Source organism: Netta rufina (assembly GCF_964035555.1).
Source record: "Netta rufina genome assembly, chromosome: 14".
NCBI classification, from domain to species: Eukaryota; Metazoa; Chordata; class Aves; order Anseriformes; family Anatidae; genus Netta; species Netta rufina.
The window spans coordinates 15,375,847-15,631,952 of record NC_140137.1 but is presented as its reverse complement, the minus strand read 5'-3'; the positions used below and the strand labels follow the sequence as shown (position 1 = coordinate 15,631,952).

At 42.4% G+C, this 256,106-nt stretch overlaps 1 protein-coding gene across 1 annotated transcript; it reads right to left on the bottom strand.

The window, feature by feature from the left end:
* Positions 1-23,493: 23,493 nt before the first annotated feature.
* On the bottom strand, positions 23,494-195,674 carry ADAMTS2 (ADAM metallopeptidase with thrombospondin type 1 motif 2; the record flags this gene model as incomplete). The annotated part of the gene is made up of 22 exons (XM_084295006.1): positions 23,494-23,957; positions 28,204-28,293; positions 28,425-28,554; positions 29,863-30,070; positions 33,049-33,181; positions 33,855-34,014; positions 35,182-35,345; positions 36,742-36,822; positions 37,467-37,590; positions 38,411-38,544; positions 42,210-42,385; positions 43,927-44,072; positions 51,060-51,173; positions 52,616-52,748; positions 54,652-54,795; positions 56,418-56,523; positions 57,387-57,543; positions 68,000-68,083; positions 78,656-78,858; positions 132,320-132,479; positions 194,503-194,864; positions 195,584-195,674. The coding sequence occupies 22 exons, from the start codon at positions 195,672-195,674 to the stop codon at positions 23,494-23,496; spliced, it is 3,564 nt and encodes a 1,187-aa protein (XP_084151132.1).
* Between the last annotated feature and the right edge of the window lie 60,432 nt (positions 195,675-256,106).

Sequence of the window (256,106 nt, the reverse complement as noted above, 5' to 3'; positions counted from 1 at the left end):
TGACCCTTCAGGCAGAGCACAAGGTTATTTCAGGGTGGGAACTTCCCCAAATGGTACTGGTGACTCCGTGGCATTTCTTTTCTACTGACACGGGTAGAGAAAAATATTTAAAACTGAGAAAAATATTTGGAACTGAGCTGGGAGAGGGAAGGCAAAAATTCTGAGGAAAAGGTAAGGGGGGAGGATGAGAATATGCAAGGTACGGAGGGTGACCTTCAGGGGAAAAAAAGCCTTACGTTGTTAAAGTGTGAGTGTTCTGGTTACTTCCTTGCTTTTCATCTTACCCTCCTAACCCAGAGGCACTAATTGTTCACTCTCTAAATGTTCGCTTACGCTGTTTGCATGGAAAGCAGTAAAGTTAATTAAGCTATGGGGACCTTTGCTGCATTTGAATATTTTCTTTTTTTCCAAAATAAGCCCAGTATTCTTACATATTTTAAGTTTTAAAAAGATAGGAAGATATGCTCTGGTTAAATCTTCCTACTGTGTCAGTGGACAGCATTAATTCTCAACAAACATGGAGTGGTTTTACAATAATAAACACATTGCATGAAATAAAAACAACTGTTGGGTTTTAATGACCACAAAGATGTCAGCTTCAGCTAATTGTTCATCACACACTTTTTTTTGTTTGTTTTTCTAGTTTCAGACAAAGAACATTCAAGGTACAGACTGCTCCCCTTGGGGCACAGTAGTGGATTAATGGCACTTTCTCCACAGTGGCTAATGGTATTGATAGCTCTTCAGAGGCTGCACTTATTGATTTTATTTTTCTTCTTCCTTTAAAAAAAAAAATAGCAGACCAATTATTAGTCTGCCTTTTGGCCAAGAAGGCTAAGACCTGTTGTATCTAAAGACCTGAACCAATCCACCCTGGCAGCAAAAAATAAGATGCAGATTGGCTGGGGAATAGCCTGGAGATGCACAAGGATTTCTTTTAACGATCTCTTCCCCTCCCACCTCTCACAGACACTGCGGTGTGAGTGAGGAACTGCATTAAAAGTTACCTCAGTCCTGTCAGATTCCCCAAGCAGAGAAGACAGCCCTGCTGAATGGGGGTCCCAGCCCAACCCTGAGCATGCCACAAGCCAGCTGGCTCACCCCGAAATTATGCTACCAGTGCAGTGTGGGCATGAGACACGAGGTGGGTCTGTGCTGGAATTTCTGACCTTAGACCACTGATTTTAAGCCAGTGAAATAGGGGACATAACTTAGAAGAAAAAAATATACATATTCTAAGAACTGACCTGGGTCATAGGGTACACGTGGTGAAGGGAAGGACCCCGCTTTACATCCTGTCTCTTAGTGTGGTAGCCCATGATGGGGCTGTTGCTTCAAACACCTCAGACACTGGACGAGGCTAGACCTTTCTTGTTTATTTTTCTCTGTGATTTTCCAGGCTCTGGTGACGTGAACCAGACTCCAGCTGGTACAAGAGAGCATTTCCCTTCAGCGTGGTTGTGGTGTTTGGGTTCTATGAACCAAGACCTTGTTAGCCAGACGTCTGCTCTCACCCAGGTCACTGGGAGCACGGGATGTCATTCAGGGAACATCTTCTGCCAGAAGCTCAGAAATCTGAATTGCAGGTTACTATGTAAAGGAAGCAAATGGAGATATTCTGGCAATGAATGGAGTTTTTTTATGAAGGTTTCATTTTTAGTGGAGACAGCCACCATCATTCTAATATGTCTTAACCTTGTCTCAGCATGGTCCTGAGTTTTCCAGTAGATAATAGCAGCTACATTCAGTGAAAAAGTCTCAGTGCTCTGCCCAGTGAAAGAGCAAGCCAGACATGCTTAGCTTTCAAGCTGAGGTTTGTTCTTCAGTTTCTCAGCTCATTAATTTATGTATTTTCATTCCGTTTGCAGTGTGTGAGTGTAGGCCATACTCTCTTCCCTTTCCTAACCCAACAGGCAGGGGGAGGGTGTGTGTTGGGATTGTGGCACCAAATACAGGAATTCAGAGTCCACGAATTGTTGCTTTGGGTGTTTACATTTCTAGTTGGATCCAGTCCTGAGTCTTCGGTATGTCTGTACAATTTAATTAAGCTTTCACATTTGACAATGTCAAACTTTGGTCTCATCCAGTTACATAATCTTCAGGAGACAGCCAACTGTGCCGTTACATTTGTCTTTGTGTTGCTCATGTATTACAGAACCACAGAAACGAATAAAGAGAAGGAACCCACCCAGGGCTGCAGCACGTGCTCTCCCTTCTCCAGCGCAATTCTCTGCTGGTTGAGCAATTACAGAGAGTGCCTGTAATCTGGTTCTATCTAAATGTTATTTCTTATATGTCTGGCTCATTTTAAAAATCCTCCTTTTTCCCACAAGAGTTATTCTCATTCTATAGAGCACAAAAATCACTCAAAAAGGTAATAAGTTGCTGAAGGTCACACGTGTCAGGGCTGCAGAGCAGGTTGTGCCCGCACTCCCCAGCTCTGCCACTTTCTGCTCCATTTTGCAGGTGAGTATCAGAAACTCCTATCCTATGAACCAAAGCATCTGGAGAGAGCTTAAGGAGGGTGCATTCGTGTAGACCAAACGGTGTGAGCAGAGCACAGAAAAGTGTCCGTGTCCTACCCTGAGGACGGCTCCACTGCGCGTTAAGCAGCGTCCTCACTCCGTCATGTGGCGTTTGTTCTCCTCCGTCCCCCATGGGAGGAGCGCTTTGTTTTCATAATGGTTTTAAAAATATTTCAGTGCTGGAAAAGCCGAACAGTCTGTACGACTTACTGAAACAGTGGCTCCTTAAGTATGTCTGCAATGCCCTGATCCATAAAGATAGATAGGTCTGCATTTTTGTTGAAATGTGAGGGAGATGAAATAAGGCACTTAGAGCTGCCGGGGAGCAGGGTGTGAGGGCTTTTGCAGCAGAAGCAGTGAGATCTTGCTGGCCCACTGTTTTATTATGACATAGCAAGAAACACTTCTCTAGGAAAAAAACCTACACATGACAAACTGCTGTGTAACTGCAGTGCTTAATACTGTTAATGAGAAAGAAAAGAATTCTAATAAATCCTAATTAGGGCATTCTCTCTGGTAGCTTAGTCTGTGTAGCCCCACTGTGTCTCAGAGGATGACAAAGTTGTGGCAGGTCATGTTCAGGCTGCTCTTCCTGCAATACTGGGCAGGTGGAAAAAGAAAAACACAACAAAATTTTGCAAAATGAGAACCTCATTTTGAAATGAAATGCTGGAAGGCACTCACAGCACTTTTATGTGACAGACCTTGCTGGGGAGGCTTTGCTCCCTTAATTGTGGCAGGAGTTGTTTTCATCCTTATTTTCAGATGACAAACTGTTAAGGCGATGGGCATCCTTGAACATTAACATACTTAAATGTTGTGTTTTCCTTTCCACCCCATACCATTGGCATTGGGCTGTAGGAAGACAATTTTTGTCTTTGGGCACAAAATCCAAAGATTTCTATTTCTAGTCCAAGATTATCAGGTAACTTTTCTGTTGCTAGCATTACGCTTAGAGAGGCATTTCTCTCAGAATCTATTTTTTGAAGACAGTGAAATTTAATAAATTGATGAACTTTGGCCACACTGTTCCACAGCTGCTGTCACACACTGCACCATGCCTGCTGGCAAATTGGGCCAGGAGCACTTTTTATCCATCAGAAAGATGTGCAAAGACTATGGATCTTTAACTGGATATTTAAAATGAAAAAGAAAAAAAAATGAAATGATTATAATACAGAATTTCACTTGTAATGTGTGTTCTTTGTTCAAATTTCAGCAGTTCAAAGGTTTTAAAAGAAAAGAATGAAAAATCACACGCGGCTATTTTAGTCTCCAGCACATTTTTGTACTGCAGGCTTACTTTAACATTGGCTTCTGGAAGGAGAAGGCTCCTAATGCAGCACAGGAGGGTTTGGTGAACCTGTGAACAGGCAGCAGGAACAAAAGCCGTGCCCATTTCACTCCCACTGCACACATCCCTGCAGTGGTGCTAGAGTTGGCTTCAGGGTTCAGATATTGCCCTGCCTGGTGCTCTGGTTCATGATGTCACATTGTTAAATTATCAACTTAGTTAATTATGCTTACAAAAGGGTTGTAATTTTATCACAGTTCATTTGAAGCAGAAGCCAAGAGTGACTTACATGATTTCTGTCCTGGATGGAAGCATTCCCTAAATCTTTCAGCCCCCTCTTGTTGCAACTCAGGTTGGTGTACAAACAACTGTGTTCTGCTGATGAAAAGCACAGAGGAAAATTAGATGGTATTTATGAAACACCATGTTGTTACCTCAGCACTCAAACGTGACATTTTGAAATGTGGTTGGCAGTGGAGTCTGCTCCCCTGGAGACTGATGGGGTCCATGTAGAGTGGTGTGGTTTATATAAAAGGAGAACAGGAAGGTTTGCAAGCAGGGCATGAAGGGTCAATGGTAAAATGGAAGTTTCACCTGGAGCAAGAAAACAGGCTTTATCCAGGAAAGGAAACTAAATTCTGCATCACTGGCTCATTTCTCCAGTTACACAGCAATCATTGGTTACATAATGAGAATGTACTCGGTGTCCTCATGGCCTCAAGGAAAATATTTTGCATGCAGTACTTTATGGACTGGCACAAGACTGTTCCGAGAACAGCAAACATCTTCCCAGAGCTGGAGCCCAGACCTGAGAATGAAGCTTGCCCAAACCACAGCAGAGCTGCTGCAGGTGGCGGTCCTAACCCAGCACCTTGCTGCTGACCTTCAGGTTGGATCGTGCCTGGTTCCTCTCCTGGCTGGAAATCCCTGCGTAGTCTGAGTGGTTGCAGCTATTGAATAGCTATGGCCATGCTCACACAACTAAGGAGATGAGGTGAGCTTTGGTGGTGGAAACCTCTCTACTGCATTTACACCTGCATGGGGAAAGGAGGGGAAGCCTCTGGGCTTGAGGAGAGCCTAAGGCACCTTGGTTGAAAATGCTGCAGAAGCTGTTGCAGTCTGTTTTTCCATGGGTTGTTTTTGTTTAGAAATAGTCTTTTATATGAATTTGTAAGTATAATTCTTCAACCCAAGCACGAGCTGATGGGGAATACAAAGAGCAGCTTGAGCAAAACTGCTGTCTCTTGTGTAGTTACTCTCCTGTGAGCAGAAGTTGTAGCCCAGCACCTCTCATATAAACCAGAGGTACTCTCCCCCGTGCTTGTGACCATGGGAAATAAAGGATTTAGCTGAATTCAGATGACTTGTATGTGTCATATTCCACCACCAAACATGACATGACATGGCAGATTCCCAGCTGGCTGGTACTGCTTTCACCTTGCGTGACCACCGAGCTTTGACCAGCACAGGCTGGCTCATCGCAGGGGGAAAAGCCAGTGCACGTGGTGGGAGGTACAGGCAGGTAGAGCGATGAGGGTAACACAGCTCTTGCTAAGCTCACAGCAAGCTGATGGGCTTTCAGCTTGATTTGTTTAAAAACAAAGACAAGAAATGGTTGACAAAGTGCTAATGCACACAAGTAAATAAACTAATAATTCTGTTTCCCTCATCAGCTGCTCTTTTACATACAGCAGAAAATTGTTCCCATAATGAGTCCATTCCAAAGCACTTACGGGCTCCCTTTGATTTTAGATGAGATTTGGTCAAATGTTATGTAGCAACTAGATGATATTCCGAAAATGCCCAGATTTTTGCAACAGTCCTCGGAAGTGCTGCCTCCAGGAGCATTAATTCCAGGAAGGCTATGATTGCCAGGGACATTATATGTGTATTTACACAACGTGCATTTTGCATCAGCTTTATCTTGTGCCAGAAAAGTTATACTGCAGAATCCAGGATCATGGGAAAAGGCCACGAGAACGAGATGTGGTATTTCAGGGTTCATCACTGCTGTCAACTGTGGCCCATATAAGCGGTGCCAGCCACATAAATAAATGTGGGCTCTGGTGGTCAAGGCAAAGAGCTGTGCCTAAATGATACTCAAATGCAAGACTGCAAGCTTATGCTTTCTGAGCTGGTACTGCAGAATTATCTGAGGTGGAAGCAGGACTCTGCCTAGATATCGCAAGGCTGTCACTGACAGTGCTGCTGCCTCTGCAGTGACTGACACAGCACTGCACCCCACGCTGCCTCCAGCTGCCAGCCCTGCTCCCCCTCTCTGTGCATGCATTTGGCAATCATTTTGGATCTCTTTTCTGCCTGTGGTTGCTGCTGCAAATGCAAAACTCTTGGCCATCAATCATGTTGCTGATGGAACATACGAGGCTTTTCATTCAAAGCTAAGGGATCCCTGCTCAGTCACTAAATGCAGTTTAACTTAATTGTACGCCATTTATTATTACTCTCCATTTGGGGAGGCTCAAAGTTAATTAAATATGCCCTCAATTAAGCCCAATTGCAGGCACTTTAGGGTAAGGGGAAGTACTGATGTACTACTAGCCACACAGTCTCCAACCTAGGCAGGCCTCATATCCTGCCTCAGGCTTGGGTCTGAGTCCCTTGAATTAGGCCCTTTTCTCTTGGAGCTTTAAGTTAAGGATTTTTTCTTAAAGACAGCTGCTTTTACCCTAACTTCAGTACTGACATTTAAAGAACTTTTCAGAGACTACTTTTGCTGACCTCACCCACGTGCCTCCTGCATGGACCTGTCTGTTGTGTTCAAATCTTCTCCATCTCCCCTCTTGCCATTGTGTTCACCCTTTTGGGCAGGCCCGTTCCTGACCCTTCCCTGCTTCTAAACACGTTGCATGTTGGCCTGTCGCTTACCTGTGAACTGGTTGTGAAGGCTGAGACTGCAAGCTGCTGCTTTGGCTCCTCTCTCAACATGGTTTAAAGAACCTGGATTTGGGGTGATTTTTCTTTCTAATTTCTTTGCCAACCCAACAACTTCAAAACCCAGCCCCTTGAGGAGAAACAATTGTCACTAGAGCAAAAGGATGATCCAGAAAAAGCCAATGCACTTTGAAGCTTCATCCCTGCAAGCCTTGCAGCTCACCATGCCTGGGGCAGCCCACAGCAAAGCGAGCCTGCAGCCACGGCCACACTCATACTGGGAGCTTGGACTGAGAGACCATGGCTCTGTGAGGGGCTGGATGCTTCTCCTGTGTGTCCTGTGCTGCAGCTGCATCCCTGTGCTCTGTATATTAACTTATACATGGAGCCAGCAGTGGTGGGAGCAGCCGGGTGTGCACATGGCTGGGCTGCCACTGGGACGCACCACATCAGCGCTCCGGTCCCTGCTCCAGAAAATGTAGGTGAGTTTTAGATTTCTGGGGGGCTCTGTTGGGAAAGGTGATGGGTTTGAGGATTTGGGGCATTTGCAGGAATACGTGGAAGCTGAGGAGGAATCATGGAGCTGGGCAAGAGCTCCTGAAGGGGCTGCCTGTGGTGATCTGCTGCGGCTCTGCCATGAGGGCCGACATTGCAGCCACGGCCTTGTCCTGGGGGAGTCCTGCTGATGCACAGCATGGCTGGTTTTGTACAAATCAAACACCTGGGCCTGACTCTGACCAGGCAGAAAGGCTTTGTAAGGCATTGCCTGTGTGGGGAAAGGGCCCGGGAGCTGGCCATGCCGTGAACCATGCATGGAGCCACAAGGCCGCACCTCACAGAGAGGCCCTGTGAGGAGAATGATCACACAGTGAGTCTGCAAGAATGGAGACAGCAGCTCGACGTAACGGTTTTATTTGTTTTTCTCAGTAAAATGTAGTGATACATGCAGTTGGCACAAGACTTGCTAGGCATTAGTGTCAGAAACATTCACGTGGAGAGAAACTGAAATATCCACAGGGCAATGAGGACAAATGTCACCTCTTCCCGACCTGGGCCTGAGAGGAGGAGGAGGCAGAGTGGGCGAGTAAAGCTGGGGCTGGGGCTACGCCTCGGTCAGCTCGAGCTCTCCGTCAGCCTGCATAAATGCTGGAGCCGCCTTCGCTTTTGTTCTTGCTGTGTGGTTAGTTCAAAAACTTAGATGAGAAGCAGTTCAGCTCCGTAGTGCTAATGAGTTTCAACAGGAATAAAAATATTTGAGGTAAGAGATGTGAGAATGAGAAGTTCAAATATGCTCACCTTTTGATCTTCGAGCATATTTACGCTTACATTGGTACTGAGCAGAAGTTGCCGTCTGATTTAATCTACTGCAGGGTGTTTTAGAAATCGCTTGTGAGCACTTTTATAATTGCAGCTTTGTGGTGGTATTTCCCATCCTAGCTGCAGTTGAACAAACAGCCTGGTCCCTGTGCTCTCCTCTGTGCCAAGATTTATTCGTGGTAGTAGCAGTAATAATTACCCTAGCATTGCTCTGCAGTTTTCTCATCTACGTCTCTCACCTGGCTACACAGGGTGCTGCCCGGAAAGTGTGGGTGCTCTGGCTGCAGGTGATAAGTGCGGTGATAAGTGCGGTGACAAGTGACATTTTTTTGTATACGAAAGTCTCAATGTGGTAGTGAGGGGATGACTCAGCCATGTGCTCACCATGCTGGCACCCCACAGCAACACGGCAGTGCTGCTTTTTCTCCTGGCATCCCATGTAGCAGTGGTATCATCAGCAAACGGATTGTCCTGTACACTTTAGCTGGTTCTTCATGTTTCACTCTCACAGCACCAGGCAAGGAAAAGTCAGCATGATTAGCGTGGCCAGGCAGGGGAAACTACAGAAGCACACACATGTAAGGAAACCCAGAAATGATTCATGCGTGCAGATTTCTCTCTCAGCACTCAGCTCTGTACATGCCCCGGCTCTGTGCAGACACAGCAGTGCTGTGGCCACCACAATGTAGAGTGCTGGGACCTCAATTCCCTCCAGGTCCAGGACAGCAGCAGCATCAGACAAGAGCTGTCCAGATAACGCTCACCCAGGGCTCGTAGCTTGTCCCCACTGAGGGCAGATCACGGAGTGAAGGTAGTATATTTTTGCAAGGCTAACAAAGAGGAAAATCCCCACCCTAAGCTGTTTCAGGATTTTCCATGTTGCTCTCTAACAGATCCTTATCAAAGACTTCCTATAACTTTTAAAAGTATTTATTTATGTGAATGCACTAACAGATGACCTATCCAGTGGTGTTCTGGTGTCGACGCTGTGATCTATGATGGGTCTCTTGGTAAATGTTTATGTCAGTGAGGGCATATTTAGTACTGTCCAAGCATTGTTCCCAAAGTTCCTTTTGGAATAACTGTACCCTAGAGTGAGAAACATCTGGCTGCTTGGCATTTGCTGTAAAACACCGCTAGTTTGATGTCCCCGCAGATTACTTCTCCAAAACAGATGGGTTTTTGTATTGTCTTCAGCTTTTCTCCTTGCTCAGGGCCATTCTAGGCAATAGGTGTGGGACAATACTTTGTGAACGGTTGCCTTTTCAGAATGAGAATTATTTGCTGTTTCCTCAGCAGACAAGACTCTGAATTGTCCATTTGCCCACCGATGAGGGATATGATGGATCACAAAAGGCTGCCTGACTTGCATGCACATTCAAGCCACGTAATTTCCACGTAAGGACTCCAGGGAGAGCTTCTAGAGCACGGGGTGGTTATTTCTTGCAAACAACATTATTCGGAACAGATACTTTTTCACACTTCAGCGATGGCTGGAAGCAAACAAGCCTTTATCTTTGCTTCTTTCCAGATGCATCTGTGCTCTGAAATCCAGTTATGGATCACGGCTTTTTTAGCTGCCTGGAAGCACTCGGAATATCTCTGTTTACTGGGAACATCACCCACTGCATTTTTGTCACTGGAAGAAATTTCTCTCTCTTCTTTTTCATCGGCACCTGCTGTATTGAATGAACTGCTCTGCTTCCTTACAGAGCACCGCAAAACTCGGTTTCCTAGCAGCTTCCCTCCGGCTGAGCATGGCAATAGCTTTTCACCGTTAATGAACATGGTACCACCTTCTTTCTGACTGTGATTACTGCTTAAAACTGCTCCCTCATCCCTTCTGAGATACCTCATCTCTGAGCAGAGTGTTTCTTTCTGCACTGGCCTTGGAGAAGGAAGCCTTGGAAAACTGAACACCCGTGGGAAACTTGGGTTCCCTTCAGCTTTTCCTTTCATGGCTGGGGGTTGAAGGTCACCATGTGGGGTGTCCGTGCAGCTGGGAGAGTTGCACTGTGAGGAGCTTTTACTCCAAGAACCCTTGGAGGAACAGAGCTTTCCTGCACCTGTGTAGATCTGTGCCAGGGGGTCCTCTCTGGACCAGAAATCGGTTTCTGCATCATCAGGAGCAGGCGTGACTTTTCCCAGTGGTACCACATTTGAGATGAAATTGGTCAATTTACATGTTGATGTTTCTGGCAGGGATGGGGACCATGAAGTGGCGTCAAGGCTCTGCAGAATCCTTCTGTTAGGAACTTTATGGCTGCTTACGGGAAGGCCCGGGAAGGTGGGTCTGGCAAGGTGGCAGATAGACTGGATGTAATCATCACTGGAGTATGAATCTGGGTTGGCTGAAGTGCTTCCAGTGTGTTTCGGGTTGCTGGTCAAGTCTTCCATTGCTTCCTCATGGGTTTCACATATGGTTGGGAGAGGTTTTGCAACACTGAGCCTTATCCGGGGTGCCATGGCTGCAAGGAACAGATGAGACACGATCAGCACAGGACAGCCAGCTGCAGTAAAGAAATCCCAGGGCTATTTCTGTGAAATCTGTGCTACTGGATCCACCCAATATTTTCTTCTGGCCAAGAGTGGTGTTTACAGACATTCTAAAAATCTGGTGTCAGGATTTCTATACCTATGGCTTCCAGGGGAGCTCATATACACAAAAGAAGCCAAATGGTTAAGTGCAGTAGAAGATAAAAGGTTCATTAAAGAGGCTCATGGATGTCGGTAACTGTGTTCCCTTCTCGTGCATGCAGTTAGCAGCTAAAACAGCGCAGTGCTTGTGCACCACCCAGCCTGTACCAGCAAGGGACAAACTCCTCTCCCTCGTCCTCCACTGCTTGCTCGCTGTAGCAGGGCTCGGATTCCGCATTGGGTCTGGCCTGATCTTAAAAGGCGAGGAGCTGACCTCCTGCCATGGGGAGCATCACGTGAAGGTCGTGACATTAAAGCTGATCTCTGCTGTAAGACTACAGTGAGGTGGAGGTGATGATGTACAAACATTCACTTTCATCTCTACCAGGGGTTTATAAATTTAGGTATGGATTGGTAGAGCCTTACTTGAATGCTTATATAGATTCAAGGTCTTTATGTGCAAATAGTTATCCTCATCTCTTTTTAGGCTGGATTTCCATCAGACTGCTCCCACTGGTCAGGTACACCCTTTTTAACAAATATTTCACGTTGCAGCGTTTGCTTACTATAGGGATTATTTTTTTATATCAAAATACTCTTTCATGTGCTTTGTTTATCTCACATTCTGGCAGAAATGACAACATTGCCTGGATCCTTTTTTCTTTTTTCTTTTTTTTTTTTTCCCTATTCCCCCCCATCCCCGGTGGAATTTGTATATGAACAACCTGTCAACACAATCCAGCTTTGCTGTGTGATTAAGCACAAAAGTGCTCTGCTCGCTATTTTAGTGCCTTGCTTGTCATTGCTGGAAATAAGCCTGGCTTTGCTGAGCCTCCGCGAGGCTGCGGCTCCCGTAGGGCACGCAAGCGAGCGGCGCACGCAGCGCCCTGTGCCCACCCCTGCCCATCCTGCTGCTGGTGCTACTGTAATGTCAGCCAAGGTGGGCTTTGCTGAATTTTGGGGCTTGCTTTAAACCTCACAGCCTTTATATTTCCCTTTCTTTATTCTTTACCTGCTCCTTTCTTAGCTCTGTAAGCTCCCAGGGAAAGGTTTCTCCCCTCCCTCCTAGCCCGGCACCGAGCAGCCGCAGCACCAGGCCTGCAGCCCAGGGCAGCGGGGGGCTCTGGGGACAGGCAGGGTCTCACCGGGGGCTCAGCACCACACAAATCATTAACTGAGCCCTGCCAACGCCTCCTTCCTCCCGAATGAAACTGTTACCTACTTACATCGCTCTTCCGATGGGATGGACGGGTTCCAGCCCGGCCGCATCCCCACTGCTGCCACCACGGCCACGCCACGAGGAGGTCACCTTGTCACCTGCAGCCACCCACCATCCTGCTGGCCCCAGCAGCCCTGGCACCCCCAGCCCTCCCCTCCCTGCTGCTCGCCAGCGTCTCAGTGCCCGTGACCACCCGGGTTCCCCTCCAGCCATGCCGAGGACGAAGCTCCGTGCGCCGGCAGCGCCTTGCCCTTACCTGAGCCGCAGCCTCTGCGGGTGTTCGGCACCTTCCAGCTCCCCGGGCCCCGGCTCCGTCCCCTGCTCTTTCTCGCCCTGTTTTCCGTGCAGGATACGTGCTGTCTACAACTAAACCGTGCTCGCTGCGCCCAGTCAGCTGACTCGGCTGCCTGTTTTGTTGTTGGTGCTAAATATAGACTGACGGAGCCCTTCCCCGCTGGAGCCCCGGTGTGATAAACGCAGCCGAGCTGCAAACCAGCCCCGGCAGGGCAGGATGAGCCCAGCCAGGGTCACAGCCCCGCTGCTGCAGGGCTGCTCTGCGGTGCCAGCCTGGGTGGTCGGCCAGGGGAGGCTCCGTGCCCCGAGCTGGGTGTGCGAGCAGCGGTGCGGTGGTTCGGGTGCATTTCGCTGCTGCGTGCGGGGTGCGGCCCTTAGGATGTCTTGATTTCTCTCCTGGGTGGCTTCGTGCCTCTCAGCTCGGGTCTGGGGGTGGCTTTCACCAGTGCTGCTGCTGCTCCCCTCCATCCCCGTGCTTTCCCCAGCCCCCTCGCCCTGCAGCAGCCACCAGCCCCGTGCTGAGGGAGACCACACAAACGCAGTGCAGAAAATCTCTTTGCAAGGAGGGCAGGCAAAGTCTGACCTCCAGGGCCAGCGGTCTCCAGGCAGCAAGGGGTTTCCTTTGTTTTCAGGCTTATTAGCACGCTGTGAATTGATTGCGGTTCTCTATATAACCCCAGCAGCCTGCTTGTAGCCTCTCCTGCACAGTGGGTGGGGAGGTGAACTGCAGTTTTGCAGCAGAATCTTCCTTCTGCTATTTCCAAATGCTGCCCTCGGTTCCTGCTGTCAAGGACCAGGGGACAGCCATGCTGCACGACGTCCTCCCCACACCACTGAGCTGCTGGGAGGGGTGGAGAGAAAAGCAGACATCCTAGACTGAAAATCCCAGCTTTAGTTTTAGTTTTTAGTGCAAATATTCTCAGTGTTACTGTCACTCAGGCTGGATCAGCTTTGGCAGCTGATTTGATTGCTGAAGTTTACACTCATCATCCAGGTGCTTTCTTTCACTCTGGTGGAGAGAAATAAGCAGCTCAAAGGACTCAAATCCATTCAGGTGTGGCTCAAACTGGAGATTACCTGCTCTCTGGAGCTATTCACTGCCCAGTGTTTAACTATAAAAGGTGTGCAAGCTGAAGTTTTGTTGGGATGCCTGATGCCACACAGCTGAAGTTAGATGGAATGACCCTCAGCCTTCATGCACTAAATATGCTAACAGCAATGATCAGCAGGGGTTATGCTTTAGCAACAACCACAGCTTAGAGTTCTCTTTTTCCTTAGATTTCTCCAAGGAGCTGCCCGAGAGCCTTGGAAAAGATCAGGATCCTCAAACAATGGGGTTAGGTAAGGCACCTTTCCTTATGAAACCAGGCTGAAAATACAGTTTTGGAATAAAAATCCCTTTCATCTATTGTAAAGAGATTCTTCAGCTGACTGATGTTACTGTGGGAAAATCACATTTATAGAAATCCCTGCTGTTGGAATAACTCAGATAACCCCCATATAAATGATTTGTTCTCCATCATCTTTTGTATTTTCTTGGTGATACCAAAAATGCCAGATACAGATTAAAGAGTAGCTACTACCATCCACGCATAAGTTACAGTAATGCTTTACTTCTGTTACCTCAACCACAGGCGTTCTGTTTTCTCTTTCTTCAAGTGGTTGCTCAAATTTTTAATTAAAAAAATAAAAAGGATGCACCTTTGAACACTTGTTTGTCTCCTCCCCAAACTGTTGTAGGTTTTTTCTCAACATTTCTGGGGTGTCTCTGGTTAAACCATCCCCATCTCCTGTAGCCTCCCCCGAGTAAGCACAGTGAATCAGCATTCCTGAGTGCACGAAAACCGTAACCAAATGGGATTAATGGCAAAAGAAAACAAAGAAAACAGCAACTTCAGCTGTGCAAAAGCTGCCAGGGAAAACAGGAGCTGTGAGTTCTGCAAGGGTTGGTTGAGTGTCTGAAATCTAAATGCCGGGGTGTTACTTCTTGTCTGGTGCTCTGCTTGTGAGCTCTTTTCAAACATTTCCAGTTTGGGAGAAACCTGTCTTAAAGCAGTTCAGCCATGGGAGCTGCACAGGTGGAACAGGTAAGTCTCCTTCAAGTGTTTTTGAAGCTTGTTGGTGTTTGGTTAAACAAAACAGTTCACCTTTGGGAGCCCTGAATGGATAGAAAATATCAGTTCCCATCTTGGGTGTGCTCAGGAAGAGCATTTGCAATGCCAAAGCGCAGCTCTGCAGCCCCCACGGCGCTGCCTGCTAACCCAGCCTCCACCTGCAGGGCTCCAGCATTGCCAAAGCTCCTTCAGAAATAACTTTGACTTTGGACGATGGCAAGGAATATTTATTTGGGTGGGAAAAAAAAAAAAAAATCATCCTATGTTTTCCAAGGCTATGAATCCGTACAGAAAAGGTAAAACAGTAGAAGCCTCTCTGGCCTGGTGTGGCAAACTGGTGTCTGTGTGTGGCCAGGAGGCTCGTGGTGCTCAGTGATGCTGCTGGGCACCCCTCGGCCCCTGCGCTTCGCTGAAACCTTGTCAGATTATCAGCAAAGGAGCAATCCTGAGCACTTGAACATCGTAGCACAGAGAACTGCTGCTTTCTTGCATCTTTGTCATTGAAATTTCAAGAAAGGAAAGGAGTTTGACCTGATTTGTGCCAGATTCCAGACGATTTCTGTTCTCTAATTATATCCCACAGCCCGTTGACCTCCCATGCAGTGCAGCAAGCTATGGTATGCAGCAAAGACGTTCCCGTGAAACATTAATGGGCTGCTTTCGTATTAACTCGCCGGAGCCAGGTTAGAAATGTCGCACCCACGGTTGTTGCCTTGACGGCAGCTCACACAGTAACCAGGGGCAGCTGTTTGTGCAAACACTGTAATGGATGCACACAGGTTTTCTGGAAATTATTTCTTTCTTTTCTGCAAGCAAGGAACTGGTTGCAGCACAGACTTGGGATCGCAGCCCCCCGCCATTTAGCACAAGACCTGTTTGCAGGGACTGAGCTCTCCACCCACCTGGAAACACGGGCTCGGTCCTTTCGGGAGGCTTAGGAAAGTCTCGGAGCAATGTAGGTGTTCCCCTGGGATTTCAGTTCAACTTGGAAAATGACCCCAGGGAGCCTTTGCAGCACGTTTCGAGGAGGTGCCAGTTTCAAGGGTTTGCCAGCCCAGCTCTCCTCAGGCACCAGCTGCCCGTGGTGCTGGAGCTTGGTGCCGGTGAGGACACCTGGATACAGTGACTGACTTTAACTATTTGACATCTCCAAATGTGCAAAACCATGGGGGCTGCTCGCTGGCCACTTCCTCTGGAAATCCAGCCCAGCGTATTCAGTTGATAAACTACAAATAATTTTTATTTATGGTATTACAGTTCTGCGGAAGGTCGCATTGTGTCTTTGTAGGAGGATAATTTGCCATACCTCATTTCAGATTTTAGAAACACACGCCCAGCCTCCAGCTGAACCCAGCAGGGTGGCCAGGGATGACGGCGGGGCCGAGGCTGCCCACAGGTCATGGTACAAGCCCGGGGGGCTCTGCGCAGGAGCAGATTCCTCGCCCCTGTTTTTCACCCCTGTTGTTACAGACTGGGGCGGGATTTTTTCCGTTTCACCACTCACCCTGTCCTGTCTTTACACGGCTGAAAGAAGCCAGCCCCGAGTTAGTGGCTGACCTAACTCCCCAGCAGTGCTGTGAGAGCTGGACCAAGCAAAGCAGCGAGCCGTGCAAATCGTGTCACCTCTCGCAGCAAACGAGTTGGTTCCTGCTGGCCAAGCTTTTAAAGAATTGAACTTTACCTGCCTAGCTCCTTTCTAAAGCCCGTTTGGCTTTGCTGGTGGGGGAAAAGGGTCTGAACTTGCCAAGCTACTGACCCACCTCTCCTCTTTCTGAAAAGGAACCCAAATGGACGAAGGTCAGCGTAGATACATGCTGTGCCAGAGGGGGTGAGCCCTCAGCTCCAAGCAAGCAGGGTTTGGGTCCCTCTGCTCTGAAAACCTCCCTGGTTTGCTGCTTGATGAAATGAGTTTTTAAGAGTGCGTGTGCATTGATGTGGTTCAGTGCCTCTGTCACTTCAGTCCCCTGCTTGGTTTGAAAAGCTGCTCATGAAGAGAGATCGTGGCAGGGTGGTGGTGGGGAGCGAGGACATTCAGCCCCCAGAAGGGCTCTGCACCGTTCTTTGACCCCTAAGAGCAGAGCAAAACCTGAGCTGACCCTGGGCGCTGTGTGACAGCAGTCAGATTGCCACGGCACTTTGAAGGAGCTCTTTTCTACCTGGTGTAATTGCGAACAACCTGAATATCTGCTTTCCTGCTTTGCTTTTTGGTTTTGCCTTTTTTTTTTTTTTTTTTTTTCTTTTTCCCTGAGAGCTCTCAGAGGAGCCAGCTGTGGGACTCCCCAGGTCCCTGCTCACTTCTGCACCACCAAGTGGCGCGTCCGTCCAAAACACAAATATTTACTCAGGCAGGCTCTGGTTTATCTGCACAGACTCCTTGCTCTGCCCACGGCCTGGTGTTAGTGGGACTGCAAGCAGATTTGGGGGGTCTCTGCTGGGCAACACTATCCATAGCCCACCCCTTCTGTCCTTCCTCCCCCTGCTGCAGCATCTCTGTCTGCTGGGCATGAGCCAGCGAGCCCCTTGCCTGTGAGGAAGACGAGAGTATGCACACACCATGAAGTAATTTATCACACGTGGTGGGTTTGCTTTTGTGTGAATTTGTGGAGCCAGACATGGCTTTGTGTTCAGGAACAAGCAACGCACCGGCATTTGGTATTTGTGCATGCTGTGGGAGTAGGATTTTGTATGGACATCGCCCGTGCAAACAAGACAGAGAATTCTCCCCTCAGCATCTCTCTCTTAGGGTAATGTTTCTTCTCCTTCCACTGCCAGCGAGCTTTCTGCTTTAATGCACACCCTGCTCTGAGCTGGGTGACTAAATCCCAGCTCGTGATTTATTCGCTGCTGTTTAACCCCTTGTGCTTCTGAATCCTTGCAGTGCTAGGCTATGTTATCTGCAACAAGACCAGAACTCGGCCTCTTGATTTTAGGAACGTGATCATAATGCCTTCACCTGGGGCAAATGCTCACATTGCTGCTCCCTGAGCTGCTTCTGAAAACATTTTGATAGCCCAGGATGGGTTCAGGCCTAGAGGCCCCAGCCGGGCCCTGGGTACCATGCCTGGCTGCAGCAGCAAATGTGACAAAAAGGGGAGCAAAAGCAAACAATACTGCAAGATAAGGAGGCCTTTGGCATCGTCCCCATGCCCTGGGCTAGAGAAAGGTCGGAGCAGCCCCCAGGCTGCAGCTGGAAAACGCTGGTGGGTCTGTGCCTGAGGGACTGACACGAAGGGGCTCAAAAGTTAACGCAGGCCAGGAGAGGAAGACCTGCCTTCCTGTGGCTGCCTTCTTCAGGCATTTCAGACACAAACACTGGGGGAGGGAGGGCTGTTGGATGTGTCTGAAACCCACTGGGTGCTTTTTGTGTCTGGGGCATGGATTTAAGGCAGCTTCTTGTACCAGAGCAGCCCCCCTCTGCTGCCAGCCAGCTGCAGGCACAGCGAGCCCTGCTCCCTGCCCTCTGGGACCAGAGGCTGCTTTTCCCCTGGGTCCAGAGGTTGCTTTTCCTCTGGCAGCTGTCTTGGTGACTCAATAACCCCAGCTGCATAAAGACTTTGAGGGAAACCAAGAGCCAATTAAATATAGCCCTTGTCACAGCTGTAAATTAGATACTATGTGAATTGTCACATGAAATGAAACCCGTGTTTTGTCTGGTCCGTTTTACCATGGCATTTCAATAAATTAATGCCTTTTTTCTGAATTGAAAATGCTGAGGTGGCCCATTACCTGATTAAAGAACATGTTGGACTTCAATGCACGGCATGGTGCTAACTGAATAATCAAGGCAAGCGGGGAACTTTCAAATCCTCAAGCAACGAAATTCAATTAGGTGGAAGAAATTCAATTATGCTTTAAAGGAAAGCTGGCTATGAGCTTGCAGGGTATGGCAGGAAAATGTAGGCAAAAAAATTTTGTGGAAAGGAGCAATTATTTTATCAATAGGACTTGCAAAGCAAAATTTGGTCATCAGGGCCAAGTGGAAGCCCAAGTAGCTGAGCATTTAAGATGATGATACATGGACCAGGATGGATTTCAGCAGGATGTAAAACATTAGAGCCTCAAGCAGGCTTAAGTAAGTTTGGTTAATTCCCATGCAGTGATCAACTGAGGTTTCAGTCTAGTAAATTCATAATATTTGGTCCTGGATAATGGACATTGTAACAAGGAAATAGAACTTCGGCAGCAAGTATATCCCAATACCAATCCCAATCCCAATCCCAATGCCAATTCATTAAGATAAAGTTTTAAAAATTGAATTGGTTTTGAGTTTAAAGATGCCAGCTCCTCCTTCCCCAGCATCTCTGCACAGTGTAACTTCAGTCAAAAAAAAAGCACAGGGAAAAGTCAAACACTTTGCAAAAGGACACAGACATTTGAATTTAATAAATTATAAAATTAAAGATTCTAATTTGTATATACATTTTTAATATACAAGAAATGGCTATTTATTGCAATTGCTGTTAAGGCATATGTAAGTGAATGGAAGTTGCATATAGATATTCAGATGAACATAGCTAATACTGTGCATTGTAGGTGAGTAAATAAGACATTAAATGCATTACGTACTAAAATAAAACATAAAACCCTTTGAGTACTGGTAAAGCACCATTTATAAAATTCTCAAAATATCTGAAAGCATTCTATGGAGATGTTGTGAGGTTCTAAATACTGAATGGATATATGAATATAAAAAGTGATGCATTCATAATAGATTACAGAAATCTTTAAGGCATGTTGGTGGAAAAATGGCAGTCAATTGGAACCAAAGGAACATGAATTGGTTTGAGATCTTTTTTTTCTTTTTTTTTTTTTTTTTGGTGAGGGGCTGACACTTGTGTTTTACGCTTAGACAAATAGAAAAAAATAAGAGAGCTGTGTATTTGTAAGGTTAGATGAACAGACATCACAAAACGCATTGCTTAATGGGAGTACATTTGTTTTAGCTCTCAGAGCTCTGAGACAGCCTCTGCAGGAACATAAACCAGCTTACTTCTAAATCTGCTCTCTTTAGTTTCTGGGGATTACGTTAAATTAAATTACTATTCTGCTCATTATGTCTCAAAATGCGGTACTTGGGCAACAGCAAAACGGTTAAAGGAGACATGCGCTGATGATGCTCTTGCCCAATTACAGCCCTGTCAAAAAAAGGATACAGCTGTCAAAGTTCAACTAATAAATGACCAAAATTCCCACCAGGTAACAAGGAACAAGCATCTGCTCACCCAACCTATTGCTCTGTGCTGCTTTTTCTTTATGGACAGAGCTCTGCTCTCTGTTTTCCAGTACAAGTGTGATGTATGTTCTTAGGAAACCACCATCAAAGGCACTTGCTGAAAACACATCTTCTGAGATATGCAGGTGAGCTTGAAAAGAAGGCACCTTTCCAGGTGTGGAGACTTTTTTTCCTCATACAGCTAGACTGTAAAGAGAAGGCAGCTGGTGCCTCTGCTCCAGAAGGAGATGGGCCAGTCTGTGTCTGGGCAATCTAGACCAAAACTGCTCCTTCAAACGTCACTTCAGTGTTCCCCAAAAAGCAGCAAGAAAAATATTCAGTAGAATTAAAAATAGGAAGAAATAAATCAAACTAAACCCCTAAAAAGGTGAGACTGAAGAAGGAGCAAGCCCTTCCCAAATGCAGATCTCACCAAGCATTGCATCAAGTCCCTAATGAGCACCAGATGGAGCGTAGCACCACACCAGATCCAAAACGCAGCAGAAGTTTCCACCTTATCTGGAAAAATGCTTTTGGTCTGTTTGATTGAGAACTGACTCACTCTGGAGAAAAAGCAAAGCAGTCAAGTTCCTGAACTTTGAACCAGCTTTGCAAGTCCAGCCAGGGTGTCTGTGCCGCACGAGAACAAATCCCTGAGCATCAGCCCTCGCGTGGTGGTGCTGACCTTGCTCAGCCCTGCTCACCGGGGGACACAGCTGGAAATGCTCAGCACAGAACCGCTGAATCCCTTTTGAAGGTTGGGTCACTGCACCGGAACGGGCCTTTGCTCATGCTGTGTGCAGAAAGGTCACTTGAAGCAACACCGAAAAAAAATCCTGCCCCACTTGCTATTGGGATGCAACTTACAAGCTTTTTGGAGAGAAGAGGCATTTGTGAGATGGCGTTTGAGCTGTGGGCACCTCCTCACGTGGTATTTCTTCACATTGCCTGGCTGACTAAGCCTGTCCCTGATGCTAAGGAAGACCAGAAGCCATTGGATGTGTTACCTCAGGCTTCTGCAGGCCAGGGTTATGGGTCTCCACAAAGGCCCAGAGAGTAAAACAGGAACCAACCAGGGAGCAAACTTCTACCTCACCACCTGCATAACTCCAAGCCCCAGCCCCTCTCTGTCCTTGGGTTTGGCAGGGCTTTTTCCTAAATTTATCATATGCTTGGAAATACTTCTAGGCTATGACAAAGCTTGGCTTTTTTTGGTGTTGTTCTTATTGTTCACAGATCTAAAAACAGGGTAACAACTTGAAGGGGAAGAGATGAGTTCTACACTGACCACGTCTGTGTAAACGAAGTATGAAAAGCAAGAACTGCTCACTATGACTACGGGCTGTGAGCCCAACTACAGCCTGCTCCTCCTGTGGCACAGCCGCTGGAACAATGTTGTTTTAGACACGTCTTCCTTACTTATAAATAGCACGGTGGTTTTTTTTCCCCTTCAGTGCACATTGTTACTACATTGCTGTTTTACACCGATGTGACCTGACCCTACGCTGTTACAGAAACTTGCTCACTCTGTCGGCAGCATCTTCCTGGGGGCCGCTGGAGCAGCTTGCTGCAGCACTGGCATGGAAACCAAGCCAGCTCGGAGAGGCCGGGGGCGGCTGCTCCCCCCTGCGGCTTGGCCGGCTGCTGCCATCACAGCTGCAGCCATGTCTGCTTGGCCCAGGAGATGTTTGCTGGTGCTCTGGGCTTTTATCCGTCCCGTTGTGCTTCCCGGCCTTCACTCCCATCCCTACGCCATCTGAGCGGCTCCCACTCACTCACCCGAACGTACCACCACAGTCCTCTCAAGAAGGGACTCTTGATGCCGTCACGCCAGCTGAAGACCTTCCTTCTCTGCCTCGGCTACCACCTCCGTCAGGCCCTTTTCTTAAACCAGACTCTTGTCCTTCAAACGCTTCTGGCGACAGTTCAGGCCATTTCAGTGCTGCGAGGACTGCTTTTCCTGCAAGCTCTCGGCCCTTTCCAGCAGGAGCAGCTGCACGAGTTTTGTTGTTTTGTCACATTTTGAAGAGGAAATTGGGCATCCTGCTCAGCTGGGGTGCGCAGGGTAGGAGGGCTGCCCCGGCGGGGTCGCAGGAAGCCACGTGTGGTTTTCACCTTGCAGTATTTCTGAAGCTTTTTTGACAGCATCCAGGCCACGGGAGAGCTTACCCGTTGCTGGAAATTTGGCACATGCCCAATGTCCGTGTGACTGTGTACAGGCTTCTAGTTGGCTCTGCTTCAAACTCCAAACAGCTCCAGCTAATGCGATAGCCGGAGGATGAGATCTTCCTCTCGGACTGGAAAATCTGAAGCAGACCTACTGAGTGGTAACAGGAGGATTTCAGGGAAGTCCTGGGCTCTGCAGAAAGCTGACCAGCAAAGAGGAAAGAAATGAAAGAGTCCAAGCCAGGAGACAGGAGAAAAACAGCTCAGATGCCACCTGCAGAAGGAAGGCCACCAGAGCATGCTGCCAGCCTGTGCCACGCTCCTGGGAGAGTTTCCAGGGCTTGGCGGGGAGAAGGGACAATTTCCTCACCTACGTCCAGAGTCCCTGTACAAGCACAGCCCTGCTAAACCCACACCTCAACCGGCAGCAGCTTTTCTACTGCTCTCCACAGGCTCTGGATAAAGCCTTTAGTGCCTGATTTACTCACTTGCCATTTTGTTGGGATGGCAGAAATAATTCTGACATTGGGTGCTGCAGGCTGGGTCTTACTGACCTCCCCATTGCCCAAGGCCTCAAGCACAGAACAATCCCCAAACCAAACAGCTGATCTGAATTTGTCTTCTGATCTCCAACCAGGAATTTGAAATGACCGATGAAAACCATGATGACCCTGAGGGGAAAGGAAGTACTCAAAGGGTTGTCAGGTTACACATTTCTAGCAGACCTGGTACCGTGTGTGTGGAGGGGTGTACGTGTTGCTGTAGGGGCACAGGGAACAGTTGTTCACTTCTGTGCCAATAAAGCTGTCCTATGGAAAGGAAGAAAATTATGATTTCCTCCAAAATAACCTTGTCCTATGGGAGAAAAAAAAAAAAAAAGTTTTCCTAACAAAGCACCAAAGAAAAGGCAACAAGAATCCAGTCATCTTTAACTTAACCAGCATGTGGGTAGAAAAAAATATCAGACCACAAAAAAAGCACCAACCAAGGAAGATCACTGAGGCTGTTGCGTTACATGAATGGATACTTGTAAACAGAAAGACTAGGCTGTCGTCAGTCCAAGTTGGCCGGACCTACCCTAATGCTAAATGTCTTGCACATGTTCGAACGTTTGGGAGAATCCTTTAAAATTGCTTATGGAAATATGTAAACTACTGGTTGTCAGTTTTTAATTTACACATAAATATACGGCTACAGAATTTTCTATATATTTTCTTACGCAGTCCCGGTTAAGAAAGCTACGTGAGCACATGCCTGGCTGTAACCACAGTAGCAGCTCACCTAAAGGCAGCTAACCTGGGGCTGGCACGTCCTCAGGTACCTTCCTGAACCGGGGGCTGAGTTAGTGCCTGGCTTTATGCAATGCACAGAAGCATCACAGGATTGCTGACCACCTGCTTGTCGGTATTAATGGGATCTTTAGTGTCTTGGGACAATTTTCCTCCATCATAAGTGTTAACTTCCATTGCTATTCCCAAGCAGTTTTACATGGGCTTAGTAGACTTAAACGAGCCCATAAACAAAAAAAAAAAAACAACTGCTAACCTGGCTTACGTCTTAAGGTTTGTTTGGATTCAGTGAAACGCTGTAATGATATTGCACTAATACTCTGCTGTACCCTGAAAACCTAGCTGTCAAAGTGTTCAGATTAGCACTTACAAAACAATCTGTCATTTCCATGTATAGTAGGCTTTAGAATTTGGCATCTCTGCCATAGCACCACTTTGATTTTTCCCCATTTGTAGTCTCTACGACATGGGCAATCCTATGATGTTGGTAACATCTCTATAAGAGAAAAATGCTGTTTGTGCCATATTTCCATTTTAGTTTGTCTTTCTAAGAGTCTCTTTTTTCCTTTTCTCAGCGATCAGCTCCTGGATTCTTTGATTCCTTGTCCTTTCATAAGGTATCCTCCTCCGTGTAATGATGTTGTGCTGTGACACTTCGTTGTCCAGCCCATCGATTTTATAGGGAACGTCCACCGCATTAATTTCTGGGTGCTCCTCGGTTGCATTGGAAGGAGGCACGTGTGGTTTAGAAACACGAGGAGGGCTGGTGGCAGGCTGTGTGGTGGAAACTCCCGTGAGAGGGCTGAGGGTTGTCAGGAACTCCTCCTCAATAACATTATTCTTATTTATGTTAGATTTGGTTGCATTGCCTTCCTCGGTTAGGTTGTTGTACATATTACAGGACTTGCAACAGAGCTTATTGTAACCGGGAATTGAACAGTACCGAGAGAGAACTTCCATGCGACAAAACATTGACTTGTCTCCTTGACAATGATCTTCTGAAAGAGAAAAAGGGAACAGATAAATAAAGAGCATCTTCACGTTAATCAGAAAAAGAAACACAGCTGAGGCTTTGGCAGTGGGCTGAGGATTTGCTATTTTAACGTGGGATGGGAAACTGGCAACTGAACCTTCTAGCAGCAGAAGCAGACTTAAGGCTAAACCTAAAACTTGACTTGCTTGTAGGAAAGCAAAACCTGATCTAAACTCTGTGGACTGGCCCCATCCATGCTGACTGACCTGAACACTAAGTTTTGGCTTTGCATTCTGCAAGTGCTACCCTGGAGACTGTCACCAAGGTTTTTATTAAGAATTTTTTATTTTTATTTTTTTCCTTTGCACCGTGTAATGTTTTTATGCAATCTAGCAGTGACTAACCAAAGTCAGGGGGAATTTATGTCTATCTCAACTGCTTTGAGAAAGTTAAGTCCTATTTCTATGTGAACCACGTAACTCTCAGAATTAATCCATTTCCCACTGGAGCAATTTTTCTTCCAGGTAGCCCGGTTCTGAAAGAGGCAGCATTGCCTGAGCATGTCCCTTGCTTGAAAAAGAAGTGGCACATTTAGCATAAGGCTTTTCTCCTCCTCCTCGAACAGCGCTGGTATTTTTAGGCCAACAACCTCCAGTGAGATGGAGCCAAGCCAGTCCATTAATGACTGAGAGACTCATAAAAAAAAGTCATTTTTTGTTTCCCTGAGTAAAAAATAAAAAATAAACATACAAAAGGGAAAGAATGACAACGTATGGGTTCTGAGCTGTCAACACCTGATATGTCAACGCGCATTACGTTACAGGTATCATGCCAGATCCTGATCTTGCTGAACCGTAGGTGGCGTGATGTAGGCTAGGGTGCTGAAGTGGAACAGATCACACCATTGGATTGTCTAAGAGGCACTGACTGAAGTCTACTCAGAGCTGACTCAAGCCCATGTGATTTCTGCTCAGAGGATGTGAAGACTGCCTGAACTGGTGGTGGATGGATGGCGAAGGCTTAGCGGGCTCCTTTGAGAGAAGCTCCCTGTCCTCCGTCCCACAGACAAGCCCCATGCCTCCTGTGTCTCAAGGGTGAAGTGATGGAGCCAGGAAGTACCGGGAGCTGCAGGGAAGTAAAATTCCCAACACGCAGCCCAGGCTGGAAGCAAGAGGAATCAGAGGGCTTGCAGGAGAGGAGAGTGCCAAGGGGAAAGGCAGACGGACCAACACTTGGCAAAATCAGTAACAAAATATTTTCTCTGTGACCACAGTGCTGAGGCAGATGAAATCACTTCTGCCTCTCTCCTTACTCTTCCTACATCTCCACCTACTCTTACAGTAAAAGATGAGTAACTCCAATTACCCGCCTGTACTCAGAGCACATGTGATCACACAGCGCGTTCCTGGAGCACGCTTTTTGCCATCCTGCTAGGAATACTGACTTACCCTGTCAGCAACCTTACAGCAAAGTAGAAAACCAGAGCAGATTCAGAGATACCAAGTGAGCTCAGAAAGTGTAGGTGTCGCCTCTTCACTCATCCTCAGTTAACAAAATAGGGCATTATAGGTGTTTAATTGGCAAACATATCAGTCTAAAATAAACTAAGAATTATTGCTGCTGCCTTAAAATTCTACCAATGACTGACAAAGGTGAAACACCTTTCTTGCATTGTATTTATGCCCTAATTGTTGCATTTGTTGCAGAAAAACAAAGTTCTTATTATTGTTTTCAAATGCATCAATTCATTTTCACAGTTTTCAAATGCTAAACTGAGGCTGCTGGAAAAGGAAAACAACTCCTTCCTTAGGAACCTAAGAATAGTATTTTGGTTTTGGACATGTTTTCAGACCAGCCTTTAAGAACTGGAACTGTTAGTATCCGCAGGCGTAATGCTATACAAAGGACTGCATGTGCCTATACAGCTTTACATATTTTTTACATACCATGTAGAATCCCTTTTGAACATTTTGCCTTGTGTTGCATCACTTTAATGCAAGCTCCTCTAAATGGCTTGCAAAATAAAAGTCAACAAGCGTAACACTTAAATGTAGCTTCAACAAGGCAGATCTGTTCCTGGCTTTGCTGGAATCACTAAAAACACCTTTAGAAAAATGCCTTTTTTCTGTCAAAGTCTGTAATGTCATCTTAAAAATGCATGAAAATAAATCTGCATGAAATAATACGCTTAATGACATCTGATAAGTTATGTAAATAAACTTTGTATCTTGTGAATGTCAGAATGAAAATTTAATCCTCTATCCAAACCAAAATATCCAGATTTGCTGAACTTTTATTTATTTTTACTTGCAGTATGCATGACAGACTGGAAGTATATCTTCAAAACATCAGTAAGAAAAAAATAAATCAGTTTCACAGTCACTTTGGTACACATTAGTCTCATAAAAAATATTGAAAAGCAAACTGAATTGGCACATCTTTAATATTATGTTAAATACATACAAAACACTAATAAAATATCCCTGATAAACCAAAGTGCATATAGACATAGTGCACAATGCCCAGATACCTTATTGCACCATTCTCTATAGCCACCCATCTCTTGAAACATCACTAAACATTGTCTATTTAAAGGTAACAGTCATGAATATATTTATACAGTTAAACATCAATTATTTTACATAACAGTATTCAGTGCCAGATACGTGTCTTTGCTTTTTCACCTTGTCATGTAGATTGTTAACATGTTTCAAGAAATTATCATATTAACAGCAAAATTTAAATATGTGATCACATGATAATGACAAGTTTGAAGTGCTACACTGTTGAAGATCCAAAGATTCAAAAATGCCACTTTTGTAAAGAACATGATCAATGCAATAAGGTAGTAATTTACTCCAAGACTGCAGGTTTAAAACCGATACGTTTCTACTATTGTTACTGACTGTCACAAACGGTTTTATGAGTTGTGAATTCCAAATCCTCAACACAAACACGTACGGTGAAGCAACAATGCCAGTTAGATTTCAGTAAGTCAGGTAACAACCCTGTCTTTATGAAGATATGGATATGCACTGTGCAAATTAACCTCGGATTAAATTTACTGCCTTGTAATAGTTATCGTTCAAGTAAAAACACTCCATATGAAGATTAACTCAAGGTACCAGTGTACTGTTTATATTTAAAGCTGGATCTGGTAAATTAATGCCATTTACATTTCAACATTAAGGCATTTTTCTAAAATTCTTCTTCTAAGCAAAAAAAAGCAATAAAAATTGAGGTAATTCTGTAGTAGTTCACACTGTTATGTTTGCCAGTTGACACTTCTATAGAGCACACACACACACGCACACACACACGCACAAACCATACCAGTCAAGTCAGACATGCACATGGTGAAAAAAGACCAAAGATGTAATGAGTATAAACAGCTCCTCGCCGAGCAGCTGGAGACATCGTAGTCAATGAAATGTCATATTGCCTCAACCAAGTAAACAGAACCACCACACAACCTTCAACATGGACCATGCCCGTTTTGCCTTTGTTTTTGTTTCTAAAGCGAAAGTAAACAAAACTGGCAAAAATTGTGTGATGGGAAAATGGATGCAGCTTTTCACAAGGAAAAATATTTCGAACCACCAACAGGAGTTTGGCGAGAGCAGACAGTGTCATAGCAGCACTTCAGGTACCGACAGAAACTGAGCGTCTGGTGTCAGTGAGCCCTCCCACAGGCCACAAACACAAATGGTAGGGTCAGGAATAAAAAATGAGCAGCAAGGGTGAGTAAAGCAACAGCACCACAAAGGAAAATGGAATGGATAAGTTCCTTCATTCAATAGCCTACCCTGTCAGAAAACTGAAACTAGAGTTATGAGATTTAGGGTCTTCAGATAAAGGAGAACTTTAGCACTACAAGGTGTCATTATTGTGATGTGATCACATTCACAATAAGTTCTCAGTTTTGCTATCAAACTGAACATCATGAACCAGTAAGAGCCTTTTTTCACCATCACCAAGCAACAAGCAAACTGATCCCAGCTTCCCTTCAGAGGACTGCAACATACTGTGGAGATCCAACTTCACACATCCAACACTTCAAGACCTCCACCACCAGTGCTACACAAGCTCCAGAGAAGAAAGACACCGAGCACCAAGTGCCTGGTGTGAAAAAAAGATTCAGCCCAAGATTTAAACTTGGCTAAGTCAAGGGAATTTTCCGCATAGAGAGAAGAAAAGAGCAAAAGGCAAAGTCCACATTCGATGTGGCATGCATTTAAGGGCAAAGGCAGAGTTATAAATGGGTCTTTTACTTGAAGATATTTTCTGGATGGGATAGTCTGGATCAGGTCTCGACAGCCATTGTATCATGTAGGTTTTCTTGGAAGGATCGGAAACATTTCCTTGAATGGAGGAAAAAGAAAGATCAATATTAGCATTAAGTAGTTTGCCTGTCAGAAGTGCATCCAAATAAATGCAGTCAACTTTATTTATTTTCAGTGAGTAATATATGCTAGAAAAGTCAAACACTTACTTGGACACGGAGGTAGTCTGCAAATCCTTACGGTCTCTGGTTTGGCTTCTTTGCAAAGGCCGATAGCATTGTCCCTGGTCCGGCACAGGACGGGGCGATCCTGTGTGCCATTTCCACAGCTGACAGAACACTGAAAGGATATGCACCAGTTAGACTCTGAGTCACCCTTTGAAAACAATAGGTTAGAAATTATTTTTTAAATTTTAAACCAGTGCACTTGCTTTGAGCTGATGTTGTACAGTATTTGAACCAGAGCAGTACCTTTAGTAGCTAAACAAGAGGAGGTGCCGCTGCTTTTTGGGGCATACAAGTATTTATGAAACATGCTGAGAAAGAGCTAATGGTCTAAGCAGTATAGAAACAACTGCAAATGTGAAGCATCTATTCATTATGTGCACCAGGGATAGCATTCCTTGTGACACCTATTAAACCTAGGGAGGACAAAAATTGCAAAAATGGCATGGTTCCAAAATGAAATGTTGTATCTACATATAGAGCCATATTTTTAGAACAATTTAATGGGGAAATACTGAGATGAAATGCAAAGATCCAGTGTGTCAGAATTATAAGAATAATTTAATGTTATAATATTGTACTCACATTTCCTGCCATTAGATAACTGCAAAGGTTTGTACATATGAATAGATGAAGCTTCTTATTACTCTACTAAACACTGCAGCAAGAAAGAGTCTGTGCACAGTGGTGTTACTTTCCCTGCTTACACAAGGAGTGTGTCGAAGAGCCAGCAATGAAAAGCACAAAATGCCCAGCTCCTGACACTTGTTACAGGAATGACTGAATCCTGTTTTGCCCCTAGTAGTGGCAAACAAAAAAAAGGTAGAGGAGAAGTTGCTCTGTGAATAGTTGTCCTGTGTTTCCTTAGGAAACTAGGTTAAAAAAACTCTGTCCTTTGGCTTATGGAAAGAACTTTACGAGACTGAGCAGTTAAATCTTCTGAAGGCCTTTTCATCAAAGATGCTTGCACCTTTTGAACTCCATGAACTCAGTGCCTAACTTTCTTAGCTGCCCTTAACCACAGTAACTGAAAACTTCGATGTCTTCTTTACTTGAAAGACAATAAAACAATGACAAAAGAATTAATTGCCCTTCTTGCAGCTAAGTCAGCAGGTAAACAACTGTGAGCAGAATAAAGAGCTGGCAGAAGTCAGCTTTCCCGACCCTGACATCATCTATGGCGAGAGGTGGCTTCACAGGGTCTGAATCATCCATCATCATGGCAGGATGGCTTCACTGGGCAGTTCACTGCCACCATCTCTCCATCCAACTCACCTTCCATCACATTAGTAACAGTGTAAGACCCTCTGTGTGGGTGTTAGTTTATCACCTTAAAAAGCACTGGAATAGAAAGCACAGAACAAACTCTCCATGATTTTCTCATAAGAAATAAGTTGCTTGAGGCCCCCAGAAAGAAACTGACCTGTGACCAGGACCCTATTCTCCACTGTGCTGGACAAAGCTCCCGGTTGCAAGGCCTCCTGCCTTCTGGACGATCATTGTTGCAGTACTTGGTGTGAACAGACCGATTTGTGTTGTCGTGCAGGGGCTGGATGCATCGGACAGATCGGACTTGGTATCCTGTTTTCCCACAACTTTTGCTGCAAGGCTCCCATTCTCCTGTAACCCATCTGCGTCAGTAAAGAGAAAGCAAGTTAAGTAAAATGCTCTGTCTCCTAAACTGGATGTATTGAAACTGTCTGGTGAAGTGTAACTCTTAATCAGGGGGTTAACAGGATGTTAGTACAGGTTTTGATATGGAAAAAGAAGACGATAAGCAAACCAATAAAGAGTTCTGGGAGGTGTTATTTGATCACGTCCCTGAAAAATCACTAATAAGACCTAGATCTTCAGATTCACATGTCTTTCAATTCGTCTCTCCGTTTTTTTTTTCTCCTAAGTTGGAACACGCATGCATCCAAAGATTACTTTCCACACTGGTAGGACAATACCATGTGGTTCTGAGCTGTCCTGTTAGCAGATCTGACCACTGTAATTAAAATTGATTTACCATTTTTTTATACTGCAGTCAAAGCTGTTTACCATAAAACTGTATTAGATCCATTTACTAATTGAAATCCATCACCTTTATTGAATGTTAAGGCAGATTTAGCCATTAATAACCTTGAAAAAACTCTTATAAAATATAATTTGCCCTTTTTTTTTTTAAATGCAAAGGAAGCCTAAATGGTCTCAGACCAAATATAAATGGCCTCCCTTACTAAGCTTGAAAATACACTAATTCCACTGGTTTGAACTACAAGGAATGTGTGTTGCTGAACACTTACATAACCCTTGACTTCCCATTATTCTTGCCTTTCTTGCAGTCATTCAAAATGCATTTTCCAAAACACAAATTTAATCATGTTTAATTCATAACAGAGAATGGAATTGCGTATTTTTGGAAAGGAAAAGTAAGGAAGCATTAAAAACAACCCAAGGAGCCAGCACTTTGAATAGCCCCAATACAAAATTTCAGCTTTGAAGGACTAACATTTTGGTCCAGGGACTGAGTCACCATTTTAAAATATCGTATTAATGCCAACACCAGATCCAACTTGACAAGAGCTCTTTTACCTTAAGGGCACCTGGTCGAATATTTCTTCCACATTGATAACCTGTAGGTAAGGCTGGGTTTTGGGGGCATGACTATATATTGTTCTCTAGCAATAACTCTTTATCATTCTCCCTGTTCGTCTTTTTCTTGCATACAGGTTTATGCATTACTGTGAGGTGTTTTCCAGCTGTGACAGTATGACATTGCCACTAGTATAATTATGTCAGATGGTCCCTGTAAGTACTTGTACAATCAAAGCTCTGCTGAAGTACCACGGTGCAGACAAAGCTTCTGCTCATTTATCTCTCAGATAAGCATTACTCTCGCTTTGCTTCATTTGTTTTGATTTTAAGCTGGCTCTTCCAAGACTGCATAGAAGTTATGGTCTGTAATTTTTAAAGTCAAAAGCAGCCAACCCCAGGGTGTTGCTGAGTTTCCAGGTCCTGGTGCATGTATGAGCTGTGCACCAGCCGTCCCCACAGCTGGGTTCCTAAAGGCCGTGAATCCCAACATCATAAATGTTTGGTCTAGGGGAAGGCAAAGCTTCATAGAAAATCAGAAGGTCTGAGTTTAAAACGTGTAAATCAGTTTGGACACCGGAAAATGTCACATGTGGTTTGTAATGTAGCATAGATGAACACTTTACTGAAGAAACATCCAGAATATGAGCTGATTGTCCTAAAGTATTCATAAAATCCTGTTTTTAGAAATAGTTAAGAAATATCACAGGCACAAAGAAATGCATCAAGCTCCCAAGTTAAGCAAAAAGTACAGTGGTAATCATCCCACTTTCTCTTTGTAACCTATTGAAATTACACAAGCTGTGGAACTCAGAGCCATGAGTTCTAAGGTGATTTCTGAGTCAAAGTTGATATTTTTCCCATTAACCACGAAGAAGCAGCTATCAGTGTGGTTCTGGGTGTTGCAGAGCTTCATAAAATCTCTTATATAATAACCTCTCCTATATATAAGTGCAAAATGCTCCAATGCTATTCTGTAAAAACAGGCAAGAGAAACACTCAGGAATCTAAGTTCAATTTAAGATCCTATTGAGACTTTGTGGTACCTGGGTCCAATTATATTTGTGTCTGAAAGAAGAATACAGTCCTTTCCAGAGAGTCTGAGATATGATCATTAGGTTGTTACTTCAGTTCCAATAAATAAATGTTAAATCCTGACCCGTGCTGAGTTTATGGGGCATAGTTTCTTGATTTTTCTTTTTCAAATCTCTTTTGAAAAGAAGTTAGGAAATATTGTGTGATATGTTCTACTTATTTGTTGTGCTCCCTGGAATCCAGACTGAGTCTCCAGAGGTAAAATCTGAAATCAACATACTCCTTCTTTGTTGCAGTAGCAATATAAGGAATAAAAAATAAAGAATAAGGATTATAAGGGCACTACATGTGGCAGGGTAACCTGCTGCCAGTCAAAAAAGTACCTGAAAAATGTAAATAAAAATATTCATAACAACTGACTATATACAGCAAAGATGAACATACACCAGGTGTACCATGCCACATGAGAACAGCCAGAGAAACCAAGCATGCCAAATATTTTTCCCTGTATTTACATGTCCAAAAATATGCTGTGAACTCTAGGAAGATTTGGGTTTGAGCGCATGTATGACATTGGTTTTCTTATGTAGCACTCAGTAAATTTGTTCTTACATGATTATCTCACACTGTGTAAAATCAACTAGTATAAACTGAATTTATATCTATTTTTTATTACCTCAAGATGGCCCAGACACAAATGTTTGGACTAAGACAGCATCGCTTTTCTAATCCAACTTATTTCAGAAGTCATAGGAGCCAGTAGTCCCAGGAATGGTATTTCTACAAGCAGAATACAGCATCACACCCTCACAGCCCTGCGTCTCTGTAATGATGTACAGATGTCCTTGAAGGCTCTTAAGTTCAAGCAGCCATGCATCATGTTGGAAAAGCAGCTATCAAGCTTAAACTGCCTTCTTCCAGCTGATAACAGCTAATTGGGTGTGATGCAATCACAGGTGCCACTGATCAATGCTGGTTGGCTCCAAGAAATACTTACATGGGCTGGGAGCACTCCTGCAGATTGCACACCCTGCGAATGGGTTTCGGCTTCTGGATCAACTCGCAGTAACTCCGATGAACCATCTTGTGGTCTGTCTTCCTCCGGCAGCCATATTTTGTGAATTGGTAGCCTGAAGAAAGACACTCCTCTTAATTTCAGGACTAGCAGTTGTTACACGGGACTCAGGTTTCAAACAAAACTGCACACACACTGTCAGAGGCTGCAGTTTGAACTACAGGTGAACATGCTACAAAAGGAACTGTCATTTGCACTGAATAAACACTTGAATTCTTGTAGACCAAGCACCCAGACTTGTTCATCCCCTCTGCTGTTCACTACGGGCTATAATGCAAAAAACACCACCACCTAGTGTTTCAATCCTGCACAGCCACGCTGTGCGGCTAAAACCTGCCCGTCACTCTGGTGGACATGGATCAGGGCCTCCATCTGACTCCCAAAGGAGGAATCTTCACATTGCAACGTCCACATCACAGAGTGCAGGACCTATTGTAGGCCTGTCCCTGCTGCACCACGATGTTTGGCACCCTCGTGTCAAGAGACTCACACCCAATCCTGCACACTTGTACAATTTTTCAGTTTAATAAACTCAAGTCGGAAATGAGTCATCCCAGATCTGCCCCAAGAGCCTTTTTAGTCAGATTTTTAACACCATTTGTTATTTATTTATCTTTTTTTTTGTAACCTAAATGAATCCCTCCTATACCTCTGCTCTCACTAACATCTTGTAGCAATGAATTCCATACATGGTGTTCAGTTTTCTGCTTTGTTTTTTTTGTTTTTACCTCCCCCACAAGGTCTTGAACATTGCGACCATTTCTTCAGAGCCCATTCATATGATACCGAGTCCTCTTCCAAAACATTATTGTTATCTACATTCAAAGAATCTTCATGGATCATGTACTTGTAAGTCAGAGATATCTTGGCACTACCGTGAGGAATCACCTAGTAAACAAAACAGATGCAGAGAAAAAAAAGATTTAAAGACTGGTATCAGAAGCTATGCGAGATGACATGAAATAGAAATCATCATGGTTCAGATACAAAAACATCCCCTGAGGGATTTAAACCTTTTAGCTGCACTCAACACATTTTTTTTTCCTGATGAAAAAGTATCTCTCTCCTTGTGACACAGAGTTTCTAAACTGCGTATTAAAGACTGTTGTTGATTTAGACTGATGTTTCTTGCCAGCATTGGACTGACTTCACAATACTAAATTTTTTCCATATCCCATCATAAAGGAAGGAAATGTTCTACTAAAATGATAATGGATAGTTCCACTAAAAGAAAAGGCAAATTCAAATACACCAATAACTGAAAGAGGTGGAGAAAATGCCTAAATTTCTGATAAAATACAACTACTCCTATGATAATCTTGGGAATTCTGTGAGGCTTGTTACTTTATCCTGTTAGAAGCATAAACTATTTAGAGAGAGTTTTTGCTATCACACTGCACCAAGACAAATGCAATAAAACATAACTCAATGTGAATACAGTGTAAAGTATTGGTCCTTTGAAAACATAACGTTTATTATTCCTTTGATGTTCAACTGGTGCAGACCAACACATTATAGCTGCTTTCAGAGGGATTCTGAATCTACTCCTACTTATTGTAGTCTATCATTTGCTATTTCGCAATGAAAAAAGAAGATAGTTACGAGGGTTTTGAAGTACAGAACTGGTAATGCTCTAGCAAACTGAGCCTGGAAGCCCAGGAATCCTGCATTGGACTTTGCATGATACATTTTCAAAACATGGACAGGAGGAGTCCTTAGACCTATCTGATATGAATCACTTTGATTTTTTTTTAAACTAATGATCACATAACAGATATGGTAAGTGGGCTGAAGAATCTTTATTCAGTGACCATTTTCTCGGCTATTCTCAGGAAATAATCAAGAGGTTGCTCAACACGTAATCCTGGGTTATAACAATTCATGTACAGAGCAGTGAACTAGGAGAAAGGAATTGAAATACATCTTCTATTGTCTTACAATCGAAACAGATGTCTTCTTGTAACTCACAAGAGGAATCTAAAATATATTATAGCACATTATGACTCTGTAATCCTGACACTGTGTTCCATGGAAGATGGTTTTCATTTGACTTACCAGAATAACTATTCCATTACGCAGAGGCCCCATGGTCTGCACGGTTTCTCTATCATCGTCATTCCGATATTCCCACTCCACACCCATGTCAATAAATACTTTAGAGTCTGGCACGTAGTTGTCTTCACTTAGAATGAATCTTCCCGTTTCACGATTTTTAATTGCTAGAAACAACATAAGAAATGTGAATAGTAAAGGTTCGCTTCTCATCTCTGTTCTTGTCTGCTCGTGTCCCAGTGGAAGAAGCAGAAAAGGCCAGGCACAGCAGTGTGCAATTTCCTTCTGTTCCCTCACAGGTTTGGAAAGACTTTTTCAGGTGTTTCACTGAACTGCCAACGCTTTCCTGCTCAGCTCCAGAAACATCAATCGCTCTCTTTTTTTGGGTTTTTCATAGCCTGCCCTGCCAGAGAAATGAGGCCAGCACAACCGCAGTGTGTGCGCCTGTCTCTGTCTGCTCCCAGCTAATGACTTCTCAGCCCACTGGCTAAATCTGAGCTAATTTGACCACCACCTGGGGGTCCCGTGGCTCCTCAACTCCTTCACATCTTGTATTATTGCTCCATGAGAGAAAGGCTTGTGGGCTAACCCACAGCAGTCCCCGCTACAAGAGAGAGGGAGGCTGGAAATTATATTCCTTCTGCTCAGATACAGCCCTGCTAACAATACAGCCCAGATGAAGCTCCTGGTGCTCTGCAGGAGCGTGCTCTTACGCACAACGCGTGACTCCTTGATCAACTATAATGAGCGTTCCATCCTTCAACCGGAGAAACTTTGGCCACCTTTGTATCAGGACTCTCCCCATTAGAAGCAGCAGGGACTGTTTGTTATTTACTGCCAAGTTTTAGCTCTCTTCTCTCTCCAGCAGCTAACTGAGACCTCCCCGCCTCAGCACTGGCCAGCTCTTTGTTCCCCCATGCACCGCTTGCCCCACACTGACAGAAGAGCCTCGTCTGAACCTGTGAGTGATGGCTCCTGCTCCACGGGGCAGGATGGGAAGCATTTACTGGCAAGAAGTTTGACTGACTCATGATACAATTAGTAGGCCATTCACTGTGAATCTACTTCCAATTAATAACAGCCTAGCAGATACTGTGTCTCATCGATTACATGGCACTGCTAGGAGAGGATTTCAATTACTTCCTAAGCTGTGTGATTGATTGGGCAGCCTTGTGTCAATACTGCTAGCAGTGGGGCAGAATCCAAAATGCAGGGAATGCACCCACTGCTCTTGGGATGAAGCTGGGAAATGGCTGAGGAAGGGGCGCATGTTGTGAGAGACGTACATGAAGATAATGCACTGCAACCCATAAAGCAATTCAGCTCCTCTTCCAGCAGCTTTCACACATGCAGGGATGTTCTTGCTAGGACTCCAGAGAATACAGCACAGGGAAATCACATTGCCAAACAAGTTTCCTAATATAACATACTTGAAGGAGGTATGTGATGTGGGAGGATAATGGGTAAACAAATGCATAAACACATTGTGAGGCTCCAGAGACAAAAATAAACAGCAGAAAAAAATATTCTGACTGATTTTTTTCCTCCTTGTTACATACTTACCAAGATTATGACTAGTGGCGTCTGTTTCCTGTATAAGTAAATGTCTTGCACCAACAGGAATTTCAAACATCTTAATGTGACCTTTATTGCAATATTTAAAAAGATAGTAACTGGTTAGTATGCATCAAACAGGAAGAGCCTGTCTAAGGAATTCAAACAAACATTATTGTCTAATACCAGGGCATATTACAGAAGCTGAACCTCATCCAGCATCGTTCCCATCCCTATTTCTGTGCCAGGTGATGAAATGTAACAGGAACAAAGGGCTTTGGGTCAAAAGAAAAATGCCTTGTGTGTCATCAACAAACCAAATTTGCTTCAGAATAAAAAGTGCTTCGAGTGCCATACACATCCACAGAGAACATGGAAGCTCGTGCCTGACAGTGAGTGATGACAACATATTACTGCAGTGCTGCGTGACTCAAACCGAGCAGCCGAGTGACATCAGCAGCACAAATCAATCCACAGTTCGTCAACAAGGAACACTGAAGCCCTCCTTCTCTATGCATGTGCAGGCCCTGATATCAGCAGACTTAAATGATCACTGGAAAAAAGTCTCATTTTTTAATTCTAGGCATGTCTGAAAGTCCAGAGAGTTTACTGGAATTAGGGATGCTGCAAATTATTTGTGATTGCTCTGGTATTTTCCATGAGACTTTAAATACTAGAAGAGATCAAACAAAAATACCCTGAATTCCCTAAGACAAAACACTGAACGCACTGACCTTGTTTCTTTGGTACTCTTGAAAACGTTCCTTTCACCACTTTGCAGTGGGAATTATCTCCTCCACAAACACCACACTTATCTTCCTGCTTTGTGGAACCTATGACCCTGTCACACCCAACTTTCTGTGCACAAAAGAGAAAATCAGTCATTTTTACTTATCCAAGCTTCAGTTCAAATGAGCCTTTACTTCAGATACCAAAACCAAAACTTCTCCTTCAGCAAAGTACAAATTGTAGTATTTTCCTGGAAAATCAGCATCTAACTGGATTTTTAATATTTGTACTTCTAGTTCTTATAATATCTGTCAATTAGGTAATGAGATTTTAATATTCTTCAAAGTAGTCTTCCTACCTAAGCAAAGAAGCACTGCTAAGGCAAAGCTCTTAAACCTCAGCTTATCTTAAAGCAGATGCTTAAATTCCAGGGGAATCAAAGCAACTGTGAGAACCTCCACCAGTGCTTTGCTGAGTCAGAGCCTCTAATTCTGTTGAAAGATGACCTGTGTCAGATCCCAATTTAGAGGAACTTGTATTGATTTTTTAAAAATAGCTTGATCAAGTACAGAGAGAATGCACATCAGTCACATATTACCAGCGCTTTCCTTGAAAGCTGCTGCATGTTAGTATTTCATTGTACATTCCACCCCCACTAAACCTTAGCAGGAAAAGCTTTCGTTGAAAGCTAATTGTAATAGTTCATCTTAAAATACCACATTAAATAGTACTTGTGTAGGTAGGCGCTGTTGGAATTGAGTCACATGCAGTGTGATGGTAACTGTGAATATCACACATAATATTGTGACAATAATTCTAATGAAATCTCCTTATTGCCCAAAGTGTTATTATACCTACTTAAATACTCATTCTCGGAGAGAAACATTCAAGCTACCATTTACATTGTTTTCACAATACTAAGCTCTGAAACAAGTAACCACAAGCTTACCAAGCAGTCTCCCCTCACACAGATGCTGTAAGCATCTTTGTAGGAGCAGCGAGTCCCATCATGTACCATCCTCTTCATATACACGACATCACCCGTTTCCTTTGATTCACAGTACAGGTGGCACCTTTCCTTAGCTGGAAAACAGAATTGCACATGTTCAGCTACAACAGTTTATTTGCTGATTTTGTGAACATGACAGTGTTTTCATTACTCCCTCTTACTCCTTGCACACATCACAGGAAAATACAGTGCCCCACAAATCATCGATGCTTATCTCCTTTCAAAGGCTGTGTGACCATTTGGTAACTGATGAGCCATAAAGCACCCAAGTGTCACTATCAGGAGACAGTCTTAGAAAATAACAGATCATTTACGTTCACTGGGGCCTCCATTTAATTCCATGCCAGATAATGCAATCTAGCAGAGGCTTTGGCAGCCTGCAACCTGTGAGAGATGAAGGTTTCTGCATCAATTTCTCCTACAGTGCACCTAAATCTGAAAAAGCAAAAGCAATTTTGCCATTAAAAACAGTCGTTTGATGCTAAGTGAATATGGATTCTAAAATGTCTTCAGAGACAGCTGGGTAACACTAAATAAGAAGCTGATTCTCCTTCTTTGTTGAACTTGTATTTCTGATAGTTTAAACCATTAAGCAAGATGAGATGTCGAAGATATTTGGAATAACACAATTTTTAACCACTAATACATGCACAAGCCTCCAGACAAGTGTACCTCTTTCTCCTAAACTGCTCCAAAGAACCAAGAACAACGAATAAATCTGAAATGACTAGTCAGTGGCTGAATAAAAATGTCTTCCACCAGTTTATTTCATTTTACCCATTTCTCTTACTTTCCCCTGCCCTATCATCGGATTCACCATGCTTTTTTTTGGCAGTGAAGAGTAGATGGCCTTCCTATTAGATGAAACAAATAAAGATTCGGTGGTTTTAACATGATTAAATCTTAGAACACTTTTCCCACCATTTAGAAGAACAATGAACCTTCAATTACAGTAGTTCAATTAACATAAATCTTCACAGGCCCTTTGCGTTCTTCCCTTGTACAGTTTCATGGCCTCTGCCCTCTTTTAATAAAGTTCTTGTTATTGCTGCTGGTGTCCTCATGGCCACTGGGTATTGGTACATCAGAGACCTTTGTTACTGCTCCTGACCAATGCAGATACATCTTGCAAAAAATGTAGTGTCTAGACTATTAAAGCAGGTACTTTACTTGTGCAGAATCTTAACAGAGGAGATATTAAGGTTAAGTTCACAATAACCACAGACCCGTGGATCTGCACGTATTAGGAACATTAAGCTATGCACACGACATAGATGTGCACACACACACCCCCCCCACACATACCATTCATTCACTGCGTGCAATGAAATGCAAACATCAGAAGGTCGGAGTGGCTGCCACTGGCCCGGTCCAGTGGCTTTATTTTAGAAAGAACTTTCCCATTGCTCCCTAAGGATGGTAAATTTGCAACTGCAATTAAATAGGACCCTGGTAATTGCAGTGAATTGTTCTCTTTCTATTCTCTTTCTATTCACTGGTGTCTGGCATAGTAGAGGTGCAGGAGCACAAAATCCAGCATCTGCCTGTCTATTGCTGTACCCCAGCTCCGTGGCTTTTCTCTGGGCATGGGATGAAACGTACCTCCCTGTCCCCATCACAGACACGTGTCAGAAGTGTCCAGCTGAGCTGCATGTCAAGTACATGGATTTATGTCACTTCTGAGTCGTGGCTGTGTTATCTGCACAAAGTACGTCACTGGTATGCCTCACCTCTACAAAAGGCGGTTTTAAATATATTAAAGTTCACGCATAAACCATCCTCTGGCCTTTCTTCACAAAAAAAAGAAAAAGAAAAAGAAAAAGAAAAAAAAAAGCTGTTCCCTTTAATAACACCACAGAGGTAAATGTAATTCTCACAAAGGGGGGCTGCAATTTGTACCACAGCTATGTGGAAAACCAGCAGTGGCCAGTGATCAATCCTCAGACATCACTGAGCTGGTTTCTGACCCAGAAGCCATTGAATTTAATAGAAAATGTCTGATTAGTTTCAGTGGTCTTTGCAGCAGACGGCTCCAAAGGCTAAGTAAAGGTCTAAGCAGAAGCAAAGGTCTCTGGGCCACAGCGTTCCTCCCCTCTCCCTGTGCCAGCAAAGCAATTTCATGAAACTGAGCCATGAGGCTGTATCTGAGCTCTGAAAATCCCAGATTGCACAAGATGGCATGAAAAGAATGAGGGAACCTTGAGGACTGTTTAGGAAAAAAAGCCAGACAAATTAATTACAAACAATTTGCTGTTAACTTCTGGCAGTGTCCTCTCTCTGGAATGCAAAAGGATTCACCCAAAGTGACCCTTTCCCTCCCGGAGACCTGCTCCTGGCTGAGCACAGCTCGGGCACCCAGGTACCTGCCACCCGTCTCCTGCCATGCCAGGCCTGGCCTGGAAGACCTGTCATTCACACACGGTGACCAGGCTTAAAAACAACGAGCAGCCTGCACTGCTTGTCAAACAAGTGGAGAATCATTGCCATCTGCCTTTTCAGTTTTTAAAAGTACATTTTTCAACACAACACAGCAACAGCGTGGCGACAGTCTTCATGCCCCAAAACCAATTAGCTGCACTTCTGTTGTCAGTTAAAGCAGAAGAATTAACAGTGAAATGAACATTTTTGTTCTAAGAGGCCATGTCTGCCACGATCCTGGAACACCAGAGCGATTGCGTTGGTTCTCACCCAGCTCCCATCCAACCCAGTACCTGGCCTCCTACAGTGCCCAACAGCGTTTGCAGGAAGATATAAGGCAAAACCAAAACTGATACTTTCCTCAGTGTATTCTCCAAGGTTGTTGTACACTGCAGCTCAGGGATTCCTAAGTCATGGCTGGATCTTGGTGTTTAATAGTTCTTGATGGATTAAAGACCTCTCAGAAATTTCCCTAAATCAGTTTTAAAACTCCTGGCATCTGCAACATCCCATGGCGATGAATTCCACTTTAATTATATGCTTTGTGGAAAAGTACTTCCTCTTATTTGTTTAAAATCTGCCACCTGATAATTTTATTTGATGTTCCCAGGCTTGTGTTATGAGAAACAGAGTGTAATTACTCTGTGTGCAGCTTCTTCGTGCCACTTACAATTCTGTAACTTTATCTTCTTAATCTAAGCCATGACTTTCTTTTCAGGGTGAAAAGTCATAGTTTATCTAAACTTTCCCTATTCAGAAGTTACAGCTTGTGCTTGCTTTGTTTGGGCCTCTTCTACTTCAACTGCTGCTTTTTAGCAGTGGGCAGCAGTGAGACGGGGACAGCCTGAGCTAAATCAGCAGAGTATTTAAAATGCATGCCCCGTGTGGAGTCATACGGAGCCAGATCAGTGCTCTCTATCTCCCCCTTTTAACAGTCACTGAGCACCAAGCTTAGGTTCTGCTAAAGCTACCCCCAACCCTCAGATTGGATATTGGGAAGAATTTCTTCATGGAGAGGGTGGTCAAGCATCGAAACAGGCTGCCCAGGGAAGCAGTGGAGTCCTCATCCCTAGAGGTTATTTAAGAGAAGTGCAGATGTGTCACCAAAGGACATGGTTTAGTGATGACACTTGGTAGGTCAGGTTAATATTTGGACTTGATGGTCTTGAAGGTCTTTTACAACCTAAATGATTCTATCATTCTATGAAACTTGGCTTTCCATGCCAATGGCAATGCCAGTGCCAATGGCTTTATTAACACCCAGCTCCAGGCCTGGCACTGCCCTCACTGAGTCACATTTAAAACAAGAAGGACTGCTCACCATCAACATGTTCATAGGGGAGCCAGTGGTGCTTTGTGTTCTGATACTCAAAGTAAGGATCCCACTGCCTGCACTGCTCCTCTCTGAAGTCTTCGAAGTCCTTAGGGCAATCCTGAGTGTTGCAGAGCTGGAACTCGTAGCTTGGCCCCACGCACGTACGGCCTCCGTTGGCAGGACTGCAGAGGAAGGAAAGCGATGGTTAGTTTTGCCATTAATGCCTGAACAGAGCATCTATCAAATCCTCTGAGACACAATTTAATTCCTAGTCATGTCAACAAGAAGCTGATGAAGCCAGTGGTATATTTGGGGTACTTCCTTCCCCTATTTTTATCAGTACATGATCTAGTTTAATAATTGCTCTGGTATTTGTTTCTGTTGAAACAGTCTGGGAGACCATTGGAAAGATTTCTGTCTGTATACATCATCACATCTGGGATAAAAGAAGCAATCATTTAAAAACCTGCTGTTGCTCTTTAGCTCTCACAGAGCAATTTCTGCAAGTAGAGCCTCCAAGCACTTGAAATAAGCAAGAAAACCCATTTTTCTTGCTGTGGCCCAGGAAAGGAAAGCACAAGCAGCCGAAGCGACTCATTCACATTCACCCCTAAGCCAGCAGCAAATCCAGAAATGGAGCCCAGATGAGTGCTGTATCCACCAGACAGCCACACAGCCCACGCTGGTACTCTGTTATCTAGCAACACAGAGCTCAAGTTCTATCTGGATTTGCACCCTCTTCCAGGAAACACAGAAAACACTTTAAATAGTACACTAGCCTTTCCTACACAAAAAGAGATTCTACAACTAAAACTGAGTCTGCAATTATAAAGGTCACTTTCATGTTGCCAATGCAATAAAGGCTTAAATTAGAACTGGTACATTTTTTCTTAACAGAACAATTTCCATCATAAAATGCGGCTTCATTGTCAAAACTGAGCTGTTGTCTTTGCTTGTTTTTTAATCAAGATTATTTTCAACACTAAAGTCAATTTCAGTTGCTTTATCCTGTACAAAAATGTTCAAAAATTCTCCAGTAAAATCATGTAATTCTGAATATTGTTTCACTTTCTGCTGTCTTGACCTTGATATTTTATGATATAGCAATAATTATGTTTAATATCATTTATATATATGGATCTATATTAAATATGTCATAGTTCCAGTGTTACTGAAATTAAGTCATTCTACATCAGCTAGATGATCCATATGTACGTTATCAAAGCAAACCAATTCAATATTATTAAGATTAACTTTGGGGAAGGTTCTGATCTCTAGAGCTTTGTTCCAACTTGAAATGAAAGCAGTTTGAAAATGTCAGCGTATTCCATCTTGTAAGACTTTCTTGTTGAAATATCCAAAAAGGTGGATTAAACAAAAATCTAAAAAAACATATTAATTAAAAAAAAATAATCCAGCAAATCATTGCCATTATTTCACACTGATGTTAGAATAAGACATACATAGGACTCTGAAGTTTTACTTATGCTTTATGCAATAATGTAATAGCACTTTCAAGATCCTTGTACTGGTATAAACAGCTTAATAGATGGATAAACTGAGAAACAAAGATGATTCATGACTTGCTAAAGGGCCAGAAGTAGAAATTCTAACAAGTACCACTCAATGTGTTTTACTGTATGGTTCTAGTAGCAATTTAGCAAGGATTCTCACCATTCATTCATTCCATGTTAGAAAAACATGTGGGTGTAGGTGAACTTACTGTGGGTTGTCACATTGCCGTGTCCTGTACTTCACCCCTGTGCCACAGGTGCGAGAACAAGAGCCAAACTTACTCCATGCCCCCCAGTGTCCATCCTGTTTCAAGATGTCTGGTGTCAGCCAGATGCAGTGACCTTTAAAGCAATGCTAAAAGAGAAAATTGGACAGGGAATGGAACGATTAGGTGATTAAAGCATGTCATAGGAGAAGCTGTGGTACAATAAACTTCATTTTAGGCAAAAATAATGGATTTTTTTCACCTCTCCAGGAGAAAGCAATGAAACCCATTGCCATATTGTGCTCATGATCCCAAATTCCCTCGAATTTTACAAACTTATGTATGTTAAGTATGCTCGTATATGCTAACAGGATTAAAGCCTAGCAAGTTTGTTAAACTGCTCTCAGCATTACATGCCTTTATCACATGTCTGCAGCAGTGATTTCAACATAACTGATACTCATTTAACTGAGTCCCAAATCTTGGAGGCTAAAGGTAAAATTCTACCACTGCTATTGCACGCAGCGATGGCAAGAGCTCATCCTGCAGCACAGCCTTTCCCAGTAGCTCCTGTAACTCTGCATACATGTGCCTGCAATAAATGTGGTTTGTAAAGTGGCATGAAATTAAAGCCAACTCTCATTTTAGACATTAATGATATTTAATAAAAAACTCTTGCAGTTTCTCTGGGGATCCCAGTAAAACTGACTGAAATACCAGGAAGCCTTTGTCAGAAAACAGCCCTGGACAGTCCCATTTTGGAGCAATTACTCCCAACCTATGAGGCTTTTTCTTTTCTCTTACCTGATTTTTAATACAGTCATTCTACAGAGGCTAAAACATGAAATTTGCTAAATTCCCCAAACCCGTAAGGTGTTTACACATTTCTTTAAAGGCTTTTGTAGCTTCAATACCGATATCCTCTCCACTGCCTCCTCTCATTAAAGAAACCTGCCATTGCCTTTCGACCAATTTCTCCAGTCCCTAATCAAGGAAGTTTTTCTTAGCTCGAGTCAGGATGAATTCTTCTCAAAGATCACAGCTTCTGGCCCTTTCTGGTATTATTTCTGCTTACATAAAAGTCTACTGATGAAGTGCGGGTGCTAGAAAATATTTCCAGCACAACAAACGACTTTGCCTGAGACTGTCGCAGTCTGTCTGCGTTAACGGTTACTGTCGGGATAAGGGCTCTGGCTCACGCGCACAGATGGCTACAACAACAAGTGCAATCAGTCACTTACTTTCCTTAACATTCAAGTCAACAACAACATTTTACACAGCTTAACAAGCCCTGGAATTCAGGAATTTGGCAGGCAGCACAAGCTGAGCATATGGTTAAATGCATGCTGCCAGCAAAAACAAAATCAGAAGATATATAACAGGAGAGCGTTCTTAAGCATAGAGCGATTAGTGATCTGGAAGACAAATTTAAAAGGGATGGATAATCATTAATAATGCTGAATTTAAAAAGAGACTCATTAGTAAAATGGTGACAAGACACAGCTTACAGATTTGCTAATCTGCTCAATGACTCGCTCTTTATTCATGTAATTTATTTTGTTACTGATTTGGTTGGACAAGGAGTAGAAAACAGAGTAGAAATTTGGTTTCAACTATTTGTTATTTCTCATGACTTCAAATATTCAAAGTCAAAACCTATGAAGTAGACGAGTTACCACAAAGCCAATTATAACAATCCTGCTCCAGAGATGTAATGGGCAGATTTTTCTTAGCTGTTTGACAGAACAAGAGATAATGCAGCAAAGCATGAAGGAAATGCAAAATGCTAACACGTCCTTTGCTTTTTTGAGTTTTGAAGTTCAGCGCTGTACCCTTCAGGGACTGTTTACTTATGGCTTTATACAGGTTTGTTTGAGCAAACACTTTGAGTCGTCTGGCCCTGTGTAGGAATGAGACCACTCGGAGGGATGCAGGGGAAGCTGGCAATGCAGCAGCCTGGCAGCACGGATCTCAGCTGAGCTGGGAAGATGAGATGTGATGGCTCCTGAGCCCTGCTCGTTTAAACATCTTTTTATCGGGGTGCTGCATCCTTCAGGTGTAAGTTCCACAGGAATCATTGAATCTGTTTCAAGAGCCACGTAGTGTATGCTCACTGTGTGATGCTCCAGGATCCAGCACTTGGATCTCCTCGGCAGAGGAAAGGAGAGACATGTGATGTTGTGTTTTCCAATCTCTTTCCCTTGTTTTAGCCAGGAATGGGGGATGTGGGTTTGCACCAGCCTCTAATAAACCACCTTTTTGACACTGTGACTCGTTCCTGAACTGGAAGGCAAACACGGAAAAGTGTTATTGACTTTGCTGTGCAAAGAAAAGAGCAGCACGGAGTTTTACTGGAGAAGCTGGTCCCACGCCGATTGTCGGGAAGCTGAGGCAGAGCTACGAGGAGACACACATTTGTGTACAATGAGTCATCACCTGCTCTGCCTTTTTGCTTGTGGATTGTAAGAAAGGAAAATGATTCACAAGTCTTAAACTTTGCAGACCTATGCAAGAAAAAGCATAAGGAGGTAAAACGCAAAAAAAAAAGAAGCAATCTCCAGTGTAATAAAGGAAGCTACAGCTGCCCCTTCCTATTGCTACTCCATTAACTACATAATGAGCTGGAAATGAGCCAGTTTCAACCACCATTCCCTTCATAAACAGGGGTTTCATTTAAACAGTGAAGCATACTAAAGCAATTTTTTTTTTGTAATATGAAAAAAATTGAGTAAATGCAAATTGTTTTCTTAGTGGAAGAGAAGATGACTTCTTGTAGTCTCGCCTGTTTTTCTGGCATGCAGGACTGTCCAAAACAAGTGCAATTTCCAGGAGAGGAAGCTTAAATCTCTTTCAGTAAAACATTCCACTGCTGTTTTCAGCAGTTCTTTGAAACAACTGCTGTGGGGGCCAAAAAAAGAGCCTGTGTGTTCCTGTGGGCTTAACACATCTGCAAGTTAATTTTTCAAGAAAAGACTTGCAGATTTTCCTTCGGTATCTCTCCTTATTTTATACCAGGCTGCAACTGGCAACCCTTCTGTCTGCCTCGTAGCCCAGCTATCTGCCAGGCAGCACTGTGTCCTCACCATGGCTGGGGGCTGTCAGCTATCCCTGCTCTGCTGAGAGCGTTTCAGGAGAGGGCTATTTATTTATTTGTATTTCCCATCACACGCAGGCTGGCCCTCTCCGCTCCATCTGTTTGAGAATAATTAGTTGCAAGGGATAAACTGAAAGCTGTAACACTGCAATGTACCCTGAGCCAGTAAAAGTTTCTTCAGTGGAGAATCAAATATTCTTACTGTTTCTGTGGTGACTAACACAGCATACACTTACCCATCTGTCTCCTGTCTCCAAGAGGAGCTGAGGTCAGCTTTCTCAGTGGGAAATTATCTGGATTGCTTTGAGTACACATTAGTGTTTTCAGAAACCCTTTTTTCTACCTCCATTTTTCTTCTCAATAATATCTTTTTATGTCAATATTTAATCATTCTCTTCCTTTCCTGACAGGCCAAAAATACTTCCAAGTTCTACTCTGCTAATCTCTGCAACATGGGGCAAGTGCAGAGAATACCTGCTAGGTTCATCTTGGATCCTTGGCACGTGTGCCAAATTCAAGAGCAACATCAGCTTGGTTGGCACAGGAAAGTAGCAGGTTCTTACATCTCTCCGAGAAAAGAAATAAAAGAATGTCAGGCAGTGCAAACCTTTGTGTTTGTCACTATAGCAAGCAGATGGACTCTAGCATGCACTCTCCTTGCATGAATGACTTCCTTTTTTACTTCTGTCTGTGGAAAGCAGTTAGCTGCTTCAGCCAATACAAATGTCTCCCCAGAAGAGTAATAGCTTTAAAAAAAAGGAAGAACAAAAAACTGATGATGTATTTCTAAAGGTTGCCTGACTTCCAAAGCCTGAGCCTAACGGTGGAGCTGACAGAATTGTATACGAGTAAATAAATCATTAGCTGAAAGCATATGTGTTTGTTTTGTTTTTTTAATCTGCAGAATGTTGTGCAGTTAAGCTTTGCATAATTATCTCTTGTCTGCATGTTTTTCAATGGCGATTTATGGAGCATCTTTGACTTCACATGAAGACTCCAGCCCTCTGTGTGCTTAACTTTACACACTGGAGCTATTTTGTGGAAGCTGATGTGACCATTCAGACACAGAAGAGAGTGCAAGTTGCTGCCTCATTGAAGCTTCAGAAAATCAATACAGACTTTCCTCTTGCTACTGAAAACTCAATCTAGTTTTAAAAATTGGGTTGGGAGCAACATAAAATATTTTATTTCCTTTGAGATTCTATAAAAATAGTAGTTTTCTTCACTAGCTGGGAAGCCCTGAGAAAATATTTTATTTTTCTGTCACTAAACCCAGCAAAGTACTAGTTTGTTGCCAATTAACATAATGTATCTGGTTGTTCACTGTCTCCATTTGCACAAGGAGACATTAGAAAGATTTTTCAAATGGCGGAGCCTCATTCTTTTAACAACTTATTTCAAATAAACACATGCACAGGACAGCTTACAAATATTTACCTACATTTCTTTACATACACATCTGTATGTAGGCATACACGCAGAGATGCACACATACATAAAGCACTACAAAGTCTGATATCCCTTCCATTTCTAAGTTGCAGTGCCTTGGTCCATGACACAGGCTGGGCATGCAGAAACATGGCACTTATCAATGTGGCTGCTGAAAATGAGTTACAAATACAAATCTCAAGACTCAAAACACCAGGCTTAGGAGAAAATAACACCATGTGCCCTTGTAGTCTCCTGACCATCGCTTTCATTTCTGGCATTTGGCCCCCTCAGCTGCTGCAAAGCCAGGATGTTTCTTTGACACATCAGCACTGTTTTGATTGGTCTGAGCTTAAAATAGGCGCTGGGAATTAGTGGTATGAAATCATGAAAACTGCACGTCTCTGAAGTGGGAAACAAATGGATCTTTTTGAATCAACATCTTTAAATGCTTATGTTCCTGTTCCCTTCTTTTCTGGCATTACTCCAAGAAAAAAAAAAAAAAAGTGGATGGAGTTTGAAGTTATTTTCCTCTTCCGCATGCTGAGATATCATGGGAGATGTATCTTAGTGGAAATTGCCACATTAAGTCCCAACTTCAGGCAATGTACGCATTTTACAGTCACAGTTCTTTCAGCTAAAAGTCTCTGGTATTATCCCAATTGGTGAAGATAGGGAAGAGAGAAAGGCCAAATCAAAGGCGGGGATGGAAAGGAAATGAAAAGGTGAAAAAGGACTGATCTGATGTGCTTGTATTAAAACACCAGCAACCCCTAATAAATACACCGGTCAAACGCTGAGCCCAGAAACACGAAGTCAGTTGCAACGCTTACATAATCACTCAGTCTATCGAGCCTTATCTAACAAAACGGTTTTCATTTTATATCATTTTCTCAGGTTCTGCTGGAAGGCTGCAATAAGTTTATTTATCAAAAAAACTGGGACAGCTCCTCTGGGAATAAAACAGTTACAGTCCTATCATCTACTGAAACTTCAGGATGTGCACATACTCTCCTGCATCGCCACTGAACTAGAAACCTGGCTGTCTGTGCAGTTAGCTGAAGCCTTGGATCCTAAGTTCCAGTCCAGAGAAAATTTTTACAGCTGAGTTGCATAATATCCTGACAAACTGTTTATAATGGAAGCACTGGACTGATTGTTAACTGTGTGGTTACAAGTTCTTTTTTTATTCTCACTTCTGTGCAAATGCTAAAATGAATGAATGGCTTGGGGAAGTAAGTGAAGTAACAAACTGGAATGCACTTGTATTTTTCTGGGGGTTTCATGTGCATATTTAATAGAGAGTCAAGATACAGAAAAATGTCTGAGGTGAATCCAAGGAAATTGCCTAAGATTGTGTATTGTAATTTGAAAATATGTATTTTTCAAACAAGCAACAAAGCTGTTATGACATAAATAATCTAAAGAAGAGAAAACCGGAAGGGAGTGGCTTATACAGAGCATGGCTTACTACGGAAGGAATCTAGCATTAAATTATGTTTTCATAAAAAAGGCATTTCAAACCACAACAGCAGCTGCTAATACGGTTCATTTATCACATAAATGATGTCATCCATTGGGTTTTACAAAACATCCTTCCACGTAGCGACATCTTCCTCTCCCCCTCAAACACCACATCCAAAACCTACTGAAGTCAGACTTTTCCGCAGACTTCAAAGGTCTTGGAGTTCAGATCCGCTGTGAGCACAGTGTGACCTCCTTAGAGGGTAACTAAGATGTGGAGCAGGTCCAGTGTGATGGCCAAGGGGTCCAAGCTGCCTGAGCCCTTGCCACTTTGCTCCTTCCCTTCACAGTTTTTCATCTCTCCCTTGACTCTCATCAAGCTAGCAAATCCACCTCCGCAAATCTGCATTTCCTCCTAGTCCTTCTCTGCTGTCATGTCAGCTCTCTCCAGCTGGCACTCAACTCCCACATCCATCCTTTCCCTTGGGGCAGGCACTGCATGCAGCCTTAGTTTGGCTGTGATCTTCAAAACCTTACTGCTCTCAGACCCCTCAGCACCATGCAGGCCAGTTGGCATCACTACACTGATACAAACACAACCTTCCTTCCCGTCCCCAACCACATACTTGTCATGGGCAAGTGAAAATTCCCCATTTTTAGCTCCACAGTGGCTTGGCAAGAAGCCAAGGGCAACCTAGAGATGTGCAGATAGTGCCATGACTTGACTGAGGACAGGGTTTGATGGCCAGGTGCCATGCAGGACACACCAGCCCTGCCTCCTTATTTGCATCCAGGAGCTTGCTTCACACCTCAGCTGGTTTCAAATCCTCGGATAGGTTTTTCTGTTGTTAAACTGACTGTATTGTATCTTTGGCCTAAATGGGACTCAGGACCTTGTGAGTTACAATGCAGCTCACAGCCAGACCCTCCCTGAAGCTTTATGGGGGGGACAAAGAAAAGCCATGAGGTTTTCCTTTAGGCCTTCTCCGTTATATTCTCCAGTCATCTGTTTCACGTATTTCTAGATATGAATCATGAAGAGAAATCCTGCCATTTTTGCCCTTGATATTATGAAGAACATCCCAGGCTGAACACAAAGACACAGACTTGAACATGCACAAGCGTGCTGGCACACAGCACCCGCTCCCACCTTTCCTGGTGCACACATGGTCCCGTCCAGCGGAGGCCCTTTCTTTGTTTTGCAGAAGTAGGGGTTCTCGGGGTGGCTACACCACAGCTGCTTGCAGGGATCAAACGTACGGAACTGAAACACAAGAAAAACCAGAGCAGATGATGCTTTGACAGAGCTCTGACTTGAAACTGCAATAGAAGCTGCAGCACAGTGGGGTTTTTCCTTTTCTAGCTCTGAAGTCCCAGCTGTTCTCACTGATTCTTGAGGAACTTTGTGGATTGAATATGTCTGAACTTTCTTGCAAACTCATCAGTGACTCTGAAGTGACATCCTGTCTGAATTTGAGGGAATTATGCTGGCAAAAATAGCATTATGCAAGTGACCAAAGACAGACTGGGCAAGTGGGAAACTGGTTTTTCTTACACTGCCTTTTCTTACAGTTTCTCCAAATGGTACCACTTCATTTGACAAACAAAAAGAACACTCTTTTTTTTTTTTTTTTTTTTTACACAAGAAGAGTACTCATGAGAGAGGGAAGCAAGCTGCTCCTCTTAGGAGGGTGGAAATCTGACCTCAGGACCCTGATGCAGTGAGCAATTCATCATGTTACCTACAGTACAAGTACAAGTGCTTGTACTGGAGAGAGAGAGAACCACCCACCACACAATGCAATAAGCTATTTATCTGGCCTCCCAGGCTCCCAGGCTCCAGAGAACAGCTCTAAGACCCTCTTTGGCAGGGATATTCTTCCAAGACAGCATCAGTGGGAATTATGTCAAGACACAGTTTTACAGCTGATGCTTAAAAGGTTTTTATCCATTATCTGGAGACACTATGCAGCACGCACAGTCCTGCTGATGGGAATCAAAGCATAAATATTATGTGTTAGCAGCTGCCACACCAGCTGAAAACACCTCTTTGCATTTCATATTTTTGTCCCGCCTGAGGAGATGGAGGTGGGAGGCATAGCCCCAGTACAGAGGACTGTCCTTTCTGAGGTCAAGCCACTGCAAATTGCACCAGTTCTTGCTTTGCTTTACATTTAGACTTATTCCCTTGTGTTCCCAGTACAACAGAGCCAACCATGTCATCAGAAGTCCTTGCAAGTTGTTCTACTGGCTGTCACACTTCCCTGCACATGCTAGGCATCAAAATACATCATGCCTTCCACAAAACTGGAACATAAAAGCTTACTGCCCCATGTAAGCACTACAAGATGTGACACCAAATCCATCTCCTTCTCATCTGGGTGGGAGTTTTGTAACAAAATAAGTAGCTGCCAGCAATAGGAGGCTCAGTAATACAGCAAGCTTGTTTGCTTGAAGTCTAAAGCTATTTATGAAACTACAGCATAATCATTTATGTAAATTCAGTTTAAACAAACAAACAAATAACAACAGAGATTCTTAAAATAATATATTTGTCAACATCAAGTTGTTATTTCTTGCTCACAGCTAAGTGGGCACCACATCTTTCCTTGTGGGCTTCACTACACTGACCCTATTAAGAGCATTTCAGAGACACTTACAACACTCCTGGATGAGAAATAGCAGAAGCTAAACTTAAGTACTCACAGCTGTGCACATCATGTAGCCCAAACCAAAATCAAAACGGCACTGCTCATTCATGGAGTAGTGAATTCCTGGCAGCTGTGGAAGGGAAGGCCAGTCATGTTCGAAGGGATCATCGCGCAGACAATCGTAGGAACTGCAACAGGCAAAAATTACAGTAACAGATGGGGCTGTGAGACTTGCACAGAACTTGTGGTTTCAGTGGCTCCCTGTTCCAAACATAACAGAGCCTACGATTTCTCAGACATTGGTTGTGAAGAGCGGTTAATATTGCAATTATGCTCACATAAACTTTATCATGTTGTATCCACCTTTAACTGATTCGATATATTTTTTCTTAAGCCTTTCCATTTTAATTTCCATTTAGCTTGCAGGTAAATTTCCATCAGTTTCCAGGTTCCCTATGAGAAAGGAATCAAAGGAACAATCCACATGAGACCAAGAAGAAAAGAATGCTTAATTAATTTTCCATTTGTGGAATTCCTTACTACCTGCAACTGCTTTTGAAGTGAAATTTTAGAAGCAGAAGCCAGGGTAACCACCCAAGAATACTCCTAAGCTTGCAATATTCCTGTCCCTTGCTGAGAAGCAGTAACTCATTGGAAGCATGTGCACTTTTCAGCTTGTATTTAACGCTCAGGATTTCTCCCTCTCTCTGTTTCTCCTGATAGTTGTCAGGAGAAATAATCTGTCACCCATAATCTGTACAAGGTTTCCTTTCCATGGAATGAGATGAGAGATTTGGAAAATGGGTGAATGTGGGAGATTTTCCTAAATGGTGAGGATAGCTTGTAACGTACTGGAATCATATTTGACTAAGGTGCATGGAGAACAGAGGACTGATGAGAATATCATTGAATAGTTAACATGGTATAATCACTGGTTAATTCACAAGACCAACGTGGTAGGCAGGATCTCTGAAATGTCTCCAATTTACTTAACAGACACGAGGACACCATACCCAAGTCTATTCTGGCAATCATTCAGGCTGCCTTGCAGATACCAATAGCTGGAAGCGAATTTTGAGGTTAGATTTACTTCAAAGCAAGCCATCATTCTGCTTTGTTATAAGACACTTAAAAATAACTGTACTTAAAAGAATATAAAGCAGCCGTCTAAGCCAGATGATTTTTATTTAATGGATAATGCTCTAAAGGATCTTGCTAATTGAAACAATCACACATCTCTCACAATACTTCTTTGCTTTATTGCCATACCTAAATTATCTAAGATAATAGAAATATTGACATAAAGACTGACTTATGTGCATTTTGCTGCATCCTTTCCTACTTGTTTTCAGTTTTTGCTGTGTTTCCTGGTAGTTTCCCCATAAGTTTTCCATACATCTTGCACACAACAAAAAGGGGAAGTTCCTTTCCATAAGAAAAAAAAAAAAAAAAAAAAAACAGGATCATAAACATCAGAGTTTATCGGAGAACTTGGGTGCAATTCTAGGGACTGAAGGATCAGTTCCAAAGAGAAGGCAAGGGAAGAGGATGAAGCTGTTAAAAGGACTGGAGAATAAAATAGCTTTTTCTTTTAGGATATTTAAAGGAAAATAACACCCTGAAAAATTAATTCTAGGGTAATGTTCTTTTTTTAGGTATCTATTAAAGTCAAGGAAACCTCTAAGCAATTAAAAAGGGCAGAATTTCATCTGTAATTAGCACCATCTTATCACTGACAGATACCATAAGCAACCCATGGTTCCTGGAGTCATACTTGGTATCTGTAAGATACAAACCAGCTAGGGGTTACGTGAAGGGGGAAGGAAAGTTAGGATATTAGTGTCAGCGTCTCCCACTGAGAGGACAGCATATGTACTATCAACATTCAGAAAATGAAACTGAGAACTTGCATTATTATTATTTGCAATTCATGGGAAAGCATCTGTTTCCCAGTAGCGTAGGGGTGAATTTCTTTGTTTTATTCAACCCCATTTGAGTAACTAATAAAAGAATAAAGCATAAATGCTAAGTGTAGAATTGTTCTTAGATGTTTCTTAATCAAAGGAGAGAGACGGTTTAACAGCTACTCACTGGAGGTATCGGTTCAGCTCTTGCTGGCTGCAGCGAGACCAGTGGAAGCGATGAAATGCAGCTTGCACAAGGGGGGCCATGATGCTCCCCAGGCGGACTTCATCCCCGCATCTGTTTCCTTGGCCATCGTGCTCCATGCCTAAACTGTCCCGCACAGGAGAGAGCAAGCACAGTTACGTTGCAGACAAACTCTCAGTGACCATATGGTTTCGTGTCCCAAATGTCACCTGTAGTTGATGCAGCCAGGTTCTTACATCCCACAACCCTTGCCCACGAGAGTGAAGTCATTAGATAAAAGACAGGGTGACACTGAAGTGAAAGAGCTTGTCTGTAGCCCACACAGAAGTACTGACCCCCTTCAACCACTTTCAAAATAGACTAAAATGCCTTTTTTAGACTTCTATTGTACATCAACATTTGTGACCAACTATGGGTAAGTGAATCAATTTCTGGATTAAGAAGCTAGTCTACTCTCCAGGAGTATTAAAATAAATTTATTTATACTCCCTATCTGGAGCTATTCAGAAGTTTCTCCAACTTAACAAACAAACAAGCTTATTTACTTAATTTGAAGTAATTTGCAATTGTAGCCAAGTGGGGAAATAAGCCACACTGCAAGCTAGTTTAGACTAGCTGCTGTTACTGCCCACTAGCAACTCCACATTGTTTATATGTGCAATAGCCTGGAAAGTGTTGGGTGCCTTCAAGAAAATTACCCCAAGTTACAAATATTACAAAAAAAGCAGCTTTCTAATGAATGTATTTTCTTCTTCCCTTTGCTAGGACCTTATATTGTGTTTTTTTTCCCATGTTCACTGTTTGACTAATATGGGCACTATCTGTCCAAAACTGAAACTGCATTAACAGATTGGGGTTGAATGTGATTTCAGAGATGACAAACAATCTTCAGAGGTCTCTCTTCTAAAGCTCACTGTGTACTCTTTATAATCCTAATTCAAAAATTCTGGTATCAAATACCATCTGGGTATCAATTCTATGTCCCTGTCTAATTAAGATACATTTATAGTGAGATTCAATAAACTTTGGCAATTTTTTCATTTAAAGTCCTCAATAATTTCTGATAAAACAGACAGAAAAGGACCTGCAGGCTTTCTTAGGGAAAATATAATAGATTGAAACTGCTCAGAAAAAGCCTTCTGGGAACTGGTGTTCTACCAAATAGAAAATCAGAAATCAGTGGGTGTCCTCTGCAGAGAGAGAAACTAAAAATGCTCTGAGAGAAAACAAAGCTCTGACAACTGCTGCCTGACGATTGGTTCCAATCACATCAATTAAAAAAATATTGCATTTTAAAAATACGAAGCATAAAGAATAGTTGTAACCTCAGTGCTTAGCAACTTGTTTCTATACAGTACTGTATCCTTTACCAACAGTAACATATCTCATGTGCTTACTTAACATGGATTGTTTTTGAGAATCATGTATTCTACTAACTCAAAGAATTCATATTTCATCATAACAGATACTTTACATTTCCACCAGGAGACCATAATACATCATTCAATCTGGTTTCACAGCAGCTCTGGGAGGTACTTGGGTATTAGTTCTTTTTTCCATTTGAAATTACCAAAATATAAAACTTACTAAAGATCATAAATAAAGTCTTGAGAGAGCTGAAATCTGAAGCCAGGGCTAACCCTGAATATTATATCTTAATATAAAGTGCGCCTTTCTAATGTCATAGATATCTGTCAGTGCCAAAGACGTAATAAGGTATGACACAGGATGTCCACAGTTTTACTCACACATGTCCAGTTTCATGAGCCACCACAAATGCAGATGAAAAACCATCTTCATGGTTGAGAGTGCAACTTCGGACAGGATGACACATTCCAGTGACTGGAGCATAGCCTGTGAGATATATCACATATTCCAGAAAATAAACAAGTATTGAAAGGCAACGTGTGGTGAGAAGCTGTAGGAAAAATCTCTGTCTTCCCCCTTGTGACACAAATATGAGGTGGTCTTTTCAAAGGTAACATGAGACCTCTGCTCACAGACAACTAATATTGTCATCCCCTATGTATGAAACAGATGAACCCAGCCTGCTGAACAAATTAAAACTATATTCCTGGCTCACTGAGAAGATTGTTATCACATCTAGGACCATTCTGCAATTGCCTTCTCCAAGTACACAAGGCAGCAGAGGAAAAGGATACCACATACTGCTGTGTTACAGCTCTTGAGCTCAGTGCAGTTCCAGCCCTCAGGGAATGCATGAGAAAAGCCCCAGCACTGTGCTGACAGCAGATCTGGCCAACCCAAAAGGAATGGGAAAGCACTGAGATTTATCCCCTCCAGTGAACAAACCTGATCCCAGAAGAGGCAGAAAGAAAGGAAATAGTGGACAATACTGAGCCCTGCTGTTCCAGGCCTCTTGGTAACAGCATTTCTTGGCAGTCCGTGCTGCAACAACTTTTTAAACACAAACTATTCTTTAATCTTTGGGCATTTTCAGATATTTACATAGGGATCCCATTTGTTTGGCTTCACTGAGAGTAAAGAAATGATCCAATAAATAATCTCATCAGCTAGAAAGGACAGAATAAGTGAAACAGTTACAGTTGAAAATGAGCCTATGTAGAGCAGTTGGGGAAAGAAAGCATTGGCCCAAACTAAGCAAAAGGTACACGATAAAACTTTGTAAAGTGATAAAAACAAATGCTGTTCAGAAGTCTTGCCATTTACAACACAAAACCTGATGCAGATCTTACCTTGCATGCCAGATGGACCAAAATCCTGCCTGGTGAGAAAGATAGCGTGGTCGTGATATTCTGCATGCCCAGTGTCCGGTTTCTGCTGTAAGTAGGCCCAGCGACACACATTCTCCAGGCTTTGAGAAGGGTTCCCAATCTCTATCAGGCTCATGGACTGGACAAGCCAAGGAGAAAAGACAGCAATAGTTATTTATTAAGCTTGGGTGATTTTTTTTCCAACTTGTTCCAGCACTTGACCAAATATTCCATTTCCATTAAATCTCTGTTCTTAATAAACAATTATACTTCACAAATAAATTGTACAGGATCAAGAGAGTAAGAAAGAAAATAGCTAAAGTTCACAGCTAGATTGAAAACGATTTCTGTGACATATCCATAAGCTTTAAGATATAACAAGAGGGAAAGAAAAAAAAAAAAGTATTTTAATGACAAAATCAATATTGTATTTTGCACTGTGCATTATTATTTCTATGCCACCTTGGCACCAGCTTGCACCATCACCTCCAGTCTGGACATAAGTTTCCAACCAAGCACATACCCTGTGGGAAGTGCACCAGCCCTTGGCCAGCAGGGACTGACCAAGCCTGGGGAAGGCAATGCCTGTCAAACTCCTGGCCCTGGTTTATCAGCCACTTTTGCCATGCAGCCAGGATGTTTTTTCAGCAGTACTTGAAGCATTACTTTGAGAAATCGACTTGCCCAAAGACTGCCTTTTAACATGAGTTTTCTTTAACTCTTTCTGTATTTGAAGATCGTTCAGGACGTAGCCCATCTTCCCCATCTGGTACACCTTTCTTCTACGTACAAGCTGCGTGTTACATCAGTGCTGGCATGACTTTGCTGACTTGCATCAGCTAACATGCATTAGGTGGGTGCAAAGGACAATTCTCTTGAATGAAAAAGAGAAAGGTATTTTTTAAAATTCAGCTAGTATATTTGTTTTTTTTTTGTTGTTGTTGTTGTTCAGTAGTACTTTCTTAAGAATTCCCAGCTAACTCTACTTAATATTGTGCTTTGTTAAGACTTTTAAAAGCTTATTGTATGCAGGATGCTACAAAATGTATGACTAATTGACCCACCCCAAGCCTTCCAGGATTTTTAAGAACTACATATGTGAACCCTGACTTTTCATTTACAAAAATTATATCACCATGACAACACTGTGATCATAACACAAACCACTACAATTTAGATGCTATACTGTACTGTAAGCATTTATAATTCCCAGATACTTAATTCAGAGCAAAACCTAGCCTGGGCCAAAAATAAGAGAGAAGTAATATAGTTCGTGTTTAAATACAGATGTATTTGACATCTCCTCTAATTGAGTGCATGATGGAGTACACAGAGTATTGACTACACGAAAAAGAAAATCCTCAAAGGGTTGTGGAAGAACAACTGGAACTGATAAAAGAAAAGCCTGCCAAACTGAGGTCTGATTTTGGCAAAAATGGGATATTATAATTCTGCAAATGTTCAGAAAAACAAATTAATAAACGAAATAGAGGCACAGTTTGGATTCTGATACCACTTTGGAATGAAAAAGTGGTAATATAATCCCATGCTGGATCATGCTGCTTCCAGCCATAATTCCCTTAGAAATAGAACTAATAACCATGCTAAAATGGTGGGACAGTTGTGGTGCCTTTATTGCATCTTCATATATTTATAAGAACCGACAGGAGCAAACTTTGAGTGACTAATACAAAGTAAAATCCTGGCTCTTCAAGCATATATTCTATTCAGCTAAACAACGTGTGACCACTGTTTAGGTCTTTAGTAAGATCCATCATTAGTTTAAAAAAAAAAAAAAAAAAAAGTAGCTATCTACATCATCTCCACCTTGATCTCTTCTCCAAAGCTTCAGAAGAGAAACCAGTTCCACCAAGAAGCCTGGTGAGAAATCTCACCGTGAGATTCAAAAAGCAAAGAACATTTGTATTATGAAGTTGAAAATTTTTAAGTCATGTGCATAACACAAAAATCATTTACTTTGTGAATGGTAAATCTTTGTCTCATAATGACCTCCTTCTACACCTTCTACCAAATGAAAGTAATTCCATTTTATGACTGATCAGAATGCAAACAAAAAATACAAATTATCAACATGTGCTTTGTTTAAGGGTATCTCAGTATTTACAAAGAAATCTCTGCATGATAGCAAACAAGCATGGAATATGAAAAAGGCAGTAATTTCCAAATAACCACCAGTTTATAGTTTTCCTTGGTCATGAGTCATCTCCACCCTAGCCTCTAAGCAGCAACCTTTGCTGATGGACCCCAGTACAAAAGCAGAAGACTAGCATGAACTAACACAGCAGCTTGCAAAACTCTTCTAATGAAGGCTGAGCCTGCCAGAGACCAGTCTGCTGCAGTGCATGCAGCAGCTCCCACAGGCTGGGCACAGTGTTGGCATTTGGAATGAGTCGACAACTGTTTTCTTTGTATCCTGAAGTCCACTCTGGAGAGCAAAACCACTGGTTCAGGCCAAGAGCATCTCAATGCCTATTTATCATAATTGCAATTTTAGAGTTTGTCTTCAAGTGAACAAAAGGAGAACCAACTGGCTAATGTGGAGCATTGAGTTTTTCTTTTCCAACCAACACACTGGGGAAAGTGAAAAAAAAAATGGCTTAAGAGGGGAAACAAAATATGCAATTCTTTAAAACTTGTTTCAGTTGATGCCCAACTTCTTTGGCAATGACACAATTTTTAAATCAGAAATGTTGCATAAATAAAATTGAGCCTTGCTCACCGTAAGCTAGGAAATGAGGCATCCATTAGGAAATCAATTCATTTAGGTGCCCATGTGCTACAGATATGGAAAGGAAGCCTAGGTCCTACAACAGTGAGGAGGGCTTCCTCACATCCTACCTGCTGTACAAAAAGCACTTGAGCCCACTGAGTACTAATAACATCCGTCTTTCCTCACTGTAATGTGGTAGCCTGAAAAGAGAAACCCACTTGGTTCCTAGCAAATTTTCACCTAAATTCTCATGCTCTGCAATTTGTCAAGGAGTTCTAAATCAGAATGGCTCCAGCAGTATTGATAGTGACCTTGGCACATTGCTGGGATCTTCCCATGCTCTGGAAGTCTCAACTAACACAAGGGTTCATTATCCCTTTATCCAACACTAGAAACTGATGGCAGTGGCTAGGCAGAGCGTCACCATTTGCCGTTGAACCTCCCAGCTCTGTCCTGAGTCATGTTTCATTTGGAATCGGTGTGATCCCGGAGCAGTGAATATTGCATGTCCAGGGAACCACCAATCTGGGATCTGATTCATCCCCACTGTGCTACGTAACTGCACCAGCTCAGCCAAAAATCCATGTAAGTCGGTATCCTCTCCTGACAGCAGGCACCAGGATGCCTAAGGTCAATACTTATGGGACCTATGTATACTGTGATATTTTCCTCACATAACCTGCAGTGCTCCAGTGTTCTTTGGATCAGAGATTTCCTGAGCCAGATATGCCTTCATACTGAATTTTCATTCACTTTTTCAGCTGCCCTGCCTTAAAAGATAAATACTGCTGTCCTGCAAGAAAGGTGCTTAGGAAATCATGGGACCAGGCACAGCTTATTACTAGACAGGGCAGATATAATACATTTTGGAAGTATGTTGTCCAAGAATTTACTCTTGTAGAGGTATCAGATAACAGTTGGTAACATTTTCTCTTGGAATTCAATGGGGAGCTTTCATCAGACTCAGAAAACCTCAGCCCCTTATGAAATGGACACAGTGAAGGGATAAAGAGGAAAAGAGATAAACTGTGTGCAGTAATAAGGACTGAAAGTAAAGCAAAAATCCCTCTCTGTCACACTGCAAAAGGCTGGGGGCTAGCAGGCTGGCTGTGGAGAAGAGGTGTAGGTGTTAGTGTTGGCCAGCAATGGGCCCCCGCTGCCAGGAACACGCAAGGCCTGCAGCTGGCTGGGAAGGCCGGCTTTCCAAACAGGACAGCAGGCCTGTGGAGAGCATTACTCAGCTGATCAGCAGGAAAACTGCCAGTGGAAAGAGAAATTTTCCTTCTCACAGCAAGAAAAGCAAAAAAATCCACGGGCATTTCAGAGAGCTGCTGATGGAAACAGATGGAAATGTTTGCCGAGAAGTGGAAAGGCCTCGGCTGGGGGAACAGCCCCCACATGGGGAAGCACCCCAGAGGCCTACGAGGACAGTATGGCCCAGAGATCCAGCTGAGATCCTTCACCTGAGATCCTCTCACAAACCCAACATCTACTCATGCCCTTCATCTTCCTTCTTTTCTGATTCTGCCTTCGCATCTCTTCTACTCCCCTTCCTTTTTAGAGTGAAGAAGCAGAAAAAAATAAACAAAAATGGAAGAGGACTGAGTTGCAACCACCATGAGTACAAAGAGGCAAAGCAGGGCAATAAGAGATGATTCTGAGGTCTTTGCTACACAGATTCAGATGCCTTTGAGCCTTCTTTGATACCTGCCTTGCTTTTCAGGGAGTTATCAGCATTATGTTCAGTTCTCCGTTATAGAGAGATCGAAAACCACATCATTTATGAATCTGTACTGGGAGGTCCTTCAAATACTTTTGGAAATAGTTTGGAAACTACGAAATACGTCAAATAATTTTTCTTTAAGAATTTCTAATATAAGATTTTCATTGGAGAAAACTGCAAATTTAGTCTATATTCTACTCAAACTTTTCAAGAACGTTCAATTTGCCAGTAAAAGATACACTGGTATTATGCATACAGTAGCAGCTTTCATTAACCAAGCGTTTGATTCATCTGCTATCTGACATAACTGGGTACAACTTAGCAATGGTGGTGATGAGCAGGTACTTGATAATACTAACACAAGGACTTTAGGTAGGTCAGGAGCTTGCTGGAAAAGCACCTTCCCTAACTCATCCATTAGGTGGTGCTCCAAGAGTGCCAACAGAGAAGGCTCTGCTGCTCTTCAGTAGCTCCAGAAGGAGCAGAAATATGCTGAACGTGCTAGACTCCAAACTATGGTAGCAAAAGTTGGAGCATTCTTGGGAGACAATTTAACATATGACTTTCCCTTCTTGAACGTGTAACATCTCTGTGAAACATGGCACTTCTGTTGTTCACTGTATATTGGATTAGATCTTTTATATTCTTCGCTAACACTGAACAAGACAAGCAAAAAAATAAATAAAAAGAATTATCTAGTGTCCATGGTAACCAACCTAACAAATATAGCTCATTCAGCAAACTGTCATTTTGCATTCAAAGGATCTGTAAAGCTTTCTTATGGCAGCAGTTTGTAAACATTTTTCAGTCTCTAATTCCGTATAAATGTAAGCAGATCAGGAATACAAAGTACTGTTTATGCTATCAGCCAGCTCTACATTCTTCAAGGTCCCAACAAAACACACTGGGAAATTACAAATGGTGAGTATAGTATCTAAGTAAGGCAATTCATCAGTTCACACAGATAAAAATAAGAAGGACAATATCTTCTCTCATCTTTATCCCCATATTAATCTAGCCACACAATAACAGCACAAAAATATGAACAGCAGCCTTAATGGTAAATAATGTGTAGGTTCTGGCCTTGCAGCTAAGCCTGTGCAAAATCAGTTAGTGCTCATAATCAAGAAAACACACACAAATGAGTTACCATTCTCAACCAGGAAATGGGCATCAGTTTTGCAGGCTCTTTCTAAGGATCTTCTGCACTTACTAATGTCCATGGAAAACTACGATACTCAACATTTCTCATTAGTGAGCTAACACAAGCACAGGATAGAAAAGAGAAGGCTCAGGGGGACCTCATCAATGTGTATAAATAGCTGATGGGATGGGAATAAAGAAGACTTAGTGAGGCTCTTCTTGGTTGTATCCAGAAAAAAAAGACAAGAGGCACAAATTTAAATACAACAAATTCCATATAAATGCAAGAAAAAAAATATATTTACTGTAAGAGTGGCCAAACATTGGCAGAGGTTCTAGAGTCTGGTTTTGGTGATATTCAAAACCTAACTGGACAATGTCATGAGCCACATGCTTTGAGCAGTGGGGTTGGACTAACTAAGCCCTGAGCCCTTCCAGGCTCAGCTATTTTGTGACTCCAGCTAGCAACCCCCTTGCCTTGCCAGGCACAAGTGCTCTCAGACTGAGCCCTCACCTCTTCCCAGGAGAAGTAGAGATGAGGGGAACATTGAGCCTTTCCCTCCAGCCTTGATCAAACGAAAAATGGGGAGGTCAAACACCTGATTTAAGGGAGAGACCTGGTTTGTCCTTCCATCTCAGCTGTGTCACCTGTGCCACCTTCTGGGAAACAGAGAGAAAAACCTGACTCAGATTGAACTGCTGCTTTCCAGACTGGCTGAGCCAAGAACATCTTGCCCACTTGCATCAAGCTTAGACATGAAAAGGTCAGATGGCAGAGACGGAGAACACCACATTGTAAAAAGATCAAAGGCAAAACCTTGTCTCAAATGAGGGCAGTGGGAGCTGTGTGAATAACTGAAACCCTTCTCAGTTGAACAGACCTGTCCTGTGAGATTGCAGACAACCACCTCATTTTACCTTTTTCCAAATTGCCATACTAAAACTTGTTTCTTTTTCTTTCTCTCCCCTCACCTTTTTGAAAGGTTCTCTGCCCTGGTGGTCCAGTTCCTCTTTCAGTTTGACCAAGTTGATACACGGCCAGAGGCCAACCATTTGTTCTGGGGCCAACACTGGTCTGTAGCTAACTGGTTTCCATCCCAGCTGAGCACAGAGCAGACACGGCATCCCACAGCCTATCCCACCCCGTGTCTGAACATGAGTGCCTGGAGCTGTGCATGTTGCTCCAGAGGACAGCTCAGAGGTGTCCTGCATGGCCACGTTCACATTTCCCAAGAAATATCTCTCATAAATCCTCAGGTGGCTCATTTAGTGAAATCCATGCAGTTCCTCTGAAAGTCTTCATGACTTTTTTTTTTCACTAATAACTGTCCTAATTACACCCATCACAGCTAATGTGTGCTTTCCTCTGCTGCTGTGTAAAGGCACTTCATCTGCACACAGAGTCACCATTGTCGATGGACAGAGCATGGGGCCGGAGCCAGGAATTTATGAGGTCTTATCCCCAGCCTGCCAGTGACCTTCCGTGTGGCCTTGGAAAATAACACTTAGCGTCTTTGTTTTTTTAGCTGTAAAGTGGGAATAATAATCTTTATTCATCCACCTCAAAGAGGCGATGAGAGGATTTTATGCAGTGCTTAGGGTTTAAATGTTTCCAAACAAATTTTATGATATCCAGTCAGGGTTTTGAAATCCATTTTCAGCTCATCTCTTGCCACCTCCTCTGCACTTGGTGATAGTGGCTGCTTTGGCTATTTCCCTGAGTGTTCTAGAGTTTGCTGGATTACAGAGCTCTTAAAATAAAAATACATCTAAATGGAATAATTTGCTTAATCACTGAATAATAGCCTTTTCAAATGATTCTGCATTTTCCAAAATTTGGAACTCCTGAAGTCAAGAAGGCAGAAACAAGCAAGCTCTTCTTTTCCCATTTGAAGAAAAATGAACTGCATTTTACTTATTTGCAGCATTGAGTCACATCAATAAGTCAATGTAAAGAAAACATAGAAAAATGCACAGTAACTCCCAAATATTTCATGGATATGGGGCAGGCTTTGCATCGTGCAAAGGATGGGACAGGATGTGAAGCCTGCCCCAAAGCTTTTGGATGTTGCTCTGTGCTAATGGTCTCAACCTGCCACAGCCTCAGCCTAAGTCCAGAGGTGATAACTTGCACCAAGCATGACTTCAGTAAAACAGCGTCAGATCTTGTGAACCTGCCCATGGAGTAACTTCAACGTCACCACTAGGGAACATCCTGGTGATGAACATTTTTTCATCTTATCAAGGCAATTAATACAATTGATGAAATTAGTGAATTTTTGAATGTACGGCTGTTTGCTTGAAGATATTAAAAAGTATGTTTCAAGGAATGGAGTACCTTCAAGCAAGAATCACTGAAAAGCTGGTTGCTATGCAACTCAAGTATTGTCCATATTATTCTTATCAAAAGATGACATATTGTATAAAATAATATAATCCTCTTAAAAAAAAAAAAAAAAAGCACACACAATATAGTAAAAGGCTGCTTAGGGGCTGAGAATTGGCAATAGCTCAGAGTGCTGTCAGAAACCTGACGGTGAGGGTACATACTTCATCAGTTACAGAACCATAATGTAATTATTATGATTATTTAAATGGCACCCTTGATAATATATATAAATTACCTACAATAAAGCAAGTGAATCTGAAGATATCAGCGACAAGCTTTGAAAATAAACGCTAAGTCTAACAGGACTGGGATAATATTTCCATATTGTGAAGCCAAAGAGGCTGCTTTATGCATGCATTGCCTTAACTTGTACATTCACCATTCCTTTTACTATGTACATAGAATATACGATCCTGAAAAATGATAGTGCTGGTGTGTTTTAGCAGGACAATAAAATATTGAAGGTTTTATTCTAATTCTTCAGAAAAGGCTCAGAAGATAAGAACTATACATCTTTTCCCTCTGCCTTTCCACTGCTAAATAATCTCAGACCTCCAAAGAGAAACGTCCTTGTATTCTACTCTTGGTTACTAGTCCTCTAACGAGGAACTTTGAAATATGAACATAAAAAAAGCTTTATTCTTATACAGCTTGGACATGCAGGCCCATCAGGCAAAGGAGCTCTGAAATGATACCTATTGCATTCATTTTACTTTTTCAGAAAGCCATAAATTGCCTTTAGAGTAAATACGAATCAGATAAGGAAATACAAGAGAAATTCTCGTCGTGGTTATTTAGTGCTAGCTTCTGACACTAGAATACTTGATACTGTGTCCCGCAGGATAACTCTGGAACTAAAACATCGTCTGCTGTGGATTATGGAGCTAGAATCCATAAGTAAACCATTCACAAGCAGATTAGACAGAGCAACCTGCAACTGCTAGTTAGTAATGTGACCAAAGACCCTACAAGAAGTTAAGGCGTCTGTGCTCCACCCTGCTCTCTTCTCTGAAGATTAATGTGAGATTGACAACTTTCGAATTACCAGTTGACAATGCTTTACTCTGCAAGTTTCTCAAGGTGAAATGAGGTCTACTGTACCTATTGTGTTCCATCAGAAAAAAAAGCAGAACTTGTCTGAGTTCACACTCAGTGAGTTCACAGTGCAGATTTGCTGAGCTAAAGATGGACATGCACAACAATTATGAAACATTTATGAAATAAGGACAGCAAAGGAATGACTAGCCCGTGTAGTCCTTCCACTATTGCAACATGAGATATTTTTGAGAATTATTAGTCAATCTGCAATCCCTCAAATTGCTTTCATTACAGCAATCACAAGACTATTTAATTTATTTCATTATTTAATGTCACTAGGCAGACCATAAACTTTTGATGACAAAACAGAAAATGTGACCTCTTCTACCTTTTAGTTTTGGACATGCAGCTGACTGAGCTTAGCCAAAAGACTTAGCCACATCATTGTATCTCTGCAGGAAGAGCAGAGACGGATTGTTGTGTTTAGTTCTCAGATGAGAAAGCTCAGACAGAACAACTTCTCCCAACAGCAGGTGTCCAGTCCAGGCTGGAATGTGGAGCTCCTGCATTCACACCAGGGAGAAAAAATTTTAGCTGGTGTTGAGCACGACAAACTAGTGTCTGTCAGAGGAGCCTCACCACTGACACTGAGTTGGTTCTTTCCAAACAGCATTTCAGCAACTTGCATGAACATACAAGGAGTCTTCCAGACCTCAAGTTTATTGCACGAGCTTGCAATAAATACCAGCAACCCCAGTCACAGAAAGGGACATTAGATTATAAAGCTCTCCTTTGAGCAGCTGGACATGCTGCTCTACTAAAGAGCACTAAAACTGCCTGTCCTTAAATAAAACGTTTATTGACATACTTGAAACTCCATTGTCCAGTTTCTGTGGAATTTGATGTTGATTTAGCCAAAATAGGCTATACGAACAGAGCAGTTTAATATTTTTGAAAACCATGTAGCATTTCTTTCCTCTTTACGCAAATTTTGCCCATGGAGTAACTCCTCCCTTAGAAGAGACAAGAGAACACTTGGAGCTCTTAATTACAGATTTGATCTGCAAAGCTCTTGCCTTCTGGCCCCTATCCCACTGAGCTTGCACTTAACTTTAAGCATGTGTAGTCCCACTAATGTTAAGCACAAGTTGAAATGAGTTCTTGGAATGAGGTCATAGCCCTCAGCACCCTGCAGAACTGATCTTGCATGTGTTCGCTGTTAGTTATGTACTGTTCTACCACAAAACTTCGCATTTTTCTTAGGAAGGAGAATGCTCACTAGGTTTCATGGTTTATTCCAAACAAGTCTGAGAAGACAGACTTGCCGAGCTAAGCAGCAACTTAAAATGACACAGGGAAAACACAGAAGAAATCATAATCATTTTCCCAGTGTGAAGTTCAAATGATAGACAAATAGGTATAAACATAAATGTTCTTTATATTCATAGACTGTAAAGGCAATGTATAAACTAAAATACAAATCTGATACACGTCCTGAGTAACTACACCACTCATAAAAGAATGAAGTTCAGAGACCTTGATCTCCTCCATCTAACACAACCCTTACTTACCTTGCCGTAGCTCAGTAGGATTATCCTCACCAGGACAACGTTAATGTGAGCACCCAGGGATTCGTCGTGGTAAATTTCGTTAACCTGCAAGAAAGCAGTCAGAGCTTCAACCATGGTGCTGGCAGCAAGTAGCTCTGAAAGCAATGACAGAACAGAACCTTTTATGTGCTGTCATTGAGACAAAGATCACCTGTGATCACATACAAAAAGGGCAAATTCCACTGATGTGAGAGAGATTTTTTTTTTCTAGACTCCACTGCAGCTTCTGAACAGGCCATAATTCAGGAAATCATTTAAAATCAGCACAACATTATCAGAGACTTCATACTAACAGCTATTTAAGTGCCAACCTAAGCAGATTTCCACATCTGCAAAGCCTGGTGTACCTCTGTACCTGTGTCTACCAGCTCCTGGTGCTGAACGAAGAGTCCCAGCTCCTTCCTTCTCCCTGCCCCATTCCACATGGATGCACCTGAGCCCAGGGCACAGAAATCTAGAGGAGTTCTCTGCTGGGTGACACCACGCATGGGAAAGGGGCGAGTGAGCAGAGGGCCAGGCCCTGGGGCTGCCTCTCTCCTGAGAGCGATCTGCTGGATCTGCTCAGCTGCCCCCCGTAACTCTTCCATCTGGGACTCATCAAATTCCATTCTGACAAGGGGATCTTCCTCCTCCCAAAAGCATGGTCGGCCACATGGGCTGGCTTTGGTGGTTGTCACAGCTAATCAATGTTAAACTTTGCAAGCAGAACCAAAGCTAAAAAATGCCAGCAAATAAAAAAAAAAAAAAAACTGTCTTCTGTTTTATGCTAGAGCTACATAACTGAACATGCACACAAGCAAATCAGCCTACAAACACTGAAAAGAAAATGGTAAATATTTACAGTGGAGAATGAAATGTGGATGTATAAAGATGACTTAGGAAACAGCGCTACAAGCAAGCTAGGCAAATATTAACTGCTAAAGAGGCTGATTTAGATATTCGGTGATGAATGGATGCATGAGACCAGACTGCTCATTTGCACCAAGGTGCTCAGCCAAATGGCAGGAGTTTAGCTTCACAAATTCGAAGAGGCAGATGAAATTCCCTGCAGGGCAAGTGTCTTTCCACAAACATCTTTCCCTTGGTAATGACTGCACCAAACTGGACCGCTTTACTGTCCGGACACAAATTTCATTTATTCCTACAAAACAGATTCCTCACTACAAGCTAATAAGTAACATTCAGAATACTTTTCATTAGAAACATAGTAATAAAAAACGTTCTGTTTCCTCAACCAGCCCTAGCTCTAACGACCCATCTTTTATCTCTGTAAAAATAATTAAAACTAAGTACATCAGTGTAGGTTTCACTCAGCAATCTTCACTGACATTTTAAAGTAAATCTTAATTCATTTTATCAGTATTTTTGGATACAAGAACCTAATCTTATGCCTGGTAAGAGTGCAGGTTTTCAAGTCCTGAGCATCCCACATTGCTGGTTACGAGGCAGCACGGCTGGCTGGTGGCTCCTGGAGCAGACTCAGACCCTGCAGGACATCTGCCCGGGCACCCGGGGAATGGCTGCGGGATGTCTGAGCACCCGGGCTCCTTACGGGTGGATGAGCAGATCCTTGGCTGGAAGATGGGTGGAAGAAGAGCCCAGGGTTATGAGCGGCTTCAGGGCTGCTATTTTCATTGCGGTATGCAGCAGCTGATCTGCTTTGTAAACAACAGCTCTGGAAATTAGATCGTGTATTTGCATGTGTAAATAAGATTTTACAGGACTCACTTTATGTTTCTGTATCTAAAAGATTTTTTGAGGAACATTACTGAATACAGATTATACAGAGGTAAGATGTGAACACGTGATTTGCTTTACAAGACTGGGAAAAAGCCCCTTGCCTGTTGTCCAGGGAGGGAGGGATATTAATTTGCCTCGCTCTTTGTGGACTGGGAACAGAGCACACTCATCAGGGCTGCGAGGCTTAAATACGCTGTAAATTATCTATACGTGAAATGAGTCCTGCACAAAAACTCCTCTATAGAAGACAGTAGGAACAGCATGTAAATAAGTATCTAATTAGTTCATAACGCATAATCCAAGTTGCTGCACACCATTCTCTCATTAACTTCCCGAATTTAACCTAAGCCTCTTTTAACAATAGTTGAGTAACAGAACAACCGTATCGCTGTTGCGTGCCAAAAGGAAACTTGGCACAAAAACGTTGACGGAACAGAATCGAAACACTGTTTGACTGTTCATGCAAATGACATCTAACAAACAAACTGTGAATGAACAGAAAAGCACAAGCACTGTAAAAAGCTGCTTGGTTCTCTTGGGATCCTGGGTTTTCTGCGAGACAGTGGGTCAATTCAAAACTCTGGGTCTTGGTTTCATTAAAAAGGATGCGTCCAAGCCCTCTTCACACAGCGGCTGAATTGAACCCTCTGCTCCTTTCTCTAAGCTGAACTGTGGCTTTCCCAGCAGCGTCTCACTGCACATAGATAATATGCTGAAACAGATGCTTTGCTTTTTTTTTTTTTTTTTTCAGCATGACCTAAATTGCACCTATTTGTTTCAGGAAGTTATTAAAGGAATGAGATCTGAGTGACCCAATGTTGTGCTCGCAAACATTCATGAAAAGCACACACACTGGAAGGGCCTCCACCAACCCTAGCTCAGGCTCCCCGCATTTCCACCTGCCAATTTAACAGGAAAGCAGAGTTTAGCTAACGCAGCCTGCTGCACAGGGCCTAAAATGACCGACCACCCCATGGAATCTGAAAGCTCCAGGCTCCTATCCAACACAACTGCTGCTTTAGATGCTGAAGTGTTTGTTTCCGAGCACGGATAATCAAACTACAGGCGTGTATGTTCAGATGGCCGTATAATAAACACACTCAGGTGTGAAAATGATTACATAGTACTTTTGCAGCACTCCATACCATGTACTTCTGTAGCACATCCTGATTTCTAGCAACAAAAGAAGAATCAGAATCGATCTGCTCTTAGATCAGCAAGGACCACGGGTTGAAGTTGTTTTGCTGCATAGGAAAAAAGAGTGCACAGAGACCATCTCAAAATGCCAGCTCCTGAACCGAAGGCAGTGAAGATTTTGCATTAAATCTTGTTAGATCTCCACAGTGATTCAGCATTTATACAAAGTGATGAAGAAGGCTGGGTAAATCTCAAGGAATTCCAAGCACGGCGAAATACCGCAAAGAGACTTTTCATAAAACTATTGTAGTTCACAAACTATTTTGGGGCAACTAAGTATCGTGGTTTATTTTTGTGGGATATTTCAGTCAAAGCAAAACATGCATTTCTATTTCTGTTTAGAAACCAGGCTGGCACAGATTGGTTCTACTTAGGAAAACAAGGACTTGATTTATTTTTTCTTCTTGTGTCCCTCTCTGCTTATTTTATCATTCTTCTGCCCTAAGCAAGTTTGAAGCCAACAGAGTAAGCAAGCAGAATACATCAAAATAACCCCAAACAACTAAAGTGAAGATAAGCATTCATGAGATGCACCATGCTTTGTTAAAGAAGCACTGCAAAGCTTTTATTAGTCAGCAAAACGGTGTCTGATCCTGTCGGGGAATGTTGAAAATTGTTGTAATGCAAATAGCAATAAAGAGCCTCCAGCTCTAGCAGTATGCCAGCGGGGTTGCCAGCAGTTGTAACTGAGGATATGTGCTGATAGCTACAACTGCTGGTGATCCTCAGCCTCAAACGGATCTGACCCAGCTACAGCGGCCATCAGAGGCCGTGTCTGACCATCTGGGGAGAGCACGACACGAGCTGCACTTTACACATCTGGCTTTTCAGCCACCGCAAATTGCTGATCCATCCAGCCCAGTTAGATGGCCCTTTGGCCACCCAAACATCCTTGCACAACCGCTGCTGAGGACATCACCTGTGGCTACTTGCCCTTGGGCATCGCGGGGACCACGTGCGATCGCGATAGCGGAGGAGCCGGAGAGCATCAGCGCCTGCCCCGTGGGATGGCAGCGCTCTGTCAAGTCATTGTTCGAGCCCAGCCCGAGCTGCAGTTCATTCATCGGATCTTAATTATCTGCAGCAAAGCCTCGGTGCCTGGTGGGCATCCAGGGATTGTCTATTTCTGTAAGGAATGGCTGTTTCGAATTACGGACGAGGAACCAGAAATGTCATGGTGGATACTGAGCGCAAAATTTTGTAATCTGACCCCTCCCAAAAGCGTTCCCCCTCTCACTTTATTTTTCTGCGTTCCCACTTCAAACACCACTATCCTCTTCTATTTTCATCACCTCCGTTATGCTTTTGAAGATCCCAAACTGACATTTCTAACATTCCCAAAGCTTCGTCTTAATCCCACAGGAATAACATTACATCAATTCCTTTGGTGGATAAACTACGGTCCCACAGAAAGTCATCAGGCAAATCCAGGGCTCCCAGTCTCCCTTTTTAGTCCCCACAAGGCATTTCCTCATTTCCTCAGAGAGGAACTCTTTTTCTTTTTTTCTTCTGCAAATCCTCGTTGAGCATCACAAGGAAAAAAGAATAATGAAAGCACACAACACACATGAAACTTAAAGGTCAAACTGTGATCTCAGATTTGGAAAACTACTATTCCGCTCAAAACCATAGGCAACGGGCAGCTTTAGCAGTGCTTGGCAATGTGCATTATGAAACAGAGATAAGAATCTGGCATTTTGAATGTGAATCCATGTCCAAGGGCTGATTTACCTTCACGGGGGTGACAGACAGTAGATGTTACCAAGTCCAAGCTAGCTGCTTCTGATCAAAATGAAAAACATTCCCCTGAGCAGATGTGTTGGCAAGACACTTGGTAGCGTCGTGTTACAGGTCTCTATCTCATCTTTGACTGTTACATGGGTTTTAGAAAGGTCATAGACTTTGTTTCCTGACTTCACGACTAATTTATTTTTCTCAGTTCCTCCCTCGGGCTCTTGGAACTCCTCGTTTTTTGCCCACAAACCACTGCTCTGGGAAGTTTCTCCAAACACCGTAAATTACATTTGCGCCAAAAAAAGTAGTATTTGTTTGAATTACTGTCCCAAGGACACTTTAATAAAATCTACTGAAGTATCATAAAATAATTAAGCAGATTAACTCATTTTAACACCAGACATGGTGTCAATGCAAAAAATGCGGTGAACTCTTTAAGTGGTTTGGTTAAGGAAAGCATCCAAAATTCAAAAGCTGATCCTAATTATCCATACTCCATCACACAAACCGCACTGTCACATCACAGAAGTTCCTGACTGCAACCTTTATGGCTAAAGTTCATGTTGGTATTTGGAGAAAAGGAAAATCTATCTTCTAACAGTAATTACCCTCTGCCAAAAGGGTGGTACCGAAACCTGTGTGATGGTCTGGGCTAGGTACACCAGGACAGCAAGGCACAGTCCTGTTAATCATGAGAAATGCTCACCTAATTGGCACTGGGAATAAACTCGAGGTGGAAATAAATAAAACCTGTATGGGTTCAGAGAGAATATTTCCTACAGGACCTCCCGAATGCCCAGTCACGTGTGCAACTTCTACTGTAGTGAGGCAATCAAGATAACGAACGAAAATAATCTTCTGAGGTCTCATCAGAAACTTTCCTCCTCAGAAGTCACAGCTACTGGTTTGTAACGAACAGCCTAAAAGCAGAGCTAGCTCTCATACATGTTAAATTTTCAAACGAGCTGTAATTCTACTTTTGACAGCTACAGTCCCTCAGATGAATAGATCTGGACTTGCATTTGTTATTTGAGCAATTTCTTGGAGTTAGTCCAGATCTGAAGTCTATACGTTGAAATAAACTGATTTGAAATAATGAGTATTGGAGCTTATAAATTATTTACTTTTAAAAATCCAGTCCAATCTATATTACTGAGATACCCTTCCTGTCTAGAAAAACGCTTTTTAGTTTAAAAAGCATGATTCTGAATACAGGGTGCACCATTATTTCAAAGTATTCAATCATCACTTTCTTTTTAACAGCTTGAATTAGACATGCTTTCAGGTTTTCATCCAACTGCCAGTTAGAAACCAGTGGCATTTCTGCCCTTTCCTCTCATTAGGGACTTGCTGTTCTGTACCTGGAAATCTTCATCGCTCATCAGCCAAAGGCACGAAAGCAAAAATCTCATATATAATAGTAGTATCATGTACATCCTATTAAAGAGGATGGATAACATATTCAAGAGTGCCTCAGGGCCACAATTTCAAAGATATGTGTAGTGCTGAAAGATGCAGGTGAAAGACTCCTGGGACTTTCCAAAGCTCCCAGCTGCATAACTCCCATCGATCTCAGTTATTCAAATGAAAATTTGTTAAATCTATTTGTTCTGGAGCTGAAGTTTCACTTGAAGTCTGGGAGACACATAATCCTATGGGCTAATTTTTAAAACTGACTCTCACTGATTTCAAAGGCAGGTAAATGTCTAAATATTCAGATAAATCCAGCCCCAAGTGAGGCATAAATCCTATTTAGGCCCTATCTCCCAATGAAATAATGACAGGTAGGTCCCTGTCTGCTTTGAGAAGCCAAATTTTAACATTGCAAACATTCTGACCATACCCATTACACGGATGTAACACAGGCTGGACACTAAATGTGGCACCACCATAGCTTTTACAGTAAAGGAATGGAAAGCACAAACTTAAGGATTCTTTTATTTTGCCCTCCAAAATAATCCAAAAATCAAAGAACGCACACAGCTTTTAGACAAATTCTCCCTGAATATATATACAATTGCCAGCATTAGCAAATGAGCAACTTGAAATGAGGCTCACAAATACTGCTATGGGAATCCAGGAAGAATGACAAAATAAGCAAGAAAAGGCTAAGGCAGGGGTCTTACTGGGAAAACTAACAAATTAAAAAACACAAAATGAAAAGGGGCATGAAAGCTGAAGACCTGAAGTCTTCACCCTGGATGAGACCCTCAACACAGGGGCAAGGAGGCTGAAAGATTCACCCTACCCCATGAAAAGATTCACCCTACCCCATGGAAATATTCACCCTACCCAATGCCACAGCCCAGTCGGGTAACGTAGTGGCCAGCCCCAGCTCTGCTGCTCTTCCATAGCAGGCCACAGAAGGCCTGCTTAATGCTGCAAACTGTTTCTAAGAGGGTTAAGAAACAATCTGAGGATTTCAGCCCCGGGCTCGCTACCATCAACACCCGCTTCAGCTCAGTCGTGCCCATTCAGCACCCTGCTCCTCCTCCCAAAGCCTCCTGCAGTGAGATCCTTTTGTTTCCGATGAACAAGATAATTCTCCAGTGCCGCTTCTAGCCAAGTGCTTTTTAATATTTCCCATACACTTGTAGGAGCAGATAAAATCCCTGACTTCTTTAGCCGCTTTCTTGCAGAAATTAAATTACCTTCCATGTTCTTGAGTAAACGACAGGGCTGTGAGATACCTCCCAAGTATCTCTCCTCTGTTGCAACGCTCCTGCATGCTATAAATACAAAGTTAATTTGTGCAATGTGTGGGCTCGCACTTGGAAACACAGAACACTGTGCAAGCTAATATCCTTCCCAGGAAGAAACCCAGCATGATGCACAAAAGAAAATGGTGCAAGCAAGAGGCAGCCGAGGGTCTCTGAAGTACAAAACAAAGACTTTTTTTTTTCCAGAGCTGGACTGACTGCCCCAATGGTGCTGAGCAGAGAAGAGGGGATGTCAAGAGCGAGCAAAGTTTTTGTATGAGGAAATGACTGGAGGATAAAACCGAGGTGGCAGGAGGCCTAGCTCGCTGCGGTGACACGGCTGGCGGACAGACAGGCGATACGTGGCTGCAGCCCAGTGTTCAAAATCCTCTGGCGTCTCTCACCATTCGTTAGGGACTGACTTCACTTCCAAACGTTGGGATAAATATTAGCACAGTTATTCAAGATAGCCAGGACACCCAGCCCCTGTTTTTTCTCACTTTATGGCTTTTAGGTGTGGACTGTAACACATCACTTAAGCAGCACAAAACAGATTTACTGAGTAAGTCGTTGCGCTGGCCTTGAAAAAAATATATTGTTTTGATTGGGTCGGTGGTGGGGTTCCACCCAAAATCCCTGGGAAAAGTTAATTAAGGACAACTGCTCACACCATCACGCACAGTGAAATCAAGCGAAGTGGGGAGGGCAGCCCTGCTGGGAGCTTCTTCTGGGAAAGTGATCACGCCTCTGGGACTCTGGGCACGAGGGAGCGTTCACCTGGAATTTATTTTATTTTGGGAACCACAGAAATTCAACCCTTTCAATTGCCCTCTTATCTCCAGTAAATACTTCCACTATTTAGTTTATTTATTTGCTACGTACACTTTGATTTTATGCTTAATACCTTGTTGCCTTACGAAACTAATTGATTTTATGCTTAATGCCTTGTTACTGTACAAAGCAAATTGATTACACCCACAAAACCAGCAGGGAAAACACAATCTGATGACTATGGTAGGATCTTTCACCAGAATTTAAAAGACAGATGGAATTTTTTGCAACCATCTCTTCTCTTTCAGCTATCCTTGGATCTATGTACCTCACCAGAAACCTACCTTATACACGCAGTAACAGGTAGTACCTGCAGTGACAAAGCCCTCTTACCTCTTCATACTGGAACAAAGTTTAGAAAGCTGGAAACAGAGGACTGGTCACCTACTACCACTAGAGTGAGGACTACCTCACTCTTTTAAAGTATAGGCTCTAGAAACTGGCTGAGTTTTGATGAAGGAAAGATCAGGACAACTCTGCTGACTGCCAAAGACTTCCCAGCGCCTCCTCTAGAGGCTGCTCGCATCGTGGACACGAAGGGAAGGAGCACATCCTCATCCTCAGCCCCCAAAGGACACGTTTCTACCTCACGTCTCCCAACAGAACAACTGCTGCCTGTGCCAAGAGCTGTTACAGCCCTGCGGATACGGTTACACAGGCTGCACTTTCTAAACCACTTGCAGAGACAGCATGCTTCAGAGTTGTTATTTCTTACAATTTGTGTGTTGGATGGTTTGCTAAAGTTAGGATCAAGTATATTCCAGAGCTGGAACTTTTATGGCTTCTTTACCATTACCGTATATTTTAATTCTTAAAAATAGTTTTAAGTGACATGATAAGTAAAGAGTCCTGGTTAATCTATTTCAGCCTCTTTGCCACATTCCTGGTTTGGCCCCTTTGGCTTGTTAATTTAGAGATACATAAAACCATCTGTTTCACTGTAGACTGTCTTAAGCCTCAGAGGAAACAAACCACACAAATAAATTAAATTCACTATGTCATTTCTGTTTAGAATGTATGTATTTACAGCCATCAGAGTATACACCAAGTACCCTATAACTCTAAAGTTAGTGCAGATTTTTAACTATTTACAACACTGTTATAAAAAGGCAGTCAATTGAATTTATATCACACAAGGGATTTTCCTAAACTGTATTCCACCTCTCATTTAAAATGAAAAACACTGACATTCCACACATTGTTAAACGAATGCAGTAAAGAAATCAAAAAATAAGCCTCACAATTAAACTATGTATCTTAGAAAAAATACATCCCAGGCAAATGCACCTAACAGCACAGATTTTTGTCCATATATCTGCCTCTGCGGTTTGCAATGCCAGGAAGTCACCTACAGACACCCCATCCTCCTAACGTACATTTCAGCAATCCTAGTCTACCTGTCAAAAACAGAGCAGACCTACAATTTTTATTCAACAACATTTCACAAAGAACACAAATTTGCTGAACTTAAAGTTTTTACAGAAGCGTGTATTATCGAAAACAGACTTCTGTTCCAGGTGAGCGTGAGAAGGAATAAAGTCATCCCAGAATGAGTTGCCTATGAAGGGGGCTACCACTTACTCCTGTTTTTTGGCCAAAGGAATAAACACATTTTGATTTTGATCTATAAAAGAGATGATTTTTCAAAACTTGATTCTTATCCCACAAAACAGAGGCCTTGCTTATTGACTGGGGTACTAGAGGGCTGCTTATTATGGGTGAGCCTATTGCTCTGATATTTAGAAAGAGAAGATGGTTCCTTCGAATATTCTCTACTATCTGCTTTTATCACTACTGCATTATATAGTCTGTTGCACTGACAGTGGTTCTCAAGATTAAATATTTAATGAAGGAAATCCAAAGGTGTCCGCCATAGACTAAATACTAAATCAATTTAAGAAAGTTCAGTGCAAGACTGCATAACATTTTACTGCAGTTTGAACAAGCAGTAGGTAGGTGGCCTGGGACCTGAAGCGATTCTTGAGGAATCAAAGAACTTAACTGAGCAGTTTTAAAAATGTATAAGCCAATCGAAGCTTCTAATACAACCATATTTGAAGACAGTTCTCCAAACCATGTTTTTCAGCAGGGAGCTTAGGATAAGGGAATACACATCTAAAACGCAAGGACTTCCAGGGACCTGAGGCCCTGACCCTATGCCACCATCCATCAAAACACATAAGCAGGACTTTGAACATTTTAATAGTCCCACTGCCAGCTTCTTCCTTGGCCCCTTTTTCTTCTTTTCCTTCTCCCATTTTGGCTTTTCTAGAAGCGGCCTGGATTTTGCTCCTAGAATTATTTTATCTCCTGCCATGAGAAAAATCTATGATGTCTTAATCAAATGGCTCAGCCAACCTACATCCCCCCTCCCCTCGCTGTCTTCCCGCAGCGCAGTTAGCAGGGCTGTACTCACAATGTTCATCAGGGTCAGCAGGTACTTCTGAACGTGTTCTTTCCCATGGAACTGAACAACCGAGTCGTCAACCCCCAGAAGGACTTCAATGTTGTAATCATCATCCGTCGCATGCCTTCGATAGCGCTGCCTTGATCTATGCACCCGGTCTTCAATGAGGCTCAATGCGCTGTCGAGACGATCCAAATTAGTGAGGTTAGCCGCTGAAATCAGACAGACAAACAAGTTAGCAAACAGCCATGGTTCAGGCTCAGGTCTCAGCTAAGCCGGTATGATTTTGAAGCAGCAGCCTTAGTTATGTTCCATATGTTACGCAACAGCGTTAGTCGCACTTAATGACAATTAAAAATGACCTAAACAAGAGAGAAAAATCTGACCTCAAAAGTTACTTTGCAAAGTAAAAGAAATACTTTCTGCAAAGTAATATTGTGAAAGAAATATAAAGCCAAAAGGACAGACACCAATGTCTTGATGAGACTGATGGAGCTATTTGTGGTAAAATAATTATTGCTTCAAAGTACTTCAAAGTAACAGAAATACACCATTCAGGGGTCCCATGCTACCAAGGATATCCATGATTTCAGAACCACAATTAAAGGCAGATAACACACTTTAAATCTGATTTTACTGCCCACAATCATATTTCAAGGTAAGTTGCCAACATAACTTTTTAATATTCAGGCAGGTAGTAACAAACCAACCCCACACCCCTCATCACATTAGCTTCTTTCCTAGGTACACAGATGTAATTCGACAGCACTGACATAAATCCTCTTTATTGTTACAAATCAGGAACACACTTTAGATACAAAATGAATTCATTTCAAGCTACATTCAGGAATTGTTTAACAGCTTTTCATTCTTCATTCCCTGTTTGTCATGTCACTTTGCATTACTGCATGTCAAAGACCAATCCATCAGGCACAACAGCGGCCAACATTACTGCTAATGGTTTTAATAGTGCCTGCGATATGAAAAGCTTGTACTTTGACAGGACGGGTACACCTGATGTGGCACCTAGGCACTAAAAATGAATGTGAAAATACGGAATCTTGACATCTCACCCCATAAAATAACAATGATGAGTGTTAATATTATTATTTTCATTTGCATTACAAGAGCCCTGGGAGCCCCCACAAGAATCTCTTCATTTCAGAGGATGTCAGAAGAAAGACTTGCTCAGAAAGGCAGCGAGAGCGCTGTGGATTGATTAAAGGCTTCCAGCGCTCACTTCAGAGCAACATAATAGGAAGCAAAGGGAGGAAGCTAAAGCCATCACCTTCAAAGGAGAAATAAGAAACAACTCTTGGAAATGTTACAAAAGAAAGTGGATTCTCCATCTTCGTTTATTGAAGTTTTCACATCAAAACTGGCTGCTTGGGTAGAGAGGAATGAGTCACCAGGCCACGGGGCTCATTACAAGAGTATCTGGGCTCTTGCCTTAAGGCCGCGGCCTCAGGTTGCCGCCTCAGCAGGCCCTGAGTGTTGCCGCGGTGCCAACGTGCGGCACTGTGCGGCCTCCAGGCACCAGGACAGGAGGCACAGGCGGCCTCTAACCTCGGCCATACTGCGTGCATCCTTTGCTGTGCCTTCTCCTGGGCTTCAGCCTGTGTCTGCTGTGCAAGGCCTGAGCTGCAGAAATGCTCATCTCTGTGCCCCCTGCAAGAGACCTCTAGGCACAGCCCCTGAAGGACACCTGTGCCTGTGTAGAAACGACAGGCCTGGCATGAAACCCACAGCCTCAGGCATTTGTGCTGCACTCACTGCTCCTTCCTCGCTCACCAGACAGACAGAGAAGGCCCCATGTGGTGCCCCTATGTCCCCACAGGGCCCCCATGTCCTTCTCCTGGGAGGTCAGTGCCTGACACAGCTAGCAAGCACAACCACCATGTTCTGCCAGCCCCAAAGCTCCCAGCAGCTTCTGCTCCTGGGGCTGCAAGATTTTAAGATTAGGCTGGTCAGAATCCGTGATTCACCATGAAAATTTGCTCTTCTCACAGAGCCCAGCTTTGCCATGGAGGGGAACGCATCTGGCCTGGCAGCGATGAAGAGAGCCCTATGGCAGGGCTCTAAGCCAGCCAGCAGCCAGCACCAGCCCTATCTCATGGTTTACTCCACTGGGAAAGCCTCAGTTTTAATTCTTGCTAGCTCCCAGAAGTAATTACTTAGCTATCACAGTGGGCTCAGGAGATTCGCTATGGGATCACGGGGCAATCATACATTCATGATCCACAAGGCAAATCACAGTTACTGTAAAATTTGACAATAACTCTTATAAGCCCTCTAGAAAAGTAAGAGCGGGCTGGCAGGGGCTGCAGGTCGTGTCCTCTCTCTGCCTCTCACACAAAAAACCACAGCAATAAGCAGCAAGGCCAAAGCTATCAGACGTGATATTGCAAACCAGCAGGCGGGGGAGAACCTGAGCCCTGCGGTGCGGCTGCAGACGGGGCTGGTGGAGGCTGCAGATGGGCAGCTCTGATGGCTGGGGGCCTGCCAGCCTCAGCTGCCATGCCTTTGTTTTGGTGGATGGGTGGCTGTCAAGGTATCTAAAGCTTTTGTGCTTTCATTTCTTTCCCTGATGTGTCAAAGTCAAGCTAACTCCTAGTGTGGTTTCTTTATTCCTGCTGTGAGTAAATCAGCCAGAGGCAAAACGCGATCCTAGCATCCTGCACTTACCAACCTGCAGTGAAACTGCCTGCTCTCCCTCTGCTCCTTTCACCGCTGTCCCACTGGCACCCTGACAGTCCTGCTGGCTCCTGGAAATAGTGATCAGGAGGCTCCCTGGGATTCATCTCGCTGCCAGTGGGTGCCAACCAACCACTTTACATTCTGCTCAGAGCATAAAAACTCACCACACTCACACTTACCGCTGCCCCTCCAAGACAGCTCAGCCGGCAGGCACTGGTACTTCAGAGGCACGGCCCAGCCATGCTTCCCAGCTGGCTGGAGTCTGCCTCAGACCAGCAGCAGAGCTCTGGATATTTATGACAGCAGCTGCAAGGGGTTTGATTCACATCCCGACTTCCCGCTGGCTGTCCTTCCCCGGGCAGCTCTCCCGGGACAGTGGGGGCTGCTCCACACGCAGCCCGACATCACGCAGCTTGCTCGGGCTCTGCTCTGCCGCCCAGCCTCCTGGATGGCAAAGGGTTGGATTTGCTGGCCCACGCTACGTTACAGCCACAAGAAGTTTACTCAACTGACAGCTGCACCCAAATCTAATTAAAACCTCTATTTTCCTGCTGTGGGAGAAAAACAAAGTTGCATTTATAGTAAATGAGAAGTTTGCCAGGTTTTGGCATCTCAACTTTTTTTATTTATACTGTTAATTTTGGTGTTGTATTGTTGTACTCTTAATAATATGCCAGAAAAGATAAGAACTCAAAGAAATAAATAAGACACCAAACTCCTCCTTCATATTTTCCACATTACCTTGCTTCTGACCACCCCTGCATTTTGCACAATAATGCTACAAGTCATCTCAAACTGCACTGCATTTTACTAAATCACCCCAAGACCTCTCCATCATATGTTCATTTTCAGCAACTTTTGCCAAATCAGTGCATCAGCCACTAATTATTGGTGCCAACTTTGCTCTCCATCTCCCCAGAGCAGACACTTGGCATTTTCAGGGGCTAACAATAGCCTCTGTTGAAACCTCCTCTGTGTTCCCACTAGGAAAAAAAAACACATTTCTGAAAATTAAACACTGAGAGACAGGGTTGTATTTTTCTCTTTTGCTAATCATCCAGAATAAATCACAGGACAGCACCGCTGTAACAGTTCACCCACAAATCCCTCAAAAAGTCTTTTTTTAAGCCAACTAAAAAAATAACTGATCATTCAGTGACTTTCTCCTAATGCTGCGGACCTTCTTCCAGCTCAGTATAAAAAGTGGCCAAGTTGTTGATAGAAGGAAAACCTGGGCGTCTGGCTTAAGCATAAAAATGGGAGCCAGGCAACCTGGGCTGTGTTCCTGCCTCTGACACAGACTTCCCTGCGATGCTGGAGGATGCAGCAGGCAGCTGAGAGCTGGGAGGCAGAGCCTGCCGAGGGAAAAGCATGTGCACAACCCAGCTTGATTCTGCAGCCTGAGATTTTTAGGTCCGCTTCTGCTTGCAGTTAATGCAGGCATCCTAACTTATCCTACTATTTGTATTTGCAAACTTATCCTAAGCAGTGAAGTGCTACTCGTTTGCTGACTCAGACAGTGTCCCCAGCTGTGCCAGTCCCAATGATTTGTTAATATATGAAGAGCACACTGGAACCTAAAGAGGAAAGGTCTTTATACTGTGCACCCAGAATCACACAGCTTTCTGGTCTAATCCCCATCTCTAAGACAAGGAAAATTCACACAAACATCGGGTTTGCCTTTGCAGGACTTCAGGTCACATCTGCCAGCCGCAGCATCGCAGCCTTAAGACTGGACACCCCCAAGCTACCCTGCTTGTCCCATGCAAGAATTTTCCATCTGTGACTGTTCAGGATTTCTGACAACACTTTATTTTCCAGGAAATTTCGCCTCGCTCATTAATCTTTGATATCACGTGCTTTACAGAAACCTAATTATGTGACATCTTCAGAGATTCTGCCTTACCCATCGCAGCAGTCAAAACTCTAACAGATGCTGGGAGTTACTGAAGCATGAACACTGCCTGCCATGAAAACCGCCTCTCCCTGTGTTTTCTGTCACTCCCTTTAGGACATCCACCAAAAGTACAGTTGCTGGCTTGTGATCTTGTTTTGTTTTTTTTCATGACCGCTTTCAAAAAGGCTCAGGGAAATACAGCTGCACCTACAGTTCTTACAAGTCCCTTATGAAGCTATTGCACTTTAAAAATAGTATCAGCTGTAGGGTTCCCCAGTCTCACAGCAGCGATATTGTCCTAATAAAGCATTTCCTCCTTTTTTTTTTTTTTACCTTCTCCTTCTGGTAGGGGAAAGGCAACTTTATGAAAAGCCCAGCAGAGAGACCAGGACAGGCAGCTGGGAGACTAAACTGCATGACTTGTTCACAGATATCAGCTGTGGCTTGTCAGCAGAGCAGCCCACTGGAATTTCATCTCAAACATGAGTGTGCAGCATTCAGACCGGCCAACCACCATTTCATATGCAGCTTGTTTGCTTTTGCGGCCACTTCATCTGTCACGGTGGGAGCAGGCAGACACCTGAGCCGAATGCTGAGCTCCTCTTCTGCAGCCTCACGAGGCTGAGCATTTCTAACTTGCTGATGTGCTGCTCATCTCCATTCCCAGGACATGCTTCTGCAGGGACTCCCAGCTTCCCATTTTTTCATGTCAGTTGCTGCAGAACACTGGCTTTTTTTTGTTTCTTCTCATTAACCCCGGTGACTCAGACTGAACACTGGGGAAGCCCAGCTGGAGCCCATCGTGTTGCGGTGGCATCAGATTTGTGTGTGCAGTACCGTTGTGGCCACCCTGGGCTCCACACCGCTCAGCTGCAATGCAGGAGGTGACAACGCAACCCCAAGGCCGAGACTTGCAGTCACAGCGGAGGTGTGAGGCCATCCATCACTCGGTGCTGCAAATGCAGAGAACCAGGCTCCGTGGCAGGGAAGCACAGGCAGGCGGGATGGACTTGCTGCAGCTCTCAGCTTCCCACTGCTCTAGTACATCTGCACCTCTGGAAAAGTACCAAACACCCTCGACAGCTTGACAAAGAACTGCTCTTTGGGGAATAGCACTTTAAATCACAAGTCATCTTTCTGCAACACTCCCTGCAACCCCACGCTGTAGGCTTCTGTTGTGCCTGTCCTCTGTGTTGACTGACTCCCCAGTCAGCCCCCCAGTAGCCCATTCGTGTATTCTACCAAAATCCCTGTTTGTCCTCCACACCATGGAGGTCTGAGGCAACAAACAACAGTCAACAAATCTTACTCTCTATTTCCTGGCAATTTTTTCTCCTGTTTTAAGTTTGTCTGTTTGGGTTTTTGTTATTCCATCCTGTTGCATGCACTCATGATGTGTCTTGTTCATTTGCTAATCAATAGTTTCTCTGACTTATTTTCTTTTTACTTATTTCTGCTGTTTATGCAGCCCTGCTCACCTTCTTCTTTGCTTGTTTTCCAAATGTCCTCTATTTGCCTTTCTTCTCCCCCTTGCTAACCTGCTCAGCTACACAGGACTTTCATAATTTATAAATCCCTTTTTCATACTACAGTCTGCATTCGGACCTTTCTGCTATATATCATTCATATGAGAACTGGGTAAATCCAACAACGTGAATTAAAATGGAAAAGAGCTCCTGTGAGGTGAAAACTAATTGAAAAAGGGCTAAACAAGAGAAGTGAATCACACACAGTACGCTCGGCACATGATACAAAGCTGGCCCTGTTTAGAAGGGCATCCCCAAGAGGACGTTGCCTCAGCACAATTTTAACTTGGAACTCAATTTTCAGAGGATTTCATCTGATTTCTCGAATCTCAGGTTAACACAGTGGCTGCTACCTGGTAAACCCTTACCCAAGAGCAATTATCACAGCAGAACTCTCTTTGGGTGTGTGTTCAAATTCCTTCTCGTCCACTTTTTTACATAAACCAAAAGCAAGACCACACCAGTAGTCTAAAGACCAGGCATGCAGCAGGCATCCTCACAGAGGTTACAAATCCCAGTCCTGCCCTTATCTGCAAAGACGAGTAATTCAGACGGAAACTTTTGGGCTGCATGCCTTGCTAACCATATGATCTCATTATGAGCTCCCTGCCTCTTAATTTACATTACTGCCGTGGCTGGTTGGATCGCGTGTTAACACAGAGCCTGCTCCACCTTCCACCCATCGGTGGGCAGTCTGCCACAGGTACTGGGGAGCCTGGGCTCCAAAACCTCCAGCCTCCTGGCCTCCAGCTGCAGGAAGGCCAGCAGGCACGGCAGCTGAAATCCTCCTGGAATGACCAGGTCCCAGCATGTGAAACCACTATGAGATCAAAGTACTTCAAATACTGCATGTTTGGGCCTTACAGAGCATTCCTGTAAACTTCCTGGGTTAGGAAAATTGTCCCATATTTGCAAAATGAATGCACATTAGCAGCACACCAGCATACTGAGTGCAGGCGGGCTGCTTGCCAGGCTCTTCTTTTCTTGTCACCTACACAATGGTATGGTGGCTTCAAATCTGGAGACATGCTCAAGCGTCTGCCTGAACCAGAGTCACAAAGGATAACAAAGTTGAAACCTACCGAAGTGGCAAAATCTGGGAGAACTTTGAAAACTGAAGAAGAAATGTCGTTTCCAAAGGATAAACCAATTAGTGCAGTGACAATGGCCAGGTGGACGCTGTGGCAAACAGCCAGGCGAGAGACACGAAGAATAACCCCAGCGGGTTGTTGCCAAGGAGACTTTTCTGGCACGGCACAACAGAGAGGAAAGGTATTACAATACTAAAAAGAAAAGTTGAAAACTAAATTGATCTCATCAGGGCCACAGTCACACAATGAGCAACACAAAGATGAGAGGTAATTGCACTGCTAAAAGATTAAGTGATAGCAAGGTAATATAATATCCTGGACTAAAACATACTTTTTTTTTTTTTTTTTTTTTTTCAAAATGGTGAAACATCTTGTGTTACAATTTTAACTTTCATATTGCAACATAATAGTCAAAAAGGTGCATTGAAAAGAAAGGCAAACCAACCAGGCAAACCATTCAGTGTGACCTTGCTGAAATGGAGCGTTCTGAGAACTGAACATAAAGTTTTTCCAACAGCAAAACTCACCCTTCAGAACATTTTCAGCTGTCATCCTTACTAAAGCAAATGCAGGTTGCACGATTCAGCACCAAACAATGAATAAGCAAGATGTTTATAACTCGGCGCTTAAAACTAAGCTCAAAGAGGGCAAAAAAGCTACCCTGTAGAAAATTAATTTATGGGCCAACCTCGAAGTTTCACTGACTTAATTGATTGCATCTGGGAAATGCTTATCTTGCAAATATTTTGGCAAGTCATTGTAAACTGGCCCGCGTTGCAGAGCCTGTGACTCGCACGTGTTGCCCACTTCACCACATCCCACCCGCTCACACAGCCCTCACCCGGCCCAGGAACGCGGCTCACGAGCATCCAAGCGCAGGCATTGCAGGCGTGCCAGGGGGGCTTTCCTCTCAATGCATCCCACGGAGCTACAAAAGGGAACTCTGTTCTCTCAAGCTCATCGGCAGCTAATGAACAATAAATTAAGGTGTGGAGCTCGGACACACAGCACCGAGCCTCCAAGCCCCCATGCACGGCATGAGATGCATCATGGCGGCTCCACAGCCTGTGGTGAAGCAGGGCTGGAGGAGTGGAGAGGCCTAGGCCAGGAGGCCATATACAGGCCCTCTGATGCCACCTGATACCACTTATTGCCCTCTGACACCCCAAACCCCAAGCCCCAAACCCTTCTGCTTCTCTCAGAACAAGGGATGAGCATCTCACCCACAACTTCCATCCCCCTGCTAAGCTTTAACAAAGTGTTTATGGGCCACTCGAGCCCGAGGCCGCCACTGAGATACTCAACGCATGATCCATATTCCAAGCATGATTAAATTACAGCAAATTAGCACATTAAATCAGCTGCCCAGCCGACCCCCCAGCTTTGTAGGTGACACGTCTAACAATCTCACTTGCATTTTTAACAGAATGAAATGCCAAACCACGGTACAGGACTTGAATAACAACAGGTTACGGGGAATGGCAGTTGTCTTTCCATAAGCCAACTATTCTGCATGAAGGGGAAATTAATTTTAATTACAGTTTAACAAACAAACATTAAAAAACAGGTTTAAAAAAAGTTGAGTTCCTACACAAAGCTAGGGGAGGAGAGAGGAAAGAGAGAGAAGATGCAAAAAAATACATACAATAACCATACCTCATTGGAAATATTACTGAAAAATAGCATCTGAAGCAAATATACATCTTTCCACTGCTTTTTAGCCAGAGCCACTGACCAACAAACCTTGTCTTTCGGCAAAGTTTTGGAGTAGGACTCTACCACCCTTTGAACAGGGGAGCTCTTGAGGGAGACGTGAAGTCTCACAAAGTAGTAAAGGATCCAATGTCAAGTAACAAGCAGCACAAATCTCATCAACGTAACTAATGAATCGCACAAACGACAATGCAAACAGCTCTTGGTCTTCTGTATAATCATAATGATCTTTTAATTAGACAAAGTAAACAGTCTGCTGTGTTCACATTGTGAAGGAAAGCATAGGAAGAAAGTTTTCCAAATCCTAGGGTGAAAAATGTGCGCGGTTTGAACTACCTATAAATTCAACCAAGTTCTTGAACATCTCAGAATATTATACCAGAAACCATCAGTCACTCAGGAAAAAAAATGCTAATTTAACGAGAAGAAAACATCATCCAGGCAGCGTGAGCAATGGCAAAGCAATATATGGCGCCTTGGCTACTTACACTGGCAAGACTTGAATCAGAGCAAGAAGGAGTTATAATTTTACCTATGTTTTGAAAATACCCATGCTGCTAAATCTGCCTGGACTTTCTGTAATAACAAAACCAGCTGCAATTGATTAAAGACTGTAAGAAAGACACAGCTAACTTGGAGGAAGCGTGCATTTCTTGAACTTAAAAATGACAGCAGAAAACCCTGAGACAGAGCCAGTCTCTGCTCCAGTGGAAGCACAAGAGGTTTATTCTCAAGGCATTTCAAAATCAAGGGCAAGGGCTTCTTTTGTCGTTCGTAGACAGAGCTCTGGCTCTGTCAGGTCCTACAAAAGGCAAACTGCTAAACACTGCCTGTTCCTATTGAGGCGTGTGGGTGTGAGATGGGTCCCAAGGACAACAGCTGAGAATAGAGGCTTTCAAACTGCAGCACTTTTTTTGGAGGATGGATCAAGAATGGAGAGGGATGGAGGGAAGGAAGTAGAGAAGAGGAAAAGGGAGGAAGGAAAGCGACTGGATGGATGCAAGAAGTGAAAGCAAATCGAGAGACAAAAGCTGGAATACCAAATAGCACTGAAAAAGAGGCAGGTGAGAAGAAGTCAAGGCCAGTCTTCGTGCTGTGGTTCCCCATTGCCTCCAGGAGAGCAGGTGGAGATGGGAGCCTGGCTCTGCGAGGCCACCCAGCTGCCCCATGTGTGTGGGCAGGGCTTGAATGCTTCTTTTTGAGATAAATTTAGCATTAATATCTATGGGCTTTGGAGGGATTAGAGCCAGGTCAACTTTCAGTTGTTTAGTTTCCTGGCAGTTCCAAGTTATTTTTAATTCATTTGGGGTCAAATGGCCTCAAATACTGAAAATTTTTAAAACCGAAGAAACAAATCATTTCAGCTGACCTGAAATCACGTTTTCCTCATTTGATATGAAACCAAGCACCTCAAGTCTCAATTCAAAGTCTCATTTAAAAATATAAGACATTGCAAAGGAAAGAAGGAAAATGGTTTGTTTCAAACCCACAGCCATGAAACCCAATTTCAGAGTTTTTCATTCTTTATCTGTATGAAGGTCAGTGAAACTTCAACATCTTTTAACACCAATAAAAAATCATCCAGCTCAATTGCAAGTGCAAGGCCTACTAAGAGTTTCCATTTGCCTCTTTCCACCTTCTGTTCTCTTCTTCCAAAGGGACGCTCAACATTTCAGGACCTCCGTATCTTCCCTGGGATGTTTAAGTTTTATTGATAAGCAAGTTGTGTTCAATGTTGTCTGATTTGTCCTTCAGTTTGGCTTGCAGCCTAATCAAACTGAGGATATTTGTCTATTAAATAAGATGTAGCTGGTAGGACGTAATACTCCTTGGCAGGCTTTAGAGCACTTCTCCAACAGGGACAAATCAGACCCATTGAATCTCAAAATAAAAGCCTTTCAAGAAATATGTAGCAAGGAATTTATCTCATACATTAAAGACAGTATCATCTTTGCCAATGCAAATAAGGCCTACAGTGGTCAGAAACTGCATTTGTATTCACTTTGCAGAGTGTTATAAAATTTCGTTAGTATTAATGGCAACTCTTACCACAGAAAATGAAATCAGACCTTGGGAAGTGAATGCAGAATGTCCAGTAAGAAGGGCTGGGAAGCCTTTTACATACATGTACACATATGAATATAACAGGAGCTAACATGAAAGAATTCTGTATTTTCACAAGGTATAATGGAGGTTGGAGGGTTGGTGGACAATTCATGTTAGCTAATGTTTCTGTTAGAACCGTTTTTAATAGGAGTTAGACATACTGGAAAGCTATCAGAAACAACAGCAAACTGAGATATTCAATTTAAACAAATTCATTAATTTCTCTTTAAGAGTTACAAACCCAAACTGATGCTGAGAAGTCTAAATGAGTCAATGGCTGTTAGGGAAACAGCAGAAGCTGTTAAGGATAAAAACAGTCGCTCCAAACCTTCAGATAGTTTCTGCCTGTTGAACTGTAGCAGCCTATAAAGACCACTTAGCCTCTAACTTGTTACTTCTACAGAGTAAACTGGAAATGTCAAAGCCAACACTGGAAAAGCTTCTCCATTTGCCTTACAAAACTAGAGTAATCAAGTTAACAGAGAGCTCTGCTGATTTAAGTAGAAAAAGTTCCCAGTAATTAACACTTTCTATCTAAAACTGGTAAAAACTCAAGATCCTGTGCTTCTGCAATGAGTTACGGGTTTTATCCAAACGCTCAGTTGTGGTTAGTTGTACTCCATCATCTGTTTCTACCTAGTTAAAAGATTTGCCGACCAAGCTGCTCATGGTTTACTTGATGCAAAACAGTCTGTTATCAATTAAACAACAAACAATAAAACGAAGGGAACAAATACAAAAGTTTCCCACAAATCATCAGCTCTAACACCATAGCTTATGTTTAATTTTAGGAACCAAAAGGTAAAAGGCTGTGCATAAGTATAACCATATTCTGTATTCTTCCAAAAAAACTAAATCTGTAGATAAAAATACTTATCATACAAACACTGCAAATATTAATTATTAACGCATGCTGTGCTAACAGAAACAGTAATGTTGTCCCCTTACTTGAAGTCAGAACATAATGTATCCTCAATTCTGGCAGAGCAAAAAAAAAACATTACTTCAGTTGTCCAAGAGATAAATTCTTTACATTTTCCCATTACCTCAAAAAAGAAGAGAAATTTATGCAGCTAAACAAAGTTAAGCAATAACTGAATTTACTTTAAAGAAATAAAGAGACATCTGGCAGCATGGGGGAAGCAAGGCTGGAGGGACAACTAACATCTTTTGGTAACTGAAAAATGCACGTTCTGTGTGTCAGGGTCTCTTCAACAGATTATTTTACTCCAGAAGCATGGTTTCCTACGTATCTCTTTGGCAAAATTAGTACCACAAATAGTGTTTCCTTCAGTCCACCTATAGAATTTGTTCACACAGATCTGAGACCATGAACAGTGCCGAAAAGCAGTATTTTTGAAAGTCAGACAAAACTGCATTTATTTGGCCAACAATAGTTCTATTGAATTATGCAACACGAAAAAGACATTAAAGTACCACAGTCAATAAAGGCGCTGCTTGGCTTTGGTGCCCTCAAAGCCCCCACAATCCCAAACAATTATTTTGGACTTGCAGGACTCTGCTTGATCTTCTGCAGTGTGGGAGCCGGAAATGTATTTATTGAGGCTGACACTAATCAATACCCATCATTTTCTCACAGGCTTCAACTTTATTAGAAAAATCATATCAACAGCTGCTACTGTCCCATGGAGCTTCAAAAGAAAGCAAAGGGTGCTGGTATCTAGGTGCTCTCATTGCCTGGTTCTCCAGCTTATTTTCATCTGAGCTCCAGGCTGTTTTCAGTGCAAAGTTTTACATCTGACCTTTCCCATCCTTCTCTTAACTTCAGAGAATTTGAATTTATTACTTTTTCACTCTTTCCAATCTATTTCTGGCTAATCTCTAAAATTTCAGAAGCTTTCAGAAAGCTTTCTTGCATTCTGGTTTCAGTCCAAGATGTCTTACTCTGAAATACCGCAGTGCAGCTGGGCAACTCTTGCTGAATAACTGGCTCCCCCAAATGAAGTTTGGATTGTTTTGAAATGATTTTCAAATTAAATTTTTAGAGGGGCAATCAATCAATAAATAAATAAAGAGAATGGAGCAGGGGCTCCTGTTTCATTCCAGTGAATGTAGACTCCACAAAACAGAAGTGCCCAACCAGCTCAGGCTACAGCAGAGGACATGCAAGTGTGCAAGAGCCTGGGGGTGTTTATCTTCAAATGGCAGAAGGCAGCTCTAGCTTGCAAATTTGCAAATGTTGCAGAGTTAGTCTGTGCCTTAGCTCTCTGAAGTATAATGTGCATTAAAGAGGTTGATTCATAGAAAGAGCCAAAGGGCAGAGTGCAAAGTAGGGATGAACCTTGCCAAAGGATTGTTATCTGTGGGCGTTTGATGCAACCAGGCAACATGAGGGAGATCTCCAGTCCCAGAGCTTGCCTTTTGCACAGACTATTTAAGTTATTACTTTTTGACCCAAAAAGGCTATTTGAATGGGACAGCATTATCCCAATACTCTAGCCTTGCTAAAAGTAAGGAAATACCAATTCTGAGCATCCAGCTGCACTGGGGATGAGGGGCAGTGGGGGGGGACACAATGGAAAAAAAAAAATCACAATGTGAAAAGAAGGGAAGCAAAGCAGTTGGCACAGAGAAAAACCTTTTAAAACTGGAACCATAAAGCAGGAGTGTCAAGCAGCAGTGTGAAATTAGTGCAGCAGCCATTACACATGGCAGGAGTTTCAGTCACCTCTTTTCACCAAGCCGTAGCTGAGGGGCTCAGCGCCGGGGCCAGGGAGGTGGCAGGGAGGCAGAGCCATGGCAGCAGCCACCGGGGCAGGCTCAGCTGGGTCATCCTTACAGTGTTAAGAGAATGAAAAGATAAAGAGGGAGATGTGGGTAGCATCTGCTCTACAGGGAAGATCTGAATTTCAGACAGAGTGTTGCAGACAGCACTTGATATTCAAATAAATACTGCCTTTTTTTCCCCAAAATGAAGACCTTCGCTGAAGAATTACGGTTTTATGTTCATGGAGCTGAATAATTTCAGACAATCACATTAATATTATGTTTTAAAAACTTATCTGGAAATCCAAGCAATGTTCTGGGAGACAAAAGAGCACACTAGTATTTGGATCATCTAAAGTACGAGAAAAGTCAGTACAGAACAAAATGTCTGAAGCATGAACCTGCCAGAATTATTTCTTAACACCACAAATTTCAGGTCCATTTGAAGTCTCACAACAGAGAAACTAAGGCAACCGATTGAACTTCCATGTGAAAAGATGAAAAACATTCCTATGGAGTACAGCATGGGGTCTTGCAGAAATGTCCTGAAATCACCCAGGGAGAATGAGGCCTGCTGCAGAAACCCTCTGGTTGCATCAGTCAAGGCAGAGAGAGGGTAAAAATGTACTTTGTCATCCAGCTGCATATGCAGCTCCTCAGCCGGCGTTTTCTAGTCTTCCAGGCTTGGATCTAGCTCAAGCCAGCTATTACCTGGAGCTATCTCAACAAAACCAAACACATGCCCAGCAGCTGGTGATCAACGTGCAGCCCCACTGACACCAGCTGCTTCACTTCAGCGGAGCCACGTTTCCACCTTCTCCTTGTGACTCGGACTAATTTCCAGAAAACAACCACCCTTCCCCAAAGGCAAGTCATGGCAGAACCCCAGCAGGTTCTTTAGGTAACCATCTGGGCAGGGAAACAGCTCGAGCCAGATTGTGTGTGAGGGGGGAGCTGGGTTGTTTGGGCCTGGGGAGAGGAGTTCCACTTCCAAGGGCTACACCAGGAAGGGAAATGCCAGCAAATATCTGCAAGGGAAGAGGCCAAAAAAAAGGGTGTTGACAGAACAGAAGTGTGGGGTCAGAAAAAAAAAAAGGTATTTGTGAGGCAAAGTGGACAGATCAGAGAGAAAGAGCCAAGTGACAAAGAATAAAGCCCCTTGCAGGGAGCCTGGGCTGCAGGCCGCTGGTGGTTCTGTGCTGAATCTCTCTAGGTCTATCTAGGAACCATCCCTGGTCTCCTAGGGATGTAAATGTCCTCTAGGAAATCTAAGCAGCCTGTAAATTAGCAGTTAATTGAGCCTCCCCAGATTTCCTGCTCCCTGAAAGAGTCGGGAGCTGCTCCTGGGCTCTAAGATCCCAGTTTGCATCCTCCCCTTCCCTGCTTCCTGGCTGGGCTTTAGCAATAGCAGCTGATAGCAACAAGCCATTTTTTCCTGGAGCCAACTGTTTTCTCAAACTTCTGTAAATGTCTGCTTCCTAACATGAAGTTAGCAAAGATGTATAATTATGGATGTAGCATAAGGAGCAGACAAGCCGAATTAAGCTTCCGATCGCATGTCTAATTTATGTACAACTGCAGCAATTACAGATGCAAATTAAATAACTGTGCAGAAAATGGGTTTTATTAGCCATAACTAAAACCCAATAAAACTCACTAGCTCATGCACATCTCTGCACTGAATGTGCCTCTTTAGAATGTCAATTAGAAATGTGAGAAACAACCAGGATTTTCTATTTCCTAATATGAAAAAAGGTAAGCTGTCAGAGCACGTCTTCCACAACAAAACGAATAGGAGCTCTAATTGGCAATTTCAGAGCAACACATTGTTTTAGAGGCAGTAGTTCTATGCAACTTTTAAACACATTATTTATACTCAGCCTTTCGTGCTTGACATGGCTAAGGAAAGTCTCATCTAATAAAACTATGTGCATAAAGTAACTCAGATTCAGAAGAAACCCACTACGACTGCCTGGCAGGTTGGAATTTAAAAGTTTAAAGTCGAAGCTGAGGAACACTGTTTAACTTTGCAGTTCTTCTGAGATTTGGGAAGTTGGGGGCCTCTTAGCATCATATCAACTGGGTCCAGGGCTGCAAAATGCCTCTCTCGATGTTTTAATACTGAAACCACTCAAATCTTCTGTCACTCAGGCTTAGCATGGGGTGCTGCCATGTCTAAGGAGCCAGTGCTAACCTGTCAATTTGTTTAAAAGCAATAAAATAAACCGTTCCCATTAAATCACAGTTAATCCTGCTGCATAGTTCTTATACAATTCCCTGCTATGTGTGATTAAACCTTCTCCATACTTATGTAGCATGAGCACCTGGATAAATATATATCACGGTGTGACCAAACTGTCTGCTTGGTTCATCCCTTGTTTTGCAGTGGGAGGAGATTCCCCTGGCTGCCTGCATTGCGTACACATGTGTGAAGTGCTCCGGCTCTGACCTGGAGTGACTGCTGGCTCTCGGCATGGGAATCCTGGCATGGTCCTCTACAGCCACCCAGACACAGCAGGTCAGAGCAGGGCCACCAGCACACAGCATTGACACAAGGCAGGATGCCCAGCCACGGGATGGATAATTCCCAGTATATATCCCATCCTTCATTCCCCATCCAGGTGCATACAGCCCAGGTGGGCTGGGATTGCCCAGCTCCCTTCCACAAGGGGCACTGGTGGCAGCTGAACAGGGCCAGGGACACGAGGATCAGACAGAAACACCCAGCTTCTCATGTGGGGCAGGCTCCAGATGCCAGACGGGGAGTAGGCAGCATGCCAGGGGTGAGCAGCCCCCTTCTCTCCAATGTGCCTTCCACCAGGCACCTCCTTCTCCACTCAAACCTGCAGATGCTCTCTGCTTCCTCAGCTGTCCCACTTCGTGGTGCATTATTTCCAACACAGTGCCTTCCCCAGTGCACACAGCAATAGAGGTGGGACTTCAAAACACCACATGAGATTAGCAAGAGCTATTCATACGCTGTCTCCCAGCGGACCCCGTCCTGCGTGCTGTCCCTGTCGCTGCCCCGCGCTTCTCGTGCCAGACCGCAGCATGGACGCTCATTCTGGTTGCAGAAACCTCCTTCAGAATTTAAATATACCACATTCACCGCCTTCCCCTTATCTCTTGTGGCAGTTATATCCTCGAACAACTCCAGCAAATTACTTAAGCATGACCTCCCTTGCCTGAATGTCTGCCAGGTAGTCTTAATTAAACTGTGCATTCCCATATACGCGCTCCACAACACCCTGAGGAGAGGTTTCCAAGATTTCCTCATTTTGTGTATTCCCTTGGATCATTTATCATTAAACAGCAATAATGATAAGCAAAATGGAAAAGACAAGAATAGTCTTGTATCTACATAAAGATAGCACACAGAAAATAAATAACTAGAAATTGGTTATCAGACTGGCCACCCCGCCTCTCCCCACACCGAGCCCCTGAGATGCTGAGCACTCCCCTACCACCACCCGAGTAAAATCCAAAGAAGATGTGTTCAGAACAGGTGTTATCACAGGGAGGATTATCTACGTTGCTAAAAGAGAAGGCCCAGAAATACTGATTCTGCTTATGATTTAACAGGAGCATGTACATGGATGGAATCATTTGCTAATTTTATTAGCAAAGGGTCTCATACCAAAGGCATTGTCATTTGTTAATTAAATTTGATGTCACAGTTGTATATTCAGAAGTTCCAGGCTCCATAAAAAGCTGAAAAATCCCAACCCTCAGTGAGCCCACCCCCTTCCCACACTGGCCCCTTTCTCTTAAATCAACGCTACACCTACTGATGGCACATGCCAGCAGCAGGAGCCTGCCATGTAGCTCATAACATCCAGGCCAGGTGAGCAAGGTAACGGAAGGCATGGGTTTATTAATCCTGTCAAAAAACAATTTAAGGAGATTTAGGATTTACATTTATCCTATGCCTGATTTAAGAAGATATTTGAAGTCCTGCCTTTGTTTCTCATCGTATTTTGTAGCTGACCCATTTCGGTTCATAATTAACACCAGGGTCGACCCGGGTTGTATTTGGACTGATGCAACGAGATTGTTACCTAAATTCTGAGTATAAGACCATTGTATATCAGAACAGTTTGGGTTGGAAGGGACCTTAAACCTATCCAGTTCCAACCCCCTGCCATGGGCAGGGACACCTCCCACCAGCCCAGGTTGCTCCAAGCCCCATCCAGCCTGCCCTTGAGCACCTCCAGGGATGGGGCATCCACAGCTTCTCAGGGCAGCCTGCTCAGTGCCTCGCCACCCTCCTAGTGAATATAAGTGAGCAAGAGAAAAAACAGCTTGATTTTGTGATCCGAGTTATGAGCCAAAATTGATCCAAGCACAACTTCATACAGCTCAGCACTCAAGGAAATGCTGTATTTGTAACAGCACAATTAAATCTGTCAGCAATGCCACAGCCATGCAAATGGAAGGCCGCAGTGTCATCTCTGCAAAGTCATTTTTCACAGGAGATGTACACCTACACCTCAACCACGCATTGAAAAAATTCCTTCCCTGCCACCTAACCTAGGGAATGTCAGGCAAATAAAAACCCAGCAGCTCACACCACAGCTATGCCATTCATGGAGCAGCTGAAAAGGAAATAATGTAAATACCCTTTTAATGAATAACGTCTTAGTAATTCAAGAAATGATGCTACTAATCCATGCTACTACCTGCTCGTATGTCTGCAGCTGATGGTTAGTTGGCAGAGGGCACCAGCATGGAGCAGAGGGATAGGGTGCTGGGGGAGGAGAGGAGAGACAAACGATGGGAAAATCAGAGGAAGGGCCTTCTACATGGCCAAAGTTTGCCTCCTTAAAATAGATGAAAAAATCAGGAGATACTTTTTTTACAGAGCGATGCATCTACTAAAAGGGTAGTCACAGTCATTTGCGGTGGTCCGGAGAACAGGAAACTCTATGTGAGATAAATTACACCACAGAAAATGCACGGGTACATCCAGTTTGGATTTGGACCTTGTCTGTGCAACTGGTGTGAAACCACCAACAAGACTTGGTATTGACGCCCGTGGTTTGTGGGCAGCACTTCCATTGCACAAGCAGGATACAGACGCCCTGTAGCCAGCAGACCTATTGAGATCGTCTCGCTAGAAGACATCATTTTCTTACATTGCACACACTGCATCTGTATTAAAAATTAATGAAGATTCGGGGACTGCTATCAATAAAATCAGACAAAAATGAATACTATGTGCAAGAGGTTTCTGTGCACCTGAGGAAAAGAGTCACTTTCAGACTTCAAAGCTGAATATCGCACGCAGTTATTTTGTTAGAGCAGCATCCCAAAAAGTCAGCGCTCCATCAGCTGCCATCAATCGATGCAAGGTTATGCAAGGTCTAGAGCACACTTCCTACAGAAACTTACCAAAACAGAAATCCTTTTAGTACTTAACTTGAGATTTTAAGATTCATTTAATCTGCCTTCTTAAAGCACATTTACAAAATCAATCAATAATTCCACCATTAAATTGCATTACTTTGCATAAGTAATTTGTGACAATACATCAAGTAAATGAATGAATAATCCTTGAAATCTCCATACAGTAGGACAACAGCCTTAATAGTAAGTCCTTGCTGAAAGGAAAACCAGGGATTCAGGCTGCTCACCCCATCTATGAAGCGACTTTAAAAAAAGAACAAACAGAAAACAATCAGTTTCATACTGGAGGCAAATGGATTAACTTTAAAAGACACCAGCATGGCAATTTATAGCCATTACAATTTCTTTTGACAGCATAAATTTCCAATTTCACCAGTCAGAGTAGGTGAAGCTCTAAGCACAAAGAGCTCATTGATTCAATATGTCTGTACAGTTTAATTCTGAAAAATCGATCATGGTGCATTTCCTCCGACACTTTATTTGCAGCATCCTCCTATAGAATTTATTATTATTGCTTACTGCTGAAATAGAAACGGTGATTCCACCATTCTCAGCCCTACTAAATCATTATTTAACGTTTCGTGCCTGGCTTCCTTATATAAAGGGGTAGCTTGGTTTCTTATGCAGAACATTATTATCAAACATTTCTCGGTTATGTTTATAGTTGGTGGCTATTATTTTAATAATTCTGTTTTCTTTGAGCAGATTTCCCTTGCCCCACCTCTGTCGTGTCAAGCTCTTGGAATCAACCCTAAGGGAAAGGTCACTTTTGGCTTATGAAGTATCCGTGGGCAAAAGCCAGAAGCTATAAACATGAATTTTTCATTATATTAATTGTCCTAGTTTGACTGTGCAACATGACTCTTCAGCTGATACAGAATTTTAATTGTGTGTGAAATATTCAGTCTTTATAAGCCCCTTTCCTAACCTTTTTTATACTGCAGGGAGCTTCAGCCAACAAACACTGCCTCTTAGCTATGTTCAACTTTCTTTGTAATTCACTTTCTTGACCTTTTATTTTGACATTTTCACCTCATATATTAATTTCTGCCTGCACTGAATACTGCAGGATTATAATTACTTACATATAAACCTTTCATCACATCTTTTGACTTTGTTAGAAGACGCCGTATATCAAATAACAGCAAATTTCCCATTAATCAGCTGGCCTTTCAGAGGAACAGGCTGCTGCCATGAGGCGACGATCGCACCTAGAGCCTCTGTGCTGCCGAGCGCGGGTCAGAGGAACCTCCTGCCTTGAGAGCAAGGCAGGGCACCCAAGAAAGAGAAAACAGCCTTCCCGGGCCTCCCACTGTCCTGTGGTTGTGTCCCAGCCTTGCCCTCGCCCAGTTTTGGGGCAGCTGTAAATTAGGCAGGCCACTGAGCACCCGCCTTGCTCCAGGGAGCTGGGAGCAGAGCATGGCGCTGAATCCCCGTGGGATGCACGGCTTTGGGCAGGCAGCAGGGAGGGAGGTTCTGCTGTTCCTGCTCCGTGATGCTCGGGACAAGCTCAGGGCACCCGGACAGACCTGGGGTCATCACAGGCACCCCACGAGCATCACCGCCCCAATCAGCCTTTGCACAGGCTCCGGAGTCGCCCTCCTCATCCTGCTCTCTGCATTAATGGATATTCGGGATAATCAAAACTACATTTTCCAGTGGGTTTATTGGCTGTATCAAGAAAGCAAAGCAGATAAATCAAGTGGGTTCTATAGTATACTTTTATCCACTGCATATTCACACACCATTTATTGCAAACGGGTACGATACGGTGTCATACCGATGCAATCACATTCAATACATGTTTTTCTCACCTGGTTTCCACGTTAGAGACAAGCAACAGGAGCTGTACAAGGCACAATTCAGGTGATCAGCTCCAATCAGCTGGTGTCCGTTGGACGTGACACCTCACAAAACCATCCCAGCTATCCACCTGCGGGTCTGCCCCAGCAGGTGGCATGGAGCAAACCTGGCTTTGTGCTCCTGCATGGACCCAACACCATGGAGAGGTCGGATGCACCTTACCTGGATGAGAGACCTGGGTCCAAGAAGAGCTGGTGCAACAAGCACCAGGTTCAGCAGCTCTTCTCCATGACACTTACTCTTTGGGATAGAGATGAAAGCCACCAAACTGTCCGGAGGATTACAATACCTTATGTGCCAGCTACACTTCCCACAGCACAACAGCTTTTGAAGCAGCATCTTTACAGGGACAGGTAGGTTTGGGGATGGCAACCCATGCCAAATGAGAGATTTAGCTGCTCAAAGTCCCAGTCTAATTTTGCCTAACTTCCTTCAAGTTCTGTTCCACAAAATATCATAAAAAGTATTTAAATGTTTCCACAGCAGCTGCCTTCAGAAATTCTCTTGGATGCGATTGCTCTAAATACAATTCCAGGCTATTTGGGATTTTCATCTCACAGTTGCACTGAAGGAATTGTAGGAACTCCACAGCTGTCACAGATTTTTGATACCTAGACAGAAGAGATTTTCAAATAACTTGTGCAAGGAGCACAGATGTTCGTGCATTGTTCTTCCAGCTTCCCTTCGTCCAAGGCCCTCACTTCAGTTATTTACCATGGAGACCAGTGAAAAACGAAATCAAAATATGTGGGTGAGTTGAAGTAACCTTGTCAATAATTCTGAGCAGTGGGTATGTGCTCAGTGGAGCACGGAACACAGAAAAACACAGCAAAGTCTTTTCAAACATCATCAAATGTGATTTGCAGTCACATCGTGAAACTATATGTCAGAGGAAAATATCCACAATTCTATTATCCGTCCTTTTCTTTTACTTGCTAATAAAGATATAACCTGATTATTTGCAGGCAGATGCAGCTGAGTATTCTTCACGCAGAGATCCAAGCCATCAGCCAGCATCACAAACATTAAGCAGGCTGAGATTCGGGAGCGATGTTTGACAGGCAGGATAAACTTGCACAAGAGAGACAAAGAAAGGCACGATACCTGACTGTGTGCAAGCACCACTACATACACTTACAGGAGTGGAAAAGTGTATCAGGACAACATCACAGAGATGTTCATGGGATGCTCAGCTTTTCTGGGTCCAAAAAGCATTTTATGTTTCGCTTCCTTCCTCTTGTCAAGGTCCCGTCTTGCACCTGGTTTAGTGCTAGTGCCTTGAACAAAACCTCAGCTCCAAACTCTGCAAGCTCTTTTTCAACTCCTAACACCAACAGGAGACTTGCCCATTAACTTAGCCACAGTTCCAGCCTAATCTTTGCAAAATACCAAAACGGAACTAAGAACATAAGCATTACTAAGCAGACATCATCTGTGCCAGAGATAATCCTGTCGCTGAGAGGACTGTGAGGTATTTATCCTGCGTTGTGGCTTTCCAAGACCACCAACATAATATTTTGTTGGAGATACCGATAGCTGGGCTGACACGCTATTTTATTGGTCTCAAACTCAAAAGACAAGTCAGCTCACAAACTCTAACTGATCTTTACTTCTAACCTGCTCGGAAGAAGCGGAGAGCTCATGATCAATGTCCCACTATTTTTTAAATATCATTTCAAATCTCTCTGTGAGCAGATTATTTGAAAGCCTGATTCCAGCTCACTGCAGAGCGATGCTCTTGTGGAACTTCTGGTAATGGGAAAAGAGTGAGCAACATAATGGTTATTTATCAGAGCACATTGTAGGAAAGAACTTTGTGCCCATAAAAGCGCAGCCGAGCCCCGCAGGTCTGTCCAGACACCAGCACTGCCATTTAATTGCTGGAAGCTGGAGGAATATTCAGAATCCTGGAACGCAAGTCAGTAAATTAAACAAGTGAAGCTCCTCTCTTCTTTAACTGTTAAAAGGAATTTTCAGCAAAATCCTGAAAGCCAGGCAATACGGATGCTTTATTCCCATATTCAAAGAAATGGTAACAAACCTTCCCAGGCTTGGCAAAGGGCAAACGAATTACCGGTGCCTGGGTTTGCTCTGTGCCTGCAGCGTGTACCTGCGCAGGCCGGGGGACGTTACAGAAGGCAGAGCTGTGACTCCACAGCTAAGGCTGAGCCACATCTTGCACTCAGAGCAAAGCTCCAGCCATGAAGGGTATGCCATGCCCGAAGTTAGAGAACCTGAACTCTAACAACAGCATCCCGCCCTGAGAATGTAGAAACAAGTACATTTTTTAACTTAAAATTCTACATTCATCACAAAACTGGCCCTCCACAGCCCCTGGCACTGTGTTTCACCCCAGCCATGGTCCCTGTGAGTCCATGTGAGGGTGTCCCTGCAACAAGATGCTAACTCCCTCACTACAGCATCTCCCATGAAACCTCTGCTGCCTGTTCCAAGTGCTATTCCAGCAAAATGTTGCATGCCTCCTTTACATTTCAGTGTCTTCATTTGCTTGGATTTCTTCAAGTGTTATCTCACTATTGCATTGATCTCATTTTTGTTAATTTTAATTTAGGAATAATTGTGTCTCCCCTAAAATGTATAATCTTTTTAGATTACTGCCAGTTGTAACTTCAATATATATAGTTCTTTTTGGCAATATATCAACATTTAAAAATTACTCTGATTCATTTATACCAGAGTTGGGAGTAACTGGAGGCAGCTGAATTAGTGCTGGGGAAGATCAAGGTTAAACTTATCTAACCTGAAACACAGAAGGATGCTGTCTGCATGGTTAATGAGGCACTATTTATAAACAGGATTACATCCTATGCTATGCCAACCCCAAACATTAACCAGGAGTTGGCTCAGTAACAGCACAAGCATTTTGTTGTGTTTAGCGTAGAAATGGCACCCAGTTAAGTGCAGGAACAGAGGTCGTACTCTACAGAGTGATGAGCCCTGGGAGAGGTGTACTCACAGTCATCGCCATAAAGCAGAACTGTCTGCACTGAAGTTTGTTGATCTCCTCTCTTGGACGTTTCCATTAAACCACGTTGCAGAAAGCCACAGCTCCGTTCTGCCAAAGCCATGCAGCCAGACGGACCCATCAGCAAGCGGAGCCGCGCGAGACCTCAGTCTGTTCAGCAACCACGCCAACAAAACCTGCATTTACCCTACAGCCCATAGTAAATCACAGCCTGTCCAGCTTCCCAACCCATACCTGTGTCTGAAACCATACATGTGAATGTATGTGCCCACACCAGACCTTTTATTTTGCCAGGGCATACAGCAGGGGCTACTTTCAGTCACTGTGAATCCCGTTCCTCTGGGACCAGGATGCCCATGTATCACTGAGAGCACTCCAAAGCAACCTATTTTTGTATCTGTCATAATATTCAACAAGATCCTTAACGTTGGCTTTACAGCAGGAGACAGTATAAATTTAAGAGATTGAATTAAGTTAAGGAATAAACAAGATACAAGAGAAGGCTACAGCCATTTGTTACAGATACGCAAAAGAAATATCGCCACAGCTCCTAGGTATGATAGATTTTTTTTCGACGGGCCCCGAAGGTCAGTGGATTTGAATGACTTTGGGAGAAGGGAACATGTTAAGTCTGAAGCTGAAAATCCACCGCAGAGAACGTCTAGACAGCAAGTCTTAAATCTCACTCCTAAATCAACGGAGCTGCAGCTCAGCTGTCCCTGCGATGTCGTCATGCCGGGTGAGAGACAAGGCTCGGCTGGAGGAGTCCCCAAACACCACCACCAAGATTAAATCCGAGCACCTGGGGCACTGCCCCAAGGACAGGCTGTCTGACAGCAGCCCCCCTGCAGCAGAGATGCGCTGCAGAAGCTGTACCTTTTTTTTTATTTTATTTTTTTAAGGAGTCAGTAACGTTCTGCCTGAGCTTCCAGGTGGATTTAACAAGAACATCTGCAGCAGCAGTGAAAGCAAAAGCAGCAGCCAAGCTCTGTGCTTTCAAACAACAGATCTCAAAATACCTCCAGAAACGACTTGGGTCATTACACCACGTCCAGAGAGGGAAAGCGAGGTACAGGGAGGGGAGGTGACCGAACTGAGAACAGGCTTCCCAGCCCAGTGCCACGGCATCCCCATCGCCACCACTGCCAGTTCCCTGAACGTGCCCACGAGCAATTCTCCACCTTTAATAACTGCAGCTCCTCCAGCTGCCGTTCACTTCAGCTGTGCTCTGAAAGCAGGCATAGGAAAACTCAACATCATCGAAAGTTTCGTGTCTGTTTTTCTCACAGAAAAGAATATAAAACTCACTTCACCGACTTCTAATTCCACTGGCTCCTCAGCCCTCATTCAGAGGCTTGGATACAACGCTGCGCTGTATCTGGAATAGGGTAAGAGCTGCATTTTGTACCACTTTGGGTGCTGTGTTCTTCAAACGTGATTTATCAGGCCCAGCTCACCGTGAGGACTGAGATGCAGGGGAAGGAGAGAGAGAAATGCCATTAATGACTGGCCTGAGAACACACAGGGAAGGAACAGCAGCAGAATGAATGCTGTGGGACTCCTAACTCCTAGCCATGGCTTTAGATCATTAAACAAAGATATTGCTTTATGCTACACCAGGTTTAGATGCGCTCCATTCTTCTGTTTAATCCATGAAAAAATAAATATAGCAAAGAAACAGACATGCAGTAACTCGGTTTTACCCTGCCTCCTCCCACCCGAACATCTTTTTTTTTTTTCCAGGATGAAGATGGAGAGAAGTCGTGCCATCATTACTGAGCCTTAGCCTTCGCCAGCCCTTAGTCTGAGTACCTCTTATTTCAGAAAAGATCCCAGAACTAATAAACAATTAAACCACAGAGGAAAGCCACCTGGAAGATGCATTGCAGAAGGAATTAAAGACAGGTTGCTGGGCTTTTTCTTCTGGCCAAGCAGCAAGAAAATGCGAAAACATTTGGAGCCGTCCAACAGCCTTGGGATTCACAACATGCGACACATGAACTTGGTAGAACTTGTAGGTGAAAATTAGTAATTTCATACAGGTGTTCCAATGAGGAGAAAAATATATAACTAATAATAATAAACCATAAAGAGTAAGTGGAGAGAGAGAGAAACTCAGGGGTGGTGCAGAAATGGAAATGTCAGAGAATGTCGCAGGCAGAGGGTAGGTATGGGAATAACAGATCCAGAGCAAATCTGCTGGAGATGTTAAGAGCTGGCAAAAGATCAAAGCGATAAGAGGCAGGAATGGAAATAACCTTTAATTCTGTGCCTATAAGAGGACATGAAAAAAAGTATTGCAACAGAGGCCAGCCAAGGTAACATGGACAGGGGCCTAGTCATGTGCTGGGGGCTGTGCTGATGTCCATCCAAACCTAAGGGTTTTGTCCTACTTTAAGAGGCGTTCTGCTAAAAACACAGCACAGAAAAGCTCTGAAACAAAGCTGGTAGACTTTGGGGTTTGCTTTTTTTTTTTAAGTAAATCGAGGCTTTAATTGAAGTTTTTAATTCCTCAAACATAGCTGGCTCTGTAAACATGCACTTTTGCTCCTCGTGCAGACATGGAGGCAGGCTGGTGATCCATAAGGAATGCAGTTTATGGCACCACCTTTAATCAGGACGCACAGCAGAGGGACAAATGGCCAAATCCTGCTTTTCAGCATCCTGCTCCTCCTCTCCAGGCAAGGCACTCAGAATCCAGTCCCTCATCAGACACCAAATACCCACCATAACTGTGAAGCTGTGCACAGCCCTGACAGCTGCTCCTTTACTGAGAAAAGTAACAACTAGATTGCCTTTTAATCTGAAATCTGCTAATTATTCCAGATCAAATTCAAAGGTGAGTACGGAGCTGACACAGAATATAACCTTGGATCCAAGCATGTTTCCATTCCTGGTTTCTACCTTCGTCGTCTCCATCCCACCATGTCAAAACTCTACCAGGGTATCAGTGAGGAATTTACAGCTTGACCCCAACCTAGAAATCCCACAAAAGTTTATCTTTACTACTGTTACAAGCCCTGTTTTGCAAAACTTGAGATGCTTCAGAAAACTTGGCTAAAACCTAGAGAATAGCTGAGCTTTTGAGCAGTATCCGAACTGAACCACAGGAAAAAACTAAGGCTCATTCATCACTAATTAAGGGCTTAACTGACATTACCAATGCTTAGCATATGTTCTTCCCTATTAGCTTCCAAGAACAACAACAGGCCCACAAGATTATTTTGAGCATGAGTTGAAGTAAGGTGAACCATACCTTACGCCAATAAAGTTTTCCAGAAGGAACAAACATTTTGTTTACTCTGAAGTCAATTCGAAGACACGAGATATTTACCCAGCTTCAGCACAGAGCCACCGATCAGCCACATTTCCAGCAGACTGAGCCCAGCTTTATTCTTACTTCTTCCTTTCACAAATTTCAACTTGCTCATATGAATCTGAACTGCAAAAGAAGATATTCTACTAACATCAATTCCATTAAATGAGCACATTTTTATGAATTTCTAAGTTTTTTTTTTCTATAAGATAGTTTTAGAGTGCTCTCCTGGTTACAATGGGGCCGATATCCTGAGTACCCACCCGCTGGTTTCTCCAGTGCACAAAGATGCACTGTACATTTGTGATGGGAACTCACTGCACTGAGCCCCATCACAGACCTCAGAAAGGCTAAAAAGAGGCTCTGTGGAGCACAGAATTTGCTGCACAGAGGAAAAAATTAATCCTAAAGTGGATTTCTTGCCACATTATGGTCTATAGCTACACAGCACTCACTAACTTCTTTATCTGTAGGCACATATGGAGTTCCACAGAACTCGCCGTGATGCTTTTATATTTAAAGGTTTATATGGTCAGAGACTTGGATGTCATTATTCATGAGCAAATAAAATTTCTGAACTGCAAGGCATTATGGAAAATGTCAAAGGCAGTTCATCTCATTTTCACATAAGTTTTTATCATCATCATTTCATCAACATCATTTAATGTTATTGTTTGTTAAACGGGAAAAAAAATATCACTCATTTTTAAAATGGAACACCCAGTTAATAAAACAGGGTTACGTTTTAAAAATCAATCTGGTTCCTCCTAAAGCCAGCAGAAAACTTCATTGATTCCACTGGGAAAAAGGTCAGGTCTTTAAATACATGCCAAAAAAGTAAGGTTTTCTCCAAATGTAGAATACATATACCATCAAAAGGCCTAAAGCCTTCAGGTGCCAGCTCTCCTGCAAATACTCTGTGGTTTCTCTCCTGGCTGGTTCAGGATCACCCAGCTTCAGTGCAAGGGGAAGGGCTCAGCCTCTTCTGTAGCACAGCCTGGATTTAATACGTGCACAAGTGAAAATCTTGTAATTTTCTTCAAGGATCAAAAATTTCATTATTAAAAGGTGCCACTATTTATTTTGCAATGTCCTGCCACGTACCAGTTCAGCGGCTTACTGATGCATCCTGCCAGGACTCCCTGCTGCCACCAGGATATCTTTTGCTAGAAACCCAGCATCACTGGTAGAAATAAATAGTTTGCACCAGGCAGATTTTCATCCACTGTGAAAAGGTCAGACACATCCCAGAGTATTTTTAGTGCATATTTAGGGCCCATTCAGGCTTGATTTATGCCTCCTTTTAAATCAAAGAGTTATGAATAGCATAAAGTTACAGTATTTTAAAACTCATTTAGTAAACATCTAAATGGAAAACCTAATGACCTTCCAGTGATCCAAGACAGATTCAAGTGTGATTAGTAGCAGAAATGAAAACTCATTTTCTCATGATGGACAGTCAGCTTCAGCACTGTGATGTTATAATTTAGTCTTAAACCAATTATATTTATAGCCTTCCTGGTGTCTTATGCCCTGCCTGGTAAAATAGTTGTATCTATCAACATCCAAACAAAGCCTCAGTGCCTGGGATCTTCACACAACAACTGCTTTTTGGTGCCTGACTGAAATGCCTTCAAGAACCTCACTTCTACAGCAAGCATAGCTCAGCAGATTTTGAAAACAAAACTGTTATGGATGTATGAAATGTTGTAACTTAGGAACTACCTTCAAAAATTTAGGCCACCTGTTTGCACTGAGTGGAAAAATAATCAGGATGCTTGTTCTCAACTCTTCAAGGCAGCCAAACTGGCCATGAAATACAATTTAGCTTCCACCTATTGCCAAAGTCAACTGTCTGGTGTAAGAGACCTTCGGTTTTGAAGCAGTTCCTGCAGGGAAAGGCTGTATGCTAAGATCAGCTTAAAGGGACTCAACCACAGGAACATCCCAGGACAGCTCGCCCTTGCAAGACAGCAAGGTGCACTGTCCAGTTGCTTTGCCTAAATGCAGATCTGAAGAGGCATTCAGCATTATTTCAAGGGTTGAAGGGAGCAAGATGGGGAAAAATGTTTGTTAAGTGATGCAGCTTGACATTTGTGGCAGCAGATGAAACAGAATCAGTATATCCACTGATAAAGCTTTGAGATACCTTAATGAAATCCTGATCACGTAAGTCCAAATCATGGTTTTCTAGCCCAGTTTGCAGTCTGAGCTTTTAGGCTTCAGGGGCACTGTGCTCTCAGCTCTCCCATAGGAGCACAGGAGGAACGCTGGCTCTCGTGCTTGAAGCTGTGCTTGCAGCTTGGCTCATGTTTTATGTACAGGAGATGTAGGATGTCAAGACAAAGAGTGGTGCATGCAGCCGAAGAGTCCTCATCGATGCCTGAACTAGGAAACCTCTTCTAGGGAGGCACAAGGAAGTTTCCATTCCCATCAAACACATTTCAAAGAGATTCTTATGCAGGACAGGAAAAAATTCTTACTTGTTACACTCCAATGTAAGGAAGGTGGGGAAAGGTTAGAAGAAGTCAGATTTTGTCCTTGAATGGCAACTATCACACCAAAAAGTTAGCAGCCAGAAATAGCCATAACAAAGGGAACCAAAGTAGTCATTTACTTCTTCTCCTGGTAGTCAATTTGCTCATTTACCTCGCTCTGAGAAGGCTCACTTTTTTCCACGTATGCGTCCAGGAAAGTGTCTTTCACCCATCTGGAGCAACAAATGCCAACAACCTAAAAATCTGCCACTGGAGACTTTACCTGTCTCCCAGAAGCTGTAATTGCTTTCTTGGTATCACTAATGAACTGAAAGTCTGTAACCTACATTCAAGCTGTCAAATCTTGCAGCTTACTAATATTCATGAAAACCAACCTCTCTCTTTTCCCTGCATACAATGTACACTATTTTCACTAATTAAACTCTGGACAAATAAGAGACATTTTAACTGTCTTTTCACTTCCCAGACCCATGTTGCTTTACTTGAAGAAAACAAGCTCCATTTGGAAAAACTGGATTAACTTTAGGAAAAAGACCATGAAAACAGATGGGCAAATTTACATGATGGAATACAGACAAGACCTTTACTAAAAATGGCATTTCTAGCAATGAACCCAGAATTGTTTAGTATCAAATTTTGTTTTCACATATCCACAGGAAGTGTAACTCTACTGCCCTCCCCTCCTTGCAAACATCCTCCTGCCACATGGATCACAGCCACTCAAACTACTTTACTGCAGAGCAAAACAAGTAAGCAGAACACTACCTGCTTATTTGGAGCCCTAAATGGATTCACACTATTATCGAGTTCATGCACACAGGGAAGGATTTGGGGGAAGCAGTAATCATGTACTCCATTTTCCAAACTGGTGGTCTGATGGCCTGAGAAATTCACTGCAGCTTCCTAAGCAGAAGCTAAGTGGAGAGAAGAACAAAGCCAATGAAACGATTTCTTTGCAAAATGGAATGGAAGGTAAGGGCTTAGCTGGCTCCTGCCGTTTGTCGACTGGCTGTTTCACCAGGAGGCACGCAGGAGAACAGACCTGTAGAATTAATTGGACAGCATTGCAGGTGAGCTGTGCTTTGAGCAGGCCTTTAAAAGCAACCTGGTGCCAGGCTAAGGAGCCTCTTCACTTTCATTCATCTCCAGCACACTGCACACCGCGTAACCAGATACACAAAAGACTCAGCAGTTAGCATTTTAATAGCTCTTCACAGGTAAATATGGCAGGCACTTAGGAAGCTACCTTCTTGGCTATGTAAGCTTTAATAATTCAGCAAGATTAGCCACGTGGAATAAGAAAGAGAAGCTGCATTTTTTTTAACTTGGAAAATGAGATGGGGCGGTTTGCCTTTATTCCTTTCTGGAGACGAGTAATTTCTGCTCGGCTGCTCTGCCTTTTCAGTAATGCTCCAGCGACGGTCTTTGCTCTCCAGCTCCAGTAAACTGGCTTTCGGTTTGAAACCCTGCAGAAACTTCATGCATCCACCCCAAGGGGAAACACTTTAAATATCTCTGTACTCATATGTTTGATGCAGGTCTCCTGTTTAGGGATCAACGCAGTCCCTCCGCTTGGAACGTAAAGTTTGTCATATACAATTTGTGAAACCTTTGCTTTTATAAACTAGTTTCCACAACTGGGATCTGTAGTAGGAAAGGTTTGTCCTAGAAAACTACTACGTGGATATAGTAGACGCTGGCTGATGTGCCCAGCTCCACTGCTGCAGTTATTCTTCCAACACGGCCTACATCTCACACACCTTCCCTGCAGACAGCTCGAACTAGGTCACTATCCATGGGAATGAGTCACCCTCTCCAACTTTGGCATCCGATGCAGCGAGCTGTTTAGGAATCTGCTCACCTTAGACCCTATAAATAGTGAGCAAAGAGAAAAAGGCATCGCCAGACAGTGATTCAGAAAAAGACAGCAACCTAAATTGCTCTGCGACCTTTTCCAGGGGAAATTCCCTGCGTCTGCTGACTGCACGAGCAGCACGGGGCGGGTGGCTGTGTGTCAGAGCTGGCAGCTTTCTTACCATAGCGATATCAAAACCTGGTACTAACGGCCCTTAAACTCTTCTATTGATAGGAATGGAAGAACTCTTTTCCCATAAAACAGAATTCAAAGAGTCTCTACATAACAACACTGCTGGGCACCGCTTGGTGCAAAGCGCATCCTGCTGCCCACACTGCATCCCCACCACCTCCCCTACCCCAGGGATGTTCCTCAAAGGCCCTCTCACAGCCTCAGGGCTTCACTTAATGGCATTACTTTCTCCATGAACAAGGATTAAGCCCATTTTAGCTAGAAGAGCTAAAGGTCACCCAGTTTTTATAAGCAGCAAACCAGGAGGGAAGAGGAACTAAACACAAACAGCTGATCTCTGTCCAGCCCTTGTTTGCTTTCACTGGATAGATGTAGTGGGATAGATTCACTGGATAGATGTTAGTAGGAGGTTAGTAAACCTTCCAGCAATGTCCACAGAGCTGTTATCCAATTAAATACTGCAGAATTTGCCTAGAAAGAACAAAAATTTGTATAATGTGAGGCCCCACTCTGATGCAATGCCTTAACTCGTGTGTTTGGTTGCAGCGTGATGCATTGTGAAAGCAAAATTTGCCCTTTTCAACAAGCCAAGACATTTGAAAACATTTTCAAAATCCAGAATACTCAGTAAGATTCAGCTAGCACTTCTTTTCAACCAGGACCTGGACTTCTGCTCAGTACTGGTTCCATAATCTCAACTCCAGCAAAATTTTACAGCCGCTGCTGCAAAACCCAGCTGATTGTAGCAACCGGTTAGCTGGTAGCATGCAGTCATTAGCTACATGTAAAAGATGCTAGCATGCCCTACCCTGTCCAATGATTTATTTTTTCAGCACATTCTCATGACAGCGCCCAAAATACAGCCCATGAAGAGTGAGTTCTGTCTTAGGGCATTTCTAGTTGCCGTTAGACTCATGGCAATGTTATATAAATTAGTTAACTCAAACCTCAGAATGTATCTGCACCACTCCAGCACTGCAGTGACTGTCATCAATATTTCTAGAAACTTATCAGAGCAAAGGAAAACCTCAATGACTGAATATTTTTCTGCATAGTCTCTTGATATTACCTTTTTAATAACTACATTTCTTGAAAAACAACAAACTCAAAGAGCCTTAGACTGGCATTTTTTAAATACCACTTATCTGTAGCACAGCTATAGATTTTTAGGCCTTCTCCAGCAGTCTGACACTAAGGAATACCAATGATTTCACCGAGCTTTGGATTAACTCCAACTGGAAGTATTTCAAGAGTCAATCACTGCCCGATTATCCGTTAGAAAACACTCTGGATCATATCAAGTCCAGCAGGTAACAGGAATAAGCACAGGTTGTCCTTCAGCTGGTAGAGAAAAATAAGAACCCCTGCATTTCTAAACTGTTGATGGCTGTCCCAGCTACAAAGGCTGCTTACTAGGATCCACCACAATTAATGTCTGTGTGACCTTAACCCCGCTCCCCAGTGCACGTGTTATCTCATGGATTTGAATGAGACGCTCACTTACTGCTTTTTTGCGCTGAATCCCTGACTGGATGAACTACGAGCACATGTAGAGAAGCAACAGAAGAACGTGGTGACTAATTTTGTGTGGAACTTCCATCAGTGCATGTTGTAAAAGATTGGAAGTGTGTTGAGAAGTGTCTGGGGAAGGAAAATATGGTTATACACTGGCGGACTGAGGACTCCCATCACAGGCACCATGAAGATGTTTCCTTGCAGGTACCACGAAGTGCGTGCTCTTCAACGGGCCTTTGATTTTCAGAAACCTTAACCACTTCTGTTTGCAACGCGGCATTACAGGAGATGTGTTCTGGAAGTTTGCATCGCTGAAAAGAAACAAAAGGGGCCTCACATGGGCCAGCCAGAACACAAGGGCATTTCAAGCTCCTACCACTGGTTACCAGGTTCTCTCCTCTTGGATGTGGAAGAAATGTTCTCTTCTTCTCAGAAAAGAGATGCGTTAGCAGCTGTGAGACTGCAGCCAGAGCAGTGGTTAGTGGCAGGGAGGACAAATGCAAGAGGAAATTCAGTCATCAGAGCAGGAATCAGGAACAAAGGCATGAAGGGATACCCTGGATGGCAAAAAGAAAACAAAATGCTGGGCAGAGGCTCCCCTGGAGAGCTTCTTTACTGTAGCCATCAAGGAAGAGCTGAGTACCACTGACGTGCTCTGCCTGGTTAACCCGTCTCGTTGAAGTTTCCGCTGTAACTTGGCCCCGGCACACACCCGACACAAAATCCTCAGCCTGAAGCAGTCGAGTTTGGCAAATTTTTTAGCAAGATAAAAACAAGAGTTTAATCAGAGGAAACGCCATGTAAACTCAGCCGTAGGTGATACTACCCACTCCGCTCACAGTTCAGCCATCTCGGAAGGAGAAGTGCCAGCTGCCGACTGCCCACACGGCGGTTCATTGAGAAGCCAGGAGGAAAGCTCAGTGTTGTGTTGTTCGGTGCAACGTGTGAAATTTATCATATGCCGCCTTTTATTTTTTTTTTTTGCTCTTCCTTTTCCCTTTACTTCAGACTGACAAGTGCAAATTAAAATTTCACACTCAGCCTCGAGCAGGGAGCAGAGAATTCTGATTTTGGGGATTTAGGTAGATTGCGCCAGGATTAGGCTGCTGACAGCTGCCCAAGGCAGTACCCCAGAGACCATCCTGGCCAGCCGGCGCTGCCCTCCAGCAAAAACGCCTTGGTGCAAAGGCTTAACAGGGACACAATGCAGGTGTAGCACTGTGTAACAGCATTATTGCACACTCATATTTCTGTTTTTCTGATAGATAATAAGAAGAAATGTATATAATGCAAAGTACCCTCAGGTGAATCAAGCTGAGGTCCTAGATACCAAGCAAATGGACGGAAGGTTCATTAAAAATCTCCTGAGACTCCTACTGGGCCATTTTTGGAAACAAGAAAGGATTTGTTACTCTGGACCATTTTTAGATATTCCCTGTCCTTAGAAGCATATCCCTATTTCCTCTCTCTTTGGAGCCCCCAATAGTATGTTCTGGGAGAGGCTGAGAATAGTAAAATTATTGCTGAGAAGCTGACCTTGATATCTTGGGCATAGTTATCCCATGCCAACCTCAAGAACGCTTTTGCCATTGCTAATGACAAGCCATGGGAAAAAAAAAAAAAAAAAAGAGGAGACAGAGACAAAAATGACTTACGAATTTTGGCAATGTGAGGTATCCAACATCTTCCACTCCTTTGTTACTGCCTGCCCTTGCCCCCTTAGCCCCAGGAGCAAGCACCAACCCCCCTGAGTGCCTCCTGTTTGCTTCCCCAGTTTTGCTGGGCAATTCCCCAGTCCTTGAGAGCCCCCTTTCTTGTGAGCCAGTGCCAATTTGGTACCAGCAAAGAGCAGGAAATTAGGCAAAAGGTTAGAAAAATTCATGAAAGACATTCTTCACATGCTAAAAGCAATGCATAACAACCCTCTACCAAATGGGAGTCCCTTGGAAAATTCCCAGTAAAACCATAACTTCACTCAGGTTTGTTTGTCCCAAACTGTCTAATATCTATTGGGGAGAAACTTCTGCTCAGCACAGCAGCACTTCTGATCGTCAATTTTGGACTTTCAAATGATTTTATTAAGCAAAATAGTGATTTCCAAAGCCCTTGAGTGAATAATGTTTGTGCTTTAACTTCCCATATATTAAGTCTTAACCCCTTGCCAAACTGCTGCAACACTGGATGAGGGAGAACACGTGTGGATGTTAGCAAGTGCCACTCACTTCTGGATTTTTCATTACCTTGAGCAGTGGAGTTCCATTTTTATTGAGTTAAATTCCCACCAGCTCCTGCTGACATTCATGATTTAACTGGCAAGGGCTGCAGTGAACTGCTGAGCAATCCATTTAAAGAAATAGGTTGGATATATTAGCTAGGAATTTGCTGGCACCAGTTGCTATGTTTTGGTTAGTATATACCACAGCACAGACATTCAGTGATCTATTTTCCTCTTTGCAGAGAACAACATTCTCCCCATTTTTGGAACGTATCTAGCACATGTTAAATGGAGGTGGGACCAGAGTCAACACTCAACGGTGCTGGTTGATGTTTAGCACAATCCCAGCAAAGCAAATGGCTTTGCAGAGTTTTGGACCATTACCAGTGTAGTTGAGAGAAGTTACTGACCCGGGAACTCTTTAAAATCCTCTGCATGACACAGAACTGGGGATTCGACACCTGAGTTATTAAAGTTTTCCTTGTGATTATGTTGTGATTATGCATTTGAAACCTTGTCTAATTCAGAATGAGGATGTGATGTCACTCCAACAGCATACAGGCACAATACTTCTGGAAGAGTATCCAGAAGTAGATACTTATATAAAATAACTGTACCCAACGTCAGGACAGCACTGCAGGATTACCTGTGTAATCCACATTTGAATATTGCTTTGTTCTTCAATACTGAATCTATATTAAAAAATAAAAAAAATAAAAAAGCCTTGCTCAGCCAGGATGTTTTAATCACTGAGTCTTATTTGGGAATATGAATGTATGAATAAGAGTCATTCCTCCTTCCAAACACCACCAAACCACAGCAGAACATGAACTCTGCTCAAGGACACACATTTACTCAGCTGATCACTATGTTGCTAAGCTGCCTACCCATTTGTTTTGTTTTTCTTTTTTACGGGTGTGGAAATCTTCTTGTTTGTTCACTTCAAGGCATGCTTCTGGTGCGTTGACCTGGATCACTTACCTTCTGCATGGCCACGCTCGGTGCAGGCAGCAGCGTGGGTACTGGGATAAAGGCACCTTCTCCTAACCGGGATTTGTCTTCCCATAGAACTGAGTTACACAACCACACGAGTGAGGTTGCATCATTTTAACTGCAGGAGGTTACATTAGTACAATTTTTGTATTTACATAAAGATGAAGACGAAGGAAAAAATAATCATCTCCAGGAACAAAAAAGTACATCTTGATTGAAGGATGGCTAAGACAATCTGATAACAGCGTATGTGTCTAGAAAACACTGGCACATGGAAGGGAAGGAATTTTTTTAAAGAAAGTGGAGGAGGGCTAGCTACAAAGGATAGATTGTGAAAAATTATTAAACCTAGACCCAAGAAAACATTTTTAAGCGGTGAGATCATTTAGGCTACAATGTACGCTTCAAGTGCAAACCGCTGAATTTCTTTCTGCGAAAGTTTTATGGAAGTCTGAACGAGGTACGACAGGGGCTGGTGGTACACGGGGTGCACTGAAGGACACGAGAGATTATTTCCATAGTGGGCAAATGACACTAATCCTGCTGTACAAGTGACCTCAGAGATCCGAGTATTTGGCTTCGAAATCATACGAGACAATAAACATCTCATATTCTAACCACATTTGTACGGTTTTGCTTACACTGCGAAATCATACATCAGATGGCACACGGAGCGGTGCGAGGCAGAGACAGATGCAAGGAGAGAGGAATCATCTGTAGCCCTTGCAAAGTGTACCTCTGCAGGGAACCCTGGGTTTCTCTTGGTTACACAGGAATTATTGAATACATTTCCTGCCCATTTGGTCAGAAGGAGTGAATTTGCAGAACGGAAAGAAACAGCTTCTCAAGACAAGTTAAATTTGAGAATACCAACAGTCATGAAACAGATTGGAAATACCAAGTCAAAATTGGACTTCAGCTTTAATTCAGCAAACCACTATCAAACAGTCAAAGCGAGAAAAAAGTACAGCCAAAACTGACTAAAGCTAGGAAAATGCCTTCAACCAAGTGGTCTGACTGAATGCTTCCCCATGCTCACAGAGGGAAAGGCCAGCATGGACGAGTCTGTCTGATCAAGAACTTAGAGCCTTTGTGATTAGTCATTTGCACCAAATTTTCAACATCCATTTTTCTTTTTCTTTTTTTCCTTAATTCTGTATTATTTTATTTGGAATACTCAGCCTACATTTCACTCCTGCTTTGATAAGGATAGTTATAAAATTAGAACAGGCTCTAATTTTGGCCAAAATGTATTGTATTCTGCCAAAGGGGATTAAAAAAAAAAAAAAAAAAAAAGCAAAGAAGATGCACCTTTGTGGGTGGTCTCTGGTGAAACTAGCCAAAAAAAAAAAAAAAAAAGCACTGTTTTCCAGTTACATTTCTATATTCAGTCATGTTTGCATAACTTTTGCATTTGGAAAGGATCTTTCATATTTCAGGGGAAGATGGTTCTAGTAAGGAAAAATTCTTTACCCAATAACAAGTTGCTATTGTATTCTCCATTTTTAGTTCAGAAAGAAAGTTTCATCTTGTTCACCAACACAATCCAAAAACCACTGAAACTTGATTCTTATCAACTGCAATCCTAACAAAGCTCTTGAGAACAGCACATCCTTAAGCCTCAGGTTCTGACAGTTCACCCAGGTTTCCTCCTACTTCTACTCTTTATCCTTCCAGATGTTTTATCCATGTGGAATAGGAGAACAATGGCTGTTTGTCTTACTTTCCTAGATGTCCAGATGCCTGACCAACCTCCTGCTGCTTTGGACCACTCCATCATGGGAGAGCACTGGTCACGAGGCAACCAGCTCAATGGGTGTAACAAATCCACTGCAGCTGCAATGGACTGGAACAAGTGAGCCTGCAGATGCCATGCACGTACCCAGTAAATCCGAGACATCCTCCAGGGCTGCCTCACATGTGCAGAGCATGTTGAAGACTTCCCTGCGCGCACACAGTAAGCAGGACACACGTGGTACATGCTGGGTTTACGGTGCATGGGCAGACGATCAGTGCAGCACACACGTGAAGTCCCACATAGCTTGGGCACTGCAGATTCACTCCGGTCAAAGCACGCATAAATCCTTGCTTGGAAAGTCCTGGCTGGAACGATGACACCCAGAGCCCAACAAATTTGCCCAAGCCCCATTAAAATGCAGGAGGAATCAGGTGATGCTGAAATTCTTCACCAGACTTGATCATTTAACCATAAAGACATGGATCTCTTGCAAGATATAGCTAAATCAGCAAAGAACAACACTTCAGATTGGAAGACAGATTGGAAGATTCGAGTTTTTTGACACTGCTTAATTAAGCTATGCTGCTTTTCACACCAGGACTGCCAGCAGAAGGCAAAACATATTGCACGCATACAGTTCCATCTACAAGCAGACACTAAATGGCACTCCTTCCTCGCTTCCTCCCTCTGCTGTGCGCCGTCCCACCTTGCCTACCAACCTCCCTGGCAGGCGACCAGCACGCCCGGAGCTGCTCTTCCCCAGGAGCACAGTGACTTGTGCTCTGCCCACAAGCCAAGGGAGCCCTCGAGGACAGGGCACCACGTACCTCCGAGCCAAGCAGGAGCAGCATCTCTTGGCAAAGACTTCTCTGAGCAATGAAAGCACCTGCAGCAGCCGCATGTCCTTATCCACCTCTGCAAAGCTGAGCAGATCCCGACGTGGCTTTACACAGCAGCCCCTCTTCCAACCTGAGCCTGGCACTCCAAGGGGAGTGAATTCACCCCGAGCTCTTGGCAGCATTGCTGAAACATCCTGTTAATCATTTTGCGGTTTTTAAGAGTAAAAAGTAAAATGAAAAGAAGCCCAAGGGCTTACCTTGACTTTGTCATTAAGGCAACGGTGAGGGGGAGAAACAAGAGAGGAGAGCAGCTAATGGGTATGCAGAGGTCAGACCGGGAGCTTCAAAGTGTGTAGGTGCCTTATTGATTCTTCCCTCAGATCCATGAAACCAATAAAATTACTTTCCTGAGATCCTTTCCACAGCGACTGCAGGCAGTACTGTCTCCTGGACGCCTAAAGCTTGAAGCTTGTTTGGAAAAACCTGAACGTTTTGCATTTATTATAAAGGAAGTGAGAAAGGTATTTGCATGTGACAACGATTTCTGGAAGAACGGGGGAAAAGATCAATACTGCAAGATGCTTTTGGTGTTAGTACCCATGGAAGCGTGCTTCTGTTCAGCTAGAACAGAACTGACACTCGTTTTGCTAGGGTTTAATACATATTTTAGGATTTGGGGGCAAAGATTGCCTTTTGTTTTTGTGTTTCAAGCCAAATTGGCCCATGGATGAGAAATTATCCTAAGTGCTAACAAAATATTAAAATTCTTACAGAGATTTCTCTGTAAGATGATTATAAATTGAAAGAAAATTAAATGAGAACAGCAGAAGCCTTATGCAACATGACCTCCTGGTATACGCGGTCAAAATATTGAGGATGCATGAGGAGGTTCTTTGAAAAATGTGGATGAGAAACCTCAACGGTACCAGGATCTCTTGGAAGGATGGAAATCGCCCAGGCATCACTTGGAGACCTAAATTAGTCTCAGTTGTTAAAATAAATAAATAAATAAATATAAAAACAGATCAGCTAGATGAGACAAAAAAATAAAAAAAAAAATAAAAAAAAAAAGACAAATTGGAAGCACAAACCAGTAACAATAGAAGTAGAAATTTGGGACTACTTGAAGTTATACTGTGGAAGTTGAAGTAGTTTTGGTGAACTAAAGAATCACAGAGAAGAACAGCCCAACATTCATTCAATTATTGAAATCAGATGAGTAGTTTTTAAAGAACTGGAGCAGAGGGATGAGAAGAAGGTATGGCTACTTCAGCACAAAGCAGTGAGTTTTGGAAAGTACTGTGGGAAAGGAAGGCACTGTGTATGTCCTGCAAATTTGATTAAAAACAAAGTAAGAATGGAATAATGAGATCAAGGACAGTGAAGTGCATATCTCAAAACAGGGCTGTACAAAGAAAATTTAGAAAATTATTTAATTAGAAAGCACCAGGAAGGAATGGAGGCACGATTATTACTGGCAGAGCTTAACAAAATTACATCCCAGCTCTGAATGCCTCTGTAACAAATACTGGAGGAAGGCACACCTGACCAGGCGATGGGAAGAAAGGTTGGGCTCATTAAAAGGAAAAAGCAGCAGCTTGTGCAGAAAGCCCAAGACCTCTAACTTTGCCGCTTATGATCTGAAAGCTCCTTATCACATTCATTAATGACAAATTGGTTGAACTTCTTAAAACTAATGATGTGTTTGAGATGGGGAAGGGTATCGACAAAGCATAAAAGGGGAAAAAAATAAGCTCACGGTGGCCAAGCTGCCAGAAGGCAGAAAAAGACACTGCCTGAAATGCCTGAGCAAATTCCACAAACGTGTACGCTGCTGTCACAAACCTGTGTGCTATGTGATGAAAGCACATCTGTTGCAACAGTAATCCCTGTAAAATATGTGAAAGCAGAAGATTTTTGTATGGAACACAGTGGTAAAACTCTACGGAAAATATGAGCGTTTTCCAAGGGCCTCCAGTAATTTTCGTGAGCAATGAAAGACGTTGGTGTCTCAGCAGACATAAGAGGGGTGTCAGAGTGAGGACCTGCACGCGGTGGTCTCGCTAGGAATACGTTCAGTCGGTCAGCTTCTCAATGCTCCATTCCTGATGCAAATTCAAGTCACATATTAGCTTTGTTTTGTTTGAATGAATCACAAAGTAAATCACGAAACCCAGAAGGTACAAGATGGAAGCAGAACAGAAAACAGACACGAATATTTTGCAATCCCAGCAAATTCAGTCTCCCAGTTTCCCACAGCACTGCGCCGGGTCTGCCCCCACTAAACTCACTGGGAACTTCTCCATTAAAACCTGTGTCAATGGGATCAAGTGCATGGTTTGGCTGAAAGCTATACATTTACCAACCAGTATTTATTATTACATAGGCAGTTCCCAGAAGATGCATTCATGTAAGGTCTGTGAGAATTAGCTATCAGATAACACGCGTTGCCTATGGGGAGTTTGAAAGAGACACTGTAATTTATTTGGTGGGAGTACAGTTCCACCTCACACTTCAAAGTGTCTGAGTTCTCCTTTAAAAACTTCAAAAAATCAAGAAGAAATAATCTGACGGAAGAAATGTGGCCTTTTAGCTAGCGGATCCTTCCTCCCAAAGAATCTTGGAAATGCCCCTACCATCGCTTCAGAGACAATCAGACTTTCCAGTTGTCTGACCCGAGACCTGGAAGGACTGTAAATCCTACCAGTGCAATCAATCTTATCTGCTGCAAATCTTCAGAGCTTAGACGCACCGGTTTTCATGCAAGGAACACTCTGCCCTTTGCCAGGCCTTCCCAGCGGGGTTTCAGCAGCACCGCAGACCATTTAATTCTCTTCAGGCGGTCTGATAAGAGGGTCCCAGATGGAACGGTGTCAATCAGTTGCTGTAAACCAGTAAATACCTTCATATAAAACAAAGGCTTTACTAATTCAGGCACTGCACCCTTCCCACCCACATCACCAGCAGCCAGCGTAACACAGCTCGCAGGAAGGCAGCCAGGTGAGGCTCTCTTGAAGCCCAGCAGCACCACTGAGAAAAGTGGAATAGGAGTTGCTACAACATTTTTACAGCTATCCTACCTGTATCACGCATCCAGCCATAGCTCCACAACCAAAAACAAACCCAAAAGGGCAGAAACCAACTCCTCTGGGCTTGAGTCTGGTGAGCCTTGAACAAAATTTCCACTTAACTTTATTCCGAAGCCTGTGTTTTCTCATCTGCATTTTGTCGCTACACTCTTGTCCCTTGCAGCAGACTGATAGATTTCAGCAGTCTTCCAAAAATATTCTGCTTCAGTAATTTATGACCTCCAGGTCAATATCTGAAATGCTACAATGGGTTGCCATGGAAATGTCGATACGATCAGCTTCTCTGCACACATGTAATTGTTATATCCAAGAAAAATACCTGGAAATTTAGAAATTATAGCCCAGTCATCTTAGGGTGATTGAAAATAACATTTTTGCCTCTTGTTAGGTTTTATACTGGAGATTCCGCAGTGCTGTGGGGCTGCCTGGGCCATTTAATGCCCCCAGCTTGAGCCTTTGGGCTGCCTTTTCCTAACTATCTCACAGCCTAACAAGTCTCCAGAGACTCTGCTTGAAGAAAAACAAAGCAAAAAATACTTCAGCTCGCAAGTAGAATATAAAGGTAAAATGAGTGATTTTTCAGCCTGCTCTTTAGTCAGCACTTTCTTAACAGGGCTTGGTAAAGGCTATGGCGGAGTGGCAGGCAGAACGGCCAGCGAGCCTGTGAGCCAGGATTTCAGCTCCATGAGCCTGTGAGCCCTGATTTAATCTATGGCCTTTAACAACAACATGGCATTTTAAGCCCAGATCCTTGAAAGAACCGATTCCCCAATTTTCAAGTAATTCATTTTATGATGTATTAAAAAAAAAAAAATCTGTTCTAAAAGCCACCTAACAAATATATTCAATATAGCCACGGATATCTGGGGCTTGGCATAGCCAGCTTCAACATGAGGGCAAGTAGCAGAGACAAGCAGGAGGCTCACACCTGTGAATAAAGGGCTGTGAGGGTGCTGAGACCCCGAGATCTCTGTAGGATGGGGATGAAACCTCTGCTCCACTCCACAGCCAGAAGAAGAAATGATTGTGATGTGTTCATTACTATAAATAGCAGCATCTCTCCTAAAAGGAAAGCCCTAGAAAGGAACCCAAGAGGATGAATGAATTCTGAAACGATGGTATAGTAAAGTTCAGTGAGACAAACTGGATTGCTGCCTGCTCAGCACCACAAAATGCAGCTCACGAGATAAAATTCTCAGTGCCTGCTAATTTCATACATATTAATAGCCAGGCAAGGGCAACTTCTCATGTCACTGTTTAGTTCCTGCAGCTACCAGCCCCACCAGATGCTTTCACGTGAAGCGACCTGGACTTGCTGCCCTCTGACAGGACGCTGCTTCAAAATGTTACCGCTGCCCACAGCCAAAGGCGGAGATCAAAACTCCATGTCACTTTACAGCACGCTGCCAGGTTATACCAAAGGATGAGAGATACTTCAGGAGACACAAAAAAAAAGAGAAAGAGAGAAAAAAAAAAAGAGAAAGATCAGGAAGAGGAAACACAATACTGGTTGTATTTCTTTATAAATTTAAAAAAAATTAAAAAAAACTCCCTACACCGTCAACATAAACTTTCTCTCCTGACTTTCTGCACCGGGATGTGCATTTCTGAGGCAGCTGCTTCAGGCATAAAACATTTCTGTGCCTCGCCATTCAGGAAGCAAGCAACTTCAACAACTGATATGTCTCCACATGTGCAACAGGAAAAAAATCTCTTGACAGGAAAAGAGAGGTGGACACAAAGTGCACAGATGGCTGACAAAATTACAAGTTTCAAAATGGCAGTACAGAGCAACCACTATTTTAGCCTTTTATTTTCGGGTTACTTTTAGGGCTGAGCATATCTCACATGATTCTTTCTTCAGATAAATGAATCCTCCATAAAATATTCTTTAATTAATCACACCACTTTTTTTTACAGCTACCATTGTTGAAGGAATGTTAAAATATCGCAGTGACCAGGACTATTTTTTTTTGACTTGACAACCTACGGTGGCCAAACCCTGCAAAATGGAGCGGAGCCCAGGGAAGTGAGTTCTGTTCCAAGGACAACCGTCTGAAGCCCAGAAGCGCTAAAGAAAGCGCTCCGGAGCACAGCGAGGCTCTTTGCAGCACCACAGCCGCCGGGCAGGCCAGCAGGGAGGGACTGCAGAGGATGAGCCTCCGAGAAGCTCTGCTCCTGCCTCCTCCCTGCCACCGGCTCCAGGTCCAGGTTTCTGGCCTCATTCCCCTCGCACGTCCACCCCGCAGCATGCAGGGGCTGCTGAGAAACCTTTTCGGAAGAACTACCTGTGGAACTGTCAGCTCTGGAGCTGAAATCAAACCGATCCCTAACCCCCTCGCCATCCAGATTGTGATTAATAATTTTTCCCCTTGAAAGCACTGCGCGTTGCCGGGCAGGCGAGCCGTGCCAGATGGTCTGTGCACACACAGAGAGCTGGAACAAGTGAGTGACTGCACAAAAACTCACAGATAAAAGGAAAAGCAAAGATGCAAACCAGGCTTTTAATCAAAGAACCTGCTGCAAAATAAAGCACAAAATATTTAACCCATTAACAAGCACTGCGGTTTGGAGAGCAGAGACTTTTTACCCTGTGCCATGGGCTGGGACAAGAGGCCAGGTGCCACCCTGCATCAGGGTCTCTTTGGAGGCACACTGCCAGTGGAGGGCAGGGGCTCCACAGGCACTGAAAAAGGCAATGAAATGTTTCAGTCGCTTGCCCTGGGGTTGTCAGACCCCCCAGTAGCCTCCAGCAGGTCACTGCATCCCTTTTAGCAACACGGCCAAAGGCTCAAATGCAGCGGAAAGAGAGGGCCGGACGGGAGCTGCAGGACTCCTGCAGCATCTCCAGCAGCCCAGGGCTGGGGCTCAGACAGCAGCAGCCAGCAAAGGGACAGGGGGGCGGCTGGGACAGAAAAGGACTAATCATTAGCACAGTTAGACTTGTTTAACCTACTTACAAAACCATGTCCCTGTTCTTTTTTCAACAGCAGAGGCTCAGCAATAGATGCAGATCTGTGCAGGAAGCGGTGCAGCGCTCAGCCACGCAGGAGCAGGGCGCCGCGATGTGCCAGCAGGTCACAGACACAGGCACTGGGTACTGCTCACCTGGGGGCCTTTAACAGAAACCCTTCAAATCCACATTAACAAAATAATCGTCGTTTGGCTAAGAGTACATCGTGGTTTGAGTCAGTCCTGCGGAGAGAACATTTTAAATCGTCTTAAAATGCAAGTGATGGGTAACATGACTCCGAAGGTTTGTAGTCAAATGAGCCAAGACAACTAAATTCAAATCATTACCAGCAAATTTGTGCATGGGACTTCGTGCCACACTCTCCATTTGGGAGCAAATACTTGGAAAACCTATAAATCATGTGTAACGCTATCATTTAGAGGGATCAGTCTGAGCTCAGTTAGCAGTACTACAGTTTCCGCCACTGCCATAAACTTCTTCCACTGTTTCAAAACAGCATTTCTGCTTTATAGAAAAGCACATATTTTGAAGAGGAAATAAATTTACTACTGTGCCGGAGTTCAGACTCAAAGCTTCTGAAATCAGAAGTCTTACTGGCTTTTTCCTGGGCTGAGATCTCCTGCCTCTTATAACTTCAGGAGAGCACTGGGGAAAGGAGACTTGCAGTAGCCGAAATGAAAGTTAGCGCTGCTGCTGCTGACTGGTCAAATGAAAGTTATTTTTCCCTAAAAAGTCCAGGCAGCCCCAGGCATTGCTTATGGAATTTAAAACAAAGAGAACACAAACAAATAAGCGAGAGTAACACCGGCTACAGAAAGTTATTACCCAGCTCAGGCTCTAGCTACGAACACAGCTCCATAGACCAGGCACTGCCTGTGCAGCACCAGTTTTGAGGCACTGAACTCTTTTAACTGGAACTGAGCTTAGGAGCAAGAAAGCATTTGGTTATAGGACCATGGTGGTGTACAGTAGCCACCATGAGTTAAGTGACTGCAGAGGAAAACCCAAATGGTTCTTCCTCCTCCTCCTGCTGCATCTTGTTCTGTTATTAATGCAGTGACCCATCCAGTGCCCTCCTTTAAGCATCAGGATACCAGCAGCACACTGCATTTCTTCAGGGGCTGGCCACCGAGGAGCAGATTTAACAGCACTGGGAACAGTCAGGACCAGGTGGAATACCTTTTTCATCCTTGGACCACTTCACAGGGCCTCACAGGGGGCTCTTCTGTGTCAAGAAATGACAGAAATGTCAATGTTTGAAGGCTATCCATCTTCCCCACAACTCTGGGCTTGCCCATCGCTTTCATTTGATGATGCCTGAAGCTTTTTGCCTGATCAAACCACTTTATCATCATTATCATGGACAGCAGACGAGATTTATGCTGCTTTCAGTCTACAGCAAATGTTTATCAGCATTTTCAACTAAAGCTTACTTCAGTGACGCATACCAGATGCTATTTTGCGTATTGTTATTAAACAGAGTTTGAAACCCATCACACAAAACACCAAACAGTACATGCCATCCATATTTTCAAATTCTCAGTTTCAGAATCCATTTCCCAAACAGAGATACGAGTTGCAGAACGTTTTCAGTTGTCGGGACAGAATATTAAGGTCTTCCTGTGAACAAGTTTCTCCCCCTTTGTGCCTGGCAGACACATCAGAACCTGCTGGACTATTGCCATCCTCCGTCTTTCTCAGCAGGTTGGACAACATGAACACAGCTTGTAAATAAACAAGCCCCCAAAGGATGCCACTTCATGGAAGAGCTCACCAATAGATGAGGAATTGCAAAAAGCATGTGGGTGTGCACATACATTTTCATAAGCAACAACTCCACACATGCCTGTGGGCGGCTGCACACACTCACACATGCAAGCACTTGCACGGGCTCTGCAGGCAAGCTTTGACTTCTGAACTGCTGCTCCTATGAACTCGGGTCTTGCAGTGGGCTATTACCAGCAAAAAACAATATCAGCTTTCAGTAAAAACAAGGTTTACATTACTCTTGTCCAAAAGGCAAATATTTTGTTCTCTCTTTCCTCCCATGAGGTTGTGAGGCTCAAGTCATTAAGTCTTGTGAGATCAATGGATGTTATAATGAAGAATAAAAACAAACATTAATGAAATCTGTTATAAAGTGTATCTATAAACAAACAAGTTTTGACTTGAATAAATATAAACAAGTGATTAGCCAGGCTCAGCTTCACACACCCTTAGTGCTGAATTAATTAATAGAAAAATGTGAAAAATAAAATGAGCGCTTTCCCCATGCTTTCAACAGAGCTTCTCACAAATATTTTGTAGGATTATTTGTATGAGAACTGTTGTTTTACGGACCAGGATCGGCCTTATTATCATTTTGTTATATTTAGCAACATTCAGTACATTTGGTAATATTCAACTCCAGCTGTAAGCTGTTTACAACCATCACGTAGAGAGCCCTATCACATTGTTTCAATTTAGTAGAGAAGCTGAAATGAATCTGTCAGTTAAGAACAACGTGAATAGTATTTTTTAATTAGCTAACAATACGAGCAAACTGCTGATATTTAAATAAGCACAAATAATTGAGTTGATCACCTTTAACTCACGCATAACTGAATAGAAGTGGAAAGCCCTCGGTAACTTGCCTCATTGCACCTCATAACCGAAACAGGAACCCAGATCCATTCAGAAAAATAAAAAATAAAAATTGAGCCTAAGGTACATGTATTAACACTACTGAAGTCAGTTTGACCATGTGGATCTCAAACTGCCTAATGGCAACAGGGGGGAAAATGCAGAAACCAAGGGTTTTAACACAATGCCGTTATGTTCCTGTATGCCACATTCCTTATATTTCACACAGAACGTATATAAGCGTCTTGTTCATTAGCATTCAACTAATCATCCCAGATCATTTATTGCACTCTTATGAAAATAGGAATCTTTAGATTTGCTCAAAAGTTTCACATAAAAATTACTACAGAAGTCTTATTTGCCCGTGCTGGCAAAGAACTGCTTCATCAGCTCCATCTCTGGTTAGGAAGGGTGACATCCAAGGGCCTAGTAACTCTCTGGAGACTTGCTTTTCATAAGTGCATAACCTTGCTTCTTATTCAAGAGTTGAATCACAACTGAATTTCCAGTCTTTCCCTTCCCAGAAAAGCCCTGTGAATCTGCAATGTGAAATTCAGAGAAAATCCAAGACAGGAGAAAGACAGATGTATTTATCATGCACAGATGATGTAGGAAGGAGACAAAAAAATACTGTCCTCAGTGCCTTACTGACTGCAAAATAAGGGAACAGTAATTAATCAGCAGGAATACAAACTGAAACGAAATATTGATCGGATTTGGAGAAACTTTGGTCTTCTGAAGGAACTGTTCCTCTGCAGAGGTAACCAGAAAAGTTTCTGTAAATTAGAATGGCACCCAGCCAGCCTGCAGCCAATCTGAATGTCGTTTCAGGCAATCCAGAAAAAAATGTGCAACAGATTCACATTGGTTTCTAAAAAGTAATTTAAATACATTAGTAAATCAATGGCACTGACAGCTTGATGGACTATGATGGAGGAGTCTTCCTCTGAAACATCATCTTTAAAACCTGTAAAGCTCTGGCAGCTGAGTTGTTACAACTTCATCAAATTTTTACTTTATCACTTTACTTTACTTTATTACTTTCCCAACAACTTTCAGTGTTTGGTTACTTCAGCTTAAATGGCCATGGGTTTCACTCCTGCTGAGCGGGGCCCTGACCCCTCAGGACTCTGTAAGGTCCCACCAGCACGAGGAAGAGAAAGGCTTTAGCTCTTTTAGGCCATGGAGAGGCAGGAGGTGGCACTAAGTGGACTGAGAAGTTTTGCTCTGACAAGGTTCAGCTACCTGTTCAGAAAGGAGCTGGTTGCCCCCACTGGGTAGAAGCAGAAACTCCTTATTTCCTTCCTTTTACCTGACTGGTGCAAGTTTATCGCCAGGGGGATGTTAGCCACCTGTGACTTAAAGGAGGAAACAACAGTAGATATTAAACAAAAATGCCCCAAGAAGTACATCCCAGGGTCACACAAAATGATCACACCTTTCAGCACCAGGCCACCACTGCTGTGAAGACCTGCCACAAACCCAAGGACTGCTGTGGGAAGGGGCTGCCACCCTCCAGAAGAGGCCGGGAGCCCGCCCAGCCTGTCAGCCCCAGTATGTTCCTGGTGGCACTGGTGGCAGGTTGGGCTCGGCCCTTCCAAGGGATTCAGTTAGCGGCCAAAGACAGACCAATCTGCCTGGTTCAAGTGCATTTGGAGAGGTACCTTGCTGCCTTCTTCAGTAATAAACTGTTCTTTGCTAAGGTCATCTTTCAGCTGCACAGTAAATACAACTGTCAACTACAGCTGAGTTCTGCTTCTCATCAGTCAAGCAATACAATAAAACTCAGAGGAGTGTATTTAGACAATGATTTGGAGAGAGAATGTAAACCTTGAGGAAGTTTTAGTATAATCTTTTCCTCCCAGCTGATCAACAAAACAGACACAGTAATTTAGCTTGGGATATGCGATATAGTTTACAAGCCTGACACTCAGACTGCCTTTAGAGACAAAAACAATCAAGTTGTTTTTCTAGACCTCGTCATAACCATTAATTAAACACTTACCTTCTCTTCACTTAATGTCTAAAGAACATTTGAGAAAAATAAAAAATAAAAATAGCAGTTTCAAGAAAAAAAAAAAAACACTCCTCAAGCTTGCCTATTTAATTTTAATTCTATTGTGTAGGAAGTTTTACTGCTGTCAAGAAACATTTCTCATCTATGTAAGAAGGAATTCAGCTGGAAATTCTAAAATATTTTCAACTTACTGCTTATTTTTATCTAGAGGAAGATAAATTATTGTATGCATGCAAGTAGTAAAAACACAGTTGTCAGAAAAAAACAGGGTTTATTCCCACCGTACCTGCCATACATCAGTGAACCTATGAAAATATTTCTTTCCAAAACAATTAGCCCAACTGAGTGAACTGTAATGAGCTCATGTTGACTTTTATAGTACTACTCCTCTCCACATTACTTCCCTAAAATATGGTTCCTTCAGTTCTCCAGCACGTTAACAACTTGTGTTTAAGGGGAAAAAGAGGTAGAAGCGCTGCTCCCTTTACTCTGTGATTCTCACCAAAACCAGACAATCCTACACCAGTCAGAACGCGATGACTCAGGCTGCCAAAACAAATATTTACCTTTCCCAATATCCTAATAGCATTTTACATAAATGCAAAAGCAATCCTGATGTTGTCCAGAATCAGCCTCTGCCGCTTGTTTCACACCCATGCTTTCCCAGCACGCCGGCCAAGCTGCCATAAAAGATGCACACCCCGATCTCTGCAGGGGTTAGGAGGTGGTGAGTTTTGGTCTTCTGTGTTTTGTTGTTGTTTCGTTGTTTGTTTGAAGAATGAACACAATCTCAATTTCCCTTCCTATAACAGACGGGTAACACTGCATGGAAAATGGTAGAATAACCCTGCTGTCAGGTACACCTCACGGGCCTGCACATTTGGGGTGTAAATTGCAAAGCCCCTGCCAAACACGAGGCCTGGCATGACCACTGCCACGACCACAGTGGCAGGGACAAACCCCACATCCTTGGCACGACGACTGACCCACCCAGCTCCCAGTCCAAGGGGTTTTTGGTTCCTTCACCTCCTGTCTTGCTGGGATGAGAACAGCTTGTCCCTTTTCTGGGGGAAAAATGCAGAGCTAGGAATATTTACAAGGAATTCCTATCTATCTTTCCAAACCCAAACATTCACAAATCATGAGTCATGACCCCCCTTCCCAAATCACTGGATTAAATTAATTTATCATGGGATTTCGGAGGATGTTATCTTCAAAATTATGGAACACCATGCAGTCTGTATTATTCATTGCTTTAAAATATTTACAGTCAGAAACCACAAAGTTTTTATCAACCGTTAAAAGATCCAGAAGCTCACCTAGCAGGAGAAAAAAAAAAAAAAAGAAGTAATCACATATTTGTATGATTCCTGGAGGCTGGACTTTAAAAATAGTCCAAATGTTACAATTCATCATATGTAAATTTATGGGACTTGGCAACAATGCCAATGTCTCCAGGGATGGTGGAAGAGGGGGAGTGCTCTTGGTTAAATGCTCTCTGCCTCTCTCTCCCTTTCTTTTTTATTAAATAGATACAGCGTGCTGAAAGTGCCTTAAGTATATCCTAAAAAAGCCCATTGATCAACTTGGAGTGTTATGGAAACACGCAGCACATCATGCTTATCAACACCCCATCACTAAGTATTTTGACTCTTGTTAAGCAAAACGAGATGCATTCTGGAAAAAGACAACACAGAAAATAAAATTACAATTTTTTTTTGCAAACATGCCCTTTCCAAGACTATTGCCCAGAGCAAATCAGGAGTGAGAAGCCAGGTTTAATAAAAAGCATAGAAGAACAGCCCAGTTTCAGCGTGGTTGTTCACTCGTTTCTTAAAGGCAAAGAAAATTCCATGGGGAAAAAAAAAAATATATATATATATACATATATTGTGGTTTTGTTTTGTTTTTCCAAAATAAAAGCTAATCTTTAATCAATTTTACAAATCAAGAGAGGACAGATGGAAGGAAAGATTACTCTCTTTACATTTTTTCCCTTGTTTTAAGATTTGAAATATGAAAAATTACTACAATTCCTACCTGGCACAGATACTTGCTGTTCTAGACAAGGTCAGTGCTACGTCTCAGCCTGGCCTACAGATCAGCCTCATTTTTGCTTTGTAATTCCACAGTGCTGGCTGATAGCTATTACTATTTTGTACCTCTGCACCAGAGCCTGCAAACCTGAGTCCTTATGCAAGCGCACAGCTTGCAGGCCCTGAGGAGACGAAGGGCAGAAGGCTGCTGGCATCGCACACCGCACCGCAGCGTACGCCGCGTCGCCGTCGGTCACACCTGGGCGTCCACGAGCAGCTACACAGCACGGTGCTGCACTTCACAGGGGTTTTCAGATGCTGCTGTCAGAGCCTTCCTCCAGCAGGTACCGCATGCCAATAACTGGAGCTGATCTACAATTTATGCTTTGCTGTGTACCAGACTCCTACTCCCGAGGAATATTTATCATCCAAAAACAAAAATACTGCCATAAGGTGTGAACAAAATCAAGTCTTTTGTTTAAAAGGAAACACGGTGACTGGATGATATTTTCCAACATTGCGGTAATTTTATAAACATATACTAAGAGAGCAACTTCCACCGTGTGATTCTGGGATGGCGGCGCTCAGACCTCTGCCTTCCCCCAGCTCTGGTCCAGAACAAGCACAAAGACCACCAGAAGAGCCTGACACAGCACTGCATCAGTCACAACATTCAAAAGTCATTTTGGTGACCAAACTGGAAAAAAGTCAAATGAATACCACTGCTTGCTTCCTTTTTCATCCCCATTCCAACTTGGACATTGAGAAATTTAGTGTGCTAACTTGGTGCTAATTACTGCCTAATCTGTGGCTGCCTGTTCCTCCAAGTGGTTTCAGGGGATCACTGCATGTAGAAGTGACGGTAGAATTTTTAGAGCAGGTTACCCCATTTATCTTTTCAAAATGTAAGGTGGCATACTAGAGAAAGAGGGATCATGGGCGTGTTTCTACAAAGGGAAATCTAACGCACTGCAGAATACTTGAAAACATACTGCAATGAGATAATGCTAGGGTATGAGTGGCAAATAACTGCAGTTTCATACAAATTTGGAGCCAAGTTGGATTTTTTGCTTCCAGTCAAATGACCCAATTAATCTCAGTGTTAAAGTCAGCTGTCAAAACATCCACTTACCAAGTTTGCATCCCTTATTTATTCAGCAAAAAAGGAACCACATCCGAGTAGAAATAGAAAATACTACAAAGCAAGGGTGATTATGTTTAGCTCTTGTTATTCCATGCCTATCCTCATACATGTTATGTTAAATTCCACACATGGAAGCACAAATAAATCAAGAAAGTTTATGTTCGTATCTGAAGATACCATTATTTCCCTGTTAGGATTAAATTCAGCGCAGTGAAAACAGTGACAATGTGAACTGTATCAGCCTTGCTGTCCCTACTGCAGCCTTTCAGCACGGCCTTCGCAAAGCCAGCGCTGCCACCTGTCCCCAGCACACAGGGGCACCTGTGCCCTGCTGCCCCAGCCACCATCCTCTTCCTCTGCCCTGACACAGGGACTCGTGACTTCACACTGTCCCTAGAGCATACACAGCTCCATCATCCTGGAGATGGTTCTGACTGCTGCAACACTCGTTTATGTCAGGTGAAGTGTTCAACTCCTTCCCTACCTTTTCATCCACAGAGGCAGAAGAACACATTTCCATGTTCAAGGACAAAAAAACAGAGACAGCAGCAGATCACGTTGCCTACCTGCCTTTAGCATCACTTTATCCATCAGCTGGTACGAACACCTCTGCCTTACCTTTATACAGGGTATCTGCGTTCTCAACAGCAAGTTGCTTCTTGGCAGCTGCTCTGCGATAGACCACGTGTGTTCTGCCTCCTCCCTCCTCCTCCTCGTGGGCCCCCTTCTCCAGAGGTTCGATGAAGAACTCATCCTTGTCCGTGCGAATCATGCCAGCCTGGAGCAACAAGGCAGAGATCGAACATTTTGTGTTACTGCACATACAGCAGACACTGTGAGTAAACAGTTACAATATGCTTAAGCACACATTAGTGCTCTCTAGAGAGCAATTAGGATGCAGAGAGGAAATCAGGTGAATTCTTTATTAGAGCAAAATGACGCATCGTTTCCCCAACTTGACAAGAAAGGACAAAAGGTAAAACCCTGAACCAAAGGGATTTCTCCTCGAACCAAATGAGCAGAGAACAGGTCTAAGAATCTGTCTAGGAAATACCATCTCAATTAGAAACCAGCTACAATGAAAGTTAATATGACCTTGGCTATCTGTCAGCCACAGAACGCTCCAGTGCTTACTATCTCTGCTAAATAAAGGATCGGTTCAGAGCTGGTCCTTATGGGCAGTTCTACAGCCAAGAAGCACAGAGTCAGCCTTTCTGTTCAGAAGCAAAGCAGAAAAGAACTACAGCTTACGTGCAGGCAAATAAGCCTTGTGATTATCTTCCCCTTGACACACAAAAAAAAAAACTTCTTGCAAGAATTAGCTACAAACTAGGTTTAAAAAAGGTGTCAGCTGTGCACTGCCAAGAAAGAAAAACTTATCCAGACTGGAACAGACACCCAGGTATGAAAAACTGAGAAATTTGCACTGCTACAGAACACCTCAAAGGGACATCATCTGAACAATTCTCACAGTTTTCACTGCTGCTTAACACAGCAGGGAAACCAGCATAAAGACTGAATATTTTTTAAAAGTCTTTTTACCATTTTCACGCAGGTGAAACAACCTGGATGCCCTGCAGTTGTCTCCTGCTGTCTGTCTTGCCCCAGTGGAGAAGGTGACCAGAGCCAGCAGGCAGCTGGCAGAAATGGTTGGCTTCAATCAATTTTCCTGCGTGTGTTTACACATCTGTGTTTGAGAACTTACACTGACGAACACTTATCCTGTAAACAGAAAGTCTTACTATGAAGACTGGAATCTTAATAGTGGAAAAACTGTTTAGAGTATTAAGGAGAGACGCCTGAAATCCAACCTTCAGATCCTTCTTCATTTGCGCTCTTTTCCACTCTGTCCACTGACACCCAAGTCAAGTGAAGACACTGGACTTCGGGGCTGTGCTCTCACCAGCAACACATTTCTTCCTGGAGCCCACATCCTCTGCTGGGAGAAGCCCAACTTCAAGCTTCCAGTTTGTCTGCCTCGAACCCAGCAGCCTCACTTGAAGCACGTACCATCTAAACACTCTTATCATACCCCAGCATTAAAGTTCTCATACAAACCGTATTTTTCTTCTACAAGCAGCAAACTACATTTCGACTGCTATAAATACAGTATGTTCTTTGGTTCCCTCCTTGGAAAAATGTCAGGTTCATTTGTCATGTCTTAACTTACATTAGGCAAGATTTCCAGTCCCAGATTTCATATATATAATGTATACAAAAACAGATTGAAGAGGAAGGATTAAAGAAGCAAAATTATATCGAAGCAATTTAAACTGATGCCATCCTGCCTGTATAGAGAGGAAACTGAATTTGAAATCCTGTCCTGTTTCTTCTTATCTAATTTAGATTCTACATCAGCCACAAAAAAGGTGAGACAGGCTCAGCAGCTCAAGGAAGCTAAGACAACCGAGCGAGTAAGTGCTGAACCCAGAGAGACAGCGACTGACATTTTACTGTAAGAAGAAGTACATGAAAAATTCAGAATTGATGTTTTATTCCAGAATTACTCTCCTTTTAATATATATTTTAATTGTATACACGCACACGTTTCTTCTGGATATTGGATATAACATTCGGCAATTTTAAAGTCATTTTATGAGAAATGCATAACTAAAGATGGAGAAGAAAGGAGCGTTTGCATACTCAGCTGCACGCAATACGATGCACATGCCATACAGACGCCCAGGAGAAACACACAGGCAGCCTGACTGGCAATGAAAAAATACATGATTTGGCTTTTGTCAAGTGAGCTGTATCATTGCATACGGAAGTATTCCTGGACTTCTTAAACCTACTATTAACTTAGCAGCTAATGCTGGCTCTTAATTGTTCGTGCGTTGTTAAAAATACAGACCGCACTGGGGGAAACACTGCTGCCACTGCCTACACAGCAGGGTGCACCGATGAGTTTGGAGAAATTGAAACCTTCCAAGAAAATCAACAGAGAGGCAACTTCTGTCTGATCAGTTCTGTTACGGATCGCAGATGATCAATTCTTTTAACTGAAATCTAGCTTCCAGCACATGGCGGTCTTTTGGAAAAAAACAAATTAAAATCTGTTGAGACTGAAGACTGCCCCCCGAGGAGATGAAGGCAGCACCCTGGGACAGGCTACAAGGCTCAACAAGGGAGACATTTGAAGGCTGGTGCCCAAGACATAAAACCAGTGGCCAAACGCTGACACTCCTTGCAGAAGGCTGTGCCTGGTGCTAGCCTTGTGCATGCAGGGGATTCCCGTGGCACTGAATATTGCCCGTCCATCAGGTGCTCTTACTGCATACTCTGCTTCTTGGGTAGACCCAACACCACTCCATACATCCCCATGACAGCAGCCTCCTTAATCCTGTTGTAGTGTAGATAGGAAGAAATGTAACCATTAAACATGGCTGAATACTTCTCTCACACCCCTCATTTTCCTCTTGGACTTCGTAACTTATATGACAAATTTCTCTTTTCCTTTAGCCCTGTGAAACACATCCATTATTTTTGGTCAGAAGTATTAGGAAAGAGTTAGCGTGTGTTTGAATTATAAAAGAATTATATATTTATATAGATATACATATATTCCACACAGTCTTTCGTTTAACCAGCGTATTTTCATCTCCTAAATTGAAATAAAGAAAACATGGCTTTGTTTAAGATTTTGAGAAGAAAATTCACTTAGAGTTCCTACAGCAGTCCACAGCTCAAGCCATCCGCCTAATAATATACCCACAGTTATAAATGATTCATTAAGAAATATGTGGGGCTCCTGAATGTCTCTGCCACACACTTCCTTGCTGCTTCGAGCAGGACATTTAACTTCTTTACTTCCATTTCTCCACCTCTGAACCCTCACAACAACAGTCTTGCAGGATAATTACAAGGGCTGATTTGTTGGGTTTTGTTGTGTTGTTTTTTTTCCAAGTGCTTTGAATTTGAAAAGCTTGAGATGATTGCCTACTGCTTTTTTTTTTCTGATATTTCTCAGAACACCCCCAAAAAAGCCATCAGGAAGAGGAGATTGCTTTTAGGCATGAACTCAACACCAGAGCTTTCGGCAGCCAGGCGGGCAGCGGAGGGGCACAGCTCCAGCAGCATGAGTTTGCCCGTGCCCTTTACCCAACCTGCCCCAACTTTGTGATGACATCAGAGAGCATTAGAGTTGCTGCAATTTGCTGGAGAATACCTCTAGATGACCAAATTAGAAATGCCATATCATCTGAGCAAATTGGTGCCTTTCTTTTGACACAGGTTACACCAGAAAGACCTGAAAACATTCTGGGGTTCTCTCTGGACATTTACTCCAGGCAATGCGAAAGCAGGATTCAGGCTCTCGATTATCAGTCCCCTCCAGCTCTGAACAAAGAGCTGTGGCTCTTCTTCTGCGGCTGCTTCATGAACTAAGAGGTTAAAAGAAAGTGCCAGGGGCAGAGCTCTCTGCTGCCATGCTCACCACCCACCCCAGGAGCTCTGGATACGGAGCAGCACCTCCCCTCACCCCCCTCTGGCAGCCACTCAGAACTGGGTGGGAACCCAGCATCCTCCCTGGGAAGTACCTGCAGGTCTGGCAAAGATGCAGAGTGAACTGGTACCTCCTCCCCTCCTCTTCTGGGACTTCCAAATAGAAACTGAAGTGAGTACGGGAATATTGCTAAATAATGACAGCAGCTGTGACTGCATCCTGTGACTTATAAAGATACAAATTAATTGCAAATGGTTTGCCTTTGGAATGCACCAAACTGTAGCGAAAAACCTAGAATATCCCATTATTTCCCAAAGCAGGACATCCCCAGGCCTTCCTTCCAAGAGTTTTCAGATCCCAGCTGCAAATTACTCGAGTCAAGCACTGCTTAGCACTCATTAATATGCATTAAAGACTAAAGCAGAAGACACTTAATCAAAAGGAAACTGCAGTTCGGAGAATCAAATCTCGGCTAAGGTTAGCAAGGCAGTTATTTAGAAGTGAAAGCCACAGGAAAAAAACTCATAAGGAATGCAGAGAGTGCCTGTCCTGCCTAATTACGACAAGAGTTATATTGATAAGGCACAAATGAGTCCGTCCCAATACAGAGGGCGAGGGTTTAGGGCTCCACAAATCTCTTGTGGGGCAACAGAGCTCCTGAGCCACCCCAAAGACCTGCCAGGCTCACGAGGACCCCTTGACCTACAGATATGTGTAAATGCAATGACTGCACAGACCCTTCTGTACCACTCAGCTTTACAGGACGCTGTGATCGGGTGACCACCTCCCTTTGGGACCTGCTGCCGATGCCAGACCCCACCACTGGGATGGGACCACCAGGATTTCCTCGCCAGCTCACCCCGCACTGCAGAGCTCAGCAGTGAAGCAGGTCTCTTCTCCAGCCTCCTCGGCCCCTCTCACGTTTCTAAAGGCATTCTTTTAGTCTAACTTGACAGAAAAACCGCCTGGCATATTTAGACTCGGCAGAAAACTCCAAGTTTTCGAGCATTAGCTCCCGTGGCTAATTAAATGTCTCACTGGTTCTGCACTCGGTGAGTGACTTAATTGTCTCCTCGTTCCCATTCCCATCGCTGCTCCCTGTTCTAGGCTGTAACGAAGCAACCCATCTAGCTGCTGCTGCACAGCTCCAGAGCTTCAGCCCATCCTGCAACCGCAAGTTTAATTAATGTTCATTTTCTTCCTCATTAGTACTGCTTTACAAAGTTTCTCATTGCCATATAAAGGCAGATTTACTTCCCAATCTCCAAGCACACGACACAGACAGAAAGCTAAAATTAAATGTGAGCAAATCTGAAATTAATAATAAATAAATTTAAAAATTTTGAAGTGTCTGCTTGGTTAAATCCATAACATAGAGTGTTGCACAGACTCTTGGAAACAGTATTTCTGTAAATAGAGAACGTTCTGTTGCTTTTTTTTTGAGTATTTGATTCTGAAAAAGGTAACTGGCCACACAATGTACCTGTGCATGACCATACCCTAAATACAGTCCTGAACTTATTCCCCTTATATATATATTAAGTTCTGACTACCTGATATTTAAGCTCAGAGCTTGGGTTAGGAGCCTGCACTCTGATGTCAGCGAAGCCCCCAGAGGGGAATTTGCAGTACGGGACCCTCCCAGCAATCAGTTCTCAGAGAAGCAGAGACAGGAGATTCGTACTTCACTGTACATTTGCCAAAAAATATTTTGTAGATGACTCGAAAGAGAAAAATATTTACACCTGCAGGACAGCAGATCAGACAAGGTCTTATTCTACTTCTATTCTGTATCAATGTGCTTGTACCCCACATAAACTTGATTGCTGCACATTTGACTAAATGGGCACTGATACGACACTTTCAGCAGAGAACAAGAAAGCAAACTGCACATTCTATTTTTATTTATATCCTTCTCTAGGCCTTAGAGCCACAAGAACATGCCTTTTCCAAACAGCAACAGGCACGTCCTCCCAGCACTGAAGTCAGGTATGGAAATATTATTAAGTTCAATTACATTACAACAGACCTTGTGCATAAAGAGCCCAGATGACTGCAGAAAGATCACCCAGGAAGTCTGGAGTGTGACAAAGGACACAACACAGACCTTGCAAGCTCCTTCCAGCCCACGGGGGATTCCTCAATGCTTTCAGTCCTGCAATGTATTTATTTTCAATCATAAAGTACATTGATTCGGGAACAGACATGCTTGGCATTTTATTTCCATTTATCTTCATTCATATAGGTAACAATGAAAAAAGACCTTCTTATATCATATTTGCATTTGATGCTTTGAGTACGTCTTGAACTCTTGAAGCATTGCACGGCAAATCCACCTTTCTCTGAACTGAATGGAGGCACTGAAGGAATTGCATCAAATATTTGGAAGATGTAGCCACTTATTGTGCTATATCCTGCTGCTGTCCTATTTATTCAGGCCCAGGCTGGGTGGGGAAAGGGAAAAAGATTCTTTTTTTAACGTGTATTTTTTATTACTGTCAGTCTAAAATTAGTATTTTACAGCTTTTTTTTTTTTTTCTTTTTCCCATTAAGTTCCTTTATTTTCTGCACCTTTTCAAAATAATTGAGAAGGTAGGGGAATAATTATGTATACAAATAGGAATTACATAGATTGATAGACAGACAGGCAGAGCCTGCTGGGCAGCCATAGGAAAGCTGGATGTTTCTTAGTGACCCTATTTATCCTCTGCAGAGCAGGGTTAAGGGCACGTTTTTAATGCACTTTGGGATCTCCTAATGAAAAGCAGCACACAAGAGCTATTCATACTACGAGTGCTTTTCATGACAGTCTGCTTTCTTACGGTCCTTGCAGCACAAGGGAGAAAGAAAACCCATCCATCCACGTGTCCGCTTCCACTGCTACCGAAAATAAAGTTTTGTCCACAGAGCCCAGGCGAGCCACGACACAGCTGCAGGTGTGATTAACAGCAGCAGTGGGACAGATCTGCAGCCCATACAACCCGAGTTAACAGAGCCCTGTTAGTTTACAGCAGATGAGGATCTGGGCCCAAGCCGTGCATTTATATGGAATAACTCATTTTGTGTTTTCGAGAGCGGTTTTTGTGGTTTTCGAAGAGACAAAACAGCGAGACAGACTGCGCCTCTCATTCTCACTGAACTGTGAAGAAAACAGACACGACTAAAGCAATAGCAGCACATTTCAGGACAGACACAAGTGTTCCAGCCACGATGTCTCGCTTTAACCGCTGGCCGACACTGAACCCGTTGCCTCCCTACTCCCTGCCTCTACAAGAACAGCACCAAGATCTCACCTGGGCCACTCAGTGCCTACCTCTGGGCAGCAGCAGGTGCCCCAAGCACGGCTCCCTTCGGTGAGCCTCCTGCCTCTGCCCCCCACCACTTGCTCCCGCTGCGCTGGCATTTGCTTACTCCAAAATCCTGGGAGTTCAAGAGAGGGAAGCTGCGTTTTCAAAAGGTTACATTACACACACAAAACCACGGCTTTCTGCAGAGTTATCTGTAGCAGACACAGAATGCAGCCTGCAGAAGTGTGGCAGAGACTTGGAGGAGGCAGATTCACAGCAGATGTCCCTGACGTGGTGCAGCATCGCTCCTTTGGCAGGTCTGCTCCCACCTTTCAGGTGCCTCCAGGACCACCAGCAGGAGCCTCATCTCCAGAGTGAAGCTGTCAGACCTCTTACAACTCCCTAGCTGTTTAAACAGAGCCCAGCATGGTTTTTTAGCTAAAAGAATGCACAAGCAAGAACGTTTTGGGAAGTCTCTAGGTCTGAGGTCTGCAGGTCTGTGTAATTCCAAACGGGAAAGAGGTGAGTTATTAAATGGCCGTTAAGAACGAAAATGATAAATGCAGCAGATCGTGCCGACTCAGGGGACTGTAAACTTGATTGCTGTTGTTGCAAGCAGGGAATAGTAATTGCAGTTCTCTGCAACAGAGTTTCTCAATTTTAATCTTTCAGGGAGGAAAAGCATGAATATCAAGTCCATGAATTTGCTAACAGCGAGATCCAAAAGGATTAACTTTCCCATTTTAACACAAGGAACCATTTGAAATAAAGCATTTCTGAGGTCACTTTGACAAAATGCATAGCTGAGTTCTACCCTCAGCAATAAAAATGAATTGACATTCTGCAAGAAAACAAAACCAGCCCGACTGGAGAGCTCTTCAACTCAAATTCTCACAAACTGGGGTGGTTGCTACACAAGTTTTCTTTCAAAAATATATTTGCTTAAGGCACAAATCACCACCCACTGAAGTCAACGGGTGTCACATTCATAAATCTCAAGGCCAGGATTCATAAATGAATTCATAAATATTAAAGCAGTTGAGTCTGACCTTCTGTGTAAGACAGGCCAAAGACTTTCACCAGAGCCTCACTGCAGCCTCCCCAAAGCAGTCTTCATCTCGAATGCAGCAGGGCTGGATCAGATCCATCAATGGGTACGAAACAGAGGCTGGGGCTTTGCTACGGTAAACAAGATAAAAGGATGCAGACCAAACACTGGAGGAAAAGGGGTTACTATATTCAACTTTTCTCTTTTTTTAATATACTAAATCTGAGTAGAAACTGTAGAAACTTAGCATTTAAAATAATTCAAAGCTACTATATTGTTTATAAATAATAGAAATCCCGAATCTTCCCTCGAGAAGATGGCACTGCAGCAACATTTCATATTCCAAAGGAGTACCGGTGCTGCAGAGCAAACTCCAGCACAGCAGTGCCAGCTGGTCAGGGCCTGGGCCACCACGGCCTGCTCCTTCGCCGAGCTCTCCCCGTGTCCCTCAGCAGCCCCATGACCATGCAAGCGGGTTCAGGATCCTCACCCCAAAAGGCAGTCCTATGAAGACGTGCACTGGGACAGAATCTGCGTTTCCTGGTCCCCAGATTCTGGCACCAGCACCTCCAGTGGAAGCCGGACCCCCAGGTGCAAAACCTCACCCGGGCGAGGGGGTGCACACCCCCTGGCCCCATTCCACCCTGCTCCGAACCCAAACCAGGCCATAGAAAGGTCCAGGGGTGGTCTGTGCAGTTACCCACAGCTTAGAAATCAGAGCCATGCTCTGCTAAACACAAGTTTTACTTAAATTTTATGCCTGTAAGGCCAAGGGGAAACAAAAGTTCCAGAAGCTTACTAAATCTGGCACTTGTTTTCCTTCCCACATCCCACAGCCAGGCTTATTTTAACCTTCCTGCTCTTCCCCTGGATGGGAGGGACAAACCTGAAAAGCAGTTATCCAAATGAGAGCTTGAAACCTAATGAGAGATGAGCTTTCAATTTTATCCTGTGCTCAGTTCTAGGCTTCCAGTACAAGATGTCAACAAAGTGCAAGAATCAGTACAGAAACTAAAATAATTAATCCCTGGAGGAACAGGCTTATTACGAAGGATTAAATCAAAAAACTAATGTGCACTATTTGTCTATATGACAGAGGAAAGGAGGCATATGATAACTCTCTGGCATTTGAAAGCACAGAAGAATAAGAATTGCTGATAGAGAAAAACTTGGATGTATTAGGAAAGAAACAAAAAAAGCAGTCACAACAGAAATTTGGGGCTGAAATGTTACAGACAACCTCACGCAGCCTAAGAAAAAAAATCACCTCAAAAGCCTATCCTTAAGAATCTTTACATTAATATTTTTGATTCTTTACATTGCATTGGTACCTAGAGATTAAGGAAGATTTAGGTGCTGAATGATAATAAATACAGGCCAGTGGGAACTTGGCTGTAAGGGAAGAAAGCTGGAGGCTCTCCATCCCTGACTTCATGGGCCAGCCACAACAGCGGATGCCAGACAGACCACCCAGAGACAGCCTGAAGCTGCCTCCTTGCTGCTGCAAGTGGAATAAGTGCAGGTAGAAGTCCCCTGGAGGGGCAGGGCTTATTTGCACTCTCACATAAACAATCACCATTCCTTACTGCAATTAATCCATATGGTGATCCATACGCCTAGAGGAAAAGTGGCAGATCCTGCAGCATCCAGAGGGTGTCTGAAGAAGCACTGGGAGGAGCTGGTGCTCATGGTCACTGATGTTCTGGGTGTCACGTTGCAAGCTGAAAGCAGGGGTTTTGTTGTGGCACTGTTCTAACAATGTCCAACCCATGTGAAAGGATGAGTCAGAAAGGCAGTGCACAGCTGAGAAAATAAGGTATGGATTTAGGGGGTATGGAAACAAAGTTTGGATTCACAAAGTATTGGATAGAAACTCTGGAATGGATGAAATCTGTACAAGAGAGAACAGCTCCTCCCATATCATCACTGTATTGCATACTGAAAATGCTGTAAAGAGTATTTTAAATAAAAGGAGAGGAAGGTGCAGAAGGGTAAATGTTGATGTGTGCTGATATAAGAATGTATCAGACACAATGAAAGGTCTGGGGACACTAACAGCAGGATAGGAAGCGCACAGGAACAGTGAAGAGGAGAGTCTAGGATTAACTCACATTAACCAGGTCAAAAAAGAATACAGTAATTTAATCCAGAAGGATTCTAGATGTAAATAGGAAAACAACTGTATAGGGTAATACTACCAACTGCTTGACAGGGACAGCAACATCAGCTGAGCTACACTGAGGGAGAACAGAAGGGCTACAAGGGCACAAAGCACGCAGCAAGGGGAGATGTCCACTACTCCCATGGATATTGGGCATCGTTAATGATTGCTTCATGAAACTCTAAGACTCAGGCTGCGAAGAGAATGCAGCCTTCGACCGTGTGAGCAGAGTGGTTGAACTGTTACTGTTGGGGCTGAAAAATACTCTGTAGTGCTGAGCACAACGCGCTTGTGTTCAATGGCCTGGCAAGAGCAGCAAAAGCTGTAATATTTCTACTGCGGTGCTTGCTTTCGAAAAGGATAACTATGCAAGGATAAAGAAGCTTGTTAAAGAATTGAATGGGCACCTGAAAGAAAACCTCGTTGCAGGTAGCACTGAACTATTTAAAGACAGTGAAGGCCCAGAGCAAATGTACACCAGCCATCAAAAGAGTTCAGAAAGAGCAAATGGCAGTCAGCACTGCTAAACAGCAAGGCGAGGGAGGGTTATTCGAAGAATACAGGCATCTTTCCAAAATAATACAATAAAATAATAGTAATAATAGTAATAAAAATAAAAATGAAGCAGAGTTCAAATTAGGAAAATTGAAAGGCTCAGACTAACAGATTAAATGTAAAAACACAATACAGGCAAGCAAAAAAAAATAAAAAAGAGTCCAAGGAATAACTTGCAAAAAGCATAAAAACTAATCAAAAAAACCTTTTTGAAATAGATCAGGAGCTGAAAACTCATCAGGGAATCTAAGTCCAACAGATTATCAAGGTGTAAAGGAGCACTCAGAGGCAGTACCGTAACAGCAAAATTAGGTGAGCTTCTTCAAAACAGGCTCACCTTGAGAACCTGGAGGAGGCCCCTATGTGGGAACTTTCCCGTCTAAAGTTGCACTGAGAGATCTGTCTCGAGCTGAAAGATCAAATGAAGAGGTTATAGAATAAAATCTACAATAAAGAGGTTACAGGACTCCATACTGACAACACTTGGAGATGAAACAGTCTAGCTACTGCCTCAAAACTACTTCAGAGCCAGGGGACCGAGCGCAAATAAAAACGCAAAGCCAGCTTTTAAGAAGGGCTGCACAAGAGATCTTGGGTCCAAAAACCAGTAAGCCTGATGGGCACTGGGGGCCCTGCCCAGTACAACACGCATCTCAGCTGTGGGAGCCCTGGAAGCAGGGCACACCTGCCAATAACTGAAGCCCAGAAGGGTACTGATGCCAAGACACCAGAGATATTCGGTCACTGCTGACCAGCTCTGGAGACAAGGTAAGGACTTTGACATCTGGTCTAGTGCGCTACAGCCATTCCCATGATCCATTCTTGATCACCTCCATTTTTCACATTATTTGCTGTGCTTTTCATGATACTTTTCTCCACCACTCCCTCCAAGGCTCCAGCACCTAATATAACATTTCATTACTATCTGAATTGAAGAAGAATATTCCCTTTGCCTAGTCCTTAAACTATGTTTCCAGTAACCATAACCTTTTCATCAAACTTCATGCTCCACAGCAGAACTTAAAATATTCACCTGTACAGACAAAACTACAGGATCCAAGCCCAGCTAGAAAACTGCAGAAACATGAGAAATCAGTAGGTGTTGACACAGAAGGGAGGCTGTAAATATTATTTTATTTTAGAAAATAAAAATCACCCATATTCTTTGGAATAAATTTAAAAGTGGCTGATTTCCTCAAAAAACAGAAATGAAGCTCCAACCTCTTTGCAGCAACCAGCAACCGGATAATCAGGAGCTGAACACAACACACACGAAGTCAAATGGAGCCCATAGAGGATGCACTCCCTGAAAATAACAGGGTATGGAAAACAAATGTAAAGAAAAAAGCATAAATCCATCAGTAAACCTTTCAGTACTACTAGAAATGGGATTATTTACCACGTGTCAGTAGACTAGCATATTCACACCAGTAGAGCTGGCTTAGGGCCACCACATTCTGGTGAGTTTACACATGGCCTATGTTTATTTGGACAATCCTATTACAACACAAGATAGATACTAGGGGAGTTCTTGAAGAGGTGGTTTCCATATTTTGCACATCATCTATAAAACAATGTGGCTTTGTTATTTAAAGTTGCCCGTAAATCTCATAAGATTACTTTATAATTAAACAGACTATTAATTTAGGCTACTAGGCAGAGAGAAAGAACATCTGTCGCTCTTGAGCCAACAATGCTAACAAACTTCTCAAAGTCGATTGTCCAAATGAAGTTACAAGGATCATGAGCCAGGAATGTGGAACAAAGGAAATACAGTGGTAAGAAAACCAGTTATCTCCTCTTACAAATGCAAAAAAAGACAGTTTACAAATGAAACTACCAGATCTGTATGAGCTCCACCACTCAAACCTGTTGGTTGCTGCAATCATCCCTCTAAGTCCTGCCTAGAGGAACAACAAGTACCCAGCAGGGGCACAACATCGCTGCCCTGTGTCTCCTGAGGACATGCAGAACGCTGCTGAGGATCCCACTGGTGACACACATCCACCCAGGACAGTGACACAGCCCAAGTGCAGGGCGCAGAGGCTCCAGCCAGCTCATCAGCAGCGCAGGCAGATGGATGAAGACACCAGAGGCAAGTCAAGATGTGGCGTGTGATCAGAGAGCCACTGAGGTTCACGGATGACAACTTCCAACATTTCTGAAAGACTACAAAGGAGGTCCACAACACCCTGACTTTTCCACTTAATTAGCCGCTAACTACATATCTGGGTTAGAGAGAGCAGCATCAGGAGCCCAAGAGACACAATTCAGGAAGATCAGGGAATGAATGCATAGGAAACTGTCAAATGGAAGCTAACACTAGCAGAAAAATAAATAAATAAAAAACTAAAATGCTTTGGCAGGAGCATTTAACTAACCCACACATCTTACAAAGTCCTAAATTAGCTCCTGCCAACTCACGTGAGAGATGGATGACTATTGCTACAAGTTCAATGAACATTTCCTCTCCCTCTACAGTCAAAGTAAACCAGCACTTTTCTTTTTTTTTAAAGGATGTTTGAAGATGGGATAAAAAAAGACAAGACAGATGGCATTGTTATTCTGTTATACAAGTCAGTGGCATGGCTGCATTGAAAACACTGGATTCAGGATGCCCGCAAATGCAACCAAACCAAAATGTTCCTATAAAAGTTAAATGGGAATGATCAGAACCTCAAAAATCACTCTTATTTTAGCAGAGAGACTGAAGACGTGAAATATATTTTCCTAATATGAATGAGAAAGAGAGGAAAAATATTAATGGTGCATTAAGGAATACCCGAAAGTTGTCTCTTCATTTCTTCATGAAGAGTAAGAGCCTATCAATTCAATTAAAACATGATTTCCCCTGCCTCCCTCTGCCTAAACAAAACACAGAATAAGTCCGTATTTTTCATCCCCCAGCTGACATCTTATAGCAAATTAAAGGTCTTTAATACAAACAGTGAGAAGCCTCAGAAACTCCAGGGTGCCCTAGAAAGAACAGAAGCAGGTCTGGTCTTCTTGGTCTTGGACTCCTGCCAGACCAAAAGATTTTGTCAAATTAAAATGCCCAGATGATCCTAAAGAGAAAATCTCCCGTAGTTTATTTTTTTAAAACTAGTGATATTACTTCATATTTACAGGTTGAGTTTATATTGGTACGGTTTTTGTTTTTACAAGCCCATGTTCCAACTGACCCTGCTTTCACAGTACTTACACCTACTGTGACAGTTTTACAACCTGTTGTAGCTGCCCCACGCAACACAGCCAAAGCCAAGCTGTTCTTTTGGTAGCACCATCAGGTTTCATAGCTCTCCTTCAACAGGTCTGAAATTCTATTTAGGTTCCTCATCTCTATGGAAACCGCGAACCCTACGGAGCCTCACGGCACCGTGCTGGAAGAAAACAATCCCATTCCCTCAGCAAGGAAACTGGAGGCAGGCAAACTGGGTGACTTGCCCGGAAACCCTGTGGCAGAGATGAGAAGCTGTCCCCAGATCTCCTGAAAGCCAAGATCAGAGCGTGAACCACGAGACACCCTTCCTCTCCTACCAGCAAAGCCTCGCGCTCCCAGCAGCTCTCAGCATTGGAATCGCTTCCGACCTCGCCGCGGTTCTCAGCTTACAAAGCAGGAGCCTCGAGGGATTGGAGGGATACGCCGTTCTGTGCTCTGCCCCTTTGCTACTCTGCTGTGATGAGTGTCCCTCGGAAGAATCCTCTCTCCCAGAGCTGCCTCGGAGCCTCCTCTGCTCGCTGCCAGCGCTGCCACCAGCCCAGGCCGGTCGCCGCGTTGCACCTTGGAGCTTAACGCAATTAAGAGTTTCGTGGGACTCCTCTGAACTCTGGGGAAGCAGGAATTTCACCAAGCTATAAAAGTTGTTTTAAAAAGTTTTCCAGGTTTTATCATTTTTCACAGAGTCTGCAATTCTCCTTCCTGGCTTTTTGAAAAATGACACGCAGCTGTGCCCTGGATCTCAGCGGGGCCTCCTGGCAGCCGGCGGAGGAGGCCAGGCCCGAGGCCGGGGCCGAGGCCTCACCCCGAGCCCCCCGGCTTTGCTCTCCGGACAAGAGGGACGAGGCCACCTCACCACACAACCTGGTGCAGCACCACAGGCTCCTGCCACATCACAGCACTTCTGAACCCATTAAATAGCTGTTTTGCTCTCCTGAGTAGGATCAAGGTGAAAAAGTGAACAAACGCGTGAAAGGAGATGGGGGAGAAACGGGAGAAAGCCTGATGAGCGTTGCATCGGACCTCCCCGTTTAAGGCAATTTTCTTTCTCGTGTTTTTTACTTTTTGTTTTGTTATTTTTGGTCTGTTCTGGAGTTATCCAGGCTCCTCACAATTTTCAGCATCTTATTTTCACATCCATCTTTTCCCCGGATTCTGAACATATTTTCTGCCTTTTCCAAAGAGCTCACATTGGGTTTCACGTCGCTGCAGAACAGATGGCACAACGCTTACATTTTCTTTACCAAATGGACAAACGCAACTGCTTTGTTCCTCCCCTCGCCTCTGCGCTCAGCAGAGGATCCATCCTGTCCCCACAAGCCAGGCAGGGGCGATGCAGAGGCCAGGCAGCCCACAGCATTGTGGGATCGAGCACTCACCTCGCTCCCAAAGCAGAACCCAAACACGGGTGCTCAGGTGGCCACAAAAATAGCATCTTGCCGTCAGCAAGTGCCCAGCTTCCCTGCAGATCTAGAGGAATAATAAACCTTGGGAAAGCATGAGAGCACAAGGGGAGGTAGGGAGAACGAGGAGCACAAAACGCTGGCTCTCCTGCAAGAGCCTGAGGACAAGTGCTGTAATTTTTTGCCATATTTCAACCACTTAAGCAGCCTTCAATCAGTCAGAATTGTAATATGTAAAAAACCTGTTCCATCTTGGAAAGCCAGAGGCCACTTAGCTTCATGACAGCAGACTGTGATCAGACCCAGCTTCTTGCACAGAGCAGCAAGGATTAACCCCTGGCCTGCCAACTGCTTCTCCTGTGGTGGCAGACAAACACAGAAAGTGTTCACTGAAAGTTTTATCAGGTGGCAGATGAAACAATCAGTCTGCTCCCTGAAAATCCGGTGTGCTCCAGAGCTCAGATTCCCACTGGGCTGACACTGGGCTTGCGATCCTCAGCACACTACGTGTCTGGGATGTCTTTGCTGTAATGGCCAACGTGAATACAGACAAACTTTTAAATATACTATAACACATCCTTGGTTATAAATCCATCAGTATGTTCACAGGCACTAAATGCTTTTAGCATGAACCAACTTGTTCACCCACTCACTAACCTCTACGTTTACAAGTGTGTTGTTGTTGTAAAACCAGTGCTTCAGAAATGAGACCCAGCTACCCAAGATTGTTCCTTTCTGAGCTGCAGTAATCTCCTACCTTGGGCAAAGAGGAGGAGAAAAAAGAGGGCAGGAAAGTGGAAACCAAAATTTTTCATTCAAATATTTTAAAAGGATTTTCCTACAGTTTTTTCTATGAATTTTATAGCCTTTCCAGAGGAAAAGAAAAAATAATTCTAGTTCCATCTCTTAGAAATTGAGAACTTATATTTCCATTTCACTCTCTACAAACCCCTTCTTACTTCTCTCAAGAGTGAAAACTTTTCTTTTTTCCACACTTTAAAGATATTTTTTTTTAAATAGCACATTTTACAATTAATTGTATTTGAAAAATAGGCAGAACTTCAGCTTTCTTGCAAGCAATTACTGAAGTGAATCATATGATTATGCAAACCACAACCAATATTTTGGTGCCAAAATACAGCTCTGCAGAGAGATGTATAAATACTGGCTAAACCTTAGAAAATAAAGGTTACACAAGGAGATAACAGAACTCTCAGCAGCTACTCAAATTTCCTTCCTTTTTAATTTCCTTGGAAAGGAATCAATTAAGAAACAAACATTTCTTCAGCTCCTGCATCATCCTTTTCATTGCTGCTGTCTTGTGGAGGGAACTAAATCACACCTCAAAAACTCTCCCAACGTTTCATTTCAGAAAGCAAAGTCACCCGGTATGGCCGGAGCTCTCAGTGCTGACTCAGCTCCTCTGTGCCCAAACAGTTAGGGGGTTATCAAAGCAAAAACTCAAGAACTACAAAGTTCAGGTAGCAGCAATTGGTCTTTGGCACTCTTTTGGGATTGTTCTCTGCCTCTTGTATGTGACCCTCCAACAATCACGGCACTCAGCACAAGTGAAAGATGTGTGCAAACAGAGGGCTTTCCTAATTCACAAGTGATTCATAGGGGAAAATTGCTGAAAGACATTTACTTTTAAATCCCTTTTTGTACTCCACCAAGGTAAACTTAGGCATTTGTAAATTTTTGTTCAGTACTTGTACAAATTTAATATATGGCTAAAATTAACAAAAGGGACTCTTAGCTATACCTCATAAAAAAGACCTGAATTATAATTAAATATTTGTATGCATAAAAAGTATGAAGACTTGCTTTTCAAACCTGGAACTAATCTTTCCTCGGTGAAGCATGCATGCAAAGTACAGCCAGATACTTCTAAAAATGATAGCTGGGGTCTGATATTAGGAGGCCCCTTTGGATATAATGGGGAGAGAGAACGTAAACAAAGAAACAAAACAAACATTAAATTAGAATATCAGTACCACAAACCATCTTCTCAGTGCAAATACATACACTGATCAGTTCAGACTGTGGGATCACACAGCTTTATGTCATTACAATATTTTTTAAAAGCAGTTGATTCATATGGAAAACGTGTGGACAGAGAAGCTTAGATATAGACTCACCCATCTGCCACCTTCTCCTCCAGTAACTCCTGTATCACTCACTGGTCATGCTACACCTGCAGCTCTTCCTACCAAGGAAGGGATCAACCACATTCTTTATTCCTGCTGGAAATGCCTAAACCAGGATGTTGGCTATTCTTTATATCAAGACACAGACCCATAACAATGACCTTGTACACCACATTGTGCTCAAAAAGCACACCCTGCATGCAGTACACACCTGTGTGTGTCAAATTGCATTTTACTACTACATAGAAGAAGATCAGTGAGTTACTTGGCTGAGTTTTTTCCTGTTTGCTGTCCACTGATCTGTTCTGCATCTTTTTAGTTGAGCGATACAGATAAGACATAGGGTCTTTTGAGTGAGCTACTGTTCATAATAATACATCCAGGTTTATTGGAATTTGTTCCTCCTTTCCTTTGATCCAAACGTAAGGAACTGTGCGCAGAAAAAATATATGGACATTCGTATTTTTGTCTTTTCATGCATGTCAGACATCACAGTGTGCCTCCCCTACACACCCCACATAAGTAGGTATAATGTCAAATTAAAAGAGGTTATGTTCATCTCATCTATTATTAACCAAGGATCTTCTGAACAGATTTGAGTATGTGTTTACTCTGTCAAAACCTACAAACTGCAATCTACACTTAAGAGCAATACTACACCTACGTAAGTGGAGAAAAAGCAGGAAGAGGGTTCTGCAAAGCAAATGAGCAAATGCTAAATAGATGCTATTATATTGCTCTGACTGTTGCAGTGCAAAAGGGAGAATAAATATTGAACACACAGCACTATCACTTAGTTTTTGATGAAGTAGTTCAGGACTAAAGAGTTAGGCATTACATAACCACTCAGCCCACAAAGAACTTACAATCAAACTGCAACCCTGCGCACAAGGACTAGATACAAAAAACATGAGTGGGGTAAACATCAGATGCTAATTCTTTCTGATTACCTGCCAAAAAGCAGCAGCTGGGGCGTCTGAGCACACGTAAGTCATCTAGTTCCACATGTGTGCAGAGCAGAGCCTGCGCTGCTGGGTGCTGCCAGAGCCCAGGCACCTGCCTCGCTCTGCGTGTGCGCAGCCAGGGCACCGAACCCTGGGGCTTGCTCCATATGGGAGGCACATGGCAAGCTGAGGGCACAACCATGCACACAAAATGATGAAAAAGCATCACAGGTTCCAGCAGATTGCTGGTTATCATTTTGAACGCAACAGAAGATCCCTGTGGGCAATGCTATTTCGAGAAGTCTACCTGGCAGGGGAGCAGCTGAGCTCGGGAGCACGTGCTGCTCGTTTGTGTCTTCCTCCAGCTGCCCTTTGGCTGCTCATCCAACGGCTTAAAATGTAGTTGGGGCACATTACAGAGATGTCTTCAAGTTCTTCCTGGATTTTAAATTTATAATGAACATTTGATCACCCAGACAGAGAGGCAACATAGCACAGGATGTTTCCTAAGTTCAGCATCACTTCCCAGCTTACCAGAGCCACCAGTCTCAGCAAAATGAAATAAAAAGTTGGCATCCAAAGCTATTACAGCCAGTGAGACTCACGTAAGCAACATGCAGATTGTCAAATAAACAGAAGTATTATACATGTCTAATGCCTTTAATTTTCCATATTGCAATCTGGTGCGTTAATAAAGCCCATTATAATGGGTAAAAGAAAGATTGAAGCAATTTCTACACATTAGCGTGCTTGGAAACTATGACATGAGCTTTGAGTTTTGAGGAAGTGCAAAGATTCACAGTTCTCATTAGCTGAGCAGTTTTGTGAAAATTATGAAACGTATTTGCAGGCAGCTAATTCTTGCTACTGGGTGACTGAATCCATGTTGTCTAAAAAAAAAAGACAAAATCAAAACAGGAATCTACTTAGACAACATTTGATAATCTACAGGCCTGGCATGGACTTTTTCTGACTCATTATTAGGAAAGAAGTGGACAAAAAGAAGTCAGCTCCTCTTTGTTCATTCCAAAAACTTTAGGCCTAAAAGAAGTAAATAGCAAGCCTGGTTACGTCCCCATGATGGAAATGGGCTTCATATCTTGGTCATGGTGAAAACCAGAATTTAAGTTTAAGGTTAGGTACAATACAGGGGACAAAAAATCCACTGTTTACATTTGTTAATGAAATTGCTTCATCTGCCCTCTAATGAAATAAAATTTGGCAGAACAGCTGGCCAGAACAGGAAATTCTGGCAAATATTGCAATATTCTTGCATGCTGATGAATTAGAATACTCTCAAATCTTGGGGAATCCTTTCAACAAATGAAAAAAATTGACAAGTTTTGATAATCTAATCACAAAATGGACAAATAAGTCCTGGAATTTCTGTGTCCAATGTAACAGCTGAGCTTCTGAATGTCAACTGTTCACAACAAATTGCTTTGGGCTGAGCTACAAAGTAAGGATTGCTGACAGAAATTATTTGGTGCATAATTTTAATCAACAACCGAATTTGGACAAGTTATGCCCTATTGCCAAGCAATTCATAAACAGAAGAAGGTGACATTCATAAAATAAATTACTCTTTATGAATTATTCACCCTATTCTAATGTCTTTTTCAGGATTTCCAATCTGTTCACTAAACCCTACTGTGAAAAGTTCAAGACCATACTCATTAAAATAAACTTAATGTAACCGAATCCTGAAAGAATGTATACATGGATCAGTTTTACAGAACACGGTGCCTTATCTGCAGTTCAAAAGATGTACCAACACCTGGATTACAAGTGGTACCCTTCAAAAGAAACTAAGGATATCTGAGTGTGACCTACTAACCTGCTTCAAGACCAGCACACGTTAACCTTAAAAGACATCGCCCCACCTCTAGCAGTGGCTAGGTGACATAAATCTCAGGAGGAAGCTTTGATCATAATAACCCTTTTCCCTTGCCATGTGAAAGAAAAGGCCTAAGGTAAAGCAAGTGAGAAGCTACGAGGGAGTAAACTCTCTGTGTCCTGATCCTTGCCCTGCCCTACAACACTGCCATGGTCTTTCCTCTGACAAGAGCAGGGAGGAGGTGTACAGGCTCCTGAAACAGCAACTCACTTGGGCCACGCTGCCAGGAGGCGATCGCAGCCCCTCCAGTGATTCATGAATGCAAATCCTACAACAGAGGAAAGCAAACCAAACATATTCGCTGACCTTTGCCTGGGGAAAGCTGTATAGTGATGAATGAAGAGGGCCTGGAGCTGTTGCTATCTGAATTACTCACCATGGAGAGTTCATTTCTCCCCCATTAGTAAATACGAAAATATGCAGTTTTATTGGCAGCCAAATAGCCAGGCTGTAGTCCTCAGAGGATAATCTGGCAGTCGTTCCTGCAAAGTTTCTCCATTTGGTTTGATATTAAGTTAAATAAGATATCTCAGATCTCTCTCATAACAGTCATCTGGTGTGTTCTCTCCCATGTATATTAGGAGGGCTGTTTTCCCGAAACCTAATGTATCATTGTAACTAGCATATGTCAGGGAATTGCAAATCAGCCCGTTACAGAGCAGCGCTGCCGTCCCAGCCCTGAGAACAACATACAGTATGTCACCGGAGGACAGAGCGGCGCGCGCTGCTGGGAAGCCGAGCACACGCTGCCCCAGGCACGGCCTGGTGGGATGGATGGGAGGAGACCCAAGATGCAAACCTCCAGCACTTTGATTCCTTCCCAGAGTCTTAGCAACGTTGTTGAGGCTTTGCTGGCACTTCAAATGAAGCTGGGGAAGCACACAACAGCAGGAAAAGAAACACGAGACAGCACTCACGTGGAGCCTCTTCATGTCACCTGAATAAACCAGAGGGGCACAGGTAGGCAGCTGGCTCGGGAGGTACCTCAGAGCCACTTCTGTCCCTCGGGGCCACCAGGAAGGAGGGAGAGAAGTGTGTGTTCACAGAAGGATGAGGAGGAATGAAGCGACGCTTGGTGCCTCGCCACGTATGGGACACAGCAACGGCACCAGGGGATGAGGGGTGGCCCCCAAAGGCCAGAAGGTGGCCCCATCCATGTCCTGGGAGATGTGTCAGCATAAATAAGTTATCCCTGTTGTCAATGAAACAAGCACACCTTCCAGATCTGACTTCTCCATGAATCTCAGAAATGTTGCTGTTTCTTTTTATTTTTTTTTTAAGGAAAATTGAACATTTACATAGATATTTCTGAGCAAAATTACGGTTTCTGTAAGAAAAAGTATTCTTTTCAGAGAGAAAATTGACCAAGAACTTCCAGCTAACCCTAACGGATCTACAGCTGTGCTCCCTCTGCTACGTCACCACCTCTGACCCTACACAACCCCGATCATCGTCCTGCAGCCAAGAAACATGACTAACGTGCTGGGAAGTAATCCCATGACTCAAAATCCTGGACACCAACCTCTCAGGGCAGCATGGTATATCATAAATACAGCACGTCCTCAGAGCTGTGCTGATTTATGGACCTCGTGAACCAGGAGGGACTGCAGAGGCAAGAGGAAATGGGCCCCATAAGTTGCTGACCTGGTCCCTGCTTTCTCTAGCTGCTCAGTGCTGGCCTAACACCTCAGAAAACATTTTCCATGGCATTTCCATGGACCTGCAGCTGAAAATTGCTTAAGATAATTCCTCTAATTGCTGTTGGCGACAATGAATGTAGGATGGGAATGCCCGTGGCTCAACACAACATGGGGAGGGAAGGAATGAGGAGATAGGAAATCAGAAAGGGTGAGCACAACCTACAGCAGGGAGCAAGAAGATCCCACAGCAAGGACCAGAGAGGCCCAGAGGAGAAAAGAATTTCAACTCACGTCACAAATTCTTTGACACCCAGCTCCCACCAATGGAAAGGGAAACGTATACCACAAGAAATGTAAAGTGATGAAAAATTATGAGTGAAGCCACAAACGTTGTTCCAAGTTTCTTCTTTACCACGTACATGCCTGTAATTTGAAGGCAAGGGAGAGAAGACCAAGCCCATCGCGCTATTCTCCGAGATATTTATCGCTGCCTGGCTGCAGTGGTACAACACATGCGGTAAGAATGGCCTGCAGCAAGCGAAAACTCATCTGCAGTTCAACAGCTGCACCTTGTTTTCAAGATGAACAGAAACAGACAAAACGCATTTTGTGTTATTTGAATATCTACATATAAAAATATATCTAGTAGGTAAAGGAAATCGAAATCCAAAGCACCAGCAGACTGCCAAAAGAAAAAAAGTGGTATTGCTGCTGGCTCCGCCAGGAACTATAAAAGATAGAAATGGAAAGCAAAGGAGAGGAGAAAAAATATAAAAAGAAGAAAATTAGCATATAAATTGAAACCACATACAGGATCCCATATGTATAGCATGCATTCCGGCTCATGGTACAGATCTGCCCTGTAACTCACAGCTTCAGGTCAATGCTCTCCATTGTCATGGTTCCCTCTCAGAGATGTTATGTGAGGTGGCATTTAACAGAGGACTTCTCTACCAGCACCACCAGTACATCTGGGAACCTCTAGACCAAGGACTGCTGACCTCAGGTGCAATGCTTTCGGCTCTACGGCTGCCTCCTGGAGCCAGCAGCAACCCAACTGCCAAGGGTGCACGGGGTGGACCACCCTGCTGCAGAGTTCAGGCATTGCTGCAGCTGGCTCAAAACCAGGGCTGTGGGCATCAGAAGTGAAAGGAGATCTCAAATATGTATAAAGGGGAAAAATTTGTGAGATGTTTCAGGTGCTTGGAGTGGTTTGGAACAAAGCAGCAGCTTAGCAGGCTACCTAGCAGATCTGGGGGCTCCACAATCCAGTGCTAGAAGTGCGAGCAGAGAAAGCAGAGGTAAATGCATTAGCTAATGCCACAAAGTTAATGCACATAAATTAAAGCTCATTAAGCTCTGGGGAATATGATTATCTGGAGTGGGCATTTACTTGCCATAACTTAATCCCAACCCCGAAGATGACACGGAGCAACTCTGCCCACTTCACTGCCAGACAAGACCACTCCAACGAAGATTTCATATGCTCTAGCTAAGTCCCAGCAACTTCATAATTTCAGTGAATTTTTATCAGTTTTTTGGTTCTTCAAATAAACAACCCTCAAGCACTGCTATTGTAGCCTTCAGATTTCTTTAACATGTAAATAAATCAACGTATTTCAGGGCAAAGAGAATCTGTTCGGGGCTTCAAAATGGAACTACTTTACATCTGTTATGAGCCTCCATGTACCTACAAGCGGGCTTTTGGCCTTGGCCATTTTCAGGACAGAATAAATGCCTGATGGAAAAACAGATGTTAGCTGATATGATCAAGCCCTTATTCCCAACACGCAGTAACTACCGCTCATTTACATACAGTGCAACCCAGCTCCCCCTGCGATCCGCAGAAACGCGGCGCACTGACGGCTCGAGCTCCACAGCTGTGTTTCTTCAAGGAAGAGGAGAAGGATCAAGAATGTGAGCACGCAGAATTCCTGTTGGTAGAGAGGCAACAAAAACAAGATTGCACAGTCTGTGAATTCAGACTGATAACTTCAGGTTTTCACAACCATTTTTCCTCTCTTTGCACCACCAAAATCAAATGAACCCGAACACAGTTATAAAGTGGCCTTCCTAAAAGCAGGATCTGTTTCCTTTAAATGCACAGAGCTCTACCATCTTGCAATACATGGAATCTGCAGCCTTTGCACTTTAAGGGACATTAATTCAAATGAATACAGTAGCATACCACTACCATATATTACCCTCTGTTTTTACAGATGTGCATAGTTTTCAGATTCAAAGATAAAACAGTGCAAACCTAGGCAGGAGAATCAGGCACACAGACCCAGTCTGCGTACAGGTATGAAATATAAAGCAGGAACGACATGCTGACAGGGCTTTTCTCTAGGGAAAACTAACACTATCAGAGGGCAGAGCGTGTGGCTTGAGAACATCTGAATGGCTGAACACAGTTTCCTGTTTACAGAAATTAATAGATTGGTCTTTTCCAAGGTTTGGGTTCAGTACGTGACGTGTAAATTCCATGTGACTCACAAATCCATTGCAAATGACCAAGGAACACAGGATTTTCCATCCCAGATCAGAACTTGGGTCCAGCATTTTTGTGTAATGGTGATTTCTGGGAAGGGGGATAGAAACTCTTAGACACTGCAATCTTTTCTCCAATCCACCCTTCCAAAGACATGTGAGACTGGTCTGCCTTGGCAACTCCATTTTGCAGGAGCAAGCCTGGGAAAATGCAGACCAGATGGAAACACACAGTTCTTATAGAGCATCCTAAGAAACATGAGGTATCTTATCAGTCCCAGGGCAATGCCCCTGCCATAGAGCTCTTATTTCTCCTGCAGAATGGTGAATGGTCTTATCTGCTCCATTCCCAATGCAGGGGCTGAATAAAAGCGGGAGGACTCCTCTACCAATGGCAAATAGTCCATGCATGTTCCAACTGAGAAATAAGAAAGGTGGGAAGCAAACTCTTACCACCATGGGAATTGCGTCTAGGGTCTGTACTCAAGGAAAATATTCGCATCCACCTCCACTGAAATTTTAAGCCTCATGCATGCCACCAAAAAATAAAAAATAGATTAGAAAAGCCTCATAGCTTCATCTGCCACTGAGGCCAAGCACTATTTACTATAAACAGGAACTCTTTGATGATTGCCCCACTACCAGAGTGGAAAAGGCATGCTCCCAGCAAGGACGGGCATCACACTCGCTAAACACTAATTGGAGGAATCCTCTGCTGGCTGCTTTCGCTGGCCTTGCAACCTCTTCGCACACAGTCCAAACACTCCTTGCAGGAAAGCTGGCAAAAGCCCCAGAGAATTACAAAATGATGAATTTTGCTTGGACAAGAGAGATTGCCAGAGTTAATTATGAACCATTATTTAGACATATTGGTGAGGAAGACATAACAATCCTCAATACTCAGACTTATTATCAGGCCTGCCAAATTCAAGTCTCCGGGTACAACACTGCACGTAGACCAAGAAATTTCTCCAGAAATTGGCATTGATGAAATTTTATGAGTAAGCAAAACATCCCATTAGCAAGGGGTCTATGAACATCCATTACCCAGAGCAGCAGTAAAAGCGTGGAACGGAGCAGCCCACATGGTCACTCTTGCCCTGTCCCAATGACACGGATCGTGAGAACCTGATTTTCAGCCACAGAAAGACCCAAGAATGTTGATAGCTTGGGAAAAAGCTCAAATTTTGCACTGTTAACTAGAGGGACCTGGGAAATGATTCCGTATATTGCCAAGAAATTAAACCAAATTTAATTCCCCATCTTGGGCTTTTTTGTGTCTTCTCCATTTCTTGCGAATCAGTCAATATGCCAAGAAAATATCTTAAAAATATCACAGCGAACACAAAACCCATTCTGCTAAAGCAAATGGTGAGTTAGAAAAATAAAACATTTTCTCCAGTGTCTGAAAAGTTTCGGTGCCAACTAGCAGAATATGGGAGAAGCAGAATAATAAGAAACCGAGTAAGGTTAATACATGGAGGGTAACAGGATATTTGGACGATATAATAGAGGAAAGCTACTGAGAACTGCATTAATAGCAAAGATCTGATCCAGTCTTAACAGCAGTAATGGGGGGTGATGATGGGACTGCGGAGAAATACACTCTGTTTTCCACACTACGGGATGAGTAAAATGAAGTCTGTGCTCACTGGGGCAGCCAGACGCAGAGCTTGCAGGGATGTTCCTCGGGAAGGATGCTACAGAGACAGAACAGCAGCGTACGTTAGCCTGCTGAGTGCAAGTGGGCACCCTTGGAGCTTCACAAGCAATAACATAACAAATACTTTCAGTAAAGTGAGACTCGGGGGAAGAAAACCACTCAACATCTGTTGAAAGATGTCCTGTAGCTGCTTCTCGAGAAACTGTGTAAGAGTAAAGCAAACAAGTAGCGGTGTTTTCCAGAATACAATTCCTACTTCTAGCGAAGTGCGAGTCAGGGATTTCCCGAAGCAGAGGTGATGACTGGGAACTTACCAGTCCTCTATCAACAGTTCTTCCATGAACTGTCCTAAAAGGAGACAGGCTCCTGGCAGTCCCCATCCCACTCAGGCAGTCCAAGACCACGATTCCATTTAGTTCTCGTACTGCTCTACCAATGGTCCTATCTTCCAGAAGCTCGGATGAGAAAAAGTTTTGGGGAAATGCTGCACATCACTACGACTCACCAGCTGTTCCTCCCTAAATGCTAACTTCTGCAGCAGGGCTGCATTTCGTTGCCTTGCTCTCTGTTATTTGGAATCACGAGTCACACCTCCTCCAAACTGACTGCAAAGATTCCCTCTCCTCATTTAGTCTCAATTCAAGGTTAAGCTCAGATTTGAATGCAAGATTTGCAAGTTACAACTCAAGGTGACATAACACTATGGTTGATGAAAAGTGACAGACTGCAAAATTAGTGGTTTATCCTACACAACCACAGCCTCTTCTATCCCAGTGAAGCCTTTTTTCCAGCACTGTGAAGCTCGAGCAATTCATACTGAGAGGAAAGAACTCATTTCTCGACTTTATCACTGTTGTTATGATACCAGCAGGGGTTTCTTTTAAAGCCTGCTCTGGCAAGAACATGACTCCCTAGGATTCTCCCCCTGCATTTAAAACGAAGCAGCTCTAGCTGGTGTGGTTGCAAAGAAATGTTTGAACTTCAGTGCAATCTTAGGAGCTCAGAGAAGGCGGCAGATACAAACCCAAACATGATGAGAAATTAAGCAACAAATCTGAGGACTTTTAACCAAACCTCATTTTCTGAGCAATTGGATTTAGTGCATGAACCTCCCTCTGCTTCCCAAAGTTGTGCCTACAGCTGATGCAGGATAAGAGTAAGTTTAAAAGAGGTTCCTTGGATATTCATTTCGCCATGAAGCTCAGCACATTTGCTCTGTGTTTTGGGGGGTTGTGGCCTCCCCATCGATCTCTTGCCCCCTCAGCAAGACTGTGACCAGTACTAATCTCAGCTTAAAGCTAGCTCAGGGAGTCTACACAAGCTTAAACGCAAAAAGTTTCAAACATTCATTGCTCTAAAACCGCTCTACGATTGTTCTAGGCAGAACCAGCCACACATTTACCAGCTCCGTTTCGCACCCAACTCTGGGAGCTGACCTTCCCCATCTCTCCTCATTTGTTTTTGGCTTACGGCTTGGCAAACTCGGCCTGTCGCTTACTTCCACAAACACTGACACGCTTCCCTCAGCGCTGCGCTCAGGCCTCAGCAGCTTGCAGCCACATCTGAACACATGAACAAACACTACTGTGAAATTCCCTCAGATGTTTCAAGGTAGCTGCCTGAGGAAATACTCCAGCCATGAGATGGCTTTTTAGATCACGTTACATCACTCCCACGTTGTTTATTTTATTTGCCTCCCTTCTCTAGATACACTGCGGCTTGGCAGAAGACGGCTGTCCAGCTCCTGTTCTCACTCTAGGCCTTCACCTTCCGCATGTGCCACTGAAACCAAGGATCTCTTTCTCCTCGTTTTAATTCAGTGCCCCCCACTGACCAGACAGCCTAGATTCAAGACGATGATGGTGGAAATACAGTGGGCTACACCCAGCCAGCTCCTCACGATCTGCAGAAAAGTGGCATGTGGCCTGCAGGCCAGGCCAGCAGGAAAAGACACCAAAAAAAAGGGAAGATACTGTTTGGAAAGGGAAATCTTGTCTCCAGTTCTGCTGCTTGAAAGTCTTCTCAGCCCTTCTGAAGGGGAGTATCATGTTCATAGAGCTGCTGGGTAGGAGAGGATGAGCAAATACTCCTTAGGTTTTCCTGAAGACCTGCTGTAACTTGTTGAACCCACCAGGAGGAAGAGGGGTTCTCTCATCCACCTTCCCCAGATGTAAGCTCTGGCACTCCTATCAGTGTTTTGGTTTAAGTGTCAGCACATCATCACCTAAACGCTCCCAGTTACATGAGCTGCAGCCTAAGCAGCCTGGACATCTGTCCAGAGTAGTCAGGTATGACTTGTGATCCCCAACAGTTTCTTCATTTACATGAAGAGTTTAAAAAAAAACACAAACACAACAACAACTTACACACATGTGCCTTATGAAACAGCTAAAAAAACAAGACAGGCAGAACCCCATTTATCTGGAGATGTTGACAACAACTCCTGACACGTGAAGCCGGACCTTCTAATCCAGCCAATTTGTAAAACTACAGCAATTCATCAGCAATTCATTCCAACGCTACACAGCAAGCACGCACCAGCAGAAAATCAATTCCAGCGAGCCAAGGGCTGCGGAAAGCACAGAATGCTTACTGAAGTGTTTGGTGAAGGCTGAGCTGGTTATTAACTTTTGTTTTCCTCTTATTGTCAGTACCTGTCTGATGTATGCACCTAAAATTTCCAGGACAGGTGATCAGATGACATGGAAATAAGCTTCGTGCTCCTAGGCTTACTGGTTGTAGTACCATTACCAACCTCTGCAGAGCAGTTCAAAATCACAATGGATGATGGACTGCACAGAGAAAAAGCCTTGTATGATACATTCACAGAACCACACAATTCTTCTAGACACAAAACCTAACTCTTCATTACCCTGCAGCTCCCCTCTATCTACTCTGCAGGTTTTTTATAATAGCAATACTTATTAGTATGGGAAAAAAAAAATGCTTTCTAAGTCTCATTTCTGTGATAGAAGCAAGCACAAGGGGACTGCTGGTGGATTCCTATGTCAGGGAGGAACTCCTGCTGCAGGAGCTGTGCCCACAGGGTCCAGCAGCAAGCCCAAGACGTGGCTGGCAGACTGTGGCAGGAACATACCCTGTAGCTCACGTGGAAGGACCTCTTCTATAATTGTTACGGATTATTCAAATTGCAGCAGTGCTTTGAGGAACCAAGTACCAGCGTTCTTGCTCCTCCTGTTCCCAGGGTACAATACAGAAGGAACCAAACAGACTCAGACCTGAAATCGATCCCTAATTCTTCATTGAAGTATTCGAAACCTATTGTCTTCTTAATTCTCCTTGTTTTATCAGAAGCCTCACAAGGTCAAGTTTCAGTCCCTGCCATTAAACATACGTGATCATCTTCATATAGTGGCCTTTTTTAAAAAATAGCTAAAAAGCAAAGTTTTAGCCCTCACAGTAAGTAAACAGAAACTTGAAAATAGAAAAAAAAAATAGTATATTCAGAGTCAAGAAACAAGAAGTCAATGTGAATAACAAAAATGATTCCTACTTTTTTTTTTTATTCACATGATCCTTTAGTTGGGGGGTGTTACTGACTCAGAAAGCTTTAAATTGGCTTTACTGCAACATATCTTCCAGAAGGATTTAAACAAAGCCAAACTGAGCAGAAAGCCTTGGCGTTCAGCTCAAGAGCTGTCTGGATCAAAGGTTACAGAAGATATCACAAGGCCACATGACTATTTCTACTTTGACATGCAGAAACTCTCCTACACCAGGTTCTGTCCAAATTCACCACAAAATATCGTAACAGCAGTTATATAAATGATAAAAAGAACACAATGATAAATTGTGTTCTTAATGCAATGATATGGCAGATTTTTCCAGTTCTTCAAAAGGATTAGTGACTTGCACACTGTGCCAGAAAAGCAGAGAAATTTTAATCTTTCCATTTGTTTTGCAACCCAATAATGATTGTTTAGGAGTATGTTTTTCCTTTATGCATTGCTCAAAGTACTGGAATATCTTAATGCACTTGAAATTAGCTCCTGCCTATGATCCCTGCTACCCTGTGTAAATCACATACTTTAAAAGAATATTTAATTAGAGGTGAAATAATACCAGCATACCACCATGAATTTATTTCACAACATCCATTTCTGTTGCAATTTTGATCCTTTTTTTTTTTCATTCTAGCTTGGTGACAGTGTTATGGCAAAGAACTATTAGATATACCTGCAAAAGCACAGCAAACTGCAAGCAGTAAGAAGAGAACAATATCAAACATCCTGTTTATAGCATGAAGTATATAAGTTTTATGGAACCCAAACGGCAAAGTCTCATTTCTCTGACTTCCTTCCCTATAAAGCTAGGTAAGTGTTACGAGCAGCACATTTGTCTAGAAGTGGAGCACACATTTTGTTATGGCAGCTTACCTTAAATTCAAGCTTTCAACCTTAAGGGGTAAATAGTCAGCGTGAGGATTTAAGAATAAATCTCAGTGAAACACACGGAAGATTTACAACAAACTATCTGAATAAATAAGAAAAAGCATTATAACAAAAATGATTTGGGTCATTGGGATAATTCATTGTATATGCCCTAGTATTTACAATGCTGTTCACTATATTACACATAAACAATAACGTATATATTCTAACCTTACCTCGTAATTCTGATACATGTACTTCACGGACACTTTTATATTTAAACACCTTTATACTGATACAACCACATTTTCATTTTAGCCTCTCAATGTGAATGCTTCCCAGGAAGGCTGTCCTTAACTCCCTCTTTATATCTGAAATAAATTATAACAGCCTGCAGTTTATGTATTGCTTTTACTGCACTGCCTTATGCTGGAACAGTTGCGTGTGTTATATAGCCAGCCTCTAACCATTTTTTATGCTGTTTTGTTAGCCCTTCAGAGTTTCTCAAGAGGATTTAAAAGAAAATGGAAAGCCCATATACTATTTTATAAACCATTTAGATACACTGAGAAGCACAAGCCTGGGCCACTGTTAGACAGCAGTGAGAGAACCACATGACGATGTCGCACTTTTAATTTTAAGAACATGTTATTTTGCAAAACTGGGGCACGCCTGGCAATGCCTGATTAAGATGGACAGTGGGCCAAGGCCTGAGCAGATCTCAACATGCTTCTGAGCCCTATCAGACAGCTCTTTGTAGCGTTGTAAGACTAAAACACCAGCAAACCATTCAAACTCCAAAATTCGCAACACACAACGAGGATTTTCAAAGGACTTACTGCCCCAAAGGGACACATGAAAAAAGCCGGCAAGTGAAATCAGATCATGGAAAAGAGTTCAAAAGAAGTTTCCGTGGCACATTGCACTCTTTCTTGCAGCAGATGAAGCATGGATGCACACGCCAAGTGGGATACGCACGGCCTGGCTCTGCAGTTCCCGTATCACCAAGGAGCCGTCTCTCCGTGGTGGCACAGCCGACAGCATCATCCTCACTCCTCAAACCAAACAAGCCTATTGTAAACTGATCTAAAAGCTGTCTTTAAAGCTGTGCTGGCTACATAAGCCAAGAGCACCAACCATAGGCTCTGCTGCACTTCTTAAAACTGCAGGCTTGAGTCAAAATCACACCCTGCCATTAACCCGCTGACTGAAGTCAAATCCTATCAGTTAGTGACATCCTAACCAGTGACATCCCCGCTGCTCTGAACAGGGTTAAATCAGCCTTAGAGAAGACACCTTTTTCTGGTTTATTAAGAGCCAGTAAACCGTCTTTCTCCCACCTAGCACTGATGAATGCAACCACAATGGTTTCAAACCTCTTTGTGAACTGAGCTGCGCAGCCCTTCCAGAGGGAGAAGGGCAAACATCTTTCAGAGATTTTAATTCTTGTTACACCTTCTATCTGTTGACAACGCAAAATGCTCTCATTCCTCAGTACCAGTTCCAACATATTTAAGTGGATTTCAAGATTTCATCAAGGTTTTCATCACAACTTTACCTTTGATCCTAGGAGAACCAGAGGACCATGTCTCAGTGCCACCTGAAAGGGCATCTTACTGCTAATACAAGAATATTGGTGAGCTAACCATGCTGCCTCCCAGCCCCCTTTCCCACCAGCTCCACAAAACCCAGGACCATCTTCAGGGAGAGAAGAAATTTTCCTCCAAATTTTTTCCATTAACATCCATGGGATCTCAGAGTGCTTCACGCTTCCTAAAATCAGGTCCAGTATCAACATTCATACATTTGGAGACTGAGGAAATGCCTCTGGCCTGTTCCATGCTACTCAAGTGTTGTGCTAAGGGGTTAGCAACACACTTAAAGTCACAAATCAGGGCGACAACCCTTTGGAAGCACTACCAACAGTTTTGTCAGCTTGCTGTTAAAAGCGCACACGCACACTGGTAAACTAGCTGCAGAAAGAAAGTTGATCAGAGAAACGACTTACTAAATGCTCTGCAAAAATTTACTATAACTTACAGCTGTTTTCCAAAAAACCTCTAGTAAGTGAGCAAATCAGCTACAAAAGACGATTACTCTCATCCCCCCTTTCTTTTGCACTAAAATTTGCTAATTATCCCCAGCCCAAGAATCAGCCTCCTAATTAGGAAGTAAATCTCTTGGCTTGAAAGGACACCAGCCAGTAATTACTACTGCATGTTCATTTCCATTCTCTGCAGCTTTCCATGATGTTTGTCAACACCTCCTTTGCCTTTGGATATTTATTCTTTCCTGTTTTCTTGATGCTGATTTACCTGCAAGGAGAATGGAAGCCCCTTTTATTTAATCTTTCTTTTAGACTCTCGCAATGCAAAATGTCTGCGAAACACAGTGCTGGAAGTAGCAGGTTTCAGTTACTGCAGTTACCGAACGAGCAGGAAGCTCATAATGACTTGTGGCTTCGTGTCTCTGAGACAGAACCCAATCCTCCAAAACGCCAGCCTTTCTGAACAGACGCGAGATCATAAAGCGGGCCCTCAGGCTCTTTACGTTCATGTAACAATTTCACTGACCACAGCAGTTACTGCCTACTTTTGTTAGTGCATGGCAGCGAGATGTACTTTCTAACGTCTTTGCCCTAAAATCCTGAGGAATGTTTCCAGATTAAAATTGCTTGAGAACTGCTGCAGAGATTTCTACGCTCGGTGAATAAACGATGCTTCCTTCCAAGCAGCGCGACTGCAACGCAGACCTCTGGCTTTGTGCTAGCCAGCCACTGACACATCTACGCAAGTACCACACGCTGCTTCATTTTAAAATGGATATGGAAAAAGGGGCAGCCTCACCTGGGTACTGCAAAAAAAGGGGTGATGGAATTTAACCACCTGCACCAGCAGCAGAAGGCACGCAGCAGCCCGGGAGCCTTCTTCCATTCCTTGTTCCTAAGAGTAATGAATCCATGCAATGTTCTTTGAGGCTCTTAAATGAAAAACATTATTTAACCAAGGCTCTTTTTATAGAGCATTTTGCATCGGTTCACTATGGGGCACAAAGGGGAAGGAAATAATTTCTGGAGACTTTAATAAGAATATACTGATCTGACTAATGGTCTTGCTATTTTAACTTTGTATAGATTCACCTTCTTCAAAGCAGACCAATAAAATATGTATTTTACTGCAGTGGAAACAGGTAGGTGTACAAAAACTGTAGCTTCATCTAAGGTTTGGTTTGGTTTAAAAAAAAGAAAAAAGGCAGAGATACATCTGCAGCCTATCGTTACTACAGGCACCGCTTCCAAACCAGTCAGAGCCTCTCCTAGCATCAGAAGTTTTCCGTTAAGTTCCACCTCGGTAAGCTGAGCTATGCAGAGAATTTAAATCTAGAAATAGTGGTAAACACTGTCCTTTAGTGGCTTTCCTATAAGATCCAGGGCCAAGTTCAGTTTTGGCTTATCCAGTTTGAGAAGTTCGTGCAGTTTACAAGCGAACTTCCTTTGTGCGCAGCAAAGCCCAGCTCCCTGCGTCACGCCGGAGGATGTCACCAGATGAGAGCACATTCTGTGCACTGCAAGTCATCCGCACCGACGGGATGTCAGCCTGCTGGGATGAGCGTTTGGCCCTAGCAGCCAGGAAAAATATCCTAAGAAAGCCTGAGCAGGTAACGCTGGAGGTGGTGATGCCTCGGTTTGAGATTCTTACGGACAGATTAAGTTATTATTACAACTGGATTAGAAAGAAAAACCGTAGCTTCCCCTCCACCCACCCCCTTTTTTTTAGATTTTGGAGAAGGATCAAAGGAGGAAGAACAAAAAGGAGAAACTGCCTGCAAATCTCAGTGCAGTGCGGGGGGAGAAACCACACACAAAGCCAAGAAACAAATGGATAACTGGAGAGAGAAGAAGCCTCTTTCATCAGGCTCTTCTAAATTTGAGGCAGACTTTCTCTCCGGTTGTAAACTGAGAGAGCAGTGAAGAAAGAGATGGTACGTTTGGAGTCACGATGGAAGCATCAGAATATATCAAAACAGCTGTAGGCACAAACGCACTGGCTGGGACAGCAAGCCCATTGCCTAAGCCTACAACCACAACTGTCTGCCCTAGCCATAAATCAGCCTCTTAACAAAACGGTTTTTCAGTTCCCAGGCTCCTCCGATGCTCCTGGGCCTCTGTTTTTTTTCCAAACACGTCTCCAGGGTATGCAGATACATTTAGGGAGCAAAATATTCGCTCTCTCATCTTCTCATGGCTTTGACAGCGGGAGGCACCACCACCACCACCACCACCACAGAAGAGGTAAACCTTGCTTCCAGAAGCCAAAAGGCAAAATCCACCAAGAGGAGAGAGGAGAGAAAAAATTCCAGCAGTGACCTGCAGCGATGCTGTGCTGCTGGTGCCTCCCGTGCGAGTCGCTGAGCCGGGACCGCTCCGCTCCTCACGCTAATAGCACAGATGCTCCGGGAGGCCCCAGGCAACGGGAGGGACGTGGATTTGGCAGTGCCTCGTTGTGGTCTTTTTAATATCGTTTATTTAAAGCCTTTCTGAAATCTCCTTTCAAACTACAGCAGAGCGGGAGAAGGGTAATTAAAAATAAAAGGAAGTTTTCATCTGTTTCAGCACGATCAAAGGAGAAGGTAAAGGAGCGTGCGAGTCCTTAGGGACCCACGTTCCCCACCGCTGCACAGTCAGCTATTGTCATAAAACACGGACCTGGATTTTCTTCAGGCAGTTTTGCTTAACAGGATATTCTGGGATGCAACATCTCATTTTCATGAGGGGCCTCAGGGGACAGAGTAAAAACACCCATCATGACCAAAGTAAAGAGCATTTAAATATCAAAGTAAGAGGGGGGAAAAAAAAGGTAGAGCAGAAAGCTTTGTCCAGCTACAGGGATTAATGAATGATGGCACAGGTTGGTTTACCCTCAGCTAAGTGAACTTTCTTAGTGTAAGCAGGGCTGGGGATAAATTGGGACATTTATTCCAGATGACAAGAGTAGAGTAAACAAATAGATGCTTTTTAATTTCCCCTTTTACTTAGGGAGCCATAAAAATTCAACAGCAAAGACACTGCACAGGGGAAGACTTAGAAGATTTAGATTAACGCAAAAAATACAACTTTCTATCTGAGCAAAGCTTTGTCATAATCAAGGAACAGGAGTCATTTAAGTCCAGAAGGGCTCATCCTCAGAGAAAAGCACAGCCCTGTACCCTGCATGCTGGATTCCTGTGCCCACATCTCTGCTCACCTCGGTTCTGCCCCTGTGCAGGGGTCCTGGGCGCTCCTGAACTTTCCATGAAAGCAGCAATGGTACGAAATCCTCTCACATCTTGTGGGGAAAACAGAGCAAACACTGTCCAACCCTAATTAAAATAAACCTGAAACACTCGATTGTGCAAGTAGGCTCTTCAAATCCCTATTTGAGCTTTTAAAATCAGGTCATTTTTAAGTGCTGTTTGAATACACAACTTGCTTTCATTTCATTGAAATGGCGGGACAGGATTAGCCGTTAGATTTACTGTAGCTACCAGGATCAGCCCAAGGGGACCACAGATCTGATGTCACATTTGAAGAAGCACTTTGAATTAAAAGACAATTAAAGAAGAGATTAATAATACATTCCATACTTCATCCCTCAGTAAAGTAATGCCATCCTATCTCGCTTAGCAAAGCACGTAGCAAGCAAAAGAGTTATCTGGACCTCCAGAACATCTCAGAAAGTCCACCCCACCATCATTTAAAAACAAGAAAATTAAACACTGCGGTGACGCGTACAACACGGACACAGAGCAGCACACTGCATTATCTATAGGAACTGTTTCTCTTACTAAGGATAAAGTCTAGTTTAAGCACATGGTTCTCGTGAGTTATAAATTTTTCATAAAACTTCATCTTACTTTTAATTGTTGTCACAAGCCTGAGAAATCAAAGATTTTCAGACAAAAAAAAAAAAAAAAGCCTTAGGAGTCTGTGGTATACTATACTTTCCTTGCAGCTAACTCTTTTGAAGACTTGTTTTTTTGTTTTTAATTACAAAAGGAAAAGGGCTTTTGGAAGGCACAGGAGTGGTTTAGCAAATTACTAGCTAGAGCACAGCATAAAACCCAGCGCTGACAAGGGGGTGCGCTGAGAATTTGGGTCCTGAGGTCAGAAATACCATCTGCAATGAAAGATGGTTGTATTTCAGAGTGCCAAGTGACAGCTGTGGTCCAGAGCTTTTTGTCAGATGTGCAGGAAGACAGACTCCAAAAGAGGAGAAATTGGTGTATGCACATCTGGTAGAACAGCATCCAGTAATTTACTACAGGCATAATGGCTCCTTAGCTTTTAAGGCAAAATATAATTGGGCATGAATGGCCATGGTTTTAAAAGGCAGCTTCCAAGATGCATAAAATAGAGGTATCGTACAGATGAAACCTCTTCATATACAGGAAACCTCTATCTCGGTACCTAAGTCATTCACTGTCTTGGTTTTGGACCTTATCCAGAGCCGGAGGCAGCAGTGGGCATCCTCACTTGCCATCAGAGAGCAAGGCCTGAAGAGCCACAGTAAAAGAGAGAAGGGCAGGAACTCGGCGCTGAGCAATCTTACAGATACATAGATTTAAATTCCATTTTTCATCCTGGATGAGGGAGGGAAGAGCTCTATCACTCTGGAAGAACTAGAGCCAAAGATAAATACTATTATTAAGAGCAAGAATAATGCATACAGTTGATCCTGCAAAATTCCAGTCAGCACAAAAAGACAAAAAGGAAGATGACAATGAAGTCTCTGAACTTAGCGTAACTTTTACTTTTTAGATACAATTTTCTGATCACTTCTGATGGTGACCAGATGTATGAAACCCCTCTGATAAATGCGAAGTATGTTTTTTTTTCAAATTAAAAGTAAATTTTTTGTTCTAGATCCAACTCAGCATACATTTTGCATTAAGAAATGCTGCCAAATTTCATAACTTAATTTGAAAAAATGATCTTTCCTTAGTCTACAAATTGCTACATTCCAAGCACATCCTACACAGCCTGGTCAAACTTAACGCAGTCTCAGAAAGCTTAAAAGAGACTATTTCCACTTGTCCAGGAAAGTCAATAAGAAAAGAATGAATGTTACTTGTGATACCATTAGAAATACTAAATACTTACAAATTATGCTACAAAACATGGACATGAATAACTCAGTGTAAGTAAACTCAATAGTATAGGACTTGTCTGCTTTTTTTCCATGAAAACAACTTCTTAGACACTGTTCTTTAACATCAGAGCCTGTTGTCCATGAGATATTTGTAACTTGCCCATTTAATTGCAGGCTTGTCTCTCTTTTGCATTTGAAGTCTACATTATTTCAAGGAGTTCTGCTCCACTCTTTCCTCATCATGGTTTACACACTGTTGCATAATGCAACCTTATTAAAGAGTACAATCTGCTGTAGAAGGCTTTCTTCTGCCTGGAACTACAGAGAGAACCGAACTACGGCTGGCATCATTTCAGCAGCAAGTCAGTCTACTTCCTGAAAGGCAAACTAAATAATTTTATGTCCTAATTACTTTGGGTAAACTTGAATTTAGCCTTATGCCATCTCTCTATGTAGTATTTAGCCATGAAGTGCAGACTCGCTAGCACACCCTGACCCACTTAATCGGAAGCTGAATCATAACTGATACCAAAACAGATATCAGAGGAAAGCGTTAGCCAGTTCACCAAATTTCTTCCCATGTCTGCAAAAACTTCAGCTGACTCATTAAGAAATTACTTCTAGAAACGAAATATGGAAGAGCAGCAACGTCCTAATTAACAGAACAGGAAGCACATAATCACAGGGAGAACCATTTTGTCTAGTGGGTGCACTGTTGGACTTGTCACATCAACCAAGCTGTGTTCAAAGGCTGTGTTCATCCCCAAATGTGTCCCTGCACTGCTGTTGGGTTTTCTCGCTACCCCACACTACCGTGAGCTTAAATAAACCTGCCCCACAATCAAGCCTTACTAATCTGCCTACCGAGGTAGATCAGGTTAAAGGACGTTCAAAGTCATCTCTTAATCTCATCTCCGGAGATTATAACCTCCTCCTATCTGTTCCAGGAGTTTTTTAAAAACACTTTTGCTCCACTGCAGAAGAATGTATTTTAACCAGAAAGAGGCCAAGACTAGAACACGGCTTCCAAGTCCTTAACAATTCAGGTGGGGCGCCCATCCAAATCTGCTCTGGATGCAAGTCAGATCCAAAGCTTCAGAAAAACTGTTTTCTTGTTCCAGTTCAAATATGGACAAAATCTCAAAATCTCTCTTGAGACAATGAACATACGCCTCAGATGAAATACGATTAAAAATACTGTTCCTCCTTCATCTCGCGGTTTAATTCTGAGGAGATGGTCCCACTTTCCCCTCTTGCAACATTACACCCAGCTCTGCTGTCAGTCCACGTGACACCGAACAAAAGCAATCTCCCTTTGCCAGCTACAGACTTTCCACCACTTTCTCCTGTTCCAACCCAGCTTTAACACTTTAACAAAATATGCTTCAGTCCTTTCCATTTCCAAAGTCAATTCCCACAGATTAATGCGTGTGGGTTTATGAATCAACACACAGGACGTTTAACTTGAGAAGTTCCTCCCTCTGCCCTCTCCTTGTGACTGCACTCCATATTCTCAACTCCAGGCACGTTATTAGAATAGTTACTCCTAACTTCATTAATCAACACCCTAATCCATCCCACAGGACGCTAGCAGAGGATTCTTTTCCTGCAAAATCCTGCCGCTAAGGACGACCGCCCTACACTTACCACATGTTTAAAATCAGCAGCTTTTCCACCTCTTTTACCCTCATTCGCTTTCACTTCCACCTCATAAATATACCTTCACCAAAGGAAAATCAAGGAAAAAAGAAGCCACCTCACTGGCCCACGGCTCCTTGTAGGGTGACTGCTTTCCTCACACCAGCAGCAGTCTCCGAGTCTCAGCAGCAGGCCACAGCCAGGGAATGTCAGACCTGTGGCTGGCCTGGCTGTGTTCAGAGAGCTTCCTTCTGGGAATGGGACAGGTAAAGAGGCTCAGACCTGAGTTATTCTTCACCCAAATGTATCTGCTGCACTCAGAGGTACTGCTAAGCAACTTGTTATTTGGGTGGTAGCTACCTTCTCCTGCAGTGGTATAGGGAAAACGAGTTAGTCCAATTCCTGAGAAGCTTACGAGTTCAGCATAACATATAAGAAACACTTTTTTTTCCTGCAACAATCTGCTCTTTGGCACAGCCTCAGAATACTTTACTGCCACGTCTTACTTTGAAATGGGAGGATGCCAAGAATGAGATAAGTGCAGACATCCATGACTGGGAAACACAAGAAAAAGGCCTTCTCCAGAGCCAATTACAGCCTTTAGCAGACAAGCGCTTCAAAGGAAAAAAAAATCCCCCAAACTAAACAAACAAAGAAAAAGTAACAGTAAATTTGTCTCTCTGCATTCAACAAGCAGAAACACAGCATTTATTTCTTTAGATTAAAAGGCTCTCCTTTTTTTTCCTTTTTTTAAATGAAAACCCCTAAAATACCCAACCAAACCTAAATAAAGCCTTCGTTTCTTCAGCACTTGAGAAGTCTGGCTCTGTGACTCTAAAACATGAATGCCTAAATTATTACATTAAGGAAGAGATCATTCTCCATCTGAAACTCTAAATTCATTGAATGGAAACCTAGATTACAGCAGAGACTTGCCATGAGATAGAACTGCTTTAGGGGCCAGATTTGTCTCCCGCCAACTCCATTTAGCTTTTGATCTTCCATAAAATACCGATAGCATTTTATTGTGTAGTTTTATCATCAGTTTTTCCACTACTACAGGTTGTAATCAATATGAGGCGAAAATGTCAACGTGCCTATAGTCCTAATTTGAAATTCCATAGTTTGAAATTTTTCCTTTTGGAAATAGGAAGTGCTAACTTAAGTCAATTAGGCAAAACACAGTGTGTGAATACCTTACAAAACATTAAGAGCGGGGGCAAATGAGTTAAATTAAACAAGCCGCAGCAAGTAATTGACCAATTACATTCAGCTTCATGCACAATTAAGTCTGTTAGGGATCCCAAACTGACCCATTCTGTTACCTTGCCCAGGTACATAAAGCCAGCAGCTGGCCAAGAGAAGACCAAAGGAAGGAAAAGACCAAAAGGCACGATAGCAGGAGCAATGTCTTTTGCTAATACAGGATCATTTTGAACCTCTAGGGAAGATCTCAGAGAAGCAAGCAAGCAAACACCCATATAATAGAAAAATAACAGCAAAGTCCTTCTCCCCCGTCCCCAAAAGGCAACTGAAAACATCTCGGGAATCTCCAGCCTGCCTAACCTCAAGGAAGACTAACACAAGTGAATGTGTCTCAAACCAGTCAGTCTTAATGAAACCGAAAATTACCTTTAAACAGCACTAGAAATGTAATCTAGCTGCTCTTCAGTTACCTGATCAGTTCATGTTGCCTGATGCCAGAGTTCCGGCCACTTCAAAGTTCTTCCTCCACATCTCCTCGTTTGCTAGAATATTGATGCTCATTGCTGCTATTGCACAGGAGAGATATAAATAAATAAACAGACTAGCATTAAAGCAACTCCAAAGCCTTCTGAAAGGGGTTGGAAGACTATCCAGGAACGGCCAGCGCCATCCAGCACACCTCCACATCCCCGAGGCTCCAACGTGGGCCCAATGAGAGCCAACAGCTCGCAGTGCAGAAATGCAGGCCAGCTGTCCAGGGCTACATATTCAAAGTATTTACACATCAAAAGAGGCCGTCAGTAGGATGTGCAAACCACCCCTCAGGAGAGCTGAATGCTTTAAACTCACCGCAGGTCAGGCAGGTTACACGTGTGGAAGTTTTACTTTCCACCAGGTGCCACGTACCTTTTTTAGTTCCTCACGTAACCCTATTAAAGTTTGTACTCTGGAATGGACTGCAGAGAGGGCAAACAGACACGGAGTAGTTCAGAAAATCTACTGCAGCCTTTAGTATCACTGGAAGTTTCAAAACCTTGTTTTTCTGACAAGGTTGTTTTGAGTCTCAGGCACTTTATTAGGCTGGAGACAGGCACGACTACAGGAGGTTTTGTGGTTTGTGTCATACAAGAGATCAAACGTCAGGGTCGTAACTGCTCTCGGTGATATTAAAAATAAAGGGCAAAGGACCACAGCAATGCTTTTGTGAACACGTGCAAGAATATTCACTGCTCACAATTTAAACTAAACTAACTTCAGCCGATCACCGTGACTGCTGGAGAACAAGCCAACAACCTGCAGGCCTCTGCCAGCTGGTGTATCACACACACAGCCCTGGTAGAGTGGCAGGAGCACCGACGAGAGAGAAAATTCAAGAAATGATTGAATGGGTTTTGCTGAAAGTTTCCACATACATGAGAATTTACCTCTGGCTTAAGACCAGGAATGAGGAACTGACGGTCCAAAAAGAATGTCTTGGCCAAGGCTACGTAGAGCTTGAAAAGGGGGCTTCTCGTGAGAGCTCGAGTGTTGTGGTTAGTCTGGCATCTGCTATCACATGTTTTACATTTTCCTTCCCTAATGATATTAAGCTCCCTGTAAGTACTGAAAGTAAGGAAGATTTACTTCTTTTTTTTTTTTTTACCCGTTTCTCCCATATGCTCTGGAGATGCATTAGCACCATTTGCCAACTTATTCCATTTTTAAAGCAGTTGAGGGATTTTAAACGTACAATAATTTAAACGATTCAGTCCAAATTTCATTTAATCAATACTTATCTTCAGTTTCTGTGAGTTTCATAAAAGATCAACTGTCTTTTGCAAAAGGTGGTACTTGGAATAGCTTGAATATACAATATAATGTTACAAGTATAGGGAAACTATCATATACACAGACTACTCCAGGAAACCTGTCTTCCAGTAGTTTCCATAAATCTTAATCCAACAACTAAGAAGATTTTTTTTAATCTTTGACTTCTTTTCCAAAGAAAAAAGCAATGCACACTGGGTAAGGTAACTATGCAGAAGATTAAAAGTAGGAAATACAGCAATTTTGGAATACCCAACATTGCTGAATTGTAGCTTTTGGGCTCTCTTAGGACCTGCTCGGTCTCTCTTAATGTGCAATTATTCTAATAGCATGCTCAAAAAAAAAAATGTAGCATTGAGCCAAGGAAACCACAAATAAAAAAGGAAAAACGTGAACCTGATGCTTGATAAAAAGACTATTACTTTAGATTTACTTTCATCTGTTATTTTTCAATTGTACCAGCCCAATTGAGCAATTTTAAAATTGATGGAAATGCCATTCATGCAAGTAAAATAATGCAACTGCATCTTATTGTTGAACTCGGCTGGGCAAACCTCTCCTGAGACAGCACAGCACTGCCACGTTAACTGAGCTCCTACAAATGGGGAACGGAGATGGGTTTCATCCACTTCTTCCCCAAGCAGCTGATTCCCATGGTCGGAGAGCAGTCTGATCGCCTGTGCTCCCAAGTGGTGAATGTAGTGGGTAATGCTCTGCTTAGCTTGAGACTCCGTATGCAGAAGAGGCAGAAATGAGCTGAGATGGATCAAAGCAGGGGCAAATGCTTTGGAAGAGTTCATGTAAGGACAACGCCATAGCCCAGGCAACTTCTGCTACAAATCGGGGCAAAGAAAGGGGAATACTGAGTCGCCGTAATTCCCCCAGCAGCAGTAGAACAGAACTTCCCCAGTCCTGCAAAGAGGATTTGGAGGTGGTGTTATTGGATTATACCACAGTGAGCAAAAGATGCAGAAACCTAACAAAACAGAGCAACGTGCATTTTAACACACCTAAAATTTCAAGAGAAACAACTGTATTTTGAAAGGAAGAAAAGCCCATTCTCTTGTCTGAAACTGGATTTAAGGAACACAGGAAGCACAAAGCTTTGCATTACTTGTATTAAATGTTTGGCTGGTTCAGTAGCAGAACACAAATTAATTATCTGAAAATTAATGTCTGCAAAGTGACTAGAAAGCTTTTATTTTTCCTAAAGGAGGCTTTTTATATGAACTATCTCATTTCCTGATTAGCAAAATAAAACTATGAAATTATTTTCACCCTGGCTACATCCCAGCTGGATCCCAGCACTGGCCCGAGAACATACTGTACCCATTTAGCTGTTGAGAAAGTCCAGGAGAAATTCAAGCATCTACTTCTCATCTCTCCTGATAAAGATATTAACCCAGGAATGTAAACATAGGGCTGGGCATGTAATATACAGGCAGATGCTTGCCTGGAGAGTTTTATACCTGGTTTTTGTTGCATTGTTACCCCCACAGCACAAACAGCACCTGTTCTACTTTTGGAGGAGAGTCCAAGTCCAGCCCTAGCTGACAAATCACCGAGGTTCATACCTCTGTTGTTTCTCTTCCCAGGTCTTATGCAGAAAGGTTTGTTCCATTCCAGAAATGCTCTCACCCCTAACGAGGGCCAGAGGGCTACAGCCAACACAGGATTCACCAAACACTACCAGAGTCGTGCACGCACGTGGGTCAGCAGGCCAGCAAGGAGCAACGTGTGGGTCGAGTGCTTGAGTACAATTCCTAGCAGCTAAATGTCACTGCAGTATCTGTTTTCAATAAATATGGAGAAAAGAATCCATACCCACACGGTCGCAGTGCACAGGGTCATTCCTGTAAGGCTTTTCCTGCTCCAAGCCATAAAGTCACGGAGCAAGACAAAATTAGCAGTTAACCTGGTTTTATGTTAAAGTTATAGTTTTATGTTTAGTTACACCATTAGAGTAAGGGTTTAAGGCCATGACAAGTACTGCTGGGTAAGTCAGGTATCTCCTGTCTCATGAAAGGTAAATCCAAATACACACTGAGAGCCAAAATCCGAGAGCAGAATTAATGCCTCTTCTGTTTGGAACAAATAGAGCTATCCTTCAGGAAGGTGTCTGTATAAATGCTACAATAAGTGAGAATTGATTAGTATCTTCCAAAGAGCAATGTTAAGATGGATTTATAAAAGCGATCAATAGGCATTTTTTTATTAGTCACATTTTTGGCAGCTTGCCTATAACTGCAAACATATATTTTAGAAGTTCAATTCAGCAGCCAAACCACGTTACAGAAAAAGAAAGACAGTAAAAGCACATCTCGTGGAATTATATTAGTGCTCCCTCCTACCTACAAGAGAAAGTTTTACAATTAATTCTGGCCAAGCAAATTAATTCCACTTTACTGTAATACCGTCCCTTGAATTCCCTCCACGCTGACTCGGTCTTTTCCATTCCCCTTCCTCATTCTTTTATTTCATAAATGCTTGGCAAAAGCATTGTCTGTTGGATTAGACTGTACTTAACCTGAAAGGGGTTCATCAGTCACGGGTTTTAAGGTAAGAAACAAGGCAGCAGCACAGGGAGATCTGGTGTCCACCATGGTCCTGAACAGGGCTTTGAGAATCCCTGGTCAGCAACAAGGCTGCTGACAATGGCATGGATTGAGAAGCAGGTGCACATGAGAAAAGTCAAGGAGACAGCCCAAAAACACAGAGTGCAGAACATCAGACAGAGAAACAGGCTGTTTTCATACAGCCCTAAGAAAAAAACAGACTGAGTTGGGCATTGGGTGAAGCAGCCTTTGAGCTGGGAGCGGGGATCTGTGCCCTGTTGCTTGATTTATTTTGAGTTGAGGGAAAGACTTCCTACCTCCTTTGTAAGCAGGCAGGCTGTATGAAGGATAGCTGACTCCAGCACCTCACCCTAGCTTCAGCTAGCTGCAGGAGCCCAGGTTTTGGCAAGTCTGGCTCGTGGCGAAAGAAGGAGCGATACGTGTAGACGCTTCAGAGTTTAAAATGTCATATTTTGATGCTGACAAGTTCAAGACACAAGAAGAGGTTGCCATGGAAACACACGCTGTATTGCCTGGAACATAAGGCAACGTTTTACATTCACACAGGGAAAAGAAAAACTTGGACCAACAGTTGCCAAATCAGGTTTTGGGTGGGGAAAAAAATTAGTTTGTCATTTGTTCTCAGACAAACACTTTAATTTAGAAACAATGAAGCCAAAAGTAATGAAAGCATTTAGAATTTATTTCACATGGCTTCCCCGTCCATAGAAAATGACTTTTTGCTCTGAGAAAAGATTTATTTTGCTGTCCATCAGCAGCAAATCCACCTCTGTATTACCGTATGCTGGTCTCTCCATCTGATTGTCCTGCTATAATTAAAGAAATAATGAACAGTTGTGTTCTTTGAAAAGTTAGTCCTGCAACGTTCCTTATCCAGGTACCTACACTGGCTAATAGAACTAATACAGGAATAAAATTGGGCAGAAACGTGCAAATTTGTATCCGTAAAGAGGCAAGGTCTTCGCTGTTACACTCACTCTGCCCAGCCCCTTCTCTAACTCACCGCTGGCCTGATTTTAGGACCCAATTCCCACACACCCACGTTTCCTCAAAAGAAAAGAATTCCTTCCAATTAATCTTTCTCCCATAAATGTATAGCTGGAATGATTTTTCTGGAAACTTTCTATTAAGTAACCGCTGGATTTGAAAGACAAGATTTTTTTTTTTTTTTTTTTAAAGAGAGGGAGGTGGGGCTCGACTTCAAGCACTTTATTTTTGGAAGCACAGAAGACAGTTTGAATTGTTCAGCCTGAGCCCAATTCTTTTCTATTTTGAGTGTTCTAGGAAGCTTTACATTACTGGGGCATTTACTTGTTTGGGATTTTTGGCTATCACAAGCATGATAGATGTACAAACCTTCAGTTCAACTGAAATATTTCCAGTCCGCAGCTGTGATGAGACCTTCCTGATTTTTGCAAAGGAGGCCAAGTTGCACTTACAAACACAGAGAGCTGTGCTCTGTATCATGGTGTCGCGATCAATGTTTTTGCTTGATAACTTTAATAAAACCTAAAACAAATTGCAGCCCATATTTCTTCATCAATACTGACCGTAACTACCACTGAGCAGCACAAGGGGAAATCTCTTTTTTTGCTGACTATGAGAGGGCTAAGGATGTTCAGGTCACACCGGCGGGCCTGAAGACAAGCAAACAACCTTGTGAAGCAGCACGAGTGCTCTTCTGCTCCCTGTAAATGCCCCAGCATGCCAGCACCATGGTTATAGATAAATCCTAATGCAAGGCTGTGTTTTCACAGATGCCTATGGAGTCAGGTGTAGCTAACTGACATTAAAACACTGATGGGCTCCCAATTTCCTCAAAACTTCAGCTTATGTGGTTACAATCACATTACATCACATCCAACTGGCTTATTTTTACCCCGATCATCCTACTGTCATAACAACACCCTGTAAACGTTTTCTGCTGGAGGGGCAACTGCAGCGTCTCAGCAGTGCTGTATGCTGTGGAATTCAAGAGCTACTGCTGCCACCCATGCAAAATGGATCACAGCAAAAGGACCAAGAAACACAATTTTTTAATGCCAGATCATGTTTGCATCCATCCAGCAGCACCCATAAATTTGGTGTTTATTACTGTATTTTCAATCTGTCTGTACAAGATTGATTCTGTGGCTAGTTCCAATACAGACTTTTTTTTCTTTTTAATCTAGACCACTTTTTTCACACAGACCTTCCAGGTATGCAGTATATGAACTTTTCCCCTTACCTTCTACTTTCAGCATCAGCTCTGAAAAAAACTTCTGCTTTTCTTTGGAATCTAGGAACTCTGAGCATTCCTTAAAAACCTGACAAAAACATTGAAGCAAAGCAAGCATACATTACTAATGTGTCTTCAATATTGCTTAAAGCATACCCTTCTCTGCAGAACAAAGGTAAGGATCTTCATACACTTGGTTCCCTTTAAAAATCTACAGTTGTATCTGTTTCAAAAAGACTGAGAGGCAGGGAAATATGGAAAAGCTCATCTGTGAAGTTATGGAGACCTTGGCTGCAGTTCATTCAGCTTCGCAGGGTTCATCACAACAGTATTTGGCTCTTCTCTCTTCTGTTCTCTTCGCTGCTAATGGATACTTTACTGTTTAATTAGTGCAGCATGATCCAAATCCCATCAAAGTCAATAAAACTTTTCATTTATGTAAACGGCCTTTGGACTAATTCCTGAATTAGTACCAGAAGCAAATAAAACACCCTTAAGAAAAAGTATAGATACACTGAGCTTACACTTTAAAGTACAATCCTAAAACCTTCCTTCCAAGGGTTTTTACTTGCTTCGAAGAAAATTTCATTATTGAACAACTCATAAAAACAGCTCGACAGGCCTTTTTTTCCCCAGTCTGATTAAAGTGTCAAAACAAATCTAAACATAGGTACTGCTTCTCTGAAAACTCTGAAAAACCTTCCCATGATTAGGGCAGCAAACCTGCCTCTAAGGTTATGTCCTCCTGAAACCACTCCTGGGGCAAGCCCAGGAGGGTTTCACCCTCCAGAGGAGGGATGTGGCAATAGGACTGTATTTAAAAGGTCCTGCCCCCAGCCACTTGTAATTCCTCCAGCACCCAAGTTCAACACAGCTGGTAGTTGTGCCAGCGCAGCTGTGTGCTGGGCTCGCCTGGAGACAACTTCACCAACCTGATTCACCCACTGAGGCTATTTAGCCAGACAACATCCAAACCTGGCCGAGTGGGATTAAGATGACGATGCCCACCTGAAGAAGGCTCTGTTCAGTGGAGCAGGCAGCACTGCGAACAACACAGCTCGTTTTCCGGAGCCACTGTAATCAAATTAGCAAGAGAGATCACCGGCTATTTTTATAATTCAGGGTGGAGTGGAGGTTTCCTGCTCTCAGAACGTAGCCTGCTTGCTGCAGAAATTAATGAAGCATGAAACGAGCAACATGATGTTATGCAAACAGGGATATTAAAGCTTCTTCCGATACTTTTGGAGTATTCATGCTGGCAATCCCAACCAAGCCACACAATGCCACTGCGTCATCTCTCACACAGCAGCATGTTTTAGCTGACTGGCACATTAAACATTAGAGCTTTTTGCCAAGTTTGACCACAGAAATCACATTCATATCCAACCAGTGCTGACTCAGCTGCAGAGTCACAGAATGCTTTTTTAAATTCCCCAAAGCCCAAGGAAAAGAGCCCGATCTGTGTTGCTGGTTTGGGCAGGGTTTTTATTCGGTACCAGCCCAGGCTGGCAGCTCAGCAGACTGGGAGACAACTTTCCTGAAACCAACTCTGGCTGAACGTTAATAGAGAAGGAAGAAAATCCGAGATCGGGATGAGAGGTGCTTCAGTCCCATGTGGCTGGAGCCGTGACCCCTTCCTGTGGTGGAATCAGACACGGCAGCTCTGTTGGACACGTTGGTGATGAGCTCCAGCTCTTTGCTCCCCTCTGCCCCACGCTTCTGGGCAGCCCCGAGCCATCACAGGGACTTGGCTGTGAGATGCACCAAGCTGGGTTCGCTCTCGAACATTAATTATTGCAGCCCTGCCCTGCAGGCTAGCACTGGGGATAAATGGGGGCATCACTTCTTGCTTTGTTCTCCCCTCTGGATGCACTTGGTGAAGGAGAATATTCACTGACCAAGGATTTTGTTGTGAATAGCCCAGAAATCAGTGCTCTCTGCCCACGCCTGCGGCACGGGCTACTCATGAGCTATTATCACCTCAGCACTCCAGTGCCAGGGCTCAGCATCTTCCCTGCTAACAGGGATCAAACATCTCCAGCTGCTCTTTCCTTTGGCCTTTCTTCCGACCCAGCACTCCCTCCCACGGAGCACACACAAGGACACCGCCTTCTTGCTGCTCCCAACACCACGCTTCCCCGCAGGAACCACGGGGCATTTCTCTGCACCGAAGGGAATATTTCCAGCTCACGAAAGGACGAGCAGTGGGACACACCAGCTCGGTAGCTGCCTGTGGGGAGCGAGCCTTTCAGGCAATCTGTGTAGCTCTGGAATTCAAACCCTTGGGCTGTGGTGGAGCGCGCCAACCACCTCCTGGCAGCGGTTACAGAGATGGCCAGTTGCTCCGCATTCCTCCACGAAGGAACGATGCTGAGGAAGTCCCTGGCTCTGTGAAGGCAGGGGATGGGGACCCACAGGCTCAGCTGTCACTCGGGCCACCTTCGGGGAGGACCAGTCAGTGTGATGTGCTGCCCAGGGCTTTCACGATTCAAGCAGCACCAAAAATCATAAATAGTACATTGGATTACCCAAGCAGTACCCTTGACAGAGGAAGTCTATTCCCAGAACGAACCATATTGCTCTCTGTAGCTGTCCCTTAAATCTCTGGCCAAATGCAGCAGGAACGGGAGCAGAAAAAGGAAATCTCTTTGTCAGGGACCGGGCCAGGCTCACGGCGCGATCTGAGCCACAGGCAGTGCTTGAAGGGTTTGGCCCAAAGGCTGCCCACTTCTGTCTCTCTGCTCTGCCCCCACTTGGAAAGTCAGGGACACATGAACAAAGCCAACGTGCAGGGATGCTAACGAAGCTTATGGAAACCAGCTGCTGAGCCACAGCAGGACTTTCTGCATCAAACCTGGGGCAGCCTGCACTGCTCCTGTGGGCAACGCCAGGGAGGAAGGACTTCTTTCGGATCAGCATGACAGAACACCCACGGAGATATTTTCACTGGGTGGCTGGCCAAAAGACCCTGAAGTTCAGAAGTCTCCATTTATTTGTTTGTTTGTTTGTTTGTTTTTGAAAAGGGTGGACAAAAGGCTGGTGAGGTAGCACTGAGCCAAACGGGCAGCTTTACGACAGGATGCTCAACGTGTAATTCCCTCCCCGTGTGCTGTTCCCTCACAGCACTGCAGCACCACGGCGAAGCTGTAAGGTCACCTTCTGCTAATTGCAAGTAGTCAAAAGTACAAGGCCACTACAGCATCTCAATATGATTTCCAAACCTAACTTTCCAGCTTGATAAAATGCACCTTCTAATCCACAATCAGTTGCCCTCTCTGAGTGCTAACAACTCCTCCATGAAGCAGCCCACGAAAGATCAGCACAGCCTTAAAAGAGACAGGGATCAGTTGACATTCCCCATTCTTTCCAAGGATACTTTAAAGCATCTCATGATTTGTCACTGATAGCCTAGAGGTCACAAAGCAGCCTCAATATATGAGGTTTTGTTTGGGGCTCTGCCTTTTTTAATTAAGGATGTGATGTCCTAACAACAACGACAACAAATTTAAACTTTGGGATTTGGTAGACTCCTTGCAAATGTCGACATTGTATTAAGTCAAAGCAATGGACTTAGTGGCGCGGAAGAGATATAAAGAGGATTAAATGTGACCTGATAGGTCTCTAACGTCAGTGACAAGTGATCTTAATATAAACAAATATAAAACAAAAAGAGAAAAAAACGACCAGTTTCCCACAGTGGGACAGCTAGAACATACCATAGTACTTGCAAGCAGTGATTCATTATTCCAAAATTGTATCCTTGGGTTAAAGATGACACAGAATCTGTTTTGGAAATGCACTTTAAAAGTGCTACCTAGGCATGACACTTCTTAAACCCAAAGTTAAGGCAAACACCTCTCTGTTGTTCCAACGGAAGACAAAATTGCCAGGAGCAGCTAAACCCTTCAAAGACCTAAGTGTATCCATCGTGGCCAGATTTCACATTATTAACACCATGTTTATTCAACAGTATTGCCGGTGGTGTCCTGATTTCTACAGGCTTGCATGATAACATGAAAATGTCACCAAAATTAGGTCAGAATGGTAATTCAGAGACAGGAGGCCATGGGGCCTTCAGTGAGCCCAAACCTGTGTGTGAGCACCCACAGCTCCTGCAGCTGAGCCTTGAACCCTCTGCCCCTTGGTAAGCAACGCCTCTGAGAGTCCTCCAACATGCCCGGATCACTGCTCTCTTCTTTCAGTGCATTTTGGTATTTCCAAATACGCAAACAAATCCCAAATACGTTCCTTTACCAAATCTCACGTTAATAGCTCACATGCATTTGCGGATTTTGTGCGTCCTGCTGCCTCCCAAGCACGAGTGGATCTCTTTACAAACCACGACAGGCTGCAATTCAGACTGTCGGAGGAGGGCACGTCACCAGAAGAGTGTGAAAACATCTAATTACACGAGGCCAGGTCCTCAGCTAATGCAAACTGACAGAGCTCCCAGAAGCCCATGGAGACACGATGCTGCAGATTAGCAGAGGTTTGCCTGGTTATAATTGAGCAGCCCCAACTTGTGATTTTCCCACCTAGTGACAGATTGTTGGACTCCTGACCACCAGAATCTCACGGAGGGCACTGGGGAGTTGAAAGCAGCTTGCATCAGAGAAAAGTAAACTCCGGTTTGGTTGGACACGTATTTGGGATCCAGCTGAATTATCAGAAAAGCCTGTTGAAGAGATGTGCAGTTAGCGTTTTTCTCACACAATTTGGGCGTTTTCTGGTTGGGGGAGCTGGGTGGGCAGACTCAGACAGGAGGAAAACCTTGTTCCTTTCTGGCCCCATCTTCATAGAAGAGCTGTCAGAGCGAGCCTGCAGATTCAAGGCAGCTGGAATTGCCTCATCCTCCTGGCATGGACACGAGGAGGGTTTCTCCTGCTCCCTCCCCCCTCGCTTAATGCATCGCCTCTTCTGTGGTGGGGATGTGGTGTGAGGCAGAAGGGGAAGAAGCTTTAGCAGAGCTATTTCAGTTGTAGGAGCACACAGTTCTGTCCTGGTCATCCAGCATACGGGATATAAACAGCAATGGAAGAGCTGCACTTGAGCCTCTCGCACTCAATTCCCTCACCACCACCGCACCAGGGGACAGAGAACAAGGTGACAACCAAGGTTATAAGCTGGAATACTTGATGGCCTCCTTTTTGTCCCAAATTCTTTGCTAATCAACCTGCCCCTACAAAGCCAAATGAAGCCAGTGAAACTAAACTGACTTCAGCAGCTTTGGAGCAAACCCAAAGATCAGCTACTTGCACTGGGACTTTCCAGGCGTTTATGCAAAATGATGCTGGACCATGACACAGGAATTGACAAGGATCTATTTTTACTTTGCGATTCTCTGCTTGGAGAAATGCAAGATTATCCTGTATTTTCATAGGTCCAGCATTTTTACTGTATAAGATGCATATGATTATTGTTGGGCTTAATTTGACTGCAGTGAAATGCCTAAAAACTTTATTTTCACAGTAAATTCACTACCCGACTGAGGAGTGCCAATGAATTCTCTTTTCTTTCTTTGCTTGTCCATTACTTACCCAGCCTGAGTTTCATATTTCTCTTTCAGAGCGGCAATTCATCCCTTGATTAATCACATTTTTACACTTACTGCTATGTCAGCCTTAATGTGCCATAACTTTGCAAATATTTAATATTGACAGACACCTCCAGCACTTATTTGGTGATTCAATACTTTGGCTTAGGAATGAGTGCTGGATCCGCCATATTCACAACGAAGCCTAAAACTATTGGGAAACTCTGATTTCAAGCTTTGTTATAAATCTGAAATCAAGCCAAATTCACCCCTACAATTTCTTCATCCCTAAGCACTTGATTTGTATTGAACTGAGGTGGTGTAAAATTTGGGCTTCTAGGCTTTGGGTTTTTTGTTTTGAGTATGCCATAGGTAAAAGTCCGTGACTTTAGTTAGGATCACAGTGCCCTACAGAGAGAGATTTTGAAAAGTTTCAAAGCCATGTTTTTAATCTACCTATTACTTACTTTAAGTATATGAAAATTTTTAGACATTTTCAGCCTTGCAAGTTCCACAGACTGCCAGCTTCCAATATAACTTCTGTCACGTGAGAGAGTGTTGGCACATGAAAGACTCTTGGCCCAGCTTAGCTGTCTTCATCATCAGGTAGTGATTTATTTCTCAAAGACTGTTTTTTAAATACATTCTGGTTTGCAGAATGCTTTCCAAACAACATCTTTCACATTCCTTCCACAGCTCCTCTGCTTGGGGAAAGAAAAAAGCCCAGCAATGCTAACGCTTTGAGGAATCAAAAAGTGTATTCTTCTGCATACGAATTGGATGAACGTGATTTGCCCAGAAGTCATGATTTAGAACAAATAAAACCACTATTAAAACAGCAACCACAGCCTGTGCTGCCACCTATCCTTAGTTAATCTCTGCATTTTCTGTCGACTCTTTTTCTACTTGGGAGCAACAGGCGCTGTCCTGGGAGGTCTCCCTCCCTGCTGATGCAAGAGCCACAGGCACCAGCCCTTGCAGCAGGCTCAGGAGCCACAGGAACTGGCTGTTAGTGCTGGGTTTTGCACATGGGGGAAATATTAGCAAGGTTAGCAAGTCTTTAGACTGAAGCCTGTGCTCTCCCCTCTTCTAAATTCTATCATTTTACTATGTTCATATTAAAATTTAGATGGGTTATTACTATGTTTAGCTCCTGAAATATTTTGACGCCTAAGAAAATAGGCCTTTTCTTTCCTGTTAGACTTGACAAATTATTTTGACTTTCTCCCTCCAATACTGAGCACAGTACTCAGTGCCTGGTGACAGAAGGCACCTGTTCACCCCTACAACTTGAAAAAGAAACTCCTCCAACTGTTCAAGAGCAGCACAGAACCTGGAGCCTGGGCGTGCAGTGTGAAGGTGCCTTATCCACAAGGATAGCAATGATATTCATTGACTCTCTCTCATTACAGGATTAGTAAATTTCATGCTTAATTTCAGCAGAAAATGGATTGCAATCTGTTCCCTGAGGTTCACCAGGCTAGAGGTTAAATGCTGGAAAAAAGTGGTCTGTCCATGCAATGAAATTCAAACACAGAGGTGAAACTACAGAAGTTCGCTTCCTTCCTCCTGTCATTCCCTTTAATGTGGCTTTATTGATACCTCACCCTATGAGAAGAATAATGATAATGTTGTACTTTGCAGGTATAAGATTCAGAAAGTATCTGAACCTGGGCAATTTCAACCTTTGAATTCTCCATGGAATGATACGCAAGGGAAGAATTAATCGTATTTATTTATTTTGAAGATAAAGGACACAAATGCAGGAATAAAGAGGGAAAGACATTAAATTTGACATAAACCAATATAAAGGGAGTAAGAAAGAATATAGCTGTGAAGGGAGCACTGATAAAGCTCCAACGGAGGTGGAATTTTATTGTAAGGTAGAGAAAAACCAAGCACAGCTACAAAGGGGAAAGCCACAAAGCAGAACAATAAGTTCCTCCAAAACTGCAGTTCCAACTTGTGATGCTCAAAGACACAAGCCACGCTCCCCTGAACAGACTTGTTTTCAAATCCTGAGAACAAGGCTGTGGTTTAACAATGCAGCATCAGTCCACCTGCTACCTAAGGAGCCATCTCATTTTTCTTCTCGCGCTCAGCTGAGGATGTTCCTGCTTTCATCCCTGTGCCTGTACAAACGTCTGTCTCTTTCCACAAGGAACCAGGTCAGGCAGCTGAACTGGGAGGCTCCAATTCACTGGTTTTGCCAACCACCCCCAGCCTTACCATGGAGTAAGAAGCAGCCTGGTGCAGGACCAGCAGCACGCCATGGAACAACACAGCCAGGGGAGCAGCATCACCCTCTGGGCATCAATGATGTGTCAAGAGACCCATCCGCACTGGCAAATGGCACCTTCAAAACGATGTATGGGGCTGATTTTCACTGCTCTGCTGGGCTTCGAGTCTTCAAGAGACGCAATTTCTGTCTCTGTCTTTTGCTTGAGGAAAACTCTTACTTGAAACACTTAAACAGAAAGTTTCTTAAAGATTTTTTTAAATAAAAAAAAATCAATGCTGAGATTCACATTTGTGATACAGAAACTCCGGGTTTGAGGCAAGTACCAGACATTTTGAGACCTGGGAATAACTCAGAAGATCTATAGTGGAGACTGTGATTTAGATATGAGGAAGCAACATGCTCTTCAGCACTTGAAGAGGATACTCTTCTTTTCAATGTTACAGTTTAATGGAATGGTGCTGAAAATAGCGGGTGAGATGTAGGCCTTTCATTTCGCAGACTATTAAAACTGGGAACCTGCTGTGTCAAGACTCTGCAAACAAAGATGAATTTAAAACACACACAGATAAAGGGGCTAAGGAAAGCAGATGTAATGTGTTAAAGAACTTGCTGAAACTTTGGAAGAATGGAAGCAATAAAAGGAGAAGGTGATGTGAAAAAGAGGGTGTGCACATCAGAGCAGGAAATAAAACCAGAATGCAATTTCATGCAACCCCCTCCAAGAGACTGAAGACCTGCTCCCTGATTCTCTGTTTTAATCAGGCCCAGTACGAGAAGTGTCCTCGCTGAATGTGCAATTAAGTAATGGCATGACCTGCTTACAGAGCAACCGTCACCAGTAATAAAAAGGGTTCAGAAATGGGTCAAATAAAATACTAGCGCGATGTGTGGAGGAGAGGTCCTGCTCCCCACAACAGCAGGAACTCTGGCTGATCCAAATAACTATTTTGCAGCTTTCTGCAGGAAAAGGTATACCTATAATTAACTCAAAACGTGGGAATGCCTCCCCATTTGCAGGAACATGTACTACTAGATTCTGGAACATCTTTCCACACCGTGGAAGCACTGAGCTAGTAGCTAAATAAGCTAACAGCATCCTTCAAAGGACACGTCTTTGGAAACTGAAGAGAGACAGACTTCTGGAAACTGCTTACCCCAGAAAGTAATTATGACCTTATCAAAATTAGTTACTATATTTGGGTCTTTCAAGATGGAAAGCAGAAGGAGCCATTAGGCACATTTTCTTGGATGTACGTGGTTTAATATTCTGGTTGGAAAACTAGTTCTTGTGTCACCGAAAAGAACAGCACTGTTGAGATACCACCACAAGGAGGACAGCATGAGACAAGGTCAGGTAAAACAAGAGGAAGGACCTGTCTGTTATCCATAGGCCTACAACATACCACAAAGATACCAGCTTTGATTGCCTGAGGATTTTCTGTACAGATGGTGCCCACCCGTATGATGTCAGAAGTTACTTTGCCCTCAGCTAAAACGTAGGTGAGATAATCCACGCACAGAAGAGGCAAAGGAAAAAAAAACAAAAACAGTACTTACTGATGAGAAATTCTCTTTTAAGGAGAGCAAAATGAGGATAATTTACTCCAGTTAGAGGCTGAATCATAGTGTTTACATTCTCTGTATTTCAGGCTATAACTCAAAAGGAAAAGTCTCTGCAATTACAAAGTAGAAGAGGCTGTCTAACTAGGCTAGTGTTGGCCAAGGACATGAACAGCAGAAACCCAGAGAATGGATTAGGAAGTAAAGTCTCTGTCCAGTGAAAATACATGGAGGGGCTTGAGTGTGAGGCATCAAAACCGCTCCATCGCTTTCTGTCAGGTGATGCGGGTCTTTCATAAAACGTGTGTGAATGGTGATGTGCACTCAGACTCTGATTCTGCTGAAATTTACACACGTGCTTGGCTTAAACAAGTTGAGAGCCCAACTGAATTTGAAAAACCATATGTGTAAACAGAGATCCCACTCTAATCACCTGCAGAGCAAGGACTGCTGTTTCTTAAGGAGAATTGCTTTTAAGTTTTGTTGTACCATGTGTCACAGGAATTACTTGCATTTCTCCTGCCACTGTGCTATAGTTTCACTTGTCTACAAAGCAAAAAGCCTACAGTGCTTTTTGCCATTGCACAAAAAGTAAGTGGCAACTTTGGTTTGATTTTGTTTTAATTTAAAGCAAAATGCTCCGAAGTGAAGAGATTCTATACGCCAAATTTTAATCCACTGAAAATGAATGCATCGTAGTCATAATACAAAGGCTAAGAATTCAGAATACAAAAAAAATTTACTGGAATTAGTTGTAGCAGGCATCTGTTTTAACCATCAAGCACTGGACTTGAGCAGACTTTGAAGACAATATTGTGCTACCTTGAGTTCTGCTTTTTTTCTCCATCACAAACCAATGAAATTCAAAAAACAGATAAAAGAGAAACAAAACTGAATTGTAAATCCATATGAAAGCAGGAGATGGATGTCTGAATGGAAAAATAACAGTTATATAAGCATATTTGTCTTCTCCTGTTGCATTCATTGTGAGCAGAACCTTCACCCTCATACCCAGGTAAATCAAAGGATCTCGCTAAACTAAGCTAGGTTCAACTTCAGCTCTGCGGCCAGTTTCAGGAAGGCATCTCTACCTGGAAGGTGCTTACGAACATAACCTTAAAGCTCACTGACTCCAAAGACCTCAAGCACATGCTCAAAGTTAAGCAGGATTATACTAAACAAGGACAGATTTCACAATGTGTTTAAACGTCTTCAGGAGCACAGCGAACACGGCAGGAAGGACAGGGGGAATTATCCCAGGAAGGAGAGGCGAGCGTTTCACCTAGGGAGTCCGAATGGCTCTCAGGAAACACCATGGACTGACTCTGGAACCTGGGCTCCAACATTTACAATCTACATACGTGCCTGGAATTAGATCATACGAACACCCCCCTGTAAAATAAAGGCTGAAGAAAATACAAATATTCCATTATCTGATTTTAAAACAGTAAAGAAAATACTAATAATGCAACTAATACATAAAGTCTTGGGACAATTGCCACTTAACACTTGACAATAAGCACTTAACAAGAGCCAAAGCACCCGCCAATTCCTGAAGATTCATGACTGGTGTGAATGTATCACCCTGAACCCACCCAGGTCAGCTCAGTACTACAGCTACAATTAGTATTGGGCAAGAGTCTGAGAAGGACGCTGGCTTCCCAAGCATTTCTAGAAGAAATAGCATCTGGGCAAGCAGCCAGCCAACAGGCTTCTCTCGAACGGTTTGTGAGAGTTATTACAGTATCCAGTAGAGACTGAAATGTTGTAGGGCAAACCCTGCCTATTTCATCCCCTAAGAAATACTTAATGCCAGTCTTAATGTTAAGGTGACTGTGGCCTGGTACCCCCAAACAGAATGCATGAAACATGATGCATATAGCTCTATTTCACAAATGTTGACAAACCTGCCCTTTTCCAGGCAATAAATCTGGAAGGGCTGCCATAATCCTAACTCTTTATTATCTTATGGCATTTTTACAGCCTCCAAGTCCTTCCCCTTCACAACTAACCCTCGAGGAGAACAGCCAGCTCCCTTGGCCTCCAGCTGCATCCCCAAGTAAGGGCCTGGCCAAGGTCCATGAACGTACTCAAAGTGCAAAATCTTCCACATCAGCCTCCAGCCAACAGCTGCCCATTTTGGTTTTGCCCACTTTGTGGAAAATTAGTTTGAATTCTATCACACCAATCAAAGTGATACCAAGTTGTTCGGAATGTTTTTAACTTAAGAGTGAAAGCTTTCACAAAACTTTTCTTTATATGGTAAAACTCACTTCTGTAATTCAAAGAGCTGTTAAAAAACCTATTGATTAGCTTTAACCTTCTAATGATTTGTAAAGACCCATATGAGCTCTGGAAACACACCTGGCTTGCATACTTCAGAAGTCCTCTTCATCTGTCTCTGATTTGATTTTTAAGTCAATATTAGTAGTTTTGTCATTGATTTCTGTTAGAGAAAACTGAGAGGCCCCGATCCAACTGTGCATCTCCTCGGTCAGGGCAGCAGATAAGGCTGCACATGCATTCACTGTACCTTTTAATTCTTTAGAATGGCTGTGGATTAAAAACCTTCACCATTTATAGTACAGTTCAGAAATCTGTTCACAGATCTACTATTTTCATATAAATCCATTCCAACAGCCTCTCATTCTGGCAATACCAGCAACACCAGACTCTTCTCAGACAATAATTGGAAAATAAGACACATTTGGCAGTTAAGTGCAAACCAAAGGGGATGTTCTGAGGAAATAACATCAGAAGTTGGCAAGGTGGTAGATGCATTCACTGACTTGAACTAGATTCAGTCAGCAAAAGTTTGCAATGTAAAGATCAAAGTATGAAACTTTAATTCAAACATTACTTCCACCTTAATGTCCGGATGTAAAAGCTGGAAACCCATCAGAAGCATGGGCAGATGTCAAACCACCTTTACAAGCAGGCACTTCAAGAAAATACTAGTCATTAGATGAAGCAAGTTTTGACAAACTCTACCCCCTGTCTGTTGACATCTCAGTTGTCACAAAGCTCCACCATCCCTATTTCCACAGTAGCCTACAAAATGAGATGGAAATGCTCAGGATATGTTAAGAATGTTGGCATGTACATCATTAAGCAGCTGAAAGAAAACGCATGAGGCTTCCCAATTTCTCCACTGGGGTAAACTAGATATGAAGCAAAAAATAGACATACAAAACCAGTTGGGAATAGCCTTGCCCATTTCTTCATTCCCATCTGAAATACCAATAAACCCAAAAGAAACACATGGGCCAGTGGTCTTTAAGAATGCCTCGTTAGAGATGTCTTGCTCCAGAGACTCTCCAATGCTCCTTGCAAACATGAGAAATAAAAAGGTAAACTAAGAGAGAGTTAAACTCAGTTTTACCGTGTTAGTTCTCATTACTTCTGACCATAGACCGGTGACTTTTGGAGAACTGCTAGAATCATTTCTTGGAGTTTGTGTAATTCTATTGATACCTGTTTTAAACTCTTCCCCAAGAAGAAAGAAACATGGATGGAATGGGTAGAGATGGAACATAGTACCCAGGGGATCAGAGTTCAATTTGTTGTTCCACAACAGATTTAGTGCACAATCTCAGGGAAATCACTAAGGCCAGATGCCTACAGGTATTGAGGTAATGCTTCCTGCACTATGGTTTCAGGGACTTGGGCAATAACAAACATGGTCTCTGCCTTGCAACATTTGCCATGTAGATACTCACTAGAGGAGAGCAGCAAACTCTTTACAAATGCATTAACAGCAGCACAGAAGTTGTAGCACCATGTGAAAACCAGCAGGACTTCCAGATTAGAATGTGGCAGCTGTCAGTACCACACTCCCCCACTAGACTGTATCTTCTCCTGATTCTTCCAGTGGACAACGAAAACAAGAATACCGGAAAGAATCAGGCACATAGGTTGTGGATGCAAGCTGAAAACTGAAATTCTGGTGGTAGCTTTCTAGATTATAGCCATTAATGAGTGCCATTGAGTTGAGGACTCGCTTCTTTCCTTTGCATTTGAGAAGGTGCTTCCAACCGTGCCAAGACCAGCACTTTATAGACACTTTGTCATTTACCCATGCAACACGAAACCTTAGACCTATACCCATACTTTTGACCTTTTGGACCTTTTTGGACTTTCTTTGGACCTTTTACCCATACTTTGGCCTTGACTCTTGCTATATGTTACCATAACTCTTCCCACATGCATGGAGTCCACACTCTGGGTAACAGAGTGCAGATGAAGCTTCCCCACTGCCCTCTGAGTCAACTCCAGCGCTGAAGAGAAGAGCCAGCACAAAGTAGGCTGCAGCTGTCATGGGATTCTCCTCCACCTTTCAGCACAAGGAAGAAGAGCTTTGGCTCCGAGCTGGTTCTGCAATGCCCACAGCAAGTATATTTTGCCCTACACAAAATGATCCATGCTAGGTATAGCAAGACCAAAGTACTTCTGCTTCCCCACCAAAGGTAGGCCTGTAGGCTTGTATTCTGCTTTCTAAATTGCTCCTCTTGCACAACACTGGTGTTCCTCTTGCCCTTAAGACAGCTGTCCACATCAAACAGTTACAACATTAAAACCTGCTTCACAAAACAGGAATGTACATGGCGAGGAGAAACCACAAGAAAGGAAAGAGTAAAGGCAAAAGTATTTGGTTCCCTTCCATTCTCAGATAGCCAACGCACTATTCTCATACATGTTATCTTCTTGGCACAGCAAGTGAACAACTTCCTATGATTAAATAAATAAAAATACAACTGATTCATACTGGCTTTTTTATGCAGAGAACAGAGTGCATTAACATTCAGTAATCTCCAAATTATAAACTCTAAAGGGTACAGCAAGAAAATATTGGCTAGATGAGCTGTTCATTATCAAAAATATAGTCTTTTCTCACTAAACAAATTGCTAGGCAGTGATCATCGTTCAAATGATAGTACAATGGTTTAGGATGCCAGGCACAAACAGTTACCATTGGACTGCTGAACGTGCACTCCAGAACAGAAAACTGCAGCAAGTTTTAAAACTCCCAGCCTTGCAAAATGAATCACAGGGAGCTGTTTCACTTGTAAACTCCAACTCTTTTGAGAATTCCCATCAATCACTTGATTAGGCAATAAAACTCACTGAGTGAAAGATCTATGAAGAAAGCCTCTGAATAAATTTAATTTCTTCCAGGGCAAAAACATATCTTACCTATGCGATTTGTTTGCAGGGCAGCCCAGCCCATTATTCAGGATTAAGTCTTCTAAAATTTCTCTTTGCGGACTGGAAGTGAAAAGCGGGAGAGGATTTCCAGAACATGACATTTCATCCTGTTTCCAAAGTGTCAGATACCTCAAGTAACTTTACCACAAATCAACACAAATCTTGGCTTCAGCTGCGCTGTCACAGAGTAGCTACCGCAGAGCATGTGCTCAAACTTCTAGTGCCACTGTCTGTAAAGAAGAGCCTGGTGCAGCACAGCTATTCCCACACTAGGGAACATTAGTTAATTTGCATTCACAGTTACCATATGAGGTGCGAGTTTATGGCAGTCCACACATTTTATATTTAAATACTGTAGGAAATTAATGTAATTATCTTAGATGTAATAACAAAAGTAACTTACCAACCCGTCGCAATTGCTGATAGCAACCGAAGCGTTTGGCAGGTCAGTGATATCCCCAACATAGAGGCAATTCCCATAGAGAGGTTCGATGTGAGTCTCGTCAGAGTCCTCCTGCCATTCAACTGTTGCTCCGGGGGCAACGAGCCTGGAGTTCGGCCGCAACCTGAAGTGAAACTCTCTTCCAAAAACGGTGACATTGTAAAATATTTGCTCATTCCCTGCTTCGCGTTGCAAGTCCTCCGCAGCCCTCCTGAAGCGTGCTTTCGGCGGTCCGGACACCAGGTGGGATAGGAACCTGCCCTGGGAATCGGTGCTGGTGGGGATGACGAGGCTGTACTCCTCTATATTCCTCGAGATCGGATCTTTACGGGGAGAAAGGAGAGAGACACTCGAACTAAACGCATCCTGACGCCGCGGGATTTTGTTACTCCATAATTCATTAGCCTGGCAGCCACTTACATAAGGCAGACGGACACGGCGCTCCGCGCGGGCTGAGCACTTCGCTCGGCGGCGTGAAGCGCTCCGAGTTCATCCCAACTCGCCTTTGGGTGCCCACAGCCGCCGGCAGCCCCCCGAGCCTGTCACCCCTCAGGGACCCTCAATGCCGGCCATGCAGCGGGGTCCCGGTCCCCCCGTGTCCCTCCCGGTGTCCCCTCGGGGCTCCGCGGGCGGGCAGCGCTGAGGGGACGGCTCTGAGGCACTCGGGGGGGGGACCGGGTGGGCAGCGGGAGCCCCGAGCTGGTGACGGGGACGGGCGGCAAGCGGCGGTGGCAGCCCCGGGACTTTGGGACGGGGCAGGAGGATGAGGATGAGGAGGATGAGGATGAGGAGGATGAGGAGGATGAGGCGGGCGAGCAGCCGGGTGCCGCATCCCGCCCGGACAAGTCCCCGTTTGTGTGAGGAGCAGGGGCACGGCAGCGGGGCTCCCCGTCCCTTCCCCGCCGGCAGCGCGGCCGCCCCGTCCCCTTTCCCTTCCCCTTTTTCTCCGGAGCCCCGTCAAAAGTCCCGGCGGCCGAAGTTGCAGGAAGGTTCCTCACACACACACACCACACACACCACACCACACACACACACCCCTTACCTGAGTGCCCGGGCGGCCGCAGGGCAGCGACGGGCAGGGAGAGAGCGCAGCAGCAGAGCAGGACGCAGGCGAGCCCCGCGGGAGGCTCCATCTCGACCGGCCCGAGGCGGGGAGCGGCACCGGGGGCTGCCCTCAGCCGAGCCGGGCCGGGCCGGCGGCGGCCGCCCCCCCCGCTGCCTCTTCTCCCCTCAGCGCTGCCCCGCCGCCGCCGCCGCCGCCTCCTTCCCCTTCAGCCCAGCCGCAGCGGCGGTGGCGGCCGCGCTCGCGGCTCGCAGCGAAGCAGAGACACCAGGAGGCGGCGGGGGTATAATACCGGGAGCGCGGGGCGTGCGGGAGGGAAGGCGGCCTGATTGACACAGCCGCTGCCACACGGCGCTCGGCCCGAGGGGAGCGGGGACTGCCCGCGCCCAGCCCCGCGCCCAGCCCCCGCCCGCCTCGTCCAGTTCCCTTCTGCTCCGTTTTTGCTCCTTTTTTTTTTTTTTTTTTTTTTGCCCCGGTTTTGTTCCGTTTTGTCCCGTTCCGAGCCGGGCCGCCCCCCCCCTCCCCCGCAGCCCCTGAGGTCGGCGGGTTAGGGTTGAGGAGGCGGCCCCGCGCCCCGGGCTGGCTGAGGAGAAGTTAGGGCGATTCTCGCCGCAGCCCCCGGGGCCGTCGAAAGCCCGGTGGGAAATGGAAAAAAAAGAGATGAAAATAAAAATAAAAATAAAAGTGCCAGCGACCCCGGCAGGGCCGGACCGGGGGTGGCCGCCGGCTGAAGGCGCTGCCCCGAGTAGCCACAGCACGGGGAAAGGATTTGGGGTGGCTGGTGGCAAGCCTAAAAATCCATGCTGCAAAGCCATCTTCTGTCAAGTAGCTGCAAGATGGAGAGAGAGACCCTGGAAGCATCCAGGAATGCTATAAATACAAGATAGAAGGAGATTTTTTAAATAATTAAATAATAAAGAGTGGCCTTTATGGGGAAAAAAAAAAAAAGTTATATTTGTTTCCATATGGCCAGGATAAATGCCATATCGCTTATTCCTTTTGGATAATGTGTATATTTACTCAGCTGCAACATTATTGGGATCATTTGCTGCTTTCATCGTTTTACTCCATAACCTTGCAGAATCCCCAAAGCCCTTCCCGTGCCCCCTCAAAGCGGGCACACGGTGCCCTCCTGCAGGAGGCTGGTGCTCTGCCAAGGAATTTTCCTGGGTATCCTTCACTATTCTTGCTCCGATGCGACTACAGTTCCAATTAATGCCTTTCGTCCCCATATTATGGCCACAGCTGAAGGGTATACAAGAAAAATAACAGTGCTGCTTAATGCCAGTGCCTGGGTTTTATAGACCCCAGGTCTGAGCAACTATGGCAGAGCGTGACTTTCTGCTGGCATGGTTTGATGTTCTCGTTTGATTTTCCCAGTTTTTAGGTTAAGGATAAAAAGGGAAAGATCATTCTGAATAATGGAGTAGATCAATTTGTGCATTACATTCAAACATCCCTTTATCTTTTTAAATGACCTCTGCTTGGGTTGGCCGTCAGTGCTGGGCTTCTCCCAGTTCTTCGTTTTGGTTTGTTTTTCCGTTGGCTCGTTTTTTGTTTTGTTTGTGAGTCCATATTGAGCAGCTTCTCTTAAAATCTCATATACTTTCATCAGTACACAGCTGGGAAAGTTCCAACTTCATTTTTATTGGACTTGTATTTTAAGCTGATGATGTGGCTTTTTTATGTTCCATCCGTCCCATCCTGCTCAAATTGAAATAACTTCTGCTCATAAACTTGAAAGGGAGAGGGGCCGGCCTTATATTTGAAATCAAAGTTCTTATTTGTATATGATGCATCCAGAGGAAAAAAAAAAAAAAAAAAAAAAACAGGGAGACAGTGTATATTATAGAAATACAAAACACAGCCTGGCCAATAGTTCTACTAATTAAGATGGATTTTAGTTCTTGAAAAAACTGAAGGTTAGAAAGTATGCTTTAATATGGATAACAGCTGTACTGCAGAGTAATGATATAAACAAAAAAGAATCAGTAACTGCCTCCGCGGAGAAGTTTATTCCTACACAGAAACCAAGTTCTATGTGCATGTCTTACTACATGCATGTCTTACTGTCTTACCCCATGTGGCCCAGAACCAAAAACTCCATGGGTTCCATGGGCTGGTGGAGCTCTTCCACAACCTTCTTTATAAATTTTAATTTCCTTTTGAAGAAAAAAAAAAAAAAAAAGGAAAAAAAAAAAAAAGGAAAAGAAAACAGAACAAGTGTCAAACAATAGAGCCAGATCTGCAGTTGGTAAAGATTGTGCATCCACTGAACTGACTGGAATAAATCCTGGTCCCCACTGAATGACGTTGGTGAGAGCTTTGCTGTTGACTTCAGTAGAGCCAGGATTTTATGCGAGAGATTCACAGCGCCAACTTAGACCAACTGAGGATGTGCCACATGGCACAGCAACGGGCCCGTTATCCTTCCAGAGAAACTACGGATCCAAGTTTGATCCAGAGGAGGTGGTCCAAAGCCTGCCAGGCACTGCAGAGCCTGAATGGGTGGAATTCAAGAAGAAAAGATAAGTTCTTACGTCCTCACTCTGCTCTTACACCACCATAGCAGAGAAGTTCAGGGACATCCCCTCCCCAGAACTAGTTCTCCATTTCCTAAACTCCTCACTTGGTATTCTTGATGCAGACAACTGAGGTTGCTGCCTGGGTTTCCAGGGAAGGGCCCTGCCATGGCTGTCTCCAGAAGGATGCTTCACATTTTTTTAGGATGAACCAGAAAAGCTCATCATGAAATGTACTGTGGCATTACTCACACTTACAAACCTCTCAATTAATTGGTGTGAACGGAGCCGTATCATGGTTATTTTACTGGAATGAAGGGAGGAGGACCAGATAGGGAGGCTCTGCTCCGATAGTTTGATCTGAGGGTGTGCCTGTGCTGCTGCCAAACGTGACTATGATGACACAGACATTTGCCTTGGCTGGAAACAGGCACACAGAAAGGAAAAAATGATGCTCTGTGTCCTGAGTGAACACCTAGTCTGAAGGAGAGGGCTTCCAGCATCTCATGCTGACATGCCCACAGCAGCTTTAAACAAACTAGCCGAGACACAAACAGCTCTGTAAGTGAAGCAGTCCGGAGTTCAGCACAGACTGCCTGCCTGAATATTCACCTGGATTTACGGATCTTGTCCGCACCACGTTTGTGCAATCTGTTCCTGTTCCAGCCTGGGTACACGCATATAAACTGCAGTCAGACCTTGCCTGTGGAGATGTTCTCTCTACATTTAATTTTGCTTGGTAAAATGAAAAGATCCTGGGTATACATCACCAGCTACTGCTCTGAAAGTGTTTAAAAAACATGTAACTAACTATACATCACAACTAGAAACCTTGTCTCTGAGATTCCTAAGATTTCCTGCTGCTTTCAAGGGAAAATGCTCGCGTTAGCTGGGCTTGGGGGGGAGAGGATGGACTGCAGCACTCTGCCTTCTCCACAGGGCGTGTGATCAACCTGAGCAGGTAACCTGGAGCCTGCCAACAGCCTTTGTGATCCAAAATGGTCCAAGCTCTCAGGCAGAGCTCCCCAAAAGGAGAGTTCTCATTTCTGACCTCCTCACTGGGAATGTGAGCAAACATCTGCAAAGGACTCAACATTGCCTGCTTTATGTTTCTTATGCAGATTGCTGTCTTTGCTTTCACCCTTAACTGGAATGCATACTTTGTGGCTCCGCAACACCATAAAGCTTAATAAAAAAGAAGAAAAATTAAAATAGCACGCCAGTTCATTTCCTGCACGCTTGACATTTCCAGGCTCTGTATTGTTTGAACCCTTTTGCCACTCCGAGGTGATTCTGCCAACACAGGAGCAGCACAGGACGTGCCCCAGAACGTCGGGGCCTTAAGTAACTTCTTTGGCAACAACTTCAGCAGTTAGACAGTAGTTTTGCAGCCTGTCACTGTTGGGCTAAGAGACTAACCTCTCACTTCAGACAGCTACGATTGCCATCCTCCAACTCTGCGCAGAACAGCAGGCATCCTGCCCAGCCTCACACCACCCGTCGGTACTGATGCAGGACTCCTGCAGCCTGGCACAGCAGAAGGTCAGGCTGCCTGCAAATCGCACAGGCCAAGAGATTGCCCTGCAGTAAGGGGAAGAGCTGCAGGGACCAGCTACAGATGTTTTCTTGGGTCTACGCTCATTGATAATGCACATTCAGATCTATTCTGCACGTGGCCCAAAACTCCTGTCTGCTTGAGCACGGGCTGGCAGCTGAGCTGCATGCGCACAGGTTGCTCTCAGATACAAGGAAGAAAGGAACAGGACCAGGGGACAAGTTTCCTGCACTTTCTCCTGTGTTTGGTTCACCACTTCGCAGCCCATAGAAATGTTCTGTCTTAATTCCCTTTCACATTTTCTCTGTCAGCATAAAATTTTATTGTTAACACTTCTTTCACCAGCTATCTGTATTTAACTGCCAAGACAATTGTCTTTTGATAAATAGTACAATCCCTCCCCTATGTTTTCACCTTGATTCTTTCTGCGCAGATTTACTGCCTTGCTATTAATATTCCAGCCATGTGATTTATCCCAGCATGTTCCCGGAATACTTGCCTTCCCTATATAAATATTTGAATGATCTTAATTTCAACTAATTAGTACTGGGACATTTGATTTCCCTCTTGAAGAATTCTCATTTGTTACTAACCAGTTCCCTTCCAGTTTATGAGATCTATTTTGAGGGGAAAAAATAGAGTTACTGAAGGAAGCAAGCACTTTTTCAATACTGTTCTATCCTTCTTCATACTGTTCATGTCAATCTGGTGCCAAAATAACTCTCCGAGACCTAACATCTCAGAAACTCCAAGTGCAATAGGCATTGACAATAAAGCCTTCCTATCCTGCCCATCAACGTGCTTCAGTCCTCACAGAAAGCCAGAGCTGGGGAAGACAGACAGCTAATATCACAGCATTGCCCATGATCTTGGGGAAAAACTTATTTAACATCATATTATGCTGCAGATTTCTGCAAGTCCGCCAGCTCAGATTCATGCTAGGTCAGGGAGACATACCAGGAGTTAGATGGCCCTCGGATCTCGGGCACCCTCTGGGGCATCGCTTTCACCATCGGCTTCAGCTGCAAAGGAAGCTCACGGCAGCTGGGCCTCAGTCGAGGGTTTGGATTCTCTTTTTTTCCCCAGTGAAAATCCAGCTATATATAATTTTCCCTAAAAAAGCATTTAGCAAGTTTGGCTGAAACATTTGTGTACCATGACTTTTATAAAAGAGAAGAATCAACATCTTCCACGAGAAACATTTCTGGGGAGGACAAAAAATGTTTCTAGTCAACATATTAATTTATTGTTGAGAAACAATTTTGATGGAGCAGCTTCAAACAACCATACTTACAAATTATTCTGCTAGAATAAAATCTTCTCCGAAGCATTTCAGCCATGCAGTTATCTTTACCCTCCAGAAAAACCACACCATTCATTTTCACTGGTTGACCCACTGAAGACAGCATTAATTGGCTGCTCAGCCTAGGCATCTTTTAGTGAGTGAGGATACATACAAAGAGTATGTATTAAGAAACAAAGTAAAAGTAATTCTTTATAATTACAATGCTTATTAAAATACTTATTTATAAATCTAATTGAGTAAAGACAAAAAGCAGGATTTTCCCAAAATTAAGGAGTTAAGAAACACAAGATTTATTTTTTTTAAATTAAGCACTATCAAGATTTTCAGATTCAAATCTCTCTTCAAATAAAACGAATTCTACTTTCCAGTCACCTGTTTCACAGCTGCAGCCCTGGTAATTGGACATCTCAGTAATTTATATCTTCACAAAAAAACTAATGCCCATTTAAAACGAGAGATTTTCCAGCCTCAGGATCATTATTTGTGTATTTGTATCGAAGTAATGCCTAGAAGGCCCAGTGGAGACTGAGGTCTATTGAGTTAGTAAGACAGTGAAGAAAGTGACCTGCCTAAGTACAAAGTTCAATGCAGCAGTTCAGCAAAGCAAGTAGAAAAATAAGGATTTCCATCCCAAAATCCTGCCAGGTGGTATAATCTTTCAAGAACTCATCCCTGCAATCCTTATCTGTTACTTGTAGGCATACTATTCAAATAGTATCTGTCCTTTACATTTACAAACAGTTTCTCTGAATAATTATTTCCTTTAACAACAGAAGTCTCAAGCTATTTCCCGTCTCCATTCTCACCGCCTACACTACCACCTCGAGAGATCTCGTGCATTTGCAACTTAGCCTTTTTTTTCCCTTCTTTTAATCATGCTTTCTGGGAGCCATAAAGCTGCAGGGGAGAAAACCATAAATAATTGCATCTTCAGAGAAGAGTTGAAGCTCTAAGCGGTGACAGAGATACAGGGTTCATATGCCGGCACCACACTTGATCAGAGAAGTCCTTACAAATCAGGCTAAGGAAAATTTACTACTATCCAGGATCCTATATTTGAAGAGGTTTTTCATCAGTCACAGAAATGATATCATTTTTGTAGCTGCCGTTTAAGTACATAAGTAACACAGAAGGAAAAGCACAGCAGATTACTGGGATCCTGTCCAATACGGAATATCTGCAGCCTCAAGTCAAACAAGCTCAGAAGGTTCATGGAATTTGACTCAGCGAGAACTGCCAACTCGGGGAAGGTCACAGCGCTTAAATGATAAAGGAAACCACTTCTCAGTCAGGCAGGAGACGCAAAAATTTTGGGAAAGAGCCTTTTCCACCTTACAGAAGGAGATTTTTGTTGAACTTGTGAATTGTGTTTTTCCTTTAGCTCCGCTGTCCAAACCTGCCAGATTATGTGACACTGCACATGGATGCTACGCCTAATTCTTCACTCATTCAGATGAAAGAATGAGGGCAGGGATTCCTAGGAAATATTTGAATGCAAGCCTCTTGCATCATTTGTCATGAAGAAAAACTCAAGACAAGGACTAGGACTAGAATAATTCCTATTCGCCTTTGTAGCACAGAATGTAAATCCTGTCCCTGCCTTCTTTATAACCCCAGAACAGAACAGAACTTACTTGAGTGTGAGCTGGCACTCTTAGAGCACACTATAAATTGTGTCAAACTAGCATCAAAGGAAAATAGCATGGAAAATCTCTAGTAAGCCCAGGGCTATTATTGAAATGCATGCAGTAAAACAACCAAATGTTTCTGGCTGTTCCTCAACTCATTCTCCAAATGACATGTTCGGGTCTAGTCCGTAGCATGAATAGCTCTAACTTGGGCTGGCACTTGGTATGTTTGCCTTCTAAGCTAACAAAACCTGGGTTATACAAAAAATTGTTGTAGCTTAAGAGAGCCCAGCTTAGTAGAAATAATGAAGCAAGTTTACAGAAACAGAACTTTAAGGGAACACATCCAGAAAGCCTAAGAAACAATTTTCACCTGAAAATTCAAAGCTGTAGAAAGCTGGCTTGTTGCAGCAAATGCAAATCATGCATTAAGCATTACGGTGCCCCAGGGGAATATAGAGAAAATCTGGATGTTTCTAATGACCTTCTTCATTTCACAAATGTAATAAAATCACTTTCAAACAGATACCTAATGTTTAGCAAATTTATAGCTGGTTTTTGCTCCACTTTCAACCAATGGCTGACAAGTAGACTGCAGCGCTCAGTCCACGACCTGAAAGCTTGTTAGCAGCCTTCCTTGTTCTTTGGTTCTTTGTATTGATCTCAGAGTATCACAGGGAGTATCTTATGATTGTTCCTGTCCTTTATAGACATATAAATCAAGAGCAAATTCACTGAACTCAGAGCTGTGACCCTCATGTGAAATGGATGTTAATACAATCAGAATCACCTACTGGCAATGCATTTTTGAATTATTTCAGCCTGCTGTGCTAATAGTGTCCCAGCCTCTAACCTGTAGTTTTTGACAATTATTCAAAGTGCATTTCATAGCCAGGGAGCAAAGGATCCCTAAACACCAAAGCAGGTGAAAAACACACAGTACGTCTACTAAATGTGATACCCTACCCTTATTGCCAAACATCATGTGTAATTTGGGGGCTCTGGGGCTGCTTGAGTTTCAACAGAGTTAACCGGCTGCAGTGTAGGATTTTATTGATTTGTTTTCACGCTCACAGCAATGATGTGGTCCTATGTAAGAGATACTGTATTAATGATCAAAGTGCCTACGCCTTGCATTTCTGGACAAACTTCCGCCTATAATAATAACCTTTGAGTTCCATCTTCTTTTGGCAGTACTACACATGAAGTACTCAATTTCAGAAGTGGCTCACGTATCTTGTCTATGTCAAGTATATATTTCTTAAGAGCAGGAACAACTCTTTAATTTCTGACCTGTTTGTATTCATGAGCACGAAGCCTGGTCACTTCCCCAGAGCCCTTCTGAAAACATCACAGCGGACCTGCAGGACTCCCTGCAGCTTCCTCCAGCTCAAAGATAGTTTTGGTTGAGTGGACAGAGCCATCGGCCACCAGAAATAGCTACACCTTTCACTTTGCATATTTGCTTCTAGCGTTCTGTTTATGAAATGATGAGGGAAGTTACAAGCAGTTCTGCTGGGGCAGTGCCTAAGCACAGAGATGTTCAAAGTCTTCCAATGGAACAGTAGGTAAAATGACACCTGCCTCTTAATTAAACCTGACGTAATTCCTGATAGAGCATGCCTAATTAATATTTTACAGCTTAATAAACCATGGTCAGTCTCTCGTGGCTGGTCAGACTGAAGACACCAAAACAGGTTTATGCATCAGTAAGACTCTATCTGTTCTGGAGAGTCCACATTTCTGGCCGTCTTTGGAAGCATTCCCTTCACTACCAAAAAGAATTAAGTTGTTTTTCTTTTTAAATCAAACCTACACAGTCTCATAATCCATCAGGCAACTTCACAGCATAAACACATCTGCATAATCCTCCTGAAGTTGCATAACTCTCCAGCTGTCCTCATAAAAGGGATTTTATTCTATGCCTGGCAGGTTTTGCAAGAAGTACATGTTCTGCAGACTATGCATGTACTGATGTACATGATATTGGGGACTTTTTTTTTAAACTAATCAGTTTTTAATCTCTGTACCTTTCTTTTGTAAAACCGGCCTTCCCTGCAGTTGTGTACACAGAAATGCTGGTATAAATACACAAGTACAGGTGCACAAACTATGGACCAGACAGCAACTCCTTATGGTTCTAAGGGTGAGCCTGGTTAAATATTTTAACAAGAGCCAAATACTTTCCCGAATTCTCTCTCTTAGAACACACACTTCTAAAGATACGTCAAATTTGTTGTGTCAACTGGCAGTAGTTGAATTAATAATTTAGTATGATGGCAATCATGGGACTTCTCATATACATACACAATGCTAAAACCTATGTAGGACCACCTTGTTACTTTTCAGTACTATAGCCATTTCTAATAATGGTAAAGCCCAAACCCTATTCTATTTCACCGAATTGCATCTCTAAAATGCTATCTTGTCCAAGGCGACTATGACAAAGAGTTGCTTTATTCTTTTCCAAGTGTGTTTAGAAATTCCCCTCCTCCAGTATTAGAGCTGCTTACTGGTGGTGTTGCACCTAGCTTCATCTGTTCACTGCAATGTTAGCACAGGCATCAGGAGGATTCAGTACAAACACACAGCTTCTCACGAAGCTGAAATTCGCCTATTTGTAGTTGGACATTGCAAGCAGGAGGGGAAATGGAAATAGTGTTCAAGACAAAGTCCAAATCTGGTCGAAACTAAAGTGGTCAATATCTGGCAAATTCTTAAAAAATCTGCTCTAAACTGAAGGGAGGACTGAAGTGCAACCTAAGCTACTTGTGACCAGTTACTACACAAGCTGATATTCCATTTCTGTGACCTTTACTGAGGCTAAACCAAACTGCTCTTAAACTCTGAGGCCATTAAATAGCTAGATCTGTATTTTGCAGTACAACCTCGTACAACTTTAATATCATTATGAGAAAATCAGTATAAGAGAGGATTAATGTACAGATTCCCTAAAGAAAAGACGCCATTTCTAAGTGCTGTGAATTAAGAGCCACGATTATACGTAATTATTAAAACCACTGTAATGCCAAGCAGATTTAAACAAGACCAGATCATACTGTGCTAAATCCTGTTACAGTAAATGACTTGCTCTTTTGTAAAGACCTTACCCTTTACATACATGAGACGTGAAAAACAGGAGAGGAAAAGCAAATGCCGGGAGTAGATACAACTTGCTTGCTATCATACAGCGGGTCAGCCGAAAAACCAAGATTAAAAGCTAAGTCTCAATGGACCATGTAACCATTACCTCAGAACATATCCTATCATCACCATAATAAAAGTGCATTACAGTTGGATAAACATTTGTTCACCATTACAAGGTCTGGTAATTCGGTCCATCAGAACAGCGAAAGAACATCCAACGTTTAACATCTGCATTCAATACCCTCAGATATGACTTCACGTTAGACGTTGATCAGACGGCATTTTAAATGATGCAAGAAACGAAGAAGGGAAAGTGTACGCTCCATATGCTAAATACTTCTGCACTGAGAAAAGCAAAAAAAATATTGATTCTTGTTCCAAGGTCAACCATGTGCGTGTCTTCACTCTAATAGGGCTAATTACGCCAGAAAGTTGCTCCCTGCTGTTACAATCATTAAATGCTGCTTAGACAAACTGCCACTTACGTCATAGTGAACAGAAATTATTTTGCTTTCAGTCTTATGCTTAAATTATCCCCAAATATCCAAATCTTCCCAGTTTATGTCCTAATGCTACTGTATTTTATGTGGGATTCTCTTTAAAACAATGCAGCAGTTGAGCTGCATGGAGGTGCTCTCAGAAACTACAAGAGCTCACGTCACATTAACCTGACCTGAGAATTTGAGCACAGGTTACCTGCTCCTCAGCACCATCCCCATCTCAGTCAACAGGCTCCTGAATCCACGGTTTCAATCTTCTTCCTGGGAACGTTTTTTAGCTCAGCAGCGATTAATATTTTTTCATTCCTGACGTGACATTTTGAATTGTTTAAACGGAGGGAGCAGAGAGATCGTTATTGTAGCCAATCTGAGGCTGTCGAGACCTTTCTCACACCCCGCGTGGCCGCCCGGAACATCACGGCAGCAGCACTAACAGGAGGCTGGGTAATGCTAATGAAAAAACCTCTGCATATTTATTTTAAAATACGCTATCAAGGGAAATCAAAATTGAGCTGAAAGTTCAGCATTTGCTTTGGTTTTGAATACAGGATTGTTTGGAGGCTCATCCCCTTTTTACTCCACCAGCTGATCCTGCATCCGCCTGTTTCTCCTCTGGACGCAGCTACAGCTACTGAGACAAAGGTAAAGTGCACTGTGAGCAACAGCCTATGGTGTGCACTCCTCTCCAAAAGAACTGGAAGAAAATGTTGTGTTTTTTTTTAAATTAAGACAGAGGAGCAGACATTTCCGACTGAGACACAGCAGATGGCTGCCAGAAAATGGTAAAGAATTCAGGAAGATGAAGGGCGAGGCTGCCTGTGGGCTTTGGAAGAGAGACAGGAACCCAAGACCAAATACAGCGCTCTGTATATGCGGGGCAGAAAGGTCTGGAGAGGGAGAAGTGTGTAGGAGTCTCCCTCTATGCACTTTTGCTGGCATCCTCCTGGTCCTGCAGTAGTAAGCTTCACCTTCGATTCTTAAACACAAGCGCTGCACGTCGGCAGTAACTTAGCATTCCACATATGACAAGGAAATGTGTCTATAAGTACTCTGCTAAGGCCTTTTTGGCCTTTCTTCAATAAAACTGTAACTGGAGCTGTATTTCCTGGGAAAGGTGGCCTTATTCTGGTACAGCAGCTCTGCAAATACTTTTCTTAATATTGAAAACAGTTAGCATTGGAAGGGTTTAGACAATTCCACAGGAAACCCATCGAGCTGAGGAGCTCAAGAAACATTTTATTAGAGGTACTAACAACCTTTATAATAATAATAGGGAAAGTCAGTATTTCCGTCAGTTTATGTTAGGAGGTGTTGATACAGATGCTTTCTTTTTGCAATCTATGTTATTGTAATGATCACATTTCAGGAGGGTGGAACAGGAATTTCTTTTGTAACTATCTGCAATGAAATTTTGAGATATCCCTCACACAAGCAGTTTTAGCTTTTTATTTTCAATTGTTCTGCACTTGCTTATCTGAAGCCTCAAAATAAAATATAATCAGCTGCAGTAGCACGGGACTGTAAATCAGAGTTCAAAAGTGTATTTCTTTTTACCGTGCCCAGGGTTCATTGCATTGTGATTAAACATCTCCGCATTCTGAAGACTATTTTGGCTCTGATTTCAAGGAGTTCATAGCACCTACCTATGACGCTGAGCTTCCAGTGGGGCTCAGCTCCTAGTGCAGAGCCTCAGCCAAACCTTCTGGGGAGTCCAGCACCCAGACATTCTCAGCCTTCTCCAAGACAATGGCAAACTGCTTTGCGGTCCAATTTCTTTTCATCAGAATACAGCACACCCAGACATGACGACTGATTACAACCACCAAACAAGCCCTTTCAGTAAAAATACTCATTCACAGGATTCAGTTGTATGAAAATCAATTGTTTACTCCCTAATCTATTTAAATATCTAAGGTAATTATCTGGACATTAAGAATAACTGCTACAAAACACAAAATTCAACAGCTCTGGTTATTAAACAAGTCCCAGATTTACCACACACCAATTGCAGAAGAGTTGTTGCAGGAGGGAACACTCACACTTTTGACAATAAGCAGACCTGAGGTTTCACAATCTTTGTGTGGACCACAGGGTCCCATCAGTATTTACTATTCCATTTAAGGTAATTTGGTACAACTCTTTTGGCACATACACAAATAAAATTAGTGTAGCCACTGAAGAAAAGAATTCAGCTTGCATGGACACCTACACATCTTCCGCACGTAATTTAGCAGCTGAAGCTTATCACAGGGTCAGGCAGCCTCTTGCAGATAGCTTTATGTACGGCGCTGATGCCCTTCCAGACCCCTGACCTTGCACAGGATGGATTCGGGACAACTCAGCAGTGTGCCTGCTTTTGCATATCAACTAGAGGAAGTTCTTCTTCAGCTCAAGGGGAATGGGCGCACAGCTGGGGGATAAGAACAGCCGCTCTCACCACGCAACTGCGAGCAATGAATGGCATTCGACCAAAAAGTGATTGTTAAAATCCCTGTATTGGCCACGCTGCAATATTTACAGAAACATTTGTTCAAAGGGCCTCTCCTGCTTGTTGGGAACTGTTGTCAAAATTATGCTACTGTGACGGTTGTTAGAAAGCCTCTATAATACAGAACACCCAGCATTACAATTCCAAAGTCTATGTTCTTCATTAAAAGCAAATAGAATATTACTTTCCCCTTGTTTTCTCACCTGCAGGTGTCTGCTCAAGACCTTCAGAATGTTATTGTGAAGGTGCTTTACATTTCTGCATTAGAAAAAAAAGGGAGAGCCAGGGGAGGACTGGATTAAAACATGCTCACACCCTTGGGATTGATTTTCTTTTAGGTGCATTTCACATGTGTATAGTTTCTTCCTTCTGCACTACAATGCTTCCTTTCATCCATCAGAAGTGCACTATTGTCAGGAAGGCAAGAGAGGGATCCTAAAGCTCATGTAAAGGATATTGAAGGCTCACAAACAGCAGGAACCAACAAAGACAGTTCCAGCCTGTACTTCATTTTACTGGAGGCTGGCAGAGCAACAGCATGAGACACGCAGCTCTCACCAACCTCACAGGATAGCATGGAGAAAACTTCCACAAAGACAGTCTGGTCCCACCTCCCACTGTTGCAGGAACACAGCCTGAATCTGGACTCTTGTTTTTATTGGCATCTTGGTTAATTCTATAGAGCAATCAAAGTAATTTGTTCCAACTGTTTTCTTCCAAAACAACTCACATTCACTGCCACACCTCAGACAAAAAAAAAATAACAAATTGTTAACAAATGGCTGAGGTCTCAGTCACAATTAAAACAACAATTGTGAAGAGGAAATCATAATAATACAAACACAGCTCTATCCAGTTCTTGCTGGGGTAAGTCATTCCTGCAGAGATGTGGATTACAACCCAAGTGGATGTGATGTCTTTTTGTTGTTTGGCTCAGTGATCTCTCACAAGCAAAGCAGTATTCCTGCAAAGTAGTGCTGCTGCTATTTATTTGCAGTAACGCCCTCTAATCGTTGGTGTACAGTCAAAGTAAGCAGTAGAGTACTTTTCCTGAAGAGTTTTACGTTAAAAGCACAAGCTTCTCATGTTCAATTTAAAGCACGTATGACACAGAGTAATTGCTTATCTTCGTTGCAACATATGGTTACTGGTGAGCACTTCCTAGCAGCTGGCATGATCGACTCGTGATAGAAGATTTTAAAACAGATCTGCCCGTGTTTCAAATACTGGTGTGCACTTGCTTCTCAAAAGATGTATTTTGCATCATCCACACTGAGACACAGCCAAGCATCAAACAAAAAGTTTGGGAATAAACACACTGCTTTCTGACATGATGAGATTAGCTGCCATGCTGCTCACCTACAGAACAGATGTTCAGCTTCCTAGTCACCTAACATCATCCTCCAGAAATCCATAATTTATATCTAGGTGCCTGGATTTAAAACATGTATGGACAGCGGAATCCTGAACAGATTCAAATAGTTCACAGCACACAGGATGTTGCTGATGTGTTCAATGACAGGGGACAAAAACAAATGTTAATCCAATTGATACTGAAATGTACATCCCAAGTACTAGCTACAAATTATTTTCCTCCAAAATGAAATACCTTGCAAGGCTCAGGTGTCCCAGAAATGTCGTTTTTCAATTCACCAAGTGTTTGACTTGAACTACACAATGACCAAGTCAACTAAAATTTTCTACTGTATGTATGAATGTTTAAAATATGGAGAATTAGTTGGCATAAAAATTATCAAAATGTTCATTGTGCTCGTTTTTATTAAATATTGTATGAATATAGTCTAGCTAAAATGAAAGATTGGAATTAATTCATGGAAGTTTTAACCCTAAATCAAGGATATTTCTTTACACCAATTCCCATACAAGCAATACCTTACGATCACAATCAAACATATGCGATTTTAATCACACATGCAAGAGCATCTTCTACTTTCTGTTTCAAAACCCCACATTTTCCTTACACTCTTACCCAAGCACTTGCATCCTTCATCTCCTCCAACCATTAGAAACAAAGTCACATCTCAGAAATACACACACAAGAAGTCTAAACACCTATGGAATAAAAATTAAGAGATAAAAATGCTCTGTTTAGCTTTCAAGACTGCACTAATGCCAATACAGACCTGTACTGCTGGAAATACTGTTTCCCATGGCTTGTTATACTTGAGTTTGGTCACTTCCTATATTTCAAACTTCTTTTCTTTTGGGTTAACTATCCTCATTAACTTTTCATCTGAACCCTCATGTTGTTATTTACTGGGTTGGGAATAGGAATAGATCCTAAAATACCATGAGCACCTAACAGGAGCTGGGTAGGGGCTTCACAAGTGCCCACTTGGTGCTGGATGTGTTTGTACAGAAGCTACTCTGTCTTGCCTCTTAATCCTTTTTGTTGGTTGTCTCCAAATTCCTTTCACATTTCACATTTCTGCTATTGAGCTGGCCAGAACTGAATTTATTATTTTCTCCAGTTATATTAGCTTGCACTTCTCCAGCTTGAATCTCATTTTGCTTCCTGCACGTATTTCTGAGCTCTTTAGATCCCTTTTTATTATTTCTCCTTGCTCACTTAGTTTGCAACACCTGTCAGTTTAGTGTATGATTGCACCATTAAAAAGCAGGGCAGCTGCAGGGCAGGCAATGCCACAGTGCCCTTGGGAAATTCCAAGCAGCCCCGGGTCTCAGACTTTGGGAAATTTACCCATGGCAAAGAGAAAGTACCAAGAACATGTATAGATGAACTGGTGCTTAAAATAATTTGCCAGAAAGCACGGTGTAGATGAAGGGCATCCATGTTGTTTCAGAGGAACAGAGCCGTTGTTTTTCCTGAAGTTGCTGCTGTGGCCCAAATATGATTTTTACCTGGATGTGAGGGATCTGAAAGCTCTTCATTACCTAGGGAGCCCTGCTGGGTGTTGGCATATCACTTATAAGTGAGCCTCTGCATCCTCCCTCTGCCTCCTCTTTGGGGAGTGCTGAACTACGAGGCAGTTCCTTGCAGCCACAATTCAAGCATTTATTTTTTTTTAAGTGACTGATCTGTAAGACATTAAAACATTTTAGGACTTGGACTTGAAAAAATTGGAACCGCCTGCAAGTTGGTATTGATATTCTGAATTGTAGTGCTCTTTAAGTCCGAAATGGCAGCACAGGGATTAAAAGTTTGGGAGACCACGTTCACACTGAGTACAGACATTAATTCACTTTGTGAATTTTCAGTTCTTATCTGGAGCCTGATGTTCAGTTTTTCCATGGCATTTTACATAGAATTAACTATTCTTCTCATGTCTTATTATTTCCCACGGCAGATCCCAGGGTGATTAAATTATAATACTGATAGCTACCTCCAGGGAGCACTGAGTTTCTGTACATGTGGCTGCCTGGGGACTTTATCTAACTGGCTGCATCAAGCAGCAGCCCACTGGGCAGCACAGAGATTTTGCTTACCTTTGAGGAGAATCAGGCAATTTTAAACATGCACATTAGCTCTCTCTAAAGAGGCTTTTCAGTGAATTCATGATAATGCCTCGAACAAACGTCTTTCCAGAATTTTTCATCTGCCCATTTTATTCAGAAGTGGAGCAGGTTTTTTGTGTGTCACTCTTCTGTATCTTACTAATCCAAACAGGAATATAAATTACTGAATCAGGCTTTAATCGATTGTAATTTTGGCTGCCATTTCCTCCATAATAAAGCCTTAGATTTATAAAAAGCAAGTTTTAGCATAGGAATTTTTTGTGAGTAATGCCTGTTAGGAGCTTTTTTTGGAACCATGTAATTACAATGGACAAGGCTGCACCCTGCCCTTTCACAGCCCCGCAATAAGCAGTCAGGACTCCACCCTTATCCTTCACACTGCCTGCAATTATGGCCTGAGTAAAAAAGTCAAAGCCGTTGATCCATTGACAACAATAAGCTTAGAATCAGGCTATTAAAGAACTGAGGACTATGTGCAAAATGTCCCTTTTAATGACAAAATAGGGGAAATTGTACCTTTCCCTTAATAGCAGGGTGCTCATTCAAAAATATGGCATTTAAGGAATATCTAAAAAAAGTTTTAATTGTTCATGTCTTTCCTTTTTTACAGTTTGGATAACAGCTTTTATAAATAAATTATATGTCTGAACATTTAATTGAATTACCTATCCTAATTACAGTACATGCTCTGGCATACTTATACATAAAGATGGTGAATGGAGCTCAAATCCTAAAATAATGCATCTGTAATTAATATATGAATTTGTATATAAGACTAAATATTTTTGTGGCATTCTAAAGGGTTTGTGTGTGTTTTTTTTTCATATCATTTGTATTCAATAATGTGCTATAGTAACTATGTTTAGCTTGAAATAAGTTGTTCTCTTATCAGTATTAAGCAAAAAGAACAATTATTTAATAAGCGTGACCCTTATTTTAATTGATTTTTAGCCTGACTTCATGAAGTGACATTTTAAAAATTCTTTTAGTTCTTAAAATTTTTTAAGGATTTACATTTCTTTCTGAAAAGTGAGTGTGAAAGGGAAGACAGCTCCTCCAAAACACCCTTACTGAAACCTGTTTCACTTTAGGATTTCCTCTCTTCCCTTCAGAGCCCCAGATGACTCACATGTTTGCAATAACTCTTCATTTTAGGCAACTTCAGGAGTAAGGGCACCCGATACAGTCAATGGAGCCTGGAGAGAGCAATTCAGAGCACTCTCAGTGCTTAACTCTCTTCTCAGCCTAATTTCCTGATTATATAGAGACTCAGATGTCCTACTGCAGACAACTCACTTAAATATCTAAATTAGGAGGGTGAATAATTTAACATTAACCCCTTGGTTTTGCCATACAGGAATTTGGAGACATGCATTTTACTGCGGAATTGGGGTTTTCATAAAAAACGGAAATTCTTGGCAATATCTAGCTGAAAAAACTATGCCTTAATTCAGAAGAAATAGGAGGTAGTTTAAGAGTCAGGAGAGACGATACAAATTCCTATTCCGCCACAGACTTTCCCTGTGACCGTACGCAAGTCACTCAGGGCAAGATTTGTGTGAGCCTCTGGACATCTGACTCCAGGAGATTTAACTAATTAACGTTGAAAACCTAGCCATTGAGCTCTCTCTATCATTTTTCACTTGCAAAATGTAAATAGTGTTACTTCCCCTCTCACCTTTTACCTGGGAAAGCTTCTAGGTGGAATTCTCTGTTAAAAGAGTAATGTAAGGATGAGAGCATACACACTATGACAAAGCATTCCACTGCTTTAGAATATTCCCTGAACAGATTATGATTCTCTCTCTAACCTATTATTTGTAAATTTTGGGGACAATTCTTCAGATTCCCTATAGCTGAATAACTGAAGTTTCTTCACCAGTATTTGGTGTCTCCGTCTGAAAGAACAACAGCTCTCAGTAAAGCAGTCAGGTAAAGTTATGTACTATTGTTTCCATTCCCAAAATAGAGTACAAATATTTGCAATTCAAATATCTGCCTATTTAAATTTAAAATTCAGTTTCAAAGATCTGCCAGCTAATCTAACTTGGAGCGTATGCCTTACACCAAGATTCTCCCACAGTTAGGGCAACTCTTCAAGCAACAGTGCTGCAGCTCCTCTCCGTTCTCTGACCCCACGTATCCTTTGTCTGCCAGCCCTGAACAGCCAGCCCTGTGCATGTCCTGAACAGAACATGGAAGGGGACACAGCACTGAACCTGTCACTGCAGCTTCTATTGGAACAGCAACCTCAAATGTTCTGGCTAGGTGGCACAGACAGCAGCACCACATCCATGTCATGCACCGTGATATTCCTGAGAGGCTTCCCATGATGTGGCTCAGGACTGCGCAGTTTCAGAGGCCAAAGCAAAGGGAACTCAGAAGGTTTCCATTAATGCTTGCCTCTGCCACTTTGATTCATTTTCTGCAGTCCTTTTGCCAATGAAGTATGACACAAACCAGATTTCCTCTTGCTGTACTTTCTAACAAACAGATGACTTGTGGATATGTCATTCAGCTGGGCTTTCACCTGGAAGAAGATGGCACGTTGCCTACAGTGAAGTGACTTACTTTAATTGGCACAAATTTCTTTTTGCATCATTCTGTGCTCATGTCTTGGCTGCATCTGACGGAATGTATTTTCCATGTATTAGCACTTCCAACATACTGAAAGCTAGCAGTACATATGCCGGGTATCACTCCAGGTATGTATGACCTCATAACATTTCACAGATTTTGGGTATCAGTTTGTTTTGCAGTTGTTCCTAGTGTATAGAAGTGAAAGGTTTGAATAAGAGCATCTACCCTCACTTGGCTACAGGCATATTTATAACACACCAAGAAGATCACAGAAACTGCAGACAGTGAATGAAGTTGGAAATCCAGAATGATTTCTAGTAAATTTGTGTCAAAATGACGCTTTATTCACAAAATTATTCATCATCAACCCTTGCACACGTTAAAAAAGACCTCCGAAATGGTTTCTAATGTAGTTTAGCAAGCCACTGCATTATGTTGAGCAGTACCTTGCCCTTTGAATAGTCCTATTGATTTTAGTTCAGAATAAGGTTGGCAGAATGGGGACTTAGCAACTGCAGATGGACAGCAGTTCCTTCCTTAATTTATATTCATCAGGCCATGTTTGACAATTTTTTTATTTTTTTAAAGAGGCTCTGTCTCCTCTCTGAGCAAATATAAATCTCATCAGCGCATCTGATCTGGACAACTCTTCTGGATATTTCCCACTGACTTCTGCTGGAAGATGCTGATGCTGCTTAATCGATGGCAAAAGTTCACTGGTTTCTATGCAGCAGGGTTTTGCCTTAATTCTTTGGGTATTATTGCCTACTGTAGTTATCTTTGGCATATTTTGCTATTTCCCTGCCCTGGACTTCATTAATGAAATATTTCCTTCTAATAAAGCTCTGCAGTATAAAACATAGCATGTTTCCAGGCCGTATTTCTTCTTTTCCAAGTTCAACATTTTGGCAGTGCACTTCTCACTTTCATTTTTATTTTAATCCCAAATCTATCGGGGCTATTATCCTTGCTTTAACAATTCCCTGTTATATCATCAATTGTACCTCCACTATTACTTAATACCATACCTACAAATATACTCATTTTTGTTACGAGATGCACGTAATAATCCAGAAACAATTCTAAATCACTTTGAATGTCACACCCTTGATTTCCAACAATAATTGAGTAGTACAGTGCATACCTGCCAAAGTTAGACATTGGCAAAAATACTGCCCCAGATCATTTGACCACAGCAATGAGTTACAGCAGCCAGCTTACCCCACACTACAGCACCAGTCTTGAAAAACAAAAATGCAGGAAAAAGGACCACAGCACACCCAAAGCCTTAGTTCCCATGTGCAAATATAAGCATAAAGGAAGGGCATAGTGAAGAACATGGTATAGCTGCCTTTCTTCCCAACATCCACCTGCTTCTTGTATTGCCCTGCAGTACAAATGATATTTTTTTAAATTCACAGACACAGAAATATATAGAAATACAGATAATACAGGCACAGTAATATATAGAAATGGACCTTTTCCATTATTTCTGCCCAACTGAAGGCTTCATGTGGATTCACTCATTTCTCTCAAAGGCTGGGTTTTCAAGTATCTCTGGTACAACCGAGAACCTCTTTGGCAGGGCCTGAAGAAATGTTCCCTCTCTATAATTTGATAGGAATATAACCCATTACTAAGATGTTTCGAAACTGTTACAGAGCTCAGCTTTGCACTTCAGAATGTAAAATGGTTCCAGAAGGAAAGAGAGGAGAGGCAGAACATTTTTCATGTAAGCCAGTTGTAATTCAGAGTCTATATTTCTGCCAGTATTTTAATCAGTGTAAACACCCTACCAAAGACAGATCTAGTTAAGTGTTTTGTGGTACCCGGCTGAAACACCCTGTTTTTCTAAGGCTGGATCCAAAATTTAATGGAAGTTAACTGAAGGGCTCTTATTATTTGCTCAGCAAGCAGTGACAGAATTCCTACGGAATTAGCCTTGTCCTCATTTTTTCTTCTCAAACCCAATCTAATTCTCCGTTTCCAAGATCCTAACAAAGTTTTGGGGAGTCCTGCTGGCTGTGGCCAGTCCCTTTTACCTCCAGCCTCCGAAGCGTGATGGGACCAGCAGAAGGACTGTCTTATTTCTGTGGCAGTTCCCCTTCTTGGGAGGTCATGAATGGCACTGGCAAATGCTTTGAAAATGTTTAATTTCAGTCCATTACTTTTGTGTTTATGTTTTTTTTGCCTTGAGGCAAAGCAAGGCAAAAGGCTCTGCAAGGTACTAAGCAGGCCCTGATTCTACACCTGCCAGCTTCAAATAAAAAGGAGAGCTGGTTTCAGATGGATTTGTCTGATTTTAATGCTCTCCCAAATGCGCTTTGTGAAGGCCAGTGAAAAATGAACACCACAAGCTTATTCCTGGCTGGAGCAAGTCAAAGCTATCCCAAGTATCTCAGACACTCATTTTACTTCAGATTTTACGTTGGTATTAATGAATCTCAGCCAGGGAAATGCTTTTAGCAAGACCAGCTATTTGACTGTAATGTAAATTAAAAAGTTTCTTTATTATGCCCATAAAAAGTCTTCAACTTTATTATATTTTTGTACAGTAACTGTGACTTTTATCATCTTATGTAAAACCTTAATCAGGTCTGAGTGTCAGATGAGATCAGACAGAGTTTTACTCTATCCCTTTTCTCCTTTACTTTTTCTGACCAGTGTAGACCCGATACACACAGAATACTGATTTAGCTGTTACCTTTCCCTTTATTTTACTGAAAGATCTCTGCAGGGATAAACATGCCCTTCTGGAACTTTTCTTTTTTTTAATTAAAAGTGAATAATAAAGTAGAATGATCCAATAATGATATGGACATAAATTCACACTCCTCTGAAATTTATACGAAGTTCTACAACCACGGAGCTTTACGAAGCCCAGCATTCTTCCAGCTTTCTATTTTCAGTCCGCATGAATCCTGTATCACTGCCGTCGTTCCTTTTAACCACGTTTCTTTCCTCTTCCTTTATTCCTGGGAGTATGAGAACCTTTCTTCACTACTATTGTGAAAATATATACGGCAGCAGTAGTTGGAGCGCAAGGAAAGATTACCCCTGTGCCATGCAAACACAGAATAAAAACCAGCCTTGCCTCAAAAGGTTTTCGTGTCAAGTGAGGTGTGAACAGAGAAGCAGGTACAAGGAGAGAGCATGCGGACAAATGAACAGCATGAAAAGTTGAGTGTATTTGTAAGAACTCTGCCCCTTGTTCTGTTGGATTTTCATTCTCTAATAGAGATGCAGTACAAATAGCTGGCACAGGGAATTAGGTGATAGCATGAGGTAAGAACGAAAGCAAGAAGAATGAGTAGCAAGGTCAAAGCTCATCACCTGGCTCTGGATGCCCAGAAGATACATCAAGGCTGAAAAGAATCTCTGAGAGATTTAAGACAGAGAAGGTGCCAGCTGTAAAAGCATGGCTTTATTTTTTGTAAGATTTCCCAAAAAAACATGAAGGATGTCAGAGATTGCAGGAAGGTTGATTTTTTTTTAAGGGCATTGCATGCTACATCATTTACTCCAACACAGGGAGAAAATCTTTCTAAGACTCAGATGTGTAAGAGAAGTCGAAAGAAACTCTTCGGGCTTTTCCACACTGTTTTAAATCTTGTCTGCATGGTTATATTGACCGGGAAAACTACAGAAGAACAAGTATCAGACCCTAAGGATTGTCATGTATCTCCCCTCCACGGACATTCTATTTTAGAATAAAGGATTTAAAGGATTATTCTGGAACAGAGCATTCCCACAGGAAAGCAGAGATGTACTGGCATCATTATAGAGGACTAATAACACCCTGTAAACATGACCTAGGTTTTACCCCACCTTATGTCATGGCATTCAAAACCCCCGTAGGAACAGTCAGGTGCTCAGCTGCCAAGCAATTATACTCCTGATCTCTACAGTGCCTTGGTTTTTAGGAAGACCTCCCTTGCTGCAGTCAGGTGCTACACCCTCTGGAAACTCAATGAAAAAAATTATGCATACTGCAGGAATCTCTGCCAGCTGCCTGGGATTCTCAGACTGTGCACAGAATAAGATGGGACAATAAAATGTATGGTGCAAACAATAAAAAGAGAGAAAAAATAACGGAGAACTGCTTCAGAGATGCTCGAACGAGCTCCAGCAAAATTGTTATGGTAAACATTTATTTAATAGTAACTGGATTTTGCCATGCCAGCTTAAATGCCCTACAAATGCTATCTTTCAAATGAAACAAGATATTTTTGGGCTGTGCTTCTGTACAAATTGAGTTGAGATTACTCACCTCTGATATACTCAAAGTCTTAAACCTGACATATCATTTACAGCGCCCCATCAAACACAGCATCATTTTCTTTAAGCTGAATCACTACAGCTTTACTGGAGTTACTCTGACTGACACTTATGTGAGAGAAGAGCTCAGTCTTGACGCCTATAGAAAGGGTTTTCGGTTCATTCATGTTCAGTTCTGGTCTTTAGGGTCAAGTTGCCTTTTGGCATTTTGCTACTTCTATTTCACTTTTATCAGCCATAATTCCAGTAGAGAAAAACACACGCAATGGAGAAAACGATCACAGGCAGGACAACCAGCCAAGCCATAAAACAACACCTTTTATCCCTCCCTCTGCACAAAGAGAACACTATGTACGGACCGAGTCCCAAATCATAAAGCCCGAAATTCTATAAATCTTCCCCAATAGAATTAGAAGTGACAATTTTATTATGTAAGGCAGATGATATATCTGCCACTGTGGCTAGGGACCTGCCTATTTGAGTCCAAAGCAAAAATAACCACACACCACTCCAAGGAATTGTCAGTGCCCACTTTCCCTTTTAGATTAATCTTCTTCTAGCATAATTTGCAGAAAAGATCACAGTCAACTAGATAGCACACGCTGAATACTGTCTGAAATTAAAGTCCGACTGACGACTTGGAAAGTGGCAATTCCTCAAAACTATCCGGGAAGTGAGCAACAAGGAGTATTTGTGCGTACTGAAAACGCACGTAACCAAACAAGCTCACCAACACAAATAAAAAGGGAAGAAAATTGTACCCACACCGGGAGAAATTCAGAACTAATTAGGAATTCTGTGTGGAACAGTAACCTGAGTGAGGAGTTGGAAGGAAAGGATTATCTGAGGTTAAAACTTACTTATTCCTGATCAGATATTGGGCTCTTTTGGAAGAAAGCCAGGTTTTATTCTGCACCTGTAGTGCCCCGGCTGTTAGCAATGTCATGGTATTGCACTACAGTGAATGGCAGGCTGCAGCGCATGCAAAGCTGTATCCTAGGGACAGACTGGAACTTGGTATCTTTATTGAATAAAAGAATTTGCTCATTCATATAAAAGTGCAATAAATCCCTCTCCACATCCCTATTACACTGCCATTGCTGTGTAAGGATGTGGTTTCAGAATCAATTTAAGCCATCTAAAACTGCATTGTCACCGAAAAGGGCTGTCCAGAAAGTAAAACAGATCAGTAGCAACGTACCTTCGATCACCTCAACCTGCACGTGGAAATGGAGCCTGAGCAGTGTTGGATCTGCCGATACCAGCACTAACCACTAACGTTAGTGGGTTCTAGATCACCCTGATCATTTGTCATATTGTGATTTACGTTATCTTTAGTCATAAAATATGTATGCATGGATATGCATACAGAGAAAATTTCTGAACTAACAGCTATGAGCAGATCACTCACAGTTTACAGTATCACCAATTTATTATTTAACCCATTCTTCTCTCTGAATCAGCAGCCTCCATCTCTGGTGCCATCAATCCCATACTGTCACATTAAGCATCAGGCAATGCTTAATAACACAATAACACTGAACTAACTTTACTATTGGTTAGAGGTGGTTTAGGAAAGCTATGCTGTTGTTTCACTTTTAGGAAAATTAAAAAAAAAAAAAAAAGAGCACATTGGATTAGCCATAAATATGCATAGATTAGAGTAAGAACATCTTTTCTCAGGCTAACTCTGCCTGACTGTATGGTTGTGATGTTCCCAAGCTGCCATGTACCATTTGAATTTGTCCACAGTGAGTTTTGAACAGCAATTTGCATACAGGAACCAAAAATAAAGAGTGGTTTGGGGCTATAATACAGCTAATCTCTGTCAAACATGCTGCCCAGGGGTTTCGTTGTAAAATTTTCAGCTGTAGTTGGATATTATAATACTTATTCCTTAGCCTGTATTTATTACAGCAGGAACCAGCATATAAAAGGAAGTGCTATTCTTTATCCTTTTTACTTGGTCTCCTGTAAGGCCTGCTTTTAAAGTACAGCTGTCTACCAGATGCAAGAAAATTAAGACATTTAATTTCCTCTCTCGTGCATAACTCCCATTAATGTTAATGGCATCTAGGTATGAAAGTAGGAAGAGAGCTACTGTGAACAGACTGAGTATAATAGCTAATAGCTCCCCGTTTCAAATAAATCTGGTTGTTTCAAAAAGAAAGGCAGAAAAACTGTCACATCACATCACATCTTATCCTTCAGCATAAGACCTACAAATTCATACTCGATTGACTTCAGAGCCACAGTAGGTATGACATGCAGAACTGTATTAACACTTAAATACATACCTCCAATTTCACTAAAACATTAATGGTAAGACATATAAAAATGCAATTCTTGCTTGCATATATTTTAAACTGCAGCTCCTGTGGTGCTTTTCTGTACCTCTATGCTTTTTATTAAAGGGCCTCATTTGCCAACTATGGGCATAATTCCACCAGTTTAGCCAGTCAGAGGAACCCAGAAGCATCTGGTGGAAACGTTTTGCCATGCCCAGGATGCCATTATATTTGTACTCTATTTGCAACACCACACTTCAGATTGCCTTCTCTGAACTACACAGCTTTATGCCAGCAATGCACAGGAAGACTGGGACATCTCTATCAGCACCTTATTCAGGCAGAACCATGTTAATGACATTAATGTCCCTACTTTACTTTTAACCTTTGTGTTTTATACTCACTTAATTCTATGTAGCATCTAGATGCCAATAATGAAAAAACTGTTCTGTTAGTCTCATTATTCTCTGCACATTTACATCAAACTAACTCTTCAATCATGGAGTGGGAACAGTGAGCAAGGCCTTTCCAAACATCCTCAGCCATCGTTCCAGAACTTCTGTCCTTACGTTACTCTGCTACTACACAACAATTACTGGCTCCTTTTGGGATCAGTGCTTATTTCCTGAGCAATGACTGAAGAGGGGACAGTGCAGCATGTGTAACTGTTCCATAAGATAGCAAATCAAATTCCTTTTCCAGTTCCAATTGAAATTCTGAAGCATGATCTAACAAACTACAAAATCTGGATGACTGTGCTTTTGACAGATTTAACAGTTCTCCCAACCCATCCGTGACTCTGGAAAACCAGTTACAGCGTATTTCCTTTTCGTTCCATACATCTTTGCAGTTAAGTGAAAAGTGTTTCTAAATGATACAGGCTTCTCAACCAAGACATTTCTGTCCACCTTATTTGACATAAATTTTGGACAGACTAAAATTCCTTGGAGATCATTTACTATGACCTACAGATTCGAGCTTGTGGCACACCGGAATTACAGGATTAAAACTGCTGGGACAGACACTGAGAACCCACCTCACTGCTATGTTGAAATCTCCTACTCTTTTGTTCAGCGCACCGCATTGTTTGTTCACGGTTGATTGAGCTATAAAACAGATTAACCTTCAGTTCTACGGAGGCAGATTTTAAGGGTAATTGCAGAATTTCATTGCATCCAGACAGTTTAAGCCTCCAAGTGGTTAGTGTCCTAAATTTGAATGCGGTTTCCTTTCACAGAAAAAGCATACGCAGTCGTCAGAGCCTGTGGTTCAAGGTATAAACCACACAAAGGTTTTATCACGGATTAAGTTTCTCTGTCTTTTAAATGGAGCATATCTATGCTTGCAATAGAGGAGACTTTCAAATTCAAGAAGTTAGAAGCTGAATGCATACTGCCTGAATAATCCCGTGTCACTGCTTTGTGTCTTTCGGTGTTTATAATCCAGCGGCTACAAATACACTTTTAAAGTCACAACATTTCTTGGGCTTTTTAAAGCCTTCACTTAGAAATACCTCCTGTGAAAATTCAAATTCCCCATTATTAAATTTTTTATAGGAGATCATCACCTGTCACAAAATCAAGGGTACATGTAGAAGTTCTAATATTAACAGAACAAATGCAATAGAACAAATTGCTTCCTCTGCTAACTTTCTTCATAGCAAAATTTAAATAATCAGATAACACCTTCTGCAGCAAATGTTCACCAGGGCTTTCATTTTCAAAAAAAGACTAAATATAAGTTTAATTCAAAGGATTCTTCTGGAAACGCTGGTCTCAAAATCCTGGCACTGAATATGGAAAAAGCAGCTGGATCACAGGTGGCTCAATGAGCACTGTAAGAAGTACATATTTGTACATGCCACATTTAAACATAAATAAATAAACAAAAACTATGAACCAAAACTAGATATTTCTTTTTTAAAAAATAAACTCAGAATTAATCCATCACAAAGTATCATGTAGTACTTCAGTGGCAAGGCGTAAATAGCCCACACCAGCAAGCAGTTTTAAAGTCTTCCCTATATTTAGACCAGAAAGCAGGAAATACTGCATATGAACTGACAAAAGCAGCATGATAGAAATACATGCATTACTTTCAAATATACCTATTCATATCGCATTTTGCATGTATCTAATGCATACATATACTTTAAAGAAAGATGGAGACCTGCATGCAAAAAGGAGTGGAAGTTTATAAGGAACTGCATTGTAACAGCTGAGCAATAACAAATATTTCTATCTTCATTTACTGCTTGCACAAGAGCACTCGATGTAATTGCTCACATTAAAGTTGAAACTCCACTTAACTGTCTGACAACATTTATTTTCTTTCGGTTTTTATAAAAGAGTAATTGGATTTTTTAACATGGGGGATTTGTCACCAAGTGTTTATTTGTTGAAATTTAAATTAAGTCTTCCAGTAGCTTTCAAGAAAAATGTATTTGTGAAACCTAATTGTTAGGAAAATTGTATTTGTGAAACTTAATTGTTATGTCCATTAACTTTAGTTCTATCCCAAAATGCTCCAGTTAACGTAGATTAGAAACCTCCAAGATAATCACTCCAGTTTAATATGCTTACACCAAGGACAAGCGAGGCCGGTATAACACTTCCTTAACTCAGCTCTCAGTTTACAATGTTAGCCTGAAGTGGGATGTAGTCTGACTGCAATTTTGACAAAAAGAGATACCACAGTTACCAGGAAAGAATAATAAAGTACATTTTTCATGATCTCTATCACTGGTAATTCAGCACTGGCTTTGAACTCTACTGAAACAGTTTAAAAATGTGGTTTTATCCATCCCTTAATCTGTAAGAAATACTCTAAATGCAGGAGGCTTAAATCACCATCCTTTTGCAGAGCATTACGACACCAGGAAGTTTTGTATCCATGAACACCCTGAAGGTACAACTATGCAAATAATTATAAAGCCTGTGGCAGTAGAGGCACCATGAAAACATATGAACACGAACAATGAGGAAAACAGAGACAAAAATCACATTCAACAGGTCAAACAGATAAGAAATTATTTTAGAGTAGAAGCATCTTCGTGTTCTTAGTATGAAAAAAAAAATCAGGAGAAAAAAGGGTGAGATGTAGAATGCATTGAAAGAAATTAAACAATTTTAATCCAAAATCAGCAATGAGAAAATACTGAAACTCCATGGTCAGGACACATAGGGGATGTTGGCTTTGTGTCCAGACTCCTCAGAACTGAAACAGACTGCTAAAGTATGAACTTAAACACATTTCAGTCCCATCCCTCAGACCATACTTCTACACCTCCCACCATACTTCTACATCTCTTTTAAATAAAGCTAAACAGAATCGCTCTAACCTGAAATGCCATGGATTATTTTATGCAGGTTAGTCAATTCTTATTGGTAGGGTCAGCATCACCGTATAACACTGCTACTACAGGAAAAGCCATTATAGATATTCAACTATTTCTACAAGGATTCTCCAGTCTACTGATTACTGGTTTCTAAGACATCTGGATTCCTTATTGATATTTAAAATATCAGCCTTAAATATTATTGTAATATTATGGCTTGTTCCCAATGGCCTATCTACAGATTGATGTGTGCAGGAAACAGTCTGTTCTTTAAGATCTGCTTTTAATTTAAGTCTCAAATCCCAGATTTTTTTTCATAAGATTTGGACCCAGAATACTAGAAAACTTCATCGTCAAGTATTGCAAAGTAATTTGGAGTAATAACAAATTCTGACTTCAGCACAGAATCAATGATTCAGGGACAGACTCGAGATTTTAGGATTTTAGGATTGACTTTGAAAAGGTCACTGATGAAATTAGGTGTCAACACTGACATTCCTGTTGCAATTGCTTTCCTAATATTAAATACAAGTAAAACAGATGCTAATGCTATGAAAAGCACACACAGACAAAATTACAGTAATACTGGATTGAAGTGTGAAAAAAAACTAATTCCTTAATTCCCACGAGCCTTCAAAATCTGCAGTCCATATCTATGTAATACACCAAGAGGCAGAATTAAATCTGTACCAGCTGCAAGAATAATCAAGATGTGAATTGTAGCAAAAAATAAAAGAAATTCCTTAAAGACATTGCAGGTTTCTGCAAAGAAGTTAAAGAACACAGCCTCCCTGTTCAGGCTGTTCTGGGAAATTTCCTGCCCAAACTGTTTCCAGTTCTCCTCACAGATAAAAAGTGAAAAATTCAGACTGTTGCTTAGAAAATGAAGGATTGCATTGAGGAAGCAACGTACTAGTTTACTTTGATCTGATTCCACCTTAAAAAGTTACGTTTCTCATCTTGACCTGATGGTTATGCCCCAGCAGGTCCAAAACAGGCACGATGTTAGCACTGGCACTGCTGAATACTCTGCACCAGGCTGCAGTAGGTGCTGGAAGATCCTTACCTACTGCATCTGTATGTGGTCTACGGTAACAACATCACCTCCATTCAAATAGCAGTGAGTAACTTTGTGATATTACCTAATAGTATGAAATCTGCATGGAAATATTGCATTGAAAGCACAAAAATTGTCACTCAGCTACCACTTCTGTGCAGTAGACTTAGAGCTGAATTTGTGTAAGCAGAGATATTTGCCTATGGAAGGGTAAGGTTTTGCCATGTAGAACAAGAAAAAAAAGGGAGAAAGGAGAAAATCCAAGCTCTATTTCCTGACCTGGCTCTGCCTCTGGCATCAAAAGATCAGCGTCTGCCTCTCATTTCCCAGCCGTCCTCTAGAGACCAGTACCTGCTCCTGGAGAGCACCTGATTAAACTCTCTTTAGCATAGGCAAAACTGGCACAGGATTTCTCAGCAATACGGGCAAAAAATATTACTGCCTGAAGGGAGAATGATTGGGCTGCATCCTTCCCAGGAAAGGGAAAAAAAAAAAAAAAAAAAAAAGGAAATGCTGGCCAGAGAGCTGGAAAAGAAGCACAACTTGGCTGCTCCTGACACCCTTCAGAGGGGTGAGATGATGCAGCATGGGGTGACGGATTTTTTGAAGGGGTTTCCTGCCCTCACAGCTGAAGTGACCATCATAGACACATCAGCCTCTCCTTAGGCAGCAGCAGGAGCCAGCTGGGCAGTGCTCTGGTCATGGCCCGGGACTATTTTTGCTGCCCCTGACTGTCTTGCTGCCTTAGGTGACTATTGCTCTGCCTGTGCCTACTGCGGGCCCTGAAGAAAGGCACTGGAAATGCTGTTTCATTGCAATTCTAATGAGAAAAGTCTTGGCAATTCATCATGTGAGTTGCTTATTTACCATTAGAGGTCACTGTCCTGCTTATGACATAACCATTAGCTACACTTCATTTTACCATGTTGTACACAAACGGGCAGGCATTTTAAAGGCTAATAAACAGTAAGGACAGATGCCATTATTTAAAACAACATTGCTTGAGAAATAAGAGGCAGCAATTAAAAAGCTGACCAGTGAGCTGCTGAGTGCGCTGCAGCTCTGAAAAGCAGAAATGACTGGGCTTCCAGCAAGCAATCTCAATCCAATAGCAATGCCTTAAATGAATACAGGGGACGCAGCAAAAATGACAACCGTGATTTGAAATTTTGTGTCTCCGTCCAGTAAAAGCCACCGGGAAACTGGAAATGTGAAAGAACTTCAAACCAAACAGGAGAGCAATTGTTACATGCACTGATACAGGGAGACCAGGACATTTCCCTGCTGGAAAGGCCTCAGTCCGGAATTTCCTGCAACTCTTTCCTCCTAAGGGGTAAGAGCAGAGTTTGATCTCTCTGGGATGATGGCACTGTCACAGCTTCCTGTACTCTCCTCTGGCCCTTTCAGCATCTCTAAAGAAATGCTGCTGGTTTGCTCAGTTCCACTGTGCCTCACTTCACAACTTATTATTTATTGAGAAATGTTGAATGAGCATCTTTTTTCTAGACTCAAGGTCAAACGATGCAGCACTGCAAACAGCAGTCTCTGCTTCCTTTTACATCTGGCTGGTAAAACCGTGTCCCCGTGCTGCTCCTGCGATGTCACAGAACTAAAGCTACACAACGTTTCTGTGAGGTCATAAGAAGCTGGAAACTCACAAGAGACATTACCTTTCACATCTCTAAACTGACTTCTCTTAACAACAGAGAGCAATCAGATCGGGAAAAACACCCAGATGAAGATGTATGACCACCGACTCCTCCTTTAGTTTACTCTAATGCCTCGATATAAAAAGACTCTCTAGTTACTGTGGTTTGTGTGCAATTGCTCACAAGTAACACAACATGGAGGAGACTCGGTATTTGTTAGCATAAACAACCATTTAATGGTTTAAAACGCTCTTTGGATTAAACTCAATGTTACTGAAAGGAGTTTTCTGAAATTCATTACAACTACTGTGAAATACTGCCATGGGTTCGTAATCCAATGATTACCATTTCTGTCAGTTATCTTGAAGTGATGTGGTCCTTAATGGACTTTATTGATGCAGAAATGCACATCGGATAGGTTAAGAGCAGGAGAACACGAAGATGGCAAAGTTGGCATTCACCGTGCTTCCCACTTTTAATTAGGCCAGCTGGGAGTATTTCAGCATAACGTGCTTCAGCTGTAAAAAATACCACCTTCAGAGACGCACCTCTCCTCCTAGGCGTTTGCAGTATTTTATCATCGCGCTCAGGATTGTTGCTCAGCAGTGAATACTTCATCACTCGAAAGAAATTCAATAACATCTCTTAAAGCAAAGGTCATGAGCCCTGCGCACTAAGTCCTTATTACAGGCTGATGTTCTTTGTAAAACCAGAGCCACTCATTCTAGTAGGGAGTAAAATCTAGAGGAGAAAGAGCCTTTTCCTGGGCATATATCAGCGCTCTCATCTGTTAAATATGCTGATGCCTTGTACTATTCACTATCTAAAGTGTACTTGCATCACATCTGCACATGTGCTGGGGTGGTCACAATAAAGGACATTAACGTCACATAATGACATGGCTTTTTGCATGTCTTTCAGAAAGTGATGTCAGCGAGAGGTACTTTCCCTGGTAAAAAAGAACCATAAACTGCCATAATGGTCCTGACCAAGTATTCTTGGAATATGAAAACGGCCATTCTAGGAAGACGATAACATTTCAGAGTCAACATTTTCATTAGTCTTCAAGCCTTACTGCTGAATTCATCCCTGTGTGCTTATTAAATAATGCTCTTACATGTTAGTACAGTAATTAAAATAAATAAGTGTAATTCCCATTACTTAATTCACTGCTCTTCCCCTGTAATGGAGACTGAGCTAGAAAGAGGTTGGCAATCTTGCTACAGAACTTAGAGAGAGATTTTAATCACAGTTACAGACAATGGATTTTTTTCCAGGACGTTTTGGGTGGACCTGGGTATTAATCACACATTTCCATTAAGCATCTCCATTCTGACCATCTGTTCAAAAGACTATCATAAAGGAACATGAAGGTGATTCTGCAGAGAATTCAAGAAGCCAAAGAATAAATATTACCATCACATTACCAAGTCCCTAAGAGTGAAGAGAGAGGACAGATTTAACTTTTTTCTTCATTGGTGTTGTTCTTTGTATTAAATTACAGAATCTTTCAGGAGGAAGAAATGAAAACAAACTTGGAAGTTGCACCCTTTATTTATTTATTTATTTATTTGGCAATGTAACAGACAAATACTTGCCGGGCTCCAGCCTGATTACTCATACTAAGAGGAATTCAAAATGTCATTCCAGTTTGGAACAACTTTGAAAAATGAGAACCTTTTGAGGACAGGCTAAGGCATTTAGATAAGGCAAATATGAAAAGATCATACATTTTTTCAATCACTAATAGATCTGTATATTGTTTTTAAAAAGTATTTAAGAAGAATAAGTGACTTGGAAATCTGAGGCCCAATTCTACTAAGGGAATTTTGCCACTGAGACAATGGGTAAAAAGTCAGGTCCAGGAAAACTCTCCCTTCCATGCAACTTCCATCCTCTGCGTGTTTTTAAAATCATGCACCTCATGTGCTAGGAACTCTGTCTACCATCTACTCTACCAGGACCACAGAACATGCAGTAACCAGACAAATTTAAACTTTTGACACGGGTTAAATTCCCTCTCACTTTATGATGGGAATATGACTGGCATCCTCTAAATAACACAGCCCCAGCAGAGTGATGAAAAGGTGATGCTGACAAATTTCAACCTGCCCGTCTGTGATCTGCTGCCATTTTGAATTAAACCCCCAAAACATTCCACATGAAGATGGAACAAATACAAGGATAACTTTATACTTTGAAGCCTTTGTTACTGTTTCCCATGCTCCCCTCCAAGTCCTATTAATGTACACTTTGACAACATGTTCAAGTTGTACTTACATCCAACGAACGGGAGCATGCAAGGTATTGAAGGGAGTCCTAGGCAGCCTGCTAAAGCAAACACAGAAGAGGAGGCAGAACACATTTGTCCTAACAGTTTTCCTTATCTATAAGAAATGTTTGCCTTGTTTTAAAATATTCCTTGTTCAGTGTTAGCAGAAAGAATCTCTCTGTGTGCTTCATTATTATGAAAAGAAACGCAGAAAAAGTACCTGAGCTTAATGAGATTTTGGAAAACAAATATACATCTTGAGTTGTCTGTGTGGTGGCGCCTTTTAATGAGTTTAACTTTTGGTGTGTAAACAAATATTCTCTTAGATGCCATCTGAATAATGTGTAAATTAAAAGAGGCATAGGGTAAGTGCTTCAGTGCAAAATTTCATTCTTTCTACAGTATAATATTTGTTGTTTGTTATCTTCTGTAGGCAGCAACTGATCATTATTTTCAGGATGTGCTCAGGGAAATCATGAAGTGTTTGTTTTAGATAATGATGTGCAGCATTCATAGCTACTTGTGACTTTCAAAAACTGAAATTAAAGATTCTGAAATATCAAGCATATAATTTAAAAAAAAAATCATCACTAAGACTTTCGCTTGCTTCAGTTTCATGTAATTGAACAAAATGTTCTGTTGAATGCTTTGCAATATGATTTAAGTTAAGCTTAAGTCCACTTAGCTGAGTGGATGCAATTTTATTTCATTGCAGTTGAAGTGCACCACACGAACCCAATGACCTCCTCTTCTGACCTACTGAAGGTTGTATGCCCAAAGCTTCAAATCCCTTTAACAACTGAGTAAAGAACAACAACAGCCTCATTTATCAAAAAACATTTGCTCCGTTCCCAGTTAACTCTTCCAAAATGGCTAATTAACTGGCTGTGGTCTTTCTTTAAGACTCTGTAGGGTGATAAAGTGAAAATGTAAACAACTGACACCAAGAAAACTGCCAGCTTTCGAAAGGTGCTCACTGAGATTTTGGCCATATGCAAGTGCCTTCAGTGCTTTAGTAATAATGAAACTAAATGCAAGTTGGCTTGTAAATACTTTTCTACAAATTAGAGGGTATACTAAAGTTTGTCCTTCATCTTAAAGAGGATGGCCAATCTCACTTCTTAGGTCCACTACATGGACTTAGGCTCCTTATTTTTTCCTTTCACCCTGCCATGATTTAGCAAAGCATGTAACATTTGTTTATGTTTAATATCTTATAACAAGATTGACTTAAAAATCATTTGTCTTTTTTCAGTAATATACATTGAGTTCTTTTCATCTGATTTTTGCTTTTTTAGTCTTTTTGGCACTTTTTAGTCCATTTCTCCTCTCCAGCTGGCTGTTCAGCTTACTGGAATTACTGTCACTCAGTTTAATAAGTTCAGTCAGTGAGGGTCAGGAGTCCAAAGGAGACAAGCTTAGCCCAGAAATGGCAGCAGAAATTCACAATAATGGGCACAGGTTAGAGATCAGAAGGCTTTGAAGCACTGCAAAGTTTACTGGTATTTGAATGGCATTATCCTTGTTGTGACACTAAGCAGGATGCTCAGCCAAGGGCGAGGACCCAGGCACACCATGTGTGTAGCAACACAGAGTCAAGAAATTATCTCTGTTCAGAGAGTGGTTACCACCCGTGCAAACAGATCAGGAGACAGGTAAATACAAGTAACCACAAGCAGACTGGAGTGAAGCAAGCAAGCAGATACAGATACTACCTGTTAATACCATAAATTGTAGTGTAAGTACACCAGCAACCTAATTGCAGCCAAATTTTTTTTTTGCAAGCATCACTGGAAATTAGATTCTTAAAGAGAAATACAAAGATGTGTTGAGAGGGGATCCTTCTGAGACCTGATTAATAAGACTTCTCCCAACTATATTAGAAAAACAGAATTTAAAAATGCATTTTTTTCTCCTTGGGGAGCTTTCAAAGTGCTATTCAAAAGCAGGCTCATTTTCCATAAATTCATAAAGGAACATCTGGATTTTAAATATCCTTTCATCCTTTGCACATCATTTTAACACCTTCCCCTGATACACTTTTTGTCTTCCTGCTTGGATTTATTAACTCCTAAGTAATTACCTTTTGTTTCTCATAGGTGTAATCATTGCTTGGGTCAACATTTTCAAGGGGCTCTCACAACTCTAAAAATGTGGTAATCAACATTTTCTGATCATTATTTGCTGTGCTCTTCTTCCTTGTCTCCTCTGCAATGACTGCCAAGGCATTTCTTCTAGTGCACTGTGTTCTGCAGGTGCATTCAAGCACTGTTTATTCCAATTCCTTCTTTCCATCATCTGGGGGTTGAATATTTTCTCCTTTTAATTTAAAACTGATCTCTAATCTTTAGTTTGACTTGAGCACACAAGAAGAAAGTCTCTAAGAAGGAAGCTGTGATGGAGAATGGGCAAGATTCTTCCACATTCAGCTGGTGCCTATGCTGTTGGTTTGTAGGAAGATATTTCCCCAGAACTCCCCCTTTTATCATACAATCAATGCAAAAGTCCCATAAACCTCCAGAAGTGCACACACCAGGTTCTTGCAGCACTGTTCCTTTGCAAAGCAAGTATTTACAAGCTTTGCAGAGAAGCACAGAGAGCAACTGTAAAACCCTTTAGCTATCCTACGAGATCTGTGGCCATGGTTACACAGCTGCTTTAATCCAGCATAAATCCAGTCTGCCAGTGAAATGGGGTACTTTGAAACTCCCCTCTTTATGAAACTGCTCCTTTTCATTGCCTCTCTAACGCTGGCTGTAGCTCTCCCAGGGTTGCACAGGGAGTCTGAAAAGGGAACTGGTACAACTGTAAACTAACCCAGCAGAAAGAAAAGAAAAAGAATAATCATTTTTAGTCAAATTAGCGCCCTGAACCAACCCACTGACTAGCTCTAGAAACACTACGACTGGAGAAGAGCGGGTATATGCAGCTGAAGATGAAGTGCTGGGGCTGAAGATATCGCTCCACTGAGTAGCAAGGAGCTGGAAATCAGCTGAAAGCAGATATGAAACTGCAGCCCAGTCCTTCCCTTTCTGTCCCTGCAACTGCAGCTCCATGAACAAGCTTACTGCCACTAGTTCCTTCGCTTGGCTCCTTGTACTAACAGTTTGAACTCGTGCTATCACCACTTTTTGCAGAAGACAGGGAAGAACATTCTTCATACAGACTCGACTCCTGCTCTCCACCAAAGTGCAAACACAGCAGACTGTTCAAGACTCATCTCTCTGAAAGCATCTCCCAAGTCTTGCAACAGGAGGAGGAAAGCACTCCCAGCCCTACACAGCAGTTGAGGTTTGCAATTTTCACTGGGGATTTATGGAGTGTGAGCTTCCACTATGCAAGCAAAACTCCAGCCTCTCTCCTGTCCTGCAACCCCACAAGGCAGATGCAAGCCCTGCGTCAGGTCAAGCAGACCCGACCTGCCATACACAACCAGAGAGGCCCCGGTGTTGGTGGCGGTACAAAACTGGCTGCCCAAAGGGACAGGGACAGAGCCAAGCCATGGGCCTTATGGTGCACGAGGCTCAGGGCAGGTGGGGCTTGACAGGTGTGGCACAGTCTCAACAGATGGCTAGTTGAGAAAGACATTTGTATTAACTTCCCATTTTCTTACCTGTGAGCATTCCTAGCTTTTTTTCCAGCAAAATGGAGCCATTGCTAACTACATGGCCTGAGCAACTGACAAAAAGCTGATCCATAAGAAAATACACTGACGAGGTTATTCTATTCCAATGACATTATAGCACGTGCTTTGTTATTTTCATGGCCTAGAAAAGAAACAGGGCAGAAACCACAGGCTTTGGTTGCAACACATGCACCTCTTTCCCAATCAGATAAATGAGAAACTGCCAGTGGTCAATCAGCTGTGAGCCATCATCAACAAACCTGGCTACTGTAAACTGCAGTGAGCAACAGAAATATCCTTCTAATAGCCAGAGGAATCCTTTGCTTGCTCCTTTAAAATCAATAGAATCCTGCTTTCAACAGAATCAGAGCGCAGGATTCAATAGCAAAGGATAACCCATAACCTTGTACTGACTAAAAGTCATTTTCAAAGTGAAACAATCATTTGTTCTACTAAAATTAGCAAATATTACCATTAAGATGCCTTTGACCCTGCTCCAGCTACAATCAAGGTAAACACTTCCTTTAATGCTCTCTCTGCCACGGTGGTGCAGCAACAAGTCTGCAGTGCGAAGAGTTCTATAAAAACTTAGATCCGGTTAAGAAGAGTTTCCTTTTTTGCATATGTTTCATTCTATAGAAATCCTGAAGTCCAGGGATGATAAAGATACCTCCACATTGTGAGCTTACAGTGTCAAAGTTGAAATATACCTTATTGAATCAAAGGGTCAATGGAGTCCCATTGAATTTATGTGCTAATCTCATACATACATTTTTTTACCTGGCCAGAGTATGACCACATTATTCACAGGATCCGTTCAACAAAGGAAATACGGCAAGTCAAAATTTTTCTATTGTCATTAAAAAATGACACCGAAGAATAAAACATTTGGGATTTACACAGTTCTATGGCCTAGGCTTAAAATTGCAACCCATGCTGAAATAGGTAATAGCACTTAATCTACAGGAAAATAATTCCTCTGGTACTCAGTCTTAAGGTCGGAAGAAATATTTTGTCAATTTTTATGATATCTGGAAGTTGAGGATGAGCAAGGTTAAGGAGAAGGGTGAATCCTCCTGAAGCTCCCATACAAAGAATCTGCACTCAAATAGAATTCACAAAGCAGCACTGTAGATACTTCAGGATGAAAAACCAATTTAAAACCTAATAAAATTTTCCTACATACATGCATGTTATAATTTTTCTCTTGTTGCACCTATGTACAAGGAGTTAATGCATGTTATACAAGGACGGTTACATAATTACAAACATCCACATAACAGAATTAAACAAATTATGTGAAACTATTGCTTTTAAACATACAGCCACATACCCATGTACAGTGGCCTGAATACAAGAAATATTAATAATTAATTTGAATTAAAAAGATGTATATTTTTAAAGCATTAAGACATTACTGCTTCCCTGTTGCACCAACTCACAAAGCTGGCTAAAGAAACCTGGATAATTTTAAAGAGCAAATCTGGTGTTGCCCAGCAACAGCACACCCTGATAGAAAGGACGCAGGATGTTGGAAGATTTAATATTAGGGAACTGTGCTTGCAAGGGAAAGAAGAAGAACAAATACAATTTATTCATACGGCGTCCATAAAATTGGGACAGCTTAAAAAATAATAATCAGATGAAGTGATCATGCTAATATTAATCTTTGTATAGTAGAGCTAAGTAAAAAGTTATTGCCTGGAACCAATGAGCTAGCATCACAGTTCATTAAATGGCATTGATGTTTGCACTGCCCTGATGTGATACCATGAGAAAAGAAAGCAGTGCATTTTATGAGAATCTGAGAGCGATCTCCCAGCTGAGGACTTTAGTTCTGGCACTGAGTTGGATGAATATTGGCCAACGTGAGGACTGAATAAGAACCCAGGCCTCTGCAGTTTCTCCTGAACTGGAGGAAGCCTGATGTTCTCAAAGGAGAAAGTTTCTCAGACAACACATGCCTTACCTTTGCTTTGGTTCCACAGAGACAAATCCTTAAACTTAAATCCTTAGGTTGTCAGAAGCTATTTACATCAAATAACATCAAACTTTCACTGAAAATACAAAACAAACGCCCTTTAAGAACCTGCTGTCCCAAAATGATATGGAAAAAAAAAAAAAAAAGTAGACTAGAATGAAAAAGTTTAAAAGTTTAAATATTTCATAAAAATAAGCATTTCATTAAAAATGCATACTCATAATTTCTCTTCCATTCTGGGAAAAGGGTTTTTAATTAAAATCTGTAAGGCACAAGTATAAGGTAAAAGGCAGAAGTAATATCCTTTAGAGTAAAAACAAAACATCAGAAGAAAAAACATTCTATGGAAAATGCAGAATCAAAGTAGCACCACGGTGAGGATCTGACCCCTCAAATTTCCCCATTTTTGTCTTTACTATATTTCCACTTTCAAGAGGCACAAAGATCCCAACACGCTCCTCTAAGTTACATCAGAATTTTGCTGAATCTTTGTTTTCAATTTTGGAATATGATTGCTGCAGTCTTCAAGGCTGCGTGAGGTCGTCTTTATTTAAGAGCAATACCGGGCCCATGGCTGAGCCCTTCAGTACATATATCAAGGGTAAATTGTACCTCACTGAATGCTAATCATTGATTTTATTTACAAAAAGAATTGTGAGGACGTAGAGCTCTCTTGTAATTCAGAAGAAAAATTTTGAGAGGAAGTGGGAGAAACTAAAATATAACAATGCTGGAAAATATTACTCTTTGCTAGAAGTAGAGGCCTTTTTTTTCTATCCTTTTCTTGGCCATGACTTTGCAGTGTACATTTATGTGGTAGAAGTGTGTTAAAAAGAATATTTATTCTGCAGATTCTTGTTATGGTTCTCAGTTACGTAATTCTTGAAAGATAATTGTGTGGTGCCTTTATGACCGTGTTTTCCTGACCTGTGGCCCTCAAGTTCAGAGAAACAGTAGCAGCTGAGATGAATGCACTGAAGAAGATGTGAGGTTTTTTCCATAGATGCTACCTTGTTATTGTTAATTTCCAGCAGTTCAGCGTCTAGACCTGGCTCTTAGGAAAAACAAACAGTTTCTTTTTGGATAAGAAAAAACTCCTCTGAAAATTTCAAACAGAGTTGGTGCAGATTATATAAACCACAAGATAAACAAAGGGCCTAAGACTATACCATAACTATATTTTTTGCTAGAAAGCTTTTGAGCAATCATGATCTCTTTGAATATATCACTAAACCGAAGGCTTGGAAGTCTATCCATGGCAAAGTATTTTAACCAATAGCACGTGGGTTACAGTTTAGAAATTCATATAATAACAATCAGCTAGAAAAACTATTCTCCCAATTCATTTTAGCTGCAGAGGTGGAATATATTACATACATTATATGTAATTGGAAAAAATTATATATATCTTTTTCATACACAATAAAAAGAACAGAAAAAGATTACGTGTCCTGTAACAGATTCATCAGAAAAGTAGAAATAAAGAAACCCCAAATCCAACGTCACTTCCTTGGATAGAAAAGGGTTTGAGAGGGAAATGGATTTTAAAAAGTATCTGTGAAACAGATGTGTCAGATTTCCATGAACAGAAGCTAAAAAGTGTTGTTTCAAAGCAATTATTACAGAACATATCAAACTTGCAGATATTTCATTGTGCAGCATCCTTAAAAAAAAAAAAAAAGAATGCATTTCAAACTTGATTCTGCAAATTTTTCTTATACCCTAGACACAGATGTATAAAAAGTTAATGAGGTCAGTTATGACTTGCCGATGTTTCCCTTAAATTTTACACCAGCAGTAATTCCAAAGCAGGTCATAAGATGGGGGAATCAGATTCTGACTACGTCCTTTAATAACAACTTGCAATTAATAGTTGTTTTTCATGTTCATATTCCTTGGACAGGCAGTGGATTAGCATACCAAAACATGAGACTTTTGTCAGATAACATATAATTCATGGTACCACACGAAGTTACTGATACCAAGCATGTGCTTCATTTATCATCGTAAAACCCAAACCAGCAAGATCTCGCAAAATCCTCTGAGCGGAAATGTGTCCTGAAAAGTCAGCAAGTAGTACCCTAACAGGGTAACTTGCATTCTTCTGATCACTCAGCAGTGACTGAAGGATGTTTTACCTTCAATTCTGAACACATTCTAAATTTCAATCTGTTTCGGAGAGATCTGCATGTGATGAAAAAGGAGCTTGTTGCCCTTTTCAGTTTATAATGTCACCAGAAATTAAGTCTATTTAACAGATGTGGAATTCATCATTTCAGCCTTTAGCTTGCATTAGAGTCACCTTTTTGATAACTGATCCCACTGTGTGTTGTACACACTGCAAGTATCAAAGGAAGTCACATTAAAACAGATTTTCTTTTAACAAAAAAGCCGCAGGTTCCTTGTAGTACAACCAAACAAGTCTCTATAACACCAAGTTTATCAGCAGTTTATCAAAGTTAAACCCTTGTAAGCAAAATAAAGTGAAATAAAAAATAGTTGCACTTTAAAACCCATATCTTCATCTGATGACAGTAACTTTTATCTGACCGATCGTAGCTCACTAGCATTAAGAGAGAACAGCCAACATCATTTGAAGAGCACATTTAAACATTTTAAGAGAGATGCCTAGCAAGTACTTGCATCTTTCTCTCACTATACAAGTAACTTTTACACTGAGAAATGACACACTAAACAATCGGACAAAAAAAAATATATTCATTGTTTCCTGGTAGATACACCACAAACTAATTCCTGTCATTTCTCTGCCTAAGTTTCCCTCCTACGAACTGGGAAAAAACAGAATGGAAACAAATTAATTATGCATGGTATTCTCAATTAGTCAAGACCTTGATCCATGCACACCTCATTTTTATATTAAAAATACATTTAATACCTTTACTCAAGCCTGCTAGCAATGCAGGTTTTGATATGATCCCAGATATGATAGAATTTGATATGATCCCAGAAAGCTTTCCTCTTTTAAATTGACATAAATCCAACTGCGGTGTTGCCTCTTGAATATGCTCTGTTCAGTTTCTTGCTACTTTCCCCAATACAACAGAAAAACTGTTAAAGATTCTTTAAGAAGGACTATGTGCTTCTCTGCAGACAAAGGAAGGTCTAGACTAGACAATAATCCCTTTTTTTTTTTGTTGCAGAGAGGAGTCTCAAAACATCCAGCCATCATCCATTGATCACAAGGACAACAACTGTTTCCCTAGATTCCTTAAAAGTAAGGCAGACTCGTGTTAGACTTCTCGTAACTGGAAGTATTCTGGTAACATACAAGGTGACCATGCTTAAAAAAATGGTGTTCCTAATCATCTTGCCTTATACAAATTTACAACCTAAGAATTCATTACGACAGGAGGGAAGTAGGTCTGATATATGAAATACTATTTACATAGAAGCTTTAGCCAAAGTAACTTATTCTTGGCCTCTAATAGCAAATTAGTTCCTTTTTCCTATTTCACTGCATTTCATTTCCATATAGATCAGGTCCTTGTATAATAATCGTAACAATTCCCTCAGCTTTGTGAAATAAACATTAATTCAAAAGAAACTCAAACAGAACAAGAGAAAGAACAGAATTTAGTGGAAGTCAATTCCCATACACTTACAAATTTCCAGGCACCTACATATTTCCAGATTTGCAAAGCTGTGATTAGTCATGAAAATAAACGAAAATTAAACAACCTCGAGTTTTGTAACGAACCAGGAGGCAATTCCAAAAAAGCACTCAAGATTTTTCCAGGCAAGTGAGAATACAAAGGGGAGGGTTGATTTTGACACTGGCCCTTTCCCAGGCTCAAGGATCATTGCAATGATGAGGCTTTTGCCTAGCTCTGTGTCCAGAGTCAGTACTTGCATAACAAGAACATACTGCAGGCATTCGTATCTCCTCTGTACGAAGCTAGGTTAGTCTTTTCAGGACACCTGTGCAGGTGTACAGGAGGGAGAGAGAGCAAAATCCCGATGGTAGTTCTGGCCAGGAGTCTGGTGCTAACTAGCCTTTAACACACAGGAGGAGGAGATGGCCATCTCTTGCCCTGCTCCCTTTCCCTTTATGGCTGTTAGACTGTAAAAGTGAACAAAAGCCATGGAGGGTTTTTATTTAGTTTTCATAGCCCAGTAATTTAGCATGGACATACCTGATGCAGCTGTACGCTAAAGAAAACACAAATGTGGTATTTCCTCAGTCTCTCACTACCTGACACAGGTCTTCCCAGCTCAGTCAAAGCCAAACCATTCTTCCCATTACCCCATTACCCCATCACCCACCTCTGCTTCAGTCTTGCACTTCTTCCAAAGTGGCAAAGGCAGAGAAGTTGCTTTTAGCAACTTCTACCACCCCTTTTTCTCATTCCAGCTGGGCCATTCTCCACTTGCTACCATGACTGTTGCTCTGATTTATTTTTTTTTGTGCCTGGCACAATTTTTATAGTCCTGTAAGACATGCCTTTCTTCAAGGGTTTTCATTTTCTGATTTACAGGAGTATTTTCAGACTCCTAGAAACTGTTGTAATGATTAGAACCTGTGGCAAAAATCCAGTATTTCCTCAATAGTTTATTTTTTCTATCTTTTGCTCTTTACTTCTTTGGAAACAGAAGCAAGTATGATTGGTGTTCAGGTTACCAATTAGAAAACAATTGTCACTTTTCTTCTCAGACAAGCTAAGAGTGAAAACATCTCTTCTTATAAAAATCAAGCTCTACTTGAATCCTTTTTCCAGACTAGCAGTAAGGTTTGTATATAGACATTACTGTAATAATGTCAAAGTTCAATCATACGCAGAGTTTATTAGATTTTGTTTTATTCTTTCCCTTGAATTATTCATTGACTATCTATAATTTCCCAAAGAATAATTTCATAAAGTGCTACAGCAATAAAACTCTCCATATATAGCATACCAATGTGGATGGTATTTATGATGTACTCAAAGAAAGATCAGCCTGTTACATTAATCATGTAAAAGTATTGAAAAATTATATTTAATCATTTCTATTTGAAAATAAAACCTGCTCAGAGCTTTAAAACCTGCATGAAACTTAGAATTAAATCTCATACAACATTTCCTGCAACAATATACATAATTATTCAATACTACCAGCTTTGTCTGGTGTTCAGTAATCTATCATCTTATTTTCTCTGAATTGTGGGTTGTATTTAATCTTTTTGATTGGGTAGGTTTTGATTTGAGCATTCCAGATTTAGGAAGGAGAAACAGTAAGATGTATAAAGCCCTATTTTCTGTTCAAGACAAGCTGAACGGCAAGACATCTCCTTCCTGAACCCCAGTTCTGATCCTGAGGACCATCAGGATTCTACTCAACACCAATACAGTTTTCAAGCACCTTCTGGGCACATTCTGTGTTTATCAGAGTCTCTATGATGAGAAAAAGTACACACAGAACATTTGTGTTGGAAAGCTAGGGTGCAGACATGGTGTGTTCTTCCACAGTACCACAAATTTCCTTCAGGGCTACCTGCAAGGATGTCTGTTCATTCAGTAACAGGCTGAAGGAAGCAAAGCTGTGGCCGACTACAGTTTATTACTAGAAGTGTTGTGACACAAATTGTAAGCAGAAGTAACAAGATTAGTAAATTCTTTTGAACGCCACCTAGTTAACGAATTGTTCCCTGTATTTGACTTCAGGGAGCACCAAATCACGCTGTACTTCTACCTGGTCTGTCTGACAGTTAAACTTTTCAGGCTTTGCTATCTTCTGCCTGTACAAAGTCAAAGGAAAGTCACATCTGAAGACACAACCCACTCTCCAATAGGCCAAAAAGCAGCTCTGCCTAGTACTTCTGGAGAACTCACATGCACTGTGAGCCAAATCACGTTAACATCTTTCAGGTGTTTAGAAAGCTAAAAACAGCGTACCAATACACCTAGCATGCGGCATATGAAATCAAATGAAAAATGACTGAGCGTGATTCCTAATGAATCAGAATGTATTGCCATAGAGCTTTACCTGTGTAAGGCCTGTAGGATCATTCCAAAAAGTCAATTTTTGAAAAGCTGGAAACTGCAAATAAACAAACATGTACTTAATTAGAAAATAAATCTATGAAAAGACAACAATGCCTTTATAAACTTTAACAAGCGGTGTGTGTGTATTGAATATAACAACTTATATATACATAAATGAAAGATTTTTTTCACAAGTTTAGGGTCCCTGTGAAGGAATCAAAGAATAAATAGTTGGTATAATATCAACATGCTCAGCTTTCAGCTTTGAGCATTAATAACTTATTTGAAATAGCTCTGCCTCCTGCATATGAGCCACCCTGTAGTGTTTCAGCTGATTTTGATTCTCTTCATGCAGAAACCTTTTAGCTAATCATTTTCATCTCTGTGTGTCAATAAATCTTGCATCTCTAGGGCAATGACTTTTACTCAGCAAATGTTAAGCAGAAATAAAACTGCCCAGAACACTCTAAGCATGAGAATTTCAATAAGAATTTAGCAATATATTGATCTACTTCTCCCCCTTCTGACTTTTCATTACTATGTCACTTTTGCCTCCTGAATTCAATAAGATAAAAAGCTAAAATAGCATGTGACTTACGGGCTTTAGCCAACCCTATGCAAATAATTTTTGAATGGCTTCACCAACAACAAACTCACAAAAGAGCCTTATAACAATAAAAATGCTAGAAAATGGTCAATAATCTACTCTTGAACAGAAGAATTGGCAGTCAGACTACACGCAAGTGACCTCTTATATAAATATAGACAGAATAAGACAGAGAAATTAGAAGATTAATAAAATAAAAAAATAGCAAAGCCTGTAATGAAAAGCCATGTTTCTATGGCTTTCTAAGTGTAATGTATTTTTAAATGCTCTCCATTACCTCTTCCTTCCAAGCCAGCTGACCAACTATTTACATTTTAAACCATTCCTTAAACAAAGTAAAATGAAGTTAATGCAACTCTTGTGTAATTATTTATAAGCACCTACCACCTGAGAGCCGCTTGGATGTGCCAGATCACATTTCCTGCACCCAAGTTGAACAAATGGTGTTTCCATTCCCCTAATATTAATCAATGAGAACCAGAAGAGGGCACATTAAACATTAAATTTCCTTCTGCCTCAAAGTTATATGCTGGCCTTCTGGATGTGCTGCAATTTCTGGCACATCAGTCAAAGGGATTTGGAAATTATTTGGTTTGATTGCCTGACAGGAGCAATGCAGGGAAGGAAAGCCACGGATAGCTTAGAACCGACAGGCTCTTCCCACGAGATTACTGTGAAACAGCCCATAGATAAAACTGTATGCTACAAAATAGATAAAACTCACAAAAATGGCTAAGCGACAAGCATTTGTAAATTAGGACTGAGTACTTTTACCAGTCCTGAGTGCTCCACAGAAAAAGTTTGTTGCTACGTACTAACACCTGTCAAAACATCTTAGAGCAGACAATGCCTATATTAAGAACAAGTGTTTTCACTAGGAAGTGTGGGTTTACCTCCACAATTGTAACAAATGTGATGGCCAACTCTCTGCTTGTGATTTACAAGACTACAGCCTTGCAGGCTGATGTGGTTAATTTTAAAGCACTGTACCATTTTGTTGTCAGTGTGAAAAAGAAGAGAGATAGCAGTTAAGAGAGACGCGTAAATGGGGCACTCTACAGCTGATGCAACCACTCATTCTAGGGAAATCAGTGAATTGGAGAATGTTGAATATTGTACTGGCACTGGCTCGGGTGTGTTTGTAACTCCTCTGTGAGCTCACTCTGTTCAGCTGGTGGCAGAAAAGTAAGCCAGGTAAAAATAAATAAAATAATAATAGTAACAGGGAGTAGTCAAAGCCAGCAGTAAGGACAACAGCATCAAATTCCAGGAGGTGTTAAGAGCCACAGTTTCTGCTGGGGGACACTTTGCAGCTGGCTGATGGCACAGAATATCACGTATAGGACATTAAGGGACTTTCAGACTGAAATTCAAAAGACTGTTTACTTGGCTGATGTTTTCAAACTCCAAAGAGGTGGAGGATACACCAGACTTCCTCCAGTTACTTATCTGCTCTTCACCCTCTCAGTCATCTGGTGGTGCTGTATCTATCAGTGGCTGTATTTTATTTTTTAACCTAAGCCATTTCAACAGCGCAGGGTTAAAGGGTTACTGTACGTGCTCTCTGGGCTCTTCTCAGATTTGGACTATCAAACATGTTCCTAGCTTTCTCTTCCAGGTACTTGTCCTGTTCTCTTCTTCATTGTTATCTCCTATGTGTACCCCTCTTAATGATGCTCCCTTCCCATTAATAATTTGTTATAATGGTTTTCAGCTTTTTTCCACATATAGAAATATTTAACAATGAAGGCATAGACTCCAACAGAGTAAGTTTCAGCACAGCTAAAATGAACTTGTTTGTGTTTGTTCTTAGAATATTCTACAGAAAATAAAGAGTTCACGCACTACAAGTCAAGCTACCGAGCCATAATACTGACACGGAGATGCAAAACCGCAAGTATTTATCACACAATTTCATTTTCTTATCAAGAACTGATTCACTTTTCTCGTTATCTTCCCTGCTTGTCCCTTCCCCAGCCAACGGAGATGGCTGAGGTCTCCAAACACAGAGCCTGATTTCTTATCTTCTTTCAGAATCTCCTGGAATTAGTTAACTGGAAAACAATTAAGGAAGCCTTCTGTAAGTCATTAATAGTTATGTTAGATTTCTCTGGAGGCCTTTGGATTATTCAGTCTATGTTTGCTCTGACCTGACCGAAATGTAAATCCTCAGTACTTACTGCTACTTGCTGCACTACCCTTATTCAGACCTTAACAAACATCCAAGTTACAGAACAGCTACACACGACAGTATATCAGATAAACCAGGGGGTAGCTGTTTTCAGCAGGATTTACAGACAAAAAACTGAGCCCAGACAAAAGCTGATAACCTATAAATCCAGCTAAGCTGTAACAGGAACAGTACGACTGACCCTGCTCTATCAAACTGGTGCCAGAGCACAGCACAATTTCACAAGAAAGATTATGAGTTCTGGGACAATATCTATTTTCTTTCTGTTCCAGAGCAGACCTACCAGAGTGGGGTCATGATCCAAGATTTACACTCCCACATATTTTTACTGCAAATGTTGAAAAAATGGCAATGAAAATAGAGGAATTTGGTCACTGAATAGTGTTCACACTCCAAAATGGGGGTGATAAATAATCTAAGGTAAAAAAGGCTATTTGCAACCAGGTTACTAAACCTTAGAAGTAAAACTAACAGCATCCATAATGTCCCGTATATTTAGTGGCAGCAGTATAACTTTGCTTCTCAAAGAGTAGCGAATGTGCAGTTACAGATCTGAAAGTGCCCAGAACGCCCCCGAATGAAGTCTTACATAGCAAAGCAGTCCTTGAAACTATTGTTGCCTTATCATAGACAACTTTTGTCGGCAATGTGTCAATTTAAAAAACATGGCATTAAGAACTTGCTTTTAAACGCGCATGGCTTCCTGTCTTGAAATGGAAACAAAACATTGCAATTCAGAACTTCTTACAGACTGAAAATTACAAGTTTTTGTCTTCTCCATTCTGCATATAAATGACAATCCAGCACTAAATTCTCCTACACTTACTCCTGCATCATGATGAACTTTTGTATGCTACAGCCCACCAAAACATTAAATAAATTAAAAAATAAAAAATAAAACACCTTTACAAGGGTAAGTTGATCTTTGCCTCTCTAAGAATCATTTTCAGCATCCAACAAATGTTAATCGCATTTGTCCTTACACAACTGAACACTTCAAAATGGAATGTATGCCACCAGGGCCTTTGTGCAAAGATTTAGAAAGGTTCCTTGGGGCATTTTTTCTGCAGCACTTCATGCAAACCTGTACTGTTCCCTGGTTTTGGTAGACACCTGCCTTGTAAAGACCAGCAGTGCTTTTTATTTATTTCAGGTAGAAAAGACAAAATGAGCTCAGACTTGCTTTGTTTGTGTTAAATATGAGCACAAGCATATAATCCAACTTCTCTGATATAAGATTTCAGCTTTTCATAATACCTGAAGTGTCTCCATGAAACAAACAGCTTCTGGTACTCCAGTATTTTTTTTAATAACACAGATGATATGGTGCCAATTAAATTACAACACAAGTACGGGATAACATTTAGCATCTCTCTCTCATATACAAACTAAACTCATCTCAGAGTTCTGAGTGCCTTGAGTATTTTTCAAGGTCACACTGTAAATTCATAAACTTTATCCATAATAAAAACCCAAACAATTTGTAGCTTGATGCAGAGTCATTCACAGATAGCTCCCATAATGTCTTCATATATCAAAGGGAAATCACGTAATTGGCCGTGACAGTGGACTTCTTAAAAATTTAAATTTAGGTACAGCTTCAGCAAGAGATTGCATTTTATTAGCTTCAGTTCAGATGCACGAGCTACAAAGTCTAGTTGTTCCCTCTGTGTGTCCCTTCTACGATTAGCAGAAGGAACAATTTAATTAGAAATAATCCTGCCAAGGACAAGTATCAAAGAAGAAAAGCTGGGAGAAAAAGCTTTTTTTGTCCAGCAGACAGATGAGCCTGGTAACTAGGATGTGGGCCGCGGTCTTACCTCAAGCAAAGGATAATGCATTCGTCTGTTTCACAACTATTTGTTTATTCTATATTTTTTTAATGATGCTGTGATACTTTCTGAACATAATAGGGCAGTACAAAACCTGCCAATTGTTAAAGAAAGCAGGATACAGTTTGAATTTGCAGTATGTACTTCACACTGACTGAGCTGCAGAGAAGAAACAAGCTTTGCCTTATGTAATGTTGCTGCCTCATCTCAAACTCTCATAAAGGAAAATAAAGTGCCTTTTGGAGGTTGTACTCCCTCCAGAGTTATTTGGTAATAAAGACTTAACAGACAAAGTTTGAAAGTAAAACCAATTTTTAAGCAAGCCAGGATCACAACTCTTTGGAGATTATCGCTGGAGATCAAAGTCAGCAACAAACACTTGGAGCCAAACAGAGAATGTCAGGGTTGTTTTCTTAGTATGTGGAAGCTTCCGAGTTTTATATGGTCCCCTTTCTAATTAAGATTCAATATATCAGTTAGCTGTGATCTTTGGTGTCCTCTGCACCTGAATAATATTTTCTGACATTTAAGTGAAGCTAAATCTGAGTGTGTCAGTGACAGTAATGAACTGTATACTCAGAACTACATTAAAATAAGGTTTTGTAGGTTGGGTTTCCTAAATTTCATTGAAAATGTGGATCTAGCAGCAGATTCAGTTCTTTTTAAGATAATCTCCAGCCTGGTGACAACTTTTCATAATTAGGATAAAAATTGAATGCATCAGGGTAAAGAAAAAAGTAAAAACCTGTAAAAACCCGTCTTTTACTTGATATCTTACAACACAGGGTTTCTGTCAGCAGTACAAAACAAATGTGGCCCTTTTTAAGACTGAATATTTTGGGAATTTCAAGTTCCTACTTCCTAATATATTTATTATCATCATCAAAAAAACTATGTCAGGTTCCTCCTTTTGTCTTTTATAATTTAGCGTATTAGTCAGAAATAGCTCCAAAATGCAGGTGTCTGAGAGGCTGTCAGGAGGTTGAAAATGAGACCGCTGTTTTTAAATTCTTATGTTGGGCTGCTACAGGAAAATGATAGTTATGACAAATGTGCCAAATAAGAAGAAGCCACATCACATCACTGTATTATTTTTCCAACAACGTATAAGCCATTGAGTTGCAATCTCAGAAATAACAGCTTACTCTGCAAATGTGTAAAGCTACCTATCATCTAGTGGGTGTTAGCAGTTTTCAGAGATGCTTTAGCCATAAAGCAAGAATTTTCCTTTGGACTCTACACTCAGTGCACAGAGGTAAAATTTCACTTAACAAGTAAAATCAGAAATCAAACACCTCACAGCTCTGATTCTGATCTAAAATTGAATTTAAATAGAGATTGGCTAAGTAGGAAGTTCTACAGAGGGCCACAGCCAAATAAAAAGAGATGTTGAAGAAATCATTTTTAAAAATAGCTTGCCACACAGATACCATAGTTCCATGATTTTTCCATCTTACTAACCAGGGACTAGCCTGAAAATAAAATGGTTCAACACTGACATTGTGACAATGTCTATATTGGGAATCAACCTGTTTTTAATTTAATTGGATTTTATAAAATGTGGGCACAATGGTGGGAAAATATAATTACTAAGTCAACCATACAAGGACAAAAGATTAAAACTTTCCTGTTATTGTACAGTCCTAGTGCTCTAAAATTGCCCTATCACAAAGTTGGAATATCTTGAAAATCCCCTGTCAGATCCCGACTGTTCAGGACAAATTTTTGCTGTCCTTTTCCTTCCACTTCCTTATTTTGGGAGATTGCACCTCCATAATTTCAGAAGCTCATACGTAGTTTGCAGCTTGGCCTCTACAGATAACAAATAACTTGGACACTTTACTTTCAAAGGCATGTCAGGAGCTGAAGTTAGAAGGCTGTGGTAAATTAATTTGTTTCTGCTAAAGAAAATTTATAGCTTTCATTGCAAAACATTTTCTCTATGACCAGACACAGATAACCTTAACTGGCAGCACTCCAATTTAACAGCAGTGCTTTACAATATATTTTTTTAAACAGTAGCTTTAAATATATATCTACTTATCCAAACCACATTAGCTCTGATTGTGCCAGGCATGATATATGCATTTAGTAATAAAATAAGAAGTCCCCATTCCAAACAGCCTACAGTCTAAGTAGATGAAATGAAAGAAGATCAAGACTATTCTGCAGAGAGAAAACTGAGGCAAAGTTCAGAATCACAAACAATGTCGATGTTAGGATAAAATTCAGATATGTTCTAATCCCAGATATGAGAGTAGAACAAGGACCTTCTACGTCCCTCTCCAGTGCCTTGGCCATAAGGCTTCTCCTTGTGCGTAAAACGCAGCATGGCTTACATGGCACTGTGAAGCTTTTTAATCAAAGAGTCTTTGGATTACATATAAACGTAACATTTTCTCCATAGCAAAAACAATTATTCTTCTGACAACACGCTACTCTTTAATGACTTTTCAATTTAAAACCAAACTGCAGTGACCTGTGACTGCTTTGATATCCCATTTACTCATCTTTTCCAGAACAATCCAGATTTTCTCCTTCATCTGAAACTGCTGGTTGATTTTTTGGAAACAAAGAAAATGCTAATAGTCAAACTGAGATTTGTCCATGCTGAGAATGGACATCTAATGGACAAGAACCATCACATTTGGAATATCTGGAGAGTTACCTGAAACTCCATCTTTATTTTAAGAGTTCCAAGACAGCAGGGGTAACATACCAATAAAACACTGTGAAACAAAAGATTTTTTTCCTCCATTTTTCACAGACTGAATATACAAACCCTGAAATGGTTAAAGACCTCACAGGGCCTCAGTATTATGTGAATCTTAGCACCTCGGGTGGCCTTATGCCCTAAACCATTACAAAACATTGACTCAAGGGAGATCAATACAACATATCCTGGCATTACCAGAGTTTGGAGCTTATGAAATCGGACAAGATCACAGCCTGAAACCATAATTGGCATAGAATAACAAAAATTTTTATTACTCTTATTATTAAAAATAAATATGTTTGCTTTATGTTTATTGGAAAAACAATGAGACTTCAACTTCAGCCTTTATCACTATTTTAGGGCCTTTCATTTTTCTTTTATGCTTTGCTCACTACGGCCACCTTCTTATAAGGATTTGGGGTTTGGTTTTGGTTTCCCAAAAAGGGAAATTGTTCACTTGCAGGACTAGAAAATTTTGCTACACTTACTGATACCGTATTTCCAAGCAGCAGACAGGGAAACGTGTAAAACCTTCTGGAATTAACAGAACAAAGAGGAAAAGGGAAGATGGCAAGACACTGTACCTTAACAGCTGGATGCCAATTACCACACTCTATTAACAAAACATCTACTGGAGGTGTCTTTGTCTCCTCACCCGCTCAAATTCAATTAGAGGTCTCTTTTCCTTTCAGGCAGCTCAAAATTTCAAACAGGTTTCACCTAAAGAGATGAGTGATCTCCATTTCATTTAATTGAAGGCATTCCTACGCTTTTTTACTGCCACCCTAGTTATTATAAATTAGGGTTCTTTCACCATTTGATAAATTCCGCAACTTTCATCCCTGTGCGCTTTTAAAGTTCACCTCTAAGAGGGAGGTCTTCTGTATAGAAAGGAACCCTCTGGATCATGTGAGATAATTTAAAGAGATGTGTAGTACATGCCATGAGGTATCAACAGAAATTTGCCATGGTATGCACTTCTAGGAAGGGCCACCTGTAGCACACTAAATGTATCTGGCATTATTAGACCCTTTTTTTTTTTTTCCTAGCTAAAAAACGTGCAGCGCTTCCCTTGCTGTGTCTGTCGGGATTCCAGGCAGCTGCACATGGCCATATGACAGTATTACCAGCATTCAGCGTTACAATTATGGGTCAGAAGTAGTACAAATTGAAGATATAACTAGAAAAATATATTGAGAGAATAATCATTTAAAGGCTTTTTTTGGGAAGTTTTGGTTTGGGGCATGCAAGCTTTTGGTTAATACTTAGGTCATAGTTTTCTTTTATTCTCTTCACCTAAAGATGGCTACTTGAGATGCAATTCCTAATCACAAAGCCCCTAGTCCACTGGTTACTAGAGGCTTTCAGGATTTGTTAAAACAATGACAGCTCTTTCTAATTCTGGTCCTTTTTTCCCTGTGCATTTACTGCTGCTAAGATGCCAGGAGCCCCTGTGACAGACAAGATGGGAAGAAGGATGTTTAAGGTAAAGCACTCCAGCAGTAAGTCTGTCATCTGTTCTGCTAATCTGCCATGTGGAGCCTTCACGGAGAACTCAGGTCAGGCAGAAAACTGAAGGCTGAACAGGACATACATATAGTGAGTAATTCTTCTGACACACCATTTGGAAAACCCGAGCTGTTTCAGTATATTAAATCAGTAGGAAAACTACTCACTTCTGCTGTATTAGTTTTCTGCCAGTTCAATGCACTGCAATGGCACAGCAATCCAGTGACCTGGGCTGGGGAAAGTGGTCGGTCAGAGGCAAGAGACAGCAACAAGGCAGCCAGCAATTGGATTGCCTTCAGCTGTTAGAGAGCCACAGTCCTAAATTCCTGTCACTTTTTTACCTTTGATTGGCTTATCAAGAGGTCAGATGGGGAGCAGTTGTTGTAAGGAACAAGTTACTGGAGTTTCCATCTTAACTTCTGAAACACAGAAAGGTCTTCAGAGAAATTAGCCTAACTTGTAATGTGAGGAGAATTGGTAACAGAGAAACTGAGCTAGATACTTCTGTTACCCAAACACTTAGGTTTCTCTTTGATTCTTTCAATAACTAAGGTGCTTTTGCACATCTGTAAAACAATTAGTTCATCTTTTCCTCCTCCTTCACACCCTAAAACAATCCCTGGGGTTATCCCTAAGTGTGGCAAACCAGCTGTTGGTTTGCAAGCTGCAGGTCTGCAAGGATAAAAGCTCTGAAGAAAGAAAGGAAAGGAAAGGAGCAAGAAAGAATCACATAATGATATAAGGGCTTGGGTTGGAAGGCACCTTAAAGATCATCTCGTTCCGACCCCCCTGCCATGGGCAGGGATGCCACCCACCAGATCAGGTTGTTCAGGGCCTCATCCAGCCTGGTCTTGAACACCTCCAGGGATGGGACATCCACAGCTTCTCTGGGCAAAGAGACTGCTTCTATTAAAAAAAAATCTAGCTAATGATTTATTGACTTCACTTTTGTTTTAGGCTCTCTAGATATCTTACTAATTAGTACGCAGTTGCATTCACAAAACAAATAGCTGAGAAAATCAAAAGGAAAAAAAAAAAGCCAGGAAATTGCATTTCTCACACTGTCTGCCACAATCTCTTTCATCTGTTTGCTTACTGCATCTTACAGATGGGACTTAGTTATGAGACTTCTAGTATTTGGGGAGAAGACTTATCCAGCCTGTAGCATGTTCTGCTCTCAGGTGCATAAATGCAGTGACACTACATCTGTATGCAAGCGCCTAAATGTTCTTTAGTGTCTTACGTGAAAAAGATTATTTTAGTGTTCCTATTAAGGAAGAAACATCATTTAACTGTATTGTAGGAAACTTAAAATCCTTCATCTAATTCTCTTTCTTCATTTTTACTGAAGCAGCATGTGTCTGTTGTCTGATTTGCACAGTACCTTGCAACAATTTAATATCCTCTAGAATTCTGACTTTTTTAATACTATTAATTAGTAATCTTAACATAATTTTCCATAAATTTATATTGCTTAAACCTGAAGTCACGCTTTTGGGTGACAAGAAAACACAGAAATTAGCAAAACAGTGGGCACCAGCAACACCTGACCCTGCTGGGCCAAGAGAAGATGAACACACAGGAGAAAAAAGAAAGAGCAGTAGCTGCAGGAGGAATCTTGTGCTGATCTTGATCCTTCCTCATCTCCTTAAAGAAAACAGCTGAGACTTTTTGGTGGAGCAGGGGAGCAGGAAATATCTGGTCATTTTGGCAAGAGAACCACACTCGTGGCTGCAGTTGGCCAAGGGAAGGAAACAAAACTGGTAGTGCAGATAGATGCCAAAGGCAGAAAAAATCTGAGAACCACTCACCACAAATAAACTTACTGCCTCATGATTTTTGTAGCCATGGTATAGCAAATCATGCCAATGGTATTTTATTTGGGATAGAATTCTGTCTTAATTTGATGTCTGAATTGATGTCTGTTTTTTTTTATACTTTATAGATAACAGATTAAATTTTATAATGAACTTTCAATATTTTCTTTTAAAACATATGACTAAAGTAATTAACATTGGTTTTGTGCAGCATAAAAGTACTTTTCTAGACTTGTCTACAGACTATATCATGTATTTCATTGGATTATTATTATATCTCAGAACATTTTCTTCTGTAATTTGCAACATACTTCTGTTACAATAATGGAACTCACGAGCTCATCTCTTCAGCTAATTAAGTCCATAGAAATATCCTCAGGTGTGTCAGCTGAAAACTGCATTAAGTAGCAAAAATGCCAGCGCACTGATACTGCATTCACATCTTACTGGGATTCAGCTTGTGATCACATTCATAATTCCTTGGACCCTCCCACCCTTCAGTCCAGCTAATTCATACCACTTTTATATAACCTTCAAAATTACACATCATCCAAAATTGTCTAGAGAGTGTAATAGAAACAAAAGGCAAGTTAGTAAAAGGAAAAAAAAATTTAACCCAAAACCACACAGGTCATGTAAGTCATTATACCATTCAAACACTCAAACAGACGCACCCTGATTTCTGGTTTGGTCTGTAGACTAAACCAAATTATCCAATTCCTCTAAGCTTCTTGACCCTTGTAAAGTACTTGAAAGTACTTAGAACATTATCCAACAACTTTTAACAGACCAAAATCTGCTGTAAAATACTACCCGTTTCAAACCCTAGAACTTGGAAATGACCCTGAATTCCCTAGCAGCTAGGATTGCATTATATATGCACGTCTAGATTCCTAGAGATATATGCAATTGTCACAAATTGAACTTCCTATAAGAGTTACCCAATCAACAATTTAACTCCCTTTTCCCAAAAAGGCCTGTTAGCACAGCTGGTATCATGGGGCACTACAAGTGTCATTCATGTTAATATACAAGTTTTCCTATTTTAAAAGTTTGGTGGGGGAAAGTAAAACTTTTAAAGGGGCGTGGTTTTGCCTTTGCTCAGTTTTATTCCCAACAAGTGGCCACATAAAGATCCTCTTTAAAATATATTTGGTAGTTTAAGGCTGGCACAAAAAAACTGGTATTTATAGACCCTGCTGGGAAAGTGGCACCTTGTGAGCTATTTGCTGTTTCCCAGGTAGCTTCACAGCATGAGATTTGCTCGTAGTGTCCTTGCTGTATATTAAATGCTGCTCTGTGAAAAAAAGTAGTGCCGTGGTGTCACCTAGTGGGAAGCTCTGCTTGCTGCCTCTGTTTTCACAGTACCAACAAACAATGTGGTAAATAACAAAAAAAAAAAAAAAAAAAAAATTGAGGTGTTGTTTTTATGTGCTGACATTCCAGTCTACTATACTGCTGTTCCAGGCCTTTTTTTTTTTTTTTTTTTCCTCTTTGTTTACTAAAAGCAGGTGATAGTTTAGAGTTGAAAAATACTGGATTTTCCCCAGAATTAATATACACCTGATGAGTAAATTTGGTCTTCACTGGCTGATTTAAACATATACTAAACTCTGATGCCACTCTTTTGATTCTGTACCGGTATTTTAACGAAAGTTTCTATTCACTATTCTACTCTATTTTTCCCTTTATCTACTAGAATGACACGCATTTCCACCTAGTATTATTTCCATTTCAACTCAGGAATTCTAACGACTTGTGAGATAACACTTTCAAACAGCTGATTCTTTCTGCAGTAATGAGGATTGCTTCAAGAAAGGCATTGGTGGGTGTATTTGTATCAGGGACCATACATTTGTGGTTTAAAATAAATAAATAAATAAATTGCTTTGAGTCAAGACAGGTGTGATAGCACAACCAAAAACAATCTTTTTTTAAGAAAGTTCATTGATTAGAAGTGATTGGTGATATTAGCTAATTTGCTGAGGGTAGAACAACAGTTAAAACTGTTGTCTCTAAATCACTGTTATAATGGGGGAATTTATTCAGTGCGATGGAATGTGTTTTGGGATTTTTTTTTGTGAGTTTCTAGCAAATGATAACACATTTTTTGTTAACGTTGTTTTTCCTCAGCTGGCATTCCCTTACTCCAGTGCACAAGGGGAAGAAGGATCTAATGGCTTGTGGAATAGGAGGGAGGGAACGGTATAATGCAAGCTTTGCTGGCAGATGTTATAGGAATGCAAGGTATAACTGACAGCTAATTACAAAGTTCACTTGTTAGCATACTATGGCATTTTTGGCTGAATTAAAATACCTTAAGCATGTGATTCATCTGAAACATTAAATGGCAAGTGAAGCTTCTTAAATCATTACTCTACAAGTAAATAAATCTGAGATAAAGAGGAATTAACCAAAGACACTGTCTTGGAAAGTGTCATTGTGTGGGAAATTAATACCCCTTTCAGAGTCACTAAATGCAAATGATACAGATTCTCCTTTTCTAGAATTAACCATCTTCCATTTTGGCTAGTAAAACTTTTGTCCTAAAGATACAGTTTCCTGATTAATAATGAGTCCTTCAGGAATAATCTATTTCTGTACTTCAAATTCACCAGTATTTAAATATCTCCAATTTTATAAATATTTCAATATTTAAGAAGAAGGAAGAGGGGTGGCAATAAAACTTAACAAAGCCACGTACGATCTGCATAAAAAAGGGAACTGAATTTCACACAGCTCAGAGAGCTTCATGATGACACTTTTTCATTTTTAGAAGCATCTTGTTGATTTCTAAGGATAGGAAAGGCAAATAGCAGTAACTGGGTCACTTAGTTTCCTGACTAACTTCTCAGTGAGTCCTAACGTCTTTAAGTCCTCAAAACTTTTATGTTTGTAATTACATGGAACTGATATGTATTTATTTTGGCACACCTAGAGCCACATAATGGGCTCTCAAAAGAAAATGCTGTTCATCTTCACATGAATAGCAAGAGCTAGACTAGTGGTCTGTAAAGAAGAGACTACAGTGGTGAAATATCAGTGTCTGCAGAAGCCAAAAATAAAAATGAACCCACTTTCAGAGCTAAATGTGAGTAGCGTTATTCATGCATAGTGCCTCTCATTGACAAGAAGACAGCTTGAAACCAAAGTAACAAACTTTTTTTTTTTTTTCTAATGTGTTTAAAGCTGTATCCTATGTAAACTACTTCCTCTGTGGTTGTTTCTTTAGTCTGTACACTGAAATGTTTTTTTAATAGTGACTTACAGAAAGATGATCACAGACTGTGGTACTTTCAATTACTGTTTTTACAAAGTCGCTAATTGTAAGGCAGTACGGGGAAGTTTAATGCATCTGTAGCTATTGGAACGACACACTGAGAGGTGATCAGGAGTCTTGGTTTGTTTTTATTTTCAGTCACAAAAATTTTCAAGTCCTATTCTTCAGCTGTATTGAAAAATAATGTATTTAGAAGCTTGGAATCCTGCTTTGCTCATCTAGCAAATATTGTCCTGACTCTTAATATTGGGTGCATAGTGATGGCAAAAAATCAATGTCAAGTCTTACTCACATCAAACAGAAGTATGTTCATGTCAGCAACAGCAAGAAAAGGACTTGCGCAGCTATTAGATACTATGGCCATATAAACCCACTGTCAAGTACTTCTTGAGTCCACTAGATGGAGTAAAATTTCTCTCTGCACCCTTTCAGCAAAAGTAGCTCACAGCCTATACTTAGCTCATATGAATCATGGGTGAATAAGAGGCTGCTGATCTCTGAATTCCCAACAAAAATGCAAAAGTTTCCTTGTACCTTGTGGAGCAGGAGTTGTTAAACTTTCAGTATCTGAGAAGCCAAGAGGACAGAATCAATCTTAAACTAGCTTAAGGGGGGGAAATAAATAAGACATGAATACTAATAAAATACTAATAAACATGAATATTTAGTTTACTGCAATTGACATCCCAACTCTACTATTCCCTCCCCCCTTCACTCATTTCTTAGGAGGAGGAAAAAAAAAACTTTTTTCTGTATGGCAAAAAAGCTAATGTGCAGCATCTCCTACATCGTGAAAATGTGAGTGCTGTAGCTCAGGTACGTACAGTTCCTGGATGGAAAAAATATGCGATAAATCAT